We start from the raw sequence: 243,793 nt of genomic DNA, 5'->3' as shown, positions 1-243,793 counted from the left end.
TAAATCTTGTCTCGTTTCGTATTATTATTTTTGCCACCTAATATTATATTTGCTCGTATGATTACTCAAAACCAATTCGACGTAGCTTCAGTTACGGTCAGGAGGACGATTTCCCTGATGGAATTGAACAGTTTTTAGAGTCGGGAGGATAATTTTCCTAGTGGAATAAGTATATATGAGAACTCGCTTTAATAGAATAATTTTATATCGATTAATTTTTAGGATCGGGACAAAGAATATATTATTTGCCCGCTCCAACCTCAATTTGCCCTTAGCCCACCCTTTTTCATCCCTATCACTATAAATAAATAAATATATATATATATATATATATATATATATATATATATATATATATATATATATATATATATATATATATTTATTGATATTTATATTTATTGATTTATTTAAATTAACGAAATTTAAATTTATATTTGATAAATTAAATAATTTTTAAAATTTCAAATATGTTAATTGGAAACAAATTGATAATTTAAAAACCTATAAACATTTTTAAAAAATGAAAGATTTTAAAATTGATGAGATGTTTTTTTAATACGTAATTAATAAAAATAGAATTAAACTTTTGTTTTAAAAAATCATAAATTTTTAAAAATCTCAATAATATTTTTAAATTAAAAAAAGTCTAACAAATATTTTTAAAACTAAAAAAAAAAAAAAAAAATGATTAATATCTTATTAAAAAATATTATTGAACTATCGACATTCAAAAATATATTTTAAAAAATGTTTCAAAAATACACTTAAAATTCAAAAAGTTTCATATACTTTTAAAAGCTTAAAAGATTCAAATATTAGAGATAATCTATGAGGTGTTGATACACAGTTTCATCGTATATTGACAATAAGATTTTTATTTTTTATTTTTTTTATAAAGATAAAAGATTTTAATGTTATTTTTAAAATTTTATAGCATACACGTTTCAAAAATACTCACAAACTTTCAAGAGTAACATTCAAACATTTGGAGATAATCTATGAGGTGTCGATACACAGTTTCATCATATATGGATGATAATTTTTATTTTTTTTATTTTAAAGGTAAAAGATTTTTAATGTTATTTGAAGAATATATTTTAATAATTAGTTATGGGATATATATTATATATCCGTAATCAATTAATATTTTTATTTTATTTTTTTGAGTTGTTAGTAATATATTTTATTTAGAATTTGATTAGCAGTATATTTTATCGTATTTAAACCGTTTTAAATATTAATGAAAATTTCAATTCTATTTTTATTTCTCATTCAAATAATTTTTTTTAGACGTTTTTAAAGAATTAATTTTTATTTATTATTATTATTATTTTTTTTTTTTGTAAGTTAATTGTATTTTTATTAATTTAGCGACGAAATTTATGATGAAAAGCATTCCAATCCTTAGAATTTGAACGGCTTCAACAAACATCGAATTGGGGGATTGGAAAAGGCGAAGGCAAAAGAAAACCCAAATACTGTAGTCAATTACCTTTCTTAATCTCCAAGTTCTTCGTGGAGTTGAATTCGAGCTCGGAAATTTCACTCAGATTTCTCCGCGAAGATTCTCAATCCGAGGTGATTCAGTTTACAGAAGAAGAAGAAGAAGAAGAAGAAGAAGAAGAAGATGAAAATCACTGTAATGACAGCCGACGAACAGATTCTTTCCTTGGATGTTGATCCCAATGAATCTGTAAGTTTCTTTATCTTGTTCATTCAGAAACGCACAACTCCACATTCCTGCATTATCTTCTTTGTTCGATTATATCCACTTTTTATTTGCCCTGGATTGCTTGCTGATTATACCCACTCTTCCTCTTCGCTGCCAAATAGGTGGAAAACGTGAAAGCTCTGCTGGAGGTTGAGGTGAGAATTTGTCTTTTGTCTTGATTATTGTGATCGGTAGCTGAGGAAAATTGGGAATTGAACGTTTGGATCTTTACTGGGGAATGAGTTAGCCTTTTGGCGATTTTGCTACGTTTTGTGATCCGAAACTTCGTACATTTAAGATTAAGTTCAGTAGAAGCTCTCTTTTTCAATGGTTAGCTCATTCATTCTATGTATGTGTGACTTTGTTGCTTCTCAGACCCAAGTACCGCTTCAGCGGCAGCAGCTGCTGTACAATGGTAAGGAGATGAAAAATTTTGAAAAATTGAGTGGCTTGGGTGTTAAAGACGAAGATTTGATTATGATGGTATCTGCTGGTGCTTCTAGGTGCGTTTCTCTCCTTCTCATACTGCAGAATCGTTTATTTTGATCTGAAGGTATAGTTTTATAGGATACTTGATATCATTGTTGAGGATCGTTGGGTGGGAGTCCCATACATTGAATAATTAAGGGGATGATCATGGGTTTATAAGTAATGAATATATCTCCATTGGTATGAGGCCTTTTGGGAAAACCAAAAGCAAACCATGAGAGATGATGCTCAAAGTGGATAATATCATACCATTGTGGAGGGTCGTGATTTCTAACAAACATAGCCTAGTAATTGCACCCGAATAACAATGATTTCCTATGGGTCAGATGGATTAGTTGATTAGTCTAGATTCATCTGCGTTTTAGTAATTTCCAAATTATTTTGTTTGCTGAGATCTTAACTAAACTTTTTTTTATACTACAATAGGACATATGGGGATAGATGGTAAAGAAGGCCCCTATTATTATTTTCTCTAAAAACAAATATCCATATACTCTCTGAGTCGCCAATGAGACCTATGAAATCTTTGAGAATTGACCACATTTTTCTCACCCTTTATCTAGATTCCTACCATCTCAGTCTTCTCTTTCTTACACTTTGACAAAAATATAAAAAATATAGTATGCTACACTTCATGGAAATACAAGCGGTTCCCAACCAACCCAAAGTCAAAGTTTGAGGCTATTAAGGACTCCCTAACCATTATCGTGGAAGCTGCTTTTGTCTCTCACTTTTTTGAAGACTAAGAAATACCTCAAAGAGTTGACTCATACTGATCACGATGATAGAGAGGAATAAGGACAAACCCTTTAATTGAAGGGTGGTGCTCACCTTGTTATTGGGAGGAGGTTCAAAAGACTTAGTGGTGGCCTCAACATTGATAACATCAGACGCAGAAATATAGCTTCCTTAGAAAATGGATTTGGAAGTACATACATGAGGATGAAGCTCTATAGTGCAGAATTACTAAAGGGAAGTATGTGACTTGCTCCATTGACTCTTGGCAAAATAATAACGATAAAACTATATAATCCACAAGACCTCATTGGCATAATATCATCAATCTAAAAGAACACATTGAACAAAACTCCATGGCTCACTCTCAATGCCTCCTCAATGAACCAACTCAATGGCTTCCTAATGAACTAAGAATCATCTCCTTTATACATTGCAATTTTGAAAGACTCTTGTCGAAGGAAAATTAATTATTGCTTACGGGAGCATGCTCATGGTGATATCAACACACAAGCTATGGTCCAAAGATTTTGACTATTGAGAAGCTTATGCGCCCTTTCCAATGGGTGAAGGAAAAGGAGCGCACTTGGTTCAGTGGGAAGTCATTGAGAAGCTTGTAAACTTGGGGGTTAGAAATTGAGAATTTAAGGACTCGTAACAAATCTCTGTTAGCTAAATGGCTTTGGTGTTTCCCCTTTGAGCTTAATTCTCTTTGGCATAGGATTATTGCTATCTAGTATGACCCTCATCCTTTGGAGTGGGCGTCAGATGGAGTTAAAGATCAGTGGGTGGGGGATATACACCTCTCCTCTACATTTTACTGTATCTATCATTTGTCTTTTTTTATTTAAAATTGTTTGTTGTCTGACTTTTTGGTCTGGTCGGGAGCTTAGTTTCCTTCTCTTTTGGGTTTCGTCACTCTTGGTTCGATAGGGAAGTGACAAATGTTGTCTTTCTATTGTCTTCGATTGGGGAATTTGATTTGGGTTTGGGAGGAGAGATGTTCGTGTTTGGAGTCCCATTCCTTTGAAGGAATTCTGTTGTAAATCCTTCTTTTGCTGTTTGATCCTCTATTATGTCTATCTTTTCTGCTCTTTGGAGGATAAAGATTTCAAGGAATAAGAAGTCTTTACCTGGCAAGTTTTACACGGACGAGTTAACAATTCAGATAGGTTTTGAGGAAAATGCCCTGTTAGCCTATCTTGTTGCATTCTCGGTCGGAAGCCAAAGGAAGACTTGGATCACATTATTTGGAAATCTGAGTTCTTGAGATTCGCTTGAAATTCGGTTTTTCAGATATTCAACTTCTTGCTAGTCCGCCACAAGGACAATAGTGATATAATCAGAAAGTTCCTCCTCCATTTGCCTTTTTGTGAGAGGGTCAGTTCTTATGGCTTGTTGGGTCTGTGCTATCTAATACAGCATTTAGAGGTTTGGAAGGGCTCCTAGTGATGTTTGGCTTTGATTTTGAAGATCTTTTATAATTTTTCTATAGGTAAGATTGCATTTGGAGCCCCTTTCTCTAGTAGTACTTCCTTTTGTGGGCTTGGGTTTTTGTATGTTCTTGTATTCTTTCTAATTTTCTCACGAAAGTTGTTATTAAAAAAAAGAAGGGATTTTGAGTCACTACACCTCTTCATCCATTGCACCATAGCTCAAAATTTTGTGTCCTTCATCCTCTATAGCTTCAGCTGGTCCACTGGTCTACCAGCTAATACATCAGATTTTATCTCCAAAATTATCATTGACCAACCTCTCAAGAATGAGAAGCAAAGTCCTTGGCTTTACCTTGTGAAGATGGCTGGAGAGGAATCAAAGAACCTTAAATGGGACCAAATCTACTTATAAGTTTTTACTTAGCAACGTTCTCCTAATGGCTTCGTTTTGATGTCATCCCCCCTTTTCTGATTACAGTCTTGCCATACTTTTGGCCTAATGAATGTCCATTCTGTAACTTCATTTCCAGGCTCATGGCTTCTATTTTGCAAAAATTTCTTTCATCATTGTCTTCCAAAAAAATTTCTTTCAAAATGAAATATGTTTCATCTAAAAAAAAAAGTCTGTCAGATAATTTGGTTTAAAAATACACCTACATTCTTTCATCATTGTGAGATTAGGTCAATGCTCGGGACATAATTTGTTCACCTTTTGTGGCTCTAAGAATGAAAGATATCAAAGGTTGGTGCATTTGGTTGTTTATTCACTTGAGGACTGATTTTGGACGCCAATGACCATATATTGGCTTTTGAAGCCAATAATATTTAGTTGCCACACACCAATTTTTACAAAAGGAAAGGGAGGGAAAGGCCTTCCAACCACAAAGGCTGATTACAAAAAACCTATAGTTGTTAACATAATTATTACTTTTTATCCAAAAAAAGAAAAAGAAAAGTAGAGTATTGTATTGGAATACGGCATTCAGTAGAAAGGCTTTAACCATAAAGCTCCTTTGAACGTTGCCCTTGAAACTCAAATTACTACTCATCGCAATAGCACTTATAGTAATTTGTTCTTCTTTCTTATGACATACACCGAGGTGACCGTTTTTGGTTACTGTTCAAGGGACGAGTAGTGCTGTTCAAATTACCCATTATTTTGCACTCCTTTGCATGCTTTTTATTCAAAATCTAATATCAATAACATTGCAGTGCTTCTACCAATAACTTGAGCTTCAACCCAGATGGTTCTGCAGTGAACCCTGAAGCCTTTCAGCAACACATTAGGCGTGATTCAAATACAATGGCTCAACTTTTTCAGGTAAAAACAGACGTGTTGCTTCATTACAATAAAGATTGCTTTTCAGATAGAAGTCACAACTTATCCTTTTTTTGGGGGGGCAACAAAACAAGATTTTCATTGATATTTCAAGAGTTATCATAAGGATATAGAAACTCCACTTAAAAGATCACGAGAAAACAAGTCAATTACAATTGATTGCACTTACATAATAATTACAGTCTTACAGAAGGATCTAGAATTAGCTCACAAGAAGCCGCTTGGTATTTAATTAATTCCAACCTACCCTCCTGCTAGAATATTTGATTCCTTTCGGCCCAAATTTCGTAAGGTAATGCTCGAATCATATTAACCCACAAATTTTTTGCATCTCTTTAGAATGTATGCCCTCCACTAATTGCAAACTATAATTCTCAAGTGGCATCAAAATCCCAATTGATTCAACGTCTTTTGTATGAAAAAGTCCCAAGACTTTTTGATGAAAGAGCAAATGAAACGTTTTATCCTGCCTTTGGACTCAGTACATGTACTTAGGTTGATATTCCAGAAAAGACAGCATTTTTGAAGTGCTAAAGATGATTTTACTTCAGAAGATAATTTCCAGACCATAATATATATACTTTTTGTAGTGAACTTTCTGGTCTTCCATATTGCATACATCACCGATGATGAAAGAGGCCGTAGCCTTGAATTCTTCCATCTCACATATGATTTAATATTCTCAAATAATGCATACACCCACCTCCTTTGAAATCAATGATTTTATCTAAATAAACACAGACCTAGTGAGTTCAAGCTCCACAGCTCATAACCAGGAACCAAGAAAGCTTTATGATCTTTCTTATTTATGCATTTGATTTACAGTCCTTGAATAGTTCAAACATAAACAAAGAGGATAGCAAGATGCTGGATCGTTATTGCTATGTACACTTAGTGCAGGCCAATTGATTTCATGTATTAACTAGTTTCTGTATTGAGCTTCATTTTTCTTTAAACGATTATGCAACTAGTGAGTAATTGTTCAAATCATACATGGGCTGTACAGAGTGACCCTGAATTGGCACAAGCTATTGTTGGAAACAACCTTAATAATCTACAACAGATTTTAAGAGAGCGTCATCGTCAGAGATCTGTATTACAGCGTCAACAAGAAGAGGAGATGGTGAGTAGGTTATTTATTATTCTTTATTAATAGCCTAATTGATCGATAATCTGATTTTGATCTCCTTATTCTGGTCTATTAGGCCCTTCTGTATGCAGATCCTTTTGATGTTGAGGCCCAAAAGAAGATTGAAGCTGCTATTCGTCAGGTTAGAATATTTTATCATCCTATTTTCTTCCAGCATAAATTACAAGTTGTTACCCTGTGACATTGATATTGGTTGTCAAATGGTGAGTTACGACTGGTTTGGGATTGTATGAAGATTATTTTTCCACCAAAAAATTAGGATACCAAGAGGGCTCTGTCGGGTCTTGTCTTGGGTTTCTCTTACTGAACACAGACATAATTCTCTCCTGGTTGAAATGGAAGAGTTATTGACACTAAACAATGTTTGATAACTGACTTCAGTTTTCATTATATGAAAAATGATTTCTGTTTTAAATTACCAATACCTATGCAGAAAGGAATTGATGAAAATTGGGCTGCAGCTCTTGAACACAATCCTGAAGCTTTTGCAAGAGTGGTAAGTGTTACATTGACCAACATTGACCAACATTGACCAACATTGTCCACTTGCATTGTATTTCGTTTCATGGTTTGTCATTTTATGTGTAACTCTTCAGGTCATGTTGTACGTTGACATGGAAGTTAATGGTGTTCCATTAAAGGTTAGTGGATTTAACCCGCATCATTCATTTTAATTTCTCTTCCACTACATTTTAGAAAATGTTAGAAGGCACTGCATTTCATCTGGTTATTTTTATTAATTGTCCTTGATCAATAACTAAAATCATTATAGAACAAATTCAACTGTTTGTGGTATATGGACATTATTTCTTTACGTCAACTGAGGAAAGAAAAAGGTTAAGTGCTTTAATGGTATTGTTTTAGGCATTTGTTGATAGCGGAGCTCAATCAACAATTATATCAAAAAGCTGTGCTGAGAAATGTGGGTATGTGGAATCTATGCATTATCTGATTTCCCCCTCTCTATACTGGCATTAGTAATTGGCTTTTCATCATCATTATTTCTATGCGCTACCTGATTATATTTGAAAAATGCAAAGTATGTGTCATAGTGTAGCAAGAAGGAAATTAGCTGATACTTAATGCCAGCTAATTGGCTGCAACATTTTTTTTTTTTTGATGAACCATTAGCCATGACATTATAAAATCTCTAATGCATTTCTCCCCGGCCTCACCTTTCGCCCTTAACGACCGTAACGCCTCTGATCATGCTTTCTCACCATGGCTGAACCCATCCCTGTAACACTGATCTCTGGAACTGTTCCAAATGGGATCTCACACTTGATCGTAAGACCTTTTCCATTGCATTGACCTTTATTATCATGATGCTCAGCAAAAATAAAGGAGTCCAGTAAGTCATCCTCCCATTCCCTCTCCATCATATGGATTTCTTTAAACGGGTCGGCATCATCCTTCAAAAGTTTACTTGAAGAGCCCTGCCACTACAAGTTCTTTTCTGAACAGTGCAGTTAAGATTACGTCATCTGGATTGAGAAACTAAAAATCAGCCTGGATGCATCGTTGAGATTAATCAATCAGCTTAGTAATGATGGAAGTAACACTCGGCTGATCAGTTGCTCGCACAAAGAAAAAAGAGGCTGGTTCTCTTTCTTTTCACTAATCTCAGAATATCTCGTTGAAGCATACCAGAGGAAGACTTCCTCCTTCAAAGAGTTTATGACTAAGCCAACACAGCAGGAAAAGCAGCTACCTAAAGCTCAACGTCATACCATAAGTGGCTCCCACGATAACTCGATTCTCTAGCAAAGGGAGCCGCAACAGCTACTCCTGCATGACCCGACCAGCACCCTTCACCCATCCTTTTGGAAGGAGATAATTATTGTCCATTGTCTCCATTTACATGATTCGTGGATTGACATCAGAGCCTCCTTACAAAATTTGGTCAAATGCCTCTCCATTGACTCTTTCCTGGAAAATAAAGCCTTCATCCATTGTTATAGTGCCGAGATGGCTTCACACTAATTGGACCTTATTTGGTAAACTTTAGCTTAAGATTTATTCGATGACAACTCCAAAACTATTTTAGAGATGAGATGGTGAGCACCTATGGAGGCTGGATTACAATCAGAAACGTCCCTTTTCCTTCGTGGTTGGAGAAAATCTTTGGATACATTGGCGATTGCTGTGTAGGCTCTGAGAAAACTGCTAATCACACGGTCCAAGGTTTGACACAATTCTATTGGATTCCTTTTGGCCACAATTGACCTCCCAACCGATCTCACGGGCTTGGATTTTCTGTAAATTACTATCTCCTCCCAACCTTCAGTCTCCAAAACCTAATGGCCCAATACCACAGCCGATCTCAGGAGTACCCCAAGGTCTAAACATTTTTCAACCATGAGATCTTCTCACACCATTTCATCAAGTTCTATCAAGTAAAATATTGGCCTTTTTATCTTTTTGTGTCTGAAATTTAAATTGAAAAATTTGAGAGATGAAGTTTCGGTGGGTGGCTTGTATGGTGTTATGACATCCATTTGATATTTCTACTCTAGAATACTATTCTAGATACCTAACATACGATCAAAAGCAATTCAGATCTTACCTATTTCAACTGCTTATTCAAAGTATCTGCAACATAATATCTGATTGGTCATATACTTCCTTACTTTAAACTATCAGTGTTGATTTGCTTGCTGGTGATATCGTTAGTTCTGTGGCGGTGCTAGTGAATGAGGACCAATGCTGTTTAGATGGCTGCTATATCTTTCTTGCAATTGCAGATATTATATAAGACTGAAATATTGAGGTTGATCTTTTTTTTTTTTTTGGGGTGGGGGTGATCATCAGATTGTTAAGGCTTTTAGATCAACGCTACAAGGGCATTGCTCGTGGAGTAGGCCAATCAGAGATCTTAGGTCAAATCCATGTAGCTCCAATCAAGGTATGGAACACTAGTATATTCTTTTCTCGTTTGAAGCAGGCCCTATGTGCAGTAATGCATTGTTGTTTAACTTGGTAAACCAAGCTACATAATCTTTTGTATCATTTTTTTCATCAATAAATTTTTTTGTGCTTGGCGAAGTAATTTAATTTGCTTACTCCTGTCTATAAAATCTTCACCGGTCTCTCTTTTTAGATTGGTAATATATTCTACCCCTGCTCATTTCTGGTGCTGGATTCTCCAAATATGGACTTCCTGTTTGGTCTGGATATGCTACGGAAACATCAGGTAGCACTCTATGCTGTACTGGACGTACTCACGGTTGCAATTGTTATTGAACGGATATCATTCCTTCGTATTGTTTGAAAAGCATAGCCATTTTCTTGCAGTGTATTATCGATTTGAAGGAGAATGTTTTGAGAGTTGGTGGAGGAGAGGTCGCTGTACCATTTTTGCAAGGTTGGCATTTCTAATTTGCGAATTTCATTTCCACCTGCACATTCTTTAGTATACTGAAGTTTCCTCTCGTGTTTAAAATTCATGTACAGAGAAAGATCTTCCCCCTTCTCTTTTTGATGAGGAAAGGCTCTCCAAGGAAGCCTCTAGCTCTGGAGCGCCAGTGAGTTCTTAAACATCATTCTGTTACTAAATTTCTTATATGTGCATTTCCAGAAAATTTGAAAAAAAGTTTGCAGTGTCTGTACATTCACTAACATCTCAAAGAATTTTAAATCCTGAATTTCTGGATGATATCTTTCCAAACTGTAGTAATCATGATTTCCAAAGATCAAAACAAACTGATATGTTCAAGTTTCTTGTACGACTCTGTATGATGAAGATGGGGAAAGATTTTATGTCATCACGAGTTGCAACTCTCTATTCACCAGTTAGCATATTTTATGTATGATAGAAGAAGTTCGGGTGCAGAATGCAGGTAGGGGTTCCTAGTTGGCATTAATTTGAAAAAAAAAAAATCATAATTATAGAGTTGATTGGTCATGATATTCAATATAATTTAGAAGTTTGTTGATACTAAAGTGGAATTCATCCTTTGTTTTTTCCTTTCTATTCACTCGGATCTCTTCCGTTTCATCGATTTTGTCCGGATCCTCCTCTTCTTCTGAAAAAAGGGAAGGAGAAGTATCTTTTTCGGTGGATCCCTCTTGTTCCTGTTTAGTCCCCTTTGTTTCGGAAATGGTTTCTATTTCTACATCTGTTTCTTCCTCGCTTTCCCCCTTCCTCCGTTTCTTAGTAAGAATGGGTATTCTGCCAGGTACCAAAAAGCTTCCAAAAAAGTTGGAAGTATCCTTATTCTTTCAACCCTGTTCCATAGAGAAGAGAACATTTATAGAATCAGAACATTTTATAGTGTCCTTATTCTTTCAAACCAGTTCCATAGAGGAGAACATTTATAGAATCAGAACTTGGGCCTGTCGGTTTTGCTAGACCCCAAAAGTACCTACTTTCCACTTTCCAGTCTTCTCCCAGGACGAACTCCACTCTAGGCTACAAGGTTGTGGGTTGCCACCCCAACCAATGATCATGACAACTATTCTTGTAACATTTTCAAAAGATTATATTATTACATTACAACAATTATTTTATAAATATTTCCTATAACAAAAAATTATTAGAAATATTTGGAAGGGAGTGGGAGATAATACTTTCAGGAAAAAGAAGCTCTAAATTATAAATCAAACATGTTCCGATGTAGAAGAGTTCAAACGTGTCTTTGATGAATAAATTTTCACATATGTCTGTCTTTCTGAACTGCCCATTTTATCGTTTGCGTTTTCCAGGTGGCTTCATCCCCATCAGATAACAGCAGAAATGCAAGAGCTGGCCAGCCTACAGGTGAATGCAGTTTACTTCTCTACACTATGTGATGTCTTGATATCTTTGTTAGTTTCTTAACTAAAAGATGTTAAATCTCTCTGTGGTTATGGATATCCAAGGAGATTCTATCATAATATAAGCACTATTCTCCCACATCTGCACTTTCTATTGTTCATGGCTCTGCTACTTTACTTTATAAACTTGTGAGGCTTTGAATGTTCTTAGTCTCCATAGATATGTTCATTTCTGAATCTTACATCTAATTTTTATTTGCTTTTTCTGTCTTAACAGCAGGACATGTTGGGGGAGAGGCTCAGGTAAATTTGTTATAAAAGTTTGTCTAATTACAAATTTATTCTTCAAATTATGATGGTTGTGTGTTTATTCCCTAATCCTGAAAAAGGTGTACTTATATTTTTAGATTTGAGTTGTGATTTTATGTATGATTTCACTCATTAGCTAACTAAACGATGACATGAGATACCTATTTGAAAAATATTTGATTGATTTGGCACGTACTAGACAGGTTTTAGAAAGAAAGAAGTGGTCAAGCTAAAATAAGGTGGTGCGGATACACTTACTTGCTCGCCCCATTAGCTAACTAAATGATGATATGAGATACCTATTCGAAAAATAGCTGATTGATTTGCCATGTACTAGACAAGTTCTAGAAAGAAAGAAGCGGTCCAGTTAGATAAAATAAGCAGTGTAGATACACTTACTTGCTCGTCCCATTAGCTAACTAAATGGTGACATGAGATACCTATTCGAAAAATAGCGGATTGATTTAGGACATACTAGACAAGTTCTAGAAAGAAAGAAAGTGGCCTGCTAGATAAAATAAGGCGGTGCTGATACACTTACTTGCTCGTCCCATTAGCTAACTAAATGGTGACATGAGATACCTATTCGAAAAATAGCGGATTGATTTAGGACATACTAGACAAGTTCTAGAAAGAAAGAAAGTGGCCTGCTAGATAAAATAAGGCGGTGCTGATATAGTTACTTGCTCGTCCCATTAGCTAACTAAATGATGACATGAGATACCTTTTCGAAAAATAGCTGATTGATTTGGGATGTACTAGGCAAGTTCTAGAAAGAAAGAAGTGGCCGAGCTAGATAAAATAAAGCGGTGCGGATACACTTGCTCGCCCCATTAGCTAACTAAATGATGACATGAGATACCTATTCGAAAAATAGCTGATTGATTTGGGACGTACTAGACAAGTTCTAGAAAGAAAGAAGTGGCCTAGCTAGATAAAATAAGGCGGTGCTGATACACTTACTTGCTCGCCCTATTAGCTAACTAAATGATGACATGAGATATCTGTTCGAAAAATAGCTGATTGATTTGGCACGTACTAGACAAGTGCTAGAAAGAAAGAATCGGTCCAGCTAGATAAAATAAGGTAGTGCGGATATACTTACTTGCTCGCCCCATTAGCCAACTAAATGATGACATGAGATACTTGTTCGAAAAATAGCGGATTGATTTCGCACGTATTAGACAAGTGCTAGAAAGAAAGAATTGGTCCAGCTTGATAAAATAAGGTAGTGCGGATACACTTACTTGCTCGCCCCATTAGCTATGAGATACCTATTCGAAAAATAGCTGATTGATTTGGCACGTACTAGACAAGTTCTAGAAAGAAAGAAGCGGTTCAGTTAGAAAAAGTAAGACGGTGCAGATACACTTACTTGCTCGCCCTGCCCCGACTTATGCCACTTTATTTTATGCATAACTCTACTTTTTTGTCACATGTTTGTTCTGTTGGGCTGAATTAAGTAATATTCGTCTTATGACAGTCACATCATCCTTTTAGTCCCCATTGTTAGCGACAGAGACTCGTGTTTAAACCTAAGGGATTAAATAGACAAAACGTTCGAAGTTTCATAGACTAAATTTATAATTTAACAAAACTTTTACCTCTAAACTTAGGTTTTTCGATATTGTGATGACAGGGTCCGGAATTCGAAGCAAAAGTAGCCAAGCTTGTAGAATTGGGATTCCAAAGAGAGGCTGTAATACAAGCTCTGAAACTATTCGAGGGAAATGAAGAACAGGCTGCTGGGTTTCTTTTTGGATGAGTAATAATCTGAATACAGAAATCCATTTCTTTGTGGATTATCTATCTGTTTTAGATTTTTCAATTATCAATTTAATCCACAAACATTCATATGCTTCCTTGCTATTCAAACAATATTTATGTTATGTTAAACCAAAAGCTCAAACATTATAATGTTATAATGAACAATTACTTTATTTATTTATCAAGTTCATCTTAGAAAGAATTTTAAAGTTACTTTATTTATTTATTTTCTTTTTAATTTTTAGAATTTGATTTGGTTTCTGAAAACATGTCGTGCTCGTTTCCTACTTTATGCTTTCTTGTTCCCATCATCCCCGGTAACCATAGGATGATCTACAAGAAAGGTGGTAGGATTCGAACCTATGATCGACTTTATACCTGAAACAGATGCGCTGTGCTAACCAGCGCGTAACCTTCTTTCCCCTACCTCTCTTCTGGTTATGCCATTATTAATTGTGGGGAACTCTCGAGCTAACACCTTCTTTCTCCTACCTCTCTTGTGGTTATGCCATTACTAATTTTGGGGAACCCTCGAACCCTTCTAATTCAGTAGAATTGAGCACCAGTACGTAACCTTCTCTCCTACCTCTCTTCTGGTTATGCCATTACTAATTGTGGGGAACCCTCGAGCTAACAACACGTAATTTATTTTACAATTTTAAAAGTCCACCCATTGTAATAAATCAATAAAATCTCATTATTAGAGATAAAAGAATAATGAATTATTTTTCAAAGAAAAATTAATATAGTTGTAAAAATATTTTCAAAAAATAATTTGGTTAAATTACAATTTCCATTTTTGAATTTTGATATTTTTGTTCGCTTATCTAGTCCTTCAATTTTTTTTTTAAAATTTTTTAGATAAATTAAACCCAAAATTCAATTTTATATCTAACCAAAAAAAAAAATAATAATAATTTTATAAATTTATTAGTGAGAAAATAATACAAGATTAAGCTTGTAATGTTATAAAAAAAATTGTTAAAATTCAAATTTATATATAATAAAATAATTACTTTTTAAACTGTTTGAACCTTAAATTAAGAGTTCCCAATATATATATATATATATAAATCTCGAAGTTGAGAGACTAAATTTGTAATATTATATTAAAAAAAAAAATCTATAATTACATTTATTAAAATAAATCTTTATAAACATTTATTAAAAAAAAAAAAAAAAAATCAACATTCAAATGTTTCAAAATTTAACAGAAATTATGAATTGCAAGAGCGGGTCCGCTTAAAATTGCCACGCAAAGCATAGACATAACAGATTCCTACAATATTCCCTCCATTCTTCCCGCCTTCCATTTGCGTCCTCTCCCCCTTCGTTTTTCGATCTCCTTCTTCTCTGCATTTTCAATTCCTCAACTCTTCAGAGCGATTCACGGAGTTGAATCGGAGATGAAATCTTTTTCAGAGCGATTCACAGAGTTGGATCGGATATGGACTCTTGTTCAGAGCGATTCTTCCCAGTAAACAGCCGATCCAACTGTGTGGATGGAGTTGCTGCGTTGATCTTTTCGCTGAGGTACTATTTGTGTTCTGTATTGGTTTATTGAATTGTAATGCGTTTGAAAATGTTGTGTTTGGTAGTGAACAGATGGTATTCTTGTGAAATTCTACCTTTAAGCTTTTTGCCTTTTGTTGAGTTTTGAATTAGGTGATTAGTTTGCGAGTATGTGAGGTTGTCGTTATAGTTCGACTTTAGTTGATTTTCATGGTTCGAGTTTGTGGAGCTTTACTTGATCGTTTCTTTAATGGCTAGCAGATTTTGGTTGATTTGGTCAATGTTTTCAAGGTAGGTAAGGTTTGTGTAATGTTGAATGCTTTTCTTATTGCGTTGCCAGCCTTAAATGCTTCTCATACTCTGGTTCCAGAATTTGTTACTCTGTGTATATCATAATCTTTTATGGTTATGGAAGTTTATACAATGCAATATTTTGATGAGAGAATGAACCTGAAACATCTGTATGATCGGGTTGATTTTCTTCTGCAGATGGTTACGAGTGCATTATGGATATCAGGGTACTGTGAGATCTTGTGTGATGGAAAACTACTAAACTATGTAAAAATTAAATACCAAACACAGAACATGAAATTATTTACATTTCTTTCAATTGTGTTTGTATTCATAACACCGTCATCTATCATGAGAAACCTGACTAATTTCAGGACAAACAATTTGGAGAAAGAATCACCTTTCAAGGTTACAAATTCTGACACTAAATCCTTGTAGCAATCTTATGTGTACACCATAAACACACCAACATTAATCATCCTCTTCATCAAGCTAGAAACCTTTCCAGGCATTAAGAATTTCATGGAAGATCTCAGCTATTAGGTCCCTTTCTGCATTTTGCAGAAAGACATTGAATTCATCTCGGATGTCGAGTATCTTGCCAAACTTCACAAGATACTGCATGCAGCTGGTCTTCAGTTTTGGCAATTGATAAAGAGATGCATTTTGGAGTCTTTCAAGAACATTTTTGGCATCAATATCTTCTAGCAGACTATAATGGCAGGCTTCTTTTAGGTCATCTATGTCATATTTATCAGCTGCATGAAGAAGTGCCAGTCTATGGACGAGGAACTCTTCATGTTGGATATTACCATACAGATAATTAAGAAGTGCCTGACAAGCTTCAAAAGACATATCAGAGATGTTTATCGTAGATAGTTCCTTTTCTTTCAGGTCATGTGAAAACATGCTGTGGAAAACAGGTGATCGTGAAGCAAGAATAGCACGATGTGCTCTAACACTTCCATCAGATGCATTAATTATGATATCGGTGTGGATGCTTTCCTTCAACATTCGACCCAATGAAATAAGAGCTCTTGAATTCGATCGTTGTTGTGTCAATCCATCCGCCCAGATGGAGGAAGGTTCCCCACCCTGTTAGTAATTTGACAACAATGAGTTAAAAGAGGAGCGAAATAGGTATTCAATCGTTCTTTCTTTAACACAGGCGTTGATAACTTTTTTTTCTTAATCTTAAGGCATAACTTTTATCAACTGCTTCTGCATTTGACTTGTTATTATCTATGATCCTTAGGTTCTGTGTTATTATAGCCAACTCCACAATCATCTTTGGAAGAAATATGCATGCACTAGCAACGGACAAATATTTATATGCTTACCTCGGGTGAGGCAGTCTTCAAGTCAAGGAATTCGACATCAATAATGAACTTTCCCGTTAATGGAACTTCAATTGGCCAAATAAAGTCGTCGTTGTTTTTGAGCTGTTTGTCTATAATTTCTGCATAGAGGAAGATGAGGTAACGTTATTGGTCATTAGAGGAACTGAAGGTCATCAAGAAAAGAAGTTTTTACTAAAAGTCCAACCACAAATCAAATTTCTGAACAGAGATTAGCCATGTTCCCCATCAAATAATTACAGATGTCTAATTTTATTTGGGTTAAGTATTTCAACTTTTATTCATGAATCAGAACCTGAAGATATAACTGAAGGTGAATGTCCTTTCAATCTGAAAACTAACTACTCTGTCTTGAAAATGTACAGGAAAGGAGAAGGAAATTACCTGGATGAGTCAAAGCCTTCCGATCTCCTACAGAGGAAACCACTCGGATGATGAAAGATACAATCGGGGGATTGGCCCTTGTTACGCTCGATATCTCTGGGTATAATTTAACATATAAAAGCTTGTTTTTTTCCACCGATAAATGCCTTCAATCCAAACAAAAATATTAGATATCTATACATCCCTATCCTGTTTGGATAGAAGAAAAAAAAAAAAAAACATGCAACATCTCCAATTAGAAGGGGGAAAACAGATTATTGTCATTATCTTCCATTTTCTCTTCTTTTGAAGAGATGGTTAGGATCTTATCCTCACCATTCGTCACCACATACAAATTAGTTTCTCTTAGGATAAGTGGGTATCTATTTATTTAACCGTATTTCACAAAAATGTAGCTTTAAACGAAACTAATGAACAAAGAAAGATTAATTTACCATTTCCACTTGCCGATTTTGAAAGGATCGGATTTGCGGTAGGTGCAGGAAGCTAGATTTTCGATCCTCCATTGGGCAAGACGGGATGTGGTTTCTACCCTGTATGCTGAGTCACTCATCCTGGCGAACGCGAGGGCTGCTGTGATTTCATTGATGCAGCCGAAGATACCGTCTAAGATGTGCTCTCCGGACTTTCCCAGGTTGACGAATTCTGCAGATATTACTCATAAACATATACAGAACAAAACCTGTAAAGATAAATACTCTCTCTCTCTCTCTCTCGCTCTTTTCTGCACTGCTCACTGATCAAAGCATAAGAATATATGAGCAAACAAATGACGTTGATTTTTGTGTATTTATTGCTTTTGTTATCTCATGAAATTTGACGCTTTCAGTGGTACCCAGCACGCCAAGATGTTGTCGATGCTTCACGCCATTGTTCTTGAAGGTTTGATTCTGTGAAGAGGGTTTTGTTGTTTGGTTGAGAGACGAAATGGGTTTTAAAACGCTTGTTTGTTGGCTTACACTGCACTTAATTGCGAGGGCGTATCTGGGTCGTGGGTGGTTGGATCGTAAAGCTAATGGATCATTTATTGGTCTTCTTTTATCTTTTTGGGTTTTCTTTCCCATATTAATATATGTCAATCTTATTTCAGCATTTGGCTTGGAGGCGTAGTCTTTGCTCCTTCAAAGCAAAGTATCTACTTAATCCTTTATGGGGACTTATTTGTCATTTCCCGAGGAGTTGATTGTTGGTGAATCATGGAAACACCAGAAATAAGAAAAGCCCACTCTGCTCTCGTGGACCCCCGTCATGGAGGTATTTATCTTTTTTCCTCGCTCTATTTATCTTCTTGCTGTCCTTTTCTGGAGGCCAATGATGGTCTCCAGACGCATAGTAAGCCTCCGCAAAAGGCAACAACTAAATCCATGCTGTTGTTGAAAATGCTCTCATCTAGAATTCTTACCTCGATTAATTAATTTATGAGACGATTTAGTAATTAATGTAAGAAATAAGTTTAGTTACAAATCTAGTATATCTTAAAAGATAATTTTAGAAGATGTGTGTGCTGAGCTTTTAATTTTATTTTATTAAATTTTTATTTTTAAAAGCATCAATAAGTCTTAAAGCTTTGGATTATTTCTACTGAAAACTTAAAAACTAAAATACAATTAAAAAACTTATTACAATTTTAAATGGAAAGAACCTCCAAAGGGAAAGGTTCATTAAATCTTATTAATGTTTAAATTTATGAAACTGGTTAAAATAATGTTGAAGTTTATGAAACCCCTCTAAAAATTAAAAAATTAAACTTACATTTTAACCTAAAAAAAATATTGGATTTCATCTCAGAAGTAAAACTAAAACTTGTGATTCTATAATGACCTTGAGTTAGTGTACACGTGGTAGAAGTAAAAAATTTCAACCTTTCAACTTAGGAGTATTGGAATTATTTTGTATTGAGATTCCTAATCCTAATCCTAATCGCTTGTTTGTCATAGGAAACTTATTTGAACATGCCAGAATAATTATCAAAATACCCCTTTAGTTCTAACCCACAGTGAAATTTATTTAAAAAGGAGGAAACCTTGTTCATTTTTTGTTGATGAAGAAAGGTATGAGAAAGTGGGACATGGAAAAGGAATCCTAAGGAATCTAGTTAAGCTGAAGAATCCCAAATTCCCAAGATTAGAAGCAACTTCCAAGCGCAATAGCCAACACACTCATCCTTTCCTTGTTATACAAAAGAACCCATTTAATTTGGTTGCGCAGAGGAAGGGTTATTGGATGGCCCATATGATCTCTCATCTCATCCATGCAGTTGGCACTCGTTAGCTTTCTGTCCTTTTCTACTCTGTCAAATCAAAAGACATCACTTTGAGCAACTTTGAGGGACGTGTTCTTATCATTTTCTGTACGTGTCTTCTTACCATTCAACTATTTATGATCTTATAACGAGGGCCACACCAATAATTCTTTGAATCATCAATCAAAAGTCTCTGCTTAGCACGTTTTGGATGACCATCCTGGGGTTCAAAGCTTCAAACTTAGAAACCTTTTACTGTTAGCTTGAAACTTAAGTATTTGAAAAACGCGCTTAAAAAAAGTTGTTTTGGTAGGAAAGTGTTACTGTAACGACCCAGATCTACCACCCAGATCCACCGCTAGCAGATATTGTCCTCGTTGGGCTTTTCCCTTTCCACCGCACCCAGATCCACCGCTAGCAGATATTGTCCTCGTTGGGCTTTTCCCTTTCCACCGCTAGCAGATATTGTCCTCTTTGGGCTTTTCCCTTTCGGGCTTCCCCTCAAGTCTTTAAAACGCGTCTGCTAAACGACCCAGATCCACCGCTAGCAGATATTGTCCTCTTTGGGCTCAAGTCTTTAAAACGCGTCTGCTAAACGACCCAGATCCACCGCTAGCAGATATTGTCCTCTTTGGGCTTCCGTCTTTAAAACGCGTCTGCTAGGGGAAGGTTTCCACACCCTTATAAAGGGTGATTTGTTCTCCTCCCCAACCAATGTGGGACATCACAATCCACCCCCCTTCGGGGCCCAGCGTCCTCGCTGGCACTCGTTCCTTTATCCAATCGATGTGGGACCGCCCCCAAATCCACCCCCCTTTGGGGCCCAGCATCCTTACTGGCACACCGCCTCGTGTCTACCCCCCTTCGGGGAACAGCGAGAAGGCCGGCACATCGTCCGGTGACTGGCTCTGATACCATTTGTAACGACCCAGATCCACCGCTAGCAGATATTGTCCTCTTTGGGCTTTCCCTTTCGGGCTTCCCCTCAAGTCTTTAAAACGCGTCTCCTAGGGGAAGGTTTCCACACCCTTATAAAGGGTGATTTGTTCTCCTCCCCAACCAATGTGGGACATCACAGTTACTGTGTAAACAAGAGTCTTCCTATTTTTGACGTAAAGGTTTTTATTATCAGTCAAATAGTGCAACAACAAAATCCCATCTTATAGCTCGACACGATGAATTGCCTTTCGAATTAAATAGAAGAAACTTTTATCAAGATGAAAACGAGAGAGTTGGAGTAGGTGAATGAGTTAGTGTTTATTTTGTTATTTTAGAAAGTGTTAATAAATTTTAAATTTTGTATCAAATAAACTAAAAAAAGATTGTCTTCAAACTTGGTCATACTTAACATTTATTTAAAATCTACAAATTTACAAATACAAATTTAAAAGTTGGAGTGGTATAAGATATAGAATTTATATCATAATATTGAGATCAATTAGACAAAAAAAAAAAAAAAAAAAAAAAAAGAGATTTATTAGACAATTTTAAAGTTTACAGATATTTTAAATATAAAATTAAAAGTTTAATAGTAAACTTACCAGGTAACATAGTTGAATTATGATTAAGATTGGATGCTTACCTATGAGCATGAGCATGGAAAATTTGTAGTCATTTTTTAGATTGAGAAAAATTATGCAAAGAAATCACACACAGATATGTAATGTTTGAAAATTTAAATATTTGACACATATACTAATTAAGATATGTTTGAATAAATATAAAAATTACTATATTTATAGAATACATATATAAATATTCTTGTAAATTTTCTAATAAACATGAAAGCTTCAACCAACCCATTGCAACATTAACATTAATTACTTTTTTTTCTTTTTCCTTTTCTTTTTAAGAATGAATATTCAACCCGTAAGATTATTGACTGGTGAAGTGCAAAGAAATTATAGTAAATGGGTGATGAATCTAAGGTCATAATTTAGGACACTGAATTATTATATTGAAATAAAGGGATCTTGAGATCTACACAATGCCAATGGGTTATTATTTAATATTTTCTTTAGTAGAATGGGACCCTAAACTTGCATCGTGAATTGGTGCTTTAGAAAAAATGACATAAAGTTTGGTAGTGGTAGATTCATCTAAATGGGATGCACTAATTCTAAACAAACACGCAAATTACTTTTGACGAAGTCTTTGTTTCCCAACTTTTCCAATTTCTATTAAATTTGTTTTAAAATCGTATTTTGAGATCTTAGCCTTTATTACATGTGCTTGGTGGTTCCCATAATGTGCTCACTTGGGAACTTGTTGCCCCAAACCATTTCAAGCGGCTCCACTAATTGAACCAATAGAATCCTTTGTTTAGCTCATTAGTATAAGGCAAGGGAAAAAGGTAATCGAGACTTCGATCGTGGGTTTGGACCTTAGTTTTTATAAAATAGTTGGATTTAACCTTTGAAATCAGGTCTCCATTAAGTAGCTAACAGGGATACTGTGTGTGATGACATGGTATTTGCCTTAAAAGTGGTAGCTAATACAACTTGAGTGCAAACAATAGAAGCGTGTGTAAGTGTACACAATAGAAGTTTTTTTTTTTTTCTCGTGAACTTTGAATAGTAATAAGCCATATATTTGTTTCTTAGACCTAAGTGTATCAAATTAGAAGAGAATGGTAACGAGAGAGAGAAAATATAAGAGGGAGGTTAAAGTAAATGTTCTAGGCAGACAAATAGAAGAGAATGGTAACGAGAGATAGAAAATATATGTTCAAATTAGGCTATATAAAGCCATGTTTATTGTCTTTGTAAGGAGACTCGAAAAATGTAATAAAGAGTATTTTTGCATTCCTTTAGCCACTGAATAAGTTTCTTTATAATTCTATGTAGTTTAGATGTTTAGAATCATTTAAGCTTGATATGATCGGTCTTGCTTGCGGAGTGTTTCGAATCTCAATCAAATGTTCTTATCTTGAGATATTTGACCAACAAGATAATCGAAATTTTACTTTTCTTTGGAGTAGTTCCTTATCATTAGGGCTAAATGTTCTTACATTTCCTTTAGTCAAGGGTAAGATTATTGCAATGTATGTAGTTAGGTTGCATGTTTAGAATCATTCAAGCTTAGTTGTGGAGTGATTCGAATCTCAAAGAAGTGCTTTTACTTGAAATATTCGATCAATAAGGTAATTCGAATGATACTTCTCTTCTAATTATTCCTTATGAGTAAAGTAAATGTTATAGGCAAACAAATAGAAGATAATGGTAGCAGGAGGTAGAAAATAGGTTCAAATTAGGGACTTTTTGCATTGCATTGAAGTTGAAAGTAATTCCTTTGTTCCCTCGAACTTACACAACAACATTCAAAGTATCTTTCCCAAAGCTATAGCTTAATTTCCACTAAACTACTCAAGTTCTTACTCTGTTGCTGGTGTGCAATAGGGTCAAATAGAAGAAAGAAACAAGAAAAAGTAGAACACTAGAAATAGGAGCTTCCCATGGTGTGCTTTCCTTCTTGTCTCCAGCTCATTTCCCTAAGTATAAACCTTGGTATTGCTTCCTCTCAAGGATAAATATCTTCTTCCCTTTTGTAAGTGTTAGATTTTTTAGTTGTGAATTCAAGACCAAATTTTCAGTGTTTGAATAAATAGGCGAATAGACGAAAGAAGGTGAAGGAGCAAAGATGAAAACAAAGTTCTCGAATAGTGAAACTCGAGTTGAAGAAATTCAGTAATTCAGTAGACGAAGATAAAAAAATTTAAAAAAATGCATTCATCTTGAGTTTTGTCCCATTCATTACCTTGTTCAATATGGTAAAGGAAATATTTACTAGGACTAAAGTGATTCAGCTGAAAACAAGCCAACTCAATAAGAGTTGATTCAGCAAGTGAAATTTTGCCCCTAGAAGTGCTTAAGCAAAGCTCAGGACACCAATTATTCTTCAATTGATGCTGAACTCTTGTTTCAGCGATTCATCTACGAAGAATAATGCTCCCTTCAAAACCTTTGCTGAAATGATGTTTTAGCAGGTCCTCTATTTCACAAACTATACTCAAAATCGGTACTTTCGTTCATTCATTCATAGTAACACGTAAATGTTATATCATTAGCAGACTCAACTTGTACAAGGGAATCATATAATTTTAGCTCTAAAAGGGGGATCAAATTACTAAAAGATTGAAGGCTTCTAAGCTTATGAATTTAGCTATTAACTCTTATTCTAAGAGTTAAACACATCCATCTAAAGTCTTGTCTAGATCTAGAGGAATGAAGATCTTGTCGTTCGAGTCTGAATTGGTGATGAGGGTTGAAGGAGGGAGAGGAAGAAGAAGAGTTCTCTTTTTTTTAAATTATTACAAAAATGATGTCATTTGAGACACGTAATTAGTGAAGATGTTAAATGATTTTCTAAATTTGGAGGCTTAGGATTGTGGGATTTGAAATACTTAAAAAGATGAAATTAGAGATGTTTATGGAGCCTGCTAGATGAACACGACTCTCCCACAATTCTCACAATGGTATTAGTCCACTTTGAGCATAACCTCTCATGCATTTATTTAGGCTTTCCAAAAGACTTCATACTAATACTAATGGAAAGAGTATTATTTGATTATAAACTCATGATCATTCTCTAAATTAGTCAAATGTGGGGCTTTCATCATTCAACACTTCTCCTCGAATAAAGTATACCTCCCTCTTTATGAATTCCTCTAATTAATTTAGTAGAGATCATAGGATAGGATTTCGTTCTCCATTTAATTTTCTAAAAAGATTTAATGAAATAGAATGATTTTTTTTTTTTTTTTTTTTTTGAAAAATCTCTATTTAAATGATTAATTTTCAAAGAAAAAAAAGTCTCGTTTAAAAGAACAAAACATTTTTTTCATAAATAATTATCCAAAAAAATGGTTCCTAACCAGTTTCAGTACTAAGTTACATGATAAAATCTTAATGGTAGACCAAAAAAGAACTCCAAATTTATATGGAGAAATTTATAAGTTGAAAAATTCACCCTTTTTTTTCCTTTTCTTTTTCTTTTTTTAGATTTTAATATAATTTTAGTCTATATACTTTTTAATTTTTATTATGTTGTTTGGATTTTCAAAAGATGAATTTTAGTATTTATACATTAAAATTTTGTCTGGGTAGTTTCCAAATGTTTATTTTAGTTTCTGTATTATTGTCTTTTGTTTCAATTTTTTTATCACAATTTCAACACGGATTTTAATCAATCAAAACTTTGTCAAAACTATATATATATATATATAGATAAAAGTTGAGATGTTTAAATCTTTATCATGATTGATAATTTTTTTTTTTTTATAACATTTGAATTTATCTGACATGTCAAGTCTTCGATCTAATCACATTTTCTATGATCATGAATTATTCTCGAAATCCTCCCCCAATACTATACAATATAATCATTTCACTTTATTCAATGTTCTTCCAATTCTCATTAAAGATCAAACCTTCCATCTTCCCAAAATGCCTTTCCAGATTCTGTACTTGTTAATATATATATTACATTGTTGTTATCAGATTTGATATCAATATGGGAAAGTCGTCCAGAAAATGGATAACGCATTACAGCAGCTCCCACGACATACTCCTTGTTGGAGAAGGCAATTTCTCCTTCTCAGCTTGCTTGGCCTCCGCCTTCGGCACTGCTACCAACGTGGTTGCCACTTCTCTCGACTCCAAAGGTACTTTATTCTTGAACAATATCCTTCCTCGACTTTTAGAAAACCATCATTTTGATCGATGTTATGTTGCTGTTGCTGTTTCTTTACCTTAAATTTGTTTTGCTTAATCTTCATGAAGAATTTATTAAGCTTAAAATCATTTTTGTACTTAATTTGTTATTATATATACTCGAAGTTAAAATTATATCAATACTTGATTAAGTTCTAGAGACCAAAGTAGTCATTTGGAGAATGAGATATTCTTTATAAAGGTGTGAAAAATCTGTCTCTAGCATGTGTTTTAAAAACTTTGAGAGAAACCCTGAAAGTCAAAACCCCAAGATGACAATATCTGTAGTTTAAATCAAAATGAAATGTACTTCTAGAAAGAGAAGGCACAAGCGTGGACCGAATTGAGTGCAAAAGGGTGGACCGAATTGAGTCCCTTTCATCCAGTGGTTAGGACATCGTCTTTTCATGTCTTTTCATGTCGAAGAGATGGGTTCGATTCCCATAAGGGATAGGTACTCATTCCTGGCCGCTTTCTCTTAGTGTGAATTTCTGAGTGATCGCTCGCTATCTGGCTGGAAAAGGTGGTCTGGAAGCTTCCTCTCTTCCAGCAAGCAAGATGAGATCACCACTTTCTCAGTAATGGACTTCCTTTCATCCTTCCTTACGTAGTCTTAGATGTCCTTTCATAGATTCTCAAACTTTTGATAGACGAAATCTCTATGCATGTATTCTTTTTTTCCACATCTTTTTTTGGCCTAAACAATAAGATTTAGTTACCTTAACAACCAATATAGTTGGAGACCTAACAACATAGTTGTGATAATTTCTTCAACACAGTCGAATACTTAACGACCAACCATCAGATTTATAATTGCCCTTAATTACCAAAGATTAAGAAGACTTTTTGGAGACCAAAATACGATTTAAACTTAGTAGTTGCATGGTTTTTAAGGTTGTCCTAATTCGGTGTCTTAAAATCTAACCTTTTTGTGTTGGTTTTGGTGTTTGTTTGTTTGTAAATAATTCAATAAATTTTGAAAAGAGACATTGTTGAGTAAGTACGGCTCGGACATTAAGACAACCTTGGAAGAGCTGAAGGAGCTGGGTTGCAGTGTGATGCATGGAGTGAACGTAATGACAATGAGCCAACACCCACTTCTCTGTCACACCTTGTTTGATCGCATTGTCTTCAATTTTCCTCATGCTGGTTTTCAATACTCCAGAGAACATGAAACCAGACAAATCAAGTAAGTACGTATTCCCAGAAAATTATTGTTTTTTTTTTCCTGATAATTATTGTTTTTTGCAAATGGGTTGACTTAAGGTATGAGAAAGTGAGACCATCTCCTCAAGTGATATAGGCTTAGGAGATCGTTTTCGAACTAGTTTAGCCTTTGAACCTTCCTGTTTATTGTCTTAGGTTCATAAAATTTCAATATTGTTTAGTAAGAATTCTTAATAAGTCTTTAAACAGTCAACTTCGTGGTTGTTTTCAGACTAGTTTAGCCTTTAAACTTTTCGGTTTATTGTCTCAGGTTCATATAATTATTACGTTGTTGAGAAAGAATTCTTAATAAGTCTTCAAACAGTCCAACTTTTCGAGTTTTCAAACCAATTTAGCCTTTTTGAACTTTCCTATTTATTGTCACATGTTCATAAAATTTCAATGTTTAGTACGTATTCTTAATAAGTTTTCAATCTGTCAATTTTGTGATTGTTTTTAAACAAGTTTAGTCTTTGAACTTTCCTGTTTATTGTCACATGTTCATATAATTTCATGGTTGTTTCGTAGGAATTCTTAATAAGTCTTTAAACGATCAACTTTGCGTCTAAACGAGTTTTGACATATTTGATCTTTTAAGTTTAAGAACTTATTTTACAAGAATTCTAAACTGTTACAAACCACGGACTCTCCACACACAATAGTATGATATTATTTACTTTGAGCATAAACTTTCGTTGATTTACTTTTCGCTTCTCCAAAAGTCTCGTACCATTGAAGATGTGTTCTTTTCTTACAAACTCATAATCATCCCCTTAATTACTCGATTACTCGATGTTGGGCTCCTCTTCCAACCATCCTCGACACACAAATCACTAAATCTTAAAAGTATCTAGCAAGTCCTTAAGCTTTCTATAACATTTATACCTGATTCGTGCCTCGGTTTTTCTTTTAACAGACTCCACCAGAATCTAGTGAGAAGATTTCTGAGAAATGCAAAAGAACTATTGGCAGAAAATGGGGAAATTCACATAACCCACAAGATTTCATATCCTTACAGTGAGTGGGAGATTGAGGAAGTTGCAGAAGAAGAGGGTTTATTTTTAAGAGAGGAAGTAGAGTTCAATAAAGGGGATTATCCAGGTTATGTCAATAAGAAAGGCAGTGGGCCAAACACCAACCTCTCCTTCCCTGTTGGACTATGCAGCACTTTCAAGTTTGTTAAAACACTGTCCAAGAAAATGAGGAAGAAGAGGTTGGCCAAGGCTGCTGAATTTGCACAACTCAGAGTTTCATCTATGAGTTTGAGTTAAGCTGGTTTGAGTCGAGAATATTTTTAGTTTCGTCCCAATAGTTTTGGAAATATTAGGCTTTTGTTGGTATTCGATCCTTTGTAATTAAGGTCGAGATTAGAAAAGACATCAGTGATTGCTTTGTTTGATATCCGTGTAATAGAAGAGTTGTTTTGGTAATAGGTCTATTATAAGCAACATCGTCCCCGACTCATAATAGCTATAAGATTAGATTCTAAAATAAATTTGAGGTACTTGTATATTTTCTCTCTTATACATTCGATTGTACAAAATTGTGTAAACATTGTGATGGTCGAGGAATGAATTACGAGAATTAGATAATATTTTTAAAACTTTTTCCTAATAAGTTTAACAATTTTTATTTAAAATTAAGTCGTTTAGTGAAATATTTTTTTATTAATTGAAACATAAATATACATTAATATAAACCTTAATGGCTACGAATAAAAATAAAAATAAAAATAAAAAGGCCTTTTCTCTTTTCCAAAGGTGTGGCCGTCTTAATTTTTCCATTTGACTTTTCTTTTAAGAAAAATTATAATTTTTATCTTCAAATTTGATTTTTCACATTTAAATTTCTAAATTTTCTGAATGTAAAAATATAAAGTTTAGAAGATACAAAAGTACGAACGAGCATGAAGAAACATAACATGGTAATTGGGGATGTGTCAGAAATTGAAAAATTGATCAACAATTTCATCAGAAATCGGTCCAAACCGAACCGCACACACCCCTAATGTTATATCCATAGGAGTCGTCATTCAAAGGGTCGAATAAAAGTTAATGAAACAGATATTATAAATAGGATGGTTAATTCTAATATTGAAAATAAAATCACTTAAAAGTAGTTCATAAAAAAATTGTGTTTGTATGAAATAATACCGATATATTTTTCTATTAAAAAAGATATCGAGATTTGAACTTGAAATAACATATCTATCAAATACTAAATTCTTATAAATTTATAACTAAAAATAGATATATGATTTTGCTTTTGAATTTAAAATTATAGTTTGATTCTTCTAAATAGTAATTAGAAGAAGAGATAAGATATCTATAAAGTCAATTTTAATTTTTTAAATAATAAAAAATTTTAAAATTTTCAAGTAGAGACATCCGATTCTAAAAGAATCTATTTTAAAAAACGAGCATGGAACATATTTTGTGATTGACTTTGTAAAAAGAAAAAAGAAAAAAAAGTAGTTTTTAATGGAATCATTAATCAGTTAATTAAAATTTTTCAATAATCGACTTTCAACAATCTCAATATCAACCTCGACACGAATGAAAAGTACGGTTCAAGCCCACCACTAGTAGATATTCTCTTATTTGAGCTTTCCCTTCCAGACTTTAACCTCGACATGAGTGAAAAGTACGGTTCAAGCCCACCACTGGCAGATATTGTCTTCTTTGAGCTTTCCCTCTCACGCTTCCCCCTCAAAATTTTTAAAACGCTGTCTACTAGGAAAAAAAATTCACACCCTTGTGAAGAATACTTCGTTCTCCTCCTCAACCGATATGGGATCTCACAATTCATCCTCCTTCAAGGCCGAACGTCCTCACTGACACACTGCCCGGTCTCTAACTCTAATACCATTTGTAACGACCCTAGCCCACCGCTAACAAATATTGTCCTTTTTGAACTTTCCCTTTCGAGCCCCTCAAGGTTTTAAAATGTGTATGCGAGGGATAGGTTTCCATACCCTTATAAAGAACGTTGGTTCTCCTCCCCAACCGATTTGAGATCTTACAATCCACCCACTTTAGGGCCTAACGTCCTCGTTGGCACTCGTTCCTCTCTCCAATATCCACCTCCTTCAGGGCCTAGCATCCTCGCTAGCACTCATTCATCTCTCTAATCGATGTGGGATCTCACAATCCAATTGTAACGGCCCAAGCCCACCACTAGCAGATATTGTCCTTTTTTGACTTCCCCACAAGATTTGTAAACACGTCTACTAGAAAAAGATTTTCACACCCTTATAAATAATGCTTCGTTTCCCTCTCCATCCGATGTGGGATCTCACAAATTTGCTTATAATTTCCCCCTATGATAGATATCTCGACATTAGGAAACAAAAATAAGAACAAAAAAAAAAGTACTAAATTAAGAGTATAACATACCCTTTTTAAAATAAGAGAACTATACAATATAATCCCTAAGATTACATGGAATACATTAGATTAATACATAAATGGCTCTCTTTTTGGAGTTTTGGTTAATGGAATTGCAATTCCAAAAGCTGAAGTTCTTGATTTCAAACAGAGACACACCTATTTGGTTTCAACTTTATTTCACCTTTTAGGACACTCCCTTCTTCTTCTTTTCCCAATATCAATAACACAGCTCATTGGACCCACCATCCTTTTTCAAAAGCTTCTTTAGCTCCCATTTTTGTTACTTCAATCACCACCTAACAGTTCATATAAACAATTTGGTAAAGATATCACCTTTCATCTTCTTCCTTGATTCAGAGGATTCTTCATACAGCCTTGCTCAGATGCCTCCTCAACCTCCTCTACCTCCTCTTCCGCCGCCGCCATCTTTTATATCTCCATCGACAAGGTCGCCGCTGTCCAGAGCCGCCGCTCTACCAACAACTATACTGTCCCCTGCCTCTGCTGCAGTCTCTCAAGCACCTGCTGCTTCATCTTCAAGAGAGGCAGAGATGGCTTCTTTGAAGCAAATAGTTGTGCAAAATCGAGCTATGAAACCGAATAGTCCACTGCTGAATTCAAATCATATAGATTCTAGTAAGTATAGTAAGCCACAGTTACTACAGCAAGCTCGGCCACGCCAAACGAATCTGATTATATGGTGTTTTGCATTCCTGTGTCTACTTTTTAGTCTTCTTCTCATCTTCCTTGGAATTGCCACTTTGATCATTTTCCTGGTTGTTAGACCAAGAAATCCTGTGTTTGACATACCAAATGCAAGCCTCAGCACTATCTACTTTGATGCACCTGAATATCTCAATGGAGACTTCACTCTTCTCGCAAACTTCACCAACCCGAACCAGAGAGTCGATGTTAGATATGAGAATGCAGACATAGAGCTCTTCTTTGGGGATCGACTCATAGCAACTCAAGCAATCCAGCCCTTCAGTCAAAGAAAAAAAGAAGTGAGGTTACAACCTGTTCATTTGATATCCAGTCTAGTTTTCTTGCCACAGAATTTCGGGTTGGTACTTCGACGACAGGTACAGAACAACAAGATTGTCTATAACATCAGAGGAACTTTCAAGGTCAAAGCTTCTCTGGGTTTCGTCCATTACTCTTACTGGCTGCATAGCCGATGCGAGTTGGTGATGACTAGTCCGCCAACTGGCGCTCTAGTTGCTCGGAGTTGCAGAACCAAGAGGTGAAGAAGCAGAAATATTATGTTGCACACCTTCTATGATATCTCTATATGCATTGTCCAAATCACAGTTATGGATATAAGTCTGAAAAGATCTGAAATATCAGTTGAACACCATTCATCTTGTTTGACATGGTTTACACCATTTTTAGGGTTGTGTGTGAGCTTTTTAGGTGATTCTTCTTTAACAACTAGCGCATAAGAGCCTTGGATCAACCAACATATAGACTACAGAAGCACAACTGATGAAGAAAAATCTTCAGTTCAACAATTCTGCCTGCTCTTGCTGTATTTTGGCAATATCAATTTGACATTTTAGTTCTTGACGAGTAATAACAACCTCATTTTTTTTCGCTGCTATTCTTTCCTGATCTAATGCACTTGTGAGATCCTACATCGGTTGAGGAGGAGAACGAAACATTTTTTATAAGGGTGTGGAAACCTCTCCCTGGCAGACGTGTTTTAAAAACCTTGAGGGAAAGCCCGAAAGGGAAAGCCCAAAGAGGACAATATCTGCTAGCAGTGGGCTTGGACATATACATCGATAGTTACAGCACTCATCATCAATGGCTAAGGGGAAATATGCGTGACTTGTGAGTATTAACCAAATATCCCTTGAGGATTTTCTGCCAATAACTTTTTTTTTCAAACTAACATTTTTGTACGTTTTCCTTTATATAACTATTGATTTCTAGGCCAGCTTAATGCTACAGAACACTGTCCAATCTACCACATTTGCTGCTGGGAATTTTATAAAGATATTATATAACCTATGGCTACCATTGAATCCAAACCTTACAAGGATCTAGATTTACCGCTTGCTATTTGTTACCTTGACTGATAATCCAACTCCGACTTGTTCATGGAAATCAAGCACCTCATTTGGGAATAACCAGCAAAATACATACTCCTAGTGATTGAGCCTTGGTGGGAAAAATCGACTCCCTCACTCTCGAAAACAACCGCTGGATGGAGAGTGCATGACGAGATAGCTCAATCTTAAAATCAAAGACATTTTCCATGAGAAAGGGAAGGAAAAATAAGAAACGCCATCTCAACTCTAGGCTTGTAGAGAACTTGAAACATAAAAAGAAAATACCATACCCTAAAACCTAGTAAAATCTAAACCGAAGGCGATTCACATGACCAGAAAATAAAGAGAACACTGAGAATTCCTATTGAAACATCAACTGATCTTCTCGATGAATTCTTTTTAAACAAGGCACAATGTAAAACCTGAAGTGGCTGAGAAAGCAAAGATTGGAAGATAATTCCTGAAGTTGAGATTTCAAATTGTGTTTTCATGTCTGATTCTAGTTGTTTGATGGGATAATAATTCATTCTGACATTGTTCAGAATGGAACTCAATGAAATCAGATTTTTTTTCCTCCATTTTTATACTTCTTATCCATCAATTTAATCAAAATCAGTCCCCTGTCCAGAACCAGTTCCACTAGACAGAGAAGAAACCCCAAATTCAATGGCTAGAAGGTCCCTGAGCTTTAGATTTTGCCATAATTCGGTAAAAGAATGCATAAGATACTAACCCAAGTTCCAATGAAGAACAAGTACATACGAGCTTGGAGGCAGTAAGAACAAAAGCCAACTTAGATCTCAGGAAATTTTAGCAGAATTTGTTAATAAAAACCCACACGATAGAGAAATACATTATATCTGTTCTCTACCTATGAAATGAATCAATCACAAATTCCATTGGAAAATGATGAGTTTTGTTCTCTTTCTGTTTTCTACCTATGAAAAGATTGTTTACAGATTCATTGACACCAAAACTTCAACCTCTAAGCCTAACATTATGAAGATTATAACATAAATACTCCTCAGAAATCACAGTAAAATTGAAGGAAAAACTCTTTCAAGTGAATTGTGATGACGAACCTTTTCTCCATTGGCTTCAGAGTTCATCAGGTGTCTTTGCTGAAATGGCTAGGACGTCCAGTACACTCAGGAAATCTTCTTGCAACAGATTATAAACGAGCCTATGCCTTCTAACTCCTTCGACACAGCCTTCAAATTAAAGTGAGTTTCTCCTTAATTCTCTTCCCTCTACTTCCTCGAACATCAGAACTGCGATTTCCTTTATCTTCCGACTTTGAGTCTTCAACGGATTTCTCAGTATTAGATTCTGATTTTACTTTCTCGACAGAATCAACTGTTTGTGACGATGAAACCGCACTGCCATTGCCTTTTTCGGATTCCACAAGCAACCCAAGCGCCTTCTTCTACATCAACTTCAACAGATTCAAAGAACCATTATTTCTAGAAGGCGTTAAGCTCTGCTGAAGGCCAAGAACAACAACAAAATCAGGAGAAACCCTAAGAACCCCCTCGACAGATCGATTTGAAAGGCGTTGAAGGTTGAGCAGAGCAGAAAGTCCAGAATTATGGGCGAATCCAAATTAGGTGAAAGATAATTTGAGATGAAAATTTGAAACGTAGAATTTTGTGTAATAGATTTTTATTGAGCTGATTTTCAAAGATTTTTTAGTAGATTTTTCTAATTTTTAATAGGTCTGTTTAAAACGTAGAATTTTGGTGAAAAAAAAAAAAAAAAGTTATTTGTAACCTCAGATATTATACTCCGAGCTTTCCCTTCCGAGCTTCCCTTCCGTTCCCCTCTCCAACCAAGGTGTGATCCCTTCCACGTTTTAATACAGGGAGAGGTCGTTCCCCTCTCCAACTAAGGCGTGATCCCTTCCACGTTTTAATACAGGGAGAGGTCGTTCCCCTCTCCAACTAAGGCGTGATCCCTTCCACGTTTTAATACAGGGAGAGGTCGTTCCCCTCTCCAACTAAGGCGTGATCCCTTCCACGTTTTAATACAGGGAGAGGTCGTTCCCCTCTCCAACCAAGGTGTGATCCCTTCCACGTTTTAATACAGGGAGAGGTCGTTCCCCTCTCCAACCAAGGTGTGATCCCTTCCACGTTTTAATACGGGGAGAAGTTTCTACACTCTTGTACGGAATGCTTTGTTCCCCTCTCCAACCAAGATGTGATCTCACAATCCACCGACCCCACCTAGCTTCCCTTCCAAGTTTTAAAAGAGGAAGAGGTTTCAGTGTCCGACTAGAGTGGATTCTACTTGGTCCATCGATTTTTTGGTATAGACAAAACGAATTTACATCTCAAGTTCGATTTGTCCTCAGTACATTGCAACAAGTGCAAAGATTTTAGGTCCGAATCAGTGTCCTCTTCCTCCCCAACATCACTGATCATGAATAGAGTTAACATGGTCAGTTACAACTAGTTCATTGTATTCTATGCATTTTGTTCATCCACGTATTTTTCCTATTTGTGCTCATATTTTAATCAAACTCAAACTTCTCGAAACCGTCATGGTTGTCATCGCCACCTTCCAACTTGAAACAACATTGTTGCTTCGATCTTCTCCTCAATACTCATACAAGTATGTGAGTATTGAGTTTAACAAAAAGTCATAGTGCATATTATTATATGGGAGAAAAATCACACTATGAACATAAACACATTAGGCACATACACGGCCTTGTCTCAATAATGATGAATAAGTTAACTTTAGTATTTGTAACCAGCTTCGTAGAGGCTTTGGGAGGCCAACCCGCCGCCGCCGCCACTCCCACCGCCGTACTTGCCGAGAGTGGCCTCAGAGTTGGCCTTACACCTCTCCAAGAAGGCTGCTTGAGCTTTCGCAACGTTTTCCGTCTTCCCACTCCATATCTTCAGCGTACTTTGCTGTAATGCTCGCCCAAATGAGAAGGAAAGAGTCCATGGCTTCAACACTTCCTGTCTGTTTATGGCATTGAGGTTGAGTGTAGCTTCTTCTTCACTTTGTCCTCCGGATAGGAAGACTATTCCCGGGACGGCGGCTGGGACCGTCCGGCGAAGTGCAGCCACTGTGTACTCGGCGATTACCTCCGGAGCTACCTGGCATCACATAACATCATTTTAATCCGACAGTGAAAACAAGGAAATGAACAAGGTAGAGAATTATCACACACCTTTGGGCTACCAACGCCAGGGGTGACCATGTTGGGCTTGAGGAGGGTTCCTTCAAGGAGCACATGGTGGTCACTAAGCGCCTTGTAAACCGCAGCCAGCACAATCTCGGTAGCAGCAGCACATTTGTTGATATCATGAGGGCCATCAGTGAGGATTTCAGGCTCCACAATGGGTACCAACCCATTCTCCTGACAGATAATGGCATAGCGAGCCAAGCCCTGAGCGTTCTGTTGGATACACAACTCAGAGGGTTCAGAACCGCCAATCTTAAGAACAGCACGCCATTTGGCAAAGCGAGCACCGGCCTTGTAAAACTGTTGGCAGCGAGCACCAAGAGAGTCAAACCCTTGTGTTGTGGTCTCGCCATTGGTGCCAGCCAACTCCACAGTGCCCTTATCCACTTTGATGCCTGGAATCACATTGTTCTCTTGAAGCACTTCCACGAACGGCTTCCCATCTGATGTCGTTTGGTAAAGGGTCTCTTCGAAGAGGATTACACCTGAGAGATAAGAGAGAGCATCGGGAGAGGTGAAGAGAAGCTCACGAAGGGCTTGGCGGTTGGACTCCACGTTCTCAACGCTTATGCTAGCCAGCCGCTTGCCAATTGTGCCGGTGCTCTCATCAGCTGCTAATATGCCCTTCCCTGGGGTCGCAATGAACTTGGCATTCTTAATCAGCTCGTCTGTACAAAGAGAAAATTGAACTATGTTCAGAACACATCACAACACAAACTGTTATTGGTTAGAGAAAGAGAAAGGGGCGTACCTGCATACTTTCCAACAAAGGCAGACATGGTTAGAGATGGGAAGGTGAAGGGCGAAAGAGCAAAAGCAGAAGACTGTAACTATATAGATAAGCTTGGTCATGGAATAGCCTGGCAGAATTGGAGCCCATGCAAATGCAAGGACACGTGTCACAGAGTTAGCCTAAAGGGGGTTATCGAGGTTGGATAAAGGAATGAGTGGTGGCTTTCTAAGCCAAGTGGCAACTCATTCCCTCAATTATCCATCCCCCGATGTACATGAACACAACTCAAAATGCTTCTAACAAAATGCTTCTAACAATCATTCTAAGCATATTATAATTTCTCTCGTACATCTAACGGTATAAAACAACGTAGCTATCAGCTACGTTGCTCCAACCTCGAGAAAGATTCAAAGATTAGAGAGTATAGAGCTAAACAGAAATCAGCCATATTCAGAATCTGTCTGAATAGAGTTAAGCAAGGCAAGCATAGGCAAATCAAAAGTGAACTACACAGCCAATGAATAAGAATAGTAATAATAATCAATATTAATCATAATAATAATAATAATAATAATAATAATATGGGGCGTGGCGTTTGTATCCATATAAGGCACTTATGAGTCATAATTTCTTTCTAAAGACCTCGTGAAACGCATCCTATAATCTAAGCACATTATTTTGAGGCAAGAAGATCTCTCTCTCTCTCTCTCTCCACAACCCACGACTAGTTATGATTTTTGTGTTCGTGGGGGTGTTTTATTACTTGAAAGAGCAACTACTGTGGAGAGGCCCGCACTTGTTCATCATCGTCGGTTCCAAAATACCGGTCCCCAAACTCACCCATACCAGGCACCACACGGGAATCTTCATTCAGGCCAATCTCAATTTCAGATGTCACAATCTTTATTCTTGGAAAGCGTTTACACACCACATGTACGCCTTGAGGTGCCTAAGGTGAGGAAGAAAGTGACATTTCCATAAGAAAATAGAGAAAACAGGCTCTTCGGTAGAAATGAATTTCACTAACATTTTGTAAACTTACTGATATGAGATTGAGAAATATAATATTAGGCTCTGGAACACCCTTACTTATGAGCAAAGAAATAGCTTGCACCGCCGAGTTTCCTGAAGAAATGTCAAGATTATCAGACCTACGCTAGATAATTAAGTATTAATTAATTGTGATTATCTACGTAGGAAATTGTCAAATTTTTGTTCCTAGCCCTCACAACCGGTTTATTTCATGCCACTGATCACATGAGAGTAATCAATGGCCATGACAAAGCTTAAAAATTAGAAATTAAAGAGAGCAGAAGCAGGAAGAATAAATTGTAAAACTTATATAAGAGTATGAGCTAATATCACAGAACGGCTAACCTGTGCCCAGGATGGGATCCAAAAGTAATACATGCCTATTGGAGATATCTGAGGGTAATTTTTCATAAATTAACTGCACGAAGCGTACAACACCAGAACCATGTCAGTTCATGTATGGAAATTGCGTACTTGTATTATTTCTTAGGAACGAAACCAAAGACGACACACGAGAACAAAACATACATGTTGGCCATTGTCACCTTCCCTATGAATGAGAATCTTTCCAATTTTTATGCCTTTACAACATGCCCGCAGAGCATTTTCCATACTCTCACCACTGAAAACAGGGTAATATACTTGACAATGTTACTTATAAGAATCAAGATAAAAACAGAATATCTATAGAAATAACAGATGCCCGTTTGGAGGAATGAAACAAACATTTTGGTAATCACGTAATAGAAGAAAAATGCCAAAGCTGCAAAAAGAAATTGAATATACGTCTAACCTCCTGATGACAGAGACGCCACATAACCTCTTGCAGAAATCAACGCCACTATACACAGATCCTGTGTACACACCAAAAACTTTCAGGTTGTAACAACAATTAATTTATTCCACAACGTATAATTAAGTGTATTACATCATATCTCAACAAGAGAACAAATCCAAATGAGAACAATTGAGTTACGAAGCATGCTGCGTCATCATTGAGCTCAATACATATCTTGACGAGAGAATTACTACTAAGGGATGGCTAATTGAAAGTTAATCTATTATGATTTCTGGGTCAAGCAAGCAAAGACTTATTTATATGGACGGATGAGTTGTCAAATTCTTGTAACAAAATATAATTTGTTGGTTCCAACCCAAATGCCAACGTTCATGCAGAGAAGAAAAACATGACAGTGTACACCTAGAACTTAAGAATGAAGCTTTAGAAATAATTTTTTTTTTATTACAAGTTTAGTCCCGAACTCTTAGATTTGTGTCTATTTGGTCTCTAAAATTTTTTGTTTTGTGTCAATAAGAGCCTGAACTTTGAAAAGTACGATTCAACATATTTTTTTAATTATTGTACCTACAGCCTACTAGACTTGAAATTGAAATTTTAGGATCCACTAGACACAAAATTCTCAATTTTATATCAAATAGTTCAAATTATCAATTAATATTTTAAAGAAATTGAATATGTCAAATCTATTAGTTACAAAATTGAAAGTTTAGGAACTATAAGACAAAATTAAAATTTGGGGACTTATTCGACACAAAGTTAAAAGTTTGAAGACCTATTGGACACTTTTAAAAGTTTAGGGACTAAATAAATACAAACAAACCTGATAGTTCAACTAAATATTATAATTTAATGTTTTTTTTTACTAGAAATAACTTTTTTTTTTTCATTGAACAAATGTCTTTGGTAACAACAGCATAGATGCCAGAGAGCATAATGTAAATCATTCAGATTTGATTATTTAAAAAAAATAAAAATAAAAAGGCATTTAAATTTGGAAAAAAAAATAAAAAGGCATACAGTAGTAACTAATTGCATAGATTCCCATCCTTCAAACAGATTAATAAATGGACATTTAATACCAGAAGCCTTAATGACATAAATACATTGATAAAAAGATAACTGGCTTACCAGTTGGAGTGGTCACCTGCTTTTCTGTAAAGGGTAAATGTCCCAGACCATGTTCAACAACCTAAATCATGGGTCAGGAAGTCATGCTTATGACGGAATAAAAACCAAACAGAAACTTATAGGATAATTTCTATAAGCAAAGTTGACCACTGATAGAATAAAGGTTTCTATAGGCACAGAAGTTACCAAACGAATCAATCGGTCAGCATAAAACACAAAATCATGCTTTGTAGTTTTAGCATCTCGAATTAATGTATGCATGCCTCGTATCTGGAGGAAACAATAAAAAGCAGCAGTATTAATCCCCAACAAAAGAAAAATACAAAATGCAAAATAATAATAATAATAATAATAAATTACATTTAGCATTCTTTAAGCTAATAGCAAAACACACAATAGACGGGTCACATACCTGAAATGTTGACTGGATGACGTATAAATTAGGGTATATTTTACAAAGATCATGCTGACCAAGCTTTGTGCGAATATGTTGTACGATCAAGTCGATGGCAACATGATTATCACCCCCTCTGGGGATGATGATATCAGCATACTTCTTTGTAGGAAGTATGAAGTCATCAAAAGCAGGCTTTACAAATTTTGAATACTGCATCAACAACACAGAAGAAACATTATTATAAAAATAGAAATAATAAATTATTAAAAAAAAAGTATAACTTAGAAACAACTGAAAATTTAAAAAACATTCATTCAGATGTCACATACAGTGAAAGTCAAACGGGTGGAAAAAATATGTAATTGGCCCATTGGGATCGTAGATTAACTTCCGCGTTTGTTATTAGCATATGTAGGAAAATCTAGTGAGTAAAAATTGAGAGAACCATTATCCCCGAAAGAAGCACTCCAATTACAAAAAAAAACAAAAAATAACACAGCATGTACTATTACCTTCTGTGAATGTTTGATGGCACAAACTACTAACCTGATCAAGTACTGTAGCTATGTCTCTAGCCTTCTCCGCAGTATCACGCCTTATCCTTCTCGCCAAACGAACATCAGCATCTGCACTGAAAAGTATAAAATGTGAAGCAATTATTCAACACAGTAGGTTCAATATTTCCCCAAATTTTGGATGGGCCATCGAAAAACGTCTGGTTTATGATAGAACAAAGGGTTATCAGGAGGAAACTGGAGCCTGTGAAAAGTATGTTTGGTTGCAGAATTTTTTAACTAACTAATAACATGAAGATTTTATTGACACAGTTCTTTGAAAACATTTAGACTAAATTAAGAAAGTTAAATAATTAGATTAACCCACTTTCTCTTCCACCCGTTTAGCTAGAACTATTTAGTATATTTTAAAAATATATCCACAAATATTATAATATATTATTTTAAGTTACATTATTAAAGCAGATTCGTTTAAATAAAGAAATAGAAATATAATAATTTATACATCAAGAAAATAAAATTTGAAAACAGAACAAAATTTATATATTTTCCATTTGTTCTCTGGAATTGAATCCAAAAACTGTTTTCACAATTTCCATAAACCTTTCCAATGCATGATCTTTGTTATGGTAGTAATCAAAGTACCTGAAAAGATATAGAACATTTCTTAAACTACAAACTAAGTGAAGCCTTATTGTCTCAATGTTAATGAGAACGTTGATACTTTTATCTCAGCCACCATCTCCACCCAAATACATGCATAGTCCACAAAGAAAATACTTCATTACAGACCTGATAGTCTCTAGAGCTAATAGTTTTATCTAGAATGATGGTAACAACATTTAGAAGTAGAGACAAAGCCATAGGACCTTTATGACCTAATCTCAGATCCAAAAAGTCTCAAAAGCTAATAAATTTGATTTCTTAGACGAATGGAAACAGCACATTCGAAAGTAAGGACAGAGCATAGAGACCTGTATCAACAAAGATCTTCATATTCATCAGTTCTCGAACGCGAGGGTCATGGAAAACAAGAATTCCTTCCAAAATGATTACATCCGAAGGGTTAACCTGCAAATGAGAATTAGACAGTAACTGTCTCTGTAGAACAAAAAATCAAAAAGGAAATGCGTGATGCCATGACATATATGCTGGTTTTATTTGTGAGTGTCATATAAGATATTGACTAGACAGCACAATCAAGGCGAATAAGAAAATCCTCCATAATATCAAACACCTCCCCCACTATAATTCAAATAGCAACACCTTTGCTTTCAGCTTTCAATAATAATAATTAATTAAAGCTTACATAAAAATTACCAATGTTTTAAAGGTATAAATGAGTCTATCAAGCATTCATCAATTTATAATTTTTACCTATTGTATAGGTCTCTTTTCTACAAACTTTCATGTCTCCCAGATCACAATCAAGTTCTCAAAACCCACAGAGTAGAAGAGAAGAATCAAATTCATTGTACAGGCATGTCCTAGTGCCCTAAAGATATATGACGGCACCATGAGAATCTATTTTCATGATAATAATGCCAAATCAGAAAAAAAATCTAGAAGCCAAAAAAGCATAAATAACATTTCAACTGCAGCAAAAGAATGGCAGTTATGTCTAATTTCCATACCCTTCTTGGTGGAAACACATTATTATTATAACTCTTGAAGTCATATTTTGGAATATCTACAGGCTCCCCATGCCTCAATTTTTCCATTGAGCTTAGAAGTTCCTCTGTATCAAATGCATCTGATAACAAGAAATTTTACATCAGAAAGGAGCGTTCCATCAGTTTTTCACACCCCAATCCAGAACACAGCTACAATATTTACCAAACTCATGCAGTACATATAACCTGATCATTAGAAAGTCCTTCAGACTATTATTAAGAGTACAACGTGGAAAACATTAGCATTCAAGCTTTTCAAAGGGTAAAAACTAGAAGCATCTCTAAATATTGCATAAAGGATATGAGTATCAACTATAACAACTGTAAAACTAATGCAACCAGAATGTTCAAGTTTTTAAACGAACAAGAATACATGGAAGATGAGTTGAGTAAAATAGATGACAGGAATACATGGAAGATGCAAAATTTTTAAACGAACAATTAGTAACTTCCAATGAAGAATATGCCATCAAGAGAATATTAGCATCAAGCCCGAGGAATTATTCAATTATTCTAAGGTAATGGAAACATTAAATTAAACTTACCGGGATGGTCAAAGTTGTATTCGTGTACTTGTGTAAGTTCCTCGGAAGATAAATTATGATAAAAAGAATCCTATAACAAACATATAATAACAATATCAGTGCCAGAAGCTCATCAAATTTAAATCCTCGCTTGTGATTGTCCTCTATGCTCCATAGAGCCAAGTGGCAAAAGGTGGTATAAATTAAGTAGAAAAAATAAATAAATGAGGTGTCAATATATATAGGAGGGTGGTTAGAATTAAGACTAATTCCAAGCAGTTGATGTTCTCAAACTCTCCTTTTTCGTGGCTCAGATTTTCAAGTTAAAGGTAATTAATCTAACACAATACTTCTGATGTTCACCACCAGTATATGAAATTTCCATCGAGAAAATTACCTGGTTTACAAGAACAACTCGCTGGTCATGAAGTTGATGAATGATCATATCACAAACTGTAGTCTTTCCAGAGGCCGCACCACCAGCAACCCCTTCAAGAGAAAGAAGATTTGTAAGCTATACACATTGAAGATCAAAGAAACCCATTAATTTGAGTGTGCTGGGAGAACTTAAAGTTACAGAGTACATTAAGAACATAACAAAATAGATGAGTGAAAACCTTGTTCAAAAATAACAGATTGCCACGCCCACCAACAACATAAAAAACAAATTAAAGATGACATAATTCATTATAGCTGGACCCTTGACGTCATTTTGAGTTTTCTCAATCAGTTAAAAAGGGGGAAAGATGAAAGAAAAAAGAGAATGAACGTCAGTTACTGTTACCTACCAAACAAATTACAATATCATGCATCATTACAGTTACCAGCTAAAAATTTAGGACACACGTCACTTTCTTCAGAAATAAACGTCAGTTTCAAGCATCTTTCATATATCCAAGACAAAGAGATCAAGCATGTAGTGCATGAAAATACTTGCCAATGACAAAAGGTTGTTTATGAAAATTTTCAGTTTCTGACATCAATCTCCTTGTATGTCCATTTTGTTGCTTTCTATCAATAAGACGTCCAGAAAAGTGCACGCCAGAGGATGCCTCTATTAAATCAGCAACTGAAGCAGAGCCCATGCCCAGAATCTTAACTATAATAGAGAGAAACTAGCAGTGAGTATTCTTCATTTAAAGAGGAAAACCATTTATAATATTTTCAACGGCACAAGTCATTCATAACTCATTTACTCTACACCCAGCGTCATAAGAACAAACATACAAAAATTCTCCTCTCTACAAGACATATAGACCTACTAGTTCAAGGACTAATAATACAACAAATCAATCATAGAATAATTGGCCTCAAAAGATCTATAAACCACAACAATTATGTTAACCCCATTATGTCATAGTAGTTGAAGCGCTTAAATTCCCTATCCACACCATCCTGAATAACCGGGTCTCATTTATTATCGCTTTCCAATAAGAACCATAAAATTTGATCGCAGATGCTTTAATTTTAACTGCTCGAGTAGATTTAGAATGTCCTGCAACCCAGCAAACTACTTAACTCTCTAACATCCGATTTTTTCCGAATTCTAACTAAGCACGACACCTCAAAATAATAGAATCTCATTCACATAATTGAGGTAATCAAACCACAATCATATTTATCATCCTTACAGCAGAAGAACTAGAGTCCTAACCAAACACGCCTAAAAAACACTCAGTTTTGTAGACACAAAAATCGAGAGAATTAAACAATCAGAAAACCGAATCCGCGTACGACAAGCATCAACAATAATCTACATTAATCTACAAAAAAAAAAAAAAAAACAAACCAACGAATCAAAATCATAAACAACGCTACATGATTGATTTTTTAAAAAAAAATCCAAACAATCAAAGAAGCTTCAAAGTTGTCTCACATACTAGTACGACTATACGCTGCAGATCCAATCCAAATCCCGCGGCGATCAGCGAGCGAATGCAAATCCTTTTGAAAAATTATTGTTTATTACTGTCGTGATTAAAGAAACACAAACTGAGATTATTCTAAGATTCAGTCAAATTGATTGCAAAGAAATCAAATGCAGTTCGCTCCGAACGCACCTGCCGAAGTCGAGCCGGAAATTGGTTTAGAGAGAGAAAATGAAGGTATTTTTTTCATTCCTGATACAGAGGGGTGGGCGGTGGCTGTAGATATATATATGGGAGCCGGAGACGGAGGAGGGGGAGCCCTTGTATCCCGATTCCATTTTAGAACGGTGGGCCCACTTTCTCCATTATTTTTCTCTTAATATTTCCATATTTATTCAAAAATTATTAGATTTTGACATATAATTATTAATTATCATCTAAAATTTAATTATTTTATTATATTTTTAAAATATCTCTATAGATATTTTAATTTTTTTTTTGTTATATATTTTTCTTTATAAATAATTAATTAAGATGTACGAGTGGTTTGGTTTAAGGTTTTGTTTGTGGTGTTTGTAATGCTCGGGAATCAAATAACTGTGTTTACCCTTACGAGCGGTTTGGTTCAAGGTTTTGTTTATGGTGTTCGTAAAAATAATGCTCGGGAATCAAATAATTGTGTTTATGGTGTTCGTAAAAATAATGCTTGAGAATCAAATAACTGTGTTTACCCTTAGGAGCGGTTTAGTTCAAGGTTTTGTTTGTGGTGTTTGTAAAAATAATGCTCGGGAATCAAATAACTGTGTTTACCCTTACGAGCGGTTTGGTTCAAGTTTTGTTTATGGTGTTCGTAAAAATAATGCTTGAGAATCAAATAACTGTGTTTACCTTTACGAGCGGTTTGGTTCATGGTGTTCGTAAAAATAATGCTTGAGAATCAAATAATTGTGTTTACCCCTACGAGTGGTTTGGTTCAAGGTTTTGTTTATGGTGTCCGTAAAAATAATGCTCGGGAATCAAATAACTGTGTTTACCCTTACGAGTGGTTTGGTTTGGTTTATGGTGTTCGTAAAAATAATGCTTGAGAATCAAATAACTGTGTTTACCCTTACGAGCGGTTTGATTCAAAGTTTTGTTTATGGTGTTCGTAAAAATAATGCTCGAGAATCAAATAACTGTGTTTATCCTTATGAGCGATTTGGTTCACGGTTTTGTTTATGGTGTCAGTGAAAATAATGCTCGGAAATCAAATAAATGTGTTTTATAAATTCATTAAACAAGATAAAAAAATTTAATTTTCTTCACCAATAGTTTAAAAGTAGAAAGTCATTAAATGTGAATAATAATAAATGCGAAGGGAAAATAATAACCAATGGCATTGCTGTCCGAGCTGGCACTTCCGTACGGCTGTGCTGTGGAAAAACTTATCAAGAATTACGATTCCACCGTGGCGCTGACTTGGATGTGGGCCCACCTTTCTTAAATTCTGACTGGGATATAATTCACAACCCAATTCTAAAGGGTTAGATTTTTTATTTATTTATTATTATTTAAAAAAATTATTACTTATCCACAGTACTAAAATCTGATAAAATTTAAATATTAAATATTCACGATTCAGGTCTCACTAATATCGGTTACAAACAACGTCAAATATTCTTAATGTTTATAATAATTTTGAAAATAAAGTAGGTTTCGGTTGAATTGTAACCCTATTTTTCGGTGGTCGAGTTGACCTGATAAAAAAAAATGTCAACCGGTGGGTCTTCCCTCTATAAATTATGAACACTGGTCAATCATTAGACATATCGAGCTTTCAATCGAAAGTTATAAGCTTTTCATTTATGGGTATTGAGTTCTCAGGTTCACTTCAAATTCGAGAGCTACATTCTATCATTTCTGTCCAAGCTTGATCCCACGCCTTTCAATATACGATAACCCGAAAAAAGAAAGTCTCGTGTTCGGGGAGGGTTTTTAATTTTTGTGTGGGAACTTTTCCGAGGCAAACAAAATGGAGGGTTTCTCTTACTTTTAAGAGCTGTTTGATTGAACGTTTTGCTTAGGATGCCCGAAAAAATGCCTAGAAATAGAATGTCTCAGAATATAATATTTGTGTTCGGTGTTGCATGGATAATATTAACCCAAAAAATTCAACCCAAGCCCAACTTTTACGGTACACTAACCGAAAGTCGACAGATAAATAAATGCAACTACTCTATGTAGATTCCATGATCTGTGATGCGATATCACCGTCAATCGTACAGGGGTGTCTTGCCTTTATCTGGAATATAAAAGTAACACGTGGCTTGAGTATTTTAAGAAATATTCCGTAAGTGATCCCACGGTTAGGAAATGCAAACACATGCAACATGAATCAGACCTATTCAAAACTGTATTCTCTTTGGCAGCTTTCCAGTCCGAGTCATCGGATGTGTATTTACTATTATACACAGTTCATACGCGCAAATATGAACCCACCAAGCGGTTCGCACACCCCTGGACCTCGTACTGGTCAGGCTAGCATCTCTAGTGCTGTTGTCGGACACCCGAAAGGAATAGCAACCGTCGTAGTATCATATTAAACATGCAATCAGTTTCATTTTCATAACGTATGTGTCCGTTTACTTGAACGTTACAAACCCACCAAACTCGAACTCTAAGAAATAAAAAAATAAAAAAACTTTTTTTTTTCATTATTTTAAAAACAAAAGGTTTGCTCTTCCCAATAAATGGTCTTTTCCTTTAAATAATGTGTATTTATTTATTTATTTATTTATTTATAGTAAGTTCTTTCCTTTAAAAAAATTCTGTCAACTTTTAATTAATAAAAAGTAATATCTCCGTACGGTCGACTATATACACTTTTAGAAAGGTTGAGTTTTAGATGCTTAAATATATTAATAAAACATTAATTTAATAATAGATTGATTTTTTTTATTTTAAATCTTACTTTCTACCCATTTTAAAAATAAATATGGAGATATAGGGAATAAGAATATTCGATAGAATCGGAATTAAAAAATAAAAATATAAAATATAAAATATAAAATATAAAGAATATTCATCCCGATAAACTATGCATTACATGTGAGAGTCTCACATTGGTTGGGGAGGAGAACGAAACACCATTTATAAGGGTGTGGAAACATTTCCCTGTTAGACGCGTTTTAAAGCCTTGAGAAGCCCGAAAATGAAAGCCCAAACAAAATAATATCGGCTAACGGTGGATCTGGGCCGTTACAAATGGTATTAGAGCCAGACCACCGGACTATGTGCCAGCGAGGAGGTTGTTCCTCGAAGGGGGTAGACATGAGACGGTGTGCCAGTAAGGACGCTAGGCCCCAAAGAGGGGTGGATTTTGAGAGTCTCACATTGGTTGGGGAGGAGAACGAAGAGGATGTTGTTCTCCGAAGAGGGTAGACACGAGACGGTGTGTCAACGAGGAAGCTGTTCCTTGAAGGGTGGTAGACACAAGATGGTGTGCGAGTAAGGACGCTAGGCTCTATAGGGGGTGGATTTTGAGAGTCCCACATTGGTTGGGGAGGAGAATGGAGAGGATTTTGTTCCCCGAAGGAGGGTAGACACGAGATGGTGTGCCAGTAAGAACGCTGGGTCCCAAACGGCGTGGATTGTAACTTTTGAATATTATTTAAGTTTTATGATATTTTGGTTATTAATATAATATTTAAAGTAGATAAATATATATTTTTTAAAAATTATTAAAAAAAAAAAAAGGTAAACAACCCAACTTGAAAATAGAGAGTTGGGTTGGGTTGTCAACTTTTTTCGGATCATTCTACTCACCGATTCAACTCGAAATTTGAATGGGTACAAAAACTTTCGACCCAAACCCTATGCATCGAATCTTCCAAGAAGAAGTAGATTCTGGTTCATGTTCGGGTATGATCTTGTAAAAACCTAAGCTCACCGATAGCCGATATTGTATTCATTGGGTTCGTGTTGAGTATGATCAATACAAAGTTTTTAAAACGCATCTACTAGATAGTTTCTACACCTTTAATAAAGAATGATTCGTTCCTCTCTCCAACCGATGTGGAATCTTACAGATCCAATCTGATATGCTTTTGTTTTAGTCTAGATTGGGTCGAGTCGAGTGAGTCTATTTTTAGTTGTGGGGCCAGTCAATTGTTAAAGCCAATGGTCAAGGTTAAAGTCAACGATCAATATAATTTGCTCGATGTATCTCGGTTCCCTCGACTAAGTCTAACTTGATTTCTTTTGGCTTGATTCGAACGGTTTTTAACCAAATTTTCAAGCTGATCTCGATGGTACTAATACTTATTTTTATTTGACGACCTATCTTTGAAAATTCTTAAATTAAATATATATTTTAATAAATTGATTTAAACGTTAATAAGAAAAATAAACTTGATACTTTTTATTTTCAAATTATAAAATTGTAATAATTTTATTAAATATATTGAAATATAATCTAATTATTATTTTGAGTTCTATTTTAAAAACCAAATTATTTGAAGGAAAAAAAAAATATTTAAATATTAAAACCCAATTTTCTTAAATCTCTAATAAAAAAATATAATACACGTAAGCTTCGGTTTGATTGCTTGGGCTTATCCTTTCGACGTGGACGTGAGTTTAGGCCCAATTGTATTATAGTTGGGCTTGACTAATTTAGCCTTCGGGCCCAATTACCATAGTGGGCTTGGATTTTGTTGAACATAATCTATTTATTTTGATAATTAGACTAATTGGGCTATAGACTAAATTATTATCTTATTTAGACTAATTTGGGTTTTAAAATAATAGGGTTGTACATTGATCGGGTCGGGTCGGGTCGGGTCGAGAATATTTGTAGGACCAATCCAAAATTTCAAATTGGTTAAGTTGGTTACCCGAACAATATCGAGTTCATAACAGGTTGGGTTGTTAGATTGTTCTTTTTATTTTTTTAATTATTAAAAAAAATCTTATTTTATCCACGCATCACTGATATTTGTTACAAACATTTAATATTTTTGATAAGGTAGAGTTGGGTTGAGTTGTGACCTTATTTTCACGTTGGTCCGGTTAATCTGACAAAAAAAAAATGTTAAGCTAAACTAAATTTTTCAGTTTTTAAAAAATTAACTCAATCCAAACCGAAGAATATTCAATCCAACTCAACGTTTATGGTTTGGGTTTGGTACTCCCGGTTGATTGAGTTATTAGGTCACATGAACGTCCCTACAAAATAACAATTTGATTTTAGATTATGCGTGATCTTGAAGCAATAAGGGTAAAATCGGAATTTTACACGACAATAATATAAAAACGTGAGATCCCACATTGATTACGTGATTTAGACTGATTACCTGAATTTGTCAGTTTTCAGAAATTCAACCCAACCCAACCGAAAAATATTTAACCCAACTCAACGTTTATGGTTTGAGTTTGGTAGTCCCGATGGATTGAGTTATTAGATCACGTGAACGCCCCTACAAAATAACAATTTGATTTTAGATTCTACCTGATCTCGAAACAATAAGGGTAAAATTGGAATTTTACACGACACCAATGTAAAAATGTGAGATCCCACATTGGTTACCTGATTTAGACTAATTTGAGTTTTAAAATATTAGGGTTGTACTGAATCGGATTGGGTTGAAAATATTTTTAGGACCAATCCAAAATTAGTTACAAACCTTCAATATTTTTAGTAAGGTAGGGTTGGGTTAAGTTGTGACCCTATTTTCAGGTTTGTTGGGTTAATCTGACAAAAAAAAAAAATGTTAAACGGCAGACTAAACTAATTTTTCAGTTTTTAAAAAATTGAACTGAACCCAAACCGAAGAATATTTAACCCAACTCAGCATTTACGGTTTGAGTTTGGTAGTCTCGATGGATTGAGTAATCAGGTCACATGCCCCAACAAAATAACAATTTGATTATAGATTCTGCCTGATCTCGAAACAATAAGGGTAAAATTGGAATTTGACACGACAATAATGTTAAAATGTGAGATCCCACATTAGTTGAAGAGGAGCACGAAACATTTTTTACGAGGGTAAAATTGGAAACGTTTCTTTAGTGGAGACGTTAGGAATACACCTTTGACTAAAGGAAAGAAAGTTAAAAAGAGGAAATAATAATAATAATAATAATGATTTTGGTAGAGAAAATGTGGTCGAATAAATGGGTCACATAATGTAAAAAAGGTGGCATGGCCAAAAGCTTGCCTCCATAATCATTTGAGTTAGGAGGATCCAACGTTCATAATTCCTTTTACTCTTTCCACTTTTCCCGCTCGTCTCGGATACCCGAATAATTTTATTAAGGTGTAAGATTAAAGGAATAATTGATTGAATTAGAGATGCGAGTGTCGTACCATGGCTCGGGTATGCAAGAAACGATAGCGTTTTTAGTGCTTTGAAGTCTTTTAGCTGAAACTAAAGAAAACTGCTCGGGTATAAGCTTTGAAAGTCGATAATATACCATACTGTTATAGAAATACGAACACGGTAGAAAAGTAAAAAAAATGATCGAGTTGTACTCATAGATGAGAACGTGAGAATGTGGGTTGCAAATTAAACCCTCGACCCTTTAGAAAGATTCGTTAGAGCCATAAATGGTTGATGATATGTATTGAATTGGAGTACATGAGAAATGATCGTGTTTTTATTGGTTTGAAGTTCTTTAGCTGAACTTGAAGAATGTTTTTGTGGGTTTAAACTAAAATATGATTATTGTCTTCTTTGGACTTTTCATTTTGTGTTTCTCCTCAAGGTTTTTCCACACTCTAATTTATTGTGCGATCCCACATCGGTTGGAGACGAGAAAAAAGCATTCCCTACAGAGGGTCGGGACTTCTCCCGAGCATACACGTTTCAAAATCATGAGATTAACGGCGATACGCAACAGCCCAAAACAGACAATATCTACTAGCGGTGGACTTGGGTTGTTACAAAATCGTTCCCCTTTCTAACAGGTATAGGATCTCACAATCCACTCTCCTTGGGGCCGAGCGCTCTCATTGGCACACTGCCCGATGTTTGTCTATGATATCATTTGTAACAGCTCAAGCTCACCAGTAAACATAAAGTCGCAATGCCATCAGTTGATTTCGGAAGGACCATGCGTACAACTGTGTGAGTAATGTACCGTAACAAAACCCAACTACTTTAAGAGGTCCGACGTGAAGGACAATGTACACGTGTCATTATTACATCTGTTTCAGATAATGTATTTAATAAGTCAACATTCTTCTTTAAAACTCAAAGCCTTTGACTTATTTAATATTAAATTTATTAATGCCGTATGGGGCTTCTGACGGTGCTTCGTTTATTGACGTCCGAATTTAAACCCTTCTTCCCGCCGTTAAGCAACGGCCGTTGTCTTAGAATCTTTTCCATTTTTTAAATTTTAAATTTGAATATTGTTTTTTTGTTTATTTATTGCATTTGTTTTATTTGTCATGGATAAAAATAATATTGGAATTCGTACCTCATCCCTTATATATATTTATTTATTTATTTATTTATTTATTTATTTATTTATTGGTTGTTTGTATTTACATTTTTTATTTATTATTTATTAAAGAGTATATTCTTTTTACTATGCTTTTTTTTTTTTAAATAATTTTCTTGGCAATATTATGAGATGGGATTTATTTGATTATACATATATATTTGTTAACTGTAGCGACCCAAACTCACCACCGGTAGATATTGTCTTTTTTGGATCTTCCTTTTCAAGCTTCCTTTCAAGGTTTTTAAAATGCTTCTGCTCGGAAATGGTTTCCACAATCTTATAAAGGGTGTTTCGTTCTCTTCCCCAACCACTCAAGGTTTTTAAAACACATCTGCTTGGGAATGATTTTCACACCCTTATAAAGAGTGTTTCGTTCTCTTCCCCAATTAATATGGGATTTCACAATCCACCCCTCTCGGGACCCAACGTCTCCTCGTCGGGCACTCATTCATTTCTCCAATCGATGTGGGACCCCACCAAATCCTCCCCTTCGAGATCCAGCGTCCTTAGTGACACATCGCCTCGTGTCTGCCCTCCTTCGGGGCTCAGCCTCCTTGTTGGCACATCGCCTCGTGTCTGGCTTTGATACCATTTGTAACAGCCCAGACCCACCACTAGCAGATATTGTCCTCTTTGGGCTTTCCCTTTTGAACTTCCCTTCAAGGTTTTTAAAACGCGTCGGAATGATTTCCACACCCTTATAAAGAGTGTTTCGTTCTTCTCCTCAACCAATGTGGGATCTCACAATTCACCCCGTTCATTCCATACCCTTATAAAGGGTGTTTCGTTCTCTTCCCCAACTAATGTGGGATCTCACAATCCACCCCCTTCGGGACCCAACGTCTCCTCACTGGCACTCGTTCATTTCTCCAATCGATGTGGAACCCCCACCAAATCCACCCCATTCGGGACCCAGCGTCCTTAGTGACACATCGCCTCGTGTCTACCCTCCTTCGAGGCTCAGCCTCCTCGTTGGCACATCGCCTCGTGTCTGGCTCTAATACCATTTGTAGCAGCCCAGACACATCGTTAGTAGATATTGTCCTCTTTTGGCTTTCCCTTTCGGACTCCCCCTCAAGGTTTTTAAAACGCGTCTACTAGAAAAAGATTTCTACACCCTTACAAATGGTGTTTCGTTCTCCTCCCCAACCAATGTGTGATCTGACACTAACATTTCATTAGTTCAGCTAATCCGAACATAAATTAATTAGTTAATGTCAAATTTATCATATAAATTAAAAGCTCATAAAGCTTTGAATTTTGAATAATATAAATTAAGGCTTATGGAAATTAAAATAAAAAAAAATTAGCAATATTTAACATAAAATCAATATATAAATAAAACCAGAAATATATATAAAGAAATAAAATGGGTAATATTTTATATTAAAAATAATATGGGGGAGATTTTGGTCATTTCACCAAGGGATTCATGGAGACCATAAACACTCCATAACGTTACAATTTAAGCTTTCTTTAGATTCTTCTCTCTCTCGCTCTCTCTCTAAAACCTTCCCCACGTCGAAGCAGCACTTAATAAACCGCTTCTGGATTTTCATTTTGTTTTTGAAATCCTCATCATTTCAACGACGATCACGAGAAGGCTCGTTCAACTCTCTGCTACTAATTAATTTGAAGTTGAAGTTGAAGTTGAAGTTTCTTTGCCGGTAAACACTTTGATCACTGAATTTGTTAGATATTTTTTCCTTTTCTGTTTTGTAGAATCGACATTGTTTGATTTCTTGATTGTTTTTAGGTTGTGAGAAGGATTTTGATCATCTGTAAATCTGTTTGTTGAAAAAGAGGAACACTAGATTCATCGAAAATGCCGCAGGAATTAAGCTTCCGGAATTCGATTTTAACGTCTCCGAACAAGAATATGCCGAGAGGATTGAAAGCTCTGGTTACGAATTGTAATGATCAGGTTTCTTCTAATTCTGTGATTTCTGAGGAGGTTATCAATGATCATGAATTGGCTCATCGCAAAGCCGAAGAAGCTGGTATGAATTTAAAATTCGTTGCACTGATTTCTGTTTCTCTCGAATCGATGAACTGTTCTTTCGATTTTCTTTTTTCTTTTTCAAATTAGTTATTTAGATGACTCTTCGTTCAAGGTTTCATTTCTTCCAATTTGTTCATCTTCTTTCTTTTTCCACCACCACTTCACCTACCTCTTAAATTTCTCTTCACAGCCTCACCACTTCACCTACCTCTTAAATTTCTCTTCACAGCCACACCACATTCTGTTCTTTCTTTCTTTTTTTCCCTCTCTAAATTTGAAATTCACTCCGTAAACTACCAGAATTCAAAATTTAAAATGACTGACAAAAATCCGTACAGTTCGTTTCTTGTTTACTTTTCCCCTAAAATTACCATCTAGATGATACTGTTCTAAAACAGAAATTCTCAAAACTTAAATTACAAATTCATTTATTTCATCCAAAAACCTTCAAAACTACAAATTTAATATCTAGATTTTCTTATATATTTTTGTTCTAAATTCACAAATTTATCAAAAACAAAATTGAATACAAAATTTAAATTGTTGTATATAATAAATTAATTAATTGAAATGGTAAAAAAATATATGATGAGGGCTAAAATGGTAATTTAACTATAAAACTTTCTTATATTGATGCTCATCAATAATACCAGTGAGATGTTTGAATGTGGGGAGAGTTTAATTCCTGGAATTTAGGAAAAGGTGAGTGAGTGGGGGAAGGTGAACAGAACAATAAAGAAAAAAGAGGGAGATGAGAGTAAAGTCGTGGGAGTAATGGTGCCAATGAAACCCAGAATTTCGCTTCAAGTAATCTTGGGTCCGTCTTCTAAAGAGATGGGTCCATTTTGAGCCGAAAGAAGTTTTTTTTTTTTTTTTTGTTTTTGTTTTTGTTTTTTTGCTTTTTAATCTTTTGGAACAGAACAATTATGGTTAAAAACACCTTTAATCATCCCCACACTTCTAATCGTTTCTATCATGTAAGATTTCATCAAAATTATCATATTTTATTATGTAAAATGATTCAATTTTGTAGTTTATAAATAAATTTGATCCTAATCAAATTAAATATTTGGTGTATGTATAGAGGCTTAATCATTAATGAGAAAAGTATTTTTTTGACCAGTAAGTGTAGTAGGTGAAGAACTGGGAGATATATTTTTGAGAGGGAAGGAGCTCTGTTCTTCATCATTGAGCCATTGCCTTTAGGCGTTATTAATGGAGGGGAAATAATTATATTGGTAGAGATAGACCCCGTAGGGTTTTCTTCCCATTAACTATTACCCGCACGCCGTTAGATTACTCAATTATATTGAAGTTTCTCCATGGGCTGAATTTGGCTGTAAAAGAGTTGTCCTTAGGAATTGAAGACAAGCTTGATTGAAAAATGTGATTAAGGACCAACAAAAAGAAAAGAAAAAGAAAAATTAAAAGTGGTCCATTGACTTATATTCTTCCCTTGGATTTCTCATCTCTTAATTTTTTTTTTTTTTTTTTTTGAAGCGTTTTTGAATTTCGTCAAGTTCCAATTTTATACTTCCATGTATTATCCTAAGTTTTGATTTGATTGGTAAGTTGCAGTATATTTTGGTTTGGGCAAGTTGTTGTGGCTCCAGATTTTCCGTTTTATAAGTTAGTATATTTAGGATTAAGGTATTTTTAATAAAAATGTATGTTCATATCATATTGAATTTTTTAAAAAGAATCAATGTTAAAGATCACTAAGCGTGCATTAAAAATTTGAGATGAAACTAAAACTTAGTAGTCGCAATTGAGCCAAATGGGTTCAGATGAGATCAAGCTCACTTATCTATGGTTAATATTTTCTTTGTGCTACTTGTAAATGTGATGTTTTTCAGCATTTAGGAGGAATCAAGCAGCAGGATGGCTACGCCAAATGGATCATGGAGCATCAGGAGTACTATCGAAGGAGCCCTCTGAAGAAGAATTCTGTCTTGCACTTCGCAATGGTCTTATCCTCTGCAATGTCCTCAACAAAGTCAATCCTGGTGCTGTTCTTAAGGTTATAATATACTTCTTGATGTTATTGACTTCATTCCTCTTGTGCATATTCTGAGTAGGAATAGTTCAAGTGGGGGTGAAAAAAATGTTCTTATTTTTTTTTTTTAATTATAGGTGGTGGAGAGTCCAGTTGTAACTGTACAGTCAGTAGAAGGAGCAGCACAATCTGCAATTCAATATTTTGAGAACACGAGGAACTTCTTGGAGGCAGTTAAAGACATGAAGCTCTTGACGTTTGAAGCTTCTGACTTGGAAAAGGTTCTAACCTTCTTGCACTACACCTTAATAAACTTATGTTTGTTAGGAATCACGACTCTCCACCAATGGTATGATATTGTCCACTTTGAGCCTAAGCTCCCTCCCAACAATCCTCAACACTATCTAGTAGTTTTTTCTTGGTCACGAATCACATTATCTCAATATAATTCAATCTACTTGAGTTGATTGAAAATTTTTACTCAGAATGTTCATGTTTTGCTTGGAATTTGGTGTATGCAGGGAGGTACTTCAGGAAAAGTTGTTGAGTGTATTCTCTGCTTGAAAGGATATTATGAGTGGAAGCAAGCTGGTGGTATTGGGGTTTGGAGATATGGAGGAACTGTACGGATCACATCTCTTGCCAGAAGTTCACCTTCCATAACTGAAAGTGATAGTACAGATGAATCGGTAGATGAATCGGATTCGTCTCAGTTTGAGCAGCTACTAGACTTCCTCCATCTTTCTAATGAAGTTTCAGTTGAAGAATCCAGAACTTGCAGTGCACTTGCTTTTCTTTTTGATCGTTTTGGACTTATTCTTTTACAAGCATACCTCCGAGAGAGTAATCGGATTGAAGATTTGCCTTTAAATGCAATGGTAGGTAAGGTTCTTTTTGTGTTATACACCATTTTTTTGCTTCAAAACATCTACTCGAAAGCTTAAACGACTCGAACTAATGCTGAACCTGACATCACGTATTCTAAACATTGTAGGTAATTGATGCATTACTTAGCAAGGTTGTTAAGGATTTCTCTGCACTGCTTGTGTCTCAAGGCACTCAGGTAATTGATGCAAACATTCAACAAAATGCATGGTAGTTTAAGGCGTTCTTAAGTTTTATCTATTTGTTTCTACAGCTTGGACTCTTTCTGAAGAAAATATTGAAAAGTGATTTAAGTTCATCATCAAAATCTGAATTCATTGAAGCAATATCCCGATACATCAACCAAAGAGCGAATATGGCATCAAGCGACTTCTCGAAATTCTGTGTTTGTGGAGGAAAACGTGAGGTTATTCATAGGGCTCCTGCTGACCATGAAGAACTGGTTCATGCTCAACAGAATCAGATTCAGGTTTTAATGCGATAACATACTGTATTTTGTGTGGATTTTGTCAATATACAGAATTCTCATAGACAAGCCAATTTTAGTTTTCATCTTTTCTAATATACCTTGATTTTTTTGTCTTCAGGAGCTAAGATCAGCGTTTCAAGAAACTAAACTTGAAGTTAAACACATACAGTCTCAATGGAATGAAGAAGTTGAAAGGCTAGGTGAGAACTAACCTTTTTTGTTCTTCTTTTCCTTATTCAGTTGCATCATTTGAAGGAGAATGAACTTATTACTAGTGTTACATTCTGTTTATTTTCCCAGAACATCATCTCAAGGGCCTTGAGATGACTTCCTCTTCTTACCACAAGGTCTTGGAAGAGAACCGTATACTTTACAATCAAGTTCAAGACCTTAAAGGTAAATAATAATTTACTTCTTTCATTTTTTGATAACACTAAAGACATATATTGGACATATGATTGGAGACATGTCAGACACTTATTAGACACACGCAAATAGTCGTTGAGGAAACACACTGAACACAGGTTGGATATTGTAAACATACATGGATTTAAAAAACGTTTATTTTTAAGAAATGTGTTCTTGCTGTGTGGATGTCTTATTGTTTATAAAATGACGTCTTATTTGGTGATGAGAATAATTGAATTGAGTGCCGAACCAAATGTCATTTTGTAAACACAGGAACAATAAGGGTGTACTGTAGAGTGAGACCTTTCTTATCGGGACAATCAAACCAGCATTCTACAGTGGACTATATTGGAGAAAATGGGAACATTATGATTGCAAATCCTCTAAAGCAAGGCAAAGAAGCAAGAAGAGTATTTTCCTTCAATAAAGTTTATGGAACTAATGTTACCCAAGGTATATTGATAATTAAGATTTATAACTAAAGTTACCCATATTCAACATATGTGCCATATGGACTTCAATCTGTAATTAGATGTCACTTACGATAAGTTTCCACAAATATTTGCAGAACAAATATATATCGACACTCAACCGTTGATCAGATCCGTTCTTGATGGTTTTAATGTTTGTATCTTCGCATATGGACAAACTGGCTCGGGAAAGACGTATACAATGGTAAGCACCAAGTTCTTAGTATTTTTCGTCCTTTAGAGAAGAGGAGAATTTGATATTGTTTTTTGTGACATACTACATGTAAACCAGTTTTTATTTTGTTGCAGAGTGGCCCGGATTTGATGACTGAGGACACATGGGGCGTTAATTATCGAGCTCTCAATGACTTATTCCAGATATCAAATGCAAGGTTGGATATGATGAAGTATGAAGTTGGAGTTCAAATGATTGAAATATACAATGAGCAAGTGAGAGATTTGTTAGTCAGTGATGGCTCGAACAGAAAATATCCTTTTAGCAAAGTGGACCTTTCTTCTTTTGTTGAATATCTCTACAATTATATTGGTTTTCTTAGCCACTTGAACGTTAGATATACGAAACAACTCTCAACTCAGTGGCCTCAATGTGCCTGATGCAAGTTGGGTTCCTGTGACATGTACTCAAGATGTTCTTAGTTTGATGAGAGTTGGCCAGAAGAATCGAGCTGTTGGTGCTACGGCTTTAAACGAGAGAAGTAGTCGTTCACATAGGTAGAAGCTTTTCTCCTTTTGACTTATTCCTACAAATCTGTGTTAGGAATCACGACTCTCCACAATGGTATGATATTGTCCACTTTGAGCATAAGCTCCCCTTAATTGAGGCTCAACTCCTTTCTTTGGAGCCCTTGAACAAAGTACACCCTTTGTTCGACACTTGAGTCACTTGTTTTACTACACCTTCGAGGCTCACAACTTCTTCGTTCGACATTTGAGGATTTTATTTACATGGCTAAGTTAAGGGGCATGACTTTGATACCATGTTAGGAATCACGACTCTCCACAATGGTATGATATTCTCCACTTTGAGCATAAGCTCATGGCTTTGCTTTGGGCTTCCCCAAAAGCCCTCATACCAATGGAGATGTATTCCTTACTTATAAACCCATGATCATCCTCTAAATTAGCTAACTTGGGAGCAATCTGGACCCTCTCTAAATGTTTATGCATCTTCATCTTGTTGTAGTGTTCTAACAGTTCATGTACTTGGAAGAGATTTGGTCTCCGGATCCAACCTTAGAGGGTGTCTTCATCTAGTAGATCTAGCTGGGAGTGAAAGAGTGGACAAATCTGAAGCTGTCGGCGACAGACTAAAGGAAGCACAACATATAAACAAATCCCTCTCTGCACTTGGAGATGTGATTTCTGCTCTTGCACAAAAGAGTTCACATATTCCTTACAGGAATAGCAAACTAACTCAACTCTTGCAGGATTCTTTAGGTAACCTTTCGAGCATTCTGTCGGACGATACTCGTTCTTGGCTTTTCGTTATAAATGTTGTCAAAATTGAATGACACTCGTTCTTGATTCGAAGTAAGTTATGACATGTTTAACATTTTCCTTAACGAACAGGTGGACATGCTAAGACCTTGATGTTTGTACACATAAACCCCGAAGTTGATGCACTTGGAGAGACAATTAGCACGCTTAAGTTTGCTGAGAGAGTTGCCTCTATAGAATTAGGTGCAGCTCGCTGCAATAAAGAAAATGGTCAAATTAGAGAACTTAAAGACGAGGTTAGTTCTTACCATTCCATTTTCTTCTTTTCCTTTCATGTAAGCTATCCCTTAACTTTGTGCTTCATATTCATGTTCAGATTTCAAATCTCAAATCGGCATTGGAGACGAAGGATGCAGAGCTTGAACAACTAAAAAGTGGAAACGCTCGAGCCTTCGTAGAAAATCCGAAGCCGAGAGCTGCCTCTCCCTTCCGTGTTCTAAGGCATGGTACCAATGGAGGTGCTAAGCCTGAAAATTGTCAAAGGCCTTTGGATGAAGCTAAAACTTTGGAGGTAAAAAGAAAATGTCAACTTATAAAAAAACCATTACTCTCTTTCATATGATGTGTTTTAACAACATTTGATGATATCAGGCTAGAAGCTACTCTTCAGGAAAGCAAAGAAGGTCAAGATTTCCGTCTACATTCACAGAGAAAGATGCAATAAAAATGCCATTATTAGCTGAAGAGAGATCAACAACAAGTTCCAGCTCTGGAAACCCAAGGTCACCATCTCCACCAGTTAGGAGATCAATATCAACCGATCGAGGTGCCTTTATAAGAAGCAAGGTACGAACGGAAACGAACGAAAATCAACCAATATCAAAGCCTTCATTTTCAACGAAAGTGCCCGTTAACAAGTCGATGGCCTCGATTCAAGCAATCGATAATCGAGGAAGAGTAAACATCGGTTCTCAAGAGCATGAAAACGTCTCTGATGCATTGGTTGGTATCCAAAAAACAATGGCTTCAACAAAGAAGAAACAACTGGTTTGCCAAGAAAACAATGAAGATGAACAACAGTTGAAGCAGTCTGTAACTACAATGCAAGGTGGTGCAAGGAGAAGCAAAAATGAAGGGAAAAGCAAAGCAAAGCAACAGCAGATGCCTGGTGCAGCAGCAGCTAGGATTAACAACAACCAGAGGCAGCCTGAACATGTGGTAACAACATTACTTACTGACATTAATGCTGCTGGAAAAATGGAGGATGCAAGAAAGAGCGACTTCTCTGAAATGGAGAATGAACATTTGATAGGAGGATTGCCACTTGATGGTGCTTTGAAGGCCAAAAAAGCTCGTCAGAACTTCCCAAGGAATTCTCAGAATCTGGAACCACCAAGGTACGTTCATACTCTAAAAATTTTGAGTTTAGCAATGATTAGATAATACTAGTAGAGCGGGAGTAATAAGTTTAAAATTTTGAGTTTAGCAATGATTAGATGATACCAGGAGAGCGGGAGTTATAAGTTTAAGATTTTGAGTTTAGCAATGATTAGATGATACTATTAGAGCGGGAGTTATAAGTTTAAGATTTTGAGTTTAGCAATGATTAGATGATACTATTAGAGCGGGAGTTATAAGTTTAAGATTTTGAGTTTAGCAATGATTAGATGATACTATTAGAGCGGGAGTTATAAGCTTTAAATTTTGAGTTTAGCAATGATTAGATGATACTATTAGAGCGGGAGTTATAAGTTTAAAATTTTGGGTTTAGCAATGATTAGATGATACTAGTAGAGCGGGAGTTATAAGTTTAAGATTTTTGAGTTTAGCAATGATTAGATGATACTAGTAGAGCGGGAGTTATAAGTTTAAGATTTTTGAGTTTTGCAATGATTAGATGATACTAGTAGAGCGGGAGTTATAAGTTTAAGATTTTGAGTTTAGCAATGATTAGATGATACTAGTAGAGCCGGAGTTATAAGTTAAAAATTTTGAGTTTAACAATGATTAGATGATGCTAGTAGAGCCGGAGTTATAAGTTTAAAATTTTGAGTTTAACAATGATTAGATGATGCTAGTAGAGCCGGAGTTATAAGTTTAAAATTTTGAGTTTAGATACTAGTAGAGTCGGAGTTATAAGTTTAAAATTTTGAGTTTAGCAATGATTAGATGATACTAGTAGAGCTCGGAGTTTTTGTGTTTGACATAAGTCAAGTTAGCGTTTGAGCCCACGTGTGAAAGAAATGTGCTAAGAATATATAAGAACGGTTAAAGGTTTGATTATATCACATTCAAAATTAAAAAATAGAAAGGATCTTGAACACAGTGTTGATTGATTAAGGATCTATTAGATATTTTTTTAAATAGAGTTTGTGCCGACAATGAAACGATTTTTTGTGATTTACTATGGAACAGAATACCCATTGAAAGTTTACTGACTACAAACAAAGTCGAGAATGAGAGTCGCAATCAAAGTGAAGTCACCGACAAATCAATGCCTGAATTTCGAAGGAGTAAATCAATACCTCGTGGGAAATTTTTGGTAACATCATGAGGTATGAGTATTAAAAAAATATATATTTGTAGCTTTATCTTTTCACTCCGTCATTCTTTGTATATTAATTATAATTCTCAGTGACTTTCAAAGATTTTTTAATGAAAAATATGTGAGTGAAAGATAAAACATTGCTGAAAGTAAACGCGTTGGTTCGTGGAAATAGTTTTTTTCTTATAAAAATTTGTGTCACGAATGAACCGATAATACTACTATCAAATGTAAACCTCGAATGAAAAATTGTTAAGGGTAAGTTAAAAGACGTAAATGTCCTAAACTAAATTTTAGGATAAATGAGTGATTTATAAATAATTAAATATGAATAATAAAAAAAAGTTGATAAAATATCATAAATTACTAGTCACTAATTTATAATATTTTCCATAAATGATTATTAATGATAAATATATATATCATTATTGTATTGATAGTGCAATGACAATGGACATAAAAATTAGATAAAAAATAATAATATTAGGTTAAAAAAAATGATAACAATTTATTCTTTGTATTTTAGAAAGAATAAATTAATAAAAATATTCATTAACCTATTACTCTATCTAAAAAATATTATTAAATTTTTAAAAATTTTAATAATATTTTTAAACTTTTAACAAAAATGTAAAATATATCATTACCTTAATTATCATTTGTTTAAAAAATAAACTTTTAACTTTTAAAAGAGTTTAAAAAAATACCTTCAATTTTTTAAAAATAAAGTTCGACATCTCATTATCTAAAGTCTTTTTAAATTTTTTTTTAAAAAAAATTTAAATGTCTCATCATAATCAAGTATCGTTTTTTAAATGTAAGGTCCTACTATAACATAAATCAAATGAATAGCACAAAGAATAGTTAAATTAATAAATATATAATCGAGGCTCAACTCCTTTGTTCGACACTTAGTCAATTCGAGGCTCACAGTTTTTTATTCGATATTTGAGGATTCTATTGTCATGACTAAGTACAGGGCATGACTCTGATACCATGTTAGGAATCACGACTCTCCACAATTGTATGATATTGTCTATTTTGATCTCCACAATTGTATGATATTGTCTATTTTGAGCCTAAGGTCCCGTGGCTTTGCTTTAAGCTTCCCAAAAGGCCTCATGCCAATGGAGATAGTATTCATTTACTGATATTGTCTATTTTGAGCCTAAGGTCTCGTGGCTTTGCTTTGAGCTTCCCAAGAGGCCCTCATGCCAATGGAGACAGTATTCATTTACTTAGCCAACGTAAATAGTATTCCTTTACTTATAAACTCATGATCATCCCTAGATTAGCCAATGTGATACTCACTCCCAACAATCCATAACAAAAAAAAAAAAAAAAACTTTTACTGACGAAGCGGTTAATATCATATTTTAAAAATACCTTAAAAACTTTGAAAGTAACATTAATATCACTAAATTTTTAAAAGTGAGATGATACGTGAAATGATAATAGACGGTTTCTAATAATTTTTAAAAAGTATTTTTGATTTTTTTTTTAAATTTAACAAAATATTTTAAATATAAAATACAAAATTTAGGAATATTTTTATTAATTTAATTTTAAAAAATATATTAAAACTTTGTGGAAAAAACAACACTAAATTAAAAAAATAAAATAAAATTAGGAATAATTTAGGCCTATTTAATAATTGATTCTTATAAATAAATAAATAAATAAATAAATAAATAAATAAATAAATAAATATTAATTTAATTTAGAAAAACCAAATAGTTTATTAAACTGAGTCTTAGTTGATGATCGGAGAATTATTTCATCCAGTGAGCGGCCATGGCAGTCACCTGAAGAAAGTTCCAAGTTCAACGGAAGACTGCATTCGTGCTGCCTTCTCGACCACCACAGCGTTGCAACGGCCACGTCAATCATCTCTAGGTTTTACAACTCCGACGACGATTTTCGTGAACTCCGTCGACAAATGACAGCCATGGCGGGTTTCAGCGTCCGAGCCTCGATTCAGCTTCAACTTAGAGCTCTTTCAATATCCTGGTGATTAGTTTTTCGTAACCTTACTTAATTCTTTCTGCCGGTTGTTTGGTTTTCAAGAATTTAATGAATGTAGCGAGCTAGAGAAAGGGATTCGAACATGCGATTGGATTCTCGTTTTTCTCATTCCATATTGTAATATCATTCTTGAAGTACTTTGTTCTTGTGTTGATTTTTATGGTGGAGGTATTATCTCCAGGGTGAAGAAGAGCGGCGTTGTTACTTGCTTGAATGCTAGAGTGTATAGCTCGTCAGGTCCTGTTAGGTATACTCCAAAAAGGTCTTTGAATGATAAGAAAGCAAGAACACCTTCGGCACCGGAAATTGTAAATGGAAACGATTTCAGTAGTAAGTTGGATGTTAATTCTCCGAGGATTGAGGTTAAACATCGGGGTGCAGTACGGAGAAGTAATTTTTGTGATAAATTTCGTGATCAAAATCCGGACGAGAAGAAGAACTATTCAGCTGGTGGAAGTATGGCAGGTATATCTATATCTATATCTATATCTATATCTATATCTATATCTATATCTATATATATATATATATATATGGAGTTCTTTAATTCGTTGAAGTTGTTATATGTGTTTGCTCTTCATGATGAATGATTAAGTTGAATTAATTTGAATCTGTAATGCTTGTACTTTGGCGCATTATGTAGCTTTAAAAACATTGCTTTATGGCTGTACTCGTTCTGAAGTTGAAATATGTGGCTGAGTTTTACTTAATTGCTATCTTTTTTCGAACTTCGATAGACTGAAGATCCAGATAGGGGTTGGGAAGGTCATAAGTTTCATGAAGAAACTTGTGTGGAGTGAATTTTTTTCGGGATAGTAAAGAGGATTAATATGAAAAATAAAGAGCTTTTTCATCCAAGAGAGAGTTTCGAATGCCATACTGAAGCTTCTAAGAGGGGAAAGGTAGGTTTACTAGTGTCCTGATAGATCTCTTCCTTGAGTTTAGATTCATTTGAGTACTTGTGTTCCTCTGATGGTTATCTATTTATGTTACTGAATCGACCGAAACTGTTCGATGAACTTCGTGATAGAAACCAGTTTATTTATGCATCAGATGGTACAAGCCATGGGAGATTTAAAGTGCTCCCTTTCCCTGTCTTTTCCCTCTTGCCTCACTCAGAGATCAAGATAATTAATTACTCAAAACGTACGCTCCCAAGAATCTGTCTGTCTCTATGTATTCCCTCCCCTAACTAAATAATATTTACAGCCCCACATAAGCAATATTGAAATATTACACATCATATAGTCTCGTCACTCTTTCTTTTCCTTTGGGTGGGCTCTCGTGACATGACCGGTCCTATCACTGTACTTTTATCTCAAACGAGCTGAGATAAATGGAGATAGATATCCCATTTATATGGAGTATGGTAGGTATATCTATATCTATATCTATATATATATCTATAGATATATGGAGTTTTTTAATTCGTTGAAGTTGTTATATGTGTTTGCTCTTCATGATGAATGATTAAGTTGAATTGATCAGAATCTGTTGTTATTCCATTTTCTGATTGTGACCAATTAGAAGGGGTTTTTTTTTTTCTTTTCCTTCATTTTTTTTGTGGGAATTTCCTTTAGTGTTGGCTTCAGAGTATTTCCTATCTTCCCTTTCTTTTGTTCCCTAGTGGATTTTATCTCAATGAAGCTTTCATCTTTAGGACTTGAAGATGAATTTCATGACAATTTGAGCTATGTTGATGATCACTTGCAAGAGCCTAAGGCAGTATGTGAGAAGGAAAATATTTACGGCAAGAAACGTTATGATGGAAAGGTTGATTTGCGGGGAAATAAAAGCAGGCAAGATGCTGAGAAATTGGCAATTGAATTACTTGCAACAAGGTAACTGTATGTAAATTGTGATTCCTGTCTTTTAATTTCTGAATCTGCACTGATCTGATTGAACTGGTGACACTGTCAAAGTAACACAAAACAAGTTTTGGACAGATTTGTGTGAGAATATTCTGCTAGGACTTTAAATTATACGTGTACCGGTCTAAAAATTTTGCAATTTTGTGGTGAATTTGACTCGAGAGTAATAATAGAATTTTTAGAGCGGTGAGAGATTAGATGAGTGATTTACAAGAGGGGGAGATAGATATCCCTACATGCCTTTGGGTTTCAAAAAAGAGGCTCAGCTAGTGTAAATCTGAGTTAGGCTATATCTACAAAAAAGAAAAAAGAAAGTTAAAAAGAAAAAAAAAAAAAAAATTGAAGTTGAAGATAGAGTAAAAACAAATAAAGTAGCCAAATCCGAAAAGACATTTCCATTCATTTCTTGACCACAAAGAATTCTTGAATTCCTTCCAAACTAAAGTGTCAAGAGGAGGGCAAAGACTCCATTGGAGCTCTGGCCCGAATAGAGCTTACCTCCGGCACCTGGCTTTCTCCGGCGCATATTAGCTTAGCTGCGCTTAATAGGCCGTTTGGCTTCCTCTCTGGTGGCCTCCTTACCTTACCCACCCTACACTCCCACCCCAAGCTACGCCTGCTGAGCAAGATGCATTGCGATTTCCTCTTCTGTGGATGCACCGGAATATGATCCGGGATGGGAAGAGAAAGACTTTTTTCTCTGGCAGGCTTTCTCTCGTAAAGCCAAGCCCCAAGACAAGGTACAATTGTTGGGAAGGTGACATGAGAAAGAGAACCTGGCTGGATTCGGGCTGGTCTCGTGGTGCCCAAAGGATTTTTGCCTGAGCTTTAAAATGATGGCCATCAATGAGTTGCTTGACCTACTTTTGTAATTTGTTAACATACACGTATTTTCTTTTGCAAGAAGAATATTAAGCTTGTGATTGCATTCTACAGAGCCTTCACTGCAGTTGAGCTGAGGAAGAAATTGCTTGGCAAGAGGTTCTCTCTGGACACAGCGGAAGCAGTGATCAATGATTTTAAGAGCAGGTCCTGAATGGCTACGTAACTTATAATAATGTTCTTAGCCATCAGTACTTTTCGACAACAATATTTTCTCGGCAAAATTAACCTTCTACACTTGACATGATAGATATGAATTTTGATGTCTAATTCAACCACCGTTGCAACTCATATGACATTAATCTTAGCCCTTTAATTATATTTTAGGGGGTTGATCAACGATGGCCTGTATGCTGAAGGATTTTCTCATTCAAGGTGGTCGTCCTCCAGTTGGGGACCCAGGAAGATCAAGCAGGTACGTACTTCTATTTTCATTTGCGATCCAGCTAAAGAGTTGATCTTCTTTATTTTCTCGTCTATTTCAACCTTTTCACTTCTCATTGTTGATAAGAAAGCTAGTCGGTAGGACTCGAGAAACTTGTTTACCAATTGGGAACTTTTTGTTATGATACTGAGAATGAGAGGCTAATTTTCGAACCAGGCACTTGTAAACAAGGGGATAGGAGGGGAAGTTGCTGAGAAAGCAATTAAACTTGTTTTTGAAGATGGTGAAGAGTTTGGTGATGAAATGTCCAGTGTGAGTTTGTCAAAGATTTCAATGGATCATTTATTCGTTCAAGCCTCGAAACAGTGGCTGCGAGGCCGGGATGCACCGAAAGAGACTAGAAAATCGAGAATAGTTAGGTGGCTTCAATACCGGGGTTTTGACTGGGGTGTTACTAGAGCCATTCTTAAGAAGTTAGAAACCGAGTACCCTCCTTAGTATTCTAATGAAAATTTCAAGGATTTCGAGGCCTTTGATCCTCATCTGCTTGGGAAAGTATTGATTTTGGGTTGCTGTATTATGGGTGCAAAGAGAAATGGCTGAAACCAAAACTGTTCACCTCCCGGAGTAAGTAGCTAGGACAGGTGATTGAGTTCAGTTCGTAAACTCTATCTAATTCATCTTTCTTCTTCTTTTCGAATTTGCAAAAACTAGCCTCTTAGAACGAGAATTACACCTCCTGAAGTGGCACATTTGAGATCTGATTGCCGTATGGAGAATTGTTCTTCCTTTGTACAATGAATGCATGATTGAGCCCCTGTTTGGTGATGAAAAGTTTGGTTTGATTTATATTATTGGGTTTCCTTCTCCTTCTCTCTCTTTTTTCAACACAAATATTGAATTAATGAAATTTGGAGACCAAAAGTAAAACTACCACAAGGAATAAGATCTTGTAGCCTTTCCAAACACATCTGAAAGGTAAATTTTAGATTGTTCAACCATATCCTCACCAATGACCGTGACCCGAAAGGCCCATATTTTGCCCAAAGTTCGGGTCGGGTTTAGTCCAAGAGTTGATCTTTGATGGATTTGTGCAAGAGGTTCATAACATTGGTTGGATATGAACGTCTTGAATTTGGATTGAGCAATGGATTAGTCTACTACTTGAGCTATACACAGGCTATCGATTCGAGTCATATTTGTACATGGGAGAATTGACGTTAAGGCAAGTGTAGTAGGATTGATTTACGACTTATTCATGTAAGGATTGCTATGATTTCACATTTTCAAAATCGAATGAATTTAGTCATTTTTATTGCCACCATCATATTAAGATTTGTATAAGAGCAGTTGATGGAAACGCATATAGAATCATGACTTTCTTGGTTTTAATAGGACTTCTTACGAGGGTTGTTTCTATCTACTATTATCTCATAACAACTACTTTTAAACTTATTAAAAATATAAGGACTAAATTCAATTCAACATTTTGTCCGTTCGGCCCAAACTACACTTACAAAACAAAGAGGTTGTATGCTTTAAGAAAAAGAGAGGTAAGCATGTGACCCAACCCCTATGGTCGGGAGCTATTGAGTCACCCGAGGAACCGTTTGTTGCTTGTCAAATATCGCTAGTCATTAGAGGTAAGCATGCAGGGTGTCGTAATCACTCTTGTGGTAATGAGAAAACAATTTTGCAGCGTTAGCTAACTTGGTGAATAAGTTAGTCATATGAAAGTCAGACTTTATGGACAAACTTACGTATGGGGTCACGTTTGAAAAAAATTATTTTAGAAAACATGAGTAAGGAAATACGTTTGAAAACAATCTGGAAAAAAAAAATATTATAAACTAAAAAAAGATTATAAACTAAAAGCAAATAAGCAACAACCACAACTTTGATAGCATATAACTCCGGTAGTAAGAATTCACAAATAGTCACCTTCTCTATGATACATTTAGAGACATATGATTTTGGTAATCAATACAACTTTGTGGACAACTTTGTGGACACAAAGACCAATTTAAAAGAGGTTTGAAACAGGGATATAGCCATAAACAACATGGCTAGGACATGAAGGAAGTTCACCTTCATTGAGTCGGGTTGTGCTCTTGTTTCTTCCTTGAGAATAGAAACAAATCATTGATAGTCATTTGTTCAATGGTTCAGTTATTTGTAGATATTTGATGTTTGAAGTTTTTTGTAATTGATTTTTTAGTTCTACAAATGAGATTTGCAATACAAAGATCCTTGAGACGAAAACTTCCTCTGCAGGGTCGATTGAATCATCACCGGCTTTTCCGCCTTGGGGTCATCGGCAGCAGCTTTCCCCAATTCGACACTTCGAATCTCCTCGAGCATGGCGACTATACTTTTCATGGGGGGTCGATCGTCGGACTTGACGCTGACACAGATCAACGCGACATCTAGGGTTTGAAGAATTTCGCGCATTGTGGGTTCGGTTCTTTCTCTGAGCTTCGAGTCTAAAATGTCGGCTGGGTTTTTCTTTGTGGCTAAATGGTCTCTAACCCATTGCGCCAAATTACCTTCTCCTGGTAATGTCGGGTCCAGAGGGTGCCGCCCTGTTAGAACCTCCATTACCACTATACCGAAGCTGTACACATCGCTCTTCTCTGAGACTGTCAATATCGACCCATGTTCTGTAATCATCAGGTAATTATGAATCCATGGGGTTTATTTGCCAAAGGGTTTGGAAAGGGGGGGGGGGGGGGGGGGGGGGGGGGGGGTTAGAAATGAACATACCTGGGGCCATGTACCCGAAAGAGCCAGCAAGTTGTCTGAGTATTGGCGTCTTTGAAGCATCATTGCCGTTGTTTGTACTCACATTGCTGGCGAGGCCAAAGTCGGCTAGGTATGGCTCAAAGTCATGGCCGAGCAGGACATTCAGTGTTTTCACATCGCCATGTACGATTGGTGGAGTACAATCATGGTGAAGATAAGCTAGAGCATGAGCCACTCCTAAGAGGATTTCGTATCTGGCCTCCCATTCTGCTCCTCCTTTTCCAGTGTCATGGATAAAAGAGCTCAAGCTTCCATTTGGAAGATAATCATAAAACAGGAGCTTCAAATTCCTGTGGGATCCCCAACCCAGCAGCCTTATTATGTTCTTGTGTCGAATTAATCCCAAAGTACGGATTTCAGAGTTGAAGCCTCCAGATTCGTCGGTTGACCACATTTTCTTCACTGCCACTGTTTTCCCTTTTGGGGTTGTGATTCTGTACACGGCACCGGAGCTTCCAGCACCGATCACGTTCGATTCAGTTAAGTTTTTAATGATATAGTCGATTGAGATATCAAGTTTTTGAAACAGGGTTATTTCCCATTTATCGCCATCTATCAGTAGCATGAAATTAGCCATTTGTGTGCGAATTAGCAAGTAGATCACTAAAAAGAAAAGCACTGCACTTATGCTGATCAAGATTGGCAGGACTATCTTTATTGCTTCTTTGCTTACGTTTCTGGATTCAAACTTGCCTTCAGGAATTACTTGCTCACCTGCAACATAGAGGTCTTTGTTTCCAGCAATGGCGCTTTTACTGAGCTTTTGAAAGAATGGCGTGTCGGGCAATTCGCCGGAGAAGTGGTTGTAGGAGATGTTTAGAGTCACAAGGTTTTCAAGCTCTACAAGAAGGTTTAGGTCCCCAGAGAGGTTGTTATGGGAGAGGTCTAGAATACTTAGCCTGACGAGACCAGAGAATTCGGATGGGATTTCACCTGAGAAATGATTCCAACTTAGATTAAGAGCAATGTCAAGTGAAGAAATTATACCTAATTGCTTAGGGAGTTCCCCAGAGAAGAAATTGTTGCTGAGGTCTAAAAATTGAAGCTTTTGACAGGAAACAATTTCTGCTGGGATTTGCCCTGAAAGTTGGTTGTTTCTCAGGTCAAGTTTTGTTAGTTCCGTCAAAGCTCCGATGCCCGGGTTGACCTGACCTTCAAGCCTGTTGTTGGATATATTTAAAAACTGTAGGCTCATCGGCAGTTCGATTGGAAGAGTACCAGTGAACTCATTTGAACTGAGGTCAATAAACTGAAGAACGTCACAGTTCGATAACGATTGTGGAATTTCTCCAACAAAATGGTTTTCAGCTAAGTCCAGAAAATCTAAGCTCTTCAAATATCCCATCTCTGATGGAATAGTACCTCCAAACCTATTCTTAGCCAGTCGAAACCTCGATAGTGTCCTACTATGTCCTATTTCAGGTGGAATGATCCCCGATAGATTATTTCGTATGAGAAGAAGTTTCGTGAGATTTTTCAAACCGAAAATCTCTTTCGGTATTGAACCCGTTAAGTGATTGTACGAGAAATCAATGGCCTGGAGATCAGGGCAGTCTGAGAGAGTTCTGGGAATACTGCCTGTTAATTTGTTCTCCCAAGCAAAAAATAAATGCAAGTTCTTAAGGTTGCCTACCGAAACCGGTATCTCGCCCGAAAGTTTGTTGTTGTCTACTTCCACATGAACCAAAGTCGAACAATTAAACATTTCCGGAGGTATTGAACCCGTAATCTGATTAAGACTTAGTTGAAACTCTTGAAGTTTAGGTAGCCGTCCTATACTTTTTGGTATGGTTCCATTTAGAAGATTTTCGGAAACGTCTAGGATTACGAGTTCCTCGCAGTCTCCAATCTCTTCTGGTATAGATTCTTCCAACAAGTTCAACCATAGAAAAAGTGTTTGAAGCTTTTTCAGCTTCCCAATTCCTCTAGGTAGCCGCCCAGAAATGCTATTCTGATACAATATAAGAGTTTGCAACTCACTGCAGTTTCCGATCTCTTCCGGGATTGTGTTGAAAAGTTGTGCTTTATATATGACTATGTTCTGTATGTTTTTCAGCATCCCAATCGATGAAGGAAGAGCTCCGAAGATTCCGGTTTCGGCTAGGCCTAACATGACTAAACTGCTGCAGTTTCCAATCTCCATTGGCAATTTACCTTCCAGAAGTTTATTCCCTCCAGCTCTGAAAAGATTAAGCTTCTGCAACATTCCAATGCTCTTTGGAATCTCCCCACGGATTTCATTGTCTGCAAGTCTAAGATACACGAGGTTCGAAAGATTCCCAATCGTTAACGGTATCGTTCCTTCAAACCCATTACTTTGAAGGGACAAATCCTCCAGCTTCCCCAGCCTGCAAATCTCTTCTGGGATTTCTCCCAAAAGGTTATTTTGGCTAAGATCAAGAACTCTGAGCTCGTTATAATCTCCAAACTCTTTCGGGATTCTTCCTGTTATATTCGTCTCAGATATCACCAGGGTCCTCAAGAACTTAAGAGCCTGGAAATTCGATGGCAATGTACCTCGCAAATCCAGTGCTGCCAGGGTTATCTCCACTACATATCCATGGGAGTCGCAGACAACTCCAAACCATGAACACGGTGTCGGGTCCTCCGGATTCCATGTACTCAAAGCATCTGTAGAGCTTGTTAGATTACTCTTCCATGTGAGAAGAGCTCTACCCTGCTCATCAATGGAGTAACAACATGGAAAGAGACGGATACTTAGTGATAAAATCAAGGCTATGGTGAAGAATTGAGAAGGAATAAAGGGATTTCTTAGAATTGCAGCCATTGTTCTTCAAAACTTATGATACAAAATGATCTGATTTGGATTGAACAAAGGGGAAATCCATGTTTTGTTTATAGGAGAAGAAGAAAAATAAGAACAGAGGTATGTGGATTCAAGATCCTTCTCTCTATTCCTTCTCTGGTTTGGTTCTTAGTTCTTAATACGGGAATATGGTTTTTTTTCCCCTGTTTTTAATCTTTATTAAGCAAACAGTTCATTTTTCCTTTTGTTCTTTCCTTTGGTTAGCAAATCCTCATAAAATGGTTGTTGTTTTGTTAAATATTCACCATAGTTTATAATGTTTTAGGGAAATTCTCAACTTAGTCCTCAACTTTTTAAAATTCTCAATTTGTTCTATATCATTTTGTTCTTCTATGTTTACTGAAAGGTGATTGATCAATAATTTATGCTTTTATTGGACAGGTGCATTCCACGTGTCGTGTTCGATACGAGAATATGTTGGATGCTACGATTGAGAAAAATCGAAAGATCAGGGGTAAGTTTAAAATTTTTTAAAGATTGAGGATCGAATTGAGAATTTTTCGAACAATGGTGGTTACCCGTTTTTTTTTTTATTTTTTTTTATTTATTTTTTTTTTATTAGTTGCAACATAAGTTGTTGGGGAGTTTTGGTTATGGTAGAAACTATTAGAAATGACACATCTTTTCTATTGATATGAACTACTTTAGCCAACTTATATGGTTATTTATGGTTAAAATATAACCTCTTCCAATGGCTATTTGAATCGACCTCTCGACATTGGAGAAACCGTCGAGGTCTTGGCCTTAACTTGAATATAGTAATGGATAATTTGGCCCTTAGAGACTTGTTTTTTTCAAAAAAAGATAGTGTTTTTAGGTAGGAATGTTTTTTTTTAATGAGGATCAGAGTGCGGTGTTCTGAACAAGATAGAGTTGGTTTACAGTTAGATATATTGGGTCGGGATGAAATTATATTTTCTGTCAGTCCTTGACCAATTTCTTATCCACCCCGTCCTCGCCACGGTTAATATAATTATATTTTTAACACATACACTACACACATGTTTTTTTTAATTTAATTTATTTAATTTTTTTTATTTATTAATATTAAAAAATAAATTAGTTAATTTCGAGACTCTAATTATAAAAAATAATGGGAAACCTAGCGGGGAGATGTGGAATGAAATAAATGGGGGGATGAAGATGGGGAATGCTTCTTGTCCCAGCCTTATCTCATGGACATCTCGAGACACGTTGATTTTTATTTTATGAAGAAATATGTCTATTGTTTTTTTTTTATATATATATTTTTTTATTTGAAAATACAAGATGATAGGTTGTGTAGTGATATCAAAAGAAAATATGTGTATTTAATGAACTTCTTCCGTAATAAAATATACCATCAAAACATCATATAGTTAAATATATTGAGCAAATCATTATACTATTGATCAATAACTTGTCAACCGAGCATAATTTAATAGATAAGACTATCACCATTTAATCCGCACTCTCGAATGGTGAACTGAAAAAATAATACATTTAGCACGATATAGTTGGGAGAGATAGGTAAGATTTTCACGAGAAAAAAAAACGACAATATGGATGAAGTAATCTAGTTTCATTCTCTAGTGCCTCAAATTATGATGGAAGAAAATAACAATGCCCCAAGGCCTTCACACCACCTTCATCTACAGTTGCTGAATAGCTCAGTCAATATGATGATGGGGATGAAACAACCAGAGTAGAACACAAAAAATGGTGCCTGTAGCTAATACTTTTAGTTTACACACTCAGCAATATGTTGTGGATCGTTTCCCAGACTTCCCGAACGTTAACAAAGATCTCTAATCAGAAGAGAAATGTGCGGTGCACCTAGCGTATACCACGCTGGAGTCGAGATCAACTACCGAAACATTTCATAACCGAAGACATAAGAGCGGATGACAAAAACTTCATCCCAGTAGACCCGCCAGGGAAATATGAAACAGCATAGTATGCAAGTGCAAGAACCTGGAGGAATCGTAACGTTTCAAAATCGGACCATTTGTGTCGTGTATGATAAAGAACGCGGTAGATATGAAATGGGTATTTGATATGTGATAGAACTCGAATGTATTGAAATGTAAAACATATTAGAATTACAAGTTAAACGAAGTGTTTTGAGATATTTGGACTTTCCCTTCTGGAGATTACTCTCAAGCCCTGATTCACTCATCAATATGCTCGTTCCAAGTTCGAAGTACCATTTGTACAAATAAGAACCCCCTTTGTTACATGATTTCTTCTTCATATATTTCTTCTTCATATAGATAGATATAGGATCTGTGGAGCAATTACTTAGAAGTACATTATGTGCAACAGCCCTTCCTATCTGATAGAAAATGATCCCATGATCCTGAACCGATCTTACCTGGGATCGCAAATCCCTACCTTCCTCATTCCCCACCCCTCTATTTGTAACCAACAAACAATAATACCCTAATAACCTTCCTACCAATATGTTATAGGTTGAAATTGACGTGCATGTGGTGCAGAACTATGTGAGCCAGGAGGATAATCATAAACAAAATAGTCGGGCGAGTCCTCTCTTCTTGGAGTTCTATGCATGAACTTCAAAAAAGTTCTATGCATGAACTTCAAAAAAAGGGGTCGACCACTGCAGATTGATTGTCGGGATGATGTCCATTAGACTTAGAATCTAGGAAAAGAAGATTATTCAATAGAGAGGTAATGAAGTGGGCTGAACTTATAGAGAAGCTGGATTGTAACGGCCCAAACTGACCACTAGCAGATATTGTCCTCCTTGGGTTTTCCCTTTTGAGCTTCCAGCTTCCTCTCAAGGTTTTTAAAATACGCTAGGGAGAGGTTTCCACACATTTTTAAAGAATACTTCGTTCTCCTCTCTGATCGATGTAGGATCTTACAATCCACCTGTCTTCAGGATCCAGCATCCTCGTCGGCACTCGTTCCCCTCTCCAATCGATTTGAAACATCGAGCGGTGTGTCAGCAAGGACACTGGGCCCTGAAGAGGGGTGAATTGTGAGACCTCACATCGATTGGAGAAGAGAACGAAACATTCTTAAAGGTGTGGAAACTTCTCTCTAGCAGACGCGTTTTAAAAACCTTAAGGAAAAGTCCGCAAAGAGGACAATATCTACTAGCCGTGGACTTGGGTCCAACTTGTAGGAAGGATTAAGACAGCATTATTGGAAGCTAAAGGCTTAGGATGGTTTTCCAGCAAAATCAGCCTTCTTTCACCTTACTCAACCTGAGCCAAAGTTGAAGCCCCCTCATGGATTACATTTGGAGGCTTAAAGTCCCAGAAAAGTTAAAATTCTTTTAGTCGAAGATCTGTAGAAGCTTGAACACTGCTAATAAGATGCAAAGAAAAGCTCCCTACTGGACTCTCGGCCCCTCGCTCTGCTGCCAACGCTACTAAGACAGCGAGATCATCCACTGTGAGTTCACTCAAAACTTGGCTTTTCATCTTAAGTGAGCTCGTTTTGTCCATTTTCTTTCCTCAAAGGTGGATTTATGGCTGGAATGAAGTTTTGAAGATATGTTTTGTGTGATTGTGCAGTTCAACTCCCTATTAGACACGGAACTTATGAGACAGTTTCAAAGTACGGAACTTATGAGACAGTTTCAAAGTTCAAAAACCTTTTGGACACAAAATTAAAACTTCACCGACCTATTAGATACTTTTTAAACTTCAAGGAACTTTCAAACACAAGCTTGAACGTTCGTTCATGGACTAAACTTGTAATTCAACCACTATTGTTTCTTCTAAAATAAAAAATAAACAAACAATTCTGAAGTAGAAAGATACTAACTGCAATATGGGAATAAAATTTTGTAGAATAATGAAGAAAGAAGAGGCCTTGTGTTTAGATACCTGTAATACAGAGAAGATAACAGAGAGAATATAGCTGTGGAGCCCCATGGAAACGTACAAGGTGCCAAACATACATCCAATAAAGATCACCGTAAAAGGAAGTCTCTGCATTGTGAAACAAAGGAACAAATAACAGAATAGAATCAGCTAAAATATCGGGACGGTGTCGGTATAAACGTAATAAAAGGAGCATCGACCAAGGGTACCTCTTTTGAGAACATATGTGCAAGCTGATTCTTAGGACCCTTGAGTGCAAAGAAGGATCCAATGATGAAGCAACACCCGAGGGTAAAGCAGATAGCAAACTTATGAGGCACAAGAACCATGATGGGGAGGAACAATGCAAACGCAATGAAAATAAAGAAAACCCCAGTTGCTAGAAACAAACCAAAATACATCAGGGCTTTTCCTGAGGGAACATTGCTAGTGGCAGATTGGAGGTTCCCCGGAAGTTCTCTTACTCCTTTAGAAACCCTGTACAAGGATCAAATTACAAAACAATCAGAAAGGATACTATCCTTTAGTTCGTAAGTAGTCCCTTTTGGAGGGAACCCTTCTATGGGATGTGTCCAAACAGAGGTGAATAATCTCCTAGAAACTTAAGAAATATTGACAAGATGGCCTCAAACTCCTTTCGTGCTTCTGCTGGTGTTGTTTTTCTTTGGAGCGGATCTGGAAGCCTTAAACCCATTGATTATTGTAACAGCCCAAGCCTACCGCTAGTAGATATTGTCCTATTTGGGCTTTCCCTTTCAGGCTACCCCTCAAGGTTTTTAAAACGCGCCTGCTAGGGAGAGGTTTCCACATCCTTATAAAGGGTGTTTCGTTCTCCTCCCTATCCGATGTGGGCTCTCACAATCCACCCCCCTTGGGGCCTAGCATCCTCGCTGGCACTTGTTGCCTTATTCAATTGATGTAGGACCCCCAATCCACCCCCTTCGGAGCCCAGAGTTCTTGCTGGCACACCGCCTTGTGTCCACCCCCTTTAGGGCTCAGCCTCAGCCTCCTCGCTGGCACATTGCGCGGTGTTTGACTCTGATACCATTTGTAACGACCCAAGCCCACCGATATTAGATATTGTCCTCTGTGGGCTTTCTCTTTCGGGCTTCCCCTCAAGGTTTTTAAAATGCGTCTGCTAGGAAGAGGTTTCTACACCCTTATAAAGGGTGTTCCGTTCTCCTCTCCAACCAACGTGGGATCTCACAATCCCATATGTGAGTTCAAGGGTTTATTGCTCAATTTCTTTGACAGGAAGCGTTTCTAGTAGCAGGAAATTGAGTTGGTTTCGCGCCTTAGACGTGACTTAATTGGTTGGAAATTTTTCAATATTCTAATGCTAGCAGACTAGAAAGGACAACATTCAGCCATTTCCCATTCATTTTGAAAACCAGTTCAAACACTTGGAGTACGAGTCATTTTACCTTACAATGTAGACGCATTTTAAAAACCTTCCGGGGAAGTCCAAAAGAGAAAGCCCAAAGAGGACAATATCGATTAGCCCTAACATTGGGGCCGTTACAAATCAAGACCTTCAAACATGTAAAGCTAAATTCTAGCTAGCCTTAGGAGAATTTCTCTTCATGCTGTTTGGCACCCATAATGACATTCTTTGTTTCTTCAGATCCATTCTTAACTCTCTAATTCTCAAATGGAAGTTCATATGCTAGACATCCAACATTCTTAAATGAAAATCTCAACAATTCAAATGACAACAAAAGACAAATCAAAATTCCAAGAGCCTACGGTAGAACATTTCCCAAACTTCCCCATAGCCAGCCAATCAAATCATGCTCAAGCAAAACGTAACAGCCATAGCCAAGTAGCAACACTACAGCAAATTTACCCAACACCCAACAGATTACTACACAAGAACTCGAGTACCCAATGATCCAAAAAACAAATACAAAATTCAATCTCAAATTCTTTGCTAAGATGGATATGAGGATCGATCGGAGACTTACACGCTAAAAGTTCCCGAAACGGTTTCATTCGCTGACCTAACAGCACTTTCGAGATCGAAACCTATTCTCGAATTGGAGCTGCTATCATCGGCAGCTTGTGATTCTGCGTAAGAATTCCAACTGGCGAGCAACGAAGAGGACGGTTTGACCTGATCATCACTCCCACTACTATCCCCTTGCGTGAACCATCGCTGCGCCGTTTTCAGCATCGCTTTCTTTCAATTCGAAGCTCAAAAAATCGAGAAAATTTCAGGATTTGCTCTGATTTGGGAGCAGAAATTGGGTTGTGGAATTGATATCCCCCAGGAATCAAACGATTTTGGCATGTTTTTCTGGAAGAAAATGGTGAGGAAGAAGCCTTCGCGACGAAGGGAAACAGCAACGGCCCATATTATGGTCAGAAGAACAAATTCTCAATAAATAAAAAACAATAAAAATAATAAAAATGCCATTAATATGTTTTCATGCCAAATTTACTCATTTACTTACAAAAGTTAATTTTTTTTTATCCAACTTTATAAAATAACGACAGTAAAAAAAAAAAAAGTTACTAGTATATATTTTAACGGAAAAAGATATCTTATTTTTTATCCTTAATCGGATGAAAAATGATTCGATCAGCTCACTCGATGTAGCTATCTCGAGAGATGTAGGGTAAAGATGGAATAGTTCTTCCGCTTTTCTTATTTTAATCTTTTATCTTCGTAAATTTTTTTATTTATTTACTTTTTTATGGAGATTGGGTCACTCGAATTTTTTTTTTACGGAGATTATATAATTTCCATTTTTTTATATAATTTTTATTTAAAAATGTAAAAAAAAATTATATTGTTCGTATGCAAAAATATAATATAAATTTCAAGATAATTTATAAAAAAAAACAAATTTCAAAACTATACTATAATTTTGGATCATAAAAACACGATATATTTACTCGAGAATTAATCATGTACTAGAACAGATATCTAAATCTCTCTCCAATTCCTCTCCCGTAAGCTCTGTGGGGACCACAACATGAAAGATTAAACGAACACGTCTAGTTAGTTTTTAACCATAATTGGATGCATATTTAAAAATTTATCGAGACTTACAATTTACATAAAATAATGCAACACTTTACAGTTATACTAATTTTTTCTAAAAAAACACCATTAACCGAAAATCAAACACGAGATTAGATTCTAAACCTTATTTTCCCCAAAAAATGACAAAGCTTGTATAATTTTGTTAATTTCATTTAACATTAAAGTTTTAAACCGTATATTTTTACAAACAAACAGCTCAAACCATAACTCGAAGTGTCCCATGCAATTTAGCAACCTTAGTATGTGGTCAAAGCTACAAAAACACGTGTAATTAGGCCAACGGGAGCACCCCGCACCAATGATTTGATGGGTGTCAAGTTCGGAATAATAATAAGGTAGCAAGCCTGCTAGAACGCTCTTGTACTTTACTAATAACATAGAAAGTCAAAGCTCTGATCATCGACAGTAGGTTCTTTTCAGATACAAAAAAGAAAATATCAACGTTTCCATCTTTTAATAGCAATTACACGTTCTTTCAGCCTTTGATTACAGTCGAAGTACTATAGCCGAATAATGGCAAAGGACACACCACATAACGATGATGTGAGCCCGCCATGAATGAACTTTCTACTCATATTTTCAAATATCAACACTCATTGAATGAACTTTTTAAGTCGATATCGACGGAGAATGATACTCATTGAACTTTCAAAAGTTGTACCTCAAATATCAAGGGCTCGTTCCGATGCGATAAAAGACTACGTCGAGGACCAAACTGCAACAAAGCGGACTTAATTTTATCGAGCAACGTTGTCGTGCTTAAGAAATAATACGACCAAAACAAGTGATTAAGATGGATAATCTATGATGTTAATGCTAGTAAAAGAAAGATTAGAGAAAGAACTTTGCTTTACCTCTTCAGGAATTGGGTTCAAATTCTCATTTATGTAACCCACAGAGGGAGGGATAAGTGCTCTTCTTTTCCCTGATAACAAATAATAAACGCATGTGTTAAAAGGAAAAATGACACTCCAATAGAGGGTGAACTTTGTTCTTCACGAATGAAACTATGGTCCGTTTTGATCCGTTATGTATCGCCGTTAGGTACACAGTTTTAAAACGTGTCTGCTTGGTAAAGATTTCCACACCCTTATAAGTAATGTTTCGTTCCCCTCACCAACCGATGTAGGATCTCACAAGCCATCCCCTTTGGGGACTCTGTGTCTACACTGGCACACCGCTCGGTGTCTGACTTTGATACCATTTGTAACACCACAAGCCTATCGTTAACAAATATTGTCCTTTTAGCCCGTTACGTATCGCCTCATGAGCGTTGGCAGGTCCTGGAGTGCATGTGAAGGGCTCCTGCGCATACCTCGGGGTGATCATCACCACCTGCACCTCACATCTTGGCACAGTGGAACGTGTAACCCGCTTGCTGTCTCATTCAACTATATTTGTTCCTATAATCCATGGCCTAACAGAACGCAGCAGCGAGGGGCAACCTGCCCATACAGCCAAGCGAGTCGTCGGTCTGAAGAAAGAAAAGGACCTCCTTGACGGTTTTAAAACGTGTCTACTAGGCAGAGGTTTCCACATAAGAATGCTTCGTTCCCCTCTCCAACTGATGTGGGATCTCACAATCCACCCCTCTTGGGGGCCTAACGTGTCCTCGCTGTCACACCGCCTGATATTTGACTCTGATACCATTTGTAACAGTCCAAGCCCACCGCTAGCAGATATGTCTATTTTGGCCTGTTACGTATCGTCGTCAGCCTCACGGTTTTAAAACGCCCCTGCTAGGTAGAGGTTTTCACACCCTTATAAGGAATGTTGCGTTCCCCTCTCCAATCGATATGAGATCTCACAATTAACCCCCTTGGAGGCCCAGCGTCCTCACTGACACACTGCCCCGTGTATGACTCTAATACCATTTGTAACAACTCAAGCCCACGTCTAGCAAATATTGTCCATTTTGACCCGTTACGTATCGCAATCAACCTCACGGTTTTAAAACGCGTCTGTTAGGCAAAGGTTTCCGCACCCTTATAAGGAATGCTTCATTTCTCATTCCACCCGACGTGGGATCTCACATATGAGAAATATCCCATTAACAGATGCGTAAGATTAAAGGTGGTCTAGTAACGTTTATGTTTCTCGTTTCCTATTTCAGCCGTAAGTCGTGAAGCAACGAAGCGACATAAAAGGTAGAAGTTAAGACAATAGAAACCTAAAATACAAGGCTAATCCAAAGAAGTTGAAGAGGTTTCTGCATAATAAAAGCCATGAACAGCTTGATAAGCATAAGAACAAACTGAGTAAAGATGATTGAATATCCATACAATACCTCCAACTCTCATGCCAACCAGAACCTCTTTCAAGCCCTCTATTATCTGTAAGAAACAAATATCAGTAATAAACGCCAATACTCGAAAGCTGATCCGATCATTGAATGATACAAAACCCGAAAGCTGATCGAGCAACCTAAGCGTTTGTTAAAAAGAGAAGATTATACAAGCTAACTAACAGAGGATCTTCCAAAAACCAGCGAAGTTCTAGTGATAGGCTGCATAAACAAAACCAGCAAAGTTCTAGTGATAGGCTGCATAAACAAAACCAGCAAAGTTCTAGTGATAGGCTGCATAAACTGAAGCTATCCGCTATCGACAATTACACACTCGTAAACAGATCATTGCACATCAAAAAATAGAACGACCATAATTAATATCTATTCAAAATTATCGAACGTTTATCGCCCCCATAGTTTTCTCGAAGAACTGATGTAAAAGAAGAGATTACCTGGTTTTGTTTCAAAGGCAGGATTACTGGTGTGCTTTCTCCGCTGAATTGATCTATCGTACTGTGAATATGATAACAGAGGCAATGGGAACGATTTAGTCCTTGTACTTCATGGATTACATTACATTGTTACTTCCTTTTAGGCTTCCCCTCGAGGTTTTTAAAACGCGTTTGCTAGGGAGAGGTTTCCACACCTTTAAAGAAATGTTTCGTTCTCCTCTCCAACCAATGTGAGATCTCACCATGAATATGATAACGGAGGCAATGGTAACAATTTAGTCCTTGTACTTTATGGATTACATTGTAACTTCCTTTCAGGCTTCTCCTCGAGGTTTTAAAACGCGTTTGCTAGGGAGAGGTTTCCACACCCTTATAAGAAATGTTTCGTTCTCTCTCCAACCAATGTGAGATCTCATAATCCACCCCCTTGGGGACCCAGTGTCCCCACTGGCACACCGCTCGGTGTCTGGCTCTGATACCATTTGTAACAGCTCAAGCCCACCACTAGTAGATATTGTCCCCTTTAGACTTTCCTTTTCGGGTATCGCCTCAAAGTTTTTAAAACGGGTCTACTAGAGAGAGGTTTCCACACTCATATAAGAAATGTTTCGTTCCCCTCTCCAACCAATGTAGAATCTCACAATCCCTACCCCCTTGGGGGCCCAACATCCTTGCTGGCACACCGCTCGGTGTCTAGCTCTAATACCATTTGCAACAGCCCAAGCCCACCGCTAGTAGATATTGTCCTCTTTGGACTTTCCTTTTCGAGCTTCGCCTCAAGGTTTTTAAAACGCGTCTGCTAGGGAGAGTTTTCCACACACTTACAAGGAATGCTTCGTTCCCTCTCCAACCATAAACAAATTTGCATAGTTAGTAGCTAAAACACCAGAAAAATACATTACCTATGAACGAAATATCCATTTGAACGCCTGCAGACATAATTGAACTCCACCAAGTCTCCTTCATGTGCTTCTGCTCCATCTCCCTCAAGAACTTCTATTAATTGGAACTAAAAATGTTACTACAGTGAAATCATTAATCATAGACCTTATTTGTTTTCATATTCAAGAATTATATAGAACAATCATTGAACACAAATAATGTAGTTTTCATCACAATCAGTATGAAGAAGGAACTAAATCTATACCATATTTAAAACGCCATAAAACGAGCCTGCTATGTTACAACCAAACATGTTCATCTATAAACACTTGTGATGTCCCACATTGGTTGGGGAGGAGAACAAAACACCCTTTATAAGCGTGTGGAAACCTTCCCCTAGCAGACGCGTTTTAAAGCCTTGAGGGGAAGCCCGAAAGGGAAAGCCCAAAGAGGACAATATCTGCTAGCGGTGGGCCTGGGTCGTTACAAATGGTATCAGAGCCAGACACCGGATGAATTGCCAGCTTTCTCGCTGTTTCCCGAAGGGGGATAGACACGAGGTGGTGTGCTATTAAGGACGCTGGGCCCTAAAGGGGGTGGATTTGATGGTGGTCTCACATCGATTGGAGAAAGGAATGAGTGCTAGCGAGGACGCTGGGCCCCGAAGGGGGGTGGATTGTGATGTCCTACATTGGTTGGAGAGGAGAACAAAACATCCTCTATAAAGGTGTGGAAACCTTCCCCTAGTAGACGTGTTTTAAAGCCTTGAGGGGAAGCCCGAAAGGGAAAGCGCAAAGAGGACAATATCTACTAGCGGTGGGCCTGGGTCGTTACAAAAAGATTTATTAAATCTTGAGATTTTAAACAAAGAAATTCTACCTTGAATCCGAACTCCACTGTCGAGCTTTAGCGTCCTGAAAGCTTCAAAATTTAAACAACAATTCCAAATGAGAACATGTGAAGTACTTTTGATGGATGGTCATGCAGCCCTCTTCATTGTGATGTTAAGAAAATGATATGAACATTTCAAGAAAAAAGTTACAAATGAAATACATACCGAACTATTTCCGGTTCTTGCACGTCGATCATCGGTGCACCGAAACTAGGATTTGCATATAACAAGATCGGATACCAACCAATGAACTGCGCGAACAGCCTTCTTGGAAATCGTTTGACAGAAAAAATGTCTAAGTGATTGACCGTATGATGCTTGGATATGGATACTTCATCAGCCATGCAAATGGTTTTGTGGAAACTACAAGAACATCCATTCATAAGCTGTCAAGAAACGAGTATCGTTTGATATAGATATCTATTCTCAGAATTTAAGGTTTGAAGCTCTTGGATTGAAGAACAGGTTGAAACATTAAACAATCATCCTGATTGAATGGAGGAGAGAGATGTTATGACTTATATTTTGACACGGGTCGAAATTTTAAGAAAAATAGTGTAATAGTCTAATCCCGCCACTAGCAAATATTGTCCTCTTTGAGCTTTCCCTTATGGACTTCCCCTCAAGGTTTTAAAATGTGTTTACTATAGAGAGGTTTCCACATCCTTCTAAGGAATGCTTCGTTCCCCTCTCCAACCAATGTGGGGTCTCACAATCCACCCCCCTTCGGGACCCAGCGTCCTCGATGACACTCGCTCCTTTCTCCCAATCAATGTGGGACCCCAACCAAATCCACCCCCCTTCGGAGCCCAGCGTCCTCAATGACACTCGTTCCTTTCTCCAATCAATGTGGGACCCCAGCCAAATCCACCCCCTTCCAGCTTCCTCCTAGCACATCGCCTCATGTCCACCCCCTTCAAGGCTCTGCCTCCTCGCTAGCACATCACCTCATGTCCACCCCCTTCAGGGCTCTGCCTCCTCACTAGCACATCGCCAGGTGACTGGCTCTTATACCATTTGTAACGGCCCAAGCTCACCGCTAGTAAATATTGTCCTCTTTGAGCTTTCCCTTTCGGGCTTCCCCTCTAAAATGCGTTTGCTAGGGAGAGGTTTCCACACCCTTGTAAAGATGTTTCGTTCTCCTCCCCAACCAACGTCGGATCTCACGTAGTCACAACATAAAATTTTAACACAGGACACCTAAAGTATATTTCAATGAATGCTACAAAACGCAAAGGGAAACCTACTACTGTGTAGAGAAACACAAAATTCAACAGAATCCGAATGGAGTAAAGAAATTCGGCCATGGAAGAGCATACCTAGAAAATTTGACGGCGGAAGGAGAGCAAAACAAGCTCCAGAACGAGAGAACTCCCATGGCACAGCCTGAAAAGTTGTGAAGATGATGACGTTAATGGATGAGGAAGAAAAGGAGAGGGTTCTATGGTGAATTTTATGACGAAGAACGTTGGAGAAGTTTTTTTTTTTTTTTTTTTTTTTAAGGCTAAATTAATTAAATTACATCTAAATCAATAAAAAAAATATAATTTTAATTTAAAATTTAAATAATATCCTAAATATTTTTCTAACTTTTTTTTAACAATTTAAAAAATAATTAGTATTATATTTAAAAATTATCTATTTAACTTTAATTTTTATAAATGGGGTATAATTATAGATTCCTCCATATAATAATAGGAATATTTTAAAAAAAATTTAAAAAATTAAATATATTATTAATAAAAATTAAATTTTTTTTGGGTATTTTTAAAAAATGGTTTCAAGTTTAATAATATTTTTTATTCTTTTAAAAATTTAGTATATAATTAAAAATTTTAAACTAAAGTATTTCGGTTAAATTAATAAAAATTATATTTAAAAAAAATATCCATAAACTTTCCAATAGTTTAATTATTGATTTAAAAAATACTCTTAAATTTAAAAATTGATTAAAAATTTTAAAATTTTTTAAAAAAATTTAAAAATATTCGTAGTATCAATTTCATTAATTTTTATAAATAAAATTTTAAAACGTTTTTATAATCAATATATGGATGAAAATCATCTAACTGTACCCTTTATAAATTATCGTCAAAATTTTTTTTCTAAATATATAAAAATATTAATATTACTTTTGAAAATTTATAAAATGCGTCAAGAAATATAAAAAGTATTTTTTAAACAAAACATTAAATATTCTCATCTAACATAAAAAAAAATAAAAATAAAAAAAAAATAAGAATATTATTAAAATTTTGTTGAGATAAAAGCGAAAAACGGTATTTTTATTAATTTATCATCGTTACAAAAATAGACAGAAATCGATTTTACAAAGGTGTAGAATTCAAACCGAAACGACAAAAAGGACACAAAATCCCTATAAGAAGTGCAGAATCGATCGACAAATCTGTTGTTTAAGATCTTCAAGAACTTTTGTTTAAGATCTTCAGAAGCTTAGCAGTTTAGATTACGGAGAATCGATTTGCAACAACCTAGACCTAATTCGCCCAAGTGAACTGGGCCGTCGTCGAGCCAGAAATCAACGCCGTCTCTCTTCTCCTCCATTCGGATCTTCGGTCGTGAAATCAACGCCGATTCAATCCACCGGATCCCTGTATTCATCCCACAATCCACTGAATCCCTTCACTTTCTTTTTATTCTTCTTGCTATGGGAAAGAGAAGAGAGCGTCGCCGTGCAGCTCTCAGCAACGCCGGTCGCCGTGTCAAGCTTGATCTATTCGCCGAGCCCTCTGGTAGTTTCCCGTTTTTTTGTTCTCCCCTTTGTGTTATAGCGCTTGTCGATATATGTTTATTTGTTTGTTGCTAATTTGATTGTGTTGGGAATTTGTTTGTTTCTTCATGTAGGGTTGTGTTAGTTTCTGTTGAATGTTCTTTTCCATTTTCAATTTGTTTATTTTGTAATGGAAGCAGTGAATTTTGATCTCCTGGTGGCTAGTTTTCTTAACTCAATTGAGTTGGTCTTCTATCTGTTTGGAATTAATGCTCACTCGGTTGATTAGGGCATGGGGGATTGTTTGAATGTTATGTGTAAACATATTTTTTCTGTTCTTTCGTGAGTTTGTGAGGTGGTTCTTTTTGTTTGTTTCAGTTCTTAATTTTGTTCAGTCATGGCACGAGTTTTCATTGGCTTTATGTTGTGATTAATACAATGCTGCTCTGGTCTTTGATATGTAACTTTGTTTACTTGATATTGTAATCAACACATTACATCCTAATTGTTCATCCCGCTTTCTTCTTTAAATTCTTACTTTTGGCTATATCCAGTCTTCAATAAACATAAATGTTATGCATATGAGTATTAGTTTGGTCATTATTTGAGATCAAAAGTGGTTTATATGATTACTAAAAGGAAAAAGTATATCTATGAATGCATCAAAGAAATTTACATTAGTTTGTATTGGAGTTTCATTGATTCAATCTGAGAAGGGTAAAATGAAAAGTATTTATTCATTTTTAAAATTTTTTTTTATCAGAAATTCTTTCAAGGGTTAGTGATATTTCTCTTTATATTAGTTGTTTCCTTAATATATGATCTTGGGTGACACTAATATACTCGATAGCAGCTTCGGAGATCGTTAATATAAGGTGTCTGTATTTTAATGGGGGATATGTTATTCTTTGTCTAGGAGATTTAGATGGCTCTGATGCACATGAAGAAGTTGGAGGGGATATAGATTCAAGACAGACAACCAAGTTACCTAAATCAGCATCCTCCTCAGGTGGGTTCTATCAGTGTTCTTCAAAAGGACTATGTAAAGGGGATATGAGTGCTTCACATTATAATGGTGGATATTTCAAACTTTATGTACAAGACTTTGTGTTATTTGCCCCCAGAATTTGTTTTCAGTCTATAGGGTGACTGTGGTCTTTGGGACACCAATAATCAGATCAGGTCAGGTCGGGGCCACTGCCACAATGAACATGTGAATGACTCTCAATCATTATGCTCTTTTTGGAGATTTCGACAGGGAAAATTTTTCATCGGTTCGTATGTCTCTGTCTTTTCATTTTTGGTTATCACTGACATTTGTCCTTGGATGTGTAACAGGTTGATGTGATGCAAACACCTTCAATGTTCACGTTGAATTGCACTGTTTTAAATTTGAAAATTTCATGTTTCTAACACCTTGTGATATTCATGAAATTTTCAGGGAATTCTTTGACGTGCTGCTAAGAGATATGGTTTTGGATATATTTGATGTGGAAGTGTTTTTATTTTCAGGTCAACAAGCACAAAATCCCTTGCTGTTACTGGAGCAATATAGTGATGATGAAGTTGATGAGGAAGTTGATGAGGACTCGAATAAAAATTCAGATCATGATGGACAAGATGCGTTGTTACCTGACTGCAATGACGAGGTATCTTTCTTTCTTTTATTTTCTGAATTGCTGATCAGGATTAGAACTTGAATAAGCTTGATTTGATATTCTACGTTCATTCATTTCGGGTTAGCTCTTGTGAGAGTATTTATTAGTGATTCAATTCCCCTCCCCCAGAGAATGTATTAATTCTGCCTTAAATTCTAATAAAATGTGGGTTGAAGCCTAATTCATGTTATAAATGATTAGACTGTAATACTTCTGCAAGTATTGAGGTATTTGTTGCTTAGCTGATTTTGGTGCTGTTTGTTATGGTAAGCTGAAAATATTTTCGATGGCAAAATCTTGAAAACGAGAATTTAGGTTTGATCCTAATTTGAAGCAAAATTTTTTATACAGTCATAAGGCATTTCATATGTTTTACCAAACAAGCCTCGAATGACACTTTTGTGCATGTTAACGAAGTTTGCTTCTATTCTTAATAATATTTTTTCTTTTTTTCTTGTTGTCCTTGATTCCAGGTTGCTGCCTTTCCTGCTGAGGGATGTGAGAAAGTGGAGGCAAATGTCGGTGAAGACATCATTGCTGAAAAGGCTGTTCAAGAGGAACCCGAGCGAGGTTCTGCTGAATTTTTTGAGAACCTGGAGAGCAAAGATGAAGCAAAAACTGACACCAATAACTTGGGATATTTAAGCAAGGAAACTGATCTGGTTCAAACATCTGTACCAGCCACATCTATTGTACAAGTATCAGGGGATGTTATTTCAGGATGGAGAGTTGTCATGCATGAGGAGAGCCATAATTATTATTACTGGAATGTTGAAACTGGGGAAACTTCATGGGAAGTTCCTGACGTCGTTTTGGCTCAGACTCAGCCTACTCTATCAGCCACCGATGTTATAACTTCTCCGACTCAATTTCCAGAGAACGTTACAGTATTTAAACAGGATTCTGGCTTCTCTAATGGTGGGAGGTTAGATGCTTTTTCAGCAGAAAGCACAGGTGAGTGGTCTGCTAATCACAATGCTTTATAATTATTAAAAATTTTAAAATATGAGCCTAAAGTGAACGATCAAATTGAAGGTTACAAGAACGGCGTTCCAGTTACTGCAAGTCAGGGTTCCGAGGTTGACCAAAGCTATGCTGCCTTCAGTACTTGTTCAAATAATGTGAATATAGCAAAAGCTGCTTCTGAGATCTATGCTGATTACGCGGTGACTAATGAAGAACAGAAATCAGGGTTGGATCTTCCTTCACATCTTCTGAACTGGAGTTCGAGCTTGTTAGAGAGATTAAAATCATTACAGAAGTAAGATTTGACTTTTTCACCTCAATTGAATATTATTAGCTATTCACAACTTCATTCAGCATTTAGTTCTTGTTCAAATGATGTTGAGCTTCTTCACTTGGGCAATCACTTTGATCGCCTTTCCATTTGGCTTGTAAGCCTTAGGGAAACAATCACTTCGATCACCTTATAGATCTGTCAAACACTAACCAAAAGAAAAACCTGACCGTTTTCCATAAGAAACCGAGTTTCAGATGGCACCAGTGCCTATGCTTGGTATTGCACCTTATGGTGCTGTCAGTTCTCAATTGAATCCAGTGAGGAATAGGCCTAAGCCTTGTCTTCTTGCCCAACTTTTTCTTGATTATGAAGGTTTTGTGGATGTCATTTTGATACAAGGACACGGGCGAAAAGAGGAACCAAATGCAGTAGGAAACCTTAGAAAACTTAAACCTTTAAATTTAGCAGTGATATAATTTGTCTTAAATCATCTTGTGCTCATGCATCCCTTTCTTCTTGATTATTGTATATTATTTTATGTATAACCTACATGACTCCAATTGAACCTTTCTAATGTTATCCCTCTAAACCATTGGTTTTTCTCCCGAAAAGTTTAATACCGTGTTTATGAACAAATTATTTTTCAATCTAGTTGTGGCGGGATATATTTAGTGTTATGTATATTCATTTCTCAATTTTATTCTTGACTTCTTATGTTAGCATTGAGAATGGACTTCTGGTTTTACGTGACATTCTTGTATTGATGGCTTAAACATTAACTTCAGGTCTGGGGGTCATGAATGGACATTAAAGTACATATTGGAAACTCAGGTTAGACTTTCAGATTTGGAGTCGCTGATGCCGTATAAGGCATCGTTGCTTCCATTCTGGGAACACTTGGCAAGGAAACTTAAACAGATTGAAGATGACATTAACAAAGAAATTTATCAGAATGCTGTTGTATCGTCGCAATTGGATGAAGCCAAGACTACTGATAGTCCAAACATTGTAAGAGACGAGAAATTTCAGGGAAGGTCGGATGTTGCGTCTGATGTTGCGAGAATGGAAAATAGTGGTGTTTCTGCTTTGGAGCATTCCCATTTGCCTACTGATTCTGCTTCTTTGACTATCATTGCAAATGGAGAAAATATTTCACCGTCTAAGGGGAACTCTACTAGTGTGATTGAGCATGCAAGTGAAATTGCAATTGATGAAATGGCTTCCAAGAGTGAACATTCTGTGGAAGATGTTGACATGGAGGTGGATATGGAAGTTGAAGATGCCGGTTTTGCAGGTAGCTTGACGGTGGCTGGTACACCAGATATGTACAATGCTAAGTCGTTTACTTCATTTGAGCAACCACTTCAGCCAGATCAACAAGCCCAGCCAAATCTTTCTTCTGGCTTTGCATACATGGGGCACGAGGATGGCAGTGTAGCACCACCGCCACCACCAGCGGATGAAGAATGGATTCCCCCACCACCACCTGATAATGAAGATGTTCCTCCACCCCCACCTGATGAACCAGCTGAACCATTATATCCTATGCCTCCATCTTATACCCAACTTGGGCAGCCTGTTTGTTACACTGAACCATATCAAGTGTCTTATCCTGATTCTAGTATTCAGTATTATGCACATCCTGTCCCTGAAGTTGTACCTAGTGCAGAGTTTTACGGACATCCAGAAGCGTGTAACGTTGTATTGGCTCAAGCACCATTTTGCTATGAGGCAGTTCCCAATTCGCATACGGGTTCTGCTCCCCTAGTTGTAAATGGTGTTGTGCCTGAAGGTTATGGTATTCTTCAAAACGCAACGTCTTCTCTTCCCGTCTTTAGTACTGCTGGGTCGTCTCAGTTGCATGTTGATTCTGCATCTGTGAGTTTTGATCCTTCTTTCACTTTTCATTATGGATCTTCTGATACTGCAAGTATGAATACTGCTTCTGCCGCTGATGAAATTGACAAGGGGTGTGGAGACACGAAAGCCTCTGTCCGAGTATCTACTTCAGTCTCCCCAACTAACGATGTTCCGCCAACAAGTAATGCCGTTACTGATCCTTCGGCTGTTGCTAATACAACTGCAACTTCCAAGGTTCAACCAAAAGGTATGATATTTTAGCAGTTATGTCATTTTAATCGTGATGTTTTTGCAAGGAGCTAAATATGAGTGGAATGTTAATCTAGATAGCTTTCTCAAAAGAGGTTGGAACTAGGGGAGGAAAATTGTGAGATCCCACCTAAGTTGGGTAGGAGAACGAAACATTCTTTGTAAGGGTGTGAAAACTTCTCTCTAACAGATGCTTTTTAAAAACTTTTAAGCGGGAGTCCGAAAAAGAAAGCCCAAAGAGGACAATATCTGCTAGCGGTGGGCTTGGGCTATTACACATGGGACGACACGGGGTGATGTGCCAACAAGGAGGTTGAGCCCGGAAAGGGGGTGGACGCGGGGTGGTATGCTAGCAAACCCCGAAGGGGGTGGATTGTGAGATCCCATATCGGTTGGGGAGGAGAACGATGCATTCTTTATAAGGGTGTGGAAACCTCTCCCTAGCAAAACCTTAAGGGGAAGCCCGAAGGGGAAAGCTCAAAAAGGACAATATTTGCTAGTGGTGGGCTTGGGCCGTTATAGTGTGTTCAATGGCCTAGGATTTAGGCGCATTTGTTGGGTACAGTTTATTAATTTTATTAGGTATCCATCAACCCTGTTGCGAGTAAATTAACATTTTTCTGTGAGCTCAAACCGTTAGTGTAGTGCAGTTTAACTCTTCTACTGAGATGTTCATGCTATAATCTTAGCTCTTCACTTAAAAGTGGCCTCTCAATACGGCATCTGCTCTAATGTTCTGTTGCTGTTTTTTTTTCTATGCAGCTCTGCGCAGTAAAAAGCGGACAGTTGCGGTTGCTCCGTCCTTGAGATCGAATAAGAAAGTTTCAAGTTTGTTGGACAAGGTACGTCTTGTGCCTTTCTGTGAGATCCCACATCGGTTAGAGAGGGGAACAAAGCATTCTTTTTAAGGGTGGAGAAATGTCTCCCTAGTAGACGCGTTTTAAAATCTTGAGGGGAAGCCCTCGAAGGAAAAGTTCAAAGAGAACAATATTTGCTAGCGGTGGGCTTGAGCTGTTATTAGTGGTATCAGAACCAGTCACTAGATGGTACGAGGCACTGGTCGGAATAGGGCTAGACCCTCTCCATTGTAGACGCGTTTTAAAACTTTGAGGGAAAGTCCACAGAGGATAATATTTGCTAGCGGTGGTCTTGGGCTGTTACACTTTCGGCTCCATAGATATATTACCTCACGCTCTCCTGGTCTTTCTGTATGGGATGCCATAAAGTTATATTTTTCATGCCTGATGAATCATTTCTGTTTATTCATTTTGATTGATCAGTGGAAGGCAGCGAAGGAAGAACTGGAAGAAGACGAGGAAGAACCAGAAAACGCTTACGAGATTCTCGAGAGGAAACGAGAAAGAGAAATAAAGGTTACAATACAACAGAATACATTTGATAATTTAATTTACTGCATCTGTGCTGGGTTCTTACCAATGTTTTTGATGCAGGAATGGCATGCACAGCAAATTGCCAGTGGAGATGCAAAAGAAAACGCCAACTTTCAGCCTCTTGGCGGTGATTGGTATGAAGCTCAAATGAAAAAATACAATTCCTTAGTCCTTCATTTGCCTCGTAAATTATCATATTCTCGAAATCCCTCTTGCACTTTGTGCCTCTTCGAGTTTGAACTCCAACCAATTGTGCAAACTAAACTGGTTCGAGTTCAAGGACTCGTTTTTGGACTATGGTTTTGAGCTCTGCTTGCTACATTTTCTAGGCGTGAGCGGGTAAAGCGAAGGAGAGCGCAATCATCGAGTGACGTTACTCAATCCCCTGCTGAAGCATCCACAGATGGAAACCAGCAGCAGCCCGACCTAGCAGAAATCGCAAAAGATCTCCCCTCAGGATGGCAGGTAATTTCCCTTATAGAAACGATGAACTGAAATTACAAAGTAGAATGGAGCGTGGCCTTCAAGCCCCTTGTGATGAAAATCGAACTGAACACATTCGTCTTTTAGAGGCGTCTTGTACAATAGCTTTTGATTTTCCTTTTGCCTTTTCAATACCTTTAAGCGCTCTCATCTGAATCATTCATCAACGTTGTTGTCTAGTCTAGAACTTGCTTTAGTAGAACCAAGTCCCTCGTGATGAAAATCGAACTAAACACATCTGTTGTTAGAGGCGTCTTGTACAATAGCTTTTGATTTTCCTTTTGCTTTTTCAATACCTTTAAGCACTCACATCTGAATCATTCATCAACGTTGTTGTCTAGTCTAGAACTTGCTTTAGTAGAACCAAGTCCCTCGTGATGAAAATCGAACTAAACACGTCCGTTGTTAGAGGCGTCTTGTACAATAACTTTTGATTTTCCTTTTGCTTTTTCAATACCTTTAAGCCTCTCATCTGAATCCTTCATCAAAGTTGTTGTCTAATCTAGAACTTGCTTTAGTAGAACCAAGTCCCTCACGATGAAAATCAAACTGTACACATCCGTTTTTAGAGGCGCGTCTTGTACAATAGTTTTTTACTTTCGTGTTGTCTAATCTCGAACTTGTTTAGTAGAACCAGATAGTTATCTTACTGAGTTTCTTTTTGCAACATCGCGTTTTTTCAGGCATATTGGGACGAGTCAACGAAGCAGGTGTATTATGGTAACGTTAACACCTCGGAAACGTCGTGGACAAAACCAAGGAAGTGAAGCGATGTTTATGTCCGTAGTTTAGTGATTTTGTTGGGAAGTTAGGATTAAAATGAAATGTGAAGTAGTAGGTGTTGTTGGCATTGTATAGCTAACTTGTTGTTAGGGTAGGGAAGGAAGGGAGATTGTGGAGAGGAAGATGACAAAGTCTACAATTTTGCTGATTGATTTGTTCAATCAAATTGTCATTTATTCCTCTCTGGATAGTTTGTGCTGTAAGCTGCTTTAGGGCTCAACTTACATTCTTTTTGTTAGCCTAATTTCAGTTCATTATTTCTTTTTTTTTTTTTTTTTTTTTTTATTATTGATTTTTAATATTAAAAAATAAAATAAATCTTCTTTTTTTTATTCTCTCTCCTCCTCTGTCTGCGAAAAGTTAATAGAGATATCTGACACTCGTAAAAAAGTTAATCAAGTCAGTTTGGATTTAGAAAAATGAACTTAACTCAACCCAAAAGGCTAACCCAAAAAGTTAATAGAAATGTCTATGAGCCTCGAAAAAAAGTTAATCGAGTCAGTTCGGATTTAGAAAAATGAACTTAACTCAACCCACAACCCTTATAGTTCGAGCTGGGTTGGTCTAGGTTGTCGGGTTGAATGTACACTTCTACTATGAGGTGGGACAGATGAATCGGGTTAATAGAGTGTCCCCTTAGGATATATCTTTTGAAAAGCTAAATTTTAATATTACAATATACTCTTTTATGAATAAATTGACACTTAGGTATAAGATGGAAGGCAAGGCAACGTAGGAATTTAGGTAAGATCGGGGGCATACTATAATTTTGAATCTTACTTGAAGAGCGGAATAAAAAGTGTGTAGAAGTCCTAAGAAAATAATATCTGCTGGCAGTGGGCTTCTGCTATTACAAATGGTATCAGAACTAGACACTAGTCGATGTGCCTGCGACATGCTGAGCCCCAATGAAAGTCGATTTGGGTGGATTGTGAGATCTCACCTCGGTCGGGGAGGGGAACAAAACATTTCTTATAAGTGTGTAAAAGCTCTAAGAAAATAATATCTGCTAGTAGTGGGCTTATGCTGTTACAAATGGTATCAGAACCAAACATTCGTCGATATGCCCGTGACTACACTGAGCCCCCAATAAGAGTCGATTTGGGCGGATTGTGAAACCCCACCTCGGTTGGAGAGGGGAATGAAGCAAGACACCAGGCGGTGTGCCGACGACTACGTTGAGCCCCCAAAGCCCCCAATGAGAGTCGGTTTGGGTGGATTGTGAGATCCCACCTCAGTTGGAGAGGGGAATGAAGCAAAACACCGGGCAGTGTGCCGACGACTACGTTGAGCCCCCAATGAGAGTCGGTTTGGGTGGATTGTGAGATCCCACCTCAGTTGGAGAGGGGAATGAAGCAAAACACCGGGCAGTGTGCCGACGACTACGTTGAGCCCCCAATGAGAGTCGGTTTGGGTGGATTGTGAGATCCCACCTCAGTTGGAGAGGGGAATGAAGCAAAACATCGGGCAGTGTGCCGACGACTACATTGAGCCCCCAATGAAAGTGAATTTTGAGATTCCACATAGGTTGAAGAGGGAAACATCAAGCGGTGTGCTAGCGAGAAGATTAGAAGGTAGGAATCCAATATCGAGTGTCAATTTGAGCATTAAAAAACATATTTATTTATTTATATTAATAATCAAAATATTATAAAATAATGTAAGTGGTCCATTGGGCTTTAAGATGCATCAACAACATTTATATTAAAAGTATATAAATCGCGGAGGAGTATTACAGAAGCTCGAAGGTTCTTGAGCGTCCAAAATGTCGAATCGCCCCCGATCGCTCTCCATGAAAAATGGCTTCTTCTGAGTATAGTTGAAGGTTTTGATTCTTCGTTTTGTTCTTGATTTTTGTTTGTGAAGGTTATGTTTGTGGATGATTACTTAAGCTTGAGTTTGAGGAAACAAAAGATCGACGGAGATGAACTATGAGTTTCATCCAATGGCTTAGGGTTTTGTTCACAGTAATCTTCACGGCGAAGATCATGACCGAGAAATCTAGGTAAAGATTCATCAATGTTCTTGGCGAAGATATCCAAGGTATGAATCTCGACCAGGATGAGGTAATTACAAAATGGTGAATGATCTTATTGCTCTCAGAAACTTGTTTTTGTTTCTAAAATGCGTAAAAACAAGATCGAAGTTAGAAATCGGCGAATTTATTAGAACATTCAATACAAATAAAAGAATGAGAAACAATACAAAAGAGGATTGTATGAACTTATTCTTCGGAAAGTAAGTTATTGTTTGTTGGTAATTTCATTTCCGAATACAGAATCATCGAAGGACGAACACGAACAAACCCTGGGAAAACGATTCAAGGCGAATAGGATGTCATAAGGTCAGTGGATTTATGAGCCAACTCAGAGAGATTGGAGCCAACGGATCGGCCGCGGAGCATGCCGGTATGGCGGTGGTGGCGGCAGCGGAAGGAGCCGATGTGAGTGGTGGGAGAGCAGAGACAACTGGCCTTGGCGGAGGAAGGGGCCTTGGGCGCCAGTGATCGGGACGGCGAAGAGGCGAGCAGGTTAGTGCCTTGCTTAAAATCCTCTAGATCGAAGTCTGTGAATTGCGTTTTGTGGTGGTGATTGGGGTTGTTTCTGTCGATGGGCCTCGGAGCCTTGTGATCTGGTTTATGATCCATGGATTGAATTTTCTGATGGAAATGGAATTAGGGTTTGTGAATCTGTGGAAGAAGAAGAAGAAGAAGAAGAAGAAGAAGAAGAAGAAGAGTTCTGTTCTTGGAGAAATGCAAGCACATTTTGACATTGGTACTCAACCCCTCAACTTTTGCTGTTTGCTCAATCACAACCTTTGGTTTATTTTTAGCTTTCCATGCTTATTTCTTTTTTTTTCTTTTTTTTTTTCCCTTTTAATAATAATATTTTTTTTTTTAGGGTTAGAATAGACGCCACGAAAATAGTTCGACATGGATTCTAATCATGTCTCTACCATCCGTTTCTCCCAGCTCATGAGTAGCATCCCGAGTCGGCACAGCTACAGCTACAACGTGGAGTCGGGAAAGCATTCCTTGTCCTCACCCCCATTTGTTTTGGTAAGGATTTTTTGAGAATTTTTATATGATAAATTAGTTGTGTCTATGTGAGATCTCGTATTGGTTGGAGAGGGAAGAGTGTGAAAACCTACCTCTCCCTAACCGATCGTTTTAAAACTTCGAGGGGAAGTCTGGAAGGGAAAGTCCAAATAGGACAAAGGACAATATCGTTACAAATGGTATCAGACTGAGATACACCACCAAGCAAGGACATTGGGCACCAATGAGTGGATTGTGACATCTCACGTTGATCAAAGAGGGAAACGAAACATTATTTACAAGAGTATAGAAACCTTGTTTTAAAACTTTGAGGGGAAGTTCACAAAGGAGACAATATCGGCCAGTGGTGGATTAGTTTTGATGTATATATAAAGCGACAAGACAGGAATTCGAAGTCTGAAAACTATTTTGAGTCTAAGTACTTATAGGTACGATACGATCCAAAATTATAGACTTTTTTTAAAAAAAAAAAATTAATGGTACTATTATTATTTTATAAATGGTCACGCCAACTTTCCTATACCAATTTAACAATTTCAATAAGTGAGTGACCCAAACCGAGCATTTTCTAAACGTTGAGAACCTGATTGTTCGATTTTAGACGTATGAACTAAATTGACACAAACTCCAAATCCTAAAAACCAAGAAAATAATTTATTCCAAGTTTTTATATTTTGGTCAAAACAACTCTGATAAATTTAGTTTCGTCTTTAAATTCAAATTCAACTATCAACTTTCAAACCATAAAGAAATTCCGAAAATAGTTTCCAACCAAAAATCGAACATGATTGAGAATCAAAGTGATTATCATATTGATACCTTAAACATCAACTCATTACCGTTTTATTCACCATTTCATTACAACTCTTCATCATAATCAACATACATCCCTCCAAACTGTGTAGTAGGAAAGTACCGTGCCTCGCATCAACAATTTTTAGCCAAAGTTGATCTATCATTTGGATGAATTTCTGTGGATGTTATAAGCTTCTCGTAACTAAGTCGATAATGAGTCATGTTAACATCAACTTAACGATCCGTGACATCTTTACGATATCGGAGATTAGTGCACTCAAAGCCTATTAATTTCCTTCACATGCAAGTAGTTCTATGGTTTGTTTTAGAAGCTAAATTTGACCCTTTACCTGATTTGGGTACCAAAAAGCTGACTATATATATATTATACATCAATTGGTTAGAGGTTTATGTTGATAACTTTAGTATGAATAATATCGAAAATTCAGAAACTAAATAAGTAGCAGACTCTATAACTTAACACTCGTAACTATCTCTACTCCTTCTATGGCTTCCACGGCCATCTACCGTCACTTTTCCCCTTTTTTTTAATATCTTTAACTCTTCTTCTTTCTTTTTCCTTCTCTCTCAGTTAAAAAGAGAAATGAAATAATCTCATCTCACGTGTTATTGAACTAAAAAAAATAGCAAAGTGGTGGACAACAATGACACAATGAAGCAAAGTCCAGACAAGCATGAGCATGGACGATAACCATTCTACGTGTCGGTAAAACAAACAAATACTATACATACATACACATAGACAGACATGTAGACACTGCAATCCATGAAAGTTCTCACAACTTAAAAGCAGTGGAAGCAGCAGAATTCTGTTCTTATGGGCCTATGAATTCAACTAATTCATGTGTGGGAACAAAAAAGAACAGAATTTGAAGTGATTTTTATCTTTGAAGTTTTTGCTTACAGAGAGGGCAGGAAGATGTGATCGATAGCCACTTATCTACACACTTGAGATGGAACAAATGCGAACAAGGCAACTCTCTTACTTCTTCTTCATCTCTGTATTTCACTAAGCAAATGCAACATTCCTACAAGAACAGCAAAGGAAAACAAACAAACTCAGTCCAATTCTTCATTGCAAGTATATATTATATGCTTCACTTACTGGATCCTCCTTTGGAAGTCCTTTGTTGTTACTATCAGGTTGCTTTGAGCTTGCTTTATATCTCCAGCAAGGTAGCTCGGATATCTGATCATCGGATGCGCCTTTGTCGGTCGATGCCATGTTAATGTTATACCCTAGAAGGCTACTAATCAATGGCACACAGCAACATAGCAGCAGAAAAAGTATGAATGGAAAAGAGTAGCAGATGGCATTCCAAACTAACAGGAAGACGCATAGCAGATGAAGCTTGGGAGCTCTTTGGAAAGAACCGAAGCGAGAATCGACAATCCAAACGTTACCCATTACGAACCATATGGCAAAGAAAAGTTCAAGAGACGACCGACATTTGTTCATCAAGCGCAAGCTCCTGCACATCGTATTGAACAGGAGTTGTAGATAAGAGTTGCAAATTTTGCATCCACATTCTAAATGAGTCAGTTTCAATGGTTGAGGATGGTTGGGAGGGAGTCCCACATTGGCTAATTTAGGGAACGATCATCATGGGTTTATAAGTAAGGAATACATCTCCATTAGTATTTGGTCTTCTGGGGAAGCCCAAAGAAAAGTCACGAGAGCTTATGCTCAAAGTGGACAATATCATACCATGTGGAGGTTCGTGATTCCTTTTTAGACCGAGCAAGAAAAGCCAGCATTTTTCTGTTGTACTTTCAGCCAACTTCTAAATGATTCTAAATTTCTTATACTAGAGAGAAAGTAGACCTTGTTTATCCTCCATCAGCTGCTTTATCCACTCTAATATAGAGAAAGTAGCATGTTAAGGAATACCTTGATGCTTGACTGCTCCTCCGCTGCTCGATGTCGGGAAGGCCAACGCGCTCTCCACGCATTAAATAAACGTGCCAATATCGTCCGTAGAGAAGCAACAAGCTAAGAATGCAGCCAAGATCGTAACCAACTATCCACAGTCTCATAGGCCAAACAGGCTTCTCTGTCTCTGAAATGGCGAGAAAAAACACAGTGATGGCCAGCTGAAACACCATAGCTATCAGTTCCATAGCCATCCACGAGCTAGAATTGAAAGGATCGGACCCGAGATCTGATCTCGATCCATTCTGGTAGTGAAATACTCTTCGTAAGAAAATGAACCACCTGGCTCTAGACACCCTCATTGCTACCCTAACCCAGAAAGATGCAGGGAGAGAAACAGAATTGTCATCTCTAACATCTGCACCTGCACCATCTTCTTCCACCAACGAATTCGAGATAAAGGAAGCAGTGCCATTGTAGTTACACGAAGGCCCCGAAATGAAATAACCAGAATTGATCATTGAAAACGACCTTTCCTTATCTAGTACAACACAAAAAAACAGCTCGGACTCAGCACAAACATAGAAAACAAGTGCTTTCATGGAGATTCAAGAGCCAACTTGACAATCATGACAACCAGAACCACAGAACATTCTCCCACAATGAATGAACAAAACAACCCACCAATTATCTATTCAAATTCATGAAAATTCCAAGCCAAAACCATACGATCACTCAGCTAGGCAGATCATCAAACACCAACCGTGCACAAAATCAAAACACTTACTCCCCAGAATTGATCATGGAGACAAACAACCTTTCCTTATCTAGTACAACACATAAAAACAGCTTGGACTCAAACACAAACATAGAAAACAAAGTGCTTTCATGGAGATTCAAGACCCAACTTGACAATCATGCAGTCAAAACCACAGAACTTTCTCCCAAAATGAATGAACCAAACAACCCACCAATTATCCTTTCAAATTCATAAAAATTCCAAGCCAAAACCATACGATTACTCAGCCAGGCAAATCATCAAACACCTATCGTGCACAAAATCAAAACACTTACTCGAAATCCACCCGCCCGAGCTTCTCAACCGTGGCAGTCCAGATCAAACCTGGAAAGCAATCTATAAACATAAACATCATCAGTTCATCACCCAAAACAGATCAGAACAAAAGGGGAAAAAAAAAACAAAAAAAAAACACAGAGACCCACCGACGAGGAAGACCCAGTTGGGTTTTAATGGGTAAATTGGATAAGGGTCAAAGGCATTGGGGAAAATGGGAAAGAAAGAGGGAAAAGGGGACATGGAAGTGTAAATAGAAGGAAATGGGCGAAGGGGAGCTGTCGGAAATGGTGGAGAAAAGGAGAGGAAGGTGAAATGGAAGAGATGGGGACTGAGGATCAAGAAGAGAAAACGAAGGGGAAGTGGGTAACTTCGATTGAAAGGGAATGAATCGGAGGTTTGAGAATGGTGGCGTCAAGGATTGGATTGGATTGGATTGGCCAAACTTTGTTGCAGCTTTTTGTTAACAAAGCAAGCAAACCCCCAACAATCGACCGTTTCGTTCAACTGTCAAAACCCCAATTCCTCCATCTTTCTCAACTGCTTTTCTTTATTAAAAATTTATTACTATTTTTTAATTTAAAATATACTTTTTAAAAAAAAAAAAATATATATATATATATATATATATATATATATATATATATATATATATATGTATGTATGTATGTACGTACGTGTACGTATGTGTGTATAGATATATATCCCAATTCTTTGGGGTTATAGCCAAGAAAAAAGAAGGGTAGGTCACCGAGTTAGTCAAATAAGTTGTGTGAGACCCTGAAGAGAATTTTAACTTAAATATACCTTCTAGTGGTTCATCCTTCGGGGAGATGAGCTGCTTGTCTTCTCTTCAAGTCATACTAGTAAGACTACAGGCACGAATTCATATTAGAAACACGTGTTGTGTTGGATGAAAGTCCCACATGGGCTAATTTAGGGACTGATCGTGAGTTTATAATCAAAGAATACTATCTTCATTGGTATGAGACACTTTGGGGAAGCCCTAAATGTCGAACAAAGGACTCCAAAAGAAAAAGAAGTCGAGGCTAGTCGAGCCTTGATTAAGGGGGGTGTACTTTGTTCGAGGGGAGGTGTTGGATAAAAGTCCCACGAGTCAAGCCTCGATTAAGGGGAGGTGTACTTTGTTCGAGGGTCCACTGCGCCTCGATTAAGGGGAGGTGTACTTTGTTCGAGGGTCCACTGCTGAAAGTGGACAATATCATACCATTGTGGAGAGTCGTGTTTATCTAACATGGTGGATTCACAATCCACCGTCTTGATCCAGATTTATATATATATATAATATATATTATTTGTTTATAAAGTATGCTAATTGATCTAACTTAGCTTTTAATTTATGAAATTATACCTAATTTGAGACTATTTTTAATAAAAAAAAAAATGTTTTCAACAACTCATAATTACAAGTCGGTAGATTAAATATTGTAATTATTACGAATTTAAATACAATTATTTGAATGGTCGGAAATCATTTTCTTCTACGAAAATCCCTTTTTTTAATTAAAATTTAATAATAATAAAAAAAAGGTGTTCTTGATATTGACTGCTTGCCTATTTAACTTAGTTGATAAATCTATGTTTTGAAGGTAGGAGAGAAGGAGAGGGTGGCTACTCACAAGATAAGATATCGTTTTCGTATAACAACGTTCATTTGATGTTTCAATTAGTTGAATGCTCGGAGTTATCTCGAGAAAATAAATATGATTCATATGAACACGTTCGATAATATTATTGAACTTAACATAAATAAAGTAGTGTTGAAGTCGTTAAATTTTGGTATTCAGGTACTAAGTTTGAGACTAAAGGAAAGAACTTCTCGTAGTCGAGAACGAGTTTTGGTGCCACGAAATAACCCCTAGAAAGGCCTATATGAAACCGAGTATGAGGGGGAAACTAGAATCTTTAATCAAAGGAGAGTGGGAGTAAGGGAATCTTCGTACTTGGAACAACTCAAGTCTACCGCTAGTAGAAATTATATGCTTTGGCCTGTTACGTATTGCTATCAGCCTCACGATTTTAAAACACGTCTGCTAGGGAGAGGTTTCCATATCCTTATAAAGAATGCTTCATTCTCCTCTCCAATTGATGTGGGTCACTCACCACAAGGGTCAGCGTCCTCACTGTCACACCGCTCAGTGAAGCCCACCACTAACAGATATTATCTACTTTGGCCCGTTACATCTCGTCATCAACCTTACGATTTTAAACGCGTCTATTAGGGAGAGGTTTCTACACACTTACCAAGAATGTTTTGTTCTCCTCTCCAACTGATATGGGTCACTCACCATAGGGGTCAGCGTCCTCACTGGCACACAGCTCAGTGTCTGGCTCTAATACCATTTGTAACAACTCAAGCCCACCGCTAGCAGATATTGTCCGCTTTGGCCCGTTACATATCGCTGTCAGCCTCACGGTTTTAAAACGCGTCTATTAGGGAGAGGTTTCTACACTCTTATAAGGAATCCTACATTCTTCTCTCCAACCGATGTTGGATCTCACAGTACTCGTTTCTTCGAGTTTTCTTCGTTTTCCTGCAAGTTTTTTCCAAACAAATTTTACACAGCTAATCATGTCAGGGATGGGGACGGAGACGGGGACGGGGAGACGGTTCATAGGTGTATCAAACAAGTTCGAGGCATAAAGTGGGAAAAAGCACACTTGGTTTGTATTCATTAGCTCATAATATCTACAGATAAGGCATCAATTTCTTGCTATATGTATCATTCAGTATTTCAGTATATTTAGGTAACTGGTGAGCACTAGAACTCACTCAAGTAACCTAACCATGTGAGACTCTAATCTAAACGAGAAAAGGCGAGGCAAGGGGCTCTCTCTAAGAAGATTGTGTCCAAGATTCGGTAATCTAAGACTTGCTTCTTCTGGTCGGCTCGTATTAGTCTGTGCATTATTACAGGCAGTCATTCCCCCCGTTCCTTTGGTCTTTTCAACGGTACTCGAACCCCCAGTATAGTGACCGGTTCCGTTTTTCCCCCGAATTTCATCAACGGCTGCTTTCTTGGCTCTCTTATCTCTGAAGTTGTTGCTTACAGAGGGGGCATGAAGATGCAATAGCAAGCCACTTATCTACACACTTGAGATGAAACACATGGGAACAAGGTAACTGTCTCACTTCTTCCTTGTCTATGTACTTTGCAAGGCAAATGCAACATTCCTGAAAAATCGAAGGCAAACGGAAGTATTTTAGTTCCTGATCGCTCGTAAACGAAACGGTTCTTTTCGAGTTTCCTTCTGTAGTGCTTCCTATACCAGGAAAAGAAAGATTACTTACTGGGTCGTCTTTTGGAAGTCCTGTATGGCTGTTATCAGGTCGACTTTCGGGGTTGATGTCGGCGTGGACTGCTCGGTATCTCCAGAAAGGTAGCTGGGAGATTTGATCGTCCAACGCTCCTTTTTCGGTTGATCCCATGTTAATGTTATATCCTATAAGGCTACTAATCAATGGCACACAGCAACAAAGCAGCAGAAACAGAATGAATGGGAAAGAGTAGCAGATGACATTCCAAACTAGCAGGAAGCTGCATAGTAGATGTAGCTTGGGAGCTCTTTCGAACGAGGCGAAGCGAGAATCGAGGACCCAAAGATTGCCCATTACGAACCATATCGCGAAGAAAAGATCAAGAGACGTGCGACATCTGTTCATCAAATGTGAGTACCTGAATTATGTTCAACAAAAGTCAGATTAGAGGTAATAAAGTACATTTCATGGTTACGATTCCAGCTCAAAATCAATTAAGAGGACATTAGCATGTTGATGATGATTACCTTGATGATTCATTACTCCTCTGCTGTTCGTGTTCGATATCTGAAAGACTGCTCCCATCTCCCTGGATTCGATAACGATACCGATGGCGGCCATAGAGAACCAATAAGCTAAGAACACAGCCAAGATCATAACCCCCTATCCACAATCTCATAGGCCAAACTGGCCTCTCAGTCTGTGAAATGGCAAGAGTAATCACTGAGATGATTAGCTGAAATAACAGGGCTACAAGTTCCATCACCATCCACGAATCCGAATCGAAAGGATTTGGCCCGAGATCAGATCTCGATCCGTTTTGGTAATGGAAAACTCTTCTCAAGAAAATGAACCATCTGGCTCTAGATACTTTCATGGCTGTTCTAACCCAGAAAGAAGGGGGGATGGCATCCAACGCCATAACGCCATCACCTCCAGACACCGGAATCGATATGAAAGACGTAGTAGCATCAGAATTAAGCGATGGACCCGAAAGGAAGAAACCAGAATGAATCATTGCAAAACAACCCTTTCAAACTAGAATCAACCAGGCTCCTTATCAAGAACAAGACAACAAGCTACACGAACATGGAAAGTTTTGGAAACATGAACAAAGAAGAACAGGGAATAGTTCTCATGAAAGGATAACTAAGACTGAAGGGCCAGTTCTAGCACAAAGACGACCAAAATCACACAAGTTTTGCTCCTAATGATTGAAAGAGAAACGGAACCCACTTTGGGACAAAAGCAAACAATTCAAACTCATGAAATTCTCATATCAAAACTTCAAGTATTCATTGAGGCAAAACATCAAACACCTGCCGGGCAAGCCCAAAACTGCCAATTCAGTAAGAACCCTTCAAAGGGCATCTCATAACCAACAATGAATTGGAAGCAAAGCGTATATAGAAGCAAACGGAGCAACAAAAATGGTTGGAAAAGAAGAAAACAGGAAGGTGAAGTGGGTAGCAGAGGGTCACCAGATATTCAAGAAATCTACGAGAAAAACCCAAGAAGATTTCCTAACTTTGATTACAAGTGAAATCAATAATCAAACAGTTCAAAAACACGCCAAAATCGTTGGCCTAACTTCAAAAACATAAACAAAAAGCTCAAAATAGAGAAGAAGAGATCATCAAAATCAACCGTTTATCTTCAAAACAAAACCCCACATGGGTTTTCGGAAGTGCTTTTCAAGAGGGTGAATGGTTGGCCACCAAATCCAACTAGCAAGATTGAAGGAGGGGGTGTCGGGCGGAGTGGCCCTCAGAGATGGATATTTAAAACAAAGAGAAGGAATGGCGATTGGGCACACGCCATTGATGAACAGAGCGGAAGCTCCAAGTGGGCCGCCCCCATTTGATTTCAACGTGGAGGGCTAATCCAAAACGCAATCCCTAACAAACAAGAACACAACGAATTGTTCTTCATTTGTTCTTCCCCTGATTGTTATTCAATCTATTAGAGGACATCAACATCAGGGACATGGGGATGGGGCTGAGAAAGACCCATTTTTTGTATTTTTTTTGGGGATAATTTGCTTATTGCTTCATAATTGAGAGAGATAGAGCAATCAAGATAGTGTGTATTTTGTGTTTTCTTTAAGCTTTGATTTTTTTTTTTTTTCTTTTTTCTCTTTTATTTAAATGGTCAAACCTGGTCGATTGTGTATGCAAGAATGCTCGTAGACCCTGACTGAATTGGGTTAGAGAATTCAAAATTTAGTGTTAGTCGGGTTGGCTATGTCGTTCACAACCCAACTTAACCCTCTATTTTTAGTATGTTGGCTTGGGTTCAGTTTTTGTGTTGTTGGTTATTGGATTAAGTTAGAGAATTCAAAATTTAGTGTTGGTCTGGTTGACTATATGAAGAAACCGTTCACAACCCAAGAATTGGTCTGGTTGACTATATGAAGAAACCATTCACAACCCAACTTAACCTTCTATTTTTAGTATGTTGGAACCCTCTATTTTTAGTATGTTGGCTTGGGTTCGAATATTTAGTGTGGGTCAAGTTGGCTATATGACGAAACCATTCACAGTCTAATTAATTTAAAATTTTATATTTATCCACAAGATATGTCACATTAATAATTATAATCGAATAGAATACAAATATTAAATATTCTCAAATCACAACGCTATAACATCAGTAATAAAAGTCAAATTGTCTTAATTTTCATAATAATCTTAAAAGTAGAATAGGGTTCTGAACAATATCTTTCGATCCGATGGGTTGAATAGACCAAAAAAGTTTCCGCTCTCGAAAAATTTGAAATTTTGGTTTTTCAAAAACCTTAACCCACCCGTGTAGTTTAGGTTGGTTAGTCAAAATTGTTCGAATTATTAGATCATATGAACATCCCGATAGATAGATAAATATTATATATATATATTTCAAGAATTTTATTTTTTGTTAAAAAGTTCTGTTTTTTAACAATTTCATTCAAAACTTTCGTTATAATTTAAATTTGTAATAATTTAATTCATACTAAGAAAAATTCAATAAATAAATAAATAAATATATATATATATATATATTATATTATAATGTCAAAATTAGATAAGAATGTAAATATGTGTGAAATCACTATCATATCCCGAATTCCCAATTAGTTACGAGAAATTTCCATGTACACGTGGCAAAGAACCACCAGCCAACTCATCAAATTCTGAAACCTACATGAAAATAACAGATATGACGTAAGCCTACACTCGAGCACTTGATTGTTTGTTTGCCACGTGGCACATTGGTCAAAGGGTAAAATTGGAAAAGTTTCTAGATTCTACTCAATCCTAGCCATATGATAATTTGATATATCATTTATAATACTTTCAAAGAATCGTTAAATTGTAATTTTGGTTCTTTAGATTCGAAGGTTTTGTTAATAAATATCCTTACCGACTCGACTAACATCAAGAAGGTAATATGTATAACAAGGAAAGACGATAAGTACTTATCAATCCGACCAGTATCATGAATACAGTGAGAAGCTCTCGAAAAGTAATACGTATAATAAGGAAAGACGATGAGTTATTTACCAACCTGACCAACAACATGGATACAATGAGAAGCTCTCGAAAAATAATACGCATAACAAGGAAAGACAATGAGTACTTACTGACTTGACCATCATCATGAATACAGTGAGAAGCTCTCGAAAAGTAATACATATAATAAGAATGGACGATGAATACTTACCAACCCGACCAATATCATGCATACAATGAGAAGCTCTTAGAAAGTAATACGTATAACAAGGAAAGACGACAAGTACTTACCGACCTGACCAACATCATGAATACAATAATACGTATAACAAGGAAAGACGATGAGTACTTACCAACCAAATCAGCATCATGAATACAGTGAGAAGCTCTCGAAAAGGAATACGTATAATAAGGAAAGACAACGAGTACTTACTGACTTGACCAGCATCATGAATACAGTAATACGTATAACAAGGAAAGACGATGAGTACTTACCGACAAGATCAACATCATGAATACAAAGAAAAGCTCTCGAAAAAGGAATACGTATAATAAGGAAAGATGACGAGTACTTACCGACCCAATTAGCATCATGAATACAATAATACATATAACAAGGAAAGACGATGAGTACTTACCGACCTGATCAGCATCATAAATACAGAGAAAAACTCTCGATAAGGAAAGACGACGAGTACTTACCGACCTGACCAACATCATGAATACAATAGTACGTATAACAAGCAAAGATGATGAGTACTTACTGACCTGATCAACATCATGAATACAGAGAAAAACTCTCGAAAAGGAATACGTATAATCAGGAAAGACGACAAGTACTTACCAACCTGACCAGCATCATGAATACAGTAATACGTATAACAAGGAAAGACGATGAGTACTTACCGACCATATCAGCATCATGAATACAGAGAAAAGCTCTCGAAAAGGAATACGTATAACAAGGAAAAACGACAAGTACTTACCGACCCGACCAGCATCATGAATACAGTAAGAAGCTCTCGGAAAGTAATACATATAACAATATTGTTATATGACTTCATATATATATATATATATATATTTCTCTCAAAAACAAAATGATTTTACAGTGGGAAAATGTGATACCACAAAACAAGTGTAATGAATAAACATAACTTACAAATTTCATACAAAGTAATAGGTAAACTCTGCAGCTGTAGGAATGGCTTGTAAAGACTGATAGAGTTTGCAGCAACCATAATTTACAAACAAAAGTAACTGCTGTGTCTAGCTGCGCTTTAACTTATCCTTTTCTTTCTCCTTCTCCTTTCCCTTATTTTCACCAAGAACAAATTCCACGTACAAATCCTTCAGAGCTATCACGACCGTCGTAATCAACGGTCCCATAATCGCACCCTGTGAGAATAACTTCGACTTATGATCTTTTCGTCGTTTTTTTTTAGGGAGAAATGAGAGTTTCATTGATAAGTGAAATAACAACGGAAGGAGAACCCTCTGAGTTTGAGGGAACCCGAAGCTGAACGATTACGAGAAAATCTTCTAATTAGTCAAATCAATGCTAGCAGATACGGCCCTCTTTGGGTTTTCTCTTTCTACTAGGGAGAGGTTTCCACACCCTTATAAAGAATGTTTTGTTCCTCTCTCCAACTGATGTGGGATCTCACAATCCATCCCCCTTCGAGGCCCAACGTCCTCGCTAGCACTCATTCCCTTCTCTAATCGATGTGGGATCCCCAATTCACCCCCCTTCGGAGCCCAACATCCATGATGGCACACCGCCCCGTGTCTGGCTCTGATATCATTTGTAACAGCCCAAACCCACCATTAGCAGATATTGTCCTCTTTGGACTTTCCCTTTCGAGCTTCCACTCAAGGTTTTTTAAACACATCGGCTAGGGAGAGGTTTCCACACCCTTATAAAGAATCTTTTGTTCCCCTCTCCAACCGATATGGGATCTCACAATCCACCCCTTCGGAGCCCAGCGTCCTCGCTGGCACTCGTTCCCTTCTCCAATCGATGTGGGACCCCCAATCCACCCCTTTCGGGACCCAGCATCCTTGCCAACACACCGCTTTGTGACCACCCTCTTCAGGGCTCGTCGTCTTCACTAACACACCGCCCAGTGTCTAGCTCTAATATCATTTGTAACAGCCCAAGTCCACAGCTAGCAGATATTATCCTCTTCGGACTTTTCCTTTCGAGCTTCCACTCAAGATATTTAAAACACATCTGCTAGGGAGAGGTTTCCACATCTATATAAAGAATGTTTCGTTCCCCTCTCCAACCGATGTAGGATCTCACATTTAGAAACTAAAATTATCACACTCGATTTCCCTAAGCAGAAACACGTGAAAATGCAACATAAAGTCGATAAAGGAAAAGAAAGGGTACCTCCAATGCAGATGAAAACAAAGTCATCCCACCAATGATGCTAAGTCCCATAAGGTATTCACTGTGACCAGGCGTGCCCTCTTGGATTTCCGAGACGCCGTAATCCATAAGCGCGAGATGAATAATAGACAAACACAGAGCCACAACATATCTACCTTCCAACAACAGCTGCAAGGCTGCTGGAATTGTTGCAAACCAATATGGAAAGATTGGGAAAAGAGGACTGAGAAATGCAAGAACAGTAGACACATACAAGAAATGTATTTCAAATAGTCTAAGCAACAGCCATGTAAGACATCCTTGATAGATAGCAATCTGTGCTGTAGCCAAAAGAACACCCGAGATCGCATTATCAAGAACTTCAACGCATCGAATTCGAGCTGATTCTTCAATCGGAAGCATATATATAACTTGTTCAGTCACACCACCAGATTCAGAAGTAATAAGATAATAAAGAACCCAAAAGAACACCATTGAATGAGAAACAAAGTTAAAAATCTCAGCTGCTCCTGAAATGATAGAACTACCAATGGAAAGCATAAGCTTAGCACTGCCTCCTAGTACCGACACACTACTAGCGAAGACTCGTTGCGAAATATCCATCCCTTGAACGGCTAATTCTTTCGCTTTCTCGAGTAAATCCTCCCTAGTGATTATCAACTCCCTAATAATTGCATCAAGCTCTGTATAAATCTGACCCCATTCCTTGTTACTAATCCGGTTTCTCAAGCTCATAAGCTTGTGCGTGTAAGGCGATGGAGTCATTAGAGAAGTCGAAGGCCCCGATGAGTTAGCACGAGACGATGATAAAGCCAAATGCTTAATCCCAGTGACAAACTCAGTGATATTATACTGCATAGCCAAGCTATCTATCTGTTCCAACACTGCATCATAAAATTTGGAGGTGTAGCTATCAATCATCCCAGCCATATCATTGTCTTCCATCCATTTCTTAACCCCAATTCTCTCAGCATAGTTGCTTTGTTCTACATGTATTTTCAATGAAATCATAGCATCTTTCCCTTCAACTCCAATTTTGTAAGAGAAAAACACCAAACCAGCCAAGAACGCAAGAATCATAGCAACAATTAACCCAATAGCAACAATGGTTTTCAATCTTTTCAAAACCCCTGTAGTGAAAAATGAACTAACAGCAGTACGACGAAAGCTCAGGCTACGAAATGAAGAAACATTATACATAGTAGAATCCACAGATTTGGAACTAAACAAGAACCCTAATCCAAGAAGCGAAACAGACCCAACAACACCAAAATTCTCATACGCAAGTATAAAAATCCAAAACGAAACAAGCCATCGCAATAACTTAGAAAACACGCTCTGTTTCCGTCTAATATGCCCTGGTTTCTTCCTCCTAAGAACAACACGAACACAAACTTCACGAAATTGAACAAGGGTTCCAACAAAAACCTGAAAAACAGCAACCGGGATGGCGAGAATGGTTTCGGTGAGGCCTAATTTAAGGGGTTCGGACCAGAAACCTTCAAGGGTTTGTTGAACGCCGCGAAGAGGAATAGAACAGAGGACGGCCCATTGAAGGGGGCGGAGATAGGCTTCGAGGAGACGACCGACGGCGTAGAGAGTGAGAATGGTGAAGGCGAGGCCGGCGTGAGCCATGGCGATGTAAAGGGCGAGACGGACCTGAGGATCGCCGGAAAAGGAGGAATCGGAATCGGAATCGGATTGCGACGGGAGTTTGGATGATTGTTGGTGGTGGTGGTGGTGGTGGTTTTGAGGGTCGGGGCTTGGTTTCCGAACGGAGGCGGATCTGAACATGTCCTGCCATGGAGGGCTGGAGGAATTGGGATTGGAATTGGAATTGGAATTGGAATTGGAAGATGGGTCTGAGTAAGGGACGAGCTCCATTGGCAGGGGAGGTGGAAGTGACAGAGAAATGGCGTCCGATGAAGAGGAGAATGGCAATAACAGAGGGAGAGAAAAAGAAGAGGGAGAGAACTCAGAGAGAATCGGCCTTTTGGGGGTTATAACTGTGTTAGTTATTGTCGTTTGCTATCTTTTATGCTGTCACCTTCACAGCAACCTTCTCATCATAACTCTCTCAAAAATACCTTTAAACTTTTAACGAATTTCAAAAATACCTTAAAATTTTCAAAAATAAGTTCACTGTTATTATGGTTGTTCGATCTGTTGTGTTATGTCATACTATGTTATGTCGTGTTATGTAATGTTGTAGATTAATGTTTGTGATGTTGGTAATCTATGATGCATAAACTTCAATATATCATATCAGGTAAGCTATATTATATACGAAAGATTGGACAGAAATTATGTGTAATGATTTTAAGTTATGAGGATGTTACACATTTTTGTGTGTCATATGTATGATAATACTTTTTCGTTATTATTAGTACGAATGTGTATCTTAGGACATTTGTGTTCATCGTGATGTTATGTGGGACATTTTCATTTGTGGTGTCGGGTAGCCTGTTAGTGAGTGATAGTCTAACGAGCTAGGCTTAGGAACATGTATATGAGCTCGTCTGGTAGGACTATGTGCACATGCATGGGTTGTGTGTAGTGAAGTTACACGTTACACATCCAACACTACCTGGACCGGAAAGAAAAGTCAATGGCCATGCCATGATGTTTTTAAGATGATGAGTCTCACCCTGTCACCTTGCATTTTCTGACCCCAACAATGGGTTGTTTATTGAGCATTTCTCAAAATACTTAAGTCGTGTGCTACTCTTGTTTTAGGTGTCACAACCTCACTCAAAGAAAATAGGTTGTGATCACACACGTAAGACAGACAAGGGGTCTATCCATTTCGATATGTGCTTCGAATGGAACGTGTTTGTCAACATTGTGCCTCAACCCATGTGTTAGAGGTTGGATGATGCAGCTGCTAGCCAAATTTTTTTTTTTTTAAATGATTAAGCAAGAACACGGGATGGTCCAATGCCTCGATAGAACCCACATAGATGGATGATTGGGATGTCTAGACGATATGAATGACATGTGAGTCACTTCCGTTCAATATATTTGAACAAGCCAAGATGGTCGAACTGTCCTGAAATATGAGACGACATCATAATGCACGAATTGTTCGAATGGGAACCTAGATAACGATAAGACCCAACGATGGTTACAAGAGATCTTGGCCAAAAGTAAGACAAGATCGAGCCGAAAGACTTAGGCAACATGGCTAAAACTGCAGACAATTGAACATGCACACACAAGGAGCAAGTGTGGCCAAAATAGCTTGAATTTACACAAAGGCAAACCTCGTCTAATGTTCAACAAAGCCACAAAGATGGACGAAAAATATGAATGGAGCTTAAGTTCCCATTAAGACTTGTCATGAGCATGTCAAGGTCATGAGATCATATAGTTGAAAACATGCGATCATACATAAAACACCTCATAGAACCTAAGTTAAGATAATTGCAATCCTACCTTTTTAGTAACCTTAGGTTACATCATGATTTATTTTATTTTATTTTATTTTATTCACTATCATTTAGCTCTTTATTTTAACGACAACATTATTTTAAAATATTTATTATGAATGTTAAGCTCATAATACCTTTTATGAAACGTTTAAAATGATTGTTTTCTAATCGTTTTAGTCATGCATACGTGGCAACCTTAAAAAATAGGATCGTCACAACCCAACATATATTATATACAAAAAGCAATTTGGTCACTAATAAATTACAAATCAATATATTATATACAAACATTTCAACTGCACTGTAATTTACAAAATTGCAGAAGAAGACATACAAGAATATAATTACAAAATTGCAGAAGAAGACATACAAGAATATGGATTACATAACTTGGTGAAGGGAATCTATGAGAGAAGGTTATCGAACCGGATTCCAACCAAATAGAGCGCAGAGTCGACGAGTTCAGTCGAACAACATAACGAGTCTAAGGACGGAATCAAGCTTGAAAGGAATGGGCGTAGGCTTAATAGTAAACACCGCTTCAAAGACAGAAGCCGAGAGAAAGAGACTAATATATTGCATTGCAAAAAGAGATTTTCTGACACTGATGGAAAAGACAAAGAAGAGAACAACCCACCGGAAGGACATTCCTTTAGGAGCACCCCGGCAAACATCAAGATGCACAAAGCCGACCTATATCTCGAAAGAAAAATGAAGGAAAGGCAAATGAAAGATGAAAGCCAAAATCAGCTTTGGGAGTGTGAGATACGCGGACGGAGAGTACTCAGACGAACAACCACGGGGGCTTCCAACTGTGATAGCTGCCCTATAGCTTCAATGACACTCCAGAAATCCACAAGGGATCTTTCTCATTGTAGATTTCCTGCTCCCTCCCCGAAACAATCCTCTAAACTAGTAGAGCTAGGAGTTTTTCTTCTCCTACCAACAGTCTATCATCGACAAACTAAAGTACGAGCGGAAACTAGAGCATATTTATAGAACATAAAAAAACCTATCTAGATATTGAACTAATGTGAGGAATAAACACAGCCAAGAAGAAGTATATGCTAAAGCCTACACCATGGCATGCTAAATTAAAATCGTACTAGATCGGGACAACCATAGTAGTCTCTACATGATAGTGTCTAAAAACCATACAATAAAATGTCTAATACACTCTTCTGGTCTTTAAATAGCTTCCTTGGGACGGCTCACAAAACTATAGGAACCTGTGATTGAAGACTCTATGGCAAATCTAAGCAAGACAGCAATGGAGTGAGACTTCTTTACTAGCTTGCAAAGGGATGGATGGTACTGACTATGCAATGATTCTACCTTGCGTAAGGATGATATCGACTACCCCCACTATAGCCTCCCCTTCCATACAAACCACTTGCTCCTCCATAACTAGCACCAGGACCGGAGTCGTAACCTCCACCATAACTGGAAGTTCCATAGCTCCCATAGCCATCAACCCCTCGGCCATATCCTCCTAAGCCACTTGTGCCATATCCCCCACCAAAACCACCACTGTAAGGTCCAAATCTACTAGAATAACCAAGGGACGATTCACCTCGGTAGCCACCTAAGCTATTGCCTCCAAAACCTCCATAACCTCCGCCAAAATCACCACTACTGCCATAACCATACCCGCTCCCTATCCTAGAACCAAGACCACCTGGGGTCCTAAAGGGACCAGGTCCAAAGCCTGCATCAAAGTCCCCATAAGAACTGCCATATCCACCAAAGCCATCATTGAATGAACGAGACCTAGAATTGCTACCATATGCAGAAGCAGGTGGTGGGTTTGAGGATTTCTTTGGTTCAGCTTTCTTGATCTCCACCTACAAGAAAGTAACTTAGTCAACCTAAATCTTCCAAAATTTAACTATTCTGATAGCCCTTGCCTTAGAAGATCTATACCTGTAAGTTACTCCACCTAAAACTAGTATAGAAAAGACATGACTAACAGCATAATGCTTAAAAGATACATTTGTATACAATGAAAAGGTTGAAAATCGTCCATTATTATTAAAACTGGAGAATATGGCGGTGTAAAATTCATGGGAAACAGAATTCTGTTTACACTCGGCTCAATTGCATTCCATTGATATAAGCTCACCTGGGTACCAGACATATCTATCATATTTCCATTGGATAAAATTTCATCTACAACTTCTTCCTCCTCAAAAACTATAAATCCAAAGCCTCGCGAGCGGTTGGTTTCATGGTCACGTATAATTTGGTGTTCCGCGACTTTCCCATACTTGGAAAAGAAATTATTAAACTCATCTACAAGCAAGAAATGTAATAGCCAGATTAAACACACGACATATAAACTACCACAATATGAGAAAAATGAATAAATTAGGAAAATAAATGTTTAAACTCATCTACAAGCAAGACATATGAGAAGACGAGAAAAAAATGAATGAAACAAATATTGGTACCACCAATTAAAGAAAACATGCAAATATACCCAAGTAAGTCACAGGTATAGAAATATAACAAATATTGGTACCCTACCTTCAGTAACTGTTGATGGAATCCCACCAACAAATATCTTCTTCGTCTTAAAATCCTTCGACTGACCGTGTCCTTTAGGGATGGTTCTCTTAATTTCAACCTACTTCCATATACCAAAGTAAGTCACAGGTATAGAAAATCATTAAATCCTAAATTTATGCAACAACAGATCATATTACAAGTGTACCATGAAAGACGAGAACGTGGGGGGTAGCAAAGAAAAAAATATTAACCAACCAACGGAGTTCGGAAAAGGACTCGTAATTAATCTTATAAGACCATGGAAAGCAAATAAATTTAAACGCCATTTAACAATCAAGTGGAATAGAATGTTTGGTAAGCCAGTAAGAAACACAAAACAAATAGGATCACGAACTTGTTTCCCATTGATGACATGTGTATATTCGATAACCTTGTCAACCACAGAAGGATCAGCATAAGTGATAAACCCAAAACCTCTTGGCTGTCCCGTATACCGATCTTTCATGATCACCGAGTCAGTTATCTCTCCATACGTCCCAAAATGCTTGTTGAATTGAGCTGTTTTTTCACAAAAACACAATGAAAAGAACATCAGCTACGGTCGGATTTAAACTAACATTGCATTTAATTAACTTACAGACTTAGCAAACAAAGAACTCATTTAATAAGCTCTTCAACAGATATAGTTGAAGTATAAACAACTGCTAAAGCACAAGCCATACAAAAAAGAACACCCATCAAGAAAAACAGGCATTTTCAGCAGAATTAAGCACACTTACAGAAACTCCAATCCTACGAAAAGAATTTATAATTAAAAGTAAACAAGAACTCACTGTAAGTTGTATCTTTCGCCAATCCTCCAATGAAAATCTTCCTGGGAAAAACAAAAATAGCAACAACAAAAAAAAATGAGAACACAAAATCAAGATCTAAATAAATTGAGACAAAGGAACCGACTAGCAGGCGTAATCAGGGGAAGGCATATAGTAATTAAAATCTGATGCTTAAAAGCCCCAACTCGAAACTTTCTCAGAGAAACACCGAACGTAAATCAATCGAGAAAGGCACAGACACAAACCCGGGACTAGCGCCATCACCCGTGTGAGGGTTTTCGCTCTTCGATTTGGACGCCATCAGAAATTTGGCCACCGGCTGAACTTTTCTTCCGCTGTCGAAGAAGATCGATAACACCGTGGAGACGAAGAAAAAGGATCGTCGATTTAGGGTTTTTATGATGCTTCCAAATTGGAAGAGGATAACGACTTTAAACTGTCTAAAGAGAGGAGTACTCAAAATTTGGGCCCCGAAGAACCTATGTCGGATGTCTCGGTCATGCTTGTCTAAGCCGTGTTGTCTATGAACGTATACCCGTTCTAAACCTTTTTACTTGCTTTTATGTTATATAACCTTTACTGTTCTTATCATGTCAGTACGGAGATGTATAACCGGTCAACAAAATCATGTCTAGACCCGCTAGGGGTAAAGTGCCCCAAAATATACTATAGAGAGACGTGACATCCCCGTATGGTTATATGTTATCAAAGGTGTGGTTGTTACTTATTTTCTTTTAGTCCGAAACATTGTTTTCAATGCATTTTCTCGCTCACATTTTCTAAAACATTTGTCTCAAACATGACCTAAGACTCGAGCATAAGCCAATATTGTCTGCGAAGTTCAAATCTCACACGACTAACTTATTCGCTAAGTTATAATAAGTGGTGCACAATCGTTGTTGTGCTAGTCAAGCCCAATTGAGTGATCTTTCATTGGGAGACATAGTTGAAGAAGCCACCCGACACCTCAAACTAAGGTAACATTCAAGACATGGGAGAAGTTGCTGGAGCCAATGAAGCTGGAACGATATTTGTTCAATGTCACAATCGCACTTTTTACGGCAGCGGAAAAGTGACTGTGCGCCACTTGTTCAAACTCAATGAACAAATCAGCTGTGAGAAATTCGAACGTCGTGGACAACGTCGACGTACGCTCGGTGTCAAGTCACGTTTGCGAGATTAGAAAACGTGAATGAAGAAATACAATACAACGGCTAAAGTAACATACAACTTCAAGTAGGGAGAATTTGACAACTAGTTGCATCCTCCTATAGTACATTTTAAGACGATTGAGGTCTAGTAGGCCCAGACGTGATTTCACCAAATAGTCATACAAAATCCAAGTAGGGAGAGTTGACGACAAGTCACATTCCCCTATAATACATCTTGGGGCATTTTAACCCTGACGGGTATAGACATGATTTCGGTAAACAGTCATACACCATCATATATGACACAACATGAAATATTAAAGAGTTATCTTTAAGTATGCGATGTAACGGCCCAGATCCACCGCTAGCAGAAATTGTCCTCTTTGGGCTTTCCCTTTCGGGCTTCCCCTCAGGCTTTAAAACGAGTCTACTAGAGGAAGGTTTCCACACCGTTATAAATGGTGTTTTGTTCTCCTCCCCAACCAATGTGGGACATCACAGTCCACCCCCCTTCGAGGCTAGCGTCCTCGCTGGAACTCTTTCCTTCTTCCAATCGATGTGGGACCGCCACCAAATCCACCCCCCTTCGGGGCCCAGCGTCCTTACTGGCACACCGCCTCATGTCTAGGGCCCAGCGTCTTTACTGGCACACCGCCTCATGTCTACCCCCCTTCAGAGAACAGTGAGAAGGCTAACACATTGTCCGATGTCTGGCTCTAATACCATTTGTAACGGCCTAGATCCACTACTAGCGGATATTGTCCTCTTTGGGCTTTCCCTTTCGGGCTTCCCCTCAAGGGTTTAAAACGCGTCTACTAGAGAAAGGTTTCCACACCCTCATAAATGATGTTTTGTTCTCCTCCCCAACCAATGTGGGACATCACATGTGACCATGGACAAACACGTCTTAGACAAGCATAACCGGGACATCCAACATACAACCATAGACAACACGTCTTGGACAAGCAATACCGTGACACTCAACGTCTTAATGGCATTGCTTAAGGAGACGACCAAAAAGAAAAGTTTCCATACAAACATATCGTTATTAGGATCATGAAGAAGGATTGTCGCTACTATGAAGATCATCTCAGTTGTCAATACCAGAAAGCGAGCCGTTCATGATAAAAACCGATACCATTATTTCAAAAACGCTTCTCATTCTTGATGCGATTACAAATGCTGATTCTTAGTAAACTAATGAATCCAACAATATGCTATCAACATACAACAGACACCCACACCTTCTATTACAGACAGAACTTCAATGAACAGGGCAGCCTTTAACCACGATCCCGGGCGCAGTAGGACACGTGGCCAATGGACAACGGTCCGTGCTGTCGAGCCCCCACCAGTTCGGACCAATTATATCCTTCGATTGAAGGGTAAAATATATAAGAACCCCCATGAAAGCAACCCCAGCATCCAAAGCAGCCGACAAGATATAGTTATGCCTAGCCCACCATCCCTTGTACTTCCTGTAGACATAGAAGTTAAAGAAAATCCCGACAGCCCCCCATGTCAGGTAGTTCACTGCTCTAGCTGGTGGAATGCCCAAGCCACCTCCAAAGATGATGGGCATGTTTATAAGCCTAATCCACTCTTGGTCGGGAAACTTGCGGGATAGCCACCAGACAGGAACAGGAGCAAGTAAGCCAACAAGGAAGAACCAGTTCATCTCGGGGTAAACGCCTAACTTTCCGAACATTCGGAGTGGCCCGACGACTCCCCATATGATGGATGCGTTGTAGAACACGTCGTCACCCGGGCATGTCCATGGACTTCCTTCGGGAAGCAAGGCTGGGTCGCAGATGTGGTCGACGGTTGTAAGAAGCCACCAGGCCGTGCCGAAGTAGACACTTGAAGCAACTACTGTTCCAACTAACTGAAAGAACAAAAGAACGTTATGTAGAGGATGATCATGGGTTTATAAGTAAGGAATACGTCTCAATTGGTACGAGACCTTTTGGGGAAGCCTAAAGCAAAGCTATGAGAGCTTATGCTCAAAGTGGACAATATCATACCATTGTGGAGATCAGTAATTCCTAACATGGTATCAGAGTCATGCCCTTACTTTAGCCATGTCAATAGAATCCTCAGACGTCAAACAAAGAAATTGTTAACCTCGAAGGAGTCAAGCCTCAATTAAAAGGAGACTGCTCGAGGGCTACATAGACCTTAGGGGAGGCTCTATGGTGTACTTTGTTCGAGGGGAGGATTGAATACATCTCTATTGAGGCCTTTCGGGGAAGCCCAAAGCAAAGCCACACAAGCTTATGCTCAAAGTGGACAATATCATACCATTATGGAGATCCGTGATTTCTAACAGAATCAAGCGAAAAGAACAAAGAACTACCTGAACTAGGAACATTGATCTCGGGGGAATCTTCATATAGTGGCCTAATTTGAAGTCACTAAGAAACATAAGAGCTTGTGACATACTGATATATCCATACGTCTTGAACGTCACGTTAGCTAGCGGCCTCCCGGGATAAATATACCCAATAATCAGCTCGGTAACCACGTTAAGCCCTGGTTGCTGCACATCATTGTTAAGCAGAACATTAACACACTGATATTTCAATCTCGATGTTTCGAATACGTCGTTATGAACATACCACATTGGTAGTTGCTTGAATGATCCCAATGGGTAAGGTGAAGAACAGAGCAATCCCACAAGCTAATAAAATCCCCCACCAAGGAAGTTGGAGCTGTTTATCAAAGCCTTCACAAGCATACAACGCAAACGCCATCATTATTATCAACACGACATAGAACCACCACTGAGGAACTTGCTTGTAATTCTTCTTCATCAGTCTAGTATGCACATCTCCCAGCTGATCCCCAGCTGCACTTGCTGTCCTTATCCACATCTGCCAGATTGTTCTGTCCCAGACAACAAAAGGACAAAAAGATGGTGAAATGAGCCAAGAAATGGCTTGGTTTCAAAAGGTTCAAGTGTTTTTGAAGCTTACTTTCCATGAAAAAGAGCAACATGTGAGATAGTTGCTGTCAAAATGGCAAAACTCAGCCCATAGTTAAAAGCAAAGAAGGCACTGACATAGAGTTTGCTATAGCCATCATAGTTTGCTTGATCTATATCAAACGTTTTGGCATTAAGAATCCGAGAAATATTGTAAGTTCTTCCAGTGAAGTCGAAAGTATGAGCTGAAATCATCGGGAATCGCTTAGCTTCATAAAGATTAAACCAGTAAACAATGGGGTTTAGTACATAAACGACCATGACGAAACCAATCAAGATGTTGACGATGGCGAAACCAGGTGTGGCTAGAGGGCTTCCGAGGAAGCCAGCAACGGTCGACCAGTCGATCCCGAATGAGCCAATGCCAAGGCCACGAAGGCCGGAACCGATCTGTTGGGCTGTGACGGAGTTTCGCCATATCAAACAAACAAATGAGATGCATGATATTGAAGGGAAGAGGTAGCTCGGGACGACGTAGTAAGCAAAACTTGATATGAAAACCATGAAGAAGAATTGTAGCCTTGTGTGTCCTCCTCTTGGTCTCTTGTCTTTTTCATGTAATGCCCTGTCGTAAGGTTCATGTTCTTGATTCAAATTTTGCTACTCATAGATGTTTTGAGTATCAGTTCTTGAAGAATGTACCTGAATAGAGAGACTTGAACTAGATTTGCAGGCCACCACATGTAAGGGGAGTCAACTAGGAATCTTCTGAACAATCCAGCCCATCCATAGCCTAGCATCTGTTCATGGAAGAGTTTGTTCTTGATTTTGATATCTAAAAGCATGTTATAAGCACAATGAAGATGAAGAAATCTAAAGATCGAGAGGCTTAATGAGCCTGTGTTTGGAATCACGACTCTCTATAATGGTATGATATTGTCTACTTTGAGTATACGCTCTCGTGGTTTGCTTTTGGTTTTCCCAAAAGACCTCATACCAATGGAGACTCCCTCCTAACAATCCTCCCCTCGAACAAAGTATAACATAGAGCCTCCCCTGAGGTCTATGGAGCCCTTGAACGATCTCCCCTTAATCGAGGCTTGACTCATTCTCGGGAGTCATCGAACAATGTACACTTTTTGTTCGACACATGAGTCCCTTTTTACTAAACCTTCGAGGCTTGCAATTTCTTTGTTCGACACTTGAGGATTCTATTGATATGGCTAAGTTAAGGGTATGTGCAGGGGGCGATGTGCGGGGTGGTGCACGTGGGTGTGTGAGACTCTCTCCCAACAATCTTCAACAATCCTCCTCTCAAACAAAGTATAACATAGAGCCTCTCCTGAGGCCTATGGAGCCCTCAAACAATCTCCCCCTTAATCGAGGCTGACTCCTTCTTTGGAGTCATCGAACAAAGTACACCTTTGTTCTACACTTTAGTCACTTTTGACTACACCTTCGAGGCTCACAATTCTTTTTTCGACATTTGAGGATCCTACTAACATAACTCGAATACCATGTTAGGAATCACGACTCTCCACACTTACTTATAAACCCACGATCATTTCTAGAACTCTCTCTCAACAATCCTCAACACCTAAGAAATCACCTCACCTGAGTCGTTTGGGACAGCAACATGGCTGCAAGAGGATGAAGATTTCTGTGGTAAAACGCCTTAACAATCGTGACGATATTCAAAGCATAAACACTATTCGATCCAGAATTGGCGAAAATGGTGATCAAAACATGTTCTTTGAGAGTAAACGGCCCTGGATTCATCGAAAATGACCACTTAGTGAGTGGAATTCGAAGTGGGGTAGCTGGAAATGTTGCAGCCATCAACTTTCCCAGAGGAAGAACAAGAATCTGTGCAGAAACTGAAGAAACATACAGCTGATTCTGGCGAAAACCAAAGAATTGGTTCACAAAAGCCAAAAGACAGCAAGATGTTAGCCCAAGAACCCATGTCCTGAATGTCAAGGCTAGCTCTAATGGGTCATCCGTTGGTGGCACTGTGAGCCTCACTTCCTCAATTGGGCTATCATTCTCCTCCCCTACACATTACCAAAATGGTTGAAAATGCTCATAAACAAGAACAAGAACATGAACATGAACAAGAACAAGAACATGAACAAGAACAAGAAGAACAAGGGATAATCCGTACCATTTTTGTCGAAGTTTGATTCAAAATCTTCCTCTGGGATCCCATTCCCATCGTTTCCTTTTGTCATCTTCTCCTTCTCCAACCTGCAGTTACAGTATAATGCTTGTTTTTCTTGGGACAAAAAACATTCTAGGATTTCCAGAAGTACGAGGAACAGAGCAAAAGACAGACCTCGTTCAAGCGGTTCAGAATCCCAACGAGGAGGCCACTAATTTCTCAGAAACCCACCATTTGATGAAACATTTAATGGGTTATTTCTTCTTTCTTCTGGAATCTTGAATCTGGGCGGCTTCGTTAGCACATGGGGTTGCTTTAGCTTTAAATTGGCCCCAGCTGCAAAATCTGAAGATTTTGATATTGTCACATTTGAAAGTTCCTCAAAAAGAGGGCTCATTCCGGCTTAACTTGTGGATGAGGACAACTATTTTGAGCTAGAGGATGATGATGGGCGTGGTAGGGTATAGATATCACAACCCGACATCGAGCGGTGTACTAGTAAAGATACTGCATAGGAAACAAAGGGAGATTGACAACTATTTTGAGCTAGAGGATGATGGCCGTTGTAGGGAATAGGTATTAGAGCCAGACACGGAGCGGTGTACTAGCAAGGACATTGGTCTCAAAGAGGGATGGATTGGGGGTTCCACATCGATTACAACAGGGAACTGACGGGGATGGACAACTATTTTGAGCTAAAAGATGATGGGTGTTGTAGGGAATAGGTATCAGAGTCAGGCACCGAGTGGTGTACTAGCAAGAACGCTGGTCTCGAAAAGGGATGGATTGGGGGTTCCACGTCGGTTACAGAAGGGAATGGACATGGATTGACAACTATTTTGAGCTAAAAGATGATGGGCGTTGTAGGGAATAGGTATTAGAGCCAGACACCGGGCGGTGTACTAGCAAGAACGATGGTCTCAAATGGGGATGGATTGAGGGTTCCACATCGATTGTAGAAGGGAACGAGGGGGGATGGATAATTATTTTGAGCTAGAGGATGATGGTCGTGGTAGGGAATAGGTATTAGAGCTAGACACCGGACGGTTTACTAGCAAGAACACTGGTCTTAAAGAGGGATGGATTGAGGATTCCACATCGATTACAAAAGGGAACGAAGGGGAATGGACAACTATTTTGAGTTAGAGGAAGATGGGCGTTATAGGAAATAGGTATCAGAGCTAGACATCGAGCGGTGTACTAGTAAGGACGCTGGTCTCAAAGGGGGATGAATTGGGGGGTTCCACGTCGATTACAAAAGGGAACGAGTGCAAGCAATGACGCTGGGCCTCGGAGTGGTGGATTGTGAGATCCCACGTCGGTTGGTGTAGAAACATCTCTCTATCATACACGTTATAGGTGTGGCGGTGGTTGAGAATGTGGACTTTTTGAATGGTTCAAAAGACCAGTGAGGCTCACCGATTTGGGTTCCAACCAAGGTGAAGTTGTGGGTCCGGTTCCTTTTTTTTTATTTCTTTATTGTTTTGAAAGAACATGATTTTTCTTGGGAATCTGCTTGAAGGCTGCTGCTGTGTGGATGATTTAAAAGTTATTTAAGTAATACTCACATTTTTTATTTTTTATTTGAGCAATGGGCAGTTTGGATAATAGGGATCTTTTTTTTCTTTAAATATATGTGATTAATTGTTTCGGGATTGACGACCCGAACACGGCTAGAGAAGTCTATGGGGTGGGGTGGAGTCGGGTCGGGTCGGGTGGGAACCTTTGTGTCCCTGTCTCTGTCTCTTATTTCATTTCTCATTCTCTCGAAATTCTCTATTTATTTTTTCAGAAATTCGCATAGGGATTCCTGTCCCTGTCTCCTATTTCACTTCTTATCCTCCTAAATTTTTTTATTTACTTTTGCGGAGATGGGATTCTCGGGATTGCGGAGAACGGGTTCTGGTAGAAATTTTGTCCATATATATTAAAAACCGTAAAATATCTTAACGATCCAGTATTATGTTAAGGAAAAATAATATATATAAGACAAGATCGGAAATGGGGAATGTAATCGTTGTCTCTTGTTACCTTTAGAGGAGATCGAAAACGAGGAATGTAATACTCGTGTCTGGTTACATTTAGAGGAAAAATTTCTCCCGCTCCCTCCAAATAGGAGTTTTTCAGCTCGTTTGAGCTGGGTCTCCACAAATTAAATGGGCATCTTTAAACACATCTCGACTATCCTCGACTAAGAGGTCTAAGAATTGAGTCCCCTCGACCCTTTTTTTTTTACAAGTTCGTGTAAAGAAACTCTATCTCAGAATTGTCAATTTCGTGTCTAATAAAGACGTATTCAAATTAACCCTAACTTTTAACCTTAGGTTTATTATGTTCGTAAATTTTAAAATAAGTTAAAAATTTTATCAAATACAAAAATAAATTATTAATATTGAAAATTTAAAAAATATATATTTATTGTTTTTTTTTTCTTTGAGGAAATTAAATGTGTTCCCTAACTACTTTGCCTAATTTGTTTCTATTATAAAATTTTCCAAAATTGATAAAAAAATAAAATAAAATAAAATAAAAAAATAATCAAATTTTATTATTTTTAAATTTGAAATTTGTATTTTCTTTTAAGGAAGGTCTAATATTATCCAATAATAATAATAATAAACAAATAAAAACTTAATAGTCTTCGGTTGACTTTCACGTCGTCATAAGTCAACCTAAGAATAAATTTTATAAATAACAGCACGTGAGTTTTAATTAATTTCGGAAGAGATTCAAATACCTTTTCTACTCTTGCATCCGACCTCGGGTATTTAGAAGGGGTTTTTACGCTTTACAATTGGAACAGGAAACCTCGAATGAGTCGGGTCTCTCGGGACGAGATATATATGATCAACATTTCGAGTGTCCCGGTGATACAACAAGTTAATTGGAAGAAATGGAATTGAATAATCTAGCTGATTTCTGTCTTTTTCGGGAATTTTGCCCGACAATTAAGCTGCATTTTCTTCTATCAAGTAGCTTCCTCGAGCGATTAGGACAAGATTGCGTGTAGAAAATTGATGGAATCAATTATGATTATGATAATTTTGCTAAATTTATGGAGTCAATTCAAATTATGATATTTATTATAAATAATTTCAAAACTAATCAATCATATCATATTAAATTCAAAGTTACTCCATGAATATGTGATCATATTTTAGTCCAAAAGGCATATAAAGGAATCATTGAACATTGTCTCATAATTTAAGGATATATATTTAAAAAAAATGTCACATAATTCTAAACTAAAACTATATATTAAAAAATAATCAATGTTTAAAAAATATTTAAAAAGTTAATTCAAAGATGTCCCACATTGGTTGGAGAGGAGAACAAAACACTTCTGATATAGGTGTGGAAACTTTCCCCTAGCAGACGCGTTTTAAAGCCTTAAGGGAAAGTCCGAAAGAGAAAGTCCAAAGAGGACTATACTTACTAGCGGTGGGTCTGGGTCGTTATAAATGGTATTAGAGCTAGACACCGGACGATGTGTCAGCCTTGTCGTTGTTCCTCGAAGGAGTTAGACACAAGGCAGTGTGCTAGTAAGGACGCTGGGTTAAGGGAGGGTGGATTTGGTAAGGGAAGCATGATTATGAATCTTTTCAGCCCAAAGAGCGCCGTTATCCAGACGATGTGCCAGCCTTGTCGTTGTTCCTTGATGGGGGTAGACATGAGGCGGTGTGCTAGTAAGGACGTTGGGCCCCAAAGGAGGGTGGATTTGGTAGGAGAAACCCGATTATGAATCTTTTCAGTCCAAACAACATCATTATCCGGACAATGTGCTAGCCTTGTTGCTGTTCCTCGAAGGGGGTAGACACGAGGTGGTGTGCTAGTAAGAACGTTGGACCTTAAGGGGGGGTAGATTTGGTAGGGGAAGCCCGATTATGAATCTTTTCAACCCAAACAGCACCATTATCCAGACAATATGTCAGCCTTGTTGTTCCTCGAAGGAGGTAGACACGAGGCGGTGTGCTAGTAAGGACGCTGGACCCTAAAAATGGGTGGATTTGGTAGGGGAAGCCCGATTATGAATATTTTCAGCCCAAACAACACCGTACATAATCTTTTCAGCCTGAACAACACCGTTACCCGGATGATGTGCCAGCCTTGTCGCTGTTCCTCGAAGGGGGTAGACACGAGGCGGTGTGCTAGTAAGGACACTGGGCTCCAAAGGGGGTGGATTTGGTAGGGGAAGCCTGAATATGAATCTTTTCAGTCCAAACAACACCATTATCCGGACGGTGTGCCATCCTTGTCGCCCTTCCTCAAAGGGGGTAAGACACGAGGTGGTGTGCTAGTAAGGACGTTGAGCCCCAAAAGGAGGTGGATTTGGTAGGGAAAAGCCCAATTATGAATCCTTTCAGCCCAAACAACACCGTTATCCGAACGGTGTGCCAGCCTTGTCGCTGTTCCTCGAAGGGGGTAGACATGAGGCGGTGTGCTAGTAAGGACGTTGGGCCCCAAAGGGGGGTGGATTTGATAGGGGAAACCCGATTATAAATCTTTTCAGCCCAAACAACACCGTTATTAAATACAACCATAACGGTTCTGAATTGGGTTGTTCGGGTTGTTTATGTCATTTATTCATATTTTTATTCTTAATAAAAGTAAAACAGGTTAGGTTGAATTAATCAATTTTTTTTTAATCTTTAATTAACTACGAAGTCGTCAAATTTTCATCGATTTATTTATATTTTATATAAATAAAATACATTACCCAATCAAATATTTTATTTTATTTTATTATTTATTTAATTAATTTTGGTAGGAAATAAATCAAAATATTTAATTTCATAATTACTTTATAATGGCTTAAGAAATCAAGCCAACGTCCTTTTCCCACCAAATTCTTCCAACTTTGAAAAATTTTATTCAAAGCATTAATTACGTCATCTTTTTAGTTGAAGCCATTAATTTTGGTAAGACGAAAATTCATCGCTTCGATACGATACTGTCAAATTATTTAAAGGAATAAATTTTTTTTATTAAAAATAGTAAATACCCGAGAAAATTAGGTTTGATGTCGACGTGTGGAGTAAAGCTTGAAATTGTAGTTGTTCGTAGATTAGGTTGGGTCGGGTTTAGACGTTATTTAGATCCAGTTCAATTGTTCGGGTTGTCATAAAAATATTGAGTTGCGTTAGTTCAATCGTGAACCAACCAAACTGCATGGGTCAATTGAGCTGATTGAGTTCTCCGAGCTATCGTGACTTTTGAATACTCCTACTAAAAAAGTGTCACGAAAGATGCTTTTAGCTCATTGTCTTTGATAATTTCTCGTTTATTCTCTGTTGATCTGCCTCTCTCTGTCGCACACCTTGTTCAGAATCTAGAGGGCCGATGTAATCGGTGCTTAACACAGTCTGAACTCTTCCCGAATTTCTCTCGTATCGGAAAAAACTTATCCCTCACTCGCGTTCGTCTAATCTAACAGAACGTTCGGGATTTTATTAATTATCTGTCTAATAAGTTTAAACTCGACTTTAATAAGAAAATCAATTTAGATTTTTTTTTTTTGTAAAATTCTTTAAAAAATAATAATTTTGAGTTTAAATCACTTTAAAAAATTAATTATATTTAATTATACAAACTATATTTTAAATTCATACGATAATTTAATAAAAAAAATAATAAAATTTGGAGATATAATAATGGAGGGAGAGAGAGAGATTTTTCCAATATAAAAAGAAAAAGGTTGACTTTGACCAAGTCAAGTGGGTGGACGGTGGGGACCACAGGAAAGCATGGCATGTGAGAGAGAAATAAGTTTATTAAATAATAAAATATAAATGGTCGTGGGGCCCACATTAAAGCACGCCAGCATGACGACAAGCTTGCGCGTGGGATTGATTTTTTTATTTTATTTTATTTATTTATTTATTTTTGTTTCTAAGTTTTGCTATGTCCCTTTCTATTCAAAACTTTAATCATTGTCAGTCTTATCTATCAAAATTCTATCCCTTCCATTTTCAAATTTATTTTTGGCATCGTTTGGAATACGTACAAATGCTCGATGATCGTTTTTTATTGTTCGTCTTTTAGTTTTGAGAAGTATTCTAAAAAATGATGTTCGTTTTGTTCTGAATGTCGAAATTTTCGATAATTTGGATTTAGAATGAAACTGAAACGTTTCTCGTTGTATTATTTTCGAAGAAGGAAATAGAGATTTTTTTTTTTTTTTTGTGATATCCTACATTGGTCGGGGAGGAGAACGAACACCTTTTTTACGGGTGTGGAAACCTTTCTCTAGTGAACGCGTTTTAAAGCTTTAAGGGGAAGCCCAAGAAGGACAATATCTGCTAGCAGTGGACCTGGGTCGTTACAAATGTTATCAGAGCCAGTAAGGACGCTGGTCCCAAAGGGGGTGGATTTGGTGGGGTCCCACATCGATTGGAGAAGAAACGAGTGCCAGCGGTGGACTTGAGCTGTTTCAAAATGGTATCAGAGCCGATAAAGACGCTGGCCCCAAAGGGGGTGGATTTGGCGGGGACCCACATCGATTGGAGAAGAAACGAGTGCCCGCGGTGGACCTGGACCGTTTCAAAATGGTATTAGAGCTGGTAAAGACGCTGGGCCCAAAGGGGGTGGATTTGGCGGGGACCCACATCGATTGGAAAAGAAACGAGTGCCCGCGGTGGACCTGGGCCGTTTCAAAATGGTATCAGAGCCGGTAAAGACGCTGGTCCCAAAGGGGGTGGATTTGGCGGGTTCCCACATCGATTGGAGAAGGAACGAGTACCAGTGGTGGACCTGGGCCGTTTCAAAATGGTATCGAGCTGGTAAAGACGCTGGTCCCAAAGGGGGTGGATTTGGCGGGAGTCCCACATCGATTGGATAAGGAACGAGTGCTAGCGGTGGACCTAGGGCGTTTCGAAATGGTATAAAAGCCGATAAGGACGCTGGTCCCAAAGGAGGTGGATTTGGCGAGAGTCTCACATTGATTGGATAAGGAACGAGTGCCAGCGATGGACCTGGGCCGTTTCAAAATGGTATTAGAGCTGATAAGGACACTAGCCCCAAATGAGGTGGATTTGGCAAGGGTCCCACATCAATTGGAGAAGGAACAAGTGCGAGCAAGGACACTGGACCCTACAGAAAGTGGATTGTGATATCCCACATTAGTGGGGGAGAAGAACATAAGAACAAAACACCCTCTATAAAGGTGTTGAAATATTTCCGTAGCAGACAGCGTTTTATAAAGAAAGCACAAAAGGGAAACGAAAAAGCCCAAAGAAGACAATATATGACAATATCTGCAAGCAGTGGACTTGAGTCGTTACATTTTTTTATTATCGAGTCTTATTTCCATTAAAAAAAATGTAATTAAAATATTTATTAATTAGCTCGTTGATATTTCATATAAAAATAATAAAAATAATAATAAATTGACGTTTTTTTTTGTCGGTGTAAAGATGTCACTTTTTATAGTAAGGACCTACCTCGAACGAAAGGGGGCGAGCGTTTCCACATTAGGGATGGGGATAGGGACCTTGTTTCCTATACGTCCCCACCTAGCTATGTTTTTTTCTCATATATATATAATTTAAATCTAATTCTTTTGGCCTAAATCCTAGACTTTAATGGAATAAGTTAAAATTTTAATATTTTTAAATTATGAATTCCGAAAATAACCGATAAATAATTTTTTAGGGAAATTTGACTACACGAGTTCGAATCTATGACCTAATTTTCGAAATATTTAATGAAAAAAATTGCAGAGATAAAAAAAAAATAATAATAATAATTATCTGTATCTTCACCCCTCTGTATTATCGCTCTCCAATCTCGATTCTCTAAATTACAAAATAGAGTGGGAATGAGATTAAAAGTCAACAATGAAGACGAGGACGTTACAGCTCGCCCTATTAAAAGTCAACAATTTTTTGTAGTGTTAGAGTTGACTTACTCCATATACAGTCATAGTGTGTGAATGTATAGACTAGATGACAAAAAAATTATCATCTTCTTCTTTGGATTTGAACTTCTCGAGTCTTTGGTTATTAGCTCATGCTCGGTATTACATCGTGTGCAAATTGCACGCCCTCGAGCCAGATTTGGCTAGCGTCTACCTCATCCTTGGGCAAACCCGAGGTGGATCACATGGGTGCTTCGATCGTGACTTATTAAGAACAAGACTCATTTAGGCACTGGGTTTGATATTTTTTTTATTTACTAAAATGAAAATGTGTTACGTTTAATAAGTGAGTCGTGTTTAAGAAATAATTTAAAACGTCTGTAATATATAAATAAAGTTGGTTTATTTTCTCTGAGAATAGTCTTTATCTAATTTATTTTAAATAATAAATTTTATTTAAATTATTCGGAAGATTATTTTATAAAATTTTTAACTTTTATGTTCGAGGACGAGATAAAAACATGATAAGAAGACCCTCAACGTTTAATCCCAAGGTTAAAAAAATTATTGAATTATTTTAATTATAAAAATAAAAATAAAGAAAGGTGATATATAAATCTAGCTCGTTTCGAGTTATTTTATAGCCTTGAAGTGCGCTTGGGCGTGTTATGACACATTCACGACTTTTTCGGGGTGGGTTACTTGTTTTAGGTCAACTTTTGACGCTTTCTCGGAGGTCTCAAATTTTTAATATCGTATCTAATAAGTAATTGATCGTTCGAACATTTTAAATTTTTTTGTATAGGTCGAACTAACTTTGACCGAAATTACTAAACAATATGTTCGAGCTTTGAAAAAAAAGATCAAAAGTTACGTGGTGTTGATTTCACACTGATCTTATTAAAGAAGTGAGAAAACGCTTCGTGATGGGTCGAGGCACGGTCGGTGTGTTCACGTCTCCCGACTCAACATTGAAGTGGTCTCGTGCGTAGAAACATAGGCCCACTATGGTTTAAGAAAAGCCCAAATTAAAAATATAAAATAATAAAAAAATAATAATATAATGGATCAGAATATATATTTGTATTTTTTTCGTTTTTAAAATTCAGAAATTAAAAAAAAAAAGGTAAAAATCGACCGTTACCATGAAAACCGAACCGAACCGGTTCGGTTTGGTTCGGTTTGGTTCGGTTTGGTTCGGTTTGGTTCGACAGTTGGAGTGACCGAATCATATGCCCTTGCCAAAACCCTAAACCCCCGTAGGTCGATTCTTCAGTGTCTCTTATATCTTCCGTAGCTCAAATTGGTTGCTCCGGTGGATTTTCATTCAGACAAAAAATTTCAGCTATCTTTGCTGAATTCAGCAGCTTCCAATGGCTGCCGCGAAGTTCAACAAGAAGAAGGCTGTGAAACGGGACGACCTTCCATTGAAAGGGAAGAAGAAGGACGAGCTCTTCACACGTAAACGTTCTCAGGAGGAAGATGATGATTCTGAGGTTTCGGATGGTCTGGATATGGAAGAAGTAGAGAATGGAGTGCTTGATGGTGATGAAGAAGGATCGGAGTCTGGTTCTGAAGTTTCTTCTGATGGTGATGATCCTTTGGCCGATGATTTCCTGCAAGGAAGTGACGACGAAGGTGATTGTTTTGCTCATAATTGTTTACCGAAAACTTTCGTGTTTTTCTTTCTAATTTGAATATTTTTCGTAGAGAATGGTTCAGGCTCGGATTCTGATGAAGACATCGAAAACAAGTCGAGAATCATCGATGACGAGAGGGCGAGGGAAGAAAAAGATGCTGCGGATGAAATGCAGCTCAATATTAAAGAAGAATCCGATGAGTTCAGATTACCTACCAAGGAGGTAGCGGTTTCACCATGTTTAATTTATGTGATTTTGATTTCGATTGGTTTATAGTCTGTTGTTTCGCCAGGAACTTGAAGAAGAGGCGCTTGGACCTCCCGACCTTTCAAATTTACAAAGGCGTATAAGAGAGAGTATGCATTTTTCATTTGTTGTCTGCAATATTTGTTCCCATTGCTTCTCCTGTTCTTATGTTACCCCTTTGAATTGTAATTTTAGTTGTTCGAGTTCTTACGAATTTCAAGGCTTTGAGGCAGGAGGGAGCAACCCGTAAGGATTATGTTGAACAACTTAAGAAAGATCTTGGTTCATATTATGGGTATAACGAATTTCTTATTGGGGTGCTAGTTGAGGTAACCACCCATTCATGTTTATGTTCTTAGATGTGTTAATGTTGGAAGTAAAAGTTAATGATCAACACTTGTTGTCTTCAGATGTTTCCAGTTGTTGAGCTAATGGAACTTATTGAAGCCTTTGAAAAGCCTAGACCAATATGTTTGCGTACTAACACCTTAAAGGTAATTGCCATACAGGTAGCCCTCTTTTTCATTTGCCATTTCTTATTATCTGTATCTTATTGAAATATTTCTCTAGACGAGAAGGCGGGATCTGGCAGATGTTCTGATTAACAGAGGTGTTAACCTAGATCCTTTAAGCAAGTGGTCAAAGGTAAGGTGCTTCGTTTCGGTGAAGTTATCCTCCATTCTCTCTTTCTTTTTTATGATTAAGTAGTTATATTTCCTATACTGATTGCAGGTTGGACTTGTTGTATATGATTCCCAAGTGCCAATTGGAGCGACTCCTGAATATATGGCTGGTTTTTACATGGTAAACTGTGTACTAGTTCGATTATCTTTATGTACACTTCTTAGTCTAATTTAGGTAGTAAATAGTTATGCTTTGTATTGTACAGCTACAAGGTGCAAGCTCCTTTCTGCCTGTGATGGCCCTTGCTCCTCAGGAGAAAGAACGAATCATTGACATGGCGTAAGTGAATAAAGTAGTAATGTAATGTCTTCTAACCAGTGTTATTTTATTGTGATCTTTTCTAAACTAATGAAAAGGATGTCATATCCTGCAAAGTTGGCTTATTTGAAATTTATTCTCTATTTCAAATTCGTGGCCATTGTTTATAACCTCGAGTCCTTTTTTTACTCTTTGGTGAAATGAATTGGCTGCTCGATTCCAGAAAGTAGCAACTAGAAATCCATTATATGTTACAGTAGTATTGTTAATATCAATGTAGTTGGATAACTGACAGTTTATATCGTCGTTTTCTCTTATAATTGTTTGAAACTATTGCAGGGCAGCACCTGGTGGTAAAACTACATACATAGCGGCACTTATGAAAAATAGTGGTATGTATTCCTTATGTTGGTATTCGTGTACATAGTGTTGTGGCTGAAGTGCTCTGTTGGCCATGTCGTTTTCGAATGTCTTTTCATAGAGTATAAAAATTTATTCTTATGAGAAACAAGAACTACTTGAAGTGTAGGGGATATTGCAAAAATAAATATGGAGTTAAGGTGTGCATGGATATAGTTTTCTTTGGTTAATTTTGACTAAAACGGAAGAAACTAATAGAAAACAGTTATATTAAATGCCTACGAGATCTAATCAACTGCGGGTCACAAACTATTTTTGAATAGAACTGGTTGGTTCAGTTCAAATCCAATTCAGTTATTGCTTTAAAACTGTTATGAAAATGGATGCATGCAAGTTCAAGTTCCATAGATATTTTTTTTTTTGAAAAGAAATATTGCGTGGTTGGCCCTTACTTGTGTGCGTTTGACTATTCTCACGTGACAACTGTGTAAACCTCCGACATTTAGTTGTCAAGGAAACTTATAGGATGTTAAATCCCATACAGGTGGCCACCAAACTTCTCTTAAAGCCCTTATTATTTACATTGGACAAGTTCTTTGGTTATTAGTATTAGGATTTTATCTTCTCAAAGAAATTAAATTTTGTGAGGCTACAAATGATCAAATAAGTGTAAAGAAGAGACCGGAGAAATCTAGTTTTTTTTTTTTTGTATCGCATTCCGTTGTCTGCTAGCATGTGTGAACTAGCCATAAGTTAATTTTTATCCAATTATTATACTCAATAATTGTGTTTTTTGGGTCCATTCTGAATATTTTCTTCGGGACTCGACTTTGATTTTATGAATTTTCTTTTTGTGTTTAATATTTCGAGAATAGTATTACGAAATTATGAAGGTAGTTTATCTGATGCTCTGGTAAATGTTAGAGAAATGCAGCTGGTCATATGTATGTTTTAGAAACGTCGAGTTGTTCATTACACCATGGCACGAGCCTTCATTGTTGCATCACTAATCAACTTTTTATTTCCTTTCTTTGTCAATGTCGATGTAAAATTTTGTGCGCTCTGATTCGATTTGTTTATTAATTATTCAACCATCTCAGGACTAATATTTGCAAATGAGATGAAAGCACCAAGACTGAAGTCTCTCACTGCAAATTTACAGCGGATGGGTGTGACAAATACTGTTGTCTGCAACTATGATGGGAAGGAGGTCATATTATCACTATTCTCCACCACCACCACTATTTTGTGGAAATTAGCTGCTTGCATGATTTGTGTCATGAGAATCACTAAAGTTTCTTTCTATTTATCGTGTATTCTCTTTCAGCTCCCGAAAGTATTAGGCAAGAACACGGCCGATAGAGTTCTGTTAGATGCCCCTTGCAGTGGATCTGGAGTAAGTACTTGACATTCATTGGGCTCTCTATCCCCCTGGAATATCTTTTTAAACATGATTTTATTTTCATGTCTCCAATGATTCCATTTTCTCTTCCATTTTGTTCGATGAACCGAATCTTGATTTTTTTTGTTAGGTTGTATCTAAGGACGAATCTGTTAAAACCTCAAAAAGCTTGGAAGAAATCCAGAAATGTGCTCAGTTGCAAAAGGTAGACCTGATATTATGTGTTTTTGAGCGCTGACCCAACAAACATTCCGTTAATTACTGTTTACGTTATTGGTTCCGTTTGACATAAGGCGATGTTCCTGTAAATCCTACTCTTTGTCCCTGTACAGCAACTTATACTCGCTGCAATTGACATGGTCGATTCAAATTCAAAATCTGGGGGATATGTTGTGTACTCCACATGCTCCATCATGGTTGATGAGGTTTGTATCAGTGCAGTCTGTTATTTTTCTTTTTCGATGTGATACTGGCTATTATTAATCGCTCGTTTGCGTTGTACAGAACGAAGCAGTTGTTGACTATGCACTTAAAAAGAGGGATGTGAAACTTGTGCCATGTGGCCTTGATTTCGGACGTCCCGGGTACCCCAACATGCTTTTTTTTCCAGATTTCAAACCGATTTTACTCCCAGTATCCTTGTTCATACCCTCATTTAACCAATCAATTTTTGTTTTAGGTTTATTCGGTTCAGGGAGAAACGTTTTCACCCATCTTTAGAGAAGACGAGACGTTTCTACCCCCATGTCCACAACATGGATGGATTTTTCGTGGCAAAGGTAGATTTCAACCTTAAAAAATTGATATATGTCGAGCTCTCTCCTTCCCAATTCCATTGAATAGGATTGGTTTGGCTGGGATATCAATAATTTACACCTTGGAACCACACGTACTCAGCTTTAGGCGTTTGATACCGACACACTTAGACATCCTCCACACACGTTAGAACACGTGGTTCAGAGCGTGTTGTTTTTTTCATGACATCTATGGATATTCAGTCTTTTGATTTAGAACACCTTGGAACGACACGTCCTCAACTTTCATTTAGCAGTTTTATTTTTTCTTTTTTGCTATGTTGAACAATGATAGCCAATCATGCTCGTTGCTTGGAGGTCGACGTTCCAACTGCAGCGAGATAGCTATAGTTTTATGATTATTCCATTTGGCTTGTAATGTAGGGCCTTTAGATTAGAACATAACTCTGGATTAATTTGATTCCACTGTTATACAGTTGCAGAAAATGAGCAACAAGATTCCAACTGCTCAATCTTCAGAATTATTGGAAGAGACCGTGGAAGAAGATAGCGAGTCAGAGAATAGCGGAAATGAAAAGGATGACGGCGAATGTCTCCACCCGAAAGTTAGCGACGAGAGAAAGAGGAAGAAGGTTTCGAAAAACCACGACAATGAAAATGGCGAAGATGAATCCAAGCCCGCTGTCGAAAAGAGGAAGAAGAGAAAATTTCCTTCAAGAGAGGAAATCTCAAAAGCTAGGTGAGAAAAAACTGGCTGATCATTCATAGCAGAGTCGTTTCGCCTCGAAAGCTTGTTCGTATAGCAATAGCGTCGTATTTTATGACTTTTACCGTTTGTTTCGAACTCTCTGCAGGGAGGAAAAACGACAAGCTTTAAGGGAAAAGAAAACTGGGAGCAAGAAAGAGTAAAACCCCGAAATCCAATCATTTGAGGTACGTGTTCAGGATCAAATAGTCGATATACGAGGTAAATAAATCTCTAAGAGTGAGATTTTTACGGTTCATTTCGAACTTTCTGTAGTGATGAAAAACGACAAGCTTCGAGGGATACGAAAACTGGGAGCAAGGAGAAGTAAAACCCATAATCCAATCATTTGAGGTACGTGTTAAGGATCGAATAGTCGATATACGAGGTAAATCGAGCCACTAGAAGCCTGATTCAACTGTGGAAAGAAAATATAGTAGTTCTTGTATGAAATGCCCAATTTTGTTAGCTAAGATTATTCATGTAGGATCTTATTGTCACACATTTGCTTTATAATTTATATTTTTATGATGAAATTTTCATTCTTTTATATAACCTATGATTTTGATGAATCCATGGTGTGCTCCCTTTTAACTTCCTTGAAATGTCAATTTGCTTATATGCCCTTGAAGTTACAACTTTTGGATTTGTGGCCTTTTTTATTTATGGTTGAAGTGTATATATTTTTAAATATTTTAGAAATTGTGGATGTATATGTAAATTTCCTTAATTATGGGATATTTTCAGTACTTTTTTTTTTTTTTTTTTTTTATGGAAAAATATCTATTAGGATAATTTAAAAGGAAATTATTGAAAAATGTTTTTAGCTATCTAAATCAATTAATATGTGAAAATATTTACTTTGATAGAAATAAATTTTTATTATTTAAATTTATTAAATTTGATGTCTAATATAATTTTTTTTTTATTAGAGTAATTGATATTGATGCTATTGAAATTACATTTTTGCTATTTATGGAACGAGACTAAGATTCATGCAACGATCTTGAAATGTGTAATCTAGTTAAGATATTATGTATTCGTTTATCGAGTATGAACATCGACTTAAGAGTCCAATCCAGTTAAGTTATTATGCATATGAACATCAACTTAAGAATTAGACTCGTTTAATTTTCAATATCAATGAGTAGAGAATGTGATGAATTTGTCACATGTTTGAGTCATTTCTTCGTCGTTTTATCAAAGAGTACTGGGTAATTCGAAATTTTGAGTTGGGTTGGTGACTCGAGCAATTCTAGTAGAACTCACAATCCAACTAAACCCTTTGGGTTAGGTTGTCGTGTCTCAAATATCAAATATTTACAAGTTACAAGTTTCAACACTTCATTATCATCGGTTGTAAACGTCAAATATTTTTATTTTTCGTAATAATCTCAAAAGTAGGGTAGAATTATAATCCTATTTTTTGATCTTGACAAAAAAAAAAAAAATGTCAACCCGCTAATCCGAATCTTCGTGTTATAAAAAATGCAATCCAACCCAGACTGAAAATAATATAACTTTATGATTTGTGTTGGGTAGTTCGGGTTAGTCAAATTCTCAAATCATATGAACAAGTGTCCGACAACAAAACTACATCTTTTAAAAATGAAAGAGGTCGCCAATGGCACCCTTATAACAACAAAAATGGTCCGACAAAAAACTACAAAGACATGTTTTTCTCAATTATTTTCAGTTAAGAGTTACTCATTCAAACGAGAGTTTGTCCATAAATTAACAACTTTCGGCATCGACATAGACTAAACTCAACTGATATAAACTATGTACTCTCGAATGTTCGAACCTTCCACCGTCCATATTATTAAATTAAAAAAAAAAAAATTGAGTCTCAAGAAAGTCAACAAAAAGAAGAGAGGGCAAATAAATCAACCTAGGATTCAGCCATTCTTCTCTACCGCTACACCTTGACTTCCCACACTTCCGCCATGTAAAAGCGACCCCTAAACCCCACTCTCTTGCATTTACAGGCCGAACCCATTTCCCCTTTCCCTCCCAATCCCCTAAATCATGTCTTTCAACAGAGAAAGAGACGACCCTCTTTCCTTCGCCGCCGCAAACCCATCTTCCTCTTCTTCTCCCGTCTCCGTTTCCGACCCTCGTGATACCTTTCTCTCCGACCCAAATTCCCACATCGGAAGTGCCTCCGGCAGCTTCCAAAATGAGGGTCTTCTCTCTGATTTCACTGCCAATATCAGTGATGCTGAGTTTGGATTCTCTCGCCCTGAGTTCCGCCACAGCCCACTTGCTGGAACTGTGGATTTCTATGACCGCCATGTGTTTCTTTGTTACAAGAATCCTCAGGTTTGGCCTCCTAGGATTGAGGCTGCTGAGTTCGATCGCCTTCCTAGGTTGCTCTCTGCGGCTGTAATGTCCAGGAAGGGCGATATGAAGAAAGAAGTAGGTGTTTATGTTTAATGCCCATCAACTGTTTGTTGTTTTGTCTGCACTTTTGTCTCTTGGGTTCTTTTTAGTTTTAGCTTTGGAATTGGATTTGCTCTGTTTTTGGAGTGATTTGGGAATGTGGGTTTTGCAATGTAGTGGTTTTTGTGCTGTTTGAGATGATTTTCCTTGTGGTTAGTGCTGAATTGTTTGCAAAGAGGCACGGCATCTCAGCATTTCAAACGTGTTCTTATAGTTAGGAATCGCAAATCTCCAACAATGGTATGATATTGTTCACTTTGAGCATAAGCTCTCATGGCTTTGCTAGCTTCCCCAAAAGGTTTCATACCGATGGAGATGTATTCCTTACTTATAAACCCGTGATCATTCTCTAAATTAGCCAATGTGGGACTCCCTCCCAACAATCCTCTCCTCGAACAAAGTACACCATAGAGCCTCCCTATGGATCCCTCGAACAACCTCCCCTTAATTGAAGCTTGACTCCTTCTCTTGGAGCCCACGAACAAAGTACATCTTTTGTTCGACACTTTCGTCACTTTTGACTACACCTTCGAGGCTAGCAATTTCTTTGTTCGACACTTGAGGATTCTATTGACATGGATAAATTAAGGGCATGTTAGGAATCACGACTCTCCACAATGGTATGATATTGTCCACTTTAACGTGGGACTCCCTCCCAACAAAGTAAGGAGTTCTTGTATGATTCCTAACACTTATCCCTCTTGTTTCCTCTCCTTATCCCTCTTGTTTCCTCATGAGAGTTTAGGAGGCAATTCTTGTGGGGAAAATGCTGGCTTTTGCTCTAATGTTGTTTGTTTCTGATTTAGATCTGGCGGTTTACTGAATATATGAACCCATAATGGTTTTGAGCTTAGATTAGAAGAAAACAAAGAAGAAGGTTTGTAAATCAGAAAGCAAAAAACGAAAAGATTATCAAATGTGTGCTTTGTAATTTTGTTCTAACTATGACAAATCTTTGTTATGGTTAATGAGCTTCTTTTTGTTCCTGTCTTTAGCTAGATTTATCACTAACATAGTCAATTCCTCTTAGAATATGCATCCAAATGCTTCATATTTTTACTTCTCTATGTTCAACATTTGGTTTCTTCTGGAAACATTAGACCCGTTTAACGATATGTGAGGGGCACGACGGAACCGAGACATCGAATGGGGATGTTTTGATCTTCCCAGACATGATAAGATATAGGTCAGTTAGTTGTGCACCTATTTTCATTCTGATGAATTCCTTGTTTATCCTTTCCCGTGATGATGCAAACTCCCACTGTTTTTGAAAAAAATTGTAGGAGGTTGACCCATTTTGATGTTGACACATTTGTTGAAGAAGTTCTTGTGAAGAATGGTGAGTGGCAGCCTGGATCTCCTGAAGCATTGAAGGGTTCATATGTTTTCGTATGCTGTCATGGGTCCCGAGATCGTCGGTGTGGCGTTTGTGGTCCTACATTGGTCAGTCGGTTCCGAGATGAGATAAAATTTCTTGGTCTTCAAAATGAAGTATCTGTTAGACCATGCTCGCATATTGGGGGCCACAAGTATGCAGGAAATGTCATTATATTTAGATCAAATGCCAATGGAGATGTTAGTGGGCACTGGTATGGGAGAGTTATCTATCCTAAGTGATACTTCTGCTCAAATTTGATAACCGAACTTTGCTCGTAAACCCGTTACAGTAACAAGACACGTCTCTCAATTTGTTTTCAGGTATGGATACGTTTCCCCTGAAGACGTGTTTTTATTGCTTCAGCAGCATATTGTGAGAGGGAACATTGTAGACGAACTTTGGAGGTATGTTCTTTCTTTGCACTGATAACTCTTATAAATGTTCGGCAAGTGTCGTTTTAGATTAAATTTCGATCATTTTCACTCGGTTTATCTACCGTGCACCAAGTCATTTTTGCCTTCCATATTTAGAACAAAAGGGTAAATTTTGCATCAAGTTATTTGATCTTTAGATCTGGGTTTGTGCAGAGAACTAGGTGAATTTCTAATTCTGATGTGGTTTGTTAATAAAATGGTTAAATTAGGACGTGACAAAGATTGGTGATCGGCTAGTGTCTTTCAAAACGTGTCATATAAGGAAATGGTTAACATCTAGTAGCGACGATGGGATAGTGTCTTTTCAAAACTTGCCATATAAGGAAATGGTTAACATCTAGTAGCGACGATGGACTAGTGTCTTTCGGAACGTGCCGTATAAGGAAATGGTTAACATCAAGTAGCGATGATGGGATAGTGTCTTTCGAAACATGCCATATAAGGAAATGGTTAACATCTAGTAGCGACGATGGACTACTGTCTTTCGAAACGTGCCATATAAGGAAATGGTTAACATCTGTAGCGATGACGGGATAGTGTCTTTCAAAACATGTCATATAAGGAAATGACTAACATCTAGTAGCGACGATTGGATAGTGTCTTTCAAAACATGCCATACAAGGAAATGGTTAACATCTAGTAGCGACGATGGGATAGTGTCTTTCAAAACATGCCATACAAGGAAATGGTTAACATCTAGTAGCGACGATGGGATAGTGTCTTTCAAAACGTGCCATACAAGGAAATGGTCAACATCTAGTAGCGACGATGGACTAGTGTCTTTCGAAACATGCCATATAAGGAAATGGTTAACATCTAGTAGCGACGATGGGACAGTGTCTTTCAAAACATGCCATATAAGGAAATGGTTAACATCTAGTAGCGACGATGGGACAGTGTCTTTCAAAACATGCCATATAAGGAAATGGTTAACATCTAGTAGCGACGATGGGACAGTGTCTTTCAAAACATGCCATATAAGGAAATGGTTAACATCTAGTAGTGACGATGGGACAGTGTCTTTCAAAACATGCCATATAAGGAAATGGTTAACATCTAGTAGTGACGATGGGACAGTGTCTTTCAAAACATGCCATATAAGGAAATGGTTAACATCTAGTAGTGACGATGGGACAGTGTCTTTCAAAACATGCCATATAAGGAAATGGTTAACATCTAGTAGCGACGATGGACTACTGTCTTTCGAAACGTGCCATATAAGGAGATGGTTAACATCTAGTAGCGACAAACATATTTTGATACACTTCTCCAAAATATATGGATCAAAATGAAACTTTTAAAGCGTTAGGAACTGAACCAAGTTTAAACGGATCCGAGACTATAAAAAACAAAATGGTTAGACTAAATTACTATTGAACATTCAGTTCTAATCCTATATTGTAAATACTCACTTAGGGGCCAGATGGGTTTATCAGAGGAAGAACAGAAGCTGAGCCTAGAACGAAGACTTAGCATAATCAATGGTTCAAATGGCCCTAAAAGCAATGAAGAGCTGACACAAATCCAGACCAGTGATCCGAACTCCGATCACTATAATTCTCGTGTCGATGTTGTAGCCTGCTGTCAGGGACGCGGAGATGGTTACTCCTCGTGCTGTCAGAATCCCGAACTATCAGGAACAGTAATCGATTCAGATACAAACGACGACGTTCCTCCAAACGTCGCAACTGCAAAGAGCAGCAACAGAAAACTAACCTCACGAACCAATAGCAGCAAATCATCATTATCCCGTAAGGTTTGTGCAATGCCAACATGGCTCGAGAGCTGGGAACGCGAAGATACATACGCTGTTGCTGCTGTTATCTGTGCTGCTGTGTCGGTTGCTATTGCTTATCGCTGCTACAAGCAGCTATAAAAACATCAAGGGTGTAGAAACTTCGTGTTTAAATTTTGCTTGTGTTTGCATGATTTCGAGTCGCTCGTAGAGGAGCGTAAGATATATGAACTTAGGATAATCTTTTTTTTGTGTTTCCTTCTTTGGAGATCTCTTATAAACTTAATGTAAGTCAAGTCTCAGTGCAGATGAATGGAAATTAAATTGAGTTCTTTATGTATAAATGGATAATTGTGTGTTTCAACCTTCAACTAAGTAGACCCATTGTGTTTGTATTGTTTACTAGATCCATGAACTCGACTCGCCGAGGGCTCATGGCTATTGCTCTTATAATCGATATTCAAACCGTTCTTGAGGTACGACTTCGATCATTACGAGCCAAAACAGGTTCACTGATTCTATGAAAACTTCTTGAATGACTAAAAATAAGTAATTTTTTTTTTCAGATGAACAGGGTCTGGGACTGAATTGTTAGACTAATGTTTTACTTTTATTAATAACGATTGTTTGAGCTGAAAATGAGACAATCCACGAACAACCAACATTTATTGTGATATCCCGTGTCTTAATTTTTTTTTTAAAAAAAAAAATTAATATAAACATTTGAATTTTCCAATTAGAATTAAAAAAAAAAAAAAAAAATCAAGACCCATGGTCCAGTTAGCTAGTGGAAGTCTTTCTTTACAATTATTATTATTATTAAATTAATTTAATATTCCTCAACAAAAGTAGTTATTGTACTAAAATACAAAAAAATAAAAGTACTTAAAGTTTATTGGTAAAAAATCTAATATTATTATATTACTAAATATCTAAATCAATTCTCGAGAATAGAGACGTTCACGAGTGAGGCGAAAATGACGTTTCTATCCTCGTCTCCCTCATTTTATGCCCCTACGAAAATTTTCATTTAATTTCGTAAGAATCAGGAATTTTTTTTTTTTTTTGCATAAAATTCACGGGTCGAAATATCGCTACATGGTTGGTGAAAGTCTCAATTTTACTATTTTGTGGTTACTTTGGAAAAAACGTGAGGATTAATGTCAAATTACAATAATACCCTTTAAAAGTATATGATTGAGTCTCGAGTCACATTTGACAAAAAAATATTTATAAAACGTGAACGAGAAAAGTGTTACAGGTTAAAAGCGATACGTAAAAACCATATATTTGATCGCATATAAATCCCGTAAATTTCTATATTTTTTGTTATCTAATTTTTTTTTAATATTTTCAAAAATTAAATTAAGTTTTGGAAGCTAAAAAAATAAATAAAAAATAAAAAAAAATGAAATTGTTATTAAATGGCCTTACTTCTTAGACAATTTTCTAACATAATTTAAATAATATATTAATTGCAATAGTTAATTAAATTAGATATATTAATTATAGCAATTAATTAAATTTAGGGCTCAATAAATTGTCTTCCATTTTTTCCCCTTTTTTTTTTGTTTATATTATTTTTAATACATTTTAACATATTTTTTTTCTTTTTCTATTTTTTTTTTAAAAAGACAAAAATTTAGATTTTTTTTCTTTTTAATTCATATAATTGTTCGAGAACTCGCTAATGCATTCTTATGTCACGACGTGTATAATCAACTAATATCAATATTCATCGAAACAATTTAAATATATTAAAACATAAAAAGACAAAATTACAGCTCGTTAACAGAAAATGACAAAAATAAAAGGACAAACAACATAATTCTAATATATATATATATGTGGTCGGTATTAAAGTCGATATATTTTTATATGTTCGTGGGCCTCGATATCAGCCTAAAAGAGGAATCGACATTTTTTAGAAAAATCTAAAAAAATAAAATAAAAAATGTCTCACTTTTTTCTTTTATATTTATATTTTTTTAAAATTATTATTTATCAATTTTGGAATATAGTGTGTTTATATTGGATGGAGTGAAATAAATTAAATATATTTAATTTAAAAAATAGATATGACGTGTATAATTAATTATTAAAAATTTATATATAGACATCTTATTCTCCAACGGCTTATTATGCAACACTAAACATAAATATAGACATCTTATTCCCGAACATCTTATTATGCAACACTAAACACAAACACAGATATCTTATTCCCGGACATCTTATTCCCAAACATCTTATTATTCAACACTAAACACAAACACAGACATCTTATTCCCGAACATCTTATTATTCAACAATAAACACAAACACAGATATCTTATTCTCGAACATCTTATTATTCAACACAAAACACAGACACAAACATCTTATTTTCGAACATCTTATTATTCAACAATAAACACAGACACAAACATCTTATTTCCGAACATCTTATTATTCAACAATAAACACAGACACAAACATCTTATTATTCAACACTAAACACAAACACAAATATCTTATTTCCGAACATCTTATTATTCAATAATAAACACAGACACAAACATCTTATTATTCAACAATAAACACAGACACAAACATCTTATTCCCGAACATCTTATTATGCAATACCAAACACAAACATAGACATTTGACTTTCCGAACATCTTATTATGCAACACTAAACACCAATACGACATTTAATTTCCGGCATCTTCTTTTCAAATATGTAAACGGCCAATGGAAAGATCCATACTTCAAAAACTATATAAATAGGAAAAAAGTACACGCAATTATTCATTCTCATTTATTTAGATTCAGGGAGAGAGAGAGAGAGAAGAAACAAGGATGCAAAACGGGGATGGAGAAACGACGCCGTATTCGTTGTTCGAGACGAGAGAAGGGCGGCGAGGAGGACGTTACAGAGCTTTTGCAGCGACGGTCATGGCTGGAATTGCCGTTATTTGGGGTTACAGAGCGGCGGAGATCCCTACCGCCGGCGACCCTGGACGGTGGCCTTGGATCGGAATCTTCATCTCTGAGATACTATTTGGTCTCTACTGGATTTTAACTCAATCTCTTCGTTGGCGACTCACTTACAACTTCCCCTTCAAAGATCAACTCTCTCTAAGGTACTCTTCTCCCTCTCGGGTTCGTTCGGTTTTCAACAAATTATTCGAGCAGGTTACTACAAATGTTCTCGACAGAACTATAAAATTAATTCAAATTTCTTTCGAATAATTATAAATTACTCGAGCATGTCAATACAAATGTGCCCAACGCCATACTAAAAATCATTATAAAATTAATTCAAATTTCTTTCGAGTTATTATAAATTACTCGACCATCTGTGCTCGACACCAAACTAAAAATAATTACAAAATTAATTTAATTTTGTTTTCAAATAATTATAATCAAACGAGTAGATATATATATTTATATATTTTGTGCTTTTATATATTTATTATTATTTATTATTATTTTTGTTTAGAATAAAATGAGTATTATATATATATATATATATATATATATATATATATATATATATATATATATAACAAAATTATAATAAAACAAATATTTTGGGTGACTTACCTTCCGTCTCTTATCTTCTTTCCAAAAAAGATAAGCTTAGGGGATCAAATAATATCTATTTATGTAAATAAATAAATAAATAAATAATATATATATATATATAATTTAGGCAATATCTATATTTTACAAAAAAAAATTATAATAAAACAAATATTTTAAGTGACTTACTTTTTTTTTTCTTATTTTCTTAAAAAAAAAAGGTAAATATTATTATTTTTCTTATTTTCTTAAAAAAAATGTAAATACATCAATTATTTTAAAACTTTTTAAACCGGCTCGGAGGGTATTTTTGAAATATTAATAAAAGTTTAAGGGTATTTTTGAGAAAAAAAAAAAGATATTTTTTAGATTCTTTTTCAAATTTTAAGAGTATTATTAATTTTTTTGAAAATTTAACTATATATTTTATTTATTTATTTATTTATTATTATTATTATTTGAGAAAAATGGGCTATTTTTATTAATTTGGTATTTAAATTTTTATGTATTTATTGGAATTGTTATTTTGTTATTTTGGGGTTAATTTATTGTATTTTCTTTAAATAAAATAAATAATGATTTATTTATTTTTTATTTTTTGTTAAATGTTTGACAAATAACATAAATAACAAGCTTTTTCATTTCCATGGCGGAAATGGCTCACTCTGGATCTTGCCCTGCAGGTACAACGACGACCAATTACCAAATGTCGACATTTTCGTTTGCACCGCCGACCCAATTATCGAACCGCCGGTCTTGGTCATCAACACCGTCTTATCCGCCATGGCCTACGATTACCCACCTGAGAAATTGGCCATTTATCTCTCCGATGATGGCGGCTCCGAGTTCACATTCTACGCTCTCATTGAAGCTTCAAATTTCTCCAAGCATTGGTTGCCCTTCTGTAGAAAGTTCAAGGTTGAGCCCAGGTCTCCGGAGGCCTACTTTTCTCTCGATTCTGCCCTGCATAATTGTTCTCAAGAGTGGATCCACATGAAGGTAGGCAATGGGGTTCTTCAATTTTCAGTAGTGGATGTAATTTTGTTGAATGGATTGTGTTTTTGACTTATTGGATCAATGGTAGTGTTTAAGTTGAAACTCTTGATGGGTTGCACAGAAACTGTTCGATGAAATGAAGGAGAGAATTAACTCGGTGATTGAAATGGGGAGGGTTCCTAAGGAGATAAGGGATCAAAATAAAGGTTTCTCTGAGTGGGATATTGGTGTAACAAAGCAAAATCATCAGTCCATTGTGAAGGTGATCTTGCTTCATTTCCTCTAACACATGTTCATATGGCGTTGCAAATTTTGTTGTACTAATTTTGTTGTACTGTTTCTTACTTGGCAGATAATATTTGATGGGAAGAATCATGATAATGTGGATATTGATGGATTTGTACTGCCAAAATTGGTGTACATGGCTCGTGAAAAGAGACCCCAGCAACCCCATCATTTTAAAGCTGGAGCTATGAATGCACTGGTAAGTATTCCAACACCAGTTTCTCGTTGAGTTATCATTCATTTTGCCCTGTACAGTGATTTTTAAAGCTCATGATGCAAGAAAAAAACACGGATTTTTGCATAAAGGAAAGAGAAGAGAATGTATAAAAAAACATACATAAAGGAAAGAGAAGAGAATGTATAAAAAAACATACATAAAGGAAAGAAGGCATAGTCAAAGTAGGAATATGGAAAGAAGATAAAAAAAACCTTATATACAAGACATTTTGCGTTCGACGTGTCTTTTCAAGGTGAGGCGATAGACGTGCGCCTACGTGCGTGCCTCAAGGCATCTTTCATACCACTGGTCCTGTAATTTGTGCATGGTATTGGTTTTGATTAAGTTTCTATAATGTTACAAGTCATATTGTTGTCCTAGAACGTCTCTACTTTTCCTTAATCTGCACGTGTTTTCTTTGAACGTAATAGAAAGGGACAATGAGTTGATAATTGAACTTTATGCATTTCCATGTTTTATTTGTAAGGAAACAATTAAAATCATACAAATGTGTTGCAGATAAGAGTATCCTCAGAGATAACTAATGCTCCCTTCATCCTCAACTTAGACTGCGACATGTACTCAAATAATCAAGACACAATAAAGGAGTTACTATGTTTCTTCCTGGATGGTAAAAGAAGCCAGGACATTGCATTTGTGCAATTCCCACAAGACTTCGACAATATTACAAAAAACAAGTTATATGGGCTGCCAGATCAAGTTATTAACGAGGTGAGAATCTATCTGAAATGTTATAGTAGATACTGTCTGCTTTAGCCTGTCACATATTGCCATCAATCTCACGGTTTTAAGACGCGTTTTAAAAACCTTGAGGGGGAAGTCCGAAAGGGAAAGCCCAAAGAAGACAATATCTACTAGTGGTGGGCTTGGTCTATTACACAGTAAACGAACAAGTTGATGAAATAATATGTATGATCTTGTTGCAGATTGAACTAACTGGCATTGGTAGCTACGGCACCGCCTTGTATTGCGGCACTGGATGTTTCCATCGAAGAGAAGCTCTCTGTGGGAAGAAGTACAGTGAAGATTTTAATGGATCAGTACATTTGGATGCGCAAAGTAATAAAGAAGATCCAAAAACTATTAATGAATTGGAAGAAGCATGTAAGCTTCTTGTTGACTGCAACTTTGAGAACGGCTCTCAATGGGGAAAGGAGGTCTCTCTCTCTCTCTCTCTCTCTCTCTATATATATATATATATATACACACATATGCATTGGAGATGGGATTGATATATGGGTCTGTCTCTAAAATGAGGTTGATATTGAATTGCAGATGGGATTAGTATATGGGTGTCCAGTAGAAGATATTGTTACTGGGTTAACAATACAGTGCAGAGGTTGGAGATCGGTTTACTATAATCCGAAGAAACGAGCATTTTTGGGGGTTGCTCCGATTAGCTTGGATGTATCTCTTGTTCAATTTAAAAGGTGGTCTGAAGGCATGTTTCAAATATTCTTGTCCAAGTATTGCCCCTTCATATATGGACATGGGAAGATCAAGTTTGGAGCTCAAATGGGATACTGTGTATATCTTTTATGGGCTCCACTTTCGCTACCAGCTTTGTATTATGCCACCGTTCCTGCTATTTGTCTGCTTCGAGGCATTCCCTTATTTCCGGAGGTATTTATTCTTAGTCTTATGTGCTTTTGATTTGTTGTGTTTATTCACAAAGGTATCCTTTTATTGATTGAACTAGTAAGCTAATAGGTTAATTCTTGAGTTTTGAATTGTGATTCTCTGTGTAGTCCCCTATAACGGTCCAAGCCCACCGCTAGCAGATGTTGTCCTTTTTGGGCTTTCCCTCAAGGTTTTTAAAATGCGTCTGTTAGGGAGATGTTTCCACACTGTTATAAAGAATGTCTCGTTCTCTTCCCCAATCGATGTGGGATCTCACTATCCCCCCTTCAGAGCCCAACATCCTCGCTAACACACTGCCCAGTGCTCACCTCCTCTTTGGGACTCAGCGCCCTCGCTGGCACACTGTTTGGTGTCTGGCTCTGATACTATTTGTAACGGCCCAGCCCACCGCTAGCAGATATTGTCCTCTTTAGATTTTCCCTTTCGGGCTTCCCCTCAAGGTTTTTAAAACGCATCTGCTAGGAAGAGGTTTCCACACTCTTATAAGGAATGCTTCGTTCTCCCTCCCATCCGATGTGGGAACTCACAATCCACCCGCCTTTCAGGACCCAGCATTCTCGCTGGCACTTGTTCTCCTCTCCAATCGATGTGGGATCTCACAATCCCACCTCCCTTTGAGGCCCACCGTCCTCGCTAGCACACCGTCTAGTGTTCACCCCCTTCAGGGCTCAGCGACCTTGTTGGCACACTACCTGGTGTCTGGTTCCCACCACTAGCAGATATTGTCCTCTTTGGGCTTTCCCTTTCACGCTTCCCCTCAAGGTTTTTAAAACGCATCTGCTAGGAAGAAGTTTCCACACCCTTATAAAGAATGCTTCGTTCTCCTCCCCAACTGACGTGGGATCTCACATCCCCACTGTTGGCATCATTAATTAAATAATGACGTGGAACACGTCAAATACATGACAAAAAGGAAATGGACAACAGGGTTTATTTACTTATTCCGGAAACTTCACTTGTAAAATGATAGTTTGGCTTCTTTTAACTATAGGTTACAAGCTTATGGGCCATACCTTTTGCATACGTCTTTGTTACCAAAACCTGTTGGAGCATATTTGAGACCATAACTTGTGGCAGCACACTCAAAGCTTGGTGGAACTTGCAAAGAATGTTACTTTTCAGAAGAACCACTGCATTCTTCTTTAGCTTCATTGACACAATCATCAAGCAGCTTGGGCTTTCTCAAACTAAATTTGCTGTGACTGCTAAAGTGGCAGCTGAGGATGTGTCAAAGAGATATGAACAAGAGATCATAGAGTTTGGGAGCTCAGACATCATGTCCAATATGATAGCAACACTTGCAATGCTTAACCTTTTTGGTTTCTTGCTGGGAATCAAGAACGTTGCTGCTTTGGATTTGGAGTCTTTTTACAAAGGTATGAACAAATTCATTCTCCAAACTCTTGTTTGTGGGCTAATCGTTATGGCTAACTTGCCCACATATGAAGCCCTCTTCGTTCGTAAGGACAAGGGGCGTTTGCCGACCTCAGTATTGTTCAGGTCTGTTGTTTTGGCTCTGTTGCCTTGTTTATTGTTGGCATGCTAAATAGTGACACTTTGTAGTAAGCTTCTGCTGCTTTGTTGGGTAGACATTTTGAAATTTTATAGGTTTGATGTGTTTTAATTCAATGCTATGTTATAGAATGATGTATATCGTGCAAGAAAATCGTTAGTATACACTAACGAGAAGTACCTGTTGCGCAATTTAATTGAACTATATGAAGCAATAGAATTCATTGAAGCTAGCTTCAGGTTCTAATAGACACTTTCTCGAAGCTGATGTTAAGAAAAACGTCTTTCTCATTTTATTCTTTTACTTTGTTCACTAGAGATTATACTAACACTAAAATGAGGACAAGAAAAAATTGTAGCCCTCGAGTTGCAGAGAACCATCCGAACTGAAGCAATCTTTCTAGATTGCTCTCCCTTACAGTCTTGCTTCGCCATTGTAGCATGTGTGTGGCCTAGCCCATAAGGGCATGTGTACATTTGAAGTATGAGGTGAAAAATTGAATTACGATCAATATTTTTCGACAATTTTATGATGAATGTTCAAATTTGATAAAATTCACACACGTGTTTAATTCAATGCTATATGTATATCATGCTAGAAAATCGTTGGTATACAATAACTAGAAGAACGCGATGCAAAATTTAATTGAACTATATGAAGTAATAGAATTCGTTGAAGCTTCCGGTTCAAATAGACACTTTCTCCAAGCTTGATGTTAAGAAAAACGTCTTTCTCGATCTATTCTCTTTATTCACTAGAGATTATACCAACACTAAAATGAGGACAAAAAAAAAAATTGTAGCACCCGAGTTGCAGAGAGCAATCCCGAACTGAAGCAATCTTTCCAAAATTTGCTCCCCCTTGCGGCCTTGCTTCCCATTGTTTTTACCATTGTAGCACGTGTGTGGCCCAGCCCATAAGGGCATGTGTACACGACCTTACAACTTAAATCTAAACTCATTCAGATTCGATAAAATTCATACACGTGTTTAATATAAAAACAATTTGAAATGGATTCTTCATACTCATATCTTGAAAAACATAATATAAAAATACAAATATAAAAATACAACCAAATCAAGAACAAAAAAACATGTTTTTTTTTTTACCAAGATTCTCAAAATTAAAATGAATTGAGACACTATTTAATAATGTTCTTTAAGGAACATGTTCTCGTGCTTGCATCACATCCCATGTCTTATATTTGAATAATATTAATGTTCGGAGTGGGGCATGTCTTGGACAAATATGAACACGGAATCTTTATTTTTCTAATCATTTTTTTTCTTTATCTTTCCAATAATTTAGTATTTTGTTTCAATGAATGGTCTATCATATTTGAATTTAATATCTTTCTGATGGATCGTTAACTTCTTTGAGACGTCTTTGATTGAGACGAAAACAATGATGGACCTAATAATAATGACATGAGATTGATGTTCTAAACTAACACGTTATATGTCTCGTTATCCTTTTACCAAGTCAGGTCAACTCAAAGACTAACTAAAAATTAAATTCAAATTTGGTGGAGAAAAAATCAGATATCAAATAAAAATTAAATTGAAATTTTATCGATCAAAAGTGCTGGTCTTGAAATTGTAATGATCGACATTTTGTACACGGATTAATCAGGGTCATTACTTAAGAATAACGATTTTAAAATTTAAAAACAAATAATATGCTTTAAAAAAAAAAAAAGTAACGAACACTATGAGAAATTGAACAAACATATAGTAAAACAAAACAAGCTATTCTCCTCGTTAGCGCTTTGAAAATATGATTTTTTGTATTTCTTGTATTCTCTATAACTATACATACAGCAAGTCATCTATATGAACTTTTAGCCGTCAAGGAGTTTACTATCTTGATGGTATCACGTATGTTTCTCTTTGTGTTTTCTCTATCTTGTTCTTTGTATTTTTCATCTAGATCGAGTATGTGAGTTATGTGATCTTAACACGTTTGTTCATGACTTGTTCTAGATATGGATCGTCTAGCTTGATTCCAACATGCACATAGAGACAGACCACTGAGCTCGTGTGCTAGTGTTCAGTTCCAACCGTCAATAATGACAAAAAAAACAAACACTTTTGAGTCCAATTTTAAACAAACTCCTTATTCGTTGAATCAATCGAGGCACATTGAACTTCAAAAGTCAAACTAGGACAAGAAAAAGTGGTTGGTTACCTAAATGAATCAATTATTCGATTTAACTGAATCATACATTGGATCGATTCAACTGAACTGCTTCTTCAACATTCAGTCATTGCAACTTTGTAATTGTTTGCTTTGACCCGTTACGTATCGTCATCAGTCTCATGATTTTAAAACGCGTCTATTAGGGAGAGGTTTCTACACCATTATAAAAAATGTTACGCTCCTCTCTCCAACCGATGTGGGATCTCAAAAATTATACTCGTCTATCCTACTCTCCGCATCATTTTCTTTAGCGATTTGCAAGGAACATCACACAGACGAAAGGACCTTTTTTTTGTCTTCATTTGTTTGGTCTTTGGTCTTTGTTTTTTGTTTTTTTTTTCTTTCTTTTTAAATAGGAAACCAAACAAAAAACGGTCATTGGAAGGCCCGATATCCTTTCATTCTTTATCTCATTATTTAGAATTTTGAGGAAATTTTTTTTATTGAATATATAAATTATAGTATAAAAAAATTTAAAAAAAAATAAAAAATGGAAATTAATTTTTTACCGGTATTAGTTACTAGCTTGTATCCTATTTAAAGGATATCAATATCAATGAGAATACACACCTTCCATCCCATTTCTATTTCTCACTCTTAACAAAACATTTGAAATTCACGCACTTTAGATCTATCATTGCAATAAAAACGGTCTCATTTTCTTGTTATACGACATCAACAATCTAACTACTAAGCAACCTTTCGCTTTACAATAGATTCATATTAATATGTCTCGATATTACTCGAGAACAAAATAGATCATATCATAGCTTCAATAATCATTTACTTCAATATCAATATCAGTAATCAACATTCACGAATAACTTACACTATATTCACACTATTATTTCTATACGAAGAACTATTAATTTTTTCTATTTGAGAGAATAAAAAAACGGACAACAGAGAATAAAAATCAACATATGAATAAAAGACAAATCAAACATTTTTTTTTTTCTTGAAGAAAAAAAGTTAAACCAACAAGAAATTGTATAAAGAAATGGACTGAACCAAATCCAATCATCTCCCTTTATCATTTGTGTTGTTCATACCTGAGGCATCCTTGTGTCATGGCTTGTTCAGCTCACTGCTCTGCCCCTGCCGCCGCTCACCTCTTCATCGCCCGGACATGCCCATGGCCTTAGCTTCTTGTTGATGCAAGTCTTTGGACGCCACTCAATCAATCTTCAATCCTTCACTTCTCATTCCTGCATAATTTACATTGAAAAGGGTGGATGAAAACAAGCTTATTGCAAGTATAATGTAAGAAACCATTGAAGGGTGGTATATATTCATTGGTGCTTGGAGAGGAAGAGGGGAGAGACCATGGGGAGTGAAGGGTATTCTCCGTTGTTTGAGACGAAAGCAGCGAAGGGGAGAGTTGTTTATAGGGTATTTGCAGCTTCCATTTTTGTGGGGATTTGTTTGATTTGGAGTTACAGAGTGAAGTTTGTAGGAGGAGGAGGAAGATGGGGTTGGCTTGGTTTGTTTGCTGCTGAGATATGGTTTGGGTTTTATTGGGTTATCACTCAGGCTCCTCGTTGGAATCCAATTCGTAGGCGCACCTTTAAACACAAGCTCTCACAAAGGTCTGCCTCTCTCTCTCTCTCTCTCTCCCTCCCTTAATGATGTGTTTCTTCAAATGGGATATTGTTTGTGGAAGAGGCTTCCTTTCTTTCGTTTCTCTTGGGTTTTTGTGGTATTTGAATTGGGTTTTTTGTTGTGGAAGAGGATCTCTCTCTATCTCTCCCAATGGTTGCTTTTCTCTTATGTTCTTTCACTTAGTTTAGATTCTACGGTGTTTGAAACTGTGATATCCTACGTCGGTTGGGGAGGGGAACGAAACATTCATTATAAGGGTATAGAAACCTCTCTCTAACAGACGCTTTGAAACTGTGAGATCTTAATGGGTTGGAGAGGGGAACGAAACATTCTTTATAAGGGTGTGGAAACCTCTCTCTAACAGACGCTTTGAAACTGTGAGATCCTACATCGGTTGGAGAGGGGAACGAAATATTCTTTATAAGGGTGTGGAAACCTCTCTCTAACAGAGGCTTTGAAACTGTGAGATCCTATATCGGTTGGAGAGGGGTACAAAATATTTCTTATAAGGGTGTGGAAACCTCTCTCTAACATACGCGTTTTAAAACCTTGAGGGGAAGCCTGAAAGGGAAAGCTCAAAGAGGACAGTATTTGCTAGCGGTGGGCTTGGACTATTACAAATGGTATTAGAGCTAGACACCGAGCAGTGTGCCAGCGAGGACGCTGGGTCCCCAAGGGAGTGGATTGTGGGATCCCACATCGGTTGGAGAGGGGATCGAAACATTCCTTATAAGGGTGTAGAAACCTCTCTCTAGCATACGATGTGGGAAAATCTTAAGGAGAAGTCCGGAAGGGAAAGCCCAAAGAGGACAATATCTACTAGTGGTTGGCTTGGGCTGTTACTAATGGTATCAGAGTCAGACACCAGGCAGTGTGCCAATGAGGACATTGGGCCCCTAAGAGGATAGATCGTGAGATCCCACATCAGTTGGAGAGGGGAACGAAACATTCCGAATATAGAAACATCTCCCTAACAAACGTGTTTTAAAATCTTAAAGAAAGTCTAGAAGGAAAAGTCTAAAGAAGACAATATCTACTAGCGATGGGCTTGGACTGTTACAGAAACGGAATAATATAATAATGTTGTGAAACGAGCTCTCTCTTTCTCCTCTTTGTTCCTCTTACTGGTTTTCTTTGATGTTTGGAGATGGGATGTTGTTGTGGAATAGGCTCTCAGTTGGTTTATGCTTAGTTTGAAAAGGGGTATTGTTGATGACAGGCATGAGGGAGAGTTTCCAGGAGTGGACATATTTGTGTGCACAGCAGATCCGGAGATGGAGCCACCAGCTATGGTCATCAGCACAGTATTATCAGTCATGGCATACGATTACCCGCCAGAGAAGCTCAGCGTGTACCTCTCCGACGATGCAGGCTCCAAGCTCACCTACTATGCTCTCATGGAGGCCTCTCAATTTGCGAAGCACTGGATACCATTCTGCAAGAAGTTCAACATCCAGCCAAGGTCACCTGCAGCTTACTTTGCCTCACACACAAATCATCAGAGCAAAGAAGTGGACTTCATTCAGGTTATTTTACATCTAATAGCAACTTAACTATGGATCACAGAACACAACGCTATTAATGGCTACCTTTACCTGGATGGTTTCTTCTTTTGCAGACACTATACAAGGATATGGAGAATAGAATCAATTATGCAGTCAAACTAGGCCGGGTTCCTGATGAAATACAGTCGAGTAGCAAAGGATTTTCCCAATGGGAATCCTATGCATCTCGTAAAGACCACGATACGTTCCTTCAGGTAACATCTGTTGCTTGGACCTTACAAACATCTTCCTTGAATGTTTGCATAGTCTTTCTAATATTTGATTCTCTGTTCTCAACATCCCAGATAGTCATAGATGGCAGAGATCCAAAAGCTAAGGATGTTGAAGGGTCCGTGTTACCAACTTTGGTGTATTTGGCTCGTGAGAAGAGACCTCGATATTTCCATAACTTCAAGGCTGGAGCCATGAACGCCTTGGTAATAATCTACTTGAATATGTAAAGATATAGAGACACAGCCTAATCTATAACCTTCACAGAAGCCGACATCGATCGAGAATACTAAAATAGCACCTAATATCAAGCTAATGCACCGATTATCACTCGTTTCCGCACATTTGATGTAAGTACCTAACCTGGTTGTCATTGGTTCCATTTTCAGCTAAGAGTCTCATCACAGATCAGCAATGGGCAAATCATACTCAATGTAGACTGTGATATGTATTCAAACAACTCTGATGCCATAAGAGATGCACTTTGCTTCTTAATGGATGAAGAAAAGGGTCATGAGATTGCATATGTGCAGTTTCCACAATTGTTTGATAACATAACCAAGAACGAGATCTATGCAAGTAGTTTACGGGTCATTAATGAGGTAAGTCGATATCGTCCAGAAAGTTCAAAAAGTTCATAGTAACTTAGTTCCAGTAATGTAAATGATTTTGTCCTGTGAAGGTCGAACTGCCTGGTTTGGATAGTTTTGGAGGCCCTCTATATATTGGAACAGGCTGCTTTCATAGAAGAGATGTTCTATGTGGTAAAAAGTACAGCAAGGGATACAGAAATGATTGGAACAGTAAGGACTATAGGAACTCAGGAGACGATGTAAATGAACTCGAAGAAAAATCGAAGCATCTAGCAAGCTGTTCATATGAAGAGAACACGGAATGGGGAAAAGAGGTCAGTCTCTCCTTATATTACTACCTTCCTATCTCACATTTCTGAGGCTGATCATCAACTTTTAAATTGCAGATGGGTTTGAGATATGGATGTCCTGTAGAAGATGTTATAACCGGGTTGTCCATACAAAGCCAGGGATGGAAATCGGTTTACTACAATCCAGAGAGGGGAGCCTTCCTAGGTGTTGCACCAACCTCATTAATCCAGACACTAGTTCAACATAAGCGATGGTCGGAAGGTGACCTCCAAATTCTTCTTTCGAGGTACAGTCCTACACGGTATGCTCGTGGAAAGATCAGCCTAGGCCTACGAATGGGATATTGTACCTATTGTCTCTGGGCTGTTAATTCCTTGGCAACATTATATTACTCCATAATCCCCTCACTTTATCTCCTCAGAGGCATTCCCTTGTTTCCCCAGGTACTTAACTTTCCTGTCTCTCTTACACTTTATACGAACCGAAACTGTCGACCGACTTACCACTGAGCGGTGACTACTTTGTGTACTCAGGTTTCAAGCCCTTGGCTGATACCTTTCACATATGTGATATTTGCTAAGTATGCTGGTAGTTTGGTGGAGTATTTGTTGGCTGGAGGAACAATCTTGGGTTGGTGGAATGAACAGAGGATTTGGCTATACAAGAGAACAAGTTCCTATCTCTTTGCTCTTATCGATACGGTCTTGAAGACAATTGGATTGTCAGATTCAGCGTTTGTAATCACAGCTAAAGTGACCGATCAAGAAGCCTCGGAACGATATGAAAAGGAGATCATGGAATTTGGAGCTTCCTCTCCAATGTTTACTATAATAGCAACAGTTTCATTGGTTAATTTGCTGTGCTTTCTTGGGATGGTGAAGAAAGCAGTGGAGAGTGGCAGTGGTTTGGTTATGACCTTTCAAACAATGGCTTTGCAGGTTGTTCTGTGTGGAACTCTGGTTGTAATCAATTGGCCTTTGTACGAAGGGCTTTTCTTTAGAACAGATAAGGGCAAGATACCAAGCTCCCTGACTATCAAATCCTTTACATTGGCCCTAGCCACTTGTATTTCCTTTTCATTGCTACTTTAATTGTTACCTTGAACTTTTCCTTTCCTAAACTAATAAGATTCTGAAGATTCGGGTTTTATAGCTACGTATTGTTCACTTTTTCTTTTCTTGGCTCTGTAAAACCGCTCCATTCTAATTGGTATATCATGAAAAAATCAAGCCATTTGCACCATGCGCATTGCGCTTTCCCTTACCCAGATGTTCGCCTTTCTCAATCTTGGAAAGGTGACCCGCTAAAGACGGGAGCCCTTTAACATGTTTACGAAGACCTCCTACTTACTTGCCCAGATGTTCGTCTTTCTCAGTCTTGGAAAGGTGACCCGCCAAAGACAGGAGCCCTTTAACATGTTTACGAAGACCTCCTACTTATGTTCAGTCTTCAATTAGCTATGGAAAGGTGACCCGCCAAAGACAGGAGCCCTTTAACATGTTTACGAAGACCTCCTACTTATGTTCAGTCTTCAATTAGCTACCATCAAAGTCTCCTTAGCTTTTGCAATGCTTCCCAGCAGTCATAACCACTTCACCTACTTCATTGCCCCCAACCCTTTCTTGTACTTCTATTGAAACATAATGGTTTCATGTTCCTTCATCGATTGGCTATTCCTCCCCGTTCGTCCTCTTTTTCCAATTGCGGTCTCCCTTATAAAAGAAAGGAAAACAGATTCTTGAGAACCCCTTGCACGCTCATGTCACGTCGAGGTACTACAGAGGAAAGAACTGCAAAACCTGAGCCATACTAGATTGAAGAGCCGGGGGGAAAGCCTTCACAGACCAAGGTTAGCTAATCATTCCTTGCAACTTTTGGCCGAACTTGGAATACCATAAATTCATTGTATTTTCTCAAGTGTCTATAAGTTTGTGTAGTTTATGTGTTATGGGAGAACTAAACCAGACATCAAATGTCTTTTCTTGGTGGGTCGTAGGTTCAAATCTTCCCTGTCGAGTAAATATTTATGTTATGGGAAAGGCTGTCTTCCAAGAAAAGAAAAGGTTGTAATACATTAATTATACCAGCCACAATTATACATCATGTCTAGTGCACAGCTTTACAGCTCACACCAAAGGCAAAGACAGAATAGCAACTGTATCCTATAATAAAAAACCACCATATCAATCATATAAATATAATACATGTTTGTCTTCTTTACTTTTTCCTCCACAACAATAACACTCTGCTTTACATGAAATTGCATAAGATTTAGCAGGAACATTAGGGCTCCATGAAAAGTTCATCGTCTTTGAGAAGCCAAAGTAGCACAATTACAGAATAATATTGTTTTTCAACCAAGGCTTCTAAACGAATCCTTCTCAAGATTCAGCAGGGGGACTTTGGATACAGCAAAGCCATTTCTTCTGATAATCATCCACACGAAGGGGCAAAAAAGGCCAAATAAAACTTGTAAATACAATATGTAAGGTAACATTGCAGATTAATCATTTATGCAACAAGAACTGAGGTCGAGTCATTACATTCGACGGCCTACATTTATGCAACAAGAACCAGAGCCCTCTCAAAGATAAAAAAAACTAGGAAATTCATGTTTCATGAACATAAAGTGCCTAACAAGGTATATAAAATCAAAGAGACTTTGGATACAGCAAAGCCATTTCTTCTGATAATCATCCACATGAGGGGAAAAAAGGCCAAATAAAACTTGTAAATACAATATGTAAGGTAACATTGCAGATTAATCATTTATGCAACAAGAACTGAGGTCGAGTCATTACATTCGACAGCCTACATTTATGGAACAAGAACCAGAGCCCTCTCAAAGATTAAAAAAAAAAAAACTAGGGAATTCATGTTTCATGAACATAAAGTACCTAACAAGGTATATAAAATCAAAGAGATTCAAATTTTGTTACATTCAATGGTGTGATATCATGTTTCATCTCTCCTTAAAGCTTAATTCTAGGTACTTAACCAGCACGTTTTAATTCCAAATTAAGATACTTCCCAAGAGTTTGAACAGAGCTCAACCCAGATATATGCACATATATATACACACCCACACTACACTCTCAGAAATTCATTGACAGTAATAAACCAAACAATTGTCCAAAGATGCAAAAGAAGGACTATTTAGATGCCAGCTACTTTAATATCAATAGAGATGCTAGCTATAACCACCATTCAATAGCACAAAAGAAAAAGGATTATGAATGTATCTCACAGGCGGTGCCTTGGCAGGATCCGCTCCAGACCTGCCCTGTGCATCAACTTTTCCAGGTGAATCAGGTTTGCCGCCTGTTTTCTTCTCATCCCTAGCTTTGTTAAAAATCACGGTGAACCCCTCAGCTGATGTCGGATCATTAACATCCCATTCACCAAACTTTGGCAATGGCCGACCTTTATCCTACAAAAAGAAAGAACAAACAAGATGTACCCTCGGTGAATCTGATGGCTTACCTTACCAATCGGACTACGAATCTAACAACCATCATTTATTACCATACAACATTGCTTTATAGCAACAGATTTTGAAAATATCGATATTAATCAATCAAACAAAACAAAATAGACCAATTAAAAAGTTGCCTCCAACATCAATTAATCCAACTACGTCACATATTTGAATGCAGCTGTCAGAATTATTGATTCAAAAACGACCTCCAAGAAATTAATTAATCTTGCACAAAAATCCAGATTTCTGCCCAATATAACTAATCCAGAATCAATCAACATCAACCTCAGGAAAACGAATAAAAAAAATCTAGAAACGCAGAATTGAACAATCTTTAACAAAATCAAATGAATAAACAAATCAAAAGTGGCGAATCGAATCAAAAATCGAAAACTCAATAGGAAGCGAAACTCGAACCGATCGGAAAGCACATCAAAGAAAAAATCAAAATTGTAATAATAAAATTAAGACGCAGAAATCAAACGAGAACATACCGTCATGAAATCTAGAGAGAGAAACGCTTCCGAGGAAAAAAAAATGGAATTTCAAGATCAATCAAAGGGAGAAAATAACATTGACGGATTGAGAGAGAGAGAGGGAGGCGACTTTTGTAAATTGGGCTAAAAGTGGGCTTCTTGGTTACGATTACACGAAGAAATTATAAAACGAAATATATATATATATATATATATATTATTAAAAGAAAATACTTTTTATTTAATTATTACAAAATTGAAACTAAAATAATTAAATAAAAATATTTAATTTATTTAAAAGCGAATTTCATTCATTTAAAAATCCCAATTTAATTCTTAATGGTTTAAAATTTATAATTTTATATTTATTGTAATAATATTACTCGATTATATTCTATAATAATTAAACTTTTATACAAATCATTTAAATAATTTTCGATGGGAAATTCGAAAAAAATATTCAACCGTTCCACTTTGCAAGAACTCCAAATCGTTCTCTTAAAGCTCATCCTTTTCATCTTAAATGATCCGTTTATCCTGTAATGATCTAGCACAATAAGGAAATCTCAATTCGTTAGACCTTTCGGTACGATAAAATAGAAGCCCTAATGACACCATATTCTCCGAGCCCGAATCATCGTACTCTTACTCGTTTTACCTAGAGGTATACACGGGTTGGGTTGGGTTGGGTTGGGAAAATCGTTTGAACTAATTCGAAAATTTGGGTTGGTGAATGGTGACCCGAGCAACTTGAATAGAGTTCACAACTCAACTCTACTCAACCCTCTATTTTCGAGTTGGGTTGGGTTGGGAAAATCTTTTGAACCAATTCGAAAATTTGGGTTAGTGAATGGTGACCCGAGCAACCTGAATAGAGTTCACAACTCAACTCTACTCAGCCCTCTATTTTCGAGTTGGGTTGGGTTGGGAAAATCTTTTGAACCAATTCGAAAATTTGGGTTAGTGAATGGTGACCCGAGCAACCTGAATAGAGTTCACAACTCAACTCTACTCAGCCCTCTATTTTCGAGTTGGGTTGGGTTGGGAAAATCTTTTGAACCAATTCGAAAATTTGGGTTAGTGAATGGTCACCCGAGCAACCTGAATAGAGTTCACAACTCAACTCTACTCAGCCCTCTATTTTCGAGTTGGGTTGGGTTGGGAAAATCTTTTGAACCAATTCGAAAATTTGGGTTAGTGAATGGTCACCCGAGCAACCTGAATAGAGTTCACAACTCAACTCTACCCAGCCATCTATTTTTTAGTTGGGTTGGGTTATCGGGTTGTTTTTTTTATAATTATTTTTAAAAATTATACTTATCAACAATACATGTTACGTTAATAACTTAAATCTCATAAAACTCAAGTATCAAACATTCACAAGTCACAACACATCACTAACATCGGTTAACAATGTCAAATATTATCTTTAAAATAGGATTGAGTTGTAACCCTGTTTTTGGATTGGTCGAGTTGACCTAACAAAAATGTCAATCTACAAATCGGACCGAATTTTTTATTTTTCGAAAATTCAACCTAACCTTTACGATTTTTGGATGATCCAGGTCGCTCGAGTTCTCGTGTCATTTGAATGCCCTTAGTTGTACCAAGAGACAGAAAAAAATACACTCCGAGAGAATTTAAATACAGTGAATGAGATAAGAAATCTTAAAATTATCAAAATTAATAAAGAGATTGAAACATAAAAATTAATTATGAAAATGATAGCAAAACCAAACATAATATATATATATATATATATATATATATATATATATATATATGTTTTTATGATATTTTAGTGAATTAAAGTGATGTCAACATTATTTAAATAATTAATGTTTATATGGGAATCTATCTTATATAATTAATAAATGAAATTAAATATTTTTCTCACCAAAAACAAAGAAAAAAAATAAAAAAAAATTAAATTCATGATAATGACATTTATATGCTTTTAGGCATTTATCTTTATTTATTTTTTAATCAATTTGCAAACTTAATTATAAATTAATATTAAATAATAATAATAATAATAATAATAATAATAATACATAAATTAAAAGTGATTTTAACTAAATTTTGTCAATTCAGTTATTTTTTTATTTTTTTAATTCAATAAATCCTATATGAAAATATATTTTAGTTCCCATAATCTCTATATTTGTAAAAATTAAAACGGGCCCATATGTCATCAGCCATCATAGATTGCTTGGACATGTCTATCGAGAACGGACTCATGTGTCGATCATATCATTGGAAATCCATTCATCTGGGTTATATCGAGGCATGAACCCTCCCGTATCCATGCTAAGTCATTTAAGGATTGCGTACCGGTCCTGTGTCCAACCTCCGATACATAGGTAAGGGTACAATGTCAACACGTACATGTTGTCTGACACTGTTCTTGAAAAACTACTTTCAAAAGAAGTTGTCCGAGACACTCATCTTGCAACGCTCACTTCACACATGTATGTGTTATAGGGTAACTCGTTTAGGCAACAGATGCAAGAGGTGATGGAGAGCGGTGTATATTAGACCATGATATTAAATACGTCGGTAACGAAGGTTGAATTTTAAAATAATTATAAAAAATATAAATAAAAAAAAGTTAATTTTCAACTATTGGCTGTTGACTTTGCACGCTCCTTTCTATAAATCAAAATCAAATGGCCCTGTTGTTATCTTCACCACAAAAACTGTTCTATTGGCCCTCTCTCTCTCTCTCTCTCAAAGAGCTTCTTGAAGTTCATCTTTGATTTGGGAAAGCTATCATTTTGAAGGTATTTTTTGCTTTTTTTTTTTTTTTTTTTTTTTTTTGTGAAATTTCTCGTTCCCACGTCACTCTGATTGTTGGATGAAAGTCCCACATCGACTAATTATTTAGGGAATGATCATGTGTTTATAATCAAGGAATACTATTTCCATTGGAACGAGACTTTTTGGGGAAACCCAAGCAAAGCCTTGAGAGCTTATGTTCAAAGTGGACAATATCATACCATTAGAAGAGTCGATATTTCTAACATGGTATTAGAGTCATGCCCTAAACTTAGCCATGTCAATAGATTGGCAAATCCTCAAATGTCGAACAAAGTATTGTGAGCCTCGAATGTATAGTCAAAAAGTGACTAGAGTATCGAACAAAGAGTGTACTTTGTTCGAAGACTCCAAAAGAAGAAAAAAAAAGGGAGTTAAACCTCGATTAAGGGGAGGCATACTTTGTTTGAGGGGAGGTGTTGGATGAAAGTCCCACATCGGCTAACTTATAATCAATGAATACTATCTCCATTGGTATGAGGTCTTTTGGGGAAACTCAAAACAAAGTCAGGAGAGATTATGCTCAAAGTGGACAATATCGTACTATTGTGGAGAGTCGTGATTTCTAACATGGTATTAGAGTCATGCCCTAAACTTAGCCATGTCAATATATTGGTAAATCCTCAAATGTCGAACAAAGTATTGTGAGCCTCGAATGCATAGTCAAAAAGTGACTAGAGTATCGAACAAAGGGTGTACTTTGTCCGAAAACTCCAAGAGAAAAAATAATAATAATAATAATAAAAAGAGTCGAGGCTCATTAAGGGGAGGCATACTTTGTTCCAGGGGAGGTATTGTATGAAAGTCTCATATCGGCTAATTCAGGGAATAATCATGGGTTTATAATCAATGAATACTATCTCCATTAATATGAGCTCTTTTGGGGAAGCCCGTGGGAGGATTAATGTTGACAGAAGAGAGAGAGCACAACCCGATTGATGGGTAAAGAGATTCTTTGTCTTTGTTGGGAGTGTACTCTCTCTTCTTCCGTCAACCTGATTCTCATCTCTCTCATTGAAAAACCATATCGAGAAGTTGTTCGAGTCAAGGCTCGAGTGCAAGTCGAAATTGAAAAATCGGTGGCTCAATGAGTCTTAGTAGTTAAGTTTGCTTTGGATTTACAAACTCGTACAAGTTTTGATATCCTTACATAAGCAATGAGGTCGGAGATTCAAATTCTCGTTCCCACGGTTAGTACTGGATAATATTTACTGTATTGCATGATTTAAAATCAATTGTAGTGGTTAAGATCTACCTCCAAGAATTTTGGTTGTTAGGGGTAGCTTAGATTGTGACTCATGACATTAACATTAAAAAATGTCAAATAACGTAATTTTGCTTTCACACTATATTTTGATTTTTTAATACAAATATCGTAATTTTAGTCAAATATTCGTTATAAAAGTGTGGAAATATTTTCCTAGTAGATGCGTTTTAAAAAATCATGGGACTGACGACGATACGAAACAGGCCAAAGCGGACAATATCTGCTAGCAATAAATTTGGACAGTTACAAATGTTATCAGAGCCAGACATCATGCAGCGTGCCAATGAGGACAATGGACTCCAAAGAGGTGGATTGTGAGATCCAACATCAGTTGGAGAGGGGAACGAATCCTTATAAGGGTGTGGAAACCTTTCCCTAGTAAACGCGTTTTAAAAATCATGAGGCTGACGGCGATACGTAACGGACTAAAGCGAATACTATCTGCTTGCAGTGAACTTGAGCTGAACACAAAATGTGCAAACCGTAATCTTAAAGAAAATGAGAGAAGCAAAACTAGTAAGATCTTAATCAAATACCGAATCCTTATCAAAAGACACATCTTCACCGTTTGGATTTAAGAACAAGAGAAAGTAGAAAAATCTAGTTTCAGCTCCATACCGAATCTTTGGGACCTATTTTATATAAACCAAGGCATTTCAATCATGCAATATTAATGTTACATTAAGAAGAATCAAGCTTCATTTATGGAACACGGGCTTTAAGATACTCCAAGTGAGGCTTCATTTATTCTTAGATGGTTACAAATTTAAGATAGATAATAACTTAGAGTTATTGTGTTTCTTTAATGTATTTTAAGACTTTTATTTACTTTAAGGTTACACTTACATAGTGGCTAATTGTGGTCATAAAATATGAAAGTTAAAACTCTTGAAACGTCTCATGTTAGGTCAAGTGTCTTCATTTTGAGGCTATATAAAGCCATGTATGTTATCTTTGTATTTGTAAAGTAGACATTTGTGCTTTCCTTTAGCCAACGACTAAGTTTCTTTGCAATTCTATATAGTTTAGGTTGCATGAGAATCATTCAAGCTTGACATGATTGATTTTGCTTATGGGGTGATTCGAATCTCACACAAGTATTCTTGTCTTGAGATATTCGATCAATAAGGTAATCAGAATCTTACTTCTCTTGTAGTGATTCCATATCACTGTTTATACAACCGAAGTTTATTCATACTATGGTTTCCTCCGACATAGACCTAGGTAACACTGCTTATGCCGTTACGGGCGTTAAGGTTACTCATTTCTTTTTCTAGAATATAATCAAAATTTGCCTCTTCAAGTTGAACAATCTCATCTGCACTTTCATCTTCTTCATTAGATAATATATTAAAAAAAAATTGTACATAGAGAAGCTATGTTAGAAACTAGTGCTTTACACCTACAAGTTGGAGTAACCTAAATCCTCCCCCTGCCTACCCCAAAGCAAAAGAAGGGAAGGTTAACACCAAGAATTCACAACAGCCTTCTTCCCCGACTGTTTCATGGTTGAGATATCCAGTCATAAGGAGGGAGGGTGGTGAGAATCGGGTTGTATAGTTTATTTTGGTGCTAAGAAATTGACCCTACATATAAAGCTGCGTAGTTGTACAATGATCATCTCAATTTAGCTATTCAGAGTTAAAGAGCAGCAAGAAACTAATCACCTGAGCAGCAATTCCTTGAGAAATTAATCAGCAAAATCTGCCACATAATATAGCACTCTATCATTTCAATGAGACATGGCACAAATAAAAACGGTTGCAAGTCTAAATTAGCTGGCTTATTATTATTCAGAGAATTACATGTCTACGTGAGAAAGGCTAACTAAGTCTAAATCAATAGATAATCTAAATTTCCTAAGTACTAGTAATCTAAATAAATCCATAAACAATAGGTAATAAGATAACACGATAAAGATAAATCTCTAGTTATTGGTAACTATAGATCTAAATAATAATCTTTAGATACAATAATCTCTAGATATTAGGTAACTAAATCTCCTAGATACTAGGTAACTAAATCTATCCTTCAAAAGAGAAAGAAAAGAAAAGAGTCAGTATTTGAAGGGAGAGGAAAAGGAAGAAGACGAAGACCGAGTTTACCGTTCTTTAAGTGATTGAATTCAATCGAATTAATCTTGAGTCTTTCTTGTTTACGAGGTGAAGGAGAAAAAACAAAAGCTAAGGAGCGAAGCCACCGAGTTTACAGTTCAAAAATAAATAGGTGAAGGAGCGAAAACGCTCGAACATCCTTTCATTTTCTTCGTTTACAGTGTTTGAAGGGAGAGGAAAGAAGAGATTTTCGACCGATAGCATCCACCTTTACCGAGTGAAAAAAGGTTCAAGAGAGAAGCCTATTTACCGAGTGAAATAAGTGAAGGGTGGCTAAAAGATTTGCTCAAATACTAAAGTCGACGTTATGTACATAGGCCTACTTTACTAACAGTGATCCTCTAATGCCAAGAAGTCCAAACAAGTGGGGTTGCAACTAATTTATTAAACAAGGCAAAAATGATAAACCACGATATGATGTTCAAGTCAGAGAAAAACAGCAGTTTAGTAAAAGCGTACCTAGGCAAGTCTCTTGCACAGGCAGAAAGGGGAATGTTTGTGTTGCAGATAAAAAATCTATCCACATTGTGAAGGTTCGGTCTATTGTCTATTTAGACTGATGTTGTCGAGGCAAGAGAACTGCAAAACAGTTAAACTAACTCAGTGTGTTTTTATTTAACAAGAATTAAAAGCTGCAACCATCTTTATGCGTTAATTTCACCTTCAGCTATGTCACAAAAACTTTTCGGTGGAAAGATAATTTCTGGATCCAATTTTTTCTGGGAAGCAAAAAGAACAGCTAAGCGATCCTTACTGCATAAAGAAGTATGAAGATATTAGTTCTAACAGAAAAAATTGGCAAATTTGAAATGTTCTTCGGGATAATCTTTGACAAAATAAATGCAAAATGTACTAATTGCATTATTGAAGTTCAAATCACATTTGTTATTTCCTTATATGAAAACATAAGGCCGAGCTACACACCTGGCCCATGAAGGAACAAATTTATTATTTTGTATGCCGTCATCGTCATCCTCTTCATCTTCATCATCAGAAGCTTTGTAAGGAGAAATCTGATATGATTGTTCTTCACTTGTTTCGGAGATTCTATGTTCCATCACATTTTCAAGTGCCTATAGAAGATCATAAATTCCCGCATGAAGCAGATAAACTTTTAATATTTAAGAAATGGTTGTGAAGGTTACACTCATATGAAGCTCAAAGGAGAACAGGAAAAATCATCCAAGCAAAATGACGATTTAATATCAAACCTCTAAAGGTGTATTACAATTGTAAAAAATTTATTCCATTTTGCTCAAACCAAGCAAGATCTATCTTTATTTGCCAACTAATTCTCACCTTAAACTACCAAATACTTGGGCAGTCATCTTAGGACAGAAGAGAAACAACACAATTTACGTTGGATTGCAATTGGAGTGAAAAACAGTATTTTCCAATGTATTCAAATTCTCAAGGGAGTTCAAACGTATAAATTATTTCATTTCTCATATTTATTAAGCTACATATGATAAGATCAAGCGTTAAACAAACGTCATTATTATATGGTGTCCTGAAATTCTTGGTTCAATTAGATTTCCAGGTTTCACTATGATTTCCTCTTCAAAGTCCCACAGAACTTCTAGATGAATTAGAATTAATTTTCTTTGGATACAACTATGTAACAGGACACAGCAAAATCAATAAAGCTTTAATTCTCTAGAAAATGACTTCCATGTTTCTTGTGGATTAAGATCTAAAACCAGCTGGAAGCCTAAGGTGTTGTGAGTTCTGTCCTTTTTCAAATATCTTATTGTTTATCTACAAAAGATATCTTAGGACAATTCCAACAACTACTTCATCTAGAAGCCAAAATCTTTCAGATATAGCACTGAATACCTCCACAACATTTCAATGTAGTTCCTCCATCTATTATCCTTCAAAAAGATCATGACAATTCTATAAAAAGTACATATATGTGTGATATTTTGAGGTAGAAGACTGGTGAGGATCAAGAAAATGGAAGGATACTAGCTAATTACCCATTCCTATCATGGGAGTATACCTTTTCACTCTAAATCACGTCATATATTTTGGAAATTTGCACTCACAAAGCAATTTACCTCTGGGAATATAACTTAGCACTCACAATATCACAAAAATATATGTGATATTTTGAGGTAGAAGACTGGTGAGGATTAGGAAAATGGAAGGATACTAGCTAATTACCCGTTCCTATCATGGGAATATAACTTTTCACCTAAATCACGTCATATATTTTGGAAATTTGCACTCACAAAGCAATTTACCTCTGCCTCTAGAAAATCAACACTCGTTGGTTGTGAGTCCTCCACAACAAAGCTTCCCCTCACAGCATCGCTTGTAGAAGTAGTCTTAGACTCGGTAACTGAGAGTTTGTGAAAGCTGTCATGGCCACTTTCCTTGACCAGTTTGACAGTCCCATCCTTACATCCCTTTCTGTCACGTGGTTTTTGGTCCTACAGAAGAAAATAATAAGCGGTTTTTACCTTTCAAAGCCCATAAGCACAAGGAAAGTTCAAACGTTGTCACATATAGCATCTTACATTGGCTTGGGGTTTTGCTTCCTTATTCTCTTTATCAGATCGTAACTTCCCACCATGCTCTCGTAATCGTCTCCTAACTTCTTCAACACGCATTCTTTTTCTTTCTTTCTCCTTCCTCTCTTCTTCTTCCCTCTGTCTTTTCTTTGCTGCCATATCAACCTCCTTTTTCTTCCTTTCTTCCTCCTTCTTCTTCCGCTCTTCTTCTTTCTTCTTTTTATCCAGTTCAATCTGCCTCAAATTCTCTTGTTCCATTCTTGCTCTTTCAAGTTTCAGGGCTTCTTTCTTCATTTGACGTTCATTTTCTTTCTTTTCTGCAAGGCGTTTTGCAGCCTCAGCAGCTTCGATGGCCTTCACCTTAATATCTCTCTTCCCTACAGGAATGCACAAGTTACAAAATATAAATTACAATTCAGACAATACACAGATCATCAGATACACGATGTTCAAACTATATCCAAGAAATGCTTAAGGTTCATGATCAATCCATGTACGTCAAGATAAATAAATAAACATACCTTTCAAAATAGTTGCAGCTTCTCTTTGTTGGACAAGAGGAATAAAAGAAGTTATATTGGACACGATATTTCTATGCTTGGATTCCTTTTCAGAGAATCGAGGACCTTCCTTTCTGAAATCTTTTTTACAGGATAAATCTGACCGGCTAAATATATTATAGGATGATCTAGTGACTCTTTTAGCACCGTTTTCTCCTGGCAAGGTATCACGACTCACAGCCTCATTCACATATTTCCTCTTGCTGCTTTTCTGGTTTCCCAGATTCTCTTTGGTCCCAATATGAGTCCTTGTGTTGCTGAGTTCTATGTTTAAAGATTCTAAACTCAATCTATCAGCAACCGCCGCAGCTTCAGAAACTGTTACCTCAACATTTGCATCTTCTGTAATGTCAACAAGTGGTGCTCGCTTGCTCGATCTCATATCCTTCGAAAATTCGTTATCAATCTCATCGGTATTCTCAGCTTCCTCACTAATGCAAGGAAGCTCTATGTTCTGGCCACTTCGTTTTCCAGAACTTGACAAATTTAATGAATTTCTATCCAACAACTTACCAAATGGAGATGCAAATGGCTTCCTGAGATCACCAGCTGAATGACTGTTAAAGCTTTGCAGGCAATCAAAAGAAGACCCATGAGGAGAGAAGTTGACTTCTCCATTCAAAGAGTTACTACCATCCTTCAGTAGCTTATTTTGATCATTCATCAGAAGGTTATTCTTCAAGTCCATGCACTCTAGTAGACCATTAGGAAGAGAATTGTACAAATCTGTCACCTTGTTCAGCCTAAAACTTTCTGAAGGTGAGGATAATGTACTGTTTATACAAGCAGATTTACAAATTTTCTCCAAGATGCTAGCACGTTCTATCATACATTTTGAAAGATCTAATTTGTCAAAGTTGATTCCACCAACAGAAATGCATGGCTCTTCGTCATCAGATCGCATTAGGAACCCCTCTAAAGCAGGCATATCCTTGTCTGCACCAAGATAATGAGAAGTTTGGGTAAGTGGAGTATGAAGCGAGCACAAAGTAAGTTTCCCCTTTTCCTCCATTCCATCAGTTTTCCCAGTATCCATAGGAAGTTCAATATCTCCACACTGAAAATTTTCTTCGGGAACCAAACTTTGGCTCTCTAGCATACCATTTTGCAATGGTGTACCTCTGTTATTGCTTCCGAACCGAGAGAGATCCTGTCAATCATGCACAAAGAAACAAGATCGTGAAGTAAATAGAAAAAGTAAAAAAGGAGGAAAAATCAATCAAATCCCTGCCAAGAAATTTGTTAGAAACTGATACGTCAGCATTTAGTGAACATTACACCCTAATAAAAGCACAATCAGAATGACCACCATCATCTCCCTTACTAAATCTGGCTCCATCCTTTCAAGAACAGTATGCAGAAAACAACATATTAAAAAGAACAAAATCAACTTTTGTTATATGAATTGGAAGAATTATTTTCACATTCTTCCACAGGTACTTTAGCAATAAATGTAAGTGATATGCATTTTAGTATACCAATGTTTCACCAAAGAGATCATTATACTTGAAAACAACACATAGTTCAATTGTTTGATCTTAACTTCATAAGTACACCTAAGTGCCTAAGTGCCTTAGCTTAATCGTGAAGTAAAATGCATATCACCAGCTGAATGACTGCTAAAGCTTTGCAGACGTAGAGGCACATGAAAATAACTAGACTAAAGAAGGAAATACTTGGCTATAGAGTCTAATGGTTAAAAATACAAGAGATTATAAGTAATGATGGAAAAATTGGAGGTGAGAATCTATTTGGTGATGATGACTGGTTCTGGGTCTGCCTCGTGATATTGTAGTTTATTTTTAAAGATTTTGAAGACTATGCATGAACTATGTTTTTAATAGTCAACCTGCCAAGGCATGTTTGATAGTGTCTGATCTCTTGTTTTTCATTTTCTGATACGGAAATAAAATGTGTTTGGCAGTTTTTTTTTTCTTTCTAATCCTTCATTTTTTATGTGTTTGGTCTGACTTCTTATTCTCTAACATATGATATAACAAAATGAAAATTCTACTTGAAAATATAATTTTTTTGAAAGTAAAACATTCAAAATTGTATTTATATTTTCAATTTTTTATATTTCATAGGTACTTCATTAGTTAAAATTATTTAAATACTACTTTTAAATGTTTGTGAAAAATTGGAAACAAGCAGATTTCTTTTCTAAAATTTTCTTGCAAATGAGAAACAGAAAATGGTTATTACCCAGAAGAACACAAAAAACGAAAGCAAGAAAAAGAAATGTTAATGACCTAAAGGAGGGGGGTATCAAATACCTCTTTTTTTCTATACCTCATACATCATGCTAGTTCTTAATATTATATGTATTTTAATGTATATTTTATTATCGTGTGCTTCAACCTTCAAAAAAAATTTCCTGCATCCAGCAATTAAGCCCTAAGAAGTTACTGCAGTTCACACTTCAAAACACTAGCTAGAAAAATCTTCCCGTTGTAATACATACCTCTTTGACTGGAAGCGTGGGTGAAGAATCAGACCTCTGAATCAAGCGAGCTTCTTTTTCCAATAGCAACATTTCAATAGGGCCGATGCTCACATTTGGTTGTTGGTATCCTTCTTCACAAAATGATAATCGTTGAAGTTCAAGGACAGGTTTTTCAGTGTCAAATTCCTGCATCAAGTTTTTATCTATAGGACTCCTGTTGATTTGAAGTTGCTCACTCCTCAAGCCTAAAGACGCTGGAATACCATTGTCCAATTGCAGCTCAACCTCTATCTCCTTTTCGTCAGAACTAGATGCCCTCAAAACTGAGCTGAAAGTTTTTGACTTTATTGATGTCTCTGCAGTCTGGCACTCTGTTGATACGTAATGATGGTTACCATTCAAGTGCTCAGTGAAGCCCTCAAACGAATCTGAATCTTCACACTGAGTTATGCCTGAACTTTTCAGTGGCTGCTCCAAATTACTATCCCCCTCACCAGCAGAAGGAACACAAGGAGCCATGACCATGTGATCAGTGCAACCCTCAAAGGAATCTGAATCTTCACACTGAGTTATGCCTGAACTTTTTTGTTTCTGCTCCAAATTACTATCCCCCTCACCAGCGGAAGGAACACAAGGAGCCATGACCATTTGATCTCTAAACGTTTCTGTATCTCTTATCAGAATTGATGCATCGTCTGTATCCACTAGTTGAATTTCAACTGCATTTTCATGGGAATACTGCAAATTCGGCACTCCATCTTTCAAAGAAATATTTTGTTCTACAGGTTCATCACTTTGCAGCAAAGAACAAGTAGCTACTTCTTTATCATATCTCTTTTCACTTTGAGATTCACATATACCTTTATGATGTTTGTCTTCGTTCACTGAGTCGACCTGAATCTGCGGCATAGGCATGTGAAGGGGTGAATTGCATTTTTCTTTTTCATTAACATCCCTCTTGTTATCCACGGAAGTGGAGGGCTTCTTATCTGATGTTTTCTCCCTTACTTCCGTTATTGGTGAACTGGAAATTTTGTCTAAACCAGACTTTTCTGCATTATTATCAAAATTACAATCTTGGGTCCTACAGTCTCCTAGTCCTACTTCATGGCATTCAACATTGGCAGAAGAAGGCCTAAACAACTCCGACGGCTCACTTACTCGATCGGAATGTAGTTTTGAACTTCCAACAGAACAAGTTCCATTTTCAGAAGAAAAGCATGATGAATTATCCGCATCCAGGGTGTCATGTTGCATCTCTGACTTTTGAGCATTATTAAAATTATACTCCTGACTCCTGAAATCTCCTAATATTTCTTCTTCACAACACTCCATATTGTCGGAAGAAGATTTAGATAAGTCCAATTGCTCTTTCACTTCATCAGAATGCACTTCTGAACTTCCATTAGGACATGATTGTCCGTCCTCAGAGTGGACGTATGAAGACTTATCTACATCCTGGGAGTTGTATAGCGACCCAGCCTCTCGGGCATTATCAAAATTGCATTCCTGGCTCCTACAATGTCCTACAACAGTTTCTTCACAGCATTTGACATTGCTAGAAGAAGGGTTAGGCGAGTCCAATAATCTTCCATCATTGGCGTCAATGCATGCTGAATCGTCCACATCCAGAGAACTTCGTTGTGACTTGGACTGTAGAGCATTGTCAAGATTACATTCCTGGCTCCTGCAGTCTACTAATTTTGCCTCTTCACAGCACTCAACATTGTCAGAAGAAGGTTTAGGCAAGTCCAGTTGCTCATCCACTTGATCAGAATGCAATTTTGATCCTCCTATAGGACACTCTCTTCCATCTTCAGGGGGAATGCGTGAAGATTTATCCACATCCAAAGAGCTACATTGCAACCTAGACAGTTCAGCATTATCAAAATTAGATTCCTGACTCCTGCAACATGCCGGCCCTTCTTCACAGTATCCAATCTTTCCCGAAGAAGTTCTAGGCGAGTCAAATTGCTCATTCACTTTATAAGAATTCTGCATTGAACCTTCCGCTACACATAACCCTTCATTTTCTAAGTAAATATTTAAAGAATTAACCACATCAATAGAGCTACTTTGCAACCCAGGGCTTCCAACTATTGTAACTTTACCAGAGCAAATAGAGATCTTCTTCTGCTCGCAACAAACATTAGTTTCCTCTTCCACTGAACCAATTCCCTTACAGCTGCTAGAAGGCTTTGTCAACTCTGATTCATCTTCGTGATCAGCTTGCAGCAAACTAATAGCAGATCCCACAAGCCCATCAGCAACGGAATCATTCTTGTTCTCATACCGGGAGTGGCACCTAGAAGATTTCACACTATTACGCAACTCTAAAGCCCTTTGCCTAGATTTATCAGAGCAAATAGAGATATTCTTCTGCTCGCAACAAACATCAGTCTCCTCTTCCATAGAACCAATTCCCTTACAGCTGCTAGAAGGCTTTGCCAACTCTGATTCATCTTCGTGATCAGCTTGCAGCAAACTAATAGCAGATCCCACAATCCCATCAGCAACGGAATCATTCTTGTTCTCATACCGGGAGTGGCACCTAGAAGATTTCACACTATTACGCAACTCTAAAGCCCTTTGCCTAGATTTATCAGAGCAAATAGAGATATTCTTCTGCTCGCAACAAACATCAGTCTCCTCTTCCATAGAACCAATTCCCTTACAGCTGCTAGAAGGCTTTGCCAACTCTGATTCATCTTCGTGATCAGCTTGCAGCAAACTAATAGCAGATCCCACAATCCCATCAGCAACGGAATCATTCTTGTTCTCATACCGGGAGTGGCACCTAGAAGATTTCACACTATTACGCAACTCTAAAGCCCTTTGCCTAGATTTATCAGAGCAAATAGAGATATTCTTCTGCTCGCAACAAACATCAGTCTCCTCTTCCATAGAACCAATTCCCTTACAGCTGCTAGAAGGCTTTGCCAACTCTGATTCATCTTCGTGATCAGCTTGCAGCAAACTAATAGCAGATCCCACAATCCCATCAGCAACGGAATCATTCTTGTTCTCATACCGGGAGTGGCACCTAGAAGATTTCACACTATTACGCAACTCTAAAGCCCTTTGCCTAGATTTATCAGAGCAAATAGAGATATTCTTCTGCTCGCAACAAACATCAGTCTCCTCTTCCATAGAACCAATTCCCTTACAGCTGCTAGAAGGCTTTGCCAACTCTGATTCATCTTCGTGATCAGCTTGCAGCAAACTAATAGCAGATCCCACAATCCCATCAGCAACGGAATCATTCTTGTTCTCATACCGGGAGTGGCACCTAGAAGATTTCACACTATTACGCAACTCTAAAGCCCTTTGCCTAGATTTATCAGAGCAAATAGAGATATTCTTCTGCTCGCAACAAACATCAGTCTCCTCTTCCATAGAACCAATTCCCTTACAGCTGCTAGAAGGCTTTGCCAACTCTGATTCATCTTCGTGATCAGCTTGCAGCAAACTAATAGCAGATCCCACAATCCCATCAGCAACGGAATCATTCTTGTTCTCATACCGGGAGTGGCACCTAGAAGATTTCACACTATTACGCAACTCTAAAGCCCTTTGCCTAGATTTATCAGAGCAAATAGAGATATTCTTCTGCTCGCAACAAACATCAGTCTCCTCTTCCATAGAACCAATTCCCTTACAGCTGCTAGAAGGCTTTGCCAACTCTGATTCATCTTCGTGATCAGCTTGCAGCAAACTAATAGCAGATCCCACAATCCCATCAGCAACGGAATCATTCTTGTTCTCATACCGGGAGTGGCACCTAGAAGATTTCACACTATTACGCAACTCTAAAGCCCTTTGCCTAGATTTATCAGCGCAAGTAGAGATATTCTTCTGCTCGCAACAAACATTAGTCTCCTCTTCCATAGAACCAATACCCTTACAGCTGCTAGAAGGCTTTGCCAACTCTGATTCATCTTCGTGATCAGCCTGCAGCAAACTAATAGCAGATCCCACAATCCCATCAGCAACGGAATCATTCTTGTTCTCATATCGGGAGTGGCACCTAGCAGATTTCGCGCTATTACGCAACTCTAAAGCCCTTTGCCTAGATTTAGATCTATGTAACCGTGCCCGTGACAGAGTAGGATCTTGGTAATTTTCTAAAACTCCGCCTCCTCGACCTTGAGGAGAAACAGGACTTGTGTCAACACGAGGTGCGCAATTAAAGACACGGGCGTCACTTACATTGCACTGAGGTAAAACTGCAGGCCTATTTCCTGCATCAAAATCATCGTTTAAAGAACCAGCATCTTCATTCGACCTTTGCTGCAACTCCTCCCCACTGTTTGCAACAAATGCCTCATTCAAACTAGAACAATGGGTCTGAAGCGGCGACCGTGGGACCTCAACTCCAGGAACAAAATTCCTGCTCACTCCTACACCTAAAAGAAACCAATTGAGCAAAAAAGTTGCGAAATGGAGAAATTCTTGCTTCGACCTAACTAAACATGGAGCATAAGAAATGAAAAATTATGACAAAAACGCGACGTTACCTTCAAAATGCGAAATGTTGGAATGAAGAAAAGGCGAGTGAAGCCAAGGCGGAGGAACAATTCCATCGATAATGAGCTTGGATGCAAGTTGCTGGTCGAAGAGATCGATCTGGTGCTTGGCCTGGTCAATGATCCACTTCTTCCTCTCAAAGATCTGCACAAATAGCTTCTCCATCGCCGCCATGTTTCACAGATTGGCCATGAAAAGAGAGAGAGAGAGAGATGAACAGTTCGAGTAACAGAGAGGAAGAAGAGTTGAGTTTCAATGGAGGGTTTTCCGACGAAGAAGAAACACTTTCGCGAGTAGCGGGCGAAGTGAATTCAAATTTTGGGAGACTTCGGTCCTCGTTCGAACCAAAAATAATACAAATAAATAATAAATATATTTTTTATTATTATTTAATATTTTAAATTATAAGCTAAATTAATAAAAATATTTTAATATATTTTATTTCAATAATATTATTAAACTATTTCAAAAAATAAATTTTTTAACTATAAAAAATTAATAATTTTAAAAATAGCTTTAGTTAGTACCCTATTTCAAAATTTTATCGTGAATTTTTAAAAGTAATATTAAAAAATGAGATAATCTATGAGACGCTGTTATACGGTTTTCGTCTGTATATATTAATGGTAATAATTTTTTATTTTATAAAGATTAATGGTGTTAATGCTACTTTTAAATTTTCATTAGTATTTTTTAAACATAGTACTAACGGTAGGGGCACTTTTGAAATTTTTAAGAAGTTGAAGGATATAAATACAACTTTTTAAAGTTTAAGGGTATTTTAAAATATTATTAAAAGTTCGATGTATTTTATATATATATATATATATACCGTTTTTAAATTCAACCGTAAAAATTAACACTATAAATGAAACAATTTTTGTAATTCAAGGCTAAAAATATATTTTTGTTTATAGTGTTAATTTTTACGGATAAATTACGGTTGAATTTTTACCATTAACAAGTTTCAAATTTTTGTAATTAACGGAATATTTACTATATGGTGTTAAAAAAATCGATAACTCAAAAAAATTGATCGATCCAACTTAACTCGTACGGTTTGAATTTGGTTATGAACTTGTTCAGATTGAGTTTGATTCAAATAAATGAAAATTTTATGAACTGTGTTAGCATACTATCGAGAACGTGGCTCTATACCATTTGTAAGAGCCACAACCAACTACTATCAGATATTGTCTGATTTGGTCTGTTACGTATTACTAATACTGTCAACCTCACAGTTTTAAAATGCATCTATTAGGAAGAAGTTTACACATTTTTATTAAAAAAATGTTTCGTTCTCCTCTCCAACTAATGCAAGATTCACAGTAATTTGTAACAGCTCAAGCCAACCACTAGAAGATATTATCCGCTTTGACCCAGTCCAAACAACGTGGGATCTCACAATACACCTCCTTTGAGGGCCCAACGTACTTACTAGCACACCGCCCATAACCCGGCTCTGATATCATTTGTAACAGCTGAAGTCTATAGTAGATATTATCTGCTTTGACCCAGTCCAAACAACGTGGGATCTCACAATCCACCTCCTTTGGGGGCCCAACGTTCTCGCTGGCACACCGCCCATAACCCGACTCTGATATCATTTGTAACAGCTCAAGTCCACCGCTAGTAGATATTATCTGCTTTGACCCAGTCCAAACAACATGGGATCTCACAATCCACCTCCTTTGGGGGCCCAACGTTCTCGCTGGCACACCGCCCATAACCCGGCTCTGATATCATTTGTAACAGCTCAAGTCCACCGTATTATCTGCTGTGACCCAGTCCAAACAACGTGGGATCTCACAATACACCTCCTTTGGGGACCCAACATTCTCGCTGGCACACCGCCCATAACTTGGCTCTGATATCATTTGTAACAGCTCAAGTCCATCGCTAGTAGATATTATTTGCTTTGACCCAGTCCAAACAACGTGAGATCTCACAATACACCTCCTTTGGGGGCCCAACGTACTTACTGGCACACCGCCCATAACCCGGCTCTGATATCATTTGTAACAGCTAAAGTTCACCGCTAGTAGATATTATTTGCTTTGATCCAGTCTAAACAACGTGAGATCTCACAATACACCTCCTTTGGGGGCCCAACGTTCTCGCTAGCACACCGCCCATAACCCGACTCTGATATCATTTGTAACAGCTCAAGTCCACCGCTAGTAGATATTATCTGCTTTGACCCAGTCCAAACAACGTGGGATCTCACAATCCACCTCCTTTGGGGGCCCAACGTACTTACTAGCACACCGCACGTAACCCGGCTCTGATATCATTTGTAACAGCTCAAGTCCACCGCTAGTAGATATTATCTGCTTTGACCCAGTCCAAACAACATGGGATCTCACAATCCACCTCCTTTGGGGGCCCAACGTTCTCGCTGGCACACCGCCCATAACCCGGCTCTGATATCATTTGTAACAGCTCAAGTCCACCGCTAGTAGATATTATCTGCTGTGACCTAGTCCAAACAACGTGGGATCTCACAATTCACCTCCTTTAGAGGTCCAACGTCTTCGTCGATACACCACCCATAATCCAACTTTGATATCATTTGTAACAGCTCAAGTTCACTACTAACAAATATTTTCGGTTTTGTATATAAAAAGTGAGGCAAGTAGGAAATCAATAAATTTCTTTCACTCATCCCTTGTTAAATCAACATTTATATATATAAATATTATCATAAATTTTAATAAAACTAAATAATTAATTATCTTTCATTTTCTACCTATATTCGTGAATTATTATTAAGGAGTTAATTAATGAATAATTAATACCAATTAAAAACATTAAAAAAAAAACGGATACAATTAATTCCAAATCGATTTTACTTTAAAAAAAATTAACTACAAATAATAGATTATTTAATAGAATAAATTTAATTTACTCATTATTATTTGATTAATTAATTTTTTTAACCTGATTAATTAATGGATTTAATATATATTAGGAGATGAAAATTAAATTTAATCACAATTTATTAGTCTAAAATGAAGCCAAAAATTTCCGTTTAAATAGAGTGTAACAACTCAGATCACCGCTGCCAGATATTGTTATTTTTAGGTTTTCCCTCTCGGACTTCCCTTTAAGGCTTTAAAACACGTCTGCTACAAGAGGTTTTCACACGCTTATAAATAGTGTTTTGTTCTCCCCTCCAACCACTATGGGACATCACAATAGGGTGTTTTGTTCGCCACCAAATGGTATCAGAGCTAGACACCGAATGATGTACCAGCTTTCTCACTATTCTCCGAATGTGGTAGACACGAGGCAATGTGCTAGTAAGGATGTTGGGTCCCAAAGGGGGTGGATTTGGTAGCGGTCCCACATTGATTAGAGGAAGGAAAGAGTTCCAGCAAGGACGCTGGGTCCCGAAGGGGGGTGGATTGTGATGTCCCACATTGGTTGGGGAGGAGAACAAAACACGATTTATAAGGGTGTCGAAACCTTCCCGTAGCAGACGCGTTTTAAAGCATTGAGGGAAAGCCCAAAGAGGACAATATCTGCCAGCTATGGATCTAGAAAGTAGTGGGAATAATCTTTTTCGAAATGGAGTCAGAAATGAGAATTATATTCCACGTCCTTTCCCATAGGCATCTCCATATATATATATATATATATTTATTAATTTTAGAGAGAAAAAATTAATATTTGTTTGATTGTATTTTAATTAGTTATTATTTATGTTAATATTAAGTAAATTAGTAAGATAACTAAATGAATTTAAATTTATTAATAATTCTAATTAGTTTAATAAAGAAAATTGTATTAAAATATGAATAATGGTATATTAATAATTAAGATATATCTAATTTATATTCTAAATTCTTATAATTATGGGAAGACTATTAATGATTTATGATTTCGATTTTCCATAATTATTAATGAATAATTATATTGTTATTTTTTAATTTTTTTTACACGAAATCGAAATGTATGAAGTTGAATTAAAAAAAAAACGTTCGTTATCTTATTGTCCGTTCGAGCGTTCACCTCGTTTAATTATCTTTAGCAAGGAAGTAATGTTAAATTACAATTTCAATTACAATTTCAATTACTAACCATCGAGAACGGGTTCTATCTGACACTTTTGAAACTTTAAGGATTAAATAGATACAGATCTCAAACGTCGGGTTTGAAAGTTTAAGAACTTATTAGACACTTTTGAAGATTTAAGGATCAAATAGATATAGATCTCAAATGTCAGGTTTGAAAGTTTAAGGACTTATTAAACACTCTTTAAGATTTAAGGATCACATAGATACAGATCTCAAACGTCAGGTTTGAAAGATCAAATAGATACATATCTCAAACGTCGAGTTGAAAGTTTGAGGACTTATTAGACACTTTTGACGATTTAAGGATCAAATAGATATAGACCTCAAATATCGGGTTTGAAAGTTTAAGGACTTATTAGACACTCTTGAAGATTTAAAGATCTAAAGATCACATAGATACAAACGTCAGGTTTGAAAGATCAAATAGATACACATCTCAACCGTCGAGTTGAACGTTTGAGGACTTATTATGCATTTTTAAAAATTTAAAAATCAAATAGATACAGATCTCAAACGTCACACGTTTGAAAGTTTAAGGATCTATTAGACATTTTTTAAGATTTAAGGATCACATAGATATAGATCTCAAAGGTCAGGTTTGAAAGATCAAATAGATACATATCTCAACGGTAAAGTTTAAGGACTTATTATGCATTTTTTAAAATTTAAGGATCAAATAGATACAGTTTAAGGACCTATTAGACACTTTTGAAAATTTAAGGATCAAATAGATACAGATCTCAAACGTTTAAAAGTTTAAGGACTTAGACACTTTTGAAAATTTAAGGATAAAATAGATACAGATCTCAAACGTCTAAAAGTTTAAGGGCCTATTAAACACTTTTGAAAATTTAAGGATCAAATAGATACAAATGACAAGTAGGTTTAAAAGTTGATCTATTAGACATTTTTTGAAAATGTAAGGATCAAATAATACAGATTTTGAAAGTTTAAGGACTTATTAGACACTTTTGAAAATTTAAGGATCAAATAGATACAAATCTCAAACGTCTTAAAAGTTTAAGGACATATTAAACACTTTTGAAAATTTAAGGATCAAATAAATACAGATGACAAAGGTAGACTTAAAAGTTTAAGGATCTATTAGACATTTTTTGAAAATGTAAGGATGAAATAGATACAGATCTTAAACGTTTGAAAGTTTAAGGATCTGTTAGACACTTTTAAAAATCTAAGGATCAAATAGATACATATTTCAAAGGTCGGAACTAAACTTATAATTAAAAAAAAAATGTACCGTGAATACTCTTATAATCTAAATATTTTATATTATCAAACAACCATATAATAAAACTTTGATATTCCTAAACATATCAAATTTATATAACTTAAAGAGATATCTAAAGAATTGCAATTAAGAAACAACAAATCTTGACATGAAAAATCTTGAAACAAAGATGGTTTCAAATTCACTAAAATCCCCTTTTGCACATTTGGGGTCTCCCAAAAAGAAGCTTATGCTTGAAGTACTTGGGAGCATATCGAGGGGCGGAGCAAGAGGGGTCCTGACTTTCGTGTCTGGAGCTTCTCTTTGATCATCTTAGCTTCACCTTCTGGGGGCGAAACTTAGAGAAAGTGGGTCAGCACCGGCAGCACAGACAGCACAGACGACAGCGCAGACACCATGTCTCTGGGTTACGCAGAGAAGCTTTCGTTCATAGAAGACGTTGGAAAAGTGGGAATGACAGAACATTTTGACCCACCTCACGTTTTAGAAGAAAAGGTTGATTATCTCCTTTTTCATTGTTCTTTGTGCTATTTCGTTTGTCGGGTTTGCGATCTTCTGCAATTTCAGTGTCGATCAATGTTATTTGTGTCTGGTTTTTGAACACAAACATGTTTTTTTTATGGTGCATTTTCGAAGCAGGGGTGTCTTGAAGTTTTTTAATTGTACGATAGCTTGTTATTCACGAGATCTTGAAGCTATGATATGCCATTTTGTGTTTGATTTCAAGTTGCTTTGTGGGTAATTGAACTGATGTTTGTAAATCCGTATGAAGGGAAATGCAGATTCTTCTCTAGGCAAGAACATCTATGTTTGGCTTAGTTAAAGCATGCAATGAAGTGCATATATGAATTCATTTGAAATAGAATAAGTTTCGATAGCTATCTACTTGATTGAATGATCTTGTTGTTTTGTGATGAACACTGTTAAGTTTAAAGTTATCTGTGTGTTGGGGGGATGAGCAAACTTGGAGGGCAGTTCCCTTTTAATCTGTGAACAGGAATGTTTTACTTTCCTCCAAATGTTTATGGAGGTTTCCTCTGGAAGAGACGGTGGTTTAAAATCAGCCCGATCGAAGTGGTATTGCTCTTGCAGCTGGATTTTGGGTTGACGTAATCTTGCCCTTGGAGGTCATTTTTTCTTCATTCAAGTTTAAATGGTGCCTCCCTATGAGATGTTAGAGGCTATTTTCGAGCTGCTAGTGATGTGGTGCTTCATGGTAATGCTAGAATTCTTTGGGTTAATTTGGTGAATCTGGTGATAGCTCTTGTTTGGAGAGTTCGGTCTGAAAGAAACGAGGCTTTTCGAAGGGGAAGAAACAAATAGATAGTGAATGGGTCGATTTGAAAATAATTGAATCGCTCTGTAGCTGGTGCTTTCTTCTTCCTATACTACTTGTAATTACTCTTTCATCTAGATTTATGCTAACTGGGAAGCTTTATAACTGTGAGTGGAAGCTCGAGAGAGAAATCTCAAATAGGACAATATTTGCTAGTGGTGGGCTTGAGCTATTACAAATGGTATCAGAGCCAGACACCGGACAGTGTGCCAGCGAGGACGCTGAGCTCCCGGGGGGGAGGGGTGGAATGTGAGGTCTCACAACGAAGCATTACTTATAAGGGTATGGAAACCTCTTCGTAGTAGACGCGTTTTAAAACCTTGAGGGGAAGCCTAAAAAGGAAGGCTCAAAGAGGACAATATTTGCTAACGGTCGGTTTAAGTTGTTACCATTGTAAAAAACAACAAAAGAAGCTTCTTTGTCTTCAAACGCCCTTTGATTCCTTCCAAATTCAAAAGCCCATAAAAGCACCCAGTTAAGCACATGAAGATGGTTCACCCTCTAAATTTGATTGATGGAATTATGATTAACTTGTTTTCGTGGTTGCTAATCGGTGAAAGCTCAATATCTCTTTTTGTACCTATACAGTCTTACACCAAGATACAGCTTTGTAAACAATATTGTCGAAAAGTTTTGTGCAGGTCTGTCTTTTCTGCAAATATTCTCTGATTTCGTTCTTTCCACAGATTCCAAAAGAAACCCATGATGAGGTTTTTCCATAACCGGGCTTTTGCATTCTTGAAAGGGCGGTACAGTAAGGCCATAACCAAAAATTTCTTTACCTCCCTAGGAGATGTGAGATACCATCCGAAAATATAGAGAATCGTTGTCTCGAAATTCTGAGCGTATGTAGAACAAGAATGGATGGGGGATATGAGAGAGCGAGGAGAGAGTACAACTATATGCTTTCACCTATTTGACGTTTTCTCGTAAATCATTGTCCTAGGATTTCTTATTATCGACTGTTTTTTAAGTTCATTATATGGTTTAAATATTAAATTTTTGGTATTTTAACATCGATTTGTTTGTGGCAGATTGAGCGACTAACTATGATGATACAAAAGGTATAAATCTATTTTATTTCATTTATTTGTAGATTCTTGCTAAGCAATCTCTTGAGAAACTTTGTTTGTAATTGTAGAGCAAGCATCTAGTGGTGTTTACGGGTGCAGGAATATCGACCTCTTGTGGCATACCTGATTTTCGAGGTCCTAAAGGAATATGGACTCTTCAGGCGAGTTATATATCTCTACGCTATGTCTAATAAGATACGTTTGAGGCTCGAGCAACCTTTTTTTATCTGGATTTATTAAATTATGAAAATCAAGTTGATATTTTCTAATGTCCATTGGTACTACATCTATCAAATGCATGAAGTGTTTTCGTCGAAAATTTCTTTTCTTGCCTTCATTATTTTGGCTTATAAACAAATGAATTCGTAACACGATAAAATTTTCCAGCGTGAAGGTAAAGCCTTACCAGAAGCATCACTACCGTTTCATCGTGCAGTGCCGAGCATGACTCATATGGCTTTGGTTGAGTTAGAGAAGGCTGGTATATTGAAGTTCATCATTAGTCAGGTAGTGCATATTTTTTTTCTTCTCATTTATGGGTGCTATGTTAACATATTGAGACCTCTTTTTTATGTATATATTTTCTATAAAAGGACTAGCTGAGGACGGTCGTACTCAAGTCGGTATTTTCTATATAAGGACTAGCTGGAAAGGGTGCGATTTCTGCTTCATTAGTTGAGTGATAAATATTTATAAGTTCTTTTGAAGTCAAGTTTTTTTAAGCTCGACAACAAATGGGGGTGAGATGATTTGAACTTGTGACTACTTGGTCGATAGGATATGCCTTAACGAGTTGAGGTATGCTCAGTTTGGCATAAGTATGTATAAGACCATCCGTAAGGTATTGTCTCTCGTAAAAAAACCTAGGGGTTGGCTGAAAACATGAGAGAGGTTGCTAAGTACGATTTCTAGGTATCGAGGAGCATTGTGGTTGTAAGATTAAACTTTTGATGAGGTTCTTATTGCAATCAAAGTCACTAAGGATAATAAAGAAAGGAATAAGGAGGGGGTCGTTTGAAAAAGAAAGGTCAACCCGTGTATTTCTTTTGATTCTTTGAAAAAGAAAGGTCATTTGAAAAAGCAAGGGGGTTATGTGTTCGAACACAAGACCTTTTGGACTGATTGGTGATCAAAGTTGGTATCAGAGCATGAGGTCTTGTGTTCGAACCCCTATAATATCTAATTCTTCCCAATATTGACTTCCATTTGTTGTGCCCTAAGCTTTGAGGAGTGTCGAAGTATAGATATAATTAAATTTACCGTAGCTCTAAGAACCATAGACATGGGATCAGAGTCAGGACACTAAGATTTAAGGTCATTTCTTCAATAGAGAGTAACCCTTAGAAGTAAGGTCAGGTTGCTTTCTTTGTGCGGCAACCGCAAGTTAAGGTACTATGGATTTGTTACAGCACCACCATTTCACAATATACATTGCCCGGGATAGCTAGTCTTGGGATCAGAAAGATATGTGGATGACTTGACTCTCTTATAGGTCGGATGTTTCAGTGAACGGTAAGCAGTGGATCTCCCCGTACTTCTAAGGGATGGTATAAAATAGCGGAAGGCTTCATCATGCACTTTTGGGACCCGAGACCCTTCTTAAGAATTAGGACACAAACACGTTATTTTTAAATATATAAAACGTATGTGTCTAACTAAACTCCAATGTTTAGCTTTTCCTGAAAAGAATAAGCCTCGAATAGAAATTTCCGATGATGCACTTCCTGAATATGTGCATCTATCCTGGGCTCAATATCTGTTGATGGTGCATATTTTGGAGCATATCCACACATGAGAGCCAAGCCTGCATTATATGGTCAGACTCTTTTTTGAAACCATCAGAGAAAAATGATAGGAAACTCGGGAAAAAACTACGCTCCACATTGTCCAAAATGTCATTCAGCTTTTCCCATACAGCGTCGAAGCGGAATGATGCAACCAATCTCATTGCTTTTGCCAAACCAAGTAGTGCAGAATGTTGATCATCAGAGACATGAAGTTCATATTGATTGCTGAAAGCATTTCGAAGAGATATAACCCAATTCGTGTCCTGAATCACATCCAAAGATTCTGCAAGAAAATTTCTAGGGAGCTAACAAAAAGCTTTAGGATCACTTAGGCGAAGACGTTAGAGAGATAGCCGCAGACATTCGAGAATTACACCATTCCTGATGAAATTGACGAGCGGAAAAGGGACTTTGTCCGAGAGAGAATACCAACTTTTTAAAACCTCCAAGACGAAGACCTTGCTATCAATCCACAAGAAAAGTAACCCTCCGGATCGAACAAGTGGTACCGTGAAGCCCAAAAGATGACTTTGGAACTTGTTTCTTGAAAGAGCAGCACCATGTCAGGGCACTGGAGAAAAGGGGGAAAAAACCCTTCAGATTAATGCTATTAGAACAGACTCGTAGACCTCGAATACTCCTAGATTATCGGGATACGAGATGGACAAGAGCCTACTGTGAAACCTTTTGACCGATCACCTCGGATTGCAAAGGAGGAGTTACACAAAAGAGGAGGCCACTGACTTCAACTAAACAAAAGGATTGTGCCAAAGATGGAGGGAGATGTATGGTTCTGTCGATTTCACTGAAACAAAGAGACAAGATCGTCTACAAAGAAGTCTTCGGTAACAATATCATCCAAAAAACGAACCATTAGGCTGCTGGTCAAGCTCCTCACTACTTAAAATTGACCTCAGACTCGTCATCAAAATCAATAGAACTAGGGACAATCGAGGGGATGCACTGTCTTTTGATGAATTAAATAGAACTAGGGACAATGACTTGATACGAAAGCCTAGGATACGTTCTTGTGTTTTATGGATTTGGAAGTACGGAAATCATTTGTTCTTTGGCCGTTATATTCTTTGGCTTAGATTACATTAGATTTTTACGAACGACTCGAAAAGTAATCTCCTTCATATTTTGGTTGGTCCTCCTTTGCCTTCAAGATTTCTTCTATTGTGGACTAATTGAGTCGAAGTTATCATTTCAAAGATTTGGTAGAAATTTTTGAATGACATCTGTATTATATAACTTTACATGCATTCTTTACATTAAGAATTCTTTTTCCGCTTGCTTACCGAGATATTTCATTATAGAATATTGATGGCCTCCATCTTCGATCTGGCATACCAAGAGAGAAACTTGCTGAATTACACGGGAACTCGTTCATGGAAACGTGCCCTTCATGTGGAGCTGAGTAAGTTTCTATTTTATGTGTTTTTGTTTATTTCAACTTCTGATGTTCTTGTTATATGGTCTCGTTTCACTCTTTCCCGTGCATATGTTTTCTCACTCGAATAACGATCATGCTATCCTTTGAGCGTTGTTGCTTCTTTTCATCAATCAATGAAAAGTTTGTATCTTGTTAAAAAAAGTGCTATTTAGTTGAAAAGAAATAGGCAAACATTTAAGGGTATTTTTATGCATTTCAACATATTCATAATCGAACCGTGTGCGAAAATACTGCAATTTTTATCACAAAAAAACAAGAAATAGTTACAAAATAGATTTAAATTTTTTAGAACAAGAAATGAACTTTTGATCGGTTAATGGAAAGGAACAGAAAAATGTTCGAGCATACAAACCCCCATTGGAGTGAAAATGAAACTATCAAAACGAAAAACCGTAGGAGGAGAAGTTAAAGCGGCCAAATTCGTAACAATGTCATCTAATTGTGTTCAAACCAAATTTTAAATGGGAGCTTTGACAACATTAATTGGGACCAACTAAACCTGAGGCTGCAAAGAAGGCCCTATGAGGTAGTTGAGTGAAGTGGTCTTTAGAATCGGAGTAAAAACCACTATAAGTCGAAGAAGCCGAAAAGAAAATGGCCAATGATCCATTGAAGAACCAAAATTTCTTGAATTTGGAGCTTCCACATAGAAGAGAAGAAAGAACAAAGGAGAGAGTGTAAGATCTCATATTGGATTAGTTGGGGAGGAGAACGAAACACCCTTTTAAGGGTGTGGAAACCTCTCCCTAGCAGACACGTTTTAAAAATCTTGAGGGAAAGCCTAAAGAGGACAATATCTGCTAGCGGTGGGCCTGGACCGTTACAAATGGTATCAGAGCCAGACATTGGGCGATGTGCCAACGAGGAGTCTCTTCCCCAAAGGGGGTCGACACGAGACGGTGTGCTAGTAAGGATGCTGGGTCCCGAAGGAGGGTGGATTTGGTGGGGGTCCCACATCGATTGGAGAAAGGAACGAGTGCCAGCGAGGACGCTGGGTCCTGAAGGAGGGTGGATTGTAAGATCCCACATTAGTTGGGGAGGAGAACGAAACACTCTTTATAAGGGTCTAGCAAACGCGTTTTAAAAACCTTGAAGGGAAGCCCGAAAGGGAAAGCCCAAAGAGGACAATATCTGCTAGCTGTGGGCCTGAGCCGTTCCGAAATCGGCCCGAAATGAATGGTTAATGATTTCTTCTAAAAGAAAATAATTTCTTTCTTTTGCTGTTGGTTGTCAGATTATTCTTTAGTTCTTCCTTTTCTAAAAAATAGACAATATTTTTCTTTATAAATGTGGAATACTGTCCTGTTAACTAAAAAATGAATATTGTTATCTCTGGCCACTGCTGTTTTGTTGCTTTCATATTTTTGAGTGAGCGGTTTTATCCCCTTACCCGTTGGTTATCTGACTCTAAAATATTCTTAAGGTATTTGAGGGATTTTGAAGTAGAAACTATCGGATTGAAAGATACTTCTCGGAGATGTTCGGATGCCAATTGTGGAGCTAAACTAAGGGATACAGTTCTCGACTGGGAGGTACTTTTCTTATTGGCTGTCTTGCATTTTTTAGATATAAAGAACGAGTCTAGCTAGTTACTATTTTTAGCGTACTCACCGTTCTTTCGTATTTTATGTATTTTCAAGGTTTGTTTCAGTTAGTTGATAGATTTAGTATTCTCAATCGTCGGAATTCTTATCTCTTTGGCGATCATGTTATCTATATTCTGTTTTTTCTTTCCTGAAAATACTACATTCCATCCTCGGGTTTGAACTCTCGTGTAGAGTTTAAAACGTTACGAGGCTTCTAGAATCAGTTAAATAGAGCACTTAAAAGATTATTCCTATTCTTCTTGTTTTTATTATTAAAAAGTGTTAAGAAGTAAAGATAAACTACATTCTCCATTGGAACCTTTTCCAACTTTTTTGGGAGTTTGGATTGAGAGACCTTTTGAAGAGGAGGCCGCATGCAAAGTAGCTAAACAGCTTGGTAACTTAAAAGTCTCTGAATCCTTATGGTGTGACGAAAGAATTCTTGTAACGACCCAAGCCCACCGCTAGCAGATATTGTCTTATTTGGGCTTCCCCTCAAGGCTTTAAAACGCGTCTGCTAGGGAGAGGTTTGCACATCCTTATAAAGAATGCTTCGTTCTCGTCCCTAACCGATGTGGGATCTCGCAATCCACCCCCTTCAGAGCCTAGCGTCTTCGCTGGCACTCGTTCCTTCTCCAATCGATGTGTGACCCCCCTAATCCACCCCCCTTTGGGGCCCAGTGTCCTTGCTGGCACACCGCCTCGTGTCCACCCCCTTTGGGGCTTAGCCTCCTTGCTGGCACATTGCCCGGTGTCTGGCTCTGATACCATTTGTAATGGCCCAAGTCCACCGCTAGCAAATATTGTTCTTTTTGGGTTTTCTCTTTCGAGTTTCTCCTCAAGGCTTCAAAACTCGTATGTTAGGGAGAGGTTTCCACACCCTTATAAAGAATGCTTCGTTCTCGTCCCCAACCGATGTGGGATCTCGCAATCCACCCCCCCTTCAGAGCCCAGCGTCCTCCCTGCCACTCGTTCCTTCTCCAATCGATATATGACCCCCCTAATCCACCCTCCTTTGGGGCCAGTGTCCTTGCTGGCACATCGCCTCATGTCCACCCCCTTCGGGGCTTAGCCTCCTCGCTGGCACATCGCCTGGTGTTTAGCTCTGATACCATTTGTAACGGTCCAAGCCCACCGCTAACAAATATTGTCCTTTTTGGGTTTTCTCTTTCGAGTTTCTCCTCAAGGCTTTAAAACGCGTCTGCTTGGGAGAGGTTTCCACACCCTTTTAAAGAATGCTTCGTTCTCCTCCCCAACTGATGTGGGATCTCACAATATTTGTAATGGCCTAAGCCCGCCGCTAGCAGATATTGTCCTCTTTGAGCTTTCCCTTTCGAGCTTCCCTTCAAAGCTTTAAAACTCGTCTACTAGAGAGAAGTTTCCACACCCTTATAAAGAATGCTTCGTTCTCCTCCCCAACCGATGTGGGATCTCACAATATTTGTAATGGCTCAAAACCCTCCGCTAGCAGATATTGTCCTCTTTGAGCTTTCCCTTTCGAGCTTCCCCTCAAGGCTTTAAAACTCGTCTACTAGGGAGAGGTTTCCACACCCTTATAAAGAATGCTTCGTTCTCCTCCCCAACCGATGTGGGATCTCACACTTCTCGAAAAGGACATGTAACATTTTGATACCAAATGAAATTAGTTATTCCACGAGTTTTCCGAAACTGATTTGTTGCAGTCATGCAAACAAGATTTATATCCGTCTTATTCCAAAGATCACTAGAGCTTCTGAGATAAATAACTTAAAACCTATCAGCTTGGCCACTTCCTTCTGCAAGATTATAGCAAAGATTTTAGCGACTGTAAGGAAGTACTATCTCTTATATAGCTAACCATGATTATCTGTTTATGACATCTGCGCCCTGTATAAATGCAGGATGCATTGCCTCCAAAGGAGATGAATCCAGCTGAGAGACACTGCAAGATGGCTGATATTGTATTGTGTCTAGGGACAAGGTAAGTAGAGCGTCTCTTGCTCTGCGATGACATTTTTTAACTTGTTAATGTGGTCGTTTCGAGTTTTAAACAATAAAAATCTGGTTTTAACTACTTTGTTAGCTGAAATAAGCACGTTTCTATGTCCTTTTCATGTGATGAAACTAAACTATTGTGCTCGTATAGTTCTATCATTTCGGTTGTCGGTAAAGCATCTGTCGTGCATACGATGAAAATTTATATTTGTGGGATCTTTTTGGATGGTCATAGGTATGATTACTATGTGCAGTTTGCAGATCACTCCAGCATGCAACCTTCCTCTGAAAGCACTTCGTGGCGGGGGAAAAATTGTCATCGTTAATCTTCAGGTATTCGATCTCTTATTTCAAGCGAATATACGGCTTGCCCTCTATTTTTGTTTTGCACAAACTACCCCATATTTTAAAGGTGGTTTGTGCAATTTCCCTTATTATTATCTTTATCTTGTTAGATAGAAAGTCAATAAATGATAAGCTTTAAGATAGTTTTGTGTCTAAGCCCACCGTTAGTAGATATTGTCCTCTTTGGCTTTCCTTTTCGGGTTTCGTCTCAAGGTTTTAAAACGCGTCTGCTAGGGAGAAGTTTCTACACTCTTATAAAGAATGTTTACTTCTCCTCCCCAATCGATGTGGGATCTCACAATCCACCCCCCTTCAGGGCCTAGCGTCCTCGTTGGCACCCGTTCCCTTCTCCAATCGATGTGGGACCTCCCAATCCACCCACCTTCGGGGCCCAACATCCTTGCTGGCACATCACCTCGTGTCAACTCCCCTTCGAGGCTCAGCCTCCTCGTTGGCACATCGCCTGGTGTCTGGCTCTGATGTCATTTGTAACAACCCAAGTCCACCGCTAGCAGATATTGTCCTCTTTTTTTTTTCCTTTCCGGGCTTCCCTTCAAGGTTTTAAAACGCGTCTGCTAGGGAGAGGTTTCCACACCCTTCTATAGAATATATCGTTCGACCCCAACCGATGTGAGACCTCACAAATTTGAGGCATACCTTTTTTAGTTGTTCGATGAGAGAACACATGTACTACCAAAAAGAAAAAACAAAAGATCACTTGGGTGGTCTTTGAACTTCAAAACCTTTGGCTCTTTCTTGGGGTAAATTTTATGCCCCTTACGTTACTTAAGAGTTAAAATTCTCTTTGTAACTTCCTTGTTTTGGTGCTTGACCTTCTTCCTTGTCCTATCTATATTATATTGTCGTGCATATCTTTCCGGTAAACCTGCGACAACGTACAGATATCGTTTTGTAATTACGCATAAACTCAAGTATTATAATGATAATGAAATTGTTGTTTGCCTCTTCTGACAGAAAACGCCGAAGGACAAGAAAGCAAGTTTGGTTATCCATGGTCGTGTCGATAAGGTATTGTCTTTTCCAAGCCCAATAAAGATAAAAGCTACATTTTGCTAAATAAAGTGCATTCATGCCATTTATCTCATTTGAATTTGACCATCATACTTTAAATTCTAAATCATAAATTTATTTTATTTAATATTTTTCTTGTTCGATCGAATTGCCATAGGTCATTTCGGGCGTAATGGAGAACCTAAAGATGCAAATTCCCCCGTTTGTTCGAATTGATCTTTTCCAGATTATACTTTCTCAAGCCTTGAGTCTTGGTAATTCCTCTTAAATTTGTTCTTATTGTATTGCATGGCATGTCTGTAACGACCCAGGCCCACATTGGTTGGGGAGGAGAATAAAACACTCTTTATAAGGGTGTGGAAACCTTCCCCTAGCAAACGCGTTTTAAAGCCTTAAGGGGAAGCCCGAAAGGGAAAGTCAAAAGAGGACAATATCTGCTAGCAGTGGGCCTAGGTCGTTACAATGTCAACATTAGTAGGCTTGACAAGGGAATGCCGTTAGTCTACTGGATCTCTGCTTTAAGTTACTTGATGACTGTTTATATTTATAGAGTAAGCATCCGCATATGATACTTCTTCTAAGGAGAGGTTTCTACCCTCTTATGAAGAATGCTTTGTTCCCTTCTCCAACCGAAGTGGGATCTCACAATCCACCCTCCTTTGGGGCCCAGCGTCCTCACTGACACTCGTTCCCTTTCTCTAATTGATGTCGGACCCCCCAATCCACCCCCCTTCGCGGGCTAGCATCCTTACTGGCACACCGCCTCGTGTTCACCTCCCTTTTGGAGTTCAGCCTCCTCACTGGCGCATCGCCCGGTGTTTGGCTCTGATACCATTTGTAACAGGCCAAGCCCACCGCTAGCAAATATTGTCTTCTTTGGGCTTTCCCTCAAGGTTTTTAAAACGCATTTGTTAGGGAGAGGTCTCCATACCCTTATAAAGAATGTTTTGTTCCCCACTCCAACTGACATGGGATCTCACAAATATACTTATTGTTTCCTAAAAGAAGAAGAATAAGAATTGAGATTTGCTAGTGTCACACAACACTTTTGAGCTACTGGGTTTAAGGTTTCGTAGATGTCTGAGAATAAGATCGTTGTGTTTGGTTGTGCATGTCTCTTTCCTTAGAATTGAGATTTGCTAGTGTCACACAACACTTTTGAGCTACTGGGTTTAAGGTTTCATAGATGTCTGAGAATAGGATTGTTGTGTTTGGTTGTGCATGTCTCTTTCCTTAGAATTGAGATTTGCTAGTGTCACACAACACTTTTGAGCTACTGGGTTTAAGGTTTCGTAGATGTATGAGAATAAGATCGTTGTGTTTGGTTGTGCATGTCTCTTCCCTTAGAATTGAGATTTGCTAGGGTCACACAACACTTTTGAGCTACTGGGTTTAAGGTTTCGTAGATGTCTGAGAATAAGCCACTTTTGAACTACTGGGTTTAAGGTTTCGTAGATGTTTGAGAATAAGATCGTTGTGTTTGGTTGTGCATGTCTCTTCCCTTAGAATTGAGATTTGCTAGTGTCACACAACACTTTTGAGCTACTGGGTTTAAGGTTTCATAGATGTCTGAGAATAGGATTGTTGTGTTTGGTTGTGCATGTCTCTTTCCTTAGAATTGAGATTTGCTAGTGTCACACAACACTTTTGAGCTACTGGGTTTAAGGTTTCGTAGATGTATGAGAATAAGATCGTTGTGTTTGGTTGTGCATGTCTCTTCCCTTAGAATTGAGATTTGCTAGGGTCACACAACACTTTTGAGCTACTGGGTTTAAGGTTTCGTAGATGTCTGAGAATAAGCCACTTTTGAACTACTGGGTTTAAGGTTTCGTAGATGTTTGAGAATAAGATCGTTGTGTTTGGTTGTGCATGTCTCTTCCCTTAGAATTGAGATTTGCTAGTGTCACACAACACTTTTGAGCTACTGGGTTTAAGGTTTCGTAGATGTCTGAGAATAAGATCGTTGTGTTTGGTTGTGCATGTCTCTTCCCTTAGAATTGAGATAGAATTGAGATTTGCTAGGGTCACACAACACTTTTGAGCTACTGGGTTTAAGGTTTCGTAGATGTTTGAGAATAAGATCGTTGTGTTTGGTTGTGCATGTCTCTTCCCTTAGAATTGAGATTTGCTAGTGTCACACAACACTTTTGAGCTACTGGGTTTAAGGTTTCATAGATGTCTGAGAATAGGATTGTTGTGTTTGGTTGTGCATGTCTCTTCCCTTAGAATTGAGATTTGCTAGGGTCACACAACACTTTTGAGCTACTGGGTTTAAGGTTTCGTAGATGTCTGAGAATAAGCCACTTTTGAACTACTGGGTTTAAGGTTTCGTAGATGTTTGAGAATAAGATCGTTGTGTTTGGTTGTGCATGTCTCTTCCCTTAGAATTGAGATTTGCTAGTGTCACACAACACTTTTGAGCTACTGGGTTTAAGGTTTCGTAGATGTCTGAGAATAAGATCGTTGTGTTTGGTTGTGCATGTCTCTTCCCTTAGAATTGAGATAGAATTGAGATTTGCTAGGGTCACACAACACTTTTGAGCTACTGGGTTTAAGGTTTCGTAGATGTTTGAGAATAAGATCGTTGTGTTTGGTTGTGCATGTCTCTTCCCTTAGAATTGAGATTTGCTAGTGTCACACAACACTTTTGAGCTACTGGGTTTAAGGTTTCATAGATGTCTGAGAATAGGATTGTTGTGTTTGGTTGTGCATGTCTCTTTCCTTAGAATTGAGATTTGCTAGTGTCACACAACACTTTTGAGCTACTGGGTTTAAGGTTTCGTAGATGTCTGAGAATAAGATCGTTGTGTTTGGTTGTGCACGAGAATGTCATCAAAATTTTACGGAAACAAGTTATGTTTGTATTATTTTATGACTTGAAATGTCAATTCTCTTGTGCTACAGATTAGAACTATGTTGCTTGAATCATTTGATTGGCTATTCTGCGAGGACAACATGCTTCCCTTTTGATTCATTCATTCACTTTTGAAATATATTCTTGGAAGCAGTGATACCCATGGGTTAGAATGCTTTGTAATATATACTTTATAATCACAAATTCAACCCTTTTTTTCTCTTTTGCAGACAAGAAATTTGTTAACTGGACACTTCGAATATTAAGTGTGCATGGACAGAAAGCTACATTGCCATTCATCAAATCTGTTGAGGTGATTTATCTGAAATCATTGTGCTTGTTTCCCTTTATATGGGCACTTGAACTCCAATTGTGATAGTTGAGTACTCGTGTTCTAGAAATTTGGTCACGGTTATAGTTGTCACCCACTTCTTTTTATACGCCGACCTAGAAGGGAAAGCCTAAAGAGGACAATATCTGCTAGCGGTGGGCTCGGGCAGTTACAAATGGTATCAGAGCCAAATACCGGGCGGTGTGCCAGCAAGGACGCTGGGCCTCCAAGGGGGGTGGATTGTGAGATCCCACATAGGTTGGAGAAGGGAACGAAACATTCTTTATAAGGGTGTGGAAGCCTCTCCCTAGCATACGAGTTTTAAAACCTTGAGGAGAAGCCCAGAACGGAAAGCTCAAAGGGGACAATATCTATTAGCGGTGGGCTTGGGTAATTACAAATGGTATCAGAGCCAGACACCGTGGTGTGCTAGTGAGGACGTTAGGCCCCAAGGGGTGTGGATTGTGAGATCCCACATTGGTTGTAGAGGGGAACAAAGCATTCCTTATAAGGGTGTGGAAACATCTTTCTAGCAGACGCGTTTTACAACATTGAGGGAAAGCCCAAAAGGGAAAGCTTAAAGAGGGCAATATTTGCTAGCGGTGGGCTTAGGTAGTTACAAATGGTATCAAAGCCTGACACCGGGCGGTGTGCCAGCGAGGACGCTAGGCCTCCAAGGGGGGTGGATTGTGAGATCCCACATTGGTTGGAGAGGGGAACGAAGCATTCCTTATATGGGTGTGGAAGCCTCTCCCTAGCATACGCGTTTTAAAACCTTGAGGAGAAACCTAGAAGGGAAAGCCTAAAGAGGACAATATTTGCTAGTAGTGGGCTTGGGCAGTTACAAATGATATTAGAGCTAGACACCGGACGGTGTGCCAGCAAGGACGCTGGGCCCTCAAAGGGGGTGGATTACGAGATCCCACACTGGTTGGAGAGGGGGGAACAAAGCATTCCTTATAAGGGTGTGGAAACCTCTCCCTAGCATACGCGTTTTAAAACCTTGAGGGGAAACCCGAAGTGCTCAAAAAGGACAATATCTGCTAGCGATGGGCTTGGGTTGTTACACAAGGGCTTACATGTTTGTAGATACGAACAAGATCTTTAAGGTCTTGGGTTCAACCATTTAGCTTGAAAACTAAATAACTCGACATGTTTGAAAGTCGGTCTTGGTGTGGGCGAAGGCCCTCAAAAGGCTTAACGGGTTAAGTCACGAGCATATGCAAGTAGATTCTAACAAACTGTCCTAACCACTCGTCTCTTTATCGATCATTTTGGGATAATCGTAACCGACTTAGTATCACTCGTCTGCATTCTCCCAGGTTTCGTTCTTGGATAATCAAGATTTCAAATCAGCCACTTTAGAGAGCCAACCGTTTCTCCTTAAAAGGTACTTCTTCGTTCTTCGTTCTTCGTTCTTCGTTCTTCAAGGTATAACTTTTTCATGAAATCATTTAGAACGTTATTACTTTTGGGTATGTTGAATGCTTATATAATCTCACGGGAAAACGACACGACTCATTTGGCACGTCAAATGGTTTATGAATGGGTTGGTTTTTTTGGTTGAATGTTCCACTCTGGTTTCAATGATGTTTAACTCATTCTTTTTACATTTGGTATTTATCAGAAGAACAGTAAAGGAAAAATCATTTGAATTGGTTTTGAGGCTCAACTTCAGCGAAGGGTGTGGTAGCTCGCATGTTGAAGTTAATATCCCTGTTGATTTTAAGGTAAGAAATAAAAAACCTTATTCTATCATTAACAACTGTGTTCTTTGTGTTCTTTAACTTTTATTGAGAAAAAGTTTAAGAATAAAAGGTGTGAGATGTCGCATTTGTTGGAGAGCGGAACGGAGCATTCCTTATAAGGGTGTAGAAACCTTTCCCTAGTAGATGCGTTTTAAAATCGTGAGGCTGACGGCGATACGTAACGGGCTAAAGCGGATACTATTTGCTAGTGGTGGGCTTGGGCTGTTACGAGTGGTATCACAGGCAGACACCGGGCAGTGTGCCAGTGAGGACACTGGACCCTCTAGGGGTGTGGATTGTGAGATCCCACGTTGGTTGAAGAGGGGAATGAAACATTTCTTATAAGGGTGTGGAAACCTCTCCCTAGTAGACGCGTTTTAAAACCGTGAGGCTGATGGCAATATGTGACGGGCCAAAGTGTACAATATATGCTAGTGCTGGGTTTGGGCTGTTGCATATGGTATCAGAGCCACACACCGAGCGGTGTGCCAATGAGGACGGTGGACCACTAAGGGGGGTGGATTGTAAGATCCCACATTGGTTGGAGAGGGGAACGAAGCATTCCTTATAAGGGTGTGGAAATCTCTCCTTAGTAGACGCGTTTTAAAACCGTAGGCTGACGGCGATAGGTAACAGGCTAAAGTGGACAATATCTGCTAGCGATGGGCTTGGGCTGTTACAAATGGTATCAGAGCCAGATACCGGGTGTTGTGCCAGCAAGGGCGTTGGACCCCAAGAGGGGTGGATTGTGAGATCCCACATCGGTTGGAGAGGGAAACAAAACATTTCTTATAAGGGTGTGGAAACCTCTCTCTAGTAGACGCGTTTTAAAATCGTGAGGTTAACGGTGATACGCAACGAGCTAAAGTGGACAATATTTGGTAACAGTGGGCTTGGGCTGTTACAAATGGTATCAGAGCCAGACATCAGGCGGTGTGCCAGCGAGGACGTTGGACCTCCAAGGGGGTGAATTGTGAGATCCTACATCGGTTGGAGAGGGGAACGAAACATTTCTTATAAGGGTGTGGAAACCTCTCCGTAGTAAACACGTTTTAAAACCGTGAGGTTGATGGCGATACGTAAGGGGCCAAAACGAACAAATATCTGCTAGCAGTGGGTTTGGGCGTTTACAAATGGTATTAGAGCCAGACACCAAGCGGTGTGCCAGCGAGGATGCTAGAACCCCAAGGAGCTAGATTGTGAGATCCCACATCGGTTCGAGAGGGGAACGAAACATTCCTTATAAGGGTGTAGAAACCTCTCCCTAGTAAATGCATTTTAAAACCGTGATAAACGGCTCGAGTCTAATGTTCCCTCCAAAATAGCTTTCTAAGGATATTACCCGTCAACTAGTAATCAAGGATTATGGTTTACTAGTTGACGGGTAATATCCTTAGAAAGCTATTTTGGAGGGAAGATTAGTGGCATTAACTATGATTAAAGATCATGATGCAACATTCTTTACTTATTGCTGTGCAGGTCTCTGCAGATTCTTTGAATCTCGATAAGGAGGTCGTTTTTCGGAGACTAAGAGACGAGGCAGTTCAAGACTTCATCTGTGGAAAAAATGCAGTTATCGAGCGAAAATCCATCCCTTTCCCGAAGAGCGAGGTCACGGTATATGCCACCGTAACGAACGTTATTAGGTACACCCAAGACTTGAAAACGTTAGCAATAGATTCACTTAGTAACGGCGATATGAAACGACAACTAGCAAGTGTAAATGGTTCTGCAATATCTAGGAAGCGGTCGAGACGACCAAAGCGAAAATCTAGATATTAGCATGAACGCTGTACATATTTCGTCGTTTGATGAATCGCTGAAAAAAAAAATGATATCACATCGGGATTGGGTGGATTTTGTTAGATATGACACTCGGGTCTCGGGACGTGACATAGTTAGAACTGTTATTGATAGGAATCAACTAACCGTTCTAAGTTGAAAAGACTTTGGAAGCCATATATGGTATATAGGTCATGTGTGAAGTATATTGGTGGCTGCTGGTAAATCGTGTTCATAGCTTTGGGATTATTGGTACCCCGAGCTAGTACGTTTTGGGGCTCGGTTGGATACTCGATGATTTCGGTTACTAATTCGTGCAGTTATTTGGATTCGTGTAGTTACTAGCAAATGCTTATCATTACTTGATACTAGAAATTGATATGAAACTTTGAAACGTTAGTAGGCTCGTTGTTGAGATGATTCTTGTTCGGTTTTGTTTGAATGGCTTATGTAGCTTTGTTGTATGTATTGATTTTGTGCTCGAAAGAACACCATGTCTTTCCTCTTGTACGACTTGGGCTCTAGAGATGTCCGTAAGACAAGGCGAGGTGGGGATGGGGAAGCTTTTTCCGTCTCCATCCCGGCTATTTATTTCATTCCTCATCCTCGCAAAAAATTTCATTTTTTTAATATAGTTTTTAACGAAATATATATATATATATATATATATATATATATATATATATATATATATATATATATATGGGGCGTAGAATTAGGCGGGACAGGGAATATAATCCTGTTTTTGGCTCCATTTATATATATATATATATATATATATATATATGAGAAAAAACCGTTTTCCACTCCCTCCCCCATAACCTGTCTAAACGAGGAATCTCCTCCCCGTTCAAGAGGTTTTTGTACGCTTTATAAAGAATGTTTCGTTCCTCTCTTCAACCGATGTGGAATTTCACAATCCACTTCCTCAGGGACCCAACGTCCTTGTTGGCACACGGCCCAGGGACCTTCAACCGATGTGGGATTTCACATTAAGTCGAGAACAGGGTGGCGACGAGGAGGGTGTCTCGTCTCGCTTTTAGTTTTTATTTTTAAAATATAGATTATTTTATATTATATATTATAGTGTCCTTAACTAGCCAAGATAAATATACTATGTCCTTGCAAGGTCGGGGATGGAAAATCTTCCTCCGTCCTCGATCTACACCTAGCACGGTTATGATACTATCATACTAGACAATCCGCTAATTTGTAAGCATTTCGTTTATAAAATGTCTCCTTTTTCACCTCCCCAATCCAATTCAACATGTCTTGTCCGGCGAAATTTCTAGCTTTCATCGTCGTCTTCCACCTCAAATCCGCCGTCTCCGCCACAAATGACGCTGCTACGGGTACACCCATCTCGTGCACCATATGTCAATTAGGAGATGTCTGGGACGGGAGCAATGAATTTCTCTATCTCTATTCTATAGTCGCCACTTATTTCATTCTTCATCTTATTAAATTTTTTATTAATTTTTGTTCAAATTAGGACGGAGATTTTCTGTGAATTTTTTTTCTTATTATTTATTTAAAAATTGTAAAAAAAAAATCTTAATTAATTAATATAGTTAAGTAAGTTTTTAATTTAAATAATTTAAATCCTACGTTAGATTTTATCTCTTTTAAATAATTTAACTATTACCATTAGAATCTTATTCTAATATATATAAAAGACGTAGACGATCTAAAACCAAATCTAAATCTTTATATTTTTATGTCGGTTTGTTAAAAGATTTATTTATATTAAACGGATTGAGGATAAGGTGTGTTGGATAAAAGTCCCACATCGGCTGATTTAGAAAATGATCATGAGTATATAATCAAACAATACTATGTCCATTGGTTTGAGACCTTCTAGGGAAGCCCAAAGCAAAACCAGAAGTACTTATAGCCAAAGTGAACAATATCATACCATTGTGGAAATTCGTGATTCATATCGAACAAATTACTCCATTTGTTGGATACTTTAGTCACTTTTTTACTATGCCTTCGAGGTTAGCCGATGTGGGACTTTCATCCAACACCTCCGAACAAAGTACACCAGATAATAATTACTAGAACAAAATAATTAAAGTCAAAACAATAATCAAGTAGAACATGCAATAACTCACAATAATAATTTTGAAATTAAATAGGAAAGAGTTAGAGAAAATGACACCGTAGTTTTATAGTGGTTCGGTCAAACTCGACCTACTCCACTCCCCAAGCGCCTCTTGGGAATTTGAATAAATAACTTTCTCGACTCTTTCCACGGATCAGAGCCAAACCGCTACACCGCTCCTTTTACGAGTTCAAGAGCAAACTCAATCCTTTCCACGGCACTGGATCAAACCGATATAAGTATTTGAGTTTGATAATAACACACCACAACTCTCTCAAAGAGTAGATTTATAATTTTGGATACTCACAACTATTTCCTCACAATACAATAATAATCCCTCTGAAGAATAAGATGAATAGAAATAAACTTGTAAGCTTGGAGAGAGCAACAAACAATGGAAACTTTGAACAAATCAGGTTTGGAGAATGTATGTAAGTTGTGTATTTTAAAATGTGGGGAAGATGAGTTTATATAGAGGAGAAAAGTGGCAAAATGTAGGATTGAATATTAACCATTGGATTGTGTTAAGAATAATGGAATGTGGAGATTAAATGTAAATAAATAAGAAAATTTTCTAAATTAATTTATTTCAAAATTTTAATATAATAGTAATATAATATAATAATAATAAAAAGTTAGGTGAGTAACGGTCAAATGAAATTCAAAATTTATTATAAATATAATAATATAATAATAATAAAAACTATGTGAGTAACTATCGAAATTTTAAAATATAATAATATAATAATATAATATAGTAATAATAAAAATCGGTGTGAGTAACGGTTAGATTTAAATTTATATTTTGTAAAAATAACTCTATTTAAAAATATAATAATAAGAAAAAAAAAAAAAACTCCACCGTTTGTTACTCTCCCAAAATTATAAATCTCATACTTTGATATATTTTGATTTTGCTGACACATCATCACGTCGGGTATGTTGTCTCGATTGTAATTTCTTCGTTTTAGCTCTGATTTGAGTAATTGAAAAGTCGTTAAAATCGCTATTCCCGACCTTATACTGTGGACAGTTCAAAATACTGAAAATAATTAATAATTAAAAGTAGGTTTGTTATCATCAAAACATCAATTCATTGATTGAGATTAATTAAAATGAGATCAAAGGCCAAAAAGCCAACGGAGAGTCACCAGATGTATTTTAAGAAAATCCATTATTATTTTTGGAAAATATTATGTAATTGAAATTAATAATAGAGGCAAATAATAAATTATGTGTTTGAAACTAATAATAGAGGCAATGTGCAAACACGTCTAAATTAGGTTCCTAATTTCTCTCTCTTATACATTAATTACTTTTAAATAATAATATCAATTATACATTTTACAAATATTTTTTTAAACAACATTTCAAAAAAATAAACATTAATAAAAGTATTCTTAAACTTTATATTTTTTTTTTTTGAAAAAATACACTTAAACATTTTAAAATTTCAATTATACCCTTGAACTTTAAACAAATCGACTAAAAATATTCTCAAATTAAAAAAAAAAAGTCAAAAAATACTCCGATGAAAATCGTTAATAATGTATTTTAAAATATGTTAAAACCCTTCAAATATAGCTTTTAAGTTCTCGGAACTGTTGAGGATTATTGGGAGCGAGTCCCACCTTGGTTAATTTAGTGGAAGATCATGAGTTTGAGGAATACTATCTCCATTGACATGAGACATTTTGGGAAAGTAAATATCATACCATTGTGGAGAGTCGTGATTATGGTATCAGAGCTATGCCCTAAACTTAACCATGTCAATAGAATCCTCAAATATCGAACAAAGAATTGTGAAACTCGAAGGTATAGTCAAAAGTGACTGAAGTGTCGAACAAATGGTGTACTTTGTTCGAGGGCTCCAGAGAAAGGAGTCGAGCCTCGATTAAGAGGAGGCTATTCGAGAGCTCCATAAGCCTCAGGGGAAGCTTATAGTGTACTTTGTTCGAGGGAGGATTGTTGAGGATTATTGGGAGTGAGTCCTATCTGGGTTGATTTAGTGGAAGATCATGGGTTTATAAGTGAGGAATACTATATCCATTGACATAACGCCTTTTGGGAAAGCTCAAAGTAAAGCCACGAGAGTTTATGCTCAAAGTAGACAATATCATACCATTGTGAAGAGTCGTTCAAGCTTGAATGAACATTTAAAATTTTAAATAAATACAAAATGTACGATTGAGACATTTAAAGTTTTTTGAAATATTTTGTATAATTTAACGTGCATGAGAGACGAACTTAGAGTAAGTCAAGTCGCCATCAACAATGCTCATCAACCAACTAACCCGAAATCTTTGTAGTCATTAATTGCTGGACAAAACTACCCTCCATGTCTTATTTATATTAGACTATATTATAAGATGCTTCAATTTATTTACATTATAAATAAAACTATATGTTAAAACTATTGATTAAATATAACGCATAAGAATTAAATATTAGCAAATCACAATGATAACATACATTTACATTAATTAATTAAGTGATTAACAACAATAACCATACTCAAACCTCCACTCATAAAACCAAATCAATCACAGCCGTTCAAAAATCTCTTACCTTCCAAAACTAAAATAAATAAATAAATAAACAAACAAACACCCAAACGTTGCACAGAAATTTACTACAACCAATTTTAATTTTAATTTTTTTTTTTTTTTACCGAAAAATAATTATTGCAAGTCCCAAAAAAAACGTAAAAATAATATTAAAAAAAGAAACTAAAGATAAGGGGAAAAAAACTAGGGCCGGCGATATGGGGAAGAAGATGACCTTACAGTAGAAGATGAACTGCAAATCCTGAAATTCCGGCCAAAACGAATCTCCATGGGTCAAGTTTCGCTGCGCCATTACCGTCCGCCGTCTGATCTGCTGCATCGTCGTCGTCGTCAGATGGCGCATCTGCTGGTGAGTCTGCAGCAGGAGCCGGAGGGCCTTTGTGGCGACGAGAATGAGACTTTGGTGCGTCGGCAGGTTTGTCTTCCTCTGGCGCTGGTGCTGGTGCTGGAGTTGGAGCTTCCTTCTTGAAGAGCTCTCTTGGCTTGAGAACTTTGTCGATCGTGTAGATCGCCACTGGTTGCTCGTCGAGAAGCGTGCCGGTGACCTTGGCGGTTACGACTTTAGTTTGGAGAGTGACTACTTCGCCGTCGTTTTGCACGACGAAATCGAACTTGTTGGCACCGTCGGTGGCTAAGGTGTTCATGACGCCATTGTTGGATTTGAGCATGGACATTGACATGTAAACAGGTAAACCGTGGTATTCGAGCAACGAGATCTTTCCGGCGGCTGTCAAGTTCTTGAACTTAGGCAGAAATGCCTTGAAAACGTCATCGAGAGGACAGAAAACCGTCAATCCACCGATTGCGTTGTCTTGAAAGGTCTTTGCAGCATCGGAAGCCTGGAGAGTTTCGGCGAAGATTTTGCAACCGTGAGCGGACATTAAACCGGTCAAATTCATCTCACTCGGAGACAGAGTTGGAGCCTCCGCCACTTCCGACGGCAAGATCTTACTGATCTGAATCACAGAGATATTGTACGGAATCTCCTCCACAGATTTCACATACATCGCATCAATGTCCTCACTATCCTGAAGAGCAAACCCTACCTTCCCGCCTTTAAGATCGGTGATATTGACGAAACCGGAAGCACCAGGAGCAGTGCCAGTAGCTTGGAACATAGTCGCAGCAAGAGCAGTGCCATTGGTGATCTGGTGAAGCTTCTTGGCTCCAAAGTAGTCAAGGAGGACATGGAGCGAGAGAGTGTTCTTAACGGAGAAAATGGACAGGTGCTTAGACAAGAGATCGGACATGGCGGAGTTGTCGACGACGCAGACAGTGATTGTGGTTCTCTGGTTGATCTCCGCTGCGAGGTGAGTAGTGGTCAAGTAGTGGTTGAAGGTGGAGAACTCCGGGTGCTCCGCTAGAATCTTCGTGATGTTGTGAGCCGTAGCTGCAGAGATCACGAGAAGAACGACGGCGAGGACCAATGTCCCGGCGGCCGCACCACGGCGGAGCTGCTGCATTATGAATCGGAAGAGCGAGAGAGAGAGAGAGAGGCCTGAATTTCTGGGAGTTGGTGCAAAGTGCAGAATACAGATAAACAATGGCGATAAAATATAATTGGGAATTGGAGAAGAAGATGGGGACCACAGAGAGGAATTGAGGGTTTATAATAACAACTTGGGCTCAGAAATGGAGATTATTACAACCAATGCCACTCCAATTTTTCTTTTTCTTTTCACTTTTTTTATATATTAATGAATTTATTATGAGTGTTCATGTGACTCGATAACTCAATCCAAATTATAAAAAACGGGTCGAGTTACATTTTTCCGATTTGGGTCGGGTTAAAATTTTTTAAATTCGAAAATTTGATTTAGTTTCTGGGTTGATATTTTTAAGGTGGGGTCAATCCGACCCGTTACGACCCGACGCAATCCAACCCTACCTACAGATTTAAAATATTTGATGTTTGTAATCGATGTTAATGATGCATTGTGATTCGTGAATGTTTGATATTTGAACTTTATGAATTTTTAGTTATTAACGTAACATGTATTTTAAATAATTAAAAAAATTAGAGTAACCCGCCTAACCTAACCTGAAAATAAAGAGTTGGATTAGGTTGTGGTTACTCGGTTCACCAGCCCAACCAACTCGAAATTCGGGTTAGTCTAAAAGATGTTTTCAATCCAATCCAGCTCAGGTACACCCGAGAATCTACAAAGATTTTTATACATTATTGTGCTTAGAGGGTAAATTAACCGAGAGTCTAAATAGATCCAACTATTTGACGAGATCCAGAATTTGATGAATGAAATTTCTAGAATCTATATTTCATACTATTCAACGAATATACTATATACGTCGAGCAAATTCAAATAATATTATTTCAAATATAGTAATAATAATAATCTTAATTTAAATTAACGGTCATAAATCAAAATTAAGAAATAAAATAAAATTAATAATAATAATAATAATAAATTATATAGTAACTTTTTTATGATTAATTAAAAAGGCTAAATTTATAGTGAATATTATTTCATTAGAATAATCCAACCTTTCTAGTGAATAATATCGTAATTAATTAACTTTAAAAACTATTTTTTTTTATACTTAAAATATTATATATATAATGAAAATAACTTTTTGGGAAGAGAATAAATTAAATAAAAAGTAATAATAATAAAAATTCTGACAAAAATAAAATAAAGAATAAGGCTGTTAAAGGGGAGATTTTGAAACAAATCACGTGGCATTAAGCATCTGTTACACGAAAACATTAACCAGCACGAAAAGTATATAATTAATTAAAATTAAAATTAAAATAAAAAAAAAACAAGACCGCAATCACAAGCATAGAATCAACAGATTTCTCCGAAATTATGGATTCGTATGTTAGACATTTTTTTATTCGAGTCAACTTTACGAGACTAAAATAGGGTTATAATACAACTCAATGATACAGATATACTGCTAGTAGATATTGTCATCTTTGGACTTGCCCGAACAATCGTGTGGGACAGGAAGGTTTTTGGATAGAAAAACCAAAGTAGGGTTAGGGTTACGACTCAACGACTCAGATCCACGGGTAGCAGATATTGTTCTTTTTGGGCTTGACCGAACAACCAATGTGGGACAAGAAGATTTTTGGACAGAAATACCAAAATAGGGTCAACTCAACGACCTAGCTCCACTACTAGTAGATATGGTCATCTTTGGGCTTGCCAGAACAACCAATGTGGGATAGAAAGGTTTTTGGACAGAAAGACCAAAGTAGGGTTATAATACAACTCAAAGACCTAGATCCACCGCTAGTAGATATTGTTCTCTTTGGACTTGCCTGAATAACCAATGTGGGACAGGAAGGTTTTTGGACAGAAAGACCAAAGTAGGGTTAGGGTTACAGCTCAACGACTCAGATCCACCGCTAGCAGATATTGTTCTTTTTGGGCTTGCCCGAACAACCGTGTGGAACAGGAAGGTTTTTGGACAGAAAGACCAAAGTAGGGTTATAATACAACTCAACGATCCAGATCCATCGCTAGCAAATATTGTTCTCTTTGGACTTGGCCGAACAACCAATGTGGGACAGGAAGGTTTTTGGACAGAAATACCAAAATAGGGTTATAATACAACTCAATGACCCACATTCACTACTAGCAGATATTGTTCTTTTTGGGCTTGCCCGAACAATCAATGTGGGACATGAAGCTTTTTGTTCTCCTCTCCAACCAATGTGGGACATCACAATCCACCCCCTTTCATGGCCCAGTGTCCTTACTGGCACATCGCCTCGTGTCTACCCCTCTTCGGGAAACAGCGAGAAGGTTGGCACATCGTCCGATGTCTAGCTTTGATACTATTTGTAACGACTCAAATCCATTGCTAGCAGATATTATTCTCTTTAGGCTTTCCCTTTCAGACTTCACCTCAAGGCTTTAAAACGCGTCTACTAGAAGAAAGTTTCCACACCCTTTTAAAGGGTGTCGAACATAGAGAGTTAGATTGAGTTGTGAACTCTATTCAGGTTGATCGAGTCACTAATCCAACCAACCCAAAAATAGAGAGTTAGGTTGTGAACTTTATTCTTTATTCGAGTTTCCGTGGTGAAATTCCTAATTTATTTAGCATTTTGGTAAAAAGAAATATTTTTGATAAATAAATGTAACAATTACTATATTGACGATTCAATTTTTAACCGTTGTAACTTAGTAGATTTTCATAATTTAAATCATAATTTAACTATGGATTAATAAAAGGGTAAATAACGTATTAATTAAATAATAATACAATATGACAGATTGTCAGTTGAGTTTGACCCGCCGAATGGCAAAAAAAACACGGACCAAAAAAGGGAAACACTCGGGAATGGCATTTTTAGTAATTTTATCGAAAGTGGAAAGGGCATTATGGTCCAAGGATAATGCTCGGACCAAAATTTAGTACGTGGGGAGTGTGCCAGGCTGGGCCTGGAGATTTGATGCCACGTGTACGGTCGAGATTAGGGCTTGGATTTATGCTTCGTCGGTAGGATCTTTCCACCGACATTCAGATTTAATGGCTTTTGGCAACGCATATGGATTTTTCTGTGGTGTTAAATCATTTTATTTTTTATTTTTTTAATTATAAATATTAAAATTTTATGGATTTTATCTAACACACAATAATAAAAATAAATAAAAAATTAGAAAATTAGAATTTTACATTTAATTGAAAATTTATTTTTTCAAAAAATTCAAAATTTTTAAAAGACAGAACATAACGACACTTTTGTGTAACATGTTGTGGACTTAATATGGTTATAAAAGCAGAGATGAGTTTCACGCGTTTTAAACTCGACCTGTGCTCGGTTAGGAAGATTGGCAACATTCTGAGTAGTACCACCTACCCTACACCCTACTACTTATGAGCGGTCTCCGACCTACTACTACTCGAAAAGGAACTAGATCAAGTATTAGTAATTGCGTATCGGGTTAAAAAATTTGTCTGATTGATCGAAGTAGGTATTTCTAGTAGATCTATGGATCATGGAACAAATAGGGCGAGTAAACCCTATTTAAGATCTCACATCGGTTGGTGAAGGGAACGAAGCGTTTCTTATAAGGATGTAGAAACGTCTTCCTAATAGAGCTATTTTAAAACCGTGAGGTTGACGACGATATGTAACGGGCCAAAACAGACAACTATCGTACTACTACACTACACATAAAATTGGGCCCAAAATAATGACCAAATCCACCAAGGAAAATTAGGGTTTGGATGGCCCAAATAAGTCTTATCTCCAATGGATATGTCTAAAGGTTACACAACACTAATGGAAATCTTAGAAGTGTTGCGCATTGTGTCCAAGTAAAAAAGTGGAGAATACTCGAAGATTTTAACCCGAAGTTTTTAACCGAGGTAACTGAAATAAACTAGATGTAGGGTTCGAGAGGGATCCAAAACTGTTCAACCTCGAGGGAATGAACGTCCACCTATGCACCTGCAATTTGCTCAACCGAGCCAGACTCGTTCAGGAATTGCTCCTCATATGCACTTGCATCTTAGTTTTTCGAGTTTTATTCGGTTAAAACAGAATGGTAATCAATTGGTTTAACATATATACTCAAACAGTAGGCCAGAGGTTCAAGTTTCTGCCCTCTAAATTCTCGTAGAACTAAAAAAGGGGGTAAAACTTAATACTAATCTCAACCCGATTCAACTGGTTTAAACATACTCGAACAGTAGGTCAGAGGTTCAAAGTTCTACCTCTACATTGTCGTAGAACTAAAAAAAGGGTAAAACTTAATATTAATCTCAACTCGATTCAGCTGGTTCAAACATACTCGAACAGTAGGTCAGAGATTCAAATTTCTACCTCTACATTATCGTAGAATAAGAAAAGGGGTAAAACTTAATACTAATCTCAACCCGGTTCAACTGGTTTAAACATACTCGAATAGTAGGTCAAAGGTTTAAATCTCTACCTCTACATTGTCGTAGAACTAAAAAATGGGGTAAAACTTAATACTAATCTCAACCCGATTCAGCTGGTTCAAACATACTCGAACAGTAGGTCAAAGGTTTAAATCTCTCAACCCGATTAAACTGGTTTAAACATACTCGAACAGTAGATCAGAGGTTCAAATTTCTACCTCTACATTGTCGTAGAACTAAGAAAAGGGGTAAAACTTAATACTAATCTCAACCCGATTCAACTGGTTTAAACATACTCGAATAGTAGGTCAAGGGTTTAAATCTCTATCCTAACGTAAAATTGTTCGTTAAATTATGACCGTCTCCTCGAAAATTTCTAAAAAAATATGGATTTATTAGAACACGTTCCATAAAAGTCAACAAATTAATGGTTGACTTGACTTGACTTGGTCTCCTTCATGGGGATGCGAATGATTTTATCCTTTTAAATTTCAAAATCTTTTTTAATGAATTATTTAAATCTCTTACATTTACCAATTTTAATTAAATATATATTTTTTTCATTAGTGGATATTAAATAAATATATCCGGAAATTTAGAGATAAAGTTAAAAGGGAAAATATTTACTTTTTTTTTTATATTCGTTGACCATTATAACGGCCAAGTCAACTATATATATTTACTAAATGTCAACTTGGTACGAGTAACTTTCATTAGTGGATGTTAAATAAATATATAGAGTAATTTTGAAGCATATTATTAAAATTTAAACGTTTGCATTACTCGTACAAGTTAAGTCGATTTATCGAAGTCAAGTCAAAATTTTTCGAGCAAGTTGTCTTAGAAAGTCAACTCAAGTTCCCGTCATATATTATATATGCTTATATGTAACGTTTATTACTTTAGATATCGACTAGGGTTCGAAAATCGGACTCGACACCTGATTGCCTCGACATTCTCCTGTGAAATGTTCACGTTACTTACTATATTACGTACTTATCTCGAACGGTTGTCTTAGAAAGTCAACTCAAGTTCCCGCCATATATTATATATGCTTATATGTAACATTTAATACTTTAGATATCGACTAGGGTTCGAAAATCGAACTCGACACCTGATTGCCTCGACATTCTTCTGTGAAATGTTCATGTTACTTACTGTGTTACGTACTTATCTCGAACGGTTTCTAAGAGTGAAAACTATCATCACAAACAATATAAATCTTTTTAACATGTTTTGGCGACGCTTATAATGATAATGGTAGAATTTATAGTGGAGACTAATTCTCCGTAAAAAGGACTAAATACTATTTTATTAGAGGAGGAACTAAAACGGTATGTTTTAAGTTATATTAAAGAAGAAGGGACCCGCCCCGAATAAGACAAGAAATTCTCGTTCAAACGAAAATAGGAGATGGAACGGGAAAAGATTCTTTCTCGTTAGTTAAACAGTAATAGCTTAAGCCCACCACTAGCAAATATTGTCCGCTTTGGTCCGTTACGTATTGTTACGTGTCTACTAGGGAGAGGTTTTCACACCTTTATCAAGAATGTTTCGTTCCCTCTCCAACCGATGTGGGATCTCATAGTCCACTATTCTTGGAGGCCCAGCGTCCTCATTGGCACACCACCCAGTGACTGGTTTTGATACCATTTGTAATAGTCCAAGCCTATCGCTAACAGATACTATCCGCTTTGGCCCGTTACGTACCGTCGTCGGCCTCACAGTTTGAGATCTCGGTTGGAGAGGGGAATGAAGTATTTCTTATAAGGGTGTGGAAATCTCTCCCTAGTAGACGCATTTTAAAACCGTGAGACTAACGACAATACGTAACGGGTCAAAGCGGACAAAGCTAGTGATGGACTTAGGTTGTTACAAATGGTAACAGAGCTAGACACTAGACGTGCGCCAGTGAGAACATTGGGCCGTTACAAATGGTATCAGAGCCTCACCGGACAGTGTGAGGCATTGGTTGAAGTAGGGCTAGACACTCTCCATAATAGATGTGTTTTAAAATCATGAGGCTAACGACAATATGTAACGGGCCATAATGGACAATATTTGTTAGTTGTGAGCTTAGGTTGTTACATAAATAGAGTCGGGGACGGGAACAACTAAGACAATATGTTTAAATTATATTAAAGAAGGGACCCACCTGAGACGGACCGTGAAGAGATTTTTTTCTGTTAGCTAAACGGAGGATGAAAATGACAATAACTTAGAATGACGGGTCTAGAATTCAAAGTCAAAACCAAAGTCTCCCAAAAGGACTAAATAGCAAAATCTTATAAAATGAGGGACTAAAAAGATATTTATTTCAACTATATAAGGGCAAGAAGCCCCTCTTTTCTACTCACATCAACCTCCATGGCAACCTTAGCGTTTTTCGTATCTCTTATTCTTCTTCCTCACCTCTCTCTATCAACCTCTTCGTGTAACGGTCCATGTCAAACTCTCGACGATTGTGACGGCCTGTTGATTTGCATTGACGGCGTCTGCAACGACGATCCCGACATCGGCACTACCCAATGCTCTACCGGCGGATCCTCGCCATCTCCGACGAGTGATTGCCAGCCGACGGGAACCTTGGAGTGCAATGGAGAATCCTTCCCGCAATACGAATGCTCACCACTAGTGACTTCCTCGACCGAAGCTACGCTGACAAACAACGATTTCAGCGAAGGTGGGGACGGTGGAGCTCCGTCGCAGTGCGACGAGAGCTTCCACGACAACTCGGAACTAATCGTGGCGTTGTCGACTGGTTGGTATAACGGGGGCTCGAGATGTGGGAAGATGATAAAGATCACGACGTCCAATGGAAGATCGGTGGTGGCTAAGGTGGTGGATCAATGCGACTCAGTGAATGGGTGCGATGCGGAGCATGCTGGTTTGCCACCGTGTGAGAATAATATAGTGGATGGGTCTGATGCGGTGTGGAGTGCCTTGGAGCTTGATAAAGATGTGGGCAAAGTGGCTATTACGTGGTCCGATGCTTAGGATTCGAAACCCGTTCGATCTTTTAAATAAAACGCTATGAAAAGTTTCAGACGTTTAGTATCGTCGATTATCACGACCTATGAAATAAACTACATGTTTGTAGTAACGTTTTTCGTTAGCTATCGTATCTATTATTTCTATCCTACTAAGTTGTTTTATCGAATCATTGCAATTGACGTTTAAGTTTGAAGAGAAGATAGAGATCTTCGTAACATGGGAACTCAACCGACTCGAACGGTTCGTGACATTTTAAATATGACGGGTTTTTTTCACAGAACTTCATCTTAATCAGTAACCGAAGAAAGTATTGACAACGAAGCGAGAAGATTGCAAATAGTTTCAAAATTCTCGAAAAAACGAGGGGTTTTTTTAAGTAAACAACACGCTCATTTCAGTAACCCGAGCAAAAACACGATCAAAGTACTTCTTGGAAAATATTTCGACCGAGACAAAAAAAAAAAAAAAAAAAAAAAAACAAAGCAACCCGTTCTTAATCACGTTCAAACTAACTGGTTCACGAGTTAATAATAAAATTTAACAGACGTGAAAGCAAATAAACAAAATGCTAAGATTGGTCTCAGTATTTGATACTGTCAGGGCTGTTATGTATAGCCATCAGCCTTACGGTTTTAAAATAGATCTTCTAGATAGAGATTTGGTCGCACTCGGTCCCAATGAACGGACAATTCAACCCAACTCAAAAAAAAAAAAAAAAAAAAACTAATCCAATTAAATCTTTGAGTGAATTGGATTATCAAATCACGTGAAGACTTGATGAATAATAGATGTTCTTGAATTTCTTTTTTATAATTTTAAGAGATTTTATATTTTGGGTTGGTGAATTCGTAGATTTATGATGCATGTTATGCAAGATTTTGGTTCCGATTATGAAACCGAGATACATTGCTTGCTAGTCATTGAATTTGAACTCGTAATCTCCATCTTGCTGGACAAATCACCGTGAAATTGATTGATTCATACATGTGAAGCATCGAAAATCACCGCACAATCTAGAGAATTTCAGAGAGGTGGAGAAATCCGCGCCGCGGGAAACCCTAATTAGTCTCGTCGCTCTCGAATGCTTCCATGGAGAAGAGCATTTACACAATCCTCACCGTTGGTCGCTGGGAGTCACTGAATCACATGAACTATAAGTTCGCTTCACTCAGACCGATTCATGGAGTTCTAGCGTGGAAATTCCTCAAGTGGATTATCAAGCAGCCTGGTTTGGAACCCAATCACCGCACGTATATACTCGGTATTACTACTCATATACTCGTTAAAGCTAGATTATACGATCATGCCAAATCAATTCTGAAACATCTATCACTGAGCAATTCTGGGTCGAATTTTCCTTTTGGTATTCTTATGGATACATACCCTGTTTGCAGCTCAAATCCAGCCGTTTTTGACCTTTTAATTAGAGTTTATTTGCGACAAGGAATGATTGAGCACGCTGTTAATACTTTTTCTTCCATGATCATTCGTGGGTTTAAGCCATCTGTTTATACTTGTAACATGATCATGGCTTCCATGGTGAAGCATTGTAGAGCTCACTTGGTTTGGTCCTTTTTTAAGGAAATGCTTACCAGTAGAGTTCGTCCGAATGTTTCGAGTTTTAATATATTGATGAATGTTCTATGTGTGCAAGGGAAGCTTAAGAAAGCTGTTCATACTTTAACAATGATGGAGAGGAATGGTTATGTTCCGACGATAGTTAGTTATAATACCTTGCTTAGTTGGTGTTGTAAGAAAGGAAGATTTAAATCTGCCCTTAAGCTTATTCATCATATGGAAGGGAAGGGAATTCGGGCGGACGTGTGTACTTACAATATGCTTGTCGATAGTTTGTGTAGAAACGGTAGAAGTGCACAAGGGTATTTAGTTTTGAAGAAAATGAGGAAGAAGATGATAACTCCTAATGAAGTTTCTTACAATACTTTAATTAATGGCTTTGTGAAAGAGGGAAAGATTGGGGTTGCTACTCGGGTTTTTGATGAGATGACGGAGCTTAATCTTTCGCCAAATCTCATAACTTACAATATTCTAATTAATGGACACTGCATTGATGGTAATTTTGAAGAAGCTTTGAGAGTTTTGGACGTGATGGAAGTGAATGACGTGAGGCCTAATGAGGTTACGATTGGAACGTTTTTAAATGGACTGTACAAGGGTGCGAAATTTGACATGGCCAGGAATATTTTGGAGAGATTTAGAATCGATCGAACATCTCTTAATTTTATCGCATATACTGTGATGATGGATGGCTTATGCAGAAATGGGTTGCTTGATGAAGCCTTTGAATTACTAAGTGAGATGTGTAAGGTTGGTGTTGATCCCGATATCATAACGTTTTCAGTGCTTATAAATGGATTCTGCAAAGCTAGGAATATTAAGAAGGCGAAGGAGATTATGTCTAAAATGTATAGAGCAGGACACGTTCCGAACACTGTTATTTTCTCTACATTAGTATATAACTCTTGTAAGGCTGGAAACGTTTATGAAGCAATGAAGTTCTATGCTGCTATGAATCTGAGTGGGCAGAATGTTGACATATTTACATGTAATTTATTGGTCACTTCTCTTTGTGAAAATGGAAAACTAGTAGAAGCAGAGGAATTCGTGCATCACATAAGTAGGATCGGTCTTGCACCTAATTCTATTACATTTGATTGTATCATAAATGGATATGCAAATGTAGGAGATGGGTTGAGGGCGTTTTCAGTATTTGATAAAATGATTAGTTGTGGTCATCACCCTAGTCCGTTCACCTACGGCAGTCTTTTGAAAGCGTTATGTAGGGGAAAGAATTTTCGGGAAGCAAGACAACTATTGAAGAAGCTTCATTGTATTCCATTGGGCGTGGATACTATATCGTACAACACGTTAATTGTTGAGATAAGTAAGTCGGGAAATTTGCTGGAAGCAGTTCTTCTATTTGATGAGATGATTCAGAATAATATTCTCCCTGATAGTTATACATACACCAATATTCTGGCCGGTTTGATTAGAAACGGGAGATTGGTTTGTGCCATCGTGTTCTTGGCAAGACTCGTGCAAAAAGGAGTTCTATCATTGAATTCAATTAACTACACCTGTTTGATTGATGGCCTTTTCAAGGCTGGCCAGTCAAAGGCCGCAGTATTTCTTTTGCAGGAAATGGAGGGAAAAGGCCTCTCGTTAGATTCAATTGCGCTTAATTCGATTATAGATGGATATTCAAGGATGGGAAAAGGGTTTAGTGTTCGTTCTCTCATTAACAACACAAATGTAACGCCTAACTTGACTACGTTTAATATATTATTACATGCGTATTCCAGAGGACGGGATATAATGACGTGCTTTATGTTATATAAACGTATGAGGAGAAGTGGCTTTTTACCTGACAGATTAACATACCATTCTCTTATACTTGGACTTTGCAACCATGGTATGTTGGAACTTGGAATTAAGATGTTGAAAATGGGAATTGCAGAAGGTTCTACTATCGATGACGTGACATTTAATATGCTCATTAGGAAGTGTTGCGAAATGAATAAGCTGGATAAAGTCATCGATTTGACGAATAACATGGAAGTTTATCGAGTTACTCTCGATACAGACACACAAAAAGCTATTACTGATGGACTTATTAGAAGGACGGTTTCCCAAAATTCGTTTGTATTTATGCTTGAAATGCTTGAAAAGGGTTTCATCCCTACGTTTGGACAATATTGCACTCTGATGAAAGGAATGTGTCGAGTGGGCAACATACAAGGGGCGTTTGAATTGAAAGATAAGATGGTGGCACTAGGTGTTAGCTCGGATGATGCTGCAGAGTGTGCTATGGTTCGAGGGCTTGCACTTTGTGGGAAGATTGAAGAGGCAATCTGGATTCTTCGAAGCATGCTTCGGATGCAAAAAATCCCTACTACCAGCACGTTTACAACTTTGATGCACGTCCTCTGCAAGAAAGGAAATTTTAAGGAGGCACAAAATTTGAAGAGCCTTATGGAGCATTATCATGTGAAGCTTGATGTAATTACTTACAATGTTCTCATTTCTGATTATTGTGCTAAAGGTGATGTTATAGCTGCACTCGATCTTTACGAAGAGATGAAACAGAAACGTCTCTGGCCGAATATGACCACCTATAGAGTTCTAGTTGCTGCTATTAGTACTGAACAGTATGTTTCTAGAGGTGAAGTACTTCTCAAGGACTTGAATGATAGAGGATTAATTTCTGGGTATTTGGACGGGAAGTCCCAACGTTCGTGCAGGAATTTTGTCGTTGCCTTGGACAAACTGAACTCCTTGAGGTTCAATCAAGGAAATAAAACCAAAAACAAACAAAAATACGATTGACTCGGATCGTGAATGCAAGGAAAAATCTAGTGCTCAATGGGAGGGACGAGTATATCTACCCATTTTTGACCTATTGGTCCTAGTATCATAGGCGACCGAACGACAGAGGATATAGAACTCAATATCGATCTGATACAAACAAGAGGCTGTTGCATAATGGCTTTAAGGTTAGGCTTGCCTTATGCTTTTTTTTTTTTGGAGAAAAAAAAAAAAACTGTGACCTTTTTGTATTTTTTGCTCGAGAACATTTTTTTATCCGTGTACTGAAATGTCTTTTCATTTCCTCCAGTCGTATTGCATTCATGTGCTTGCTTGGCTAACGTGAAATTTGTACGATCCAACGTTTAATGGGAATATACATAAGAGCAAATGGATCAAAGAGCCAAATAAGGCAGCATCAGCTGGTGTTAGCTGCTAAAGCCTCTTTCATTGCTGTATCATTCTTCTCTTTCGATGTTCTTTATGTTTCCTTGTTTCTTTGAGATTTAAGCTACATTTTCTGCCTTCTACCTTACCTTTTACACATTTTTTTTTGTGGCAGATGCTTCTCAACTATGGGTGTTGCGAACGAAGAAGCACAGAGGTATATATCGTTATCGATGTTATGGGATTATGTGGATACGTGAGTCTTCTCTTTAAAAGATCACGTGTTTGTGTTTTTAAGAAGATATCTTGTTGTCATGTGATACAAATCGTTCCTAAACGTCTAATTTTAAGTATTGGCATAGCTGAAATGTTCCATTTCTCACGACTCCCCATCGTAGACTACCACTGTGAGCTGATCGTGCTTTGCTAATGGTCATCTGCCTCCATCTACCAAGTGGAAAAGAACCAGGTCTCGTAACATTTGCAACCATGGTGGACGCCTTCAGACCGATCTCAACAATAAAGATTAGGTACGTAGCCCTCATTGTGAGCGTTTGGAAACTAATAAGAGAACGTTTGACTCGATACAAATGACATGGTTCTTTTCCACTTGGTAGATGGAGGCAGATGACCATTAGCAAAGCACGATCTCAACAATAAAGATTAGGTACGTAGCCCTCATTGTGAGCGTTTGGAAACTAATAAGAGAACGTTTGACTCGATACAAATGACAAAAGATTCCCCTCCCTAGCTTGTAGCCTTGAAGTTGCTCAAGCTCTTCACGAGCCAATGCATTGAGTAGCTCCAACACATCAGACAGAGTACGACAGAGTACAAAAGAGGTCAGTGCTCCTTCGTTATGGTCTGAAATACTAGATGAATCCATGTCTCCAAATTAATTGTTCGTTATTATCTACTTTCAAATTATTAAATCATTTATGTTCTTGATTTTCGTTTTACCAACACTTTTGAGGAACTTTTCTTTAGTTTTGATGAGCTTACTGGTTGAATAATCCTTCAATTCCTTCCAATGATACTTATGTCTCTAAAAGAAAGAGAACATTGTTCAAAGCGACCGCTAGCATATATTGTCCTCTTTGGCCTTTCCCTTTCAGACTTCCCCTCAAGATTTTTAAAACGTGTCTGCTAGGGAGAGGTTTTCACACCCTTATAAAAAAATGCTTCGTTCTCCTTCGGGGCCCAGCATCCTTGCTGGCACTCGTTCCCTTCTCCAATCGATGTGGGACCCCCAATCCTCCTCCCTTTGGGACCTAGTGTCCTTGCTGACACATCGCCTTGTGTTCACCCCCTTTGGAACTCAGCCTCCTCGCTGGCACATCGCCCGATGTCTGGCTCTGATACTATTTGTAACGGCCCAAGCCCATCGCTAGCAGATATTGTTCTCTTTGGGCTTTTCCTTTCGGGCTTTTCCTCAAAGTTTTTAAAACGCATATGCTAGGGTGATGTTTCTCGCCTATTTGTACATTTTCAACTTATTTTTTACTGATGAGCACCACCAAAAAATGCCTCTCAAATTTGTTTGTCTATGTTTTTGCTTTGAATCTTCTTTTATTTTTAATTGAATAAGTTACAAATTTTTGTTAGTATCAGATTAATTGAAAGGAACAACAGTACATTTTTGCTTATAGTGATTACCCGTTTGGTGAAGAAGTCTATGTTGGTTCAATATAAAGTAAGACAATTTGTGAGATCCCACATCGGTTGGAGAGAGGAACGAGTGCCAGCGAGGACGCTTGGTTCCAAAGAAGGGTGGATTGTGAGATCCTACATCGATTGAAAGGGGGAATGAGTGCCAGCGAAGACGCTGGGTCCCAAAGGAGGGTGGATTGTGAGATCCCACGTCGATTGGGGGGGGGGGGGGAACGAGTGCCAGCGAGGACACTGAGGATTGTGAGATCCCACATCGGTTGCGAAGCATTATTTATAAGAGTGTGGAAACCTCTCCCTAGCAGACGCGTTTTAAAAACCTTGAGGGGAAGTCCGAAAGGAAAAACTCAAACAGGACAATAGCTGCTAGCGGTGGGGTTGAACGGTAGTCGTTTGAAGAAAATTTCCTTTTTTAAGAAAACTCCTCTATCGCCCTTGTTGACACTGCATCGTGCCGAATTTTACTTTCTTTTCAGTCTTCTTTTGGAAGCTTGCTTTTGTTGTTGACATGTTGTACGATTCATCAATATTTTGTAAACAATGTTTAAGAAAAGACACTAAAAAACTGTACATGAATTTTGGAGCTGTGGTTTTTCTAATTACTGATACATTTTCAGGGAGCTTTTCTATTCCGTGAGGGGCAAGCTACAAATAAAGCAGAGTAATACACATGGATAATGCTAAATGGAGTAACTGAGGTTGAGCTGTCTTCTTATCTCAAATGTTCTCTTTTGAAAAATATCTAGTAAGGGCTTATTTGGACTGAAAGAGACCGTTAAGTCGAGCCTTGTCGGAACATTGGGTTGCCTGAATTGTCAGATGATACTATATGGGGTCTTATTTATTATTTCTTTTGAGGAACAAATCTTGGTCAATTATCGGCTTAGAGTTTCGTTAGAGCACCAGAAGGCGCATGTAGGTGGGTTCTCCCCTATTTTCGGGCTGCTAAACTTGAGTGGGTCTAAGTACGAAAAATGAGCCATGCAAGAGACCGTTAAACGGAGCCTTGTTAGAACATTGGGTTTCCTAACTTGTCAGATGATGCTATGTGGAGTCTTATTTGTTATTTCTTTTGAAGAACGGATCTTAGCCAATTATCGGTTTAGACTTTTGCTAGAGAACTAGTAGGCGTGCATAGGTGAGTTCTCCCCTATTTTTAGGCTGCTAAACTTCGGTGGGTAAATGAGCCATGCACGAGACCGTTATGCGGAGCCTTGTCAGAACATTGGGTTTCCTAACTTGTCAGATGATGCTATGTGGGGTCTTATTTGTTATTTCTTTTGAAGAACGGATCTTAGCCAATTATCGGTTTAGACTTTCGCTAGAGAACCAGTAGGCGCGCATAGGTGGGTTCTCCCCTATTTTCAGGCTGCTAAACTTGGGTGGGTCTAAGCACGAAAAATGAGCCAGGCAAGAAACCGTTAAGCGGAGCCTTGTTTGGTATGAACCATCCACTATTCGAAAATTCGGTGGTTTTTTAATCAAGCTTTTTCTTTGTTTGACATGAATACATTTTAGTTTTGTTTTCCTTTTTTAAGTGGATCCACTTACCGGTGTTTACAACTTGATATGGATTCAGAACCTGAGATTGTCACGTAAGTAGAACCAAGGAAAGTAGTAAATTTCATGTCCCCGTGACATACGTGTCGTGATTATTGTTTATATATATTGCAAATATTTATTATATTATTACAAATTTTATCAAATATATATATATATTAGGTTTATTTATCCGAGATGACATTCTTTAATACCCTTAAATTTTTTTTAAAAAATTTCAAAAATACCCTTATCGTTAATATATTAATGGACTACTTATGAGTATTTTTAAAACATAGTTCTAATGTCAATGTCAAGGGTATTTTTTAACTTTTTTAAAAAGTTGAACGATCACTAGTGAAAAAAGTTATTTATTTTTTAAATTATGAATATAAATTACAAAGCTTTTATTTATATATATATATATATCTCATATTATTGAATATACTCACGCTCATGAAATATAAAATGAAATGAAATAAATATATACAAAATATAATCGCGTACGAAACCATATTCAACCCTAAAAACCCGAAATCCAAATCAAATTTTCCTAAATTCAAGTGATAGTAGAAGAATTAATTTATGTCCACAATACCCCTTTTGCATAAACACGATAGAAACCGCTAAAAAGTGACATTTCATGAGATTACAAATAATTTAAGGGACAAATATGTAAATTTAGAACCGAGTCATCGAGATATTTGAAAATTTTAGTAAAATTAGATATATTTGTAAAATTGAGGTTGGAATAGATTATCCATGCAAACAATCCGACACAACATAGGAGAATCCTTTTGTGGAGCTTTAAGCTCAATTTTTTAAGAACGGTGGTTTAAACTATGTAACGTTTCAATTTTTTTTTTTTTTTTTTTTTTATCTTGATCTACACAAAAGTGTAAAACTCGTCTTTAATATATATTTTAATTTAAAAAAACTATATAATAATTTTTTAAATTTAAAATATGTGTTGAAATTTTTAAACAAATCAACATTAATTCTATCATAAAATAAATGGTTAATATCAATATTTTAAAAAAATTAAACTTATTGAAAAAAATGTAAAATGCTAATTATCAATTTAAATAAGATTTATATTTATAATTTTTTTAAATATAAAAATCATTAATATTTTAATTTTAAAATTTAAAATTTTAATTTTTGAGTTTTTTAACTTTTAAGGGGCGAATTTGAGAAATTGGCTATCGTGAGCGTCAAACGTTAAACGGCGTACTTTAGCAAATGACAAAGTCATTCCAAGAAGATGACGAGGGAAACACTGCCAAAATTTCCACGCGCGATTCCAGATTAGGGTTCCTCTCTCTCTCTTTCTCTCTCTCTCTCCTCTCTTTGTGTGTTCTTCTTCTTCTTTCTTCTGCACTTGTTCCGTAATTGGGGCTTTGATATCTGAGTTCTATCTTGTCTTGCTTACTTTTAAATTCATCTCGTAAGTGCTTTAATCGACTTTTTGATGTTTCCTGCATTCGATTTCTGAATTTGAATGAATCGCTAGAGGAGGTCGTTGAAGAAGGTAGAAATGGATGAAGGAGAGGGAGGGCTTGGTGTGGGTGCGGATCAGATTGATCAGTTTCATAGGAACGAGGCGATTTCTGCCGTTGCTGATGATGGTTTCTTAGGCGAAGATGAGGATGAATATGAGGACTTGTACAACGATGTTAACGTTGGGGAGGGGTTTCTTCAGTCGTTGAGGAAAAACGATGATTTGGGATTCAAGAGCGAGGAGGAGCCTAAGATGGAGCCTCCTGCAGCTGTACCACCCACTTCCGGTGCTTCAATACCTGGTTTTGGCGGAGGTACGACTGATGTTCCTGGTTTAGGAGATGGTGGGCACAGTGTTGCGGAAAGAGTAACTGAGGGTTATAATCAGATTCCAGATTTAAGAACAAATGAGATGGCTATCAGAGTTGGGGCGGGATCGGGGCCACATATGGGTGGTGGAGGTGGGATTAGGGTTGAATTAGGACAGGGGAGTAAAACCAATGAGTTGGAGGAGCGAAGTAGTAATAATGTTGCTGCGCATCAGGCTCCGCAACAGCAACAGCCACAGCCACAGCAACAGCTACAGCCACCGGCACAGCCACAGCCACAGCTACAGCAACAGACACAGCACCACCACCAAGCGCAGCAAGGCGGAGTTTTAGGAAATCCAGTGAGCGTAGAAAATGAAGGTTTGCTAAGGCAAGGTGGTGGCGTAAATGTAAATGGGGTTGGTGGAAATGGGTTCGGTAATGTGGGGAATGCAGGGGGAGGTGGAGGTGGAGGTGGAGGTGGAGGTGGAACCATTTTGTTTGTTGGGGATTTACATTGGTGGACTACCGATGCGGAGCTGGAGGTGGAACTCTGTAAGTATGGTCCGTTGAAGGAGGTTAAGTTTTTTGACGAGAAAGCCAGTGGGAAATCAAAAGGCTACTGCCAGGTTGAGTTTTATGATCCTTCTGCTGCCACGGCTTGCAAGGAGGGGATGAACGGGCATATGTTTAATGGACGGCCGTGTGTTGTTGCATATGCATCACCATTTAGTGTGAAGAGAATGGGAGAAGCCCAAGTGAACAGGAACCAACAGATGGCTCAAGCTACTAATCCTCAAGCAAGGAGAGGTCCTAATGATACTGTAGGTAAAATGGGTGGAAGTAGCATTGCGACGGGTGGTAATTATCAAGGTGGTGATAATAACAGAGGTTCTGGGAGAGGTAATTGGGGAAGAGGTAATGCACATGGAATGGGAGGTCGAGGGCCTGCTGGCCCAATGAGGAATAGGGGTGGTGGGATGGGTGGCAGAGGTATAATGGGAAATGGTGGAAATGGTTTTGGTCAAGGAATGGGTGCCACCCCTCCTTTGTTGCATCCGCAGTCAATGATGGGTCAAGGTTTTGATCCATCTTTTGGTGCACCCATGGGAAGAATGGGCACATATGGTGGTTTTCCTGGAGCTCCGGCTCCCCCTTTCTCTGGAATTTTATCATCCTTTCCCCCTGTTGGGGGTGTTGGGCTTCCTGGAGTAGCTCCTCATGTGAACCCAGCATTTTTCGGAAGAGGTATGCCTATGAATGGAATGGGGATGATGCCAACATCGGGTGTTGATGGGCCGAATATGGGAATGTGGTCTGACCCTAGTATGGGGGGATGGGGCAGTGAAGAGCATGGTGGAGGGAGAGCTGGCGAGTCTAGTTATGGAGAAGAAGCTGGGTCTGACCAGCAATATGGTGAAGGTAGTCATGAAAGAGGAGCCTGGGCAAATTCTGCAAAGGAGAAAGATAGAGGATCCGAAAGGGACTGGTCACAGTCTTCTGATAGAAGGTATCGAGATGATAGAGAGAGATCCAAAGAAAAGGATCCGGGGCCTGACCATGATTGGCCAGATAGAAGGCCACGTGATGATAGAGACATAGGGCGTGAAAGGGAGAAGGATAGGGATCGGGATCGGGATAAGGAACGATCTCGAGATTATGAGCGGGGCCATCATGATCGTGATCGTGACCGTGACAGGGATCGTGACCGTGATAGGTACAAGGAAGATAGGGACAGATATTCTGATCATCATAGGTACAGAGACCGGGAGCCAGAGCATGACGAGGATTGGGAAAGGGGACGGTCGTCAAGGACTCATAGCAAGTCCCGATTACCACAAGAAGAAGAAAATCGTTCTAGAACAAGGGATGCTGATTATGGGAAGAGGCGGAGGCTTACTTCTGAGTAGCTGAATAATTCAGCATACATGCTTTAATGTTTAAACTATATAGAGTATGGCTTTCCATGTTCATTTGGGTTCTCTCTTCGAAGTTCTGGGCTCTTTGATTCATCATTGCTCTTTTGCCTATGCTGTTTATTGTCTGAACCTCGGCGTATGTCTCTCTACCTACAGGAGCATGGTCTGATTTTTTGCAAAAAAATGTAAGTTCATACAATCCTTTTCCTTTTCCCAAATTTCCAATATTAAATTCTTGTCGATTTGTTGGCTTCGTTTTGTATACTAGGTCTTGAAATATGGACATGCTAATTAACGACGTTGTTCAAAACTGCATCCCTTTAGAAATGGATGTTTACTCTATTAATGCTCTAATGAAATTTCCTCTTGTTGCAGCTATAGTAGGTTTTTGGTTTTTAGAACTAATGCCATTGTTGACTTTATTACCATATTTATATACCTTCTATTGTTGTTTTACCGACCTCATTTTTCACTATGTTTACATTTCCATTTGATAATTATCAAGGTTAGCATTTCTTTATAATTAAATGGTTTTCTTTCTTTTTTTTTTTTTTTTTTTGCTTCTTTTGCCTTTGAGGATATAGGCCGATGATGTTGTTTCCCTTTAAGATTTGTGGGGCACTAATGATTCTCTCTATCAAGTTGTTGACATTTATTTTGTTGATTTCTCTCTCATCATATATCTTATGAGTGAATGAGGTTTTTTTCCACCAATTTGAAAGCAGCTTCTTTTGAAGATAATGAATCTCTTTCGACAAGATGTTGGTTTGCTTAAGTCAGCATTTATTTTGTTGGTTCAAATTTCAAAGAGTTTATTGAAAGAAGCCTTTTTTGTCTTTGTTCGAGGTAGTATTCTTCGAAGAATTATGAGGATTTTATGGTTCTTTCTCAATAAGGTGTTGGATTGTTTAAGTCAACATTTGTTGCGTTGGTTCGAATTTTAAAAGGTTTTCTTGGAAGAAGCCTATTTTCATCATGCATTTATTCTAATTTCTTAGGGGCGTTATTGGTAAGTCCAAGATTTCTTCCATTTCCAGATAACCTTAATTTCAACCTTTTGGGGTTTATAGACAGTAAGGGTGCTAAGGTCCGAAATGAGTGTCAACGAGGACGCTGGCCCTGACAGGGGGTGGATTGTGAGATCCCACATCGGTTGGAAAGGGGAACTAAGCATTTATAAGAGTGTAGAAACCTCTCCCTAGCAGACACGTTTTAAAAACCTTGAGGGGAAGCCTGAAAGGGAAAGCCCAAAGAGGACTATATCTACTAGCGGTGAGCTTGGGCTATTCACCGCTCTTCAAGTTTGTTCGGTTCTCATTAATGTGCATGAGAAGATTATAATTGTTTCTAAGTTCTTGATTTTGTATTATCTTTCTTGTATCTTCACTCCCTTTGGGAGTTTGAAACCCTTGAACATTTTTCCTTTTCATTATGTAGAAGTTGTTTCCGGACACTGTCATTTTCATTTTCTTTAAATAAAAAAAAAAACAAAAAAAAAAAAAAAAACTAGGACACAGACATGGTTAGGAACGTAGGACTCTTCTATTAGAAGTTCTTAATTATATTTTAATTTTTCATACATTTGAATGATTATCACACTAAAAGTGTGTTTTACTTTGTGATATTTTCTTTTAAAAGATTGGAAGAAGTTAAAAGATTAGTATAGTTTTGTTCCAAAAAGTTTATTGTTATCCTTGTTTCTGATTTTATCTCTGAAGTTGTAGAAGTGTTAGATTAGTTTCCCTACTTCTAATAAGATCTAATCTGTTTTTACTGTTTAAAGCTGAGTTAGGAATAAATGCAAGATTAAAGGAAAATGAATTAATGGCCAAAATGAGGGTTTCAACAGTTCAATTGAAGGAAATATTTTAGAATACTCTAGTAGAAAGAAAAAAGAAGGTATGAGGTTTCCAAATACGACACCGGCCTGAAAACCATACTTCCATTGGTTGGAGAGAAAATCGTGTCCACATCTACAAGGAAGAAAATGGAGGATGGTTATATCTTCTTTTGCCTTTCTGATATCTCTGAGGTGAGCTTGAGTAGTGATGACAGTTTGGACAATGACTGTGATTATGATTAGGTTGAAAATAAAAGGAAAGAAGATGTGGAAGAGACCTTTTGGTTGGATGGGACTTAGTTACCTTACTCGATCCTCCTAGTTCGGGAAAAGAGTTTACCCTCTGCAAAAAAAAAAAAAAAAAAAAAAAAAAAAAAGTTGGTTTCTGTATAGATTATTTGTGTAAAGATGTCAAAGCCTCTATCGATATGGAAGATTCGAAGAGGGTTAAGGAAGAAGGAAAATGGAGGATGATTATATCTTCTTTTGCATTCCTGATATCTCTGAGGTGAGCTTTAGTAGTGATCACAGTTGGGACAACAACTATGATTATGATTAGATTGGAAATCACAAAAAGAAAAAAAAAAAAAAAAAAGAAGGAAGAGGATGTCGAAGAGACCTTTTGTTCGGATGGGGCTTAGTTACCGTACTCGATCCTTGTAGTTCGGGAAAGAGTTTACTTCTGCAGCATAAGGAAAGTTGTTTTCTGTTTCAGATTATTTGGCTAAAGATGTCAAAGCTTCTAAAGATATGGAAGATTTGGCTAAAGTTGTTTTCTGTTTGAATTGACATGCTTATTTTCGTTTTTTGAGGATGTTTGGAATGACTTTTTAAGTGTTTAGGTTCGAAGCGTTTAGAAAATAAATCGAAACCGGGCTCTTTCTCTCGATTTTAGATGTTTTTATGTCTCATCTACTCTGAGTTGCCATGATCTACATGTTTTTTTTTTCTCTCTTCATATTGGCATACTAATTACCAATAGGCGAGCATGTCATTAACGTTGTTTCTGATTGGAAGCACCCTCTCATTTTCTGTTGTTTTGTAGCTTAAACGACATTCGATACCGAGGATTTCATTCAATGGAACAGCAGTTGGTTCGATGACAACATGAACCTTTAAATTCGCGTCTGCATAGAGAGAACCCCCATGCATGGCAATACCTTCTCACTCTATTAATTTGATAAAGAAACTTCTTGGTTTAGAACTTCTCGCGTTTCTTTTGAATGATGTTTCTTGACTTCTTGGCACTTGATGACTTTGATATTCTTGTTTTAATGGCTAAATACTGTTCGAGTCTAGACATGTCTATATGTTTTCAGACATGTAAATGGCTTACACTATGTTGTTAGAGTATCGTAGCCTCGAGGACGTTGTGTTGTGCGTTATTCTGTTTTATGAGTTGTTGTATCATATATTCACACACCTCTTTCCAACCCTTTTTTTTCCTTTGGGTTTCCTTGATTCCACACCTTAGTCATTCTATTGTCAAGTGTGGAGCTAAGCATTCTTTTAGAGGTTGTTGTATGTACTCATACTTGTTTGTACCTTTTACCAATTGATAGATGTAGCTCTCTGAGGTTGTTTGCCCTCATACTTGTATGTATGTACCTGTAGTTCTCTGAGGTTGTTTGGCCTCATACTTGTCTGTATGTACCTGTTACCAATTGACTAGATGTAGCTTCATTCAAAGGTTGTATTATGTATGTATATTCTTGACTAGATGTAGTTTCAGAGGTTGTATATACCCATTACTTTGTATGAATCCGTTGTTTGGTTTATAAGAGACAATTTTATCGATGATTGAAATTTATAGAAGGGTTGTATGATCTATAGCGTTTATGAAGAACTTCCCAATTTGCAATGAGGGAGGTATAACTGTAAGAAGTGAATATTAGACAGTTTGTATCAAGATATAGCCCGGTAAACAACATTGTTGAAAAGTTGTGTAGGTCTGTGTCTTTTTTGCAAATATTCTTTGATTTCTTCCATTTATAGAAGGGTTGTATAATCTACAACGTTTATAGAAGAACTTCCCAATTTGCAACGAGGGTATAACCGTAGGAAGTGAATATTAGACAGTTTGTATCAAGATATAGCATGGTAAACAACATTATCGAAAAGTTGTGTAGGTCTGTGTCTTTTTTGCAAATATTCTTTGATTTCTTCCATTTACAGAAGGGTTGTATGATCTAAACGTTTATAGAACTTCCCAATTTGCAATGGGGGAGGTATAACCGTAGGAAGTGAATATTAGACGGTTTGTATCAAGATATAGCCTGGTAAACAACATTGTCGAAAAGTTGTGTAGGTTTGTGTCTTTTCTGCAAATATTCTTTGATTTCTTTCTTTCCACATATTGCAGAAGAAAGTCGTGATGAGATTTGCCTATAGGAAATGTGAAATGTGATTCGAATATATTGAGAATTACTGTCCAGAAATTTTGAGCATACGTGCATTGTATATGAACCTGTTGTCCATTTCCTTAAGAGGTATAGTCATGGATATCATTAGTTCATGGAAAGCGGCTCTGCTTTTTGTTCCATTGGTCTATGATTTTGTGAAGTATGAAAATTGATGGGCAGAGATCATTACTCGTGTTCCTTTTGGAAGAAAAGAGTCGAATGCTTTCTCTCTAGGATCACTTTTTCTTAGAACACTCTCAATTGATCGATATGGATATAAATTCTAGTGATCCATGAGCGTTATGTGAGATGGCTTCCAAAGATTCGACTCGAATTAGAGATTCATGAAGTTATTTTGTGTTTGGTGCAACGTCTTTCTACATTCATTTGAGCTTTGAGCTTTGAGGGGTTCGTCATATTTGGCTACCTCGATATGGGTAAATGTTCTTTATTACATTCCTCAAATTGGTCTCTTAGTGTGTGTTTGTTAGCTATTTAATTCTTTACCATATGCATATAACGACAACAAAAATGATTATTTTGATCATTATTGTCAAAACGAGCGTAGTTCAACAGTAATAGATACGTAAATGTACTTTCTTCGAATAAGATTTTTTGATAAAAATAGTATTTTGGCTTGTTCTAAAGTCCAAATAGAAAATACAGTTCGTAACATATCGCTTCTTCCAAAGCACGCCCTGTTCGTTCCGTTCGCAACAATCCAATGAGTTTTCCCGGTGAAAAACATTAGACATTCCATCTTCTGAAACCAACACTTTTGATGTTATTTGACGTATAATAATTTCGGTATGTCTATTATGGATCTCCACCCCTTGAGATCGATAAACCTTTTGGATATTATTAAAATCATTGCCTATTAAGAGAGAAAATACGGTATTTTAGTATTGAATAATTATCGAGGAGGATCGCCTGAACCGGAACTGGCAAGCTTTCTTGCTTGCAGTCTTCTTCATATAAGCCCAAGATTCCGTCTTAGTTGACCAATTTCAGCCTTTGTTCTTCCTTGAGTTTAGCTGCTTTCCCGCCCTCGTACAGAGGAACCAACCCCCCTGTTGTGGCGGGGCTCCTTAGGTAGCCACCGACCTACAATTATCCTTAAACTTTCGTGCTTGGTGGAGAAGAAGCGAGCGTACCCTTCTTAAATTATTGAGAAATGGTTAATTGCTTATTTACTCGAGATGAGGAGTAGCTTTCACGAGTACCTAAAGTGAAAGGGTGTCTAACCTCAATACGAGTACAAAGGAACTGGCTAAAAAAAAAAAACCCGACTTAAGGTTATTAATGAAAATGTAAAATTTAAACTTTAAGCATTTAAAAATTTGAATCGACGCTCGAACTCTTAACTTTTTTTAATCGACATTCTAATCAGCTGAACTACATTCCGTTCACGCTCGTATTTAATTTTAATAATATTAATAATGGAAATATATATATATATATATATATAAAAGGGGTAATCCTTCATCCTCATCATTGACTGTTCATCCAAAATGAAAGCATAATAAAATGACAGTTAAACCCAGCGTAAGTTAGCAACGAAGTTGAAGAACCGAAACTTCCGGTATATCCACTCGCGTTTTCCAGATTAGGGTTTCTCTCTCTCTCTCTCTCTCTCTTGTTTTCTCCATTTCTTTTGCACTTATTCCGCTTTGAAAGATCTTTGAACTCTTATCTGCTTTTGCTCACTTCGTATCTTGTAAGTTCTTCCATAGACTTTTGTGATTGTTACTTGCATTTAAATTTATACTTTTGAATGAATAGCAAAAATCCATTAGTTGGGGAAGTCGAGGAAGCTTAGAGATGGATGAAGGTGCGGGAGGGTTTGGGGAGGGTGTGGATCGTATAGACCAGTTCCATAGAAATGAGGCAATTTCTGCTGTTGCTGATGAGGGTTTCTTAGGCGAAGATGAAGATGAATACGAGGACCTGTACAACGATGTTAATGTTGGGGAGGGGTTTCTTCAATCTTTGAGGAAAAACGATGATTTGGGATATAAGAAGGAGGAGGAGCTGAAGATCGAGTCTGGTTCAGCTACAGCACCCAACTTGGGTGCTTCGGTGCCTGGTGTTGTCGGTGCTGCTTCGGCTGAAGTTGCTGGTGGTCCGAGGGCTTTGGACCGAGTACCGCCGAGTTATAATCAGGTTCCAGATGTAAGAACGAATGAGATGGCTACTAGAGCAGCGCCGCCGGTGGGCGGTGGAGGTGGAATTAGGGTTGAATTAGGGCAAGGGAGTAAATTCAATGAAGTAGAGGAGAGTAGTAATAACGTAGTTGGGCATCCAGGTCCTCAACAGCATCAGCACCAGCCTCCTCATGGAGGAGTTTTAGCAAATGCAGGGAGTGTAGAAAATGATGGTTTGCTTAGGCAAGGTGGTGGAGTGAATGTGAATGGGTTCGGTAACGTTGGGAACGGAGGGGGAGGCGGCGGGGGGACGATTTTGTTTGTTGGTGATTTACATTGGTGGACTACAGATGAGGAGCTGGAGGTGGAACTCTGCAAGTATGGTCCGGTGAAAGAGGTCAAATTCTTCGACGAAAAAGCTAGTGGGAAATCGAAAGGGTATTGTCAAGTTGAATTTTATGATCCATCTGCTGCTACAGCCTGCAAGGAAGGAATGAATGGGCATATTTTTAATGGACGGCCATGCGTTGTTGCCTATGCATCACCATTTAGTGTTAAGAGGATGGGAGAAGCCCAAGTAAATAGGAACCAACCGATGACGCAATCTACTAACGCTCAAGCAAGGAGAGGTGCCAATGATGCTGCAGGTAAAATGGTTGGAAGTAACATAGCAACGGGCGGTAATTACCAAGGTGGTGGTGATAGCAATAGAGGTTCTGGGAGAGGTAGTTGGGGGAGAGGTAATGTTCATGGAATGGGAGGTAGAGGACCAGCTGGGGCAATGAGGAACAGGGGAGGTGGGATGGGGGGCAGAGGTATAATGGGGAATGGTGGAAATGGATTTGGCCAAGGAATTGGTGCCGCCCCTCCTTTGTTGCATCCGCAGTCGATGATGGGTCAAGGTTTCGATCCAGCTTTTGGTGCACCCATGGGAAGAATGGGCACATATGGTGGTTTTCCTGGTGCTCCCACGCCCCCTTTCTCTGGAATTTTATCTTCATTTCCACCTGTTGGGGGTGTTGGCCTTCCTGGAGTAGCTCCTCATGTGAACCCAGCATTTTTCGGCAGAGGTATGCATATGGGTGGAATGGGGATGATGCCAAGTTCGGGTGTCGATGGGGGGCCTAATATGGGGATGTGGTCTGATCCTAGTATGGGTGGATGGGGCATGGAAGAACATGGTGGAGGGAGAGCTGGAGAGTCTAGTTATGGAGAAGAAGCTGGGTCTGACCAACAATATGGTGAAGGCAGTCACGACAAAGGCGGGTGGGCAAGTTCTGCTAAGGAGAAAGATAAAGGCTCCGAAAGGGATTGGTCACAATCTTCTGATAGAAGGTATCGAGAGGATAGAGATGTTGGATATGATAGAGAGAGGTCCAAAGAAAAAGATCCAGCTCCTGACCATGATTGGCCAGATAGAAGGCCACGTGATGATAGAGATATAGGTCGAGAGAGAGAGAAGGATCGTGATCGCAATAGGGAACGTTCTCGAGATTATGAGCGTGGCCATGATCGCGACCGTGATAGAGATCGTGATCGTGACCGTGATCGAGATAGGCACAAGGAAGATCGGGACAGATATATGGATCATCATAGGTATAGGGACCGTGCACCCGAGCATGAAGATGAGTGGGAAAGGGGGCGGTCATCAAGGACTCATAGCAAGTCTCGACTGCCACAAGAAGAACAAAGTCGTTCTAGATCTAGGGATGCTGATTATGGGAAAAGGCGGCGGCTAACTTCTGAGTAGTTAAATCATTACAAATGCATACTTAAAACTATTTAGACTTTGGCTTTCCATGTTCGTTTGGATTCTCTCTTCGATGTTTTCGGCTCGTTGATTCGCTAATTGCCCATTTCCTTTGCCATCGCTTATCTGACTCCGAATTCCTCTGGTTACTTCTTACAACAGGAGCATGTCAAGATTTTCTAGAGAAGACAAAAAAAACAGTAAGTTAACACAATACCCTTTCTTTCTCTTAACTTTTCAAATAAGGAATTATTTTAAATTGGTTCTCTTTAGAAATGGTTCTATTTACTTATAGTTCCTTTGTTTATGGAATCAATATCATATCGTGCTGATATTTTCACCGTAACCCTCTGTTGTCGATCGCCACACAGATTTTGCATTTCGATTGACATTTATTTAGCTAAGCATCTGTATAGACATGGTATAGAACGTTGTTTTTGTTTTTCATGCTACTCTAGCCTCAAAATGTTATTATTACTGATAGAAATCTCTAGTATTAACATTGTTGCTGATGGGAAGAATCCCTTGTTTTCCTTTGTTTCGTCGTACCTATAACGACGTCTAATACTAAGGCGTTGATCTAATGGTACGACAGTTGGCTTCGGAGATGGCAGCGAGATCCCTTTAACTTCGTGCAGAGAACCAACCCCCAGGCATGGCAGCAGCTATTTGCTCTACTAATTTGATAGTGAAACTCTTGGTTTAAACTCTCTCACGTTTCTTTTGGATTATGTTTCTTGAGACTTGGCACTTGATGATGAAACTGATGTTCTTAGATGTAATGGCTAAACTATTGCTGAAGTCCCTACTGTCTTGATGTTGTTTTTGACATGTAATGGCTTACTATGTTGTTGTTAGAGTAAGTATCTTAGACCACACGATATCGTGTTCGTAAATTATTCTGTTTTTTGAGCTGTGTTGTATCATATGTTTGCCCCTCTTCTTATGTTATCACGCCTCGGCCTGTTCGATTACGAAGATGTAGAGCTAATGATTCTTTGAAAGCTGTTGTTTCAAACCTTCAGAGGTCGTTCGTACTCGACTCGATACACTTGTATGCATGTACTTCTTGACTTGATGTGGTTATGGATATCAAATCAGTACATGAAGAGCTGTTTCATAGTCTGTTGTTATTTTTGGTCATGTTTTTGTTTACTTTTCCAGGTCTTTTGAATTTGGTTCCATCTTTTGATCTTTCTATACTTTATGCAACTTGTTGATTGAAACACTTGAATTCCCTCTTGGATTCACTTTTAAAGACGGGTTAAATTACCGAACGTTTTTCTACACGTTTCAACACTCTTTTTGGAGTGAAAATCTATTGGAATGTCGAATGTAAATTGAGACTTGCATGAATGTGATGACGTTCGAGTTCCAATTTGTATTTTATATCAAGTTACACCATTTCTCGGTTTCAATTTTTGTTTTAATAGAATATAGCTAACCTAGTAGGTTTTGTGGAATTCTGGTAGATTTACTATGAATACATGTCGGGGTATAAGTGAAAAGAAAACTATTATTCGTCCTCGTATCCTATAATCACGGTAGCTACAATCGTAAATATTCTCAATTTTTAAGCATTTTTTTGCATTGATGTGTTAAAAATGAATGACTTCTTCGTCAAAGTGATCGAGAAGATTCTAGACTCTACATCCCATTGTTTCCACGAACAATCCAAGAGTATAGTTGTGTGCTTAAATAATATATCTTTTATTTCATGAGTTTTTCGGGATTGTAATTCTAATCTCTAACACTTTGCTCGAACTTGTAATATCTTAATCAATTGAGTTGTGTTCCGGTTGAAAATATTTTTCATAGTCATCGTTTTCAAAATCTATCAAATACAAAGTTATAAGGTCTAATAGCTAAACGTAATTAGTGCTTTTTTTTTTTTTTTTTTTTTTTTTTACCAACTGAATTATTTTAACAATATGGTAATAAGTCGGAGTAGAAATTGGGATAAAACACCGTCAGTAGAGATGTATGTGGAGCGGGACAAGACAAAGAAGGGGCAGAAAAGCTTTTGTTAAAAGAATGTAGAACATCCTAATAATTCAATAAATATTTGATAAGCAAAAAAATATAATATATTGTTAACGTAAGTTCTACCGACTCAAATTTCAATATTACAATAGTATTCTAGTTATACATTATATATAAAGTGAGCTGGGTAGGTCGGGAGAGAGCGGGAATGGAGATGAAGAATATAATTCTCGTCTTGACTCGTTTAGCTAACAAAGAGAAATCTCTTTTCGCTCTGTCTCTCATTCTCTATTTAAACATGGAATCTCTATCTTGTTTAGGCAAGACCAGTTAAGTGGATATCTGTTACTTTCACACTATTCCACGTCACCTACGCACGTGTTCTTTTGTTTTAATAAATGGTTGAGTTCACGAGTGTATATATATTAGTTTTCCTCAAATTTAGGAGTAAAATGAATTTATGAATTTATAAATTATATTTTAGAAAAATTAAAATATCAGCACCAGTGGTCTAGTGGTAGAATAGTACCCTGCCACGGTACAGACCCGGGTTCGATTCCCGGCTGGTGCATGTTTTTCGCTTTTTCTTTAAAAAAATTATTTTTATCTATTTTTCCCTTGAAATAAAAGCTTTCTTAGACTAGACCCGGGTTCGATTCCTGGCTAGTGCATATTTTCCGTTTTTTTAAAAAAATATATTATTTTTTTCTATTTTTTTTCTTGAAATAAAAGTCTTCTACCATTACGTTGTAATTAAATGTTTACGAGTAATTTGTAAACATTTTTTTTTTATAAAAGTGAAAATTATGATAAGGAAATTTGAATATCGATATCCATATTTTAATCTTAAGGTAGAAGTTAATCCTATACTTTAACTATGTCGATAGACTTAGCAAAAGTAAATTGTTTTAATACCGTGGACATCATAATGTAATTCAATTGATTAAAACATTATAATTAAATTGTTTTATTACCGAGGATGTGATTACATTTACTTGCTTGTCGCCGGGCTCTAGAGTAATAAAGTGGAAAGTAGGCCCACTCTCGTAACCGTGCGAGAGGGTAACGAAATTCAATTGGATGGTTATACTTCTTCGAAAGTTATTAGTGTAATATATACTCCAGCTAAGTCAACCTAGCTTGAAAATAGAAGGTTGAGTTGTGAACTCTATTTTTGTTGTTCGGGTCACTAACTCGAGTTGATCTAAAAGACTTTCTCATACTATGCTATTACCAATCGCGGGTAACCCCCGAGTCAGTTGCCCCTGACCTAATCAAAACCATTATCCTTGTGACCAAACAAGGACGTTATTAATGTAATATATACTCAAGCTAAGTCAACATAACCTAACTTGAAAATAGAAGGTTGAGTTGTGAACTCTATTTTGGTTGTTCGGGTCACTAACTCGAGTTGATCTAAAAGACTTTCTCATACTATGCTATTACCAATCGTGGGTAACCCCCGGGTCAGCTACCCCTGACCTAGTAAGAACTATTATCCTTATGACTAAATAAGGACCCGCTAAATTACTTCTCGAGCGAGAGTTCCATAATTCCGACCAGAAACTTGTTGGGAGTAAAGTTTGTGTTGTATCATTCTTAATCATAATCCCCATAGGGTTTTATTTTTTATTTTTTATTTTTTATTTTAAAATTTATTATCTCTGCATTTCCTTTCCTTTAAATTTGAAGTTTCTTCGGGAATCGCGTTGGGTCGTGGTGGTGTTAATCCCCTTCCTTTCTGGGCTTTAGCGCCCTGAGGCCACTGAAATCCATGCTCGTCGGCATTCAATGGACCCGTCGTCTGTGCACAAAGCTCCTCCAGTTGAAGAAGATGAGTGGGGTAATCTTTGTTCTTTGATTCTTCAATCTCTTTTCTCCTATCGGAAATGGAATTTGTTCTTCCATTGAGTTACTGTGGATTGAAAATTTTGGAATCTGCAATGGATTTTCGGGAATGTGTTTATGAACCCTAATGTTGAATGGTAGGTTTGTTTTTGTGTTTGTCTTCGGATCGATTAAACCTCCTTTTATTGGAAGATTGTGCTTGAATTTTATCTACGGATTTTGTCCCAATGTTGCTGATTGTTTGGTAATCTATGCTGTGAAGATTTCGTTGTTTTGTTTTCTGGATTTGGTGGTTTGTTCTTGGTAGTGATGGAAAATTTGTTTCCCCTGTTTCTGAGGCTTTGATTTTATCGTTTCCACTTTCTTCTTTTACACGGCATGCTGAATACAAAAACTTGAGGTTTGGTTGAGTGAATCATAAGATGTTAAGATTGATCAAAAGAGTGCCCAAACTGAGAACAAAAGTAGTCTAGTTTATCTCAGCTACAAACCTATACACATATTTCGAGAACACAAGTTAATAATTGAAGGATACTGATGTTGCTCCTTTGAGTTTTGGTTTGAGTTTTGGTCTTGCGAACGTAATCCCAGGCGGTGGAATTGGGAAAACTCGACCATGGAGATAAGAAAACTTGTCAGGAAGGATTTGATAAAAACCTCCGTTTAAACAACCTAAAGAATGCAGGAAGAATCCGGTCTTATCGCAGTCCATATCCTCCATACTAATTCTTTAGCACAGGTTCAATGTTCAATTTGATTAAGTTAAAAGCCTAAATTTGACTTACTTAGCTTCTGAGTTCCATGAGAGAAATCGGTTCTCTGTCTGTGGTGGTTTCCTCATGAAAATGGAAAACGATGGATAGTTCTTGATGATATCTTTGCAAGGTACTTCGTGGAATGGTAGTGTTTCATTCATTATGTGTAGCTGTTAGCTTGGAAATGGTTAATTCAATAGCATTAGATTCTACTTTCCAACTTTTTTCTTAGATGGGAGTTGGTTTTATAGATGATAAAACTTACAAAAGAAGGGAGGAGAGTCAAGTCCCAGCGTGTAGGAGACTATGAAAAGTTCCTCTCATTGACCATAAGCATATAAAGAAAACAAAAGAGTTCTCAAAGTTAGTGTAACAGCCCAAGCCACCGCTAGCAGATTTTGTCCTCTTTGGATTTTCCCTTTCGGGCTTCCCCTCAAAATTTTTAAAACGCGTCTGCTACGAAGAGGTTTCCACACCTTATAAAGAATGTTTCGTTCTCCTCCCCAACTGATGTGAGATCTCACAATCCACCCCCTTAAGGCTCAGCCTCCTTGTTGACATGTCGCTCGGTGTCGGGCTCTAATACCATTTGTAATAGTCCAAGCCCACTGTAAGCAGATATTGTCTTCTCTGGATTTTCTCCTTAGGGTTTTTAAAATGCATCTACTTGGTCTCCACACCCTTATAAAAAATGTTTCGTTCTCCTCACCAACCGACTGATGTGGGATCTCACAAATAAGATCTGTGACCCGTGGCTTGATAGTAGAGGAGGTCCAACGTTATCTGTTACTCTTTTGCGTTTGTTGTTTTTATGCTTCAGTTCCTTTGGGTGCCTGGATTATGATGTCGTTCTTGAACTATGAATATATGTACTCAGTGAACTGTTTCTGATTAAATCTTCTGTACTGCCTAAACTTATAATCATAGAACCTTACACTATCACTTAAGCGATGGGAATTCATATTGATGATATCTTACATTTATTTGAACGGTCTATCCTAACTAGATATTTGCTTCTCAAATTACTTGTGTCTAAGGTACAGAATCAAAGTAGTATTTAAACCATGAAAAATTCTTGATTGTCATAAATGGTTTATGAACAATCCCTATCATTGTGGGGTACTACAGTAGTTGCTTGTGAGCAAGTTTCTGTCATTTACTTCTGTCTTGGCTCTTAGCCCGTTTCCTCAAGAATATACAAACACATTAGACACTCAAGTTTTTGTTGAAATGATAATCTTTATGAAGCATGGCACTGACTGGTGGGTGGTATCATTTTGCAACAGACACTGATGGGTTCGTGATTCCCAGCTTGGGAATAGAAGAAGAAGAGACAGACCAAACTAAAGTTAGCTCTCCAAAAGTAGAGATCCAAGAGCCTCCTCCAAAGGTAGCTATCAGTAACTTTCAATATAAATGTCAACAAAAACCACCTAGGAGATTGCCCAAAGATTTAGCAGATAAAAGCTGTAAATATCCTATGAAAATGAAATATCGACATCGAATATTATAGAGTCAGATGATCATATTATAATTCTTCATGGCTAGGTTAAAGAAGAGATGACGATCTATCTTGGCCCACATGGCGCACCACCATCACAGTCAAAACAAGATTTGAGCCCCGCCAATCGTAAACATAGGTTAAAGCAGAAATTGAAGGAAGCAGATCGGAGGACCACGACGGGACGGGAGAATAAGTTGGAGAATTTGAGAGAGCTTGTAGGTGGTGGAAAATCAAGCACCAATATGACAAAAGGTTCTTCAAGGGACTGGCTTGACCCACATTGCCATGAGGCTCAGTTTGAGAAGTAATGCCCACAGAGATCAACTTAACAAAATTAGCATAGTTTTCAAGATAAAGATCTGATGGGTCGATTTGTCACGGTATTAAACGTCCTTTCGAGACAAATAATACCTTCTCTATATTTTTGGAAACTTAATGCCCAGAGTTTAGAACTATAATAAGTTTTGTATTGGAGCTTCAATGGTATAATTCAAGTAGTTGCTGTAAAAGCAGCATGTTTGGTGAAGCTAATCATTGAATGTTCTTAAACTTCCTAACAACAATGCCTCAATCTTACAAAATTGAATTACTCTAATCCAACGTTGATGACTTGCAACATGAAAATGGTCAATTTTGTACTCCAAGACCCTAAAATATGATGAGAATTTCAAGTAGGCATACCGAACCTCCAGGCTCTTTAACACGAGAACCAAGTAGGCATACCGAACCTCCAGGCTCTTTAACACGAGAACCTCCAAGCTCTTTAACACGAGAACCTCCAGGCTCTTTAACACGAGAACCTCAAGGCTCTATAACATGAGAACCTCCAGGCTCTATAACATGAGAACCTCCAGGCTCTATAACACGAGAACCTCCAGGCTCTATAACACGAGATTTTGTGGCTCGTAGGTCTACCATTTCACCTGGATTCCAGAAATTCTAAACCGGTAGCCTTGGGCGTCAAGTCGTATTGACTCAGATACTCTGCACTGAAAAACTTGCTCAGATGCCTCATTCCAGTGTCGCAAAGAATGGTAACAATAGTGTTGCCAGGGCCTATTGACTGTGCCACTTTCACAGCTCCAACACAATTCATGGCCGAAGAGCTCCCTAGAAAGAGCCCATCATTCTTCAACAGATATCTATGTCAATAATGTAGCAACAAGAAGAATGATCAGTATGGCTCAAATTGAAGCATAAATTACATTTTGATGCACTCTTAGAACTGTAAATTACAACCCCCATTAACCCAAAAACTCAAGAACTGAGCTCTACAATGGCCACTAACCTTGACATTTCAACGGCTTCCCTGTCTGTTCCACGAAATGCCCCGTCAAGTTTTGCCATCAAGAAATTCTGCGTTAATCTATTGATTCCAATTCCTTCAGTTATTGTGTCAAAAGGGTTCTTTAATCTTCGTCCTTCAGCCTCCTCTTTAGTGTACATAACTCCTCTAGTCACCTTGTTGAACAGGCCAGAGCCAGGAGGATCTATGAGGAAACACCTCACATTTGGATTCTTCTCCTGTTGAACAAGTATAAGACAACCTGTACAATTGCCTCGCCACGGTTTGAGAGGACAAGGAATGCAGAGTGTTTACCTGGAGAAAATTGGAAACACCAGCCACGGTGCCACCGGTTCCCGCAGCTGCAATGAAGGCATCTATACATCCACCAGTTTGTTCCCAAATTTCTGGTCCCGTACCCTCGTAATGAGCTCGATAATTCGCCAAGTTTTCGAATTGATCAGCAAAGAAACCACCCTTGCAATTACTTGAGAAAGAGGAATCTTGGGTTTCTCTCTCATGAATGTGACCATTAATTTGTTCCTTGTCTCCCACAAATAGTTGCTCTTCTTTTTTGTTCTTCAAAACTAGCTCATTGGCTTCCGCAGCTCTCCTCCTAGCAATGTTAACAAAGTGATCTCTGTGCGTAATTGACACTGGTCTTACCCTTTCAACATGAGCTCCAAGCGCTTCAAGTATTTGAGACTTGTATACAAGAAAGAATAATTATTGTGAATTTATGCAACAGCTATGGGGTACTAACGTAACAGGGGATTGCAATGAAATCGAAAATTTTGTTTTCCGAGGAACTAAAGTCCATAAATGCAAAATGAACATACTTTTTCAATAGCAGCATCATCTGGAATAACCACATGGCACTTGCAACCATAAGCAGGAGCAACTGTGGCAAGACTTATGGCAGTGCTTCCAGCACTTCCCTCTGTAACTACACCACCCTCAACTAGCTTACCAGATTCTAAGGCCTACAAGAAAAACCTCAAATTAGAATAGCTAAAACAGCATGGTAGATTTCGGTACTCGCCCATGAGGACAGTACAACCTTCCTGAGTCGTGACAAGTTTTTTTTAACCTGGTCACATTATATGTTGATATAGGCACAAATTTATGAACATGTATTTAACACAATTAGAAGATTTTGATCCTAAAATAACCTAACCGTGCAGATCTATGACAAGTTTTTTTTAACATGGTCACATTATATGTTGATATAGGCACAAATTTATGAACATGTATTTAACACAATTAGAAGATTTTGATCCTAAAATAACCTAACCGTGCAGATCTATGACAAGTTTTTTTTAACATGGTCACATTATATGTTGATATAGGCACAAATTTATGAACATGTATTTAACACAATTAGAAGATTTTGATCCTAAAATAACCTAACCGTGCAGATCTATAAGCATCAACCCCCCCCCCCCCCTCCCCCCTCCCCCAATAGTATAGCAGAAACCATCTCTCGAACGCCAATTCATGAGAAATCATAAGAGAACACGGATAAATAGAAAGATTAGAAGAGGTAATCCCGTCCACAATTTCTCAAGTACACGATGAAAGACACCGAAGGAAGACAAATCCTTGACCCCATATTAAGTGCAAATGAACCAATGGAAGATTTTATGTAACGGCCCAAGCCCACTACTAGCAAATTTTGTCCTCTTTGGCATTCCTTTTTGAGTTTCCCTCAAGGTTTTTAAAATGTGTATGCTAAGGAGTCTACACCCTTATAAAGAATGCTTTGTTCTCCTCCCCAACTAATGTGGGTTCTCACAATCCACTCCCCCTTCGGAGCCCAGCGTCCTCGCTGGTACTTGTTCCCTTCTCCGATCGATATGGGACCCCCAATCCACCCCCCTTGCTGGCACACCGCCTCGCATCCACCCCCTTCGGGGCTCAGTCTCCTTGCTAGCACATTGCTTGATGTTTGGCTCTGACGAGTTTTAAAAACCTTGAGGGGAAGCCTGAAAGGGAAAGCCCAAAGAGGACAATATCTGCTAGCGGTGGGCTTGGGCCGTTACATTTTAGGACGAGTAAAAAGGATTGGGTCTCAAAATTTGACTTGGAGATGGCCTATGGATTGGAAGTCTTTGCTTGTTAAGCTTAAGAAAAGGGGCTTTGGGTAAAGGTGATATAAAATAGATCAATGGTTGCATCCAAGATACTAAACATTCAATAGCAGCATCACAGCTTCAAGAATTTAAGACAAGGTACCCCCTCTCACCTCACTTTTTCCTCCTTTTAGGGGGATGTGCCAAGTGATCTTTCTGAAAACTGAGTGAATTGAGGGATTGATGGAAGGATCATAGGTTGAACATATGACAAAGTTCATTCTCACTTTCGCAATATGCAGATAACATTACATAACTGTGTACAGATGAGGAAGCCTATACTGAAAATTTATTCAATATAATTAGGAACTTAAAAGTTTCTTCCCAGCTGTTTCCAAAGAACAAAAAACGATTCACCAATATTTCAACGAGACCAACATTGTAATCAAATTATCCTAATAACAATGGAAATTCTTCAGAATTCCCTGTTCATCCATCAAGAATCAATAAGCTTCATCAGGAAATAAAATAAACTCACCTCTTCAATGATCTTAACTGC

General features: G+C 37.4%; 31 protein-coding genes, 3 long non-coding RNA genes, 1 other non-coding gene and 1 pseudogene across 57 annotated transcripts in view; 20 read left to right on the top strand and 16 right to left on the bottom strand.

Annotated features, from left to right (window-relative positions):
• Positions 1-1,398: 1,398 nt before the first annotated feature.
• DDI1 (ubiquitin family protein) lies at positions 1,399-13,875 on the top strand. Of its 2 annotated transcripts, none has more exons than XM_087124904.1 (16): positions 1,399-1,696; positions 1,837-1,869; positions 2,090-2,217; positions 5,587-5,695; positions 6,720-6,836; positions 6,919-6,984; positions 7,297-7,359; positions 7,460-7,504; positions 7,728-7,789; positions 9,675-9,768; positions 9,964-10,056; positions 10,158-10,227; positions 10,317-10,387; positions 11,568-11,622; positions 11,899-11,921; positions 13,567-13,875. In XM_087124904.1, exons 1-16 carry the CDS (start codon positions 1,631-1,633, stop codon positions 13,690-13,692), a joined length of 1,221 nt encoding a protein of 406 aa, XP_086981030.1. In that variant the 5' UTR covers positions 1,399-1,630; the 3' UTR covers positions 13,693-13,875. The 2 variants fall into 2 exon arrangements, with proteins under 2 accessions (XP_086981030.1, XP_086981029.1); XM_087124903.1 differs by having other exon boundaries at positions 1,400-1,696; positions 11,896-11,921.
• A 1,007-nt stretch (positions 13,876-14,882) lies between these two features.
• Positions 14,883-15,893, top strand: LOC147792195 (uncharacterized). Its single transcript, XR_015421495.1, has 2 exons — positions 14,883-15,227; positions 15,696-15,893. It is a non-coding gene; the product is annotated as an uncharacterized LOC147792195 (long non-coding RNA).
• Positions 15,788-18,312, bottom strand: LOC111797150 (BTB/POZ domain-containing protein At1g55760). Its single transcript, XM_023680074.2, has 4 exons — positions 17,674-18,312; positions 17,240-17,385; positions 16,838-16,956; positions 15,788-16,592 (listed from the first exon to the last, which is right to left on the bottom strand). The coding sequence occupies exons 1-4, from the start codon at positions 17,790-17,792 to the stop codon at positions 15,990-15,992; spliced, it is 987 nt and encodes a 328-aa protein (XP_023535842.2). The 5' UTR covers positions 17,793-18,312; the 3' UTR covers positions 15,788-15,989.
• On the top strand, positions 16,498-17,346 carry LOC147792194 (uncharacterized). The gene is made up of 3 exons (XR_015421494.1): positions 16,498-16,637; positions 16,753-16,975; positions 17,221-17,346. It is a non-coding gene; the product is annotated as an uncharacterized LOC147792194 (long non-coding RNA).
• On the top strand, positions 17,980-27,910 carry LOC111797153 (methyltransferase small domain protein). The gene is made up of 5 exons (XM_087124917.1): positions 17,980-18,121; positions 18,330-18,493; positions 24,980-25,143; positions 26,177-26,381; positions 27,315-27,910. Exons 3-5 carry the CDS (start codon positions 24,993-24,995, stop codon positions 27,667-27,669), a joined length of 711 nt encoding a protein of 236 aa, XP_086981043.1. The 5' UTR covers positions 17,980-18,121; positions 18,330-18,493; positions 24,980-24,992; the 3' UTR covers positions 27,670-27,910.
• Positions 27,911-30,126: 2,216 nt separating this feature from the next.
• Positions 30,127-31,382, top strand: LOC111797152 (NDR1/HIN1-like protein 1). Its single transcript, XM_023680075.2, has one exon. The coding sequence runs from the start codon at positions 30,171-30,173 to the stop codon at positions 31,032-31,034; it is 864 nt and encodes a 287-aa protein (XP_023535843.2). The 5' UTR covers positions 30,127-30,170; the 3' UTR covers positions 31,035-31,382.
• Positions 31,383-34,467: 3,085 nt separating this feature from the next.
• Positions 34,468-36,135, bottom strand: LOC111797149 (fructose-bisphosphate aldolase, cytoplasmic isozyme 1). The gene is made up of 3 exons (XM_023680073.2): positions 35,789-36,135; positions 35,023-35,705; positions 34,468-34,948 (listed from the first exon to the last, which is right to left on the bottom strand). Exons 1-3 carry the CDS (start codon positions 35,814-35,816, stop codon positions 34,580-34,582), a joined length of 1,080 nt encoding a protein of 359 aa, XP_023535841.2. The 5' UTR covers positions 35,817-36,135; the 3' UTR covers positions 34,468-34,579.
• Positions 36,136-36,288: 153 nt separating this feature from the next.
• On the bottom strand, positions 36,289-44,054 carry LOC111797148 (uridine kinase-like protein 3). The gene is made up of 15 exons (XM_087124440.1): positions 43,902-44,054; positions 42,779-42,940; positions 42,239-42,330; positions 41,863-41,932; positions 41,279-41,397; positions 40,619-40,715; positions 39,676-39,755; positions 39,145-39,339; positions 38,919-39,002; positions 38,733-38,793; positions 37,596-37,656; positions 37,331-37,424; positions 37,148-37,220; positions 36,813-36,895; positions 36,289-36,719 (listed from the first exon to the last, which is right to left on the bottom strand). The coding sequence occupies exons 1-15, from the start codon at positions 43,957-43,959 to the stop codon at positions 36,546-36,548; spliced, it is 1,503 nt and encodes a 500-aa protein (XP_086980566.1). The 5' UTR covers positions 43,960-44,054; the 3' UTR covers positions 36,289-36,545.
• An 8,634-nt stretch (positions 44,055-52,688) lies between these two features.
• LOC111797147 (kinesin-like protein KIN-14F) lies at positions 52,689-61,549 on the top strand. 2 transcript variants are annotated; one of them, XM_087124541.1, is made up of 18 exons: positions 52,689-52,864; positions 53,001-53,197; positions 55,056-55,219; positions 55,333-55,476; positions 55,717-56,073; positions 56,190-56,258; positions 56,334-56,549; positions 56,668-56,749; positions 56,850-56,945; positions 57,231-57,410; positions 57,526-57,632; positions 57,737-57,915; positions 57,995-58,159; positions 58,632-58,885; positions 59,018-59,181; positions 59,262-59,456; positions 59,537-60,282; positions 61,301-61,549. In XM_087124541.1, exons 2-18 carry the CDS (start codon positions 53,023-53,025, stop codon positions 61,437-61,439), a joined length of 3,432 nt encoding a protein of 1,143 aa, XP_086980667.1. In that variant the 5' UTR covers positions 52,689-52,864; positions 53,001-53,022; the 3' UTR covers positions 61,440-61,549. The 2 variants fall into 2 exon arrangements, with proteins under 2 accessions (XP_086980667.1, XP_023535839.2); XM_023680071.2 differs by having other exon boundaries at positions 52,954-53,197.
• A 1,619-nt stretch (positions 61,550-63,168) lies between these two features.
• On the top strand, positions 63,169-72,886 carry LOC111796953 (regulatory protein RecX family protein). 2 transcript variants are annotated; one of them, XM_023679777.2, is made up of 6 exons: positions 63,169-63,440; positions 63,637-63,920; positions 65,116-65,296; positions 66,263-66,355; positions 66,536-66,623; positions 72,604-72,886. In XM_023679777.2, the coding sequence occupies exons 1-6, from the start codon at positions 63,370-63,372 to the stop codon at positions 72,694-72,696; spliced, it is 810 nt and encodes a 269-aa protein (XP_023535545.2). In that variant the 5' UTR covers positions 63,169-63,369; the 3' UTR covers positions 72,697-72,886. The 2 variants fall into 2 exon arrangements, with proteins under 2 accessions (XP_023535545.2, XP_023535544.2); XM_023679776.2 differs by lacking the exon at positions 72,604-72,886 and adding an exon at positions 66,810-67,447 and having other exon boundaries at positions 63,170-63,440.
• On the bottom strand, positions 68,638-72,307 carry LOC147792193 (Leucine-rich repeat receptor-like protein kinase family protein). Its single transcript, XM_087124542.1, has 2 exons — positions 69,357-72,307; positions 68,638-69,253 (listed from the first exon to the last, which is right to left on the bottom strand). Exons 1-2 carry the CDS (start codon positions 72,181-72,183, stop codon positions 68,814-68,816), a joined length of 3,267 nt encoding a protein of 1,088 aa, XP_086980668.1. The 5' UTR covers positions 72,184-72,307; the 3' UTR covers positions 68,638-68,813.
• Positions 72,887-73,768: 882 nt separating the features above from the next.
• LOC111797688 (uncharacterized) lies at positions 73,769-78,429 on the bottom strand. Its single transcript, XM_023680785.2, has 4 exons — positions 78,023-78,429; positions 76,268-76,535; positions 76,062-76,166; positions 73,769-74,175 (listed from the first exon to the last, which is right to left on the bottom strand). The coding sequence occupies exons 1-4, from the start codon at positions 78,229-78,231 to the stop codon at positions 74,065-74,067; spliced, it is 693 nt and encodes a 230-aa protein (XP_023536553.2). The 5' UTR covers positions 78,232-78,429; the 3' UTR covers positions 73,769-74,064.
• Positions 78,430-79,452: 1,023 nt separating this feature from the next.
• Positions 79,453-85,096, bottom strand: LOC111796470 (FKBP-like peptidyl-prolyl cis-trans isomerase family protein). 6 transcript variants are annotated; one of them, XM_023679096.2, is made up of 8 exons: positions 84,940-85,096; positions 83,786-83,983; positions 83,608-83,642; positions 82,749-82,842; positions 81,847-81,907; positions 81,395-81,440; positions 79,962-80,032; positions 79,453-79,865 (listed from the first exon to the last, which is right to left on the bottom strand). In XM_023679096.2, the coding sequence occupies exons 1-8, from the start codon at positions 84,996-84,998 to the stop codon at positions 79,845-79,847; spliced, it is 585 nt and encodes a 194-aa protein (XP_023534864.2). In that variant the 5' UTR covers positions 84,999-85,096; the 3' UTR covers positions 79,453-79,844. The 6 variants fall into 6 exon arrangements, 5 of the variants coding, with proteins under 5 accessions (XP_023534864.2, XP_023534862.2, XP_023534863.2 ...); XM_023679094.2 differs by having other exon boundaries at positions 79,453-79,822; XM_023679095.2 differs by having other exon boundaries at positions 79,453-79,822; positions 83,786-84,006; positions 84,940-85,085.
• Positions 85,097-85,919: 823 nt separating this feature from the next.
• Positions 85,920-94,281, top strand: LOC111796870 (uncharacterized). Its single transcript, XM_023679657.2, has 11 exons — positions 85,920-86,373; positions 87,268-87,360; positions 87,864-88,000; positions 88,483-88,963; positions 89,045-89,270; positions 90,035-91,356; positions 92,121-92,200; positions 92,639-92,731; positions 92,810-92,883; positions 93,079-93,214; positions 93,916-94,281. Exons 1-11 carry the CDS (start codon positions 86,289-86,291, stop codon positions 93,997-93,999), a joined length of 2,811 nt encoding a protein of 936 aa, XP_023535425.2. The 5' UTR covers positions 85,920-86,288; the 3' UTR covers positions 94,000-94,281.
• On the bottom strand, positions 89,277-90,025 carry LOC147792192 (large ribosomal subunit protein eL39z/eL39x pseudogene; annotated as a pseudogene).
• Positions 94,282-95,721: 1,440 nt separating the features above from the next.
• LOC111796507 (uncharacterized) lies at positions 95,722-97,559 on the top strand. Of its 2 annotated transcripts, none has more exons than XR_015421516.1 (4): positions 95,722-96,058; positions 96,294-96,545; positions 96,694-96,789; positions 96,987-97,559. It is a non-coding gene; the product is annotated as an uncharacterized LOC111796507 (long non-coding RNA). The 2 variants fall into 2 exon arrangements; XR_002815363.2 differs by having other exon boundaries at positions 96,916-97,559.
• Positions 97,560-98,542: 983 nt separating this feature from the next.
• Positions 98,543-101,363, bottom strand: LOC111796535 (E3 ubiquitin-protein ligase At4g11680). 2 transcript variants are annotated; one of them, XM_023679194.2, is made up of 5 exons: positions 100,987-101,363; positions 100,837-100,897; positions 99,781-100,303; positions 98,995-99,361; positions 98,543-98,917 (listed from the first exon to the last, which is right to left on the bottom strand). In XM_023679194.2, exons 3-5 carry the CDS (start codon positions 100,281-100,283, stop codon positions 98,771-98,773), a joined length of 1,017 nt encoding a protein of 338 aa, XP_023534962.1. In that variant the 5' UTR covers positions 100,284-100,303; positions 100,837-100,897; positions 100,987-101,363; the 3' UTR covers positions 98,543-98,770. The 2 variants fall into 2 exon arrangements, with proteins under 2 accessions (XP_023534962.1, XP_023534961.1); XM_023679193.2 differs by lacking the exon at positions 100,987-101,363 and having other exon boundaries at positions 100,837-100,978.
• A 2,141-nt stretch (positions 101,364-103,504) lies between these two features.
• LOC111797563 (E3 ubiquitin-protein ligase At1g63170) lies at positions 103,505-106,202 on the bottom strand. Its single transcript, XM_023680608.2, has 3 exons — positions 104,645-106,202; positions 104,151-104,535; positions 103,505-104,033 (listed from the first exon to the last, which is right to left on the bottom strand). Exons 1-3 carry the CDS (start codon positions 105,133-105,135, stop codon positions 103,887-103,889), a joined length of 1,023 nt encoding a protein of 340 aa, XP_023536376.2. The 5' UTR covers positions 105,136-106,202; the 3' UTR covers positions 103,505-103,886.
• A 2,426-nt stretch (positions 106,203-108,628) lies between these two features.
• On the bottom strand, positions 108,629-112,011 carry LOC111797567 (uncharacterized). The gene is made up of 2 exons (XM_023680613.2): positions 110,004-112,011; positions 108,629-109,006 (listed from the first exon to the last, which is right to left on the bottom strand). The coding sequence occupies exons 1-2, from the start codon at positions 111,885-111,887 to the stop codon at positions 108,878-108,880; spliced, it is 2,013 nt and encodes a 670-aa protein (XP_023536381.2). The 5' UTR covers positions 111,888-112,011; the 3' UTR covers positions 108,629-108,877.
• Positions 112,012-114,041: 2,030 nt separating this feature from the next.
• LOC111797065 (heterogeneous nuclear ribonucleoprotein 1-like) lies at positions 114,042-117,202 on the bottom strand. Its single transcript, XM_087124397.1, has 6 exons — positions 117,021-117,202; positions 116,776-116,816; positions 116,337-116,500; positions 115,961-116,060; positions 115,557-115,726; positions 114,042-115,278 (listed from the first exon to the last, which is right to left on the bottom strand). Exons 1-6 carry the CDS (start codon positions 117,074-117,076, stop codon positions 114,766-114,768), a joined length of 1,044 nt encoding a protein of 347 aa, XP_086980523.1. The 5' UTR covers positions 117,077-117,202; the 3' UTR covers positions 114,042-114,765.
• A 1,842-nt stretch (positions 117,203-119,044) lies between these two features.
• On the bottom strand, positions 119,045-123,397 carry LOC111797189 (oligopeptide transporter 1). Its single transcript, XM_023680134.2, has 8 exons — positions 123,185-123,397; positions 123,014-123,096; positions 122,464-122,903; positions 121,552-121,649; positions 120,902-121,474; positions 120,545-120,812; positions 120,283-120,465; positions 119,045-119,811 (listed from the first exon to the last, which is right to left on the bottom strand). Exons 2-8 carry the CDS (start codon positions 123,078-123,080, stop codon positions 119,191-119,193), a joined length of 2,250 nt encoding a protein of 749 aa, XP_023535902.2. The 5' UTR covers positions 123,081-123,096; positions 123,185-123,397; the 3' UTR covers positions 119,045-119,190.
• An 8,728-nt stretch (positions 123,398-132,125) lies between these two features.
• On the top strand, positions 132,126-137,527 carry LOC111797595 (26S rRNA (cytosine-C(5))-methyltransferase NOP2B). Its single transcript, XM_023680648.2, has 18 exons — positions 132,126-132,503; positions 132,576-132,727; positions 132,798-132,861; positions 132,947-133,080; positions 133,162-133,245; positions 133,322-133,396; positions 133,484-133,555; positions 133,641-133,714; positions 134,033-134,085; positions 135,154-135,263; positions 135,381-135,449; positions 135,586-135,660; positions 135,788-135,880; positions 135,960-136,039; positions 136,135-136,234; positions 136,687-136,949; positions 137,065-137,143; positions 137,232-137,527. The coding sequence occupies exons 1-17, from the start codon at positions 132,239-132,241 to the stop codon at positions 137,117-137,119; spliced, it is 1,818 nt and encodes a 605-aa protein (XP_023536416.2). The 5' UTR covers positions 132,126-132,238; the 3' UTR covers positions 137,120-137,143; positions 137,232-137,527.
• A 1,326-nt stretch (positions 137,528-138,853) lies between these two features.
• LOC111797520 (Sucrase/ferredoxin-like family protein) lies at positions 138,854-143,288 on the top strand. Its single transcript, XM_023680538.2, has 5 exons — positions 138,854-139,373; positions 140,498-140,583; positions 140,681-140,986; positions 141,096-141,179; positions 142,626-143,288. The coding sequence occupies exons 1-5, from the start codon at positions 138,984-138,986 to the stop codon at positions 143,083-143,085; spliced, it is 1,326 nt and encodes a 441-aa protein (XP_023536306.2). The 5' UTR covers positions 138,854-138,983; the 3' UTR covers positions 143,086-143,288.
• A 2,443-nt stretch (positions 143,289-145,731) lies between these two features.
• On the top strand, positions 145,732-151,300 carry LOC111797211 (cellulose synthase-like protein E6). Its single transcript, XM_023680162.2, has 8 exons — positions 145,732-146,069; positions 147,195-147,510; positions 147,629-147,769; positions 147,860-147,991; positions 148,529-148,741; positions 148,957-149,187; positions 149,306-149,653; positions 150,663-151,300. Exons 1-8 carry the CDS (start codon positions 145,786-145,788, stop codon positions 151,215-151,217), a joined length of 2,220 nt encoding a protein of 739 aa, XP_023535930.2. The 5' UTR covers positions 145,732-145,785; the 3' UTR covers positions 151,218-151,300.
• Positions 151,301-154,297: 2,997 nt separating this feature from the next.
• Positions 154,298-158,799, top strand: LOC111797107 (cellulose synthase-like protein E1). The gene is made up of 8 exons (XM_023680008.2): positions 154,298-154,972; positions 156,205-156,511; positions 156,604-156,744; positions 156,835-156,966; positions 157,150-157,362; positions 157,443-157,667; positions 157,740-158,087; positions 158,178-158,799. The coding sequence occupies exons 1-8, from the start codon at positions 154,710-154,712 to the stop codon at positions 158,733-158,735; spliced, it is 2,187 nt and encodes a 728-aa protein (XP_023535776.2). The 5' UTR covers positions 154,298-154,709; the 3' UTR covers positions 158,736-158,799.
• Positions 158,800-159,690: 891 nt separating this feature from the next.
• On the bottom strand, positions 159,691-161,775 carry NOI (RPM1-interacting protein 4 (RIN4) family protein). 2 transcript variants are annotated; one of them, XM_023680010.2, is made up of 3 exons: positions 161,617-161,775; positions 160,892-161,074; positions 159,691-160,070 (listed from the first exon to the last, which is right to left on the bottom strand). In XM_023680010.2, the coding sequence occupies exons 1-3, from the start codon at positions 161,620-161,622 to the stop codon at positions 160,026-160,028; spliced, it is 234 nt and encodes a 77-aa protein (XP_023535778.1). In that variant the 5' UTR covers positions 161,623-161,775; the 3' UTR covers positions 159,691-160,025. The 2 variants fall into 2 exon arrangements, with proteins under 2 accessions (XP_023535778.1, XP_023535777.1); XM_023680009.2 differs by lacking the exon at positions 159,691-160,070 and adding an exon at positions 160,131-160,330.
• A 5,211-nt stretch (positions 161,776-166,986) lies between these two features.
• On the bottom strand, positions 166,987-178,174 carry WYR (inner centromere protein, ARK-binding region protein). Of its 2 annotated transcripts, none has more exons than XM_023680131.2 (9): positions 177,836-178,174; positions 173,337-177,724; positions 170,834-172,022; positions 170,319-170,689; positions 170,043-170,231; positions 168,721-168,869; positions 168,458-168,549; positions 168,256-168,375; positions 166,987-167,386 (listed from the first exon to the last, which is right to left on the bottom strand). In XM_023680131.2, exons 1-8 carry the CDS (start codon positions 178,017-178,019, stop codon positions 168,344-168,346), a joined length of 6,594 nt encoding a protein of 2,197 aa, XP_023535899.2. In that variant the 5' UTR covers positions 178,020-178,174; the 3' UTR covers positions 166,987-167,386; positions 168,256-168,343. The 2 variants fall into 2 exon arrangements, with proteins under 2 accessions (XP_023535899.2, XP_023535901.2); XM_023680133.2 differs by having other exon boundaries at positions 173,337-177,718.
• A 5,185-nt stretch (positions 178,175-183,359) lies between these two features.
• Positions 183,360-200,919, top strand: SRT1 (sirtuin 1). Of its 2 annotated transcripts, none has more exons than XM_023680722.2 (14): positions 183,360-183,668; positions 185,544-185,573; positions 185,651-185,743; positions 185,970-186,089; positions 188,689-188,789; positions 190,249-190,357; positions 192,292-192,371; positions 192,640-192,718; positions 193,706-193,759; positions 193,920-194,016; positions 196,847-196,929; positions 198,270-198,337; positions 198,575-198,677; positions 200,175-200,919. In XM_023680722.2, exons 1-14 carry the CDS (start codon positions 183,570-183,572, stop codon positions 200,475-200,477), a joined length of 1,419 nt encoding a protein of 472 aa, XP_023536490.2. In that variant the 5' UTR covers positions 183,360-183,569; the 3' UTR covers positions 200,478-200,919. The 2 variants fall into 2 exon arrangements, with proteins under 2 accessions (XP_023536490.2, XP_023536491.2); XM_023680723.2 differs by lacking the exon at positions 183,360-183,668 and adding an exon at positions 184,297-184,542.
• A 4,109-nt stretch (positions 200,920-205,028) lies between these two features.
• On the bottom strand, positions 205,029-206,693 carry LOC111797528 (fasciclin-like arabinogalactan protein 1). Its single transcript, XM_023680551.2, has one exon. It carries the CDS (start codon positions 206,609-206,611, stop codon positions 205,364-205,366), a length of 1,248 nt encoding a protein of 415 aa, XP_023536319.2. The 5' UTR covers positions 206,612-206,693; the 3' UTR covers positions 205,029-205,363.
• Positions 206,694-213,377: 6,684 nt separating this feature from the next.
• On the top strand, positions 213,378-214,165 carry LOC111797675 (kiwellin-like). The gene has a single exon (XM_023680759.2). It carries the CDS (start codon positions 213,378-213,380, stop codon positions 214,005-214,007), a length of 630 nt encoding a protein of 209 aa, XP_023536527.2. The 3' UTR covers positions 214,008-214,165.
• Positions 214,166-215,040: 875 nt separating this feature from the next.
• LOC111797178 (PPR superfamily protein) lies at positions 215,041-221,687 on the top strand. Of its 7 annotated transcripts, none has more exons than XM_087124955.1 (6): positions 215,041-218,518; positions 218,641-218,755; positions 218,893-218,934; positions 219,116-219,247; positions 219,469-219,559; positions 221,003-221,687. In XM_087124955.1, the coding sequence occupies exon 1, from the start codon at positions 215,094-215,096 to the stop codon at positions 218,349-218,351; it is 3,258 nt and encodes a 1,085-aa protein (XP_086981081.1). In that variant the 5' UTR covers positions 215,041-215,093; the 3' UTR covers positions 218,352-218,518; positions 218,641-218,755; positions 218,893-218,934; positions 219,116-219,247; positions 219,469-219,559; positions 221,003-221,687. The 7 variants fall into 7 exon arrangements, with proteins under 7 accessions (XP_086981081.1, XP_086981079.1, XP_086981078.1 ...); XM_087124953.1 differs by having other exon boundaries at positions 218,641-218,785; XM_087124952.1 differs by adding an exon at positions 219,335-219,384 and having other exon boundaries at positions 218,641-218,785; positions 218,893-219,247.
• A 1,514-nt stretch (positions 221,688-223,201) lies between these two features.
• LOC111796899 (uncharacterized) lies at positions 223,202-228,924 on the top strand. The gene is made up of 2 exons (XM_023679695.2): positions 223,202-225,836; positions 228,537-228,924. The coding sequence occupies exon 1, from the start codon at positions 223,462-223,464 to the stop codon at positions 225,640-225,642; it is 2,181 nt and encodes a 726-aa protein (XP_023535463.2). The 5' UTR covers positions 223,202-223,461; the 3' UTR covers positions 225,643-225,836; positions 228,537-228,924.
• A 2,586-nt stretch (positions 228,925-231,510) lies between these two features.
• LOC111797113 (uncharacterized) lies at positions 231,511-234,699 on the top strand. Its single transcript, XM_023680013.2, has 2 exons — positions 231,511-233,987; positions 234,383-234,699. The coding sequence occupies exon 1, from the start codon at positions 231,715-231,717 to the stop codon at positions 233,785-233,787; it is 2,073 nt and encodes a 690-aa protein (XP_023535781.2). The 5' UTR covers positions 231,511-231,714; the 3' UTR covers positions 233,788-233,987; positions 234,383-234,699.
• Positions 234,700-236,270: 1,571 nt separating this feature from the next.
• On the top strand, positions 236,271-236,341 carry TRNAG-GCC (transfer RNA glycine (anticodon GCC)). The gene has a single exon. It is a non-coding gene; the product is annotated as a tRNA-Gly (tRNA).
• Positions 236,342-237,454: 1,113 nt separating this feature from the next.
• LOC111797504 (uncharacterized) lies at positions 237,455-240,408 on the top strand. Its single transcript, XM_023680515.2, has 3 exons — positions 237,455-237,613; positions 239,660-239,763; positions 239,922-240,408. Exons 1-3 carry the CDS (start codon positions 237,562-237,564, stop codon positions 240,183-240,185), a joined length of 420 nt encoding a protein of 139 aa, XP_023536283.1. The 5' UTR covers positions 237,455-237,561; the 3' UTR covers positions 240,186-240,408.
• The window catches only part of LOC111797503 (Pyridoxal-5'-phosphate-dependent enzyme family protein), a 3,966-nt gene continuing 495 nt past the window's right edge, over positions 240,323-243,793 (bottom strand). Inside the window, exons 2-7 of one of the 4 annotated variants that reach the window (XR_002815549.2) lie at positions 243,773-243,793; positions 242,002-242,145; positions 241,478-241,867; positions 241,166-241,401; positions 240,606-241,019; positions 240,323-240,563 (exon numbers count right to left, since the gene is read on the bottom strand). The exon at positions 243,773-243,793 is cut by the window's right edge and continues 54 nt beyond it. Coding sequence is in view for 1 of the 4 variants with exons in the window: in XM_023680514.2 (XP_023536282.1) it covers positions 240,797-241,019; positions 241,166-241,401; positions 241,478-241,867; positions 242,002-242,145; positions 243,773-243,793 (1,014 nt within the window). In the remaining 3 variants the exon portion in view is untranslated. Of the gene's footprint in view, positions 241,020-241,165; positions 241,402-241,477; positions 241,868-242,001; positions 242,146-243,772 lie in introns of all 4 variants that reach the window. The other 3 variants (XR_002815550.2, XR_015421509.1, XM_023680514.2) reach the window with 3 other exon arrangements.

This window comes from Cucurbita pepo, chromosome 6 (genome assembly GCF_057944985.1).
Source record: "Cucurbita pepo subsp. pepo isolate OVF chromosome 6, ASM5794498v1, whole genome shotgun sequence".
In the NCBI taxonomy this organism is placed as follows: Eukaryota; Viridiplantae; Streptophyta; class Magnoliopsida; order Cucurbitales; family Cucurbitaceae; genus Cucurbita; species Cucurbita pepo.
The sequence above is the reverse complement of the archived record's forward strand: the minus strand, read 5'-3'. Positions and strand labels throughout refer to the sequence as shown.

Bases quoted from the DNA above. Each gene is read 5' to 3' on its own strand.
- LOC111797520 (XM_023680538.2), top strand. From the start codon at position 138,984: ATGTCTTTCAACAGAGAAAGAGACGACCCTCTTTCCTTCGCCGCCGCA. The intron at 140,987-141,095 runs GTATGGGAGAGT...ATTTGTTTTCAG, and splicing joins GGAGATGTTAGTGGGCACTG to GTATGGATACGTTTCCCCTG. The intron at 141,180-142,625 runs GTATGTTCTTTC...ATACTCACTTAG, and splicing joins ATTGTAGACGAACTTTGGAG to GGGCCAGATGGGTTTATCAG.
- LOC147792193 (XM_087124542.1), bottom strand. From the start codon at position 72,183: ATGGCTGCAATTCTAAGAAATCCCTTTATTCCTTCTCAATTCTTCACC. The intron at 69,254-69,356 runs GTATGTTCATTT...TGATGATTACAG, and splicing joins TTTCGGGTACATGGCCCCAG to AACATGGGTCGATATTGACA.
- LOC111796870 (XM_023679657.2), top strand. From the start codon at position 86,289: ATGGGAAAGAGAAGAGAGCGTCGCCGTGCAGCTCTCAGCAACGCCGGT. The intron at 89,271-90,034 runs GTAAGATTTGAC...CATTAACTTCAG, and splicing joins AGATTAAAATCATTACAGAA to GTCTGGGGGTCATGAATGGA. The intron at 92,201-92,638 runs GTACGTCTTGTG...TTGATTGATCAG, and splicing joins TTTCAAGTTTGTTGGACAAG to TGGAAGGCAGCGAAGGAAGA.
- LOC111797148 (XM_087124440.1), bottom strand. From the start codon at position 43,959: ATGAAAAAAATACCTTCATTTTCTCTCTCTAAACCAATTTCCGGCTCG. The intron at 39,003-39,144 runs GTATGTGACCCG...TGTTTCCTCCAG, and splicing joins TCATCCAGTCAACATTTCAG to ATACGAGGCATGCATACATT. The intron at 36,720-36,812 runs GTAAGTTTACAA...TCCTCACCTTAG, and splicing joins TATTTCTCAATCTCATATCA to GCACCTCAAGGCGTACATGT.
- LOC111796535 (XM_023679194.2), bottom strand. From the start codon at position 100,283: ATGATCAATTCTGGTTATTTCATTTCGGGGCCTTCGTGTAACTACAAT. The intron at 99,362-99,780 runs GTATTCCTTAAC...TACGATGTGCAG, and splicing joins AGGAGCAGTCAAGCATCAAG to GAGCTTGCGCTTGATGAACA. The intron at 98,918-98,994 runs GTAAGTGAAGCA...CTGTTCTTGTAG, and splicing joins GACTTCCAAAGGAGGATCCA to GAATGTTGCATTTGCTTAGT.
- LOC111797153 (XM_087124917.1), top strand. From the start codon at position 24,993: ATGGGAAAGTCGTCCAGAAAATGGATAACGCATTACAGCAGCTCCCAC. The intron at 25,144-26,176 runs GTACTTTATTCT...AATTTTGAAAAG, and splicing joins CACTTCTCTCGACTCCAAAG to AGACATTGTTGAGTAAGTAC. The intron at 26,382-27,314 runs GTAAGTACGTAT...TTCTTTTAACAG, and splicing joins CATGAAACCAGACAAATCAA to ACTCCACCAGAATCTAGTGA.
- NOI (XM_023680009.2), bottom strand. The intron at 160,331-160,891 runs GTGAGATACATT...GATGATTATCAG, and splicing joins ATCCTGCCAAGGCACCGCCT to AAGAAATGGCTTTGCTGTAT.
- LOC111797504 (XM_023680515.2), top strand. From the start codon at position 237,562: ATGGACCCGTCGTCTGTGCACAAAGCTCCTCCAGTTGAAGAAGATGAG. The intron at 237,614-239,659 runs GTAATCTTTGTT...ATTTTGCAACAG, and splicing joins AGTTGAAGAAGATGAGTGGG to ACACTGATGGGTTCGTGATT. The intron at 239,764-239,921 runs GTAGCTATCAGT...CTTCATGGCTAG, and splicing joins TCCAAGAGCCTCCTCCAAAG to GTTAAAGAAGAGATGACGAT.
- LOC111797178 (XM_087124955.1), top strand. From the start codon at position 215,094: ATGGAGAAGAGCATTTACACAATCCTCACCGTTGGTCGCTGGGAGTCA.
- SRT1 (XM_023680722.2), top strand. From the start codon at position 183,570: ATGTCTCTGGGTTACGCAGAGAAGCTTTCGTTCATAGAAGACGTTGGA. The intron at 188,790-190,248 runs GTAAGTTTCTAT...AATATTCTTAAG, and splicing joins TGCCCTTCATGTGGAGCTGA to GTATTTGAGGGATTTTGAAG. The intron at 192,372-192,639 runs GTAAGTAGAGCG...TACTATGTGCAG, and splicing joins GTATTGTGTCTAGGGACAAG to TTTGCAGATCACTCCAGCAT.
- LOC111797528 (XM_023680551.2), bottom strand. From the start codon at position 206,611: ATGCAGCAGCTCCGCCGTGGTGCGGCCGCCGGGACATTGGTCCTCGCC.
- LOC111797688 (XM_023680785.2), bottom strand. From the start codon at position 78,231: ATGCTGAAAACGGCGCAGCGATGGTTCACGCAAGGGGATAGTAGTGGG. The intron at 76,536-78,022 runs GTAAGTCTCCGA...ATCCTTGTACAG, and splicing joins GTTTCGGGAACTTTTAGCGT to GGTTTCTAAAGGAGTAAGAG. The intron at 76,167-76,267 runs GTACCCTTGGTC...TTCACAATGCAG, and splicing joins CACATATGTTCTCAAAAGAG to AGACTTCCTTTTACGGTGAT.
- LOC111797563 (XM_023680608.2), bottom strand. From the start codon at position 105,135: ATGATTCATTCTGGTTTCTTCCTTTCGGGTCCATCGCTTAATTCTGAT. The intron at 104,536-104,644 runs GTAATCATCATC...AACATAATTCAG, and splicing joins AGGAGTAATGAATCATCAAG to GTACTCACATTTGATGAACA. The intron at 104,034-104,150 runs GTAAGTAATCTT...TCGATTTTTCAG, and splicing joins GACTTCCAAAAGACGACCCA to GAATGTTGCATTTGCCTTGC.
- LOC111797107 (XM_023680008.2), top strand. From the start codon at position 154,710: ATGGGGAGTGAAGGGTATTCTCCGTTGTTTGAGACGAAAGCAGCGAAG. The intron at 156,512-156,603 runs GTTATTTTACAT...CTTCTTTTGCAG, and splicing joins AAGAAGTGGACTTCATTCAG to ACACTATACAAGGATATGGA. The intron at 157,363-157,442 runs GTAAGTCGATAT...TGTCCTGTGAAG, and splicing joins GTTTACGGGTCATTAATGAG to GTCGAACTGCCTGGTTTGGA.
- LOC111797189 (XM_023680134.2), bottom strand. From the start codon at position 123,080: ATGACAAAAGGAAACGATGGGAATGGGATCCCAGAGGAAGATTTTGAA. The intron at 120,466-120,544 runs GTATGTTCATAA...AATGATGTGCAG, and splicing joins TTCAAGCAACTACCAATGTG to CAACCAGGGCTTAACGTGGT. The intron at 119,812-120,282 runs GTAGTTCTTTGT...TTGTTCTTTCAG, and splicing joins GATCAATGTTCCTAGTTCAG to TTAGTTGGAACAGTAGTTGC.
- LOC111796899 (XM_023679695.2), top strand. From the start codon at position 223,462: ATGGATGAAGGAGAGGGAGGGCTTGGTGTGGGTGCGGATCAGATTGAT.
- LOC111796953 (XM_023679776.2), top strand. From the start codon at position 63,370: ATGACAGCCATGGCGGGTTTCAGCGTCCGAGCCTCGATTCAGCTTCAA. The intron at 63,921-65,115 runs GTATATCTATAT...TTTCATCTTTAG, and splicing joins AGCTGGTGGAAGTATGGCAG to GACTTGAAGATGAATTTCAT. The intron at 66,624-66,809 runs GTACGTACTTCT...TTTTCGAACCAG, and splicing joins GACCCAGGAAGATCAAGCAG to GCACTTGTAAACAAGGGGAT.
- DDI1 (XM_087124903.1), top strand. From the start codon at position 1,631: ATGAAAATCACTGTAATGACAGCCGACGAACAGATTCTTTCCTTGGAT. The intron at 6,837-6,918 runs GTGAGTAGGTTA...CTGGTCTATTAG, and splicing joins GTCAACAAGAAGAGGAGATG to GCCCTTCTGTATGCAGATCC. The intron at 7,505-7,727 runs GTTAGTGGATTT...GTATTGTTTTAG, and splicing joins TTAATGGTGTTCCATTAAAG to GCATTTGTTGATAGCGGAGC.
- LOC111797567 (XM_023680613.2), bottom strand. From the start codon at position 111,887: ATGGAGCTCGTCCCTTACTCAGACCCATCTTCCAATTCCAATTCCAAT. The intron at 109,007-110,003 runs GTACCCTTTCTT...TTATTCTCACAG, and splicing joins TGTTTTCATCTGCATTGGAG to GGTGCGATTATGGGACCGTT.
- LOC111797675 (XM_023680759.2), top strand. From the start codon at position 213,378: ATGGCAACCTTAGCGTTTTTCGTATCTCTTATTCTTCTTCCTCACCTC.
- LOC111797149 (XM_023680073.2), bottom strand. From the start codon at position 35,816: ATGTCTGCCTTTGTTGGAAAGTATGCAG. The intron at 35,706-35,788 runs GTACGCCCCTTT...CTCTTTGTACAG, and splicing joins CTTTGTTGGAAAGTATGCAG to ACGAGCTGATTAAGAATGCC. The intron at 34,949-35,022 runs GTGTGTGATAAT...ATGTGATGCCAG, and splicing joins CTGGCGTTGGTAGCCCAAAG to GTAGCTCCGGAGGTAATCGC.
- LOC111797152 (XM_023680075.2), top strand. From the start codon at position 30,171: ATGCCTCCTCAACCTCCTCTACCTCCTCTTCCGCCGCCGCCATCTTTT.
- LOC111797147 (XM_087124541.1), top strand. From the start codon at position 53,023: ATGCCGCAGGAATTAAGCTTCCGGAATTCGATTTTAACGTCTCCGAAC. The intron at 53,198-55,055 runs GTATGAATTTAA...GATGTTTTTCAG, and splicing joins TCGCAAAGCCGAAGAAGCTG to CATTTAGGAGGAATCAAGCA. The intron at 58,160-58,631 runs GTAGAAGCTTTT...ATCTTGTTGTAG, and splicing joins AGAAGTAGTCGTTCACATAG to TGTTCTAACAGTTCATGTAC.
- LOC111797211 (XM_023680162.2), top strand. From the start codon at position 145,786: ATGCAAAACGGGGATGGAGAAACGACGCCGTATTCGTTGTTCGAGACG. The intron at 149,188-149,305 runs GTCTCTCTCTCT...ATTGAATTGCAG, and splicing joins GCTCTCAATGGGGAAAGGAG to ATGGGATTAGTATATGGGTG. The intron at 149,654-150,662 runs GTATTTATTCTT...TTTTAACTATAG, and splicing joins GCATTCCCTTATTTCCGGAG to GTTACAAGCTTATGGGCCAT.
- WYR (XM_023680131.2), bottom strand. From the start codon at position 178,019: ATGGCGGCGATGGAGAAGCTATTTGTGCAGATCTTTGAGAGGAAGAAG. The intron at 177,725-177,835 runs GTAACGTCGCGT...GGTTTCTTTTAG, and splicing joins CAACATTTCGCATTTTGAAG to GTGTAGGAGTGAGCAGGAAT. The intron at 170,232-170,318 runs GTAAGATGCTAT...TTTCTTCTGTAG, and splicing joins AAGCAAAACCCCAAGCCAAT to GACCAAAAACCACGTGACAG.
- LOC111796470 (XM_023679094.2), bottom strand. From the start codon at position 84,998: ATGGGAGTTCTCTCGTTCTGGAGCTTGTTTTGCTCTCCTTCCGCCGTC. The intron at 83,984-84,939 runs GTATGCTCTTCC...ATGTTCTTGTAG, and splicing joins TCCGCCGTCAAATTTTCTAG to TTTCCACAAAACCATTTGCA. The intron at 83,643-83,785 runs GTATGTATTTCA...TGAAGCTTTCAG, and splicing joins CAAGAACCGGAAATAGTTCG to GACGCTAAAGCTCGACAGTG.
- LOC111797113 (XM_023680013.2), top strand. From the start codon at position 231,715: ATGGATGAAGGTGCGGGAGGGTTTGGGGAGGGTGTGGATCGTATAGAC.
- LOC111797065 (XM_087124397.1), bottom strand. From the start codon at position 117,076: ATGGCGTCCAAATCGAAGAGCGAAAACCCTCACACGGGTGATGGCGCT. The intron at 116,817-117,020 runs GTTTGTGTCTGT...TGTTTTTCCCAG, and splicing joins GGTGATGGCGCTAGTCCCGG to GAAGATTTTCATTGGAGGAT. The intron at 115,279-115,556 runs GTGAGCTTATAT...ACTTTCTTGTAG, and splicing joins TAGATATGTCTGGTACCCAG to GTGGAGATCAAGAAAGCTGA.
- LOC111797150 (XM_023680074.2), bottom strand. From the start codon at position 17,792: ATGAGTGACTCAGCATACAGGGTAGAAACCACATCCCGTCTTGCCCAA. The intron at 16,957-17,239 runs GTAATTTCCTTC...TCCTCTATGCAG, and splicing joins GAAGGCTTTGACTCATCCAG to AAATTATAGACAAACAGCTC. The intron at 16,593-16,837 runs GTAAGCATATAA...AATTACTAACAG, and splicing joins TGAAGACTGCCTCACCCGAG to GGTGGGGAACCTTCCTCCAT.
- LOC111797595 (XM_023680648.2), top strand. From the start codon at position 132,239: ATGGCTGCCGCGAAGTTCAACAAGAAGAAGGCTGTGAAACGGGACGAC. The intron at 133,556-133,640 runs GTAAACTGTGTA...TGTATTGTACAG, and splicing joins ATATGGCTGGTTTTTACATG to CTACAAGGTGCAAGCTCCTT. The intron at 135,661-135,787 runs GTAGACCTGATA...GTCCCTGTACAG, and splicing joins AATGTGCTCAGTTGCAAAAG to CAACTTATACTCGCTGCAAT.